The following is a 238179-nucleotide window of genomic DNA, read 5'->3' on the forward strand; positions in this document are numbered from 1 at the left end:
AAATATCACCAACAATCACAACAATGTTAGAGAATCATGTCCTTGTATTTGCAGCAGCTCTAGACTTTGAAATTGTTCCTTCGAAAAAGAGTCAGTTAAGTTTCTCCTCTGCCATTGATTCTGACAAGGCTGATATCTGAAGTCCCTTCTTGATTTTGATTGGTCAGTGAGGGAGAAGCGGCATTCAGGAGAGGGACATCGATCCAAAAGTCTATTTTTACCTGAGAGCGACGAAAACACTGAGCACTGAACTGCTTTGGTTTTGTACACAGGCCCTTATGGTCACATTTTGAGTAACAGTGACGGTAGAACAGGGTAATCATGTGTGTGTGTGTGTCTAACTGTGATTGATGTATCAGCCAAATCTGGTGACGTTTTACTACAAAAAATCCAAGATGGTGAACTCCAGCCTTCAAAAACGGTTGATCTCAAATCCAAACATGACATCACATTGCTGCTTCCACTTCTTATATTTATCTACTTATATATACAGTCTTTGGACCTGAGGTTGTTGTCGTGCAGGCTTTAGTGTCTGTGAGAGCATGAATGTGAAGAAAGATGTTGTAAAGAGCAACCTATACTTTCCTATGGCATTATAAATCAAGGTTAAAACATGCTGAGATATAACCGTGTTATATGGACTCTGCTGCAGCTCCAGGCACACAGTGTCTTTGAATCAGACGGCGCTTTGTGAGGCTGTGCCCCTTTTATTTCCTCAACAACCCATCAGGCGATTAGTGCGTCAGATATTTGAAGCTGCAGAGATTTCATTAGAGGCGTTTAATGAACGAGGAGTAATGACTTAACAAGCCGCTCTGATGACACTGAGAGTTTGTTATTCCACTGTTAGCGCCGCGATGCTTTGTTAACTTGTAACAGTCGACGTGAAAAAAACCAAATTGTGATTAGATCCTGTGAGAAGTGAGGAAGTTAGCCTGCAGCGACACTGATGCAAATGTTCAGTCAACATTAACAGGATTACACAGAGGACATTATGAAACGAGGAATGCTAAAGGGGAGATGTTTTAGTTTAATCTGATGTGCTCATATTCTTCTCTCTCTCTCTCTCTCTCTCTCTCTCTCTCTCCTCCATCCTTTCTTCTTCTTCTTTCCCACTTTCCTCTTCACCATGCAGACAGCGCAGACTCGTCTGCAGCTCAGACCACAGAGCCCTTCCAGCTGCCAGGTCCTCCACACAAACCCATCGTCACAGACGTGTCCAAGAACAGCGTCTCGCTGACCTGGCAACCCAACGCACACGAGGGAGGAGCCGCTGTTACCTCCTACATCATCGAGGCCTTCAGGTGAGGTTCACTGAGTTTCTTCGTCCCATCAGAAGTGAATGAAATCAACAATCAACAAACTCAGTTTTCCTGGGTTTTTAGAAAACCCTCAAGCTTGTTAAGGACAAATGATGTTTTTAAGCTCTCTGATAATACGTTCATTACTATTTAGCAGGAAATGTCCACTTGGGCTCATGGCTACACTACTGTTTTAGGGCCATTAATCATGATTTCATGAGCTTACAATTTTCAAGTTCACACTCAAGTTCAACAGTGGCATTTTATTCTCAAAGGGTCATAGGTCAACATCACATTGACATACTATTGTCTGGGGAAAAAAAATAAAAAATCTGCCCTTTTTTTTTTTTACATCTAATTCTTGCTGGCACCATATTCAAGGAACACCTGCAACAAATACTGTCGCAATTTTGTTTCTGTCCAAGAAAATATTTCTTGACAGTAACAAAAGATGATGTCGAGACCGGCGGGGAATCATGGGAGTGGTTCAGTGGTATCTGCTACTCTGACCCCCCACCCTGCGATGAAAACAAACTCGAGTTGACCGTAGTGAAGACTACAGGCGAGGAAGAGAATGCATTTACAGACGATGTATCCAAGTATGACTGATATTACATTCCTTATACAGTGGTCTTTGACGTAACAGTGTTTCCATGGCAACAATAAACTTGTCGTGTGTGTCTGTCTACACAACAAGTATATAGACATTCATGAGTCTGACTTCACCTCAGGAGAAGTTAAAGTTCCACCTGAGACTACGTCCACCTTGGTTTAATTAAGTTTTAAAAAATCAGATTTATCTGAAGCGGGACGGCTGGCTCTGTGGACTGAAGGAGGGCCTCCAGATGAAGATAGGCAGTGTTCAGGGGGAAATGTGTCCTTCCTTTTCAATAAGGACGAGAACACCGGCAGAGTTTAATCAGATCCAGACGTCCACTGTGGCCCCGAGCAGCCACCGAGCGTTTCCAAGTAACGCAGACTGATTCCCTTCTAAAGCAGCTGGAGGGGACCGCTGGGATGTTTACAATAACATCGCCCTGCCTGAGGTGCTGAGGTGTGTTTGCGGGAGCACAGAGAGTGGGCTGGTGTGTGTGTATGCAATGTGTTAGAGTGTTTATTTAATGTACAAAGGGAAGACTCTCTTTTCTCCGGGGGGAGTGTTCATTCATTTTCTCTGTTTTTTGGGGCCGCAGCCTTGTGTGTGTGTGTGTGTGTGTGTGTGTGTGAGAACTCCCTCTGAGCGTCCCCTGCACAACCTTGAATGCGGCGCTGGCACCGGGCAGTACACACTCAAAAGAGGAGTATTTGTGATGTTCAGTGCTGAAGCTAGTTCAGCATAAACCCCCGCAGTACCCTTTGGGGAGAATCTAAAAAGTGTCAAACAAATAGTTTGGGAGGCCTCTGTGACTGCGGCTCTGCAGAGGGTGACAGTAAATTCACATTGAGGAGGAAGAAGAGGGATCCGAGGTTTGGAGGGGTTGATGCATCTCTGGGAGTGCCACAAGGCTGAAAACATGCCCTGGTTTCCTGACGGCAGCTGTGCCTTTCTCACAAGCCTCATTACATTATTCATGGGGAGAGTAAATTGTCTCATTTGGAGGAGATCTTCTGGTGAACACAAACTTCTCTGAACTGAGTGACTTTGCTCACATCTGCTATTGTTTACCACATAAGCAATATTAGAGGAAGCTAAAAATAGATTCCCGTTATCGCCTGGAGATCTTTCCATGCATAAGTTAATTTTGTAGCTGCACGTCAAATCAGCATCGCAAATCAATCTCCTGAATGCTGGGGGAAACTTACTGATACTCCATTACAGGTCAAGTCAGGTCAACTTCATATTCATTGATCCACAGAGAAGGTGTACAGCTAAAACCAGGTGACCTTTCTCACAGAGCAGATGTTAAGAGAGCAGCAGTGCACATAAATAACTGACACAAACAGAATAACAAACAACAAGACAAAAACAGCTAAACTTTCTCTCTTTTTTTCCTCTTCCTTCCTTTCTTCCTTCCTTCCTTCCTTCCTTGCCTTCTTTCTTTTCTACTTTCTTCCACCCTTCATTTCTTCCTTCCTTCTTCCTTCCTCCCCTTTCTTCCTTTTTTCTTCCTTCTTTCTTTCCTTCATTCCTTCTTTCTTTCTTTCCTACTTTCTTTCTTTTTTTTTTCCCATCTTGGTTTCTTCCTTTCTTTCTTTCTGTCTTTCTTTCCTGGATCATTTAAATTCGTCATATTTAAAAAAAAAAAACATGTTTATTATATCTCTAAATAAGCTCTTCAAGTGGACATATCATGATCATATCTTCACATTATTTATTGTTTGTATTCAATGTCTTGTAGGTAGGTTGCAATTTCACATTGAGTTGCGATTGTGATTCCCAACTTTTTGGACCTAATTGTCTTTTATACCACTTGTATGAAATCAACGGGCCCATGTTTAATTAAATTGTCAATGCAATGGAATGACCCTTGAGTATCATATTTGTTTGGTAGATATATTATGATGTCATAAATGTAACATTAGTCTTTTCCCCTGTTCTTTCACAGCCAATCAGCAGGCAGCACGTGGCAGACAGTAGCCGACATGGTCAAGATAGAAACTCACACCATCACCGGCCTCCTCCCCAACACCATCTACCTTTTCATCGTCCGGGCTGTCAACGCCTACGGCCTGAGCGACCCGAGCCCCATCTCTGAGCCCGTCAGAACGCAAGGTGAGTCCACACACCTCCAACCCCCCAAATAAAACATGACTCCCATCCAGTTTTCTTAAATATAAAACACCACAGCCGGGGACGGTGTTAATGCATTAGCAGCAGCACTTTTTTAGAGGAGTGAAAATGTATGTTTCCCCCTCTTCAGACGTGAGTCCTACGGGTCAGGGAGTGGACCACAGGCAGGTGCAGAGGGAGCTGGGAGAGGTGGCCGTGCAGCTGCAGGAGCCTGTCACGCTCACAACAGCGTCCATCCGAGTGTCCTGGACTGTGAGTGCATCTCTGATTTATTTAGGGGAAGACACATTTTAGGGCTTCAGTTAGGGTTTGAAATGTGCTGTTTCATTTCTCTTTACACCTTTTCTTATTTCCTTCATTTTCCTCCAGGTGGACCGTCAGTCTCAGTACGTGCAGGGCTACCGGCTCTTCTACAGACCCAGCGGAGGGAACTGGCTCCTGCAGGACATCAACTCCCCCTCCGAGCGCAGCACCGTCCTCACCAGCCTGCTCAAGGGCACCGAGTACGAGATGAAGATACGTCCCTACTTTGATGAATTCCAGGGCAAAGACAGCCGGACGCTGCTGGTTAGAACTCCGGAAGAAGGTAAGAAATAAAATGCGGCCTCAAAATAAACCCCCATTTAATTTCTTTGACATTGTGAGGCCTTGAAAGTGTTCTCTTCATTAGCCTGTCTGACACCACATACATCTCCATAATGCTATCTCATTTCAGGGTTAATTTTATATCCTCCCCCCTCCGCTTAAATTCATTTATATTGATCCCTATTTTCATTAAATTCAGCCTCCACACACGGAGATTCCTGCAGCCTGAGGTTCTCTGCAGGTTTATATTGGTTGATCCAAACTCTAGATTAAAAACAAGGGAACAGTCTTTTTTTTCTTTCTTTTTTTTTGCCATCAGGGTTTATAGACTCTGAATCGACCCGCCTGAGCAGCTAAGCCTGCAAAAAAAAGTTATTAACTTTTTTAAAGCACTCAATAAATCCTAATTTCCTCGCCTGCTACAGCTCACTTTCATGTTCCTTCACCAGTTTTTATCTCTGTTATTACCCCCGGAGACACTTTCAGTTTCTTGCAGTTTCAGTGTTTTGTGTGTTGATTAAATGACACAACTGCTGTCCCCCTGTCTCCCCCCACAGTCCCCAGCGCCCCACCCAGAGGTGTCACAGTGGCAACGGTGAAGCTCAGCAACAGCTCCAGCATCAGCGTCTCGTGGGAGCCTCCGCCCAGCGAGATGCAGAACGGCATCATCCTGGAGTACAGGGTAAAGACATGCCGCCGTGTTTCACTCATGAGCAGTGATCAGTGGGGGGGGGGGGGGGTTCAATGATGCTTCGGCAGCTGCATATGAATGTGTATGAATGGATTAGTTACTTGTGATGGACTCTTTACATAGCAGCCTCTGTTATCAGTGTGTGAATGTGTAGGTGTGACCTGTGGTGTAAAAGCCCTTTGAGTAATCAGAAGACTAGAAAAGTGCTATATAAGTTCAAGTCCATTTACCATTATCATTGACCATCAATGCTTTTTATCTGAAGATGGCGAGCACCAAACACTCATACAAATACCACAGAGCATTCAGAAGAAATGACTGAAAAAAGCACAAATGACTCGCAGTAGTTTCCTTTCAGAGCGTGACCAACTGTTGAGTTTAAAAGGAAGTTGAAAAAAAAAACATCAATGCCAACCCGATCCTTAATTATCACACCAAAAAATAGCATGTAGACTCAATAGAAGTCGGGGCTACTGAAGGGCTATTGAAAAAAGGCTTCAGTGAAATTGCAGGAACATGACCCTCATATATTGTTCATTCTGTGTTCATGCAAAAATAAATCCTCGACTGAAAAATATATCTTGAGGCTGTGTTTCTGAGACTTCAAACGCAGAGTTCAGCACTCTGGTTAGCAGGCCAGGCAATGACGACTGTACGTTCAGCACAGGGAATATCGGACTGGGCTTTGATGTCGTTTGAACACATCAGATATTTCAGCCTGTAGTTGACTATTTCATCAGTGAATGAAAAATGCTAATTCTTCCTCAAACAAGGAGCATAAGACTGACAGTATCTAAAAGATCCCACCAGGGGCCCAATGAGCTGAATAACAAAAGAAACCCTCTCCATGTCTCCGGTCAGGTTTGGTGTGTGGGCAGCGGAGGCGGAGACAACCAGACGAGAAACTTCATCAACAAGACGGTGGACGGGATCACGTTGTCCGCGGTGCTGAAAGGTCTGATGCCCGGGGTGCTCTATCAGGTGGAGGTCGCAGCGGTGACCAGCGCCGGCGTTGGCACTCACAGCCAGCCGGTGTCCGTCCTCTTCAGTGAGTCTACCGTGACAAGATGGAGATGTGCTAATGACAAATGAAGGAATGTTAGAGGGAACAAAGTTAAAGGTCACATGTTATACTCCTTTTTAAACACGTTTAAATAAGTCTAAAGGGGGCCCAGAACATGTCTGGGAAGTTTGTAGCAAAAGATCCTGTTTCTGTGTCTGTACCTTTAAATGTAAATGAGCTGTGTCTGACCACGCCCCCTCTCTGGAAGGACTTTGATGTCACGGGATTTCCTGCTCCATGTCCTATTGTTTACGGTGAGAAGGCAGACTCAGAGGGCAGAACAAACACCTAGCTGTGGGAGTGTCACCCACCTGGGGGAGGGGTTACTGCCCTTTGTGATGTCATGAAGGGAAAACCTCCAAACGGCCTGTTTGAGCACACATTTTCTGAAAATTTGAGCAGGCAAAAGATGGAGAGGATGGACTTTTCTTTTAATTGAAGGGGTTTATAGACAGGCTAGGGACACATGTTAGTGTCTGAAAAACATGGTAAAGTGTATTTTCCATCAATATGTGATCTTTAATTTTGCTTGTGGAATGGCCATTTCTTTTCGGTTATATCGACTTATGGTCCCCAGAGGATGAACTCTGATGTCTTTGATGAGCCTAATATTTTCATTTTCATAATTATATCGCCATCACTTGTTAGACAATTTAGTTTTAGTAAATAATGGAATACCATGCAATTTTGTGCATATATACAAATTGTCCAGAGGATGATTCCTGGTTTGTTGGGTTATATATTTACCTTTCATCTAGCACCCCCCCATTGGGTACAACTATCAACTCACACTGTGATTTAAAAAAAGAATCAAACATTTTGTTAATCTTGATTTCTACTATTTGGTATTAGCATTAGGCTTCATGTATCATGCAGGTTCAACATGGTTAGCATTAAGCTAACAGACAATGTATTGTAAAAAGTGAAGGTGCACAATTTAAACAAAGGAATTGCATGTAAGTTGTGTAAAATAACTCAAATCAAAATCCTGAGTGAAAAAAGTAAAAAAAAAAAAAAAAAAAAGGGTCCCTTCATGAAAGGACAAAGAAAAGTGCTGCAATTGAATTATTTTCATATCATTGAAATTTAGCAGGGCAGAGAGAGATTTAGTCACTTCTTCACATCCTTTAACATTGTTAACATTTTTCAGTTAATAGTAAGACAACAGTTCATCAGATGTTCCCCTCCCTTATTCTCCCTCCCCAGAGTTACCAGCTGAACAGCCCTCTGTGTCAGGTGGTGGCGGTGGCGGCGGTGGCACCGGCGACAGCGGCGAGGAGAGCAGCGTGAGCCTGGCCGAGCAGATCACCGACGTCGTCAAGCAGCCGGCGTTCATCGCGGGCATCGGTGGCGCCTGCTGGGTCATCCTCATGGGCTTCAGCGTGTGGATCTACTGCCGCCGCAAGAAGAGGAAGGAGCTGAGCCACTACACGGCCTCCTTCGCCTACACGCCAGCAGGTGAGGGGGAGTGATGGAGATGTGAAGCGACGTGTTGTTGCTAACTCACCTGAGGCTCTTTGTGGACGCTGTCTCGTGTTGATGCCGCACAGATTAGTCATGGAGAGAAGCATTCGGATTGGAGCCCAAAGAATTCCACCTTAAAAAAAGAACATGGATTAGAATGATTAACTTTTAATGTGAAGGTTAAGGTAGCTACAGTGTGAATCTCATATAGACCATATTTAGCCTGGAGCGTCTGCCGGACACTTATGTGTTTCTACATGTGACTTCAGACTGTACATACACACTTTACATCAGTATTTTTTACTGCAGCAGTGCGTGCTTTTCAAGATTTGTTGCATGACTACAGGAACACAGAGTTGAATAATTTAGTCGTATATTCTTAGTGTAGCTGTAACAGACACGATCGGTACACAGCGGATACTTCAAACTGCTGCAGACTCGTCCAACGAGAGGAACTGAAACACGTCCTTTGAAATGAGAAATGCTGATTTATTGAGTGATGTGAGCATTGTCCCCCAGTAAGTCATTAAAATGTAACACTTCTGAGTCAGTTCACTCACATCCTCCTCATCACACTGTTGCTGTTTTTTTTTTCTTCCTGCAGTTGGTTTCCCTCATGGAGAGGCATCAGGACTCAATGGAAGGTAATTGAATATTTCTCACATTCAGGCTCTGGCCTCATTCTGTTATGTGATGAATTAATTAAAGTCACAGTCATGCCGGACCAAGGGTTTCCTCCTTAAAAGGTATGCAACAAAGAAAGCAAAGAGAACAGTCTACACCTGCTACCATACAAATAAAGACTTATTAATAAAGATTTATTTGCAGGCGGTGAACTTTAACGAGTCTCAAAATGACTCTTCAGTGCTCATCTTTAACAAGGCTTTACTGGCAGGTGGATTATCCTAAGAGTCTCATTTCTAAAGAAAAAAAGACCAGATTATTAAAAGAAGAATGTGCAACATTTCACACATAAGTATAATAGAAATCCAGTATATCCTCTGTAAATATCTCTCTGAGTCATGGCTGTCTACAATGAGTGAGAAGTGTGAGGCCCGCCGGATGTGTTGTTGTGAGAGCCGTGTTTACATCATGTTTACAGCCAGCTCATCCTCTTGCGTATAAAAGCTGATTTAGTCAAGGACTAGAGAATTGAAGAATAACATACTCACTACTTATTTGGATGTCACATAAGCGTTTTTAGATCACGGTCATTCTGTGTCAATTAATGTGCATTGTGAAGCTACAAGCTAACTAAAGAGCGCTAACACAACAATGCAGGCCACAGGTAATTGCAGCTCGAGGAGAAGGACAATTTTGTCCGCCATTTGCACTTAATGGTGCTTAATTCTGTTGCGTTCCATTCGATAATTCCTATGTGTGAACTTGAGTGGAGAGAGGGGTTGGAGGTGTGTGGCTTGAGGAAAGCTGAGCTTCAGTATTGCGGAAGTGTCACCAAACAAAAGTTGGTTTTGGTTTCATGCTGGTGCTCAAGGGGGCGACATCTACTGGATCAAAAGTTGCACATTCTTCCCTTAACATCTGGAAAAAAACCTAGGGTTGTTTTACATGCTGTTTCTCTGATACTCTTATTGGGCAGAAACAAGTTGTTAAAAGGGGGCTGCAAGCTGAGCTGCTGCTAGCTTACATGACTCAGATCAGGATTCTTGTTTTGTTAAGAGAGTAAAGTTATCTGCAGATGTCTTCTCCTCTCCAAAGCATACAGACACCGTGATAACAGCCTTTAAAAACACTAATGAAAGCAGTTTAACACTCATCGTCTCTACAACGCTGTTTGGCTGAGCTGCGGGAGGCTGGTAGCTGAGCTGCATGCATTAGCATGTTTTAGCTAAAAATCTTTGAACTGGTTAAACGGAATAGTTGCAAAAAAACTGGAAACACTAAGACGGTGGCTCGCTGGAAGTACACTTGAGCTTTACAGGTTAAACATGAGGTCCATGATATTTGAGTTTTGTGTGGAGCTGGACTGAAAAATGAACCAATAGTTGAAGCTTTATGTTAAGGACAGCCCAAACTAGTTGAACTAACCAAAGTCTGAGCCAGGTGCAGACCTAGACTGGACTGATATTATGAATGCAGCTGGTTTCATTTCCACCTGCATATAGTTCTTGTTCCTCTCGGTCCCATCATGCTTTAAATTAACACCAGGATGTCTCCATAGGCCGGGCGTGCTGGGAGGCAACATGGGCAACTACCCGTGGCTGGCCGACTCTTGGCCCACCACCAACCTGGTCCACAGCGGCAAAGAGGCCGTCAACTGCTGCAGCACCAACCACAGCACCGCTGAGAGATACTACAATGGTAGGACACGGCTTCAATTAAACACTGTGATTGATTCCCAACAAAGCAAACACCCTCTCTATATAATATCTTCTCCTTTCCTGTGCAGAGGCTGGCATTTCCAACTACCTGAATCAGACGGAGAAGTACAGCATCGGAGGCTCCACAGAAGGGCCGATCTACAGCACCATCGACGCCACCAGTGAGGACCTGCACAGCTTCACCTACGCCCAGCACAACTCCACCACCCCGTACGCCTCCACCTCCATCATGCCCTACAACAACCAGACACAGACGTCGGCCCACAGCGGAGAGCAGCCGGATGACGGCCACTGGATCACCCAGCCGGGACCCTCCGGAGCTCAGTACGCCCAGCCGGACCGCTGCAATGGTGAGGGAGAGCCGCAGGGGCTTTTTAATGTCTTTGTTCAGTGTAGACACATGTTGTAGTTGCAGCAGAGCAGATTCAGCTCAACGCGTTTTTAGTTGTTTTTTTGTGCATCTTTAATACCCTTAGCCCTTTTTCTAGACCCGACGGCTCTTGTGACGTATCACTGCTTCTTACTCTCAGTGTTAGAAAGATACTTCAACACAGCTACTCAACTTAGTTAGAAGGTCTAGTTAGAAAGGGTCTTTCAAACTACTTAAAGGTACAGTCAGTCTTTGCAGCTTGTTATCACAGCATTCAAACTAAGCCCATCCTCCTGGGCTCATCGCCCCCAGAAGTGCACACTCACTGCAGGACGTGATGTGTACGTTTACTGTTTGTACATACACTGCAAGCTAACACATGCTAGCACAAGCTAACCATCGGTGTTTGGCACCTGCCTGTCCAACAAGAAGCAGGCCAGCGCCATGTGAAAGCCGTTTTAGAACGAGCTTTGTCCACGTGGCATTTCGCCTCACTATGATTATATTCTCTCTCCTTTGCCACTATGTCAATGGCTGAATTGTATCCACTCCTAAACTCACCTGCAGGAAAAGATTATCATTAGTTTTTGGGTGAAGTTATCGTTCAGATATCCTCAAACTATGCTTTTCTGTTTGTCTGGTTGTCTAAACTCACCCACATGTATTGTCTGTATATAGAAGTTTAAGTGCTGCACACAGAAGGGAGCTTTTTTGAAAGAATTAAATCTACTGTTTTAAAAAAAATCAATTTTATTGTTTTTTTTAGCCAGAATTGCTCATCCCTATAAATGTAATTCAACTTGTCTGGAGGTTTGACCCTCAGCCCTAACTTGATCAATAATACAGGAGCCTCCTCAAATTAACTCAGGGTGTTTCTGTCTTTTTTCTTTTTTCAGGTAAGCCGAAGCAGAAGGCGATGGGGAAAGCTGTGAAGACCCCGTCTCTGACCTGGATGGAGTCGTTGCCCCCTCCTCCTCCCATCGGAGAACTGGAGCCGTGTGAGCAGGACGAGCTGCCCCCTGAGCACGAGGACATGGACATAGGGTGAGTCAGACATCTCTATAAATGAATCTTAACACTGACAGTAAGCATCGAAGCCCTTACGTGGCTCTAACGCCTCTGGCTTTGAAAACATGAATTACCTCAGCTGTGGACGATCGCCTCAGCAGTTTAGCTGTTTTTTATGTCTTTGAACACAATTAGCCGTGTTCCCACTCAACAGTCGTTCTCTGAAACCTCAAAGCAGACTATCATTCAGGATCACAGCAGCGCTCCCACCCAAGTGGAAGCTTAACCTCCTGCAGTTTTTGCCGACGGCAAGCCCTATAACTCGAGCAGAGCCTGAAAGAACAGCATTAATCTTTTAGTGGCCTCATAGTGAGCTGGAATTAAAGGCAGCAGAGAGACAACAGGCTGCCCTGCTTTTAAAACACACACACACACACACACACAAAGATAAGATCCAGCTCTGTTCTCACACTGCAGCACCTCTCTGTTTGTGTAGCTCCGACGAGGAGTGGTGCCCCCCCCTCCCGGAGAGGACCTATCTGATGGAGGGCTGCGAGGACGGACCCCCTCCGCCTCAGAGGAACAACGCCTCCTCTCCAGCCACTTCCTACAGTCACCAGTCCACCGCCACACTCACCCCCTCGCCCCACGAGGAGACCCGAGCCCCCCACGATCTCCCCCGCCTCAACCAGCTCGACAGCCAGCAGCTGTCACGGTATGCTTACAAACTGCACATGACTGTGACATGATGGTTGTGAATCCAGTGTGTGTGTGTGTGTGTGTGTGTGTGTGTGTGTGTGTGTGTGTGTGTGTGTGTGTGTGTGTGTGTGTGTGTGTGTGTGTGTGTGTGTGTGTGTGTGTGTGTGTGTGTGTGTGTGTGTGTGTGTGTGTGTGTGTGTGTGTGTGTCTGATTATATGAAAAAAACAGCTTTAAACATAGACTGTATAAAACATGGACGTTGTCTCAGTGATGTTAACCACTGGTTTCTGAAGAGGTGTTTTGAAGCCAAAACTAGTTTGTCATATTGGAAATGCTGATTCTACCTAACTTTCGGTCGATTTAGTAACAGACAGAGGTGAAGTATAGGTGGGTCTTTAGTCTCCTGTCAAACAGCTCCAAGGCGCCTCAGTTCCACTAAAGGAACTTCTGCACTGGCTTCATGTTTTTACGCTGGAGGTTGCAGCTCTTGGAGCCACTGATATCTGGTTGTCTAAACTCACCCATAACTGAATGACGTTGCGCGCCCCATGTACAGAGCTTATTTTCCTCTGCATAGTAGCCGTGGGTTTGAATCCAAGCTCATCCCCGACTCTCTTCTCACAGAATTTCCTGCCTCTCTTCAGCTTTTCTATCTAATAATGGGGGGGGGGGGGGGACAAAATATTTCCGTCAAATTAAAGGGAAAAGCACAACCAATGAAAATCTCTACATTGGGACGGACACCGGTGTTGCAGTGGTTGGTGTGCGTCCCATATGTGGCGGTTGTGGTCCTCCAGGTGGGAGGCCGGGGTTTTAGGTCCGGCGTTTGGCTCCTTCCCCTCATGTCGTTCCCCACTCTCCCTCTCCCTCTCCCTGATTTCCGACTCTATTTCCACATTAAACAACTGAATACACTCGTGGGTTTTTCTGGTACGACCTCTCTTGGTCTTATATGACCACTAGCCTTAGGTGGATCAGTTTGTCTTCAACTAACAGTTTATTTGATTGACATTTAATCTACAGAATGAGTTTTTTCATTGAATGATTTATTGTTTAAAATCATAAAAATGTCCAAAGGTTGTTGTTGTAGAGCTCATCACAGTTCCCCCAGAGGCTCAATCGACATCCTAAAATGACTTCTTTTGTCAAAACAACCGTCAAAGCTGAAAACATTTTTCTTTTAAAACAAAAACACAAAATAGCAAAAAAGCCATAAATTCATGCATTGGAAATGCTTCAACCATCAAAATGTTGACCTTTTTTTGCACATCGAAGTATCTCATGAAGTAGCTGCAAATATTCACCAACCGATATATGAAATGACATTCAGGGAAACTGACATCATTGCTTGTTTTGGTTGTTTTTTTATACTTTTTTATACAAATGTATCCTCATGTAACATTGTTAACCATTACTGTTCTCGCTTGGCTAGATGATAAATGAAACATTTAAATAACAATGAAGTGTTCAAATCAAAACAAGAGCCAAAAGCACAAACACAGGAGGAAAACAATATAATACTTCCTTTAAAATCTCTCTCTCTCTCTCTCTGAACCATTTTTAGCCTCTGATTCCTCTGAGTCTGTCCTCTCCAGTAACATGTTGTCCTCACTTCCCGCAGCAGAAGGTTACCCTGCGGTCCGGTGCCAGTTCCCCAGGCGCCAAGCCCGCCGCTCACCCAGTCCAACCCCAACCTCTCGGGCCAACAGCATCACGGCTCATCAGAGGCTGGCACGCTGCAGTGCCAAAGTCCTGCTCACCGCTGCCTCAACGGCCCGGGGCCAGCGCTGAATGAAGACAACGTCAGCATCAACACACCGGGTACAGAGACTGCTGCAGCATGAGAGCAGGGGAACAAACCTGCATTAAACACACACACAAGAAACACACACTTACAAGCTCACACAAGCAAACAAGAGCTGCACTTTTGACTCATGGTTTGGGATTTAAAACATTTGCATGCACTATATAAGGACAGAATAAGTACAGACATCTTCAAATGTGCAGAAATATAGAAAACATAAATATAGGATATTTACTGGAAATTCTGGGCAGCAGCTCGGTCTGCAGGGACTTGGGTTGGGAACCGGAGGGTTTCCAGTTCAAGTCCCTGGAGAGGTGCCAAGTCACTATCTGAGTACTGCTGAGGTATCCTTGAGCAAGGCACTGAACCCTCAGAAGCTCTTTTACACTCCCTTTGTAGCAGTGTGTAGCAGCCCCACTCTGACATCTCTCCACTGCATGTCCACAGGTCCTGTTTCTGCATGTGTGTAATCTGGGCCGATGTGTGTGTGAGAAGCATGTATAAAAAGAAATTGAAAATTAAAATGAAAAAATCCTCAGGACTCATACAATGAAATAATAATTGACCATGTACAAGCCCAAGTCCATTTACCATTTCATTGTTTTTTCTCTAAAATTCCAAATGTATATATAAACTGAATATATACATGATTTATATGAAGTGTTTTCTTTCTCTTCCCTCTCACAGTCCACAGTCGCTCTCCAGCAGATTCATGCACTCCTCCAAACCAGAAATCACGAGTGAAGAAAAAGGTGTCCAAGACGTCCGCTTACAGAAGAGATATACAAGGAGGTGAGTGGACACACTTTAACCATATCTCTAACTTTTCTTGTTTTAAAAAAATGCAAGAAAATCTTTAAGAAATTGACATTTCATATTGTGAGATTGTGACGCTGCTGTCAGACGTCCAGTGCACTCAGAGGCTTAATTTGCAGCTGCACTTCTTAAAAGAACATTGCATCCATGCTGCTGTTATTAAAATGATGTAACTGTGTGTTCAGTACACTTTGTCATTGAGTGAGGATATACAGCCCATAATAATCCAACGTGTACCCACACATATTGTGCAGCACAAATCTGTGATTAAATATCTACAGCTCTGCTCCACATGTAAGACGTAAGCCTTATTTCACCAGCTCAAAGTCAGAGTTAATTAAATTCAGCCTGTTATCCAAAACTGTAAACACAGATATAGCCAATTATGCATGAAAAAAAAAAGACAAACACAAACAAAATGATCTGTTTTTAGAGCACTAAGAGGATGTTATGTAACAGAAACCTGCACTCAAATGAGATAAAATGCTACATGCAGGAAAAAATTGACCCAATTCTTCATGCATGCTCTTCTTCCACTTGTGTCTGTTCAGACCTGCCCCCACCTCCGGAGCCCCCCCCAGAGGAGGACAGGTTGCGGGGCCTTCAGGGGAGTGTCGAGGGCAGTAAAGTGGTGAACGGAGCCGTGTCCTCCCTGGAGAGGAGCGAGTACAGCAGCAGCAGCCACCAGCGCAAAGGATCGGGACAGAGACACACAGACAGTAAGACGGAGTTTGGCACACATTTCATTTTTCAGTCTTAATTCAGTTTAAAGGAAACGGAGTGTGTGGGTTCCTGCTGGAACACATCACTCTTGTAACCACACTCAGATTTTTCCACATTTATGGTTTACAATGCTCTACTCTTTAGCCCCTTTCACACATACACCACACTCCTGAAAGTTTACAAAACTTGTCCAGGTGAGCAGCATGTGTGAAAACAAAGGACTACATTTTTCACCCCCGATCGGGGCTTTTCCCTGCACTAGTAAAATATGTGTAAATGTGAAAATATTCAGGAACATTCATGCTACTTTCTGCTCACCCTGTTGTTGATATGGTGAATATGTCCCGTTACACTTAACACAGATAGAAAGGAAAAATAACTGCCATCAAAGCGTCAGACTCTGTTGCATCGTACACCATCTTGGATATGTTGCAACATTTAAAATGTGACTTCTGCAGCATCCTTTTGAAGTCATGAGGAGAAAAAGGGAAAAATCTCCCGCTGTGAGGGACATGTGTGAAAGGAGAAATGCTGTAAAAGTGTCAGGGGGCAGGCTGTTCTGAAATGCACGAGAGAAAGGGAGCTTCAGTGACAGTGTGCCAGATCATTGTTTATGAATGACCTCGCCATGAATGCAGCTGTGACAAAGCAGGCACAGATGATGCCAAGTTGTGGGTCTGGAAATGCCCAAATTCCTACGACAATGATGCCTCGCTGTAGCCAGAAGTAACAGATAATGACAGTTCCCTATGCCAGAATTAAATATGTACAAATAAAGGAATTCAAAATGTAATTTAGCACAGACAGAATCAAGCCACAAGAAGATATAAAAAGTCATTTCTCCAGCAGATACACCACAGTTTGAGGCTAAATCAAAGCTGCAATGCTTGCTTTTGAAAACAGGGTTTTTAAAGCGGTCTGTGTCCAAATAAGTATTTAAGAACTAATCTCTGTGTATAACAAGATGTCTGTAAACTTTTCACATTACCGTTCAGGTACACTGGGAATTTGCCCGCCCAGCAAAAAGGCACTAATCTAAAATAGTGTCACTCAAAAACAGGGCTGACCCCACTGCTGGACGTTTGAATAACTTAAAAATGAGCTTTCCTCCTTCACAGGTAGGCAGTAGTAACATTTTAAAGTGCTGAAGTTAACCGTTCAGTACAACAGCAGTACTGATACAGACCAACAAGGTCAGCAGCAGTGTCCATAATCAGCTGTTCATGATGAATTAATTTCTGCAAGTCAGAGCGTTTGTTTTTTATTCCAGGAAGAGGTAAAGATAAGGCTGTGATTAAACAGGAAGGGGCAGGCTGGGATGATCCAATCAACATGCTGATGTGAATGTCTGTGTCATCACTTTATAAAAAGTCTCTGTTTCTGATCATACAAACCATGGCATTTCAAACTGAAACAGGGTCAACAGCATTTCTTAAGTCTCTAGTTAAGGGGCTTAAAAGTTGCAGTGAGGTGAATACTAGATTCACCTCACTGAATTTGAAAATGAAAATGTATGAGTGTGTGAACTGGCATATATTAACCTTAATGTTTCCACTTAGACACATTTATTCCTTTTCAACACCCGACTCAAAGTCCTCTCTTTTAACCCCATGTTGTTCCTTGTCTTCAGATGAGGACGTGGTGGCGTACAGCAGCACTAAGGCCGGGTACCTCTCCAGGAGTCAGATGTCCAGTAACTGCTCGACCACAGGAAGCTCCTCCTCCAGAGGCTCGACGGGCTCCCGGGGGCTCAACTCAGCCAGAAAACACAGCGAGGTACGCTGAAGCAACACAGACGATTTCATAACTTGTGCAGAAACGTTCTCTTCTTCCACCTCAAACGGTCTGAATAATTGATGCTTTTAGATATTCATGAGGCCGGGGAACAAAGAAGAGCCATGGAGACGCTCATGTGCTTTAGTTTTATCTACACATCATTACTCACGCTCCATAAAAACACACATAATCTTATACGTGTGGGTGCATGTCCCCTGTTGCCCACACACACACACACACACACACACACACACACACACACACACACACACACACACACACACACACACACACACACACACACACACACACACACACACAGTGCTACCATTACCGTCGACTCACAAAAGGTTGTTACAGTAAGAAACTGCGTTAAGTGCGCACGCCCACTACTCTCCCTCTCTCTCTCTCTGCATGCACTTCAGAGACAGCTCTTCACTGTTGGAGCACTCCTTTAAATGCCCCCCCGCAGGCTCCCTCACAACGGGCTGCTGTCTTCAACAGCACAGCGAGGCGAGCCAGTGAACACGGCGCTCTGTGGGGGGAATAGAGTGAGTGAGACAACACTTGAACAGTGGTCCTCTCAACGTTCCTGTAGGTAGACAGAGTTGTTCAGAGGTAGTCAGTTTATGCAGCCATCGGTCCTCCATGTTGAGCTTCTTCTGTACACATGTGAAAACATATCAATATGTGAGACGCTGACAGATAAGCTGCTGCAAAAAACTTGAACTGGCGACCGCCGGGTTCCCAACCCAAAGTCCATACAGACTGAGCTCCTGCCGCCCCATTCATGTTCAACAACTTCCTAACTTAATATCAATCAGCAGTAATTAGAAGTTTATTGAGGGAAAACTTTTAGTTAATGACCTACAAGCTACAGACTCTGGTCATGTAGAATAAGGTACTTAAGCACTTAATAATGACTAATAAGGAGCCAGTATGCTACGAATTAGCATGCTAATAAGCAACTAGTTAATGGTGAATATTGTCACCTTAATTTGTAGTGTTACCCAGTTTGAATATAGCATGCATGTTTAATTTTCTTTAACCTTTATTTAACCAGGTAATTAACCCTTTGATATCAAGATCTCTTTCACAGGGATGACCTGTCCAAAAGGGCAGCAGATTAGATTTAGATTTATCTTGTATTGTTGTTTTGTCTTTGCATGATATACAACGTTGGGGCGGCAGTAGCTCAGTCTGTAGGGACTTGGGTTGGGAACTGGAGGGTCGCCGTCAGCAAGGCACCAAACCCCCTCCCCACCATCAGCTCAGGAGCGCATGGATGTCCATGCATAGGTGTGTGTATTTCAGCCTGTGTGTGTTGCATGACTTACAGTAAAAACAGAAATTCAATAAAATCAATAAAGTTAATCTTAATCCTAATCTTACAACGAAACTCAGTTGAAGCAATCCTATTTGCAGCATATAAAATATAAAATATAAGATAAGTACACATACACCAGCACAATCCAAGCACATCTCACCCATACACATACACATTCATACCCGTAAACATTTGTTTACAAAATGTTCAAATCGATTAGCAGGTATAATGCAGGAGTTGTGAACGCAGGATAACAATGACAAAAAAAACAGGCTCTGTCCAATGGTCTCTCATGTTTAGACAGATAGAGCCAAAGGCTTCAAGCAAAAGGAGATCTCAGGTTTCAAGTCATATTGGAAAAATTTCCATGCAGATGGTAAACTAGACACTCTTTTCCCGAGCTCAGTGCGGACACGAGGAACAGACAGTTTTCTATTGATTTTATTTCAATCTTGACCTTTGTTAAATCAGAAAAACCACAAGAAAATATTCTACTACAAGTCAAAGTCTCGCACTGAAAATGTTTCAGTGAACTAGTTTTGTGTAAAAAAAAATGAAACCACAATGTATCTCTCTATACTGAGTCAGAAATATAAAGCAGATGAAAACACATCATGTCACTTAAGTCAAAGTACCTCAATACTGTTTTAAAGTGACCTTACTCATGATTTGATTTGAGAACTTAAAGGCAACAGAGCAGTTAAAGAGTTCCACTGTCTGCAGAACAACCGGACAGAGTGTGAGCCATCATGAGTTTGTCTTTATGAGAAACAGAGTGAAGCAGCTTTGATGCTCCTTTAAGAGCTTAAGTTGTTAAATGTACACCCAGTAACCTGAGGCGTCGTCATAAAGCTGCCTGTGTGACAGAGAGAGAGAGAGAGAGGGAGAGACAGGGAGAGAGGGAGAGACAGAGAGAGAGGGCGACAGAGACAGAGAGAGAGAAAGAGACAGAGAGGGAGAGAGAGAGACAGAGAGAGACAGAGAGAGACACAGAGAGAGACACAGAGAGAGAGAGAGAGAGAGACAGAGAGAGAGACAGAGAGAGACACAGAGAGAGAAAGAGAGAGAGAGAGACAGAGAGAGAGACAGAGAGAGAGAGAGAGGCAGAGAGAGAGAGACAGAGAGAGGGAAAGAGGGAGGGAGGGAGATGGAGAGAGAAAAAGAGAGACAGACAGACACACAGACAGACAGAGAGAGAGAGAGAGAGAGGGAGAGAGAGAGACAGAGAGAGAGAGGGAGAGAGAGACAGAGAGAGAGGGAGAGGGAGAGAGAGAAAGAGAGAGGGAGAGAGAGAAAGAGAGAGAGAGATAGAGAGGGAGGGAGATGTAGAGAGAAAAAGAGAGAGAGAGACAGACACACAGACAGACACACAGACAGACTGAGAGAGAGAGAGAGAGGATGTCTCCTTCACGGGTCGCTCCATGTTGACCTCGACAACACATCTGACATGGGAGTGTAGCAAAGACACCAGTAAAAGTGACACACACACACACACACACACACACTGCTTCGTTCCATCTCGGTCCCCTCAGGTCACCCCCCTGCTGAGCAGTCAGGACTATCTGACCCCCCTGTTAATGACCCTACCTGACCCCTCCCGGCCTTTTTCACGCCTTCCAGAGAACATGAAAGTGTGACCTCCTGAGTAATAAATTTGGAGGTGTTTCCACAGGAAGTCTGGATCAGGTTTCCCTGACTTCCTGCTGTGTTGTTGACTGTTATCTCTCTCTTTGACCCCCCCCCCCCCCAGTTCACTCTCCTCCTAAATTTACTTCAGCCCGAGAATGTTTTAAAGGCTGTAGAGTGCTAACTTTAATATAAACGTTGTCGTACTCTGAGTTTAAAACATATTCTTTTTGTCGTTAACAACATTCACAACTGAGGATTCATGTTTATTTGATATGTAACACGACGTACTCTACATTAAAATGTCACCGTGTCCTCGGGAACCGGAGAGAGTAGATGTGAAGAGGCTGCTTTGAGAAACATGTTTCAAGTAAGAGAAGGTGGCAGAAAAGATGGATTGTTCTTTTATTAACAGGACTGACAGCCATGACAGAGTTAAGTCATTACGCTACCAAACCAAGTATCCATGACGATGAGTCTTTTACTGCAGGCTGCTCCAAAATGATAGTGAGTTGGTCTGAAAGTAGTTTTTTTGTTTTGTTTTTAAATGTGCTGATGAGGGTCAAAGAGTTGAAAAAGTGAGCAGGTCAGAAATCAGACGCAAGAATGAAGTTGGATTTGAGAGACGACGTATACAACCACGTAAGGACAAATAACTCATATAGAGAGAAATACATTTTGAAGACATGAAGAGATGATAGCTCATCCTTCTGCTCGCCAAAAAAATCATTTCCTTATCAATTTTTTTCAACGGTCAGTTGTGTTTTTCTTAAACACTTCCAACACCAAATTCCTGCGATCTGTTTATGAAGATAAGTCAGTGATGGAAATCTCGGAGGTGGATGTGAAATGTAACTGTCTCACCAGTACTCACCGTTGCTAGGTTACAAAAGTTGGCTTACTGCACTTTCGCTACCCTCAGCAGTGATCGTAAGGTCTGTTTTAAAGTCCTTTGAAATTGCTAATGCTTTCTTTTATCGAAGTAAATGTTTAAAAGAAAACATAAAAACAATGTAAAGGAGTCATGTCCTGACACTAGTCGGCCTCTAGACCTTTGAATTTGCTCCCTCAAAAAGACGAGTCAGTGTAGACAAAGTTGATTTCAGAAGTCCCGCCCTTTCTTGATTTTGATTGGTAGGTGAGGGAGAAGTGACAAAATGACGAGTGCTGAAGTGTTTCCAAAACTTGAAGAGGGCTGTGAGTGCAGCGACATAACACAGCTGATTCTGTTCAGAAAGTGGGCGCTGCTAAATGCACGAAGCAGCACGGCCCTCATGCTTACCTTCCTGTAGCTATCACTTTGCGAGATGTCTAAAAAAGCGTTTTTGAGAATTTGTAATGATGTCAAAATATTTTCTTTCTTCATAGGAAATGAGATAAGGACACCTTGTGACTGTGTGCCTGGGTTGCCTCCATCATCCTCCAGCCTCCCACTGTGGACACAATAAGCTGGACAAGAAGAAGAGTTTGGACTCAATGCTGTGAATGAAAGAATGACGGACTCTCCATCTTGTTTTTTGGTATTACTCTGATTATTTATGAGCTCTCCTTGATTTGTAAATACCTGTGTCTGTACTGTTCTTTTGTGGATACAGGGAAAGAGACGTATATTGTATTTATGAGGATAAAAACAAAAACAGTGTAGAAAAAAAAACTGTTATTATAAAAAAAACGCTCATGTCTTCTTGAATGTGCCAACCTTTTTTTTTTGTCAAAATGTATACTTTTTTGGAAACGCATTAACTACTGTTGCACTCTCTTGTTGTGATGGAAAAACAACAGAAAAAAACGAAGCACAAAGTGTGTTTGCTGGTCGGAAAAGCCAAAACGAGCGGGTTCCTCCTGCGCCCATGTAGTCCGCTAAGAATGTCAAACTTTTTCTATGTTCCTCTGGTTTCTCTGCAGCAGAAAGTTCCCCGTGTGCCAGCAGACTGACAGGCTTTATGAAAGTTTGATTGTAACCCCCCTCCCCCCCCGGTCCTCTCTCTCCTCGTTCTTCTGAGGAACTTTTTGCTGCAGCTGTGAGATAGAATTTGCATATACTCCTTCCAAAACAAACAAAAAAAACTGTCTGTGGACTGACCTTTTTGTACTCTTGTTGTTTTGTAAATGTAAAATAAAAGACATTTGCTGATCTGAGCCTTCTCTTATTTCTTTGGAGCACCTTTCAGGAAGTGAAGTGTTGGGATAAATGTTCTATTCATGACGTCTTACCTTTCATTTCAGTCTGTTTTCACTCCCAATGCAATAATGAAAAAATTATGAAAAGTAAAATGGCAAATTGTCTTTAAAAAAAAACCTAGAGCTAGATCAGGCAGTCAACTCGAGCTGCACTGATTTCACACTTGTCTCATTCTCAACAATCAACTGACAACACCTCCTTCAAGTTAACGATGTATTTGAGAAACAAGATTTGCGGTCTCTTCCTCTGATTCTTCATTGCCAGCTCTGACCTGCAGCAGTACTGCACACCATCCCAGCATCCACCAGTAGGCTCCTACTGGAGGATCTATTATCCCATCACTCCTCAATGATCTGCATGTAAATTCAAACTGAGGAGTTATTAGGTTGCAAAACACAAAATATGTTCTGCTGCAATGAATGTTTTAAACAAATACAAACTCTATAAACCTTAGAGCGACTTTTTGCAGGAGAACTGACCTCTGGGTTTTTTTTCCCACCATGTCTTCCACTCAGCCATTATGGACATGCAACAATCAACCAAAACTTCAACATGAACCTGTATTTCAAGTGTAATGCAAAATATGAAAAATCAATGGACAACCCATACTATTCAAATGTTTATTTCTTCTGACTTTTTTTAATTTTGTAATTAAAGGCATCATTTGCCTCGTACTTGAAGATCCAGTGATTATACTCCAAGCCTTTTTTCAGGTTCTGCTGCTGCTGGAAATCAACCTGATCGTACTGATCTGGCACACTGTTAAAGGTCATTCACATCTCGATGTCGCATAAAAGTCATCGAGGTCTCCAGAGTCAAACGTAAATGTCATGTGTCAGTCAGTTGTCAGTTGTCAGTTGTTCATGTGGCTTGAAACAAAAGTCACAAGTACTTGAAACGATGAGACCCAGGAACTACTTTTTCAGTAATCTAAAGGTTCCTTCAGATGTTTGTTGGCACTGGGAGACTAAAGACTCACAAAGATCAGACTGAATAGTCAGCTAGTTTTACACTCATTTTTGCACCCTCCTATATAATCATGATGTCTTCAAAACAACAACACAGAATCTACAATAAAAAAGATGAAGGAGATTACTAGTTAGACTGACTATCATATACTTACAATAATTCCAGTCTGGCATGTAGAATAAGAATACATAACTACAAACCTCCTGGTTCATTGCAGCACATTAAAAAGTATGCTGTCATAAAAGCATTAAGCATACCCTGCTTCATCATATATTTAGTTCAAATAATAAACCGTCATTTACAATAATAATAATTATAGATCCCGCAAGGGGAAATTTGTTTTTACACTCTGTCTAGTTAACATGCTACACAAACATAGACTGAAATACACACACATGCACAAAAAGGATCCTATGGACATGCACTAATGGAGGGGTCTCAGGGTGAGGGCCCACGGTGGGCACGTTGCTCAAGGGCACCTCGGCAGTGCTCAGGCACCTCTCCAGCTACCAGACCAATTTCCGGACTTGGTCCGTGCTGGGACTTGGTCCGTGCTGGGACTTGAACCGGTGACCCTCCGATTCCCAACCCAAGTCCCTACAGACTGAGCTACTGCCGCCCCAATAATGAATATCTTGATGTATTGGAGAAGATACTTAACCCAAAATGTTTCCTGAGAGTTTCCTCATAAACCTCTGGAGCATCAGATGTTTTAATGAAACCAGTGGAGTTCCTTCAAGAGAGTTAGCCAAGTGGAGTTTAGTTTTGTGTAATGTTGGCACCAGGAATAGTTGCATGTTGTTGGTAGGAAAGGTTAGTATCAGTGTGGTCACTACCTGGAGCCCGGGTCTGTTGAAGGTGGCAATGCTCTTGGCTGTGATGGAACATGTGGTAAGGTAGGTAAGATATGTATATGTTGTTTTTTTTGTTTGTTTTTAATACTGGATTAATCCCTGAGGAACATTCTGTTTTACACTCTGTTATAGAAAGAAATGCTTCTCACACACTTATAGGCCTGAATCACACACATACACAACCAGGACCTGTGGACATGAATTAGTGGAGAGATGTCAGAGTGGGGGCTGCTACACACTGCTATGCAGGGAGCGTACCAGAGCAGTTGAGGGTTTCGATGCCTTGCTCAAGGGCACCTCGGCGGTACACAGGAAGTGCCCTGCATGGCACCAAACAAACTCCCAAATTTTGTCCGCACCAGGACTTGAACCGTCCCTTCTGTTCCCAACCCAAGTCCCTACAGACTGAGCTACTGAGCCATATGAAGGTTCTGAGCTAGGGCCTTCACGATTTGTCATCAATCAATCAATCAATCAATCAATCAATCAATCATTGTATAGCACCAATTCATAACAAGTGTTATCTCGAGACACTTCACAAAAGAGCATATGGAATAATATGCAGGAAGGGTTTCTCCTTGGTTGGGACGACAGAGTCCACTGCTGGGCGTCAGGAGAAGTGTGGTGGTAGTAGATCCAGATCACCTCGCTGTCTTCTATAGAGCCTGGCTTCTGCTGCCAGTGTAAGGCCTCCTGGGCTTCTGGCACGGAAGGCGTCATGGGAGTAATCAGATGAAACACTGGTGAAGTGAGGTTCCCACTAGACGGCCCTATGATGTACTGGCTCCTGCTGCCCATCAGTCTACAAGGTTGAGTTGTGGGGGACAGAAGGGGCCGTGTATTAGGGTAGGTATCAGGGTTGTCACTGCCTAGAACAGAGCCTGGGTCAGTTTAAGGTGACATCACTGTTTTGGTAAAGCATAGGGGCATAATTGGGATGAAGGGCGTATTCACAGAGTCCCCCTTTAATCACACATTTAATTGGAGCAGCATCCCCAGGCCTTTATTCATTTGGAGTTTGCTTCACCCTTATGCTTTGTTTAGAAAAACCCCCTTCCTTGAGTATGACTTTGTCAACCCAAAACACTTTGTTTTAATGTTCCCTCCCAATGTGAGCCCTGTAGTAACAAAAGTCTTCACTCAGACCAAAAAATAAAATAAATAAAAACAAAAAGTGTCTTGTTGCTGAAGTTCTGTTTGTTTCCTAATCCCCTCTACCTCATTCTTCCCCCAAACTTCACAGAGCATTGCACCTGGCTGAGTGCTGCTCTGTGCGCCAAGAAGCATGAAATCACTGAAGTCTCTCCTCTGACAGAGCAACACACACACTATCTCTCTCTCTCTCTCTCTCCCCTCTCTCTCTCTCCCCTCTCTCTCTCCCCTCTCTGTGCACCTGAGACGAGGCGTGCATTACCCTCCACTGCTCTGCAGACGCCCTCCGTGTCCTAGCATACACAGGCTGACTAACTCACAGGCTCAGACACACACATGAACATTGTGTTTCTTCTCTCAGTGCTCTGTGATAAGATGTTGCAGCACATACCTTTGTGTTGGTCCACAGATGGAGGTGATGGAGGTGGCAGCAGAGTGAAAACATAAAAGCGAATCTTCAAAAGAGCATGTAAGACGTGGGGGATGAATGCACTGATATGTGACTGACAGGCCGGTTCAGGGTCTCATACTGCACTTTACAGCAGGACCACCTTTTTGTTGTAGTATGCTGCTTACACAACACATAGATCTGAAAAGTTTTTCTCTTGATGACTCCCCCTGTAATTAGACATATCTCAACAAAACACTGCTCACCTCCTTTTTAAGTTTCCAGTAGAGCTTGCTTATCTCTAATTGATTGGGTATGAAGATATGAGGCTGCTGAGTTTGAGTCGGCTTTATATGTGATTTTTTGATCCAGCAGATGTCGCCCTTGAGCACCAGCATGAAACCAAAACAACTCACGCTGCATTGTTGTGTTAGCATGCTAATGCTAGCGATCTTTATTATGCTCGTATCGTCACACTGCATGTAAATTTACCTGAAATGAGCGTGATCTAGAAACACAGTTAAGCAGTGAGTACAGTATGTTATTCTTCTTTTCTCTAGTCCCTCAATTAAACAACTTTTATGCATGAGGGGAGGAGTCAGCCGGCCGTCCAGGCGATGTAAACAAACTGAAGATAGGACTCTGAAAACTCTGAAAACATCACAGACAGTGGGACTCGGGTGTTACACCCATTGTAGACAGTCATGACTCACAGAGTTATTTTCAGAGGATATACTTGATTTATATTATATTTAAGTGTGAAAAAGTGCGCATATAAAGCCTTTAACCTGGTGTGTCACCTGATACCAGACGGGGACAGGGAAAGGTGTTTTAGTACAAATGGCTGAAAAACAGGGAAATTAAGAATTTTCTTTAAAGGATTAAAAACAAATGTTCCACGCTGTGCTGGCAGTGTGAAAACAGTGTGCATTGTTCAATTCAGCCAACTATGGGTACCTCCCCTAGAAGCCACAGGCCCCACTTTGGGAATCACTGCCCTGTCGCTGATACAGCAGTATCAACAATATTTACATATAACCAAGGCTTTGGTCAGGGTGCTTAACTTCTACTGCTGTTTGAGTTGGCTTTATTGTGTTATAATAATTATAGAGAACACAGGCTAAGATGGGGTCATGCAGAACTTGCTGACATCAGAAATCTCCCCAGGATTTCTCTTTTTTTAACCGTCTCTGGGTTTTCTAAAAAGCTTCATTTAGATCACCTCAGTCATTTTGAGTGAGACACGGATAGAAGACCAGGTCAGAAACTGAAAGGGTTCATTTGTGAAGTGAGTTAATTATCCGCTGAAACAATGTTTTGATTTGAAATAATGTTACTTAGTAAGTAGGTAAAGTTTTATTTATATAGCACTTTTCACAGACATTAGCCCCAAAGTGCTTTACAAGGACACAGTATAGAGAAAATAAATTGGGCAAGACTGTCACAGAGCCACAGATAAGATCAAAAACACAATCCATCTTACACCCACATTCACACTTTATGAAACACTCTTACATTCATTAAGATAATGTGTATTTGACGTACATTTTCTCCTTGGCATTATCTTTATTCAAAGAAGCAAAAGTTAAGTTTAGAAATCTGTGTGGCAGAAGAAGAAGAAACAAACTGACACAAGCAAATATTATGGTTTAGATTTGGGTGTATAGTACCAACAGTATCTGTGTTAAGCTTTTTGTGTTTAGAAGATTGTCTCATCTTGTTATATTTCGATCGTCTGATATCAGTCAGATTTTGTAGCCTGCAGCCACAGAGCGACCCCCACACAATAAATCCCAATGTAACCCCTGAATGAAACAAGTAAAAGTCTTGCAGTGATAATCCTGCTTAAGTTAAAGGACACACATGTGTTCAGCGAAATCTACTTAAAGGATTTGGAGTGAAAACAGTGGCTGCAGAACAGAAGTCCCCATGTGAGTGATTTTTGATATGAATGTATTGGTTTGATATAACTGATGTCTCTTATGCATCATTTCACTGTTGTAGCTCCTCGAGGTGGATGTATGATTGGTCAAAAGGCTGGAAAAGTCCAATTTAATCATCTGGATTCATAATTAATTAAAGTTAATTTTGCCAACACACACATCTTGTCCTGGGATCTCCTGAGCTCTAATGCGTCATAGGTTGCTTGGGATCGTTGGTGGATTACTTTTGACTGACAGTCTGTCAGTCTCAGAGCTCCTCAAAACATGTGTGTGAAGTTTATTGTTCTAAATCCACTCTGATCCTGTATTTGATCATGTCTATAAACCCCTCTATTTCAGCCCTGCTCAGAACAGGCTGTTTCTGTGTCTGTACCTTTAAATATGTAAATGAGCTGTGTCTGACCACGCCCCCTCTCTGGAAGGTCTCGGGTGTCTTGGTCTTTCTTGTTCCATGTCCTATTGTTTACGGGGAGAAGGCAGACTCAGAGGGCAGAACAAACACCTAGCTGTGGGAGTGTCACCCACCTGGGGGAGGGGTTACTGCCCTTTGTGATGTCATGAAGGAAAAATCTCCAAACGGCCTGTTTGAGCACACATTTTCTGAAAAGTGGAGCAGGCAAGAGAGGGCGGGGTTTTTAGACGGACTAGGGAAACATTTTAGTGACATGCATGTTAAAGTGTATTTTGCGTAATATGTGACCTTTAAAAAATACTGTTTGAGATGGCCACATTGTAGAGGCTACTTTTCAAAGTGAAATGAGACATTCAAAGATGTTAGGGAGTCTTTCTATTCTATCACTGTGACAACAGGAGAGACTGCAGAGGCTTATAAACAGTGTGCCTAGAGGGACAAAACAGTGTGCGATTAAAATATGTATACATTCATTTCAGACCTTATTTAATCTTGGTTAACTAGTTAATGCTGAAAACCAATCAAGTAATCATTGAACTGGTTGATTCAACATTTATTCCTCACGCAACCAAAAAGTAAACAATACTCCTTCTACTGCAGGTTGTTAAACTGTTCAATGATAAACAAATATGATATGTCTATCATGTATATGTCTTATTACAAGTCAATTCAAAACATCACAGTGACCCACAACCCTCTGACAAATCCTCAGCTTAATAATAATACTAATAATTATAATAATAATAATAACTTTATTTATATAGCACCTTTTAAAAACACAGGTTTACAAAGTGCTTTGACAAACAGCAAAAACAAGAACAAACTAAACCAAACACAGAAGAACATAAACAACAGCAAGAACAAACAAATGCAAAATACTCAAAATAATTAAATACAATTCAACAGAAAAGAACCCATAGTGCACGATACCCAACAGACATATATAACCCGACCATCACAAGGACCATCATAAGAACCCAGGCAACACAAGAACCATCACAAGAACCATCATAAGAACCCAGGCAACACAAGAACCCAACAACACGAGCTGAGCCCAAGAGGAACCAAAGATTTAAAAAGATGTAAGAAACTAAAAGAGCTAAAAGGAAATCAAAAGAGAACAGCAATAAGAAGGTAAGAGCAGGAAAATAAATAAATAAGTAAATAAATGATCAAAATAATAGTAATAATAAGAAGTATATATATATGTATATATATATATATATATAAAACATAAATAGACAAAGTAAGTAAAGTAGAAAATTACCAAGTTAGAACATGAGAGCCATAAGAGCGGTGAAGGGAAAAGAAACAGTAATACAAGATAAGAGCATAAATAAAAGAACAGTAAGAAGTAAAAGAAGATAAAAATAGTAAAACCAGTAAGAAGATGACATCACATAAAAGCAAGTCTGTAAAAGTACGTTTTAAGAAGGGATTTAAAAGAACTATACACTGCATCGTGTTCTAAAGACATATTACCATTGAATTACTTTTTGTTCATTTAATTGATATTTGGCCAAATATAGAAAAAATATAGTTAGGTGATGACTCACAGCTTTTCAGACTCTGCAGAATGGGTATTTTATTCATTTATAAACTTCTCATGTTATCAGTGTGTAAATGTCTTAGACTGTCAAAGTGTTTTAAACTCTGGTTTTCATGCTCTTCTTTGCAAAGACTAAGCCCATCCTTATGTGCCCCTACAGACAGAGATTATAATGCACGTTATGTTAGCAGGTTGTTGGAAAGAGCAGATTTACGTGATTGACCTTCTACAGTGTGACCTGACACCCCTTACCCTTTATACACCCCCCTTCACCTCCCCTCCATCCCTGTATCCCTCCTTTCTCTCCCTCCTCTATAAATCATCCACCTCATTCATTAGGCCGGTGTCAGGGCCCGAACGCCCACCCGGGGCTGAAGGAAGAGGGCTGCCGGTCTGAGAGGAGAGAAAAGAGACAGAGACAGAAAGGGAATGATGAAAGGGAGGAGACGGCGTCGTTTAAAGCCACGTTCTCTCGTTCCAAAGTGCAACACACCAATTTCCATGTTAATTTGCCCTGTGACAGCCAAGATGGATGTTAGTGACTTTTTGGCTCATGTAATGCATACAGACGTGAGCTCAGATGAAGCCATTATGTGGGCAGCAGGGTCACTGGATGAGGAGGTGGGTGGGGGGAAGATTTAGAGGCTTGTAGGGTAACAAGACATACAACAGTTACGAGCTGTTATCAAGTCACCTGTGTGTTACCGTTTCAGTTTGTATTAACAATCATCTTTCAGATGAATCTGTAGTCTTTGGTTGATTCAAAGATAATCCACTTTCACCCTGGAACATGTCGACCAAACAAAGACGCTTGCCGTTTTTTGGCAATGAACTTTAACTGTGGCTCAGTTGATTGAGTCATTGTCTATCAACCGGACAGTCGGGGGTTCGATCCCCAGCCCCTGCAGCAACAATGTTTCCTTGGGCAAGACACTTAATCTGCAATTACTCCCACTGAGATCAGTGTGTGAATGGGTGTGAACAGGTAGGTGTGACATGCGATGTAAAAACACTTTGAGTAGTCAGAAGACTAGAAAAGAAATAAAACAAGTCCATTTCACTTTACTCCTGTTATGACTACTTTCAAATGTTACTACAAATAACCTTTTCATTATATACTCATAACCTCAGAGTGTCTTTCTACAGCTGATGAACCTGCCTACATTTGGAACCTTTTTTAATGAACATATTTCATCATGTGGAGCTTGTGTGGGCTGGTAATTAGTTTCAACTAGTGGAAAACTACGTGGCCTAAAAATACAACGCATAAAGTCTTAGAAAATGTAAGATTTGGAACTTTCTCACTTTGAAAATACAGTAAGTTAACTGTCTCTAACCAACATTCATTTATCTCTAATGGTGGTTGTTTTAAACCTTGTTAATGGTAGAAAAAATACTTTTTTTGTTCCATCGGCTGTGGTTCAGTGGTGGAGTCGGTCGTCTCTCAACCAGCTGCTCCTGCAGCGATGTGTCCACTTCACCCGCTGCTTCATCGTTGGTGAAAGTGTATGACATGGATTTGTTAATACCGATGGTCACTTTTCATAGCAGCTTCTGTGTGTGAATGTGGAGGTGTGACCTGCGATGTTGAAGAGCTTTGAGAAGTCAGAAGACTAGATAAGAGCTAAACAAGCTCAAGACATTTCAATTCCAAGATTGACAGAAGAAGAAACAGACTTCAAAATACACTTTATAAATAGTTAATCATTGTTTTTCTTTACCATAAGAGTTCTAGAGTTACATTTTCGTTACGAGATGAGATACGTTTTCACATGATAGTGACAGCAGGCTCTCATTAGATGTGAAATATGCAGGTGCAGAATACTGTGTGTGTGTGTGTGTGTTTCTGTTGTGAACTGGCCCTGCGTGACTGACAGGGCAGTATTGAAACAGATCACTGCTATGGGTGCCATTGATTTCCAGTTAATTGAATGATTACCACTTTAGCATGCAGCACCACGGCTCACCACGGCTGTCAATCAATGTGAGCGCCTCACCACCACCTGAACCGCTGCCACGTGTCACAATACCAACATTGTTGTCGTTGTGCAACGCACATCAGGCACATTAATGAGTTTAAACCACAGAGACTCTGATCCATCCTGTTATATGGAGCTAAATATTTGGTTAACAGCATCACATGAATGGTCTCTGTTTCCATCACGACTCCTTAGGGCGAGGCAGCTTTTAGTCCTTATCTCATTTTATGTAGTCTTAAGGGGCGACGGTGGCCTATTGGTTAGTGAGTGTGTCCCATATTTATGAAGGCTCCAAGCGTGTGGCCCAAGTTCGAATCCAACATATGGCTCCTTTCTTGGACGTCATTCCCACAGACTGGCCAAAGCCTATCTGTTACGGCAGCGGGCTCCAGAGGCTCATCTGCAGCCGCCGCCATGCTGGAAATCTAAACACAGACTAAGAGCTTAGACTGAGGCGGGTGTTAAGCCTCATGAAAAACCATTACATCACACCCACCTGTCAATCATGTCAGCTACACGCCTAAATATGGATAACTTCATCATTTTCAAAATCAAAACAGAGCTGTTTAAAACATAATCACCCCCCGTACAGTGTGTGATCAGACCGATATGTTTTTTTGTACCAGGGTGTAAACATGGTCATTTATGCTGTAAAAACTGTTTTTTTTTGGCTGAGGTGTGTAAGTGATTTCTGATGTTTCTGGAGCCAACCTCTAGTGGACACTCGAGGAACTGCAGGATTTTGCACTTCCGCATTGGCTTCATTTTTCAACACCGGAGGTTGCCGCTTGGTCATTCCCCACTCTCTCTCTCTCTCCCAGATATCTGACTTCATCCACTGTCATGTCTCTACAATAGAGGAAAAACCTAAAAAATAAACCCATTATTATGACTTAAGTCTTATTTCTAGGCTGTTAAACTATCAGCCTAGGCTACACTGGTTCTGACTTACTGTTAGCTTGTTGCATTGTCACATTGAGAAACTGTGTCTGCTCCCTCCTCTCCTCTCGTATTTATCCACATGAATAATAAGCTTGATTGAATGAAAATAATTGTTTAATTTAATGACGATTGGCATTTAAATCTATTACGATCATGATGATCGCTGAACAGTCAAGAGGTCAGTCACTTTAAATTAAACTGAAGTCAACTGGGAAAATTAAAGAAATTGGGTTCATATTTTCTTCTCTCCTCCTATCCAGTGTATCCAATACTAAATGAGATAGTAAAATAAGCTCTGAAAATCCTTTCCTTATCATTCAATTTTAGAATTCAAAGTGCTCATGTCATGGCTGACCCTTACTTAGAGGTCATTTCACTAAATTAGGAACTTTCCAAGTATTTAACCTGACCCCATGAGTCTTTAAACTGTTAATAATTCTAGTTATATTCCAAACATTTGACAATATGTACAAGCAAACATGTTTACCTGACATGAAGTCTTTAAATAAGTGAATCTCTTTTCTATTGAAAGAACATTTCATCAGGATTACTTAATCTGAACAGTATTCTATTTTTCCCGGTGATCTCCAGGATATAGAGCTTTTTTTCAATGTGAAAGCATCATTATTGGATGCTAAATTATTTGACGTCTTCTCAGTATTAGTGGTTTTATTGTGGCTGAACTGGTTTTAAGATATTTATGAGTTCTTTGACATTGGATGTATAACATGTTTTAAAAATTAAGGTAAATAAAAATGTTCCTGCTCTGTTTTCAGGTCATATTCCAATTTTTGAGTTATATTTTCCCAATTTACTACTTTTTGATTTTGTATTTCAGACTCACTCCCACACCACTGACCACATTTTATGTCTGGTCTTAGAACGGTAATTATCCATTTGGTGAAATAACAGAGTTACAGGACAGACAGGCAGTACATCTACATGAGTGAGTCCGTGTGTGTGTGTGTGTGCATGCTTTCAGGCCATGTCTAATATGGGTCAGTGGTCTGACATGCTATATAAAGCTGGTACTTTGGCATAGACCAAAAAAAATGTAAGGCACATTTCCCAAGGGCGGTGTGTGTGCGCTTTTGAGTTTGTGTATGTGTGTGTGTGTGTGTGTGTGTGTGTGTGTGTGTGTGTGTGTGTGTGTGTGTGAGTGTGCATATGGACTAATAAGACAAGCCGAAGCAGACATACAGTAGTCCTTGATTCATTACTATGTGAGCCTCATAGTGTGTGGTCTGGGTCTGTGTGTGTTTCTGTGTGTATTTCTGTGTGTGTGCTGCTCAGAGGAGCTGGGGGCTTCGTGTAGAAACATATGGCCTTTAGTGAAGGAGACAGATGAAGGATAATCCCTTTGGCAGTCTAGTAAACACACACACACACACACACACACACACACACACACAAACACACACACACACACACACACACACACACACACACACAAACACACACACACACACACACACACACACACACACACACACACACACACACACAAACACACACACACACTAATAATCCAACACTTGCTGTGCTGCATAAAGATTGTGACACAATCATTTAACACAGTTTAAAAGCTAGAAAGCCTGCGCAGACTTAATTATTCATGTTTGAAGTCTCTAATTGCAGGTTTGCCTGACTTTATCTGACAATAAATGTAAATTAATTCAGCTGGTTTGTCTTCAAAATAAGTGAAAAGCCATGAAAAAGCTATAAATTAATTCTAACTTTGGCACAAAATCATAACCGGCTCCCCTTTTTCTTTTTCTTTTTTAAATAAATGACCCCCTTACCCTTCTATTACTTTGCATTTTTTCTATTTAAGGAAGTATTATTGAATGGTTTTGGCTTTAAAAAAATCCTCCACACATGGACCCTGACTGTGGCATGGCTGCTCCTCTGTAGCGTCTAAATGAAATAGACAGGATAAGCACTGCTTAGCTCCACGGTCCCAGTCTCATCTGACCCCAAAGAAGCTCTGATACAGGACACGGATTATAGTTTGAAAAAAAAGAGCGTGATGTGCTGGACAGCTGCATGGCACACATTCATCCTGAACACAGCCGTTGGAGAAATCACATTATTATCTCCAAGAAAATCAGCAGCTTTTCCTCCTTAATGCTCAAAACAATGTGATGTTGTTTGACTTAAATACAGATAATGTACAAGTAATCTGCTTTAAGGATGGGGAAACAGGAAACACAGAGTCTGGTCAGCCTGCAGGGAACTGACAAAAAATGGTCAACCCCTTAAAATACAAAACTGCTGTTTAACTCCTGCTACCATTAAATGTGGTGTACCACAAGGTCCAATTCTGGGACCTCTTTTCTTTTTTTTTATTATTTATTATCCCGTTGGCCCTATCTTTAAAAAGGGGTGTAATGATACCTCGGAATACAAAATCAATACAACTATTGGTAGTTTAAATTGATTTTGACTGAAAATAAAAATTTAACCAGCAGAGGGTGCTTACTTTTTTTTTTTAGCTTAATAAGAGAGGTGTACTCTTTTGTGATTGCTTTCTCACTGTTTAAATTTAATACATTTTAGTGGCCACAGCCACACACATATTCATCAGGATTTCTTTGTTTTAGGATCCCTGGTTGTTGGGGGATGGTATTATTTCCTGTGGACACTTTTATTCTGGATGTTGTTGGAACTGACCAAACACTGGTGTCAGTATCAATAAGTGTCCATTTTGTTAACCCCTTTTTACTTTATTTGGTTTTGCCAAACCTTTATGCCCCCCTCTGTTTGGTTGAGTTGGTATGGGGTTGACCTCTTCTAAAGGCCTAGTTCTTATCATTTTGGTTTGTACATTTTGTGTTCTTTTTGGTAAAGATAAAAACACACATTTCCAGAAATGAAAAAAGAAAACTGTGGTCCCGTGTCTTACTGCTGGTCCTTCACAAAGGAGATGTTGTTTTTTGACACCATATCCTTTCACAAAAATACCTTTGTATTCAAACACATCAACCTACTTAACATATGTATGTGTTTGCACACAAAAAAAGTAGTGTTGTGATTTTGGATGTTACACTTGTAAAAACTTACATGTCAACAAATGTTTTATAAATAAGCTGCTGCGGTGATGATTTTCCTACATTGGATTGAAGTGTGTTCAATTTTCTAATATGATGTGATAGATAGTAAATGGTAAATGATAAATGGACTTGAGCTTATATAGCGCTTTTCTAGTCTTCCGACTACTCAAAGCGCTTTTACACCACGTCACACCCACCCATTCACACCCATTCACACACTGATGGTAGTGATCTCTATGTAGTATCATCAGAAGTAACTAATGCCATTCATACACCGCCACTGAAGCAGCGGGAGCAATTCGGGGTTAAGTGTCTTGCCCAAGGACACATCGGACATGTTGCCCAGCTGGGGATCGAACCCTCAACCTTCCGGTCCATAATATCACCTTTATCATGATACATACTGTATCTGACTCTTGCTAAGACACAGCCCAAGTTCTTAAAGCCTTTAACCCACAATAAATTATGCATAAAGAAAAAAGGACTTTATACTTTTCAGCCATCTTGACTCTAAAATAAACTTGACATGTGTTTTTTAGGGTCATCACCACTTGGCTCTGTCTTGGTTAACCTTCAACAATTTTAAATCAGAAGAAAATGCAAAAAAAAATTTTGGTTTTTATTTGCACTATGAAGCTTGACCTGACCCAAAGTTTAAAATAAATCACACCTTCCCTGTTCCTGTATATAAACACACAGTTTAAGGTCTAATTATTCTCTCCAATGGTCTGTAATTAAAAGCCATTATCAGGTAAAGCAGCAATGTTACTCTTGGTTAATCAAGGCAAACCGATGAGCTATAACATCACCTTCCTGCTTCACAGAGCCATTAGGAACAGCAGGGGTCCACGCAGTCCTGCCCACAGACCACAATGCTACAATGCGACACAATGCTATTCAGAGGGAGCTTCAATTCATCCACAACAACAGAGACTGTCATGGCAAACAGTGAAGAACTCATGTGCAAATGCATCCAGTACGTTGGATATTTAAAAGGCTGTGGAGTTCTGGGATCATTTAAAACGTCTAAGAAGGGGTTTTAAAGCTCCTGCAAGGACTTTTTAGCTGTTTATGAAATGGACTAAAATGAATACTGATGCCTTTTACAACCTTTAAAAGCAAACAAGACAATCAGGATAAGGACGAGCAATTTCTGAATAGCTATAATTAATGTCCGAAATCACTGCCGGGGGTAGGTGTCACACAGATAGAATAACTAAATGCTGCCAAAAGTATTTTTTTTCCATGGCCGGAATCAAAGTAAGTGATACATTTGACTGTGAAATAAAGGATGACATTTGTTGTAAACAAAAATTATACTTCAGCAATGAGATAAAAGATACTACTTTGTCAACGGGGGCGCCACAAATTGAAAGTTCCTCACAGCAGCTTTAATATAGAAAAAAAAACACAAACAATTTGGGGATTCTTCCCAATAAAGAAAAACTATTGTGCTCCATTAAAAAAAAAAAATAATAATTGCGTACAAACTGTATCATGGCAGGAGCTTTATTCTGCAGCTCATCTGGGACACATCATGTATCGAAAAAGTTAAATTGAGACCAACAAAAGTTTTATTCAAAATATCAAACACACATACTTAAATGCACATAAAAATGCTAAATTCTTAGAAAATGTTGATACTTTAACCATTAGTGGATTTATATATACACATATTTAGGCATGCAAAAACTAAGTTATGCATACAGCACATTTACTTATACAATACTTTCTGTTGACTGCTCACTAAAATTCAAGTTCAGTTAGTTCCATCAGTTCAATTTAATATGAACAAAATGACTTTAATTTTAAAATAAATCCTTTTTCTACGTTTGCTACTCTGAACTAGGGGTTGCACAGACTTGTCGACTTTACAGCTGATGACACTTTATATGTGATGACGACTAATCGCTTATCATGTGAGCGGGCAAGTCTTCATCCAGCTCACGGTGATGCTCTCGTCTTTTTACACTCGAACCAGAATAGAAGACAGCTAGAACTGGTACTGAGCAAGACTATAAACTCAAATATATTTGCTTTTGAATTGAGCATACGCTTAGACAACCATCTGGGTCTAAAATGTTAATGTTCACATTTTTGACTATGTAGAAGGTGTGTTACTGGAGGATTCCTCTAGAGGGAGCACCACATAAATCAGGCCACATAAAACACTGAAGTACTTTTTCCAGATTTGCAGAGTGTCATTTAAACAAACATTGATTGTTTTGGACTTGATCTTTTATCTTTTCTTTAAAACTTTCAGCCATTGTTGTAGCAGCTCTCTGGTGTCTCTGATGTTGTCACATTCAGTCTCATCACCTCACAACTCTACACTGCTCCTAGCGGATATATGTATAAAAGCCAACGCTCCAAACCACCACAGGAAACGTGCGGCTGATTTCATGCATTAGTGTACATGTAGTTAAAAGCAAGTATACCAAGGGCTTATGACAAGCAGGTGGAAATACTGTTTACCTGATCTTTTTTTTCCTCACCAAGTGTAACTTTTCTTTCTTAACATGGGAGTTGTAGCACACCGGTTATGGTTGCATACTTTATTGCAGCTATTGCAACCTGCTGTTTCTTTATGTGTTAACTGTCTACTTTCAGCAGCATACTGTATGCATCAAGTTCTGCAAATTAACTTTTTTCTGGTTGCAAAGCCTTTCCTTCTCCTGTTGTTTATTGATAACTTCATCAGTGTCTAGTCCAAATCGATTCGACTATTATCACATGACTGCCGACTTTAAAAAATCTGAAGTCGTGCAACTCCCTGCTCTGAACTACATCAAGTGTCGTCTAATGCAAACATTGAAAACATTAAAAAAGTCAACGAGGTGATCAAAGACAAAAACATTCTTAAAATATAAAATAAATCTCCAGGAGAAAGTATGACAGTAAATCATTTGGAATGTGTTTAAAATTCTTTAAATAACATTTGTTGAATCTGCTGAATATATATATTTACACTTGATGAGTGAAAAACTGTAAAAAGAAATCACTGTTTTGTAGATTTTCAGCCGTAATAAAAATCACTGCTAAAGATCTACGATAACGAGAAACAAATGTGTGCAGAGAGGAAAATCTCCAGCACGTTTTTTTTTTTTTTTTTGTTTCTGCCTAATGACTGCTTTCTCACTGTCTCGCATCCTGTCTTGTGTGTCTTTCTGGCCTTTTCAAAAAAAACAGGCAGGGTGAGAACATCCCACGGGAAGTATCTCATTATCCTCCTCTCTAATGAGAGGAGAGGATACAGAGTGAGGGGAAAAAAAACTTTTGATGGACGCCATTTGCAAAATAGTAGCCGGAACTGCTGTGAGGTAAACTGGAAACATTTCAACAGGAAAAAAAAACGTGCAGAGATGAGACACCCAATCAAAAGTTGGCTCCAATTACCTATTCTTCAATGGGAAAACGCCACATGTCAAACCCTTCATATTCAGACTCTAAAACCATTTCCAGCACGTCCAAAAATGAAATTTGTCAGTTTCATGTCTCCTTTTTTTTCTTGCAGTTTGACGTGGCTATGAGGTGTTTCTGAAGTCCACATGATTCAGTTGCTTTGATTTTTTTTTTTACTCTTCTGCCGTTGTCTCTAAGTGTCAAAGGGTCTGCCGCTCCTTCCAGGATAGTTCGCTCTGTACTGAGCCTCCATCTCCTCCATCCAGGCCATGCTCCAGTCCCACGCAGGAACCGGCTCCAGCTCCCCGAACGAGTCTCCGTCTCCTCTGAACGACGGGTACAAGGCGCTGAGCGGGGAGGCCGGCGGAGAGAAGTCTGCACACGGAGAGAGGAGGACATGTTGACATGAGTTTCACAACAAAGTGGAGGGATTAAATTAAAACGGAAAGTGTTACTTTCTTTTTTTTTGCCTTCAGAGAAAAATAAACATTTGTAAACCTCTGAGGAGAAAACCTTCCACGCTGGATCTCTGGGGGGGAAAGCTAATTTAGAAAGTCCTTTGAAGCAGCTGTCTGTCACTGAGAATAAAACTAATATGTTGTTCTTTAATATGTTTGAGGCAAAGAAACAAACACTGGCCAATTCACATCCTCCACATTCTGCTCTCTGAACATGCTGGTACATTTCAAAGACCTCACAAGAGAAGCCGTCCAGGAGTAATAATAGTTTTACTAAGATGAAGGGTACAAGCTATAGAAAATCTTCAAATGAACGTGGGAGTGTGACAGTGCGTATTACACAGTGTGTGAGTCAGTAACCAGCCTGTTCCTGCTGATCTACTGTTTTCAGTGATTAGACTCACTGACTATCCTTGAAGCGGGGACTAGAAGCACACTTTAATTGACCTCTGTGTGGCACTTAATTGTTAATTTAATTCTCCCCTTAAAGGAGCAATCTGTAAGATACCAACAGAATGAAATGATAAAGTGACCTTACTATATGATCAGACATTAAAGAAACATGCTATGTTGAAGTGCTGGCTTCTCTCACAACAATGCAGTAGCCAGTATGTCTTCCTTCTAACTTTAGATTCTGGTCCTGAATGCTCTGGATTTGTTTGGACCAGAGAAGGTAGGCAGTTTTAAGGCACCCCCACACGGCCGTTTTGGACGCCCCTCGGTTTGCCAGATTTGAGAAGAGTCATCATTGCAAACCAATAGGTGTTTGTGGGCTAGCGAACTGATTCAGATATAACTGATACTACCTGAGCTAAGCTTCTGCATGTTTCTAATAAGCTCCACGAGCAGAAACGTGCTCAACCTAGTTTACAGACCCATGCAGAGCTGGCTAAACACTGAAGCTTCAGGGTCTGCGACATGGCAACCTCACATTGACTCTAGGGAGGAGGGGGCAGGGGGAGACAGCTCTCCCTATAGTTTGGAATTTGGACTGTAGTACCCATTTCAAACACTAGGCGTCAGAGTTACATATTGCTCCTTTAACTTTTGAGTCACATGGATATCTGACCTCAGTCATAAGTTGATGCAGATAAGTCCATAAATCTTAAAGGGGAATGTTTTTATTTAAATCCTGGATATTTTAACACCATTTATTTAACCTTAATAACTGATAGATAATACTTTTGGTCATGTTCAGTAGTTTGTGTTTGTGCATATCTGGCCCTAAAGCTGGAGTCTACAACGTTTTTTAATCTGAGGGCTACTTTGAAAAAATAAGATGCAGAGAGCCAAGAGCTACAGTACTAGAGCTACTACGTCACATCAGTGATTTATTTACATAACGTATTGCAGCAAATAAACCTGCTGGATCTAGTTTTTGTTAAGGCATGTCCAATGTCAATACCTAAAATCACAACATCTTAAATTAACATCACTACTGCTGTATGTCAAATAGATGTTCTGTATGTTTCATACTTGTGCTGTATAGCTTGTTATATCAATGTATCACACATCAATCCATCAAAAGCTCTTCCAAGAAGGAAAATAAATCATCAAACACCATGTGATCAAACAGCTAACTGGACGATATTACCAGAGACTTCAGGGCAAGCTCTTTAAAAGGATCACTGCAGATTTGTTTAGTAACTGGATTCAATTGACTCATGAGTTGCTGGTCTACTGCTGCCTCCACAGGTTAGTTTTCCAAAGGTAAAAAACTGGCACACATTTAAATCAGGCACATTTCCTTTCAAGTCACATTCTTTTCAGTACTGTCATCACTCTTCAGTCAATTATACGAAAATATATGAAACAGGGCTGAGGTTAAATAAAGTTTAAAAAAAAATCAGAACCCTGGATTAGCAAGTGTGCCACAAGTTTAATGTGATTGGAGGCTTTGGACTCATTATTAATCTTCAACATCAGCCACTGTCAGTCTTCAAAATCAAGCTGAAAACACCGATGTTTCCCCAGTGCTAATCTGTATGTGTGAATGAGAGCTGAGGCAGAAAAGAGCCCAAAGAGAACGTATACTGCAGATGGAATAAGGCTGATTGTTGCCTGCAGAGGGAGAGCAGAGTGACTGATGAGGTGACACAGGAAGAAAGGATGACTCATCTAGCCGTTCAATCTGCTGAAAGGTCTTAAGTAATTGCCTGAGGCCACCTCAGATATTAGACTTAAGGTCTCAGTCTGTTACAGTGACAGACAGACAGACACAGAAAATCTTCTCAGAGTTGTATCTCCAAAAAGTGTTGAGCACTGAGCACGCCTAATCCAAAAAAGTTTTTTTTTTATTATTTGAACATATTTATCATATTAAACATCAATGTGATAGTTAAACTTAGAAGTCACTTGTTTTCTGACTAAATGTTGCATTTGATAGATTTGTTAGACGTTATATCTGCTTAGAGGGCTGCATGAAGAATATTACAGAGACAGAGGGCTCCATCTAGTGGACAAATGCAATCATTACAACAAACCTGAACCCTCTGAATTTGTGTGTATACTGGATGGATGTTAGATGGATGGATGGATAGATGGATGGTTAGATGGATGGATGGATAGATAGATGGATGGATGGATGGATGGATGGATGGATAGGTGGATGGATGGTTAGATGGATGGATGGATGGATGGATAGGTGGATGGATGGATAGGTGGATGGATGGTTAGATGGATAGGTGGATGGATGGATAGGTGGATTCATGGATAGGTGGATGGATGGATAGGTGGATGGATGGTTAGATGGATAGGTGGATTCATGGATAGGTGGATGGATGGGAGGCAGACACAGTCTGTATTTTTAAGAAGAGACTTAAAACTTTTCTTTTTGATAAATCTTATAGTTAGGGCTGGTGCTGGTGTAGACCAGCTCTTAGTTATGCTGCTATAGGCTTAGACTACCGGGGGAACTGGCACCCTGAGCTCCTCTCTCTCTCTCTCTCTCTCTCTCTCTCTCTCTCTCTCTCTCTCTCTCTCTCTGTGCATATACAGTACATCATATTACTGCATGTATCTATCTGTAAATCTCAGTCACTAACCACCTACTTTCCTGGGAGCTCTTGAGCTCTCTTAGGCTCCTCAAGATCGTTGGTTGACGGCCTGCCAGAACAACTTTGAGAAAGTTTGTGTATTCACTTCAGAAAATAAAGCATAGAATTGTTTCACTTCGCCAACTTTTAAATGTTACAACCAAATCTGCACAGTGCACCTTTAAACATTCTTCATTTTGTGTTTCATCTTCACTTTGAATCAAATGTTACATCCATATTTTATGACACTTCTTTGCAACACTGCAGCTTCCAGTGTCTGGTAAACATTGCCTGACACATACTGCCCCCTTGTGGTCTGTGTAGGTCACTGTTCACAGTCATTCAACATACATTAACTGAAGTGATTTAACCTACTATACACCATGTTACCCTTAAAACTGAAGGTTAACTACATTAATTACTGCGGTAGGAGGAAGCGGAGCACTGTTTTTGTTAATGTAAATGGGATTTCCATTTTTTTCTTCAAATTGGGCCCTGTATTTGAAAACAACTTAATAACTCTTGTAGAAAAAACAGTTGAATTGGCCGAAGGAAGCAGCAACAGCTGTCGGGTTTTCAAATTAAATCTTTTAAACTGAAGTGTAACCATAGTACTTTCTAACAAAAGAAGCTGTTCCATCTCGTCTGAAGATCGTCATGGAGACAATTTATGGACACTTCTTACAGTTCAGCCTGAACGTCTTCAGAGTGAGAATGTTTAAAGGGCCCAACCATATTTCTTGATCAGTGGTGTGAATTAGCGCTGTGAGTCTGATATCCGATACCTAAATTACGTCAATATTGGACCTGATACAAATATAAGATCAGATCGGTCCCATCTGTATTAGTGTGTGTGTGTGTGGCTGTGCCCTACATGATATGCCTCAACCACCTCCAGGGGACAGTGGGGGTCCCAAGTCTGGAACCCTTATTTTGGGGATAGTGAGCTGAAAAGTTAGGGAGCCCCTGCCCTAAGCTATAAAGACTGTAAAATAAATCAGAGCAAGTTTAATATTCCTGTGTTTTTTTCATACTCAGTTTACAGGTGGACAGAGGAGAAATTATGATACAGTAGTAATTTAAATACCAAGACTAAGATGGGTTATCAAGATGATGTTCAGTTATTAAAGACTCATCTATTTACATCCTTCATTTTTCTAGATTTGACTTCCATCTTCAAAATCAAATGTAATTTCACTGGATTTCTGGATTCATGTTTTTTTTTCAATCAACGTTGAAGTTGCTTACCTGACAAAGAGGCTCCACTCATACTCTCGGCTGCCACAGCCAGCATGTGGGCAAAATTGGTGCTGTCGTTAGTGTAGCAGCTGTCCACAGAGCTGATGAGGCTGGTGCGGGCGCTGGCCATGTTTCCGTCCATGACCGAGCTCCAGGTGTTCCACAGGGAGCTGTCCCACTCACTGTAGCAGGAGGAAGGTGTGCTCTGGAGGCGGGCCCGTCGCAGGCCGATCGGTGGGGCCTCATGCTCATCGTTGACCGGGTCAGACTCTAACTGAGGGGAACGGACCGGCCCGCAGATGAAGCCCAGGGTGGAGGAAAAGGGCTGGGACAGGGTGGGACGCGGATCAGGCAGGATGCTGCTGACAGAGAGACATGGTCAGAATACGACATAACGAGATTGAGTTAGCCCTGCAGCTATGTGGGTGAAGAGAGACGGCCCTGCCCACTCAGGGACGCTGTCAGTAGACACACAATGGAGGAGTTTTGTCACAAGAGTACAACTCAAAGAGAACCAACAGACTTTCCAAACTGAAGATACATCTTTTTTTGGTATAAAAAAAGCAAGTGCTGCAAGTCATCCCCCCACTCTCTACTCCCAACATTCCCTGTCTCTCTTCAGCTGTCCTTTCTATAATAGGCAAAAGAAATCCCAAAACATATCCCCCCCATAAAAAGCGAATCAGAAAAAGCACAAGAAAGCTGTAGGATCGTAGTTAGATTAAGAGGAACAAATAAGTTAAGGCCAGTCAGTAGTTCCACCTGTATTTACCTGCATCTCTCAGGTTTGGGGCTGAGCTCCAGATACTGACAGGCCTCCTCAGCTGTCAGTGTGCCGCCATGTCCGTCATCCATTGACCTGCAGTATGATGCAGTAGACAGGTGGCTGTACGAGGGATGGCTGTTGTTGTTGTTGTTGTTGTTGGTTTGTCCTGGTTGCCCACGCTGACCTGATGCAGCGCACAGTGACTGCAGAGAGCCCATGTCCACTGTCAGCTTTGTAGAACGACTGGAACTGAGGAAAGAGCAAGAGAAACATTTATTAGACTTATTTTTGGTCCTGGACATCAGAAACAAGAAATCACCCAATGTTGGATGGCAAGAATAATTTCTTTGTTTGCGTGGTATCATATCACATTGATGATCTACCAGTCGGTTTTTATAAACTGTAGAGTAACATACGGCAGGATTTCCCAACCTTGGGGTCGAGACCTCATATGCCTCATTCCTCATTCATTTACAGCCTTGTTAATTCACGCTCACCAGGCTGTACACATTTTGCACTGAGAAAAATTAAATCCTCACTTTGTTCACAAATCTCATCCTGACTTTTCTGCCTCTGTCCATATACATACATGATAATAATATACATGAAAAAGTCTTAATGGGGCTTTAAATGAATGTTTACTTGCAACCCAGCAGAAAAAAACAATCACATGATTAAAGAAACAATGATTTTAGCAATGAGCTGTATGTTTTGGATGCCTGGGGTCATCAGAGTTTTGTGAAGTCAAAGTGAGGTCACGAGCCAAAAAACCATTGGAGCCACAGACATAAAGTGTCAACATCAAAAACTTTTTATATCACATTAAAACTTATATTTACAGTCTTCCCCTCTGTCACTCATCCATATTAAAGCTTTCACCATTTTTTTTCTCTCTCTGCTGTAAGTCTTTATCACAGATGCATTTTTATTGTAAAATGTAAATGTTCATTTGCATAGAGTGTGGTCTCTCACGATGTTTATGGAGATGCTTTCTAAAACCAGATCTACCAGATGCTGATCTGATGATTCAGCACTAAAACCTGACTGACCCTGAAGCCTGTATAGTTTCTGACAACATCTTCATGTGACCTTCATGACATTAACCTGTCCAGTGATAATCAGAAGTGCATCTCAAAGGTTTCTTTTTTGCCCTTAATCATCACCAGTCTGAACTGTGTGTATGTGTGTGTGTGTGTGTGTGTGTGTGTGTGTGTGTGTGTGTGTGTGTGTGTGTGTGTGTGTGTGTGTCTCGTACCCTTCGTCTGAGGTGAGACTGTGTGTGTCTGTGATGTCGTCTATGGGTGGAGGTGGTGGTGGGGGCAGCATGTCCACGAGGTGTAAAGAGGCAGAGTAATGCAGCAGGCGAGGACAGCAAGCCACTTTACTACTCTCTGGATGTCCACCTAAACAAAATTAAATGATGCATACTCACTTTTACAAGTTACCAATGATGAATAGTTATCGATAGAGACTTGATGAGTCATGTAGAAGCTGCTGTTATAGACAGTAATGACTATGTATTGATGAGGGTCGTACCATGTCTGCCTGATGGTACATGACTGAGTCTCTGTTTGTAGACACTCGGGGGACACGCCTGCTTCCTGGTTGGCACAATGGGGACGCTGTTCACTGCATGCAACTCTGCGGGGAGATAATTGAAACATTGCCCAATATTCTTTGTTGATACAGTGACAAATCTTCTCTGAAACACTGTAAGTCATATGTCGACGTGATGTAACAGAAGTTTAACCCTGGGAGCTCTGCAACAGAAATGGTGTGATATTATGGTGTGGTTATATTTGCTTGCTTGGTATATATACATATTTGGGGGTGGGGGGCTTTTAAATAAATTATCTAGTCAAGCCTTGAGGTTGCAGTTTTTCTTATAACGTCTTTGCTAAATATATACACCATACTTGTTATGAGTTGACGCTGTACAAATAAAAATTGATTGAATTGATTGATTGATTGACCTATTGATCCAAAACAATTCTGCAAGTAAAAACAAGAACACAATTATTTGTATTTGTAATATAGCAAAGAGTAGGAGTCTTTTCTTGTTTTTTTTGTGTCTTGAGATCTTGGCCCGATACAAATAAAGATTATTGATTGATTGATTGTCAACACTCTTAAAGTTGTCTTTTGCCCTCTACTGAAGATTCATAGACAGAGGACATTTAAGGGAGAGTCAGTCGTATCACCACCAGAAGGTCGGGGGTTCAATCCCCAGCTCCTTCCGCCACATGTACGATGTGTCCTTGGGCAAGACACTTAACCCCAAGTTGCTTCCTCTTCTTCGTTGGCGGTGTATGAATGTGTATGAATGTGTATGAATGTGTATGAATGTGTATGAATGTGTATGAATGCGATTAGATACTTCTGATGGTCTCACTACATAGCAGCCTCTGCCATCAGTGTGTGAATGTGTAGGTGTGAATAACCTGCAGTGTAAAAAGCACTTTGAGTAGTCAAAAGAAAAGTGCTACACAAGCTCAAGTAAGTTTGTCTTCAGTGATTTAAATTCTTTAGTTATCTTAAAAATGTATTATTATTTTCAAAACCTGTGTCATGTGACTAAAAGGTCATCTTTATGTCACACTTATCCATCAAAGTACAAAAACATGCATCTCAGGTAAAAGAACAAAGTTACCTTATTTACCAAAGACATACTATATATAACATAACAATGACTAAAATGACAGAAGTCAAGTGTTTTACTGTAGCACCATGAATGCTCTTACTTTGTTGTCAATCAGTTTTCATCGAATTATGCAATCAACAATCTCCTGCTTTATATTCACAGAGATACTAACAAAGAGGGTGTATGCATATAAAAAGAATAAACAGCAGTAGAGGTCATAACATCACATCCTCCATTACTCACCTTGCTTAGTGTGGTTTTTCTCCCTCAGTACACCCATCTTGGGCTGGGGGCGTATGCCCTGTTTCCATGGTAATGCCTCTTGGCTATCCAGGGACGAGCTCTTTGAAACAGGCTGAGTGAATATCTGGATGGTCTCAGTGCCTTGCTGATGGAGCAGACCATGAGGCATTTTGGGGCAGCGCTTTGGACTGCTGAAGGTCTTCAGGCCGTTTCCCATCAGGTCCACGTAGAAGGTGCCGTAGACCCCGCAGCTGTCCGTCACAATGGGGACGGCTGAGTCCAGGCAGCAGGGGTCCTTCCTGGATGAGACTGGCAGACCTAATGAAACACAGAGGCGTACACATACAGACACCAAGGCATGAGGTTTACTGTGCTTATCTACAAGTTCTACATTTTCAAAATCTATAAACAAGTTGGCTGCCTTGATAAGTATTAAACTTACTTAAATCTGTCATTTTAACACTTCTTCTCTGTGCTAATATGCGATCAGTACTCACTGGTATTTCTGAGGCCGGGATGTTTCTGACCCTGGGCCCACAGGTCCTGATACTTCTGGTTGAACGCAGGTCTCCATCCTCCAGAGATCCAGGGGGAGTCTGGAGCCGCCATCCTGCAGAGGGGCAGCACATACCTCTTAAACTGTTAATATAAGAACTGCTCAGTCCATCGACAACTTCAAATCTTTGCTTAAAACTCACCTCTTTGCTCTGGCTTTTAATACAATTTGAGCTTGACATTTTGAAATTTTATTCATGCTCCTTTTTATTGTGTTTTTATTGTGCTTCATTCTATATGTTATTTTACTTGTTTTTACATTGTATTTTTTTACACTTGTACAGCACTTTGGTCAATCAAGGTTGTTTTAAATGTGCTATAGAAATAAAGATTGATTGATTGATAAACAAATAGTATCAGTAAGATTTTTCTTTAAAGTCATGTTATTACCTTATTTCAGGCATGTGTGAACTCCTCATGAGAAAAAACTTAAATTGTCGTATTGGTATGAATGAAACAGCATGTTAGAGTTATTACATGACAAAGCAACATATTTGTTTTGACCATGTTCTGCCCATCATCTCCACGTTACCTGTGTTTGATGATGAGATCTTCACTGGCAAGTCTCTGCAAACCTAAGAAGGAAAAGTGAATATATTTATTCACACGTTTGTAGAAAATCTTTTGTTCTTTTACCATGATTTATTCATAGTCCTACAGGTGAACCTGTGATTTACCCTTCACTTAATAAGCACCTTAAATCAGTGTACACACCTTTAGACCTGTGATGATGTCCTGGTATCAGGCGGCCGGTCCTGCTGTGGCGTTTGCAGAGGCAGACGGCTGCGACCATCAAACCACAACACAAGAGGGCGCCAACACTGCCAATGAACACGGGGTCCTGAAGCAGTGCCTGATACAGATCCTGACTTTTATTGTCTGAATCAGGGGGGCTGCTCGTTTGTGGGTCTGGGACGCAAATAAAAAAGTAGATTAGATATGAGTTGATGATGAGCTGGATGAAAAAGAATACAGAATTTACCAGAAGAGGAGGAGGGAGATTATATATGATGGACTATCTGGTTGATCTGATATGTAGAGAATTAGGAGTGAAAATAACATCAGAAGACTTCGAGCTGTGACACATTTAGATTTAATTAAATCTTTAGAAATCAAGATTTACAGACAACAAAAGGACAGATACAAATAAAATAAAGCAGATACATAAAAAACCCTCAGAGAAGGCTAAGAGTAAAAACATGGATAAAGTGCAAAATTCATAACATCAAGAGATTAAAGGGACATAATTACCATACCATTACCAATACCATTGATAAAACAATCTATTAAACTATTAGAAAATGTGTAATACTGGGGATTGTCTCAATTGCATTGATGCAGGCAGCTACATTATTTCTGGAGCAAATTCCAAATACTTGGGGCAAAGTTAAATGAAGCAGATCTTCCCAAATAAGAGTGAAATTTGCAGAGTGAGTCAAGACTGGGAGTGATTTGGTAGCTTTCCAAGTTAAAAGAAAGCAGAGTTTAGGGGTAAGGGTACACTTAAGCATGTTTGTCCCCCCTCCCCATTCCCCCACCGGCCTGCACTCACACTGCTTAAGGACTAAGCGGGCCTGAGCACGGTTACCTCTTGAACATAACGACGTAATACAACACATGCATGAATTTATGTAATTAGGAAGTGTGCTTCGTTAAAGGAGAACATGACATCTACTTTACAGACTTTGAGGCTTATTTTAAGTCATTTTAATCAGATATAGAGTAGACAGAACACTCTGGGATTTCACCATTATGAAGGCTGTCCACGATGTGTGCTCGTGCATGAACTGTACCGTGCTTGAGCACAGATCGGAGCACTCACACTGGTCGAACTGGACTTTAGGGGTAAAGTGTGCTGGGCACAGTACAGATTGCCTAGTGTGAGTGCACCCTAAGTGGGTAAATTTTCTTTTAATTTCTTGATAAATTAACAAATAAATTAAAGTGCTGATCTCTCTTTATTCCCAGAGAAGGAAGGACATTTCTTTTTGGTAGAGAAGCCGAGTTATCTCAGTGCTCAGTGATGTAGTGCATCTAAAGATTTGAGAGTTATTATGGCTGCCCTGCAGTAAAAAAACACTTTAAGATAGAGGGCATGTTGGAATAGAACGACAGGTTAAAATAACATTTGAATTGTATTCAGTACAATAAAAATGTACAGAACCTACTGTATGAGAGATTAACAAACTAAATAAAGACATATGATGGAAATGTTTTTTGGGAATTGTTTGAATGTGAAATGATTAATGATTAATTTCTTTACACTTTTTTTGGACTGTAGTAAGATTCAGTAAGCTCCTGTTATCAGAGGCAACAGGGGTTCAAAGGCAATCACTTGAAAGTCAGTTTCACCCCCATTGCCTTTAATGTCTTATAAACATGAGTTTTATTTTTTTTTTACGATATATTTTCAGGCTTTTTATGCCTTTATTTAGAGATAGGACAGTGGATAGAGTTAGAAGTCAGAGAGAGAGAGAGAGAGAGAGAGAGAGAGAGAGAGAGAGAGAGAGAGAGAGAGAGAGAGTGGGGAAAGACATGCGGCAAAGAAGCCACAGGTGGGATTCAAACCTGTGCTGCAGGTTTGAGGACTGTAGCCTCTGTACAGTTTGCATTTTTCAAGACATTTAGAAGAGTATCCAAAAATACTCATTATGATGAATTTTTTAAATTGTATTCCAGAAACTTTGTTTCTTGTTTTTCAAACATTGTAAATCTATACATTCTTCTTCACTTCATGCTGTAATAAAATAACTCAGTTTAATGTTTTACCAGCATTTAGTTCAGAGAAAAATCAGTGCACGTTAGCTTTGGTGTTTCCTCTCCTGTACTCCTTTTTTTGGTTTGCAGAAAAGATGGAAAATTCATGTCACAACAGAAATTACAAGCGTATCGGCATAAACTAAATGACTTCTTTTAAGGTGAAGTTTGGTGTAACGGATAGGGTAGAGCAGTATTTGACAATATATGATGTTTATACTGTACGGTGCTGATTAGATCTGGTAGTTAACATTACCAGTAAGAGATATAAAAAGTACTAAGGTTGTGAATGTTAGTTTTATGTTCTGATTAAATTTGGTTGTTGTATTTCCTGTCTTGTCCAGACCAGATATGGAGTCAAAATAAATCTTCTTGATTTGTTTCTTGGATTTCTTCTTCTTCACACTCACTGATGACAAATCCATGCGGGTCACTCAGAGCTCCGACTCCTGCTCCATTAACGGCTGCAATGGTGATCCAGTATCGCTTTCCTGGTGTGAGAGTAGAGATTTCCAGGCTGTGCTGGCCGCTGTTCACGGTCCAGTTCTGGTACACCTGCTCGTCAGACTCCACACACCACACCTGGAGAGAAAGAAAAAGATCACTTGTATTAGAGATCAGGCATCATTGATGCAGAGAGGAAAACCAGACACACAAGGCCTATACTCCAGACATGATATGTGATATGCAAGACACTTATAGGGCTTTCACACATGCAGAAAACTCCTAAAAAACTCCTGATATTTCAAGGAGGAGCTGTATGTGGGAACGCAAACAGCTGAAGTTTCCCCTCAAGCTTCACCCAGAGTTTTTCCTGACAGACCCCTTGTATTTTTTCCTCAGCATGTCCAAGTGGGCTGATGTGAGAACACAGCAGGATATAATCCGGAATAATTGAATCTGTCAGCTTTTGTCCTTTTACCTGTTTTCCTACTTCTTTCTTTTTATATTTTTTGTAAAAATTTGACTTTTACTGCCCCTCTCTGACCCAGACCGTCTCTAAAACCCCGTTCACTCGTTCACCTCTGACTTCTTTTTTCATGACAATTTCAACACATTCACAAAACTTAAAATATTCTGTTTGGTTTAGGTAAGGATGGGTGCAGCAGAGCGTACAGTTTACTGCAGCAGTGACTGTTTATGGGTTATTATCACTACAACATGTATAAGGACATTCATTCATGTAATACAGATACAACAGTTGCTGTTGTTGTTGTATTGGGAACTGAGGCGAGCAGTTAAGAGTATGAAGCATCCTATCTTCCTTTAACATGAAGGAGTTCATCATCAAATTTACTCGCATGTGGTGAATGTTCCAGACATTTACCCGCTGTGTTTAACACATCAGCTCACCCTGACATCCACACAGACTTCTGACTCAGAGGCTGGCTGCGCAAAGTCAGGGTGAGCGGATAAGGCTGTTTGCTTCAAACATGACAAAGTCTGGAGACTTCCAGGAGTGTGGTGCATGTGTGAAATGGGCTTAAGTAACTGGAGATTTGAGGAAGCATATTGGATTGTTTCTGTAGGTGACTGTAAAGAAGCTGATATAACATGTGAGTGTGAGGAACTGTTCCTTAGTGGGTACCTGGTATCCCTGTATGATACCGTTGTGTGTTTCATGAGGAGGAGGCTCCCAGCTCAGATGGATGGTGTTATTCTGATCATGGCTCACTGTGATGGAAACTGCCAGTGGAGAGGCGCTGGGCACTAAACAAAGAAGATCAACTTACTTACTGTTATCTACTAACTTTCAAGTTCAGAAAAAAAACAACAACACATGTATGTATTTAAAAATCAAAAGACTGGAAATACAGACTCTTTAATCTTACCTGTTTCAGGCACTCTGAAGTGCCGAGTGTTGCTCTCCCTACCGTAAAGGTTACCGCCATAGGGACGAACTTTGAACTCGTATTTGAAGCCTCTCTTTAAGGGGCCCACCTGAGTCTGAGAGCAGGGCACAGTCACCTTCTTCGCTGCCCAGTCTGAGCTGGCGGGCAGCAGAGAGCGATACAGAACCTCAAAGCCATCGAGGTAATGAGTTTGGGCTGGGAGGGACTGCAGCTGGTCGGAGTAAAAAACACCACACAGATCACACATCTGAAATATATATGTATATGTACATTCTTTTAAATGTTTAATATTTGTATTTCCAATACCTTCCATTGCACTTGAGAAACATTGGACCCAGGGGCCATGATGGTGACGTTTTCCAGAGCAACTCGCAGGGCAGACAGCTCTTTGTGGAGGTCTTTCTGTACAGTACTGGCCGGCTCTGGAAACACAATTGTATTTATTTATTAAAGGCACTTTTAAGGAGAAACACTCAGGATGGATCTTTCCAGAATTATTGATCCTCAGCATTGCTTTAAAGGGGTTTCATCTACCTAAATGAGTTACTGATTTACTCAGGGGCCAAAGACAAAGTCAAACACAACTTAATTTCTGGCTCAAGTTCAAATGGTTAGATATGAAATCTATGTGTGTGCATGGGCCTTAAAGTTTAAAATCTATAGAAACTATATTTACAGTTGAAGTTTAGAATGTCGTCCATGACGTATACATTTTTATTTTTTTTCTTCTTACATTGTATGTATGCTGTTGTTGTTTTTTGTTGATGTAAAGCACTTTGTGACCTGTCTGCGAAAAGCGCTATATAAATAAACTTTATTATTATTATTATTATTATTGTACCCTGGTCTGGTGTGATTGGGCTTTTCCAGTGGTGCATATGTGGATCTATTGTAATCAAAAAATCAAGAAAAAACTCAGATAGCGTGCATATTTTTCATGCAGGTTATTGAACACTGAGGGAGAAATCTGGTGGTTTACACTTTGGCTGTTTACATATTTTTGGGGCTAATTGCATAATAGATCCAGAACGTTATTTGGAATATCGCTTTTGCCAGCTGCCACAAAATGGTCGGTTTTAAGGCAGCACTGTAAATCCTTCATAATGAAAACACTCCTGATTCAAGTTTTTCCTTTAAGAGAGCTTTTTTGTTTGCCGCTGTAGGGCTCAGATTTGTAAACAGACTTGAGCTTGTATAGAGCTTTACTATTCTCCTGACAACTCAACGTGCTTTTTATACTGCAGGTCACATCTACCCACTCCTTCACACCCATTCACACAATTAAACAATACCTTAAAATATATATGTTTTGGCAGAATACAGGTGGGCATATTTATTTACCCCCGTCAGTGCTACAGGTAGGTGGAGATTAATAACTGTAAGGCCAGGGGGACAATAGACTTTCTAAGTCCTCCACTGAACACACTGCTCTGCCTGGTGAAAGTGCTGTCAGCTGAAACTCAGTTTCTGATATATGACATTTCTGTAATACTTGCAGTCGTCTTACCTTCAACTATCAGATATGCACTGGCAGTGGCCACACCTACATCATTGGCAGCAGTGCAGGTGTACTTCCCAGCATCCTGAGAGGTAACGTAATGGATCTGCAGAGTCTGGTCTGGGTTTACAAGATACCTGTGGACATACAGAGCATGTAGCTATGCTGCTTTAGTTGGGTTGGTAAAGGAGACACCCCGTGTACAGTTTAGTGCATGTCATCCCCCACTCTCTTTCCCCATATTCCCCATCTCTCTCAAAACTGTCCTACATATTAAAGGCATATAAACCTAAAATGCATCTTCAAAAAAAGGTTGTAAGAATAGGCTATTTCAAAAAGTGTTTTGGTGTATGGTAGGCATACAGAACCCGAAAAGATTGAAGTCAAGTCATTATATTTCATTTGAATTTCTTGGACAGAACAATAAAGAGGTCATGCTACACTATTATCACAAAATACTTCTTATGTTACATTTATCCGGCTGCAAACAGACAGAACCAATCAAACATCAACTCTGATCGGACACTGAGTTTACACTGTGCATGGACTCTGTTTCAGTATGTGGAATAATGAAGTACCTTCCATTAGGCAGAGGCCCCTGCTCTCTGTTCCACACCACAGCAGGTGGGGGGTCACCTTTAGCCTGGCAGAAGAACTGGGCGGACTCTCCCGTCTTCACAGACACATTTTCTGGCTTCAGCACCAACCCGGGACTGGCTGCAGCAGGAGAGAAGAGAAAAAAAAAAAAACTTGATGTACTGCATGTTTGTTTGTAGAGGGGACTCATTTTCTTGTCAGCATACACATTGCAATCATAGCAATGAGCTAATTCTTAACATCGATTGTTATAAGTAGGCACAGGAGGGTTGTCTCACCTAGTACAGTCAGCCGAGCCGCCCTGCTCTTTCTCACGCCTGCTATGTTGCTCGCCACACACACATAAACACCAGAGTCATACTTCTGAGCTGGAGCGATGATAAGCTTCCCACTCAGCACCTGCAGCTCCAGCACCATCAGACACACATAGGATACACAGATCAGTAGACAGTAACATGCCCGTGTTCTGCTGTACACTTAATGTAATTATAAAATGTAGAAAGCCCCCAGGACTTGGAATATAGTAAACAGAATAGAGTCTATCCATCTATCTATAGTAAAATATATGTAAATGTTATTTCAACCTACTAAAGATTGAAATGACTGATGCATTAGGAAACTTAAATTAACTTGTGTTTAGGTTTTTCTACAACAAAATCCTGGTTGAGATATTTCACTAGCTTCTCTCTGACTTGGAGTATGTAACATGTTCGACTTGTTTTCCCTTCTAAATTGATGTTTGTTTGTCCAATCAGAAAGAGGTTTCTGTTCTATAAACACTTCATACAGAAAGAGGACAATGGTTAATCGCCATGGTTGACAAGTTTTCGGTTGATTTTTTTGTCTCCTTGTTCCACATTTTTGCTGATCTATCATGAGAAACCGAACACTTCAGTGCTTTTTCTTTTCCTCCTCCTGCTTTAATAGAAATGCTTGGTTCCGATTTGCACTGTAGGAAAGCTGACTAGATAGGACCAGTAAGATTGGTGTCTCCTTAAAAAGTAGCTTCCATCCACTGACGAGGAGGCAGATGGCTTACAGTGTAATCTTGATCCAAGCTGTGGATGGGAAAACCATCCTTCTTCCAGACGACATTAGGTTCAGGGCGTCCCAGTGGAGGGCCGCAGCTTAAGATAGCCACCTCCCCCTCTGCCACCTCCACGTCTCTGGGCTGCACTGAGAACTCCTCCTGCAAACCTGCATCAACAACAGTGAGGGTTAGACTCCTTTAATCCACACCATCTGCATGTGGAAGAACAATATCAACAGCCATTAAAGAGTCTGAAGTGTGAGGTTAACTCTGAGTTAAACATTTGAAATTAGATGTCCAAAAAGATGTTACAAAAAGCAGGTAAAAGACCTTACTTATTGCTATGTTGCAAATATCCGGCCTATCCATCATGAGCACTTTAGCAAAGCAGCGTGGGGTGTGGGGGTTGGTTGATTGATTGATATGTTAGCACCCAGACAAAGTGAAAAACAAAACAAAACAAACAAATAACACCAAAAATCATCACCATCTGTACAACCTATCCCACCAGTTTTATTTTACATAATTTTGTTACTATGCTGTCCCTATGTTTTTTTTTGTCCTGTTTGCTCATTTACTTATTTTGTCCCTCTTTCTATTTCATTCATTTTATTTACTGACCCTTTTCCTTTTGTTTTGTTTTGTTTGTTTGTTTTGGTCTAAATCTGCTTGCAAAACTGTATCGTACCACAGTTCCCCTCTTGTTTGTATCTCTTTTTTTATTGTGTGAGTGTGTGTATGTACGTTTTGGTGAATAAAAGTTTGAAAAAAAAAAAGATTTCTTCTAAAATACTCTTAGTTATGTCACCTTTAAAATGTTTGTCTAAAGAATAAATCTAATTATTATCATCTCAAAGAAGTTTCACTTTACTCTGCGATACTTTAAATAAGGACTCAGAATAAACAGAAACATACTGTACACTCAGTTAACAGTTCCATATATTAAAAATCATGTTTGTTTTGACGGGGTTCCCCAACGACCCTAATACATTGACATTTTGAATATAAATGTATTCAAACAAAAACAGAAAACAATGATGTGAAGTCACCTTGACTTGTTGTTTAATAAAGTCATACACAGATTTGAATGATTGAATAAAGAAGCTGTGAAAAAGAAAATGTCTAAAAGTGAACCTCTGGGGTCCGTAGGTAGGTACCCCGGTTTGTAGGGTAAGTACAATAAACTTGATAGTTCATGAGATTTCTAATTTTTTGATGATTTAAACAGACCCAATTTTGGGGCGCCGCTGGATGTACAGAGGGTCCTCAAAGGGGCGGCATGGGTTCAAATCCAAACTGTGGCTCCTTTCCCGTATTTTATTCCACAGTTAAGAGTTGTATAGGTTTTGTTTGATTGAGAAAAGCCACAGTTCAAAGATTTTTTGTTTTTTTGGGTCTGACACACTTCACTATCTCTACAATAAAGGCATACAAAGCCCAAAAACAGTAACTTTTAAAAGACCCAATTTTGTACTGATTGTACACATTTCTGAACATCCACTTCAGAAAATGACTTGTTCCTTTTGCTATCAGAGAGGGTGTTGTAAATCATGTGAGTGGACAGGACTGACGCAGCTCCAGCTCTTTAAAATACAGTCCAGCTTTCAGCTGCTGCATGTCGCCTGCCTTACCGAGGCTCTGATAAGTAAACAGTGAGGGTCTGGGGTTAATTAGCACCACTGTTTGACCTCCCCTCTCCGGCAAACATTGACAATGGACCTTGGTGCCCCCCCGCCTCCTGTCTGTTACCACAACCATCTTTATCAGCTCTCTGCATGTATGTGTGTGATGTTTCATCTCAACATCGCTCTCTATAAAAAGTTCATGTTCAGGTCATTAAGAATAGTTAGTTAAGTTATAGGAGCAATACATAAATAGATAACATTTAATACTATCAAATGTCTCCATGTAGCATCTAGCTACTGGTAAGTAAAATGTTCCCATTGATAAGAATTAAAAAACGGTGTCTTGTGGTTTAGAAAAAGTACTGTTTTGTTGTTCAACTTTTAGAAGATGACAATGATCTTTCTCACGTGCTAATGTTTGAAGTATTGTTCATGACTGACTAAACTCTATAAATAGATTCTGTGTACAGGCTCTGTAGGCGAGGGGGATTTGATAGTGGGTTTCTGTTTTTAATATAAGAACTATAGTCAACAAGCTTTTCATCAGACTTTTGTATTTTGCTATTTGTCCCTGTGGAGAGCAAAGGAGGTGGGACACATCAGCAGTAATGTAACGCTGATCCTATCTGCAATCACCTTATAACTATACGGCTTGAATTAACTTAACTGGGTGCGTTTTCATCTAACAAACCACTATTAGACGTTACATGCGAACTCCAATTCAAGCTTTAATGGAGTAATATGTCAGATATCTACTGAATCAAATGATTAAATGACCTTACTATATGATCAGACATTAAGGAAACATGCTATGTTTGTCATATAATGTTGAAAGTGCTTGCGCACTATTACATGTTATACGGTACAGCAGCGTACGTAAGGGTTCTCGCGAGAGTATACAGATAGATGCACTTGTATGTGATGTTGGCTGGCTACCGTGGATGTGTAATAAATACAGCTCCGGCTAAAAGTGCATTAAACCTCCAGTGCAATCTTTTACAATGTTAAAGTGTTGGCTTCTCTGACAACAACGGAGCAGTCAGTATGTCCTCCTTCTAAGTATCGATTTCGGTGTGAAATTGTTTGTTTTTGTTTTGACCAGAGAAGGTAGGCGGTTTCACGGCAAACAGCAGAGCACACATCTTGCAGCGATAGAAGCAAGCAAGCATATGGTTCAGATGTATAACTAATTCTACCCGAATCCCAGAGGTCATATAGGTCATCAGACCAAATGGCTCAAATGACCAGTTGTCTGACAAATCCTTTTACTCTAAAACAATGTTTTTGGTGCTTTTAAAGTGCACAACACACTGAATAGTATACAAGGCTCCATAGTTCAATCAAACATACTGCAGCTCATTATTACAGCTGACTTGTTTCTGAACACAATATTCATAATCACAACAATCAAATATCAACTGAATGAGACCTATCAGACTTGACTTTATCTAATGGATATCTGAGCAGCGTATGTCTACATGTAGGTCTTCAATGGTAAAACACACTTTAGTAAAAAAAAAAAAAAAAAAGTCTTACTGGCGATGTAGAGTGATGCGTTACGACTGACGGCCGTGCCTGCGCTGTTACTGGCCACACAGGTGTAGACGCCTTCCTGCGACTGACCGCGCCTTCCTTTCTCTACACTCAAAAAGAAAAGGCTCCCCTCCGGGAGAACTATGGGCAGACGTTCACGATCGCCACTGAACGTCTCTAAGGGCTGTCCATTCCTCAGCCACTGGATGGTCATGGATGGGCCGCCCTCCGCTCCGCAGGAGAGCCTGGCAGGATTCCCCACTTTCACCACCACATCAGAGGGTTGGTGGACGATGCGGGGCGGGGTCTCCTCTGCACAGACTCTGGAACCTGAAGAGGAGACAGAGACATGAAGAGACTGTGAAGACAAAACTCTGTATTTTCATCTTTACTGCAAGTTGTAGTTCTGCAAAAGCAAACGGGATAAAGATAAGTCAGCTTAAAGAAAGGGAAGATTATTTATGTAGACAGAACAGACGAGAGCCAATTAATTCTTGCGGTGGTCAAAATGTTCAATACTTGGATACTTTTTGGTACCACAGGTTTTAAATGGATGCACTCTCTTTTATTTAATGGATCAATAGTATTGAAATGTACAGAAACTTTAAATAAACTACAGATCTGCAGACATATTTTCAACCAAAGGCTTCAGCAAGCAAAAGAGAGAGAGCACTATCTAAATTGCACAAATATGTTATTTTGGTAAGTAAAAATTGCCAACATATCTGTGCAATTTAGACAGAGTGAAGGTTTTAAAAAGGAAATTACCCAATATTGAGTGTGTATGTTTTATTTTCATTGTGATGGTATATAGTTTGATTTTTACTAGAAGTTTAAAAATCTGGTTTCATGGATTAGACAGATATAAATATTTCTACAGATTTTGTAAGTAGATTCTGAATACAGATTCAACTTGGTAACCTTAAACGTAACTTGTGCATAAGCATCGTTGCAAACACAACATATAACTGCAGAGCTGCAGGCAACATGCTGCGGGGCCCCAGAGATGTGCAACAGCTTGCAATCACAACCGAAAACTTATGGGGGCACCATATGTCATCACTCGCAATCCTTGTGCTGCTAAGCTTCACATCACTCCTGGGTAAGACTTAGTTTGTCAATTAAAGTCATCAAAGATATACAGTACGAAGAGGAATTAAATGTCTGGGAGTAAAAAAAGAGAGGAAATAGAAAGAGAGACAGTGTTACAGTAAGTGGAGCAGATAAAAATATTATCTGAAATATGATTGAATAAAATAGTAAATCACTGAATGCTGCTAGCCTTATGAGGGGAGAGATACTTAAATGACTGACTATAGCATTACATACATATGATGTTTGTTCTTCTGTCTAACATTATTAGTTAAGTTAGCCAGAAAATCAGCCTAGTGTGTCCAGTATGTCTGCTGGCTGTGACCAGCGAGGGACACCGGCAGCTGACTTGTTAAATGGTAAATGGACTTGAGCTTGTGTAGCCCTTTCCTAGTCTCTGACTAGCCAGAGCTGACGCAGCAAATTGGGCTAAAGTGTCTTGCCCAAACTACATCATGGTGCTGGGGATCAAACCCCCCACCTTCCAACTGAGAGATGTCTGCCAATGTGCCACAGCCGCCCTTGTTAGCTAGTAAGCAAGCTGAAATAATTTGAATTAGCTATTAATTATTAACACTTCACCACCAGTGAACTTGGATTTTGACAATTCTATTGCCTTTTTTCTCAATTTTCCCTGTGAATTTTTGCCTGGGGCCCCAACAGACTCTGGGAATCACCACGACATGACTGGGTAGACAAATAGAAAAATAATGTATCTTAAAACACTTTAAAAATGCCACCAGTAAATAGTAGTCTGAAAATGTCCATAAATAATAAATAGGGTCAAACAGTCAGGAATTAATGAGAAACAGGTCCAAAGCTTGAAATGCTTGTGACCTGTTTCTGCAGCCTGCAGGTTGGTGGCTGTAAAGGATGTGTGTGACAAGTAGTGTTGTAGGCAAGACCACACTAACCGAGACCAAGACATACCAGAGACCTGAGTGCTACAAGACTGTTTGCACATTATTTTGTGTCTAATATATGTTTTAACCTTTGTCTGTGTAGAAGAGCCCACCCTAACATTAGATATGCCTCCTCACTTTTGACTTCATTTAATCAGCAACACAACACCCACTGCAAACAGCCTTGCTACCCACAAACACCGTCTGTTTGCATCCAGCATAAGAGGAATGCCATTGTTTAAACTTCCCGTGAAGTCGGATGACCACATTGAAGGAAACGGGAGGACCGAGCTTCCTGACAGCAGAGGAAGCTTGAGGGTCTCAGGAACATCAGCTCTAACAAAGGCGGGCTGGAGCTCCACCATCAACGGCACATCCGCAGGAGAACAAAAGACATTGTTTTTTGTTTTTTTTGTGTTATTGGTTTGCAATAACAAGACATTTCTTCAAACAAAGTTCCAATCACACCTCTGCACAAGGCCACAGAGGTGATATGTGATGAGTATGTGACCCTTCACAGATTATACTTCCTGCTACATGCACAATGAAAAACTGAAACAAATCCTCCTGAAGATGTTAATCTTCAGTCTTAATGTTGTATTGAATCAAATAGAATCCCAATCTGGCTAAAAATCTGGCCTGGGCAAGGACATCAACAAAAACTTCTCGAGCTGTGTATTTGATCACTATAGCCGGAAATGCCTTCAGATTCCAGCCCACAATAGCCTGTTACACATCAATGTCACTGAAAAGAGATTAAAAAGAGGAAGCAGCCAAAACAACAGTGTGTCATGGCCGAAATATTTGTAGTGCTGAATAAATGCATACTTTAGAAGGAATAAGGTTGTGATGAGAGATTGTGTTGATGTGTGAGGTGCTTCAAAAAAATGTGCAAAGCAAAGCAGGCTCCAACCAAACTACACACCTGAGACTGATCCCCCCTGCCCACATGTTACACTACACCTGTTGGAGGGCAAGCCATGTTGAGCTCTTGTGGGTTGAAGTGTGATAAAGGCTGGTCCATTAGTGGATGAAGTGCAGTCTGAATTTGTAGTATTTAGAATATACAAAAGGATATCTTTTATCACTTTTTTTTTTACAATCAGGCAATGAAAGTTATATGGGGAATGTAAGTGACATTTTCACATTATACTGAAATTTTACGTACAAAATAATTCATCAATTTACAAAGAAAATTCAGTTTTACTCAGATTAATAGGCATAAAACAAAATGTTGTATTTGTAGTCTCTGTTGTTGTATGTATTACATGATTTAAACTCGACATTATTCTTTAGGTGTGATTGATGTTCTATTGTTGGATTTCTTATGTTGAACCTTACGTTTTTTTTTACCCATGAAATTAAAAAAATCAAACTTTTACCAAATATCACAGTTTAACAATAAATACGGTAATGTTCAATGTAGGTCTATTTAAGTTAATTGAGGTTCTTCAAATGTAGCATGGTTTTGATCGTCCAGTGAGAGGTTATCTTCTCACAGTTTGTTTGTGATATTAACAGGTTTTAAAACAATGTTTCAGTCAACAAATTAATGAGTACAAATCTCAGACGTACTGACCTGACAGAAGAAGTCCTGATATTGTTATTATGCTGATGAACAAACTTCCGGTCATCATTAACAACAGAGTTTACCGTCGAAGATACAACTTTACTTTCTGAACAAATTTGCTCTTTAGCCTACTTAAAAGTACCCTAACGTTGAAAGCATAATGTAAATAAATGTACAACTACAATCAACAAGTTTCTACGGAAATATCAATAAGTCTACAATATTTTGAATTTCAATTAGTTTACAAACATGTCGTAGTTTACTCCGCTCATCCTCTCCCTCTCTGCTCTGTAACCAAGTAACTGCATCAGCGTCAAGGTAACGTCATGACATCACGCTTCTTGTTGGTATGGCTTTTCAAAATAAAACCAACGATGGTACCTTTACATGGCAAATGCTTAAACCAGGCTGTATGTTGGTTTTAATTTGAAAGTTATATCTTAAATATCCGGTGTTGTTGTTTATTTTGATTTTCAGACTTGACAGAAGCACTTGCGCATATAAAGCCTAAATATGTTTGATATATTTATTTTAACATCAAATCTTTTTTGATTGCTTCTTTACTTAAAAAACATAGTGAAACATTTTGACAAAAAAAAATTAAGTCGCAGATAACAAGAAGAGAGTCAAAGTTGTAGACAATGTTATTAGGTTTTAATTATAAGGAAAATATATGAAGAGAAGCCAGTTGCCTGTACTATATTAAGGAACATGGAGATAAATATTAGGCTACAAGCCTATCCATACTTTAAAATAATAAGCCTACTCCAACTTTATTATCACAAAATGTATGACTAACAATTGTTGAACAGTTTGGATAATAAACACTCCTCTGTTTAACAAACTGTAAGCCTACCAACAAAAGGTAGTCATAGCTTGTAACATTTGTCAGTTTAGGCTATAGATGTATTTATTGTATACATATATAAATAGTTGTTGAGAAGAACATTGACCATAAACATAAATGACATTCAACAGGCATGTTGTCAGTGCCTGTTGATATAGCTGTTCAGAGTTACTTCTCATATCGTATCTTCTAGTTTTTTGATATAATTATATTTTATTAACATGTTCAAAAGAAAGATCAACAGAAATAAATGAAAAGGTGAAGATATTTATGCTATAGACAGAAGCCCATGTCCCATCTTTGTTTGAGTTTGTATTCTTAACAGTTTGTTGAAACTGTCAACAGTAATGGGAGGCAGGAAGTTTAGTCTCCCATGTTTCTTAACAATAGAAGGAAATTATGTATCTGTCACTAAGGCTATGACTGCTCCAAGTAACCTGTAAGTAGGACTATTTGTTTGTATTGGGGGATGGTCCCCATGAAGGGGTTTTGCATCATGTTTGAGAGTATACTCACTTGAATGAATATAGGATTAAATACTCACAATGCAATGCACAAAGAAGTGGAGTTGCTGCTCAAAGCTACACATTTTTATGAATGTATGGGGGTCCAACATCTCTTAGTAGATCTTGTTAAAAGGTGCGCTATGAGGATTTGTTAGTGAAATTTGAAAGTTGGAGAAGAATTGTGAAAAGTAGTTTACAACCAATAACTAATCAGACCTAGGTTGTTTTTTGTACCAGCCTGTAAACATGGATACACACACAAACAGGATAATCACACATTATTTATGCTGTAAAAACAGCTTTTTGGCTGTGGTGTGTATGTGACTTCCTGTGTTCCTGGAGCAGGCCTCAAGTGGACACTCAAAGAACTGCAGGATTTTGCACATCCACATTGGCTTCAAGACCGGAGTTTGCCGCTTGTTTACATCTGATGGTCACTAAACCAGCAATACCATCATGCATTGCAGTAGAAAGCTTTTACAAGTGAAAAGTGATGTTTGACTGCTCAAATACATAAGAGAGGGACGAGAGGATCACAACCAGCATGAACACAGAATGCAGAAACACAGATCAGGTCATATTTGTTTGCATTTTGACAGAAATCTAGAAGCTGTTTGGATTTTCAACAGAGTAAAGTTAGTTTATTTTTTTTACATATGTATGTGCACATTTAATGACTTGTGGCACAAATGTATTACATTTAATTATTTAGTTAAAAACACATTTTTAAATACTTTCTTTAAAAGACGCTAAGACACAATGTTCATTATTTGTGAAATTCTCTCGATCTCTGGTCAGTATCGCTTCACATTTCAATTCTACGATAGCGATGACCTCATTATTGATGCAGCCAGAGAGACGGCGAGTTGTGTCTGAAATAAGTTTTTTTTTCTTGGTTCACTATATCGTCTACTACAGAGAACTCACTATGAAGGGAGAAGAGAGAATACCATTTTAATTTTTCTTGGTCTTCTTCTAATTCTTCTTCTTCTTGTTATTAATTTTCATTTGTTTCTTCTTCTCCTTCTTATTGAAGGGGTCATATTATGCTTTTTCTGGTTTTGTATGCTCTTTAGTGTGTTTTCCAAGTGTCCTGTGCATGTTTAGGCACATTTATGTGCAAAAATTACAAGTCCGCGGAAACGCAGCTTCTCCTACGTCCTCCTGTTAGCTGTAGCATTAGCTGCATGTAACGCTCGGTTCTAGCCCCTAAAATTTGTCAGTGTGACGTCTTGTCAGTGTGAGATCACTGATCTAAGCCCATTGGCTCGTTGTGGCAAGCCCAGCAGCTCATGTTGCACGCCCATTAACTTCTGTAGCACGCCCATGATATGCCGTAGCCTGCGGTAGCACAGTAGTGCTAAGGTGCTAATGTTTATGCTCCCCTCTGAGCCAAAGTGGCTGCATTCCCAATATGGTAAAAGGGGCGTGACATTTCCGAGAACCGTGCTGAGCGACTGACCAATTACGGCAGAGCCGACAGGCCGACCAATCAGATCAGACTTGGCACACGTGAGGACTCTGAACGTGGGCACTTCAGAGCCTTAGAGAGAGAGTCAGAAGAGAGCCGGTGCATGGAGCGGCAGTACATGAAAACAGACACTTTTTAAAAAACTTTAGCTATTGTGAACATACTTTAGTAGGTACATAGATTAAATATATGAACCCCAAAAAGGGCATAATATGGGCTCTTTAAAGGTAGATATAATTATTGTCTTAATGTTAGTATCTGCTGTGGGAAATCATCCTTGAGAAGCATGGTCTGAAAAGTTCTGAATAGTTGCACTCTATTAATGATTTCCTAAAAGTATAAAACAATTTGCAAACTAGCAGAAATCACCTTCCTGAGTAACTTCCAAATTCCATCACAGCAAAGAGAGCGAGCCACAAATAAGTGAACTAGCGCAAGTTCATTCCCTCCAATAGCTCACATAAATAACACATTGTGTGGTGAGCTGTTCTTTGTGCCGCTCAGAAAGGCCCGGGGCTAAGTGATGGATGTTTATATTGATCCAACAACTTGGGCTTGATGGCCCAGCATCGGCCAGCTTTCAGGCCACAACAAAAGCTTTACAGAGGATGAAGGATGAGTCCCGGCTGAAACACAACCCATGGGAATGCTGCCGCGCCGAGATGTGCCGAGGAGAACGGACCTTTTTTTAAACTGAGGAGCAAAGGTCGGGGGAAGTTTTGGAACGAGGCAAAGAGGGCGGGATGGAGAGGGGGAAAAGAAAGAATGTGTCAGCTCGAGTGAGGAATGTGATAAAAAGTGACTTCAGAGTAAATTCTGAGTGTTATTCAAGTGTTTTTTTTTGTAAAGGAATAAACAATTAGGGTCAACATGAATGCCTGACAGACTGACTTTATGCTGGTTGAAGCAAAAATGTATTGTGAGCCTGCATTTCTACAGAAACAGAGCCTGATCAAATCTATTAGAGAGTGGAGATGACTGCTTTTTTGTACATTTATTTTTGGGCTTTTTATGCTTTTATATCAGAGATTAGGTCAGTGGATAGAGTCAGAAAGGAGAGAGAGAGAGAGGGGAATCACATGCGGAAATGAAGCCACAGGTCGGATTCAAACCCGGGCTGCCCGCTTTTTGGACAGTGGCCTCTGTACATGTGGCAAGTTTTCCAACCTTTAGTTTAAAAGCACCCCCAAAATTCTGCATTAGTATATTTGCAATACATTTTTATCTCTGACACACTTTTATCATGCTCCTCCATCACAAATACAATCTCCACATTTAAGCCGATGAACTGAATCAAGTCGGGGCAACTTTAAAACAAATGGAAAACTTTTGTGTATTCTTGTTTTACCTTAACTAAGAACTTTGAATAACCTTAGTTGTCTCTAAATGTGCTCTATAAATAAAGTTGACTTCATTTGACTTGTCTTACACATTAGCACTTTTATGACTTTTCAAACTGAATCTCAAAGAGTGAGCAGAACAGTGTTGTTGTTGTTTTTCATTTAACACAATTGAATCTTAAATGATTCTTTCAGAGATTCAAGCAAATGATTTTCAGTGGCATCAAAAGGACATTTAAACATTTTAAGAAATGTCAGAGATTTCACTATTATTCACAGTGTTTCCATAGCAACAGTTTAACAACATTTGAGTGTTTAGCCTGCATAGCTACTAAGATCGACTTATTTGGAGAGTACATACTTGTAAATAAAATTGGTTACTGGTGAAATTTATACTACAAGCAACGTCACATTATCACCATTTGCTGTCATAAAAACATACTGAAATACAGCGCGTGTTCATACAATGTATTCTTTAAAAAACTCATCTTAGATTAATAAGTTATTTGATTGCTTAACAGGAAGTTGAATCCATTTAGCATTTTCACAAACCCCAAACATCTTCAGTTCACTATATATGATCACTCTGGTACATTGTACCATGTATTATCAATGTAATATAAAAAACATTAATTTACCAATACTTAATGATTATAACTACTTCTAAATTTTAAAGTGGAGGAAAATAGTTTCGGAGGATATATTATTATTATCATTATATCACATAATAAGTATTTGGTTCTATGAAATAGAAAATGAAAGATGAGATTAACACATTTTTTCAACAAAAACAGACAATTATAAACCTGTTTTATTTCAATCAAAATATACAAAATGTAAATGTTTAAAAAGTATTTCTTACAGTGTAAATGACTGAGTTTATCAGCTGATCATAGTTTGTTGGATGCAGTTCTCTCTAGTCCTGCAAAGTGACCTCCCTTTACACCTTGAAACACTGACCTTGCATTAAAAAAACAACACCTGCAGGGGGTTGTAGGGGGTCAGTGTGAAAGGTTTTGTGAGTGAAGGGCTCACCTTTCCTCCTGTGCGGCCCCCTCCTGTGAGGCGTGTGCTGCTGTCCAACTCTGTGACGCACATGCTCCTTGACTCGGCCCTTTGACCTCTTATCCAGTCCTGGTAATGATGCACAAATGTCCAGGCCCATGCACCTGTGTGAGTACTCTGCCCAGGTGAAGAACCAGGACACCCACAGGAGACATGCAGTGACCTGCATCTTCACTCAGAATTTACTCGACACACCAAGACCCCTACTACAGCTGCACCCCCCCCCCCACTGTGTGACCTGTCCTACACACAACTTCTTAATAGTAAATAGTTAAACAGCATGTTGTCTCCGTGTTCCTCAGACATGGCCGTGTGCTCCTGCTCCCTCCCTGTTTGATTTGGCTGATCCTGCTCTCCCCCGTCTCCCTCCTCTGTGGGTCCCTTTCTCCCCCCCACGAGGAGGGTGATGTAGGGGGGAAACAATGATGAAAAAAAACAAGTTTCAGACCTCATGCTGAGTGAGTAGTGAGGGAGAGGGGACCAAGGGGTACTGTCTTGTCCAACAACATCTGTGCCATTCGTTCTGCAGGAGAATAGAGGGGGGTTACGGGAGGTTGAAATAAAGGGGAGGTAACACAGAGACGTCTGTTTCTGAAGTTTAATCTTCTCCATGAATCAAACTTTGACCAAGTGATAGAACCAAAATGAAGGTAAGAGTTGAATTATGTAGAGCGTTGCATATTAGCTTTTTCATTCTGAAAGCTACATTTTGAGCAGACCAGTGAAAACTGAGAACAACATATACTGCCCATTGCAATATGAGTAATGTGCAGTATATGTTGTTACTGTTTACATAATGATTGTTGTTTGTTTTAATTATTATATTTGTACTCATTCTACTGGAAGGCAGCTATATGTGTGCAGCCATGAAGACCAGGACAAATTTCCATTAAGTTAAAGTGTAACGTATCGTATTTTATCGTATCGTGTCATATCTTATCGTATTGATCATATTGTGTCGCATCGTATCCTATTGTGATGTATCATATTGCATCGTATGGTATCGTATTCAATCTTCAATCTCAATCAATTTTTATTTGTATAGCGTCAACTCATAACAAGTGTTATCTCGAGACACTTTACAAAAAGCAGGTAAAAAGACCTTACTCATTGTTATGTTACAAAAAGCAGGTAAAAGACCTTACTCATTGTTATGTTACAAAAAGCAGGTAAAAAGACCTTACTCATTGTTATGTTACAAAAAGCAGGTAAAAGACCTTACTTATTGTTATGTTACAAAGATCCGGCCTATCCATCATGAGCACTTTAGCAAAGCAGCAAAAATTACAGTGGTAAGAAAAAAACTACCTTATTAAAAGGCAGAAATCTTCGGCCGGATCCCCGGCTCATGACGAAACAGTCTTCACAGGCCTAGACTATTGTGATGTATCATATTGCACCGTATTGTATCATATTGTATTGTATCGTATTGTATCATGTCTAATTGTGTTGTATCTTATCATATGGTATCATACCTGAGAGAACTTATCCATCTTTCGACTGGGCATCACCAGACACGTTCTTCAAGGTGATTACTGTTGAATGTTCCTCGAGTCAGATCGGAACTGGGAAAATCTGCTTTTTCTTATTCTGCACTGGACTCTTGGAACAACATACAGCATCCTCTTGAGGGAAATGAACTTTTACCTTTTGGGCATTTTAGAAACCTGATTTTAAGCCTCCCAACCTGTTTTACATAAGTGTGTTTATTATTATTATTTTATCAGTCTTGTATTATCTGTCTCCTGTTTTTCTTTTTGATTTAATGTCTGCTTTCTAATTATTTCTGTAATGACTCGATGTCAGTGTAAATGAGGGTTGCCCCTCAATGATCTTTCGAGTATAAATAAAGGTTGAATCGTATCATGTAATATTGTATGCTATCTTATCTTAGTAAATCATCTCTTATCGTATCATCGTATCATATTGTATCGTATTGTATCGTATTGTTTCTTATCAAGTCATATCCCATAACATCACACTGTATTGTATCATAACGAATGGAATCGTATCATGTAATATCATACAGCATGTTATTGTATCATACCATATCATATTATATCTTATCGTATGGTATGATATCGTATCATTAATCATTTCTAAAAACCAGATGCACAGGATTAGAAGTCAGTCTGCAGTAGTTACATTTCTTCAGCTTCACAATAAGATTCCATTTTGAGTAGTTGAGATGTAAATGATTGGACCAGATGAATGTTGTGTCTTTTGACAAACAACAGCTTGAAAAAGACTAAATGGGTACAAAGGCCTCTCTTTCTCTCAGACCCCACCCACCCCCTCCCACCCACTACCCAGCCTCCCACCAGTCAACTCGCCAAGCAAATTTGTAGCTGCCTGTCTGCACAGTATGAGTCTCATACATCATCTGGAGAAAACAAAAGTACAGAGTCAGGCCTGTCAGCTAGGAAAAGTTCTGCTTTCATTTCAAACACAGTCACTTTGTCTGCTTCGAGTGGACTTCCCCAATTTACACGGATAATACTCCCGATTCAGTTTGCGTTTCATCTGCTCATAAACAAAACAAACGGGGATCCATTCAAATTTCTGTGAAGGGTTTTTCCATTTTCTGTGTTGCATCAATTCATGCACAATCACTGACAAAAGGGATGGCATCTCATCGAAACATGTTGTGTTTGTCTCATCAGTCTTTAAGAATGTATTTGAATTGAATGTATTTTTTTATCTAAAGGTCCAATCTGATAACTACTGAATTAAATCAGAAAATGACCTAACTATATCATTAGACATTAAGGAAACATGTTTCATTTACGGTGCAGAACAGTTTCTTTTTTTCACAAGTGAACTGGTTCAGATATAACTGATTCTACCCGACATAAAAGCATTTTTTTAATAAGTTCCATGACCAGAAACGTGGTAAAACTTGGATAATATCGGAAATGTGAAGTGTCCTGTTTTAAGTTTTTATAAATACAAATTGATTGATTGATATCTAAATGCAACTGAGAGCTTTAATTGGGGGAAACATTGATCAATATATGCCTTAAAGGCTTTATATGCGATTTTTTGATCCAGTAGATGTCGCCCTTGAGCACCAGCATGAAACCAAAACAACTCGCGCTGCATTGTTGTGTTAGCATGCTAATGCTAGCGATCTTTATTATGCTCGTATCTTCACACTGCATGTAAATTTACCTGAAATGAGCGTGATCTAGAAACACAGTTAATCAGTGAGTACAGTATGTTATTCTTCTTTTCTCTAGTCCCTCAATTAAACAACTTTTATACATGAGGGGAGGAGTCAGCCAGCCATCCGGGCGATGTAAACAAACTGAAGATAGGACTCTGAATATTGCATATTAAGCCTTTAACCTGTGGGGTGCACGGTAGTGTAGTGGTCAAGGTTCCTGGTTCCGGTCGGACAGGGGCCTTCCTTCCTTCATTCTCAGGGTTGTCAAGATAGGAAACACTCATAAGAGCAATTAAGAGTCACCAATTAACCTAACGAGCATGTCTTTGGACCGTGGGAGGAAGTCAGAGTCCTCACTGTGAAAACATTCAGACTCCACACAGAAAGGCTCTTGCTGTGATTCTTCATTCAAACCATCGGCAGAGTTAACCACCATACCTCCATGCTTACCCTGGAAGTCGTGTAGGTCAACATGAAGGCAAAGTAATGTCAATTAACCAGTTCATCCAAAAAGTTGTGAGAATGGCCATCAGGCACAAAACAAAGAAACTGTACCACAGTAAGTCATGCAATTCTTTAGTTAAAGAGGACATACGTATTATTCCCCTTTTCCACCTTTTCAAACTGTCCCCTGTGGTCTAAATGAGACATCTGTGGGTTTGTTTCACATTTTGTGGGTCGGTAGACACTCAGGTGTTCAAAAACACTTTAGAAGTGGATTCTTCATAATGTGTCCCCTTTAAAATCTTATATTTATTAGGGAATTCCTATTGTCTATAGTGACACATTACATTTTTATGTATTCATTATAAATACCATTCATTTTATAGTTTTAGATAACTTCAGTTTTGTGAGTTTTGATCTTTTATATCACTAAGCTCAGTAGCTAAAATGTAAAAACATAAGCTTATTGGAGTCCTATAAGATGTGAGCATGCTCTGTGGACCACTGTGACCACCCATGTTCACCTATTGTGACCATCTTCTTTGATCATTGTAGCCACTGCCTTTTCCAAGCCTGGCCAATACTCAATCATGTCCCCCCAACACTGTCACAACGGACCTCCCCATAGGGTGAGTTTCGGACCCCTTGATGGGGCGTCGTGTCCGAGCAGTGGAGGGCCTTTGGTGTGCGACCTGACCTCTAATCTGGGCCTTCATCATCCCACTGAGAGGCAAATCCTCCCTAAGAGAGAGAGAGGTAAAAGGCCAGAGCGACACCAAGATCTCAGTTTGATGATTCTGCCCCCCCCCCAGTGTGTGTTAATGATAGCATCCCTGGTATAAGCAAAAGTGCATAATAGAGCACAACAAGCAGCGCTGAGAAAAAAACGTTTCCTGGCCCTGAATCTGCATAGTTTGTTACTCTGGTGACCGGGACTCGGTTCAACTCCGCGTCCCTTCCCAAACCTTTTCACAGCTTTGACAAGCACCCTGCCTGTGAACTCCGACGTCCTCAGGTCTGCCAAACATCCATTTCTTGCTAATAAACCTTTATTTAAAGCGAGCCTGTAACGGATTTCGAATGAACTCGTTTATTTTTAGTTTTACCCCCATGGAGCACTCGTCGAGTTTATTTACCAAACTTCCTGAAAGGACTGCAAACATTGCCATCTGCTTGATTTAACATGAAGTGAAAAACATTCTATCGGGGATAAGTGCACCGAAAATTCTTTTCCTGAAATCCTTTAATGGATGGTTGTTGTTGTGTTGTGAGAGCCGGGGTTTTGGGGCGGTGACGGTATCACAAACAGGGGGGCGAGATGGTCGAGGATGTGAACGGCAAGCCAGGAGTTCTGCTTGAGTGCATCTGAATGCAGGATCTACACGAGAGCAGCAAAACCCCCCGGTCCCTCCACAGTCTACAAAACCAAGCACCCTGAGCTTTCTGCTCACACCTCTTTGCCCCTCGCACTGCTCCCCTCTCTTTCTCGCCCGCCCCCCCCCCCCCGGTCTCTTTTATATGTCCAGCTGGCTGCGCCACAAAGACATGTCTCCCAGTTTCCAAATGATCCCCAAAACCCCCACGCGCTTTGTTCTGCTCATTTTCCCACTCCCCCTAAAGACAGAGTTTAGTCTCAAAAATGAAAATGAGGAGAGAAAAGACAGGGAGGATGGAGGAGAGAGATTAAAAAGGTTAGGTAGAGAGAGAGAGAGAGAGAGAGTGTGAATGAGGGAGGAGGACTGTCAGACCTTGGGACACCTCAGGGATTTCAGAGATCTTGAGTTGAAGACTTGAAGACTGCAGAGAAATATTGTAAACATCTTTTGCATTGTGACCTTATAATAAAAACTGTATATGAATCTTCTCAAAAAGCAGATTTTGTAGATATCGATAGAGAGTTACTGTTGAAGGTAAAGAGGATTTCTCTCCCTGCTGAACTGCTTTCTTCGGTCTCAGTTACTCTCTAGATGTCTGGTTCCTCAGTGCCACTTTCTGCTGGGGGGTAAGATCATGTTTTGCGGTAATCATGCGGTCAATTACAGGCAACAAGTCCCTCCAGGTTGTAAGGTTTCAGATCCACTATCCCATCCTGCTGATACCCCCTCCCCCCCAGGTTCCCCAGCTTGTGTGAAATCATGCGCCGGATTGTTGTGCAGAAAAAGGACCACAGTTTAGAGATGTGGGCTGGAACTAATAGGATTGGTTTTGATTCATTAGATTCTCTTTCATCGTCCTGGTTGGAATTCCACTCCACGTCTCCTCGGGCTTCACACTTTTAAAAATGGAGGTGGGAGGGGGGCAAGTGTTTATAATTGAGCCTCTAGACTGCAAAAGCTCATTACTCACCGAGGAATCATCTGCTTTTCTTTTTTCACTACGCATGGAATATGCATCATAAACATCTGAATGCTGCGATGTGTTTGACACAGCACAGGATATGATTCAGTGGTGGAACTAAAATGTCAAATTGAAATGTATTGTTTCTAATTGGCCACATCTACAGCTGCAGGTTACGTATGTACGATCTATTCTTTATGTAGATTCTAGAAAGGTGGAAACCTAAATATAACAACAAACACTTTGAAACATTTACCACACATGACAAAACGAGCGCGACACCACATGCACAGCAGTCGTTTCATCTCGATCATCTTGTTTTCATGATTGTGGAAAGACAAAAATCATAATTGAAATGTGATGAATTTCCCAGCCCTACTTAGAAGCTGATCAGACACTAAAATAACCTCAACAGGCATTAAGATGATGAGCGGGGAAGGGGATGATGATGTGCAGCTCAGACAGGTTTGAACTGTCGGACGCCAGAGAGAAGTGATTCTGCACAAAAGTGAGTGCACGTTATTAGAAAACTACAATTAGGGGCACTGGTGGTGCAGTGGTTAGTGCGCCTGTCCCATGTACGGAGGCTGTAGTCCCTCAAGCGGGCGGTCCAGGTTCAAATCCAACCTGTGGCTCCTTTCCCACATGTCATTCCCCTCTCTCGCTCTCTCTCTCCCTGGTTTCCAGCTCTATCCACTGTCCTATCTCTCTAATAAAGGCACAAAAAGCCCAAAAATAAATCTTTAAAAAAAAAAAAGAAAACTGCAATTAATCAAGATAAAGGTTCCAATCAGAATACTAGAGTGCCATATAATCATGTAAACTGACAACAAAGCAATTGACTTTATATTTAAACTAATGGGGACTCTTTTTTTCTACTTGTCGTTGTCGATGGGATGTTTGATGACTCTTTGACTAGTTGATGAGTAAACGTGTTGTTTTTTTTCTTGCAAACACAAATCAGTAACTGCACCATACATGAGATCCATCTGGGCTTTGAATTAAGTCAAAGTCAAAGTCTAGAGGATGGAAGAGATGGTGCTTAGTGCACATGATGGATTCATATAGATATTTGTTATGAACTGGTGCTATACAAATAAAGATTGACAAATAAAGACAATATACATCAGGCTAGAGTAAGGAAACGCCTTGTTGATTCCCATTTGATTGGGTGGGAAAGAATATTTTGAGTGCAGAGAAGTTCAAGCAAAGTGTGATAAAGAGGCCCTCTACAGGCGGGGACACAGGGGGAGAACAAATGCCCCTCTTTAAGGAAAAAATAAAAACTTTTCATTGTGAATATGTTAGAAACATAGTCCAGACATGTTTCAAAACAAGACGAGTAACAACCCAAGTGTAGCTGCAAAAAAGAGCCTTCCTCAGGGGGATTGTATTTGCAGAACGAAGTCAACTGTTTTGTCTTGGTTGACCCGACTGTTCTTACCTCACCTTCTCAGAACATTTAAATCATGTGTTTGTGTACATGTATGTACACACTTATATGTTACTTATGTTTGCATGTTTGTGTACAGTATGTGATAGTGAATAGCGTATGAATTGAGTATGAATTGTGTATTTCTTAAATGCAAACACATGTTATTGTATGAAATGCTCTTCATGTCGCTGTTCTTCACTTTGATTTGCCTGGTGTCTAAACGGTCCTATATAAATAAACTAGCCTTAAAAACAAATTCACAATGTTGAGATAAATGCTCCTAAAATATACTAAAGTTAAGACAAAGGTTAGACATTTCCAACCATATAGTCAGTATTTTAGAAGAGAACAATCTGGAGAACTAGTAAATTCTCATTTTCCTCTTTAAAAGTTGATTTTATTAGGAAGGTACTACAGTATGTTCTGTATCGATCATTTCATGTTTCAAACCAGCGCTGGCTTTATGCACTTTTCATTCCCAGTCACTTTTATTTCAGATTCATTTATAAAGTCTTAAAGTTACATTTCAGCTGTTCATCAGTTGGTCCAGTTGAAAGAAAAAACTGTCTCAGTGCTTCAGACAGCTTTAAATCAGACAAGAAAATGAATTTACACAGAGTTCACTGGGTTTTTTATCTGTGCTATAACCAGTATCCACAGCACTGTATACCTTTTAAATAGCGGTTAAATCCGGTTTCATTATCCGTCATTAGTGTCTGAACTTTTCACTTCCACTTGTCAGTGCTGGTCAGCAGGGATTACAGGAGTGCTTCACACGTGTAGAATAAGAAACAATTTATTCATCTCATGTTTTTGATGATCTGGAATAGTAACAAACACACTGTTGCTCCTCTCATTTGACAAGACAGTCAACAACCTACAGGCTGTTATCAAAGCACCGTCTCTCCTGCTGTTTCTGTTTGGCTTGCATTCTTCATTTTGTTCCCATGTGAAGCCCCTCCCCCCTCTCATCAGCCATGTGTGTGTTAGAGTTCTGTACATTGGTGATGTGTTACTGGTGCCAGCTCTGACCCTGGCAGCTCTAGTGTGTTCTTAAGGCCTTGGCATGGACGGGCTCCAGGAGATGAAAAGGGAGCAGCATGAAGAACGCCACCAAGAAGACAAGGCTCGCCACCGCCAACAGGATGTAACGCCCGATGAACAACGTGTCCACGATCTGTAGAGAGAGAAAGAAACACACTCACTGTTAGAAGTTCTTACTTATAACACACCAGCATTTTTATACTTCTTAATATTTTACACATGCACATGGCTGGTGATACATTTTCTCTCTCGGCCACCAGATGTCAGCAGAGAGCTGTCACAGAGCCTTTGTGCAGCGTGATGCCCCACAAGCCTGAGAATCTGCCCACAGACAAAAATACAGGCATGTCAGTGATGCCCTGAAAGTTGGAATTTAACCAAATATACTTCAAAAAGAATGAGTTGACTTTTTTTTTTTTTTTAAATCCCTTCATTACGTCTCACATAGCAGACCTGTAGCACCAGTTTTAAGACGTTATCTGTCCATTGATGAGACAACTTTTCCTGATTGAACCTTCATCTTTAAAAACTATAGCAACTGCTGCTAACCGTAGCATTTCAGAAAAGTATTAGATGTCACTTCTGATCATCCTTAAAGATACTTATGATGACTGTCTAATCTGTTGTTAAAGTGAATGGGTCAACAGAGTCGGGTCAGACATTCTAGAAAAGGTTCAGCTTTGGTCTTAAATGGTACAATGATGGAAGAAATAACGTCCTACTGCAGGCTCAACAGGAAGCATGAAGAAACAGAATCGTGCATTGTGCACGTGGAGCATTGTCATTGCCCGAGCCTGAGTTTCATTAAAACATTAAAAAGCACAAACTGTGTTTCATAAAACACAAAACTCAAATTTCAAAATTGAGGTTTACATATTTGTACAATAGGAGCAACTTTCCTGCTTAACCTAACAGGGTTTAATCTAGAAAACAAAACGCAGAACTTCAAGGCCTCCTCCACTGGCTTCAAAAGCCCGAAAGTCACATACGCACCCCATGTTAAAATGTCAATTTTAACTGCAGTAAGCATGTTTACAGACTGGTTTGAAAAACAATTTTGGTCTAAATAGTTCTTGTCTTTATTGGCACACACTGTATGGGGGCTTTTTCTTTTACTCTTCAGCTGTGATTTTATGAAGGATACGAGTTATGCATAATTAGGGGCGGGACAAATATGACTGCAAGCGGCGGCGTTGTAGCTGTTAGTCAGAAGGCTCGAGGCCCGCCTTAGCTCAACCTCTTTACTGTTTCTAGTTTGACTGAAATAAAGAGTCTGACAGCATTTTCAATATGGTCACTGTAATCATTTGGCTTTAAAATTCCACTTTAGTAACCGAAGGGTGATGTCACTGAGATGACCCCCATGTTCTATAAGTCTATATATTTTACCCTTTAACCCCAGACTCTGATCCTTTGTAAAAACCCTACATTAAAATAGTATGCCTTCACTCTGCTTCAGAAAGGAGAATCTGTTACCGACAATTGTTCTCCCAAGTGTTGACAAGTCCAGAAAGAAGGACGCTAATAACTAATGTGATCATAAACAGTAGCCTGCTTTGTAGACAAACAGACAAAACCAGAAATCTGAAGGCAGTAGAGAAGAAAATCGGTGTATAAGAAAAATCTAACCTCATGCTGTTCAACAAAAGTACAATATCACAGTGCCAATTAGGCCAGTCCCAGACTCGGGGTGGGGGTGGTTTTATACCCCCTCCCGCCTGCCTGCACCCACCCATGCGCTCAATAGCACATTAATAAAACATGGCCCACACTTTGGGTTCCTGCTTGCTGTGTAATTGGCAAATTAAAAAGTGAGATGTGTTAAATGCAACCATAAGAGACGGTATACATCATCCCCACCTCTCCGAGACACCAGCAGATTACACACACACACACACACACACACACACACACACACACACACACACACACACACACACACACACACACACACACACACACACACACACACACACACACACACACACACACACACACACACACACACACACACACACACACACACACACACACACACACACACACACACACACACACACACACACACACACACACACACACACACACACACACACACACACACACACACACACACACACACACACACACACACACACACACACACACACACCTCGTCTCATTCCAAAACAGTCCCTGTGCAATCTCTCCTCAGTCAGCAGTATATCTGATGCTCTTCTGGTATTATCTGGCTTCAGGGTGTTTTCTCGGTGTGTATTCGCGTGATCATGGGTGGCTCATGATCTAAATATTAACACACACCCTAAGCCATCAGTGAAGTGTTGATTAAATCTAACAGTGGGAACTTGACAAACTATGAATGTCTCCTTACTTAGAAAAAACAAAAGCATATGAGCTCTTCTTCACATTTGGAGAAATTTAGAGGACGGTCTTTTATTTTGAAATCTATACGAAGAATGTTTTCTTCTTATTTAGGGCTTATATATATCTAATAGATGAATTAAAATAATTTCTACAGTAGATGGCATTTACTAGCAGCAGTTGGAGAAAGTTGAAATTTCAGGACCAATGTGCCTGATCAGTGCGTCTCCTTAAGGTTCATGTTATTGCCCCAACAAGATAATATAGTTTTAGACTGTAGACTGTCTGAAATAAATAACATATTTGCAGACCACATGAACAAATTGTGAAATTTGTCCTCAAAGAACATTAAGAAAGTAACCTTGTTTAGGTTAGTTTGTATTGTTGTGTTGTGTTAAACTCTTTGGTACACCCTAATCATAGAACAAAACCAACACAGCGCAATATTACAAACAGACTAACCAGTTACATTAAGGAGGGATTCTGTTTAGTCCACTACACACAGTGCTGTTATGCCTCCCTCTTATAGACAACGTACATTTGTTGACAAGCAGAGGGTGGTAAGCTGGTGTTCTATCTAATAGTGATACCCATCAAGATGTGCCACCATGTGGTTCTGTCCAGTACAGGGAGCATTATTTGAAAAGGGATATGGAAAGCCTCTGCGATCATTTTCTCCAGTTCGTCTTCTTGCTCGGTCACTTACTCTATTTGGAATAATAGAATAGAATAGAATCACTTTATTGATCCCAAACTGGGAAATTGTGGTGTTACAGCAGCAGGTTATCCAAAGACACAATATGAGCAAATAAACACAATATAATATTAAATACAAAATAAATAAGTAAACAAGCACTAAAAATATAAAAGACTAAGAATGAGAATATATACATCCAGGATTTAACTTAGCAACATCCAGGATTTAACTTAGCAACACCCAGGATTTAACTTAGCAACATCCAGGATTTAATTTAGCAGCATTAATTTAGCATTACCCATCCACATCGTCTTCCTTCTATTAGCCTCAGCCATTTCATCAAACAGTACTGAAACTAGCTAAGTTGCTTCTTTTTAGCTAAAGTCTGGTGTGTGAACGCACTTCTCACAAATGAACCACGGCCCGCTGCCAAAGTTAAATACATATAGTGCTGAAAGCAGGCGGTCGGGGCACTCTATGTGGAAAAATGGACACCATTCTCCCTGTTGAAAGTCCCTGTACAATTAGATCAACTTTGACACTCGTGTTTTAATGTGGAAAAGTCACACATTGTTGCTTCAACGCAGAAGTAGACTAGCAACTAAAATGATTACGGTATGTCTCTCAGTGGAGTCTGGAAGCTCCAAGAGAGCCACGTGACAGTTGTTTCTGGTTTAAACAAACATGTTTCTCCTCCACCTAAACCAGTGTTTCTCAACTGGTGGGTCGGGACCCAAAAGTGGCTCGCGGTCCGCGGAGCCATTTTCAGTGGGTCGCGAATGTGTGCCTGAAAAAATATTGTGTCAAAAGGTCTATGAAGTGCTTCAAAACATGTTTGTTTTCATTTTGTGAATATGTTCTGTCACGTTTTGGACCATCTGAGGTCCAAACTGCAACATTTTTCATTGAACAATTCTGATTGGTTAAAAAATATCTGATACTCAGGTCGCGATTTTTCATGAGGGAGTTGGTGGTGGGTCCTGAGGCTAGACCAGCTGAGGACCACTGACCTAAAGCTCTGTCAGGGATCTTTTCTCTTATGTTGTCATATACTTTAAGATTAACAATCTGAACCTGTCTCTGGAGAAAACAACATATTGTAGCTGACGTTACAGCCACACATGGGCTTGATGGCTGAAGAAATCCACCAGAGCAGTTCCAATCAAACACAAAATATGTAAAACCAGTGCTCAGGTTTCTAAATACATGAATTCTCCTTTAATTAATGTTGAGATCTGAAAGCTAATAATAATATCAACTCTTTAAAACACTCACATATCAATCTATGAAGTTCCCATTGGCTTGTTTCATGTATTCTCCTTGTACAGAAATGCAGTGAGGAACATGTTCAGCCTCTCTGTTCTGCTGCTCTGCCTCAGTCTTTGCACAAAGGCTATAAAAACGAGAGCTGGCCGGGACGCGCTCTGCTCTGCTATTTCTCTGGGATGGCAGCTTGCTTGGCAGATCTGGCCGGCTTATTGGCACGACCCGAGGCAACATGGGGGGAGCGTTTGTTCTGTGTTGCTGTTGGACTAAGATAAAGCAGAACAGGCCTTTTTTTTTTTTTTTTTTTTTTTTACAACAAGCACATACACAGAAGTGTACACACACAGGGACATATGCTATTTAAAAGGTATACAGTGCTGTGGATACTGGCTTATAGCACAGATAAGCTTAATATATTCACCTACCTCTAACCTGGAGAGAGCCCGTTTCTTTTGTAATCACAAATAATAAAAAATATAGTGACAAACGCATATTATCCACACACACACACAAACACAAAAATACTCAGTAACCTTTAAAAAAAACGATATAGCACAGATACATGTTTAAATCTTGTTTTTAGGAGAATGTGAGTGTGACCATCGAGCTAAATTAAGCCGTTTGTTTGTGGGCTCCAAACCAGTGATCTCAGTACCCCAAACATTTGGTGGTAAATGAAGCCAAATGGCCTCACAACAAGCCTGAAAATGATCCCAGGCCTGTGTTTTTTTTTATTCCAACTCATGCACATAAAGCTCTCATTATGCATGAGCAACAATAACAGACAACAATAACACAGGAGTCTGTGTCTTCTGCAACAATAACTGGACTGATAGAGTCCTTTGGAATAGTTCCTTGTCATGATTTGGGCCACAGTGTCGTTTTTAAACCGTTAGATGTCAAATGATGTGAACACTTTTCATACCAAACTGTTCACATTTTTAAAAAAAAAGAAAAAGAAATCTCACATCAAATTAAGCCTTTGGAGTTTGCATATTAATACATCACGATTGACTAATTATTGTCTAAATGTAACCTAAAGGGATGAATTTACTTTGCTGACAATTCAAATCAATATGTTATAGATAAGCCACTTCTTATTCTTTTATCATTATGACTAGATTATAGAACACCCTGGTCCTGACTAGATGATGGGACCGATCCGATCTAATCGAGGACTGGCGGTGCCGATCAACGTCACTGATCAAGAAATACGGTCTCACTTTAAAGACGTTCAGACTGAACTGTAAGAATCGTCTGCATGTCAACATTCAGACGAGATGGAACAGCTCCTTCTAAATGTTAGAAAGCTAAATTCTTACACTTCAGTTAAAAAGACTTAATTTGAAAACCTGACAGCTGTTGCTGCTTCCTGTCTGTATGTGAAGCCAGCACAATGCAAAGCAATGCTGGGTTTACTATAGCTTTGTGTAGCCTCAAACATAATACCAACAACACTATTAGTTATGATCATATTAATATCTGAATCAGTATCAGTACATGTGTATCGGATTCGGATCGGAACTGAAAAAAATGGATCAGTGCATCTCTAGTCCTAACCTTATGTGTGACTGAGACCGAAAATCAGCTCCCAAAACCACTGCTCTGTTTTCAGCTAATAAATAGGTCCTGGTCGATGTGGAGTTTTTGGGGCCGATATCTGACACCGATAAATTAGCAAATATCTTTCTTTGATGTATATTTGATCTATGTTGAAAGATAGATACACATGTATTGAGTTTATCTCATACATGCAGTTATCAAACACCTGGAAAGTAACTGCACAAGTACGTACGCTCTGGAGAGCGATAGTGCTCGTTGTCATCCATACAGCACACTCTGCTGGCGAAAGAGAAATGCTTTACAATGAAACTCAAATGAAATGCTTTTTGGCTGGTGAATAAATCTTGTAATATTGGCACATATCTGTAATAAAACTAGCCGACATCGATAGTCACTTGATACGTTAATAACGGCTGATAGTATCAGCTGGCCGATTAATCGGTCAGGCTTCTCACAATAACAAGTGTGACCAATTTTCTAGAAGACTGCAACTATTCACAAAGATTCAGGAGTTCTCATAGGGGGCGGCTCTGACTGAGTTGGTAGAGTCGGTCGTCTCTCAACTGGAAGGTCGGGGGGTCGGGGCATCAACATGTCCCATACTTAACACTTAACCCTTGATTGCTCCTGCTGCTTTGTCGGAGGTGTATGAATGTGTATGATATGGGATTAGTTACTTCTGATGGTCACTTTACATAGCAACGTCCTCCATCAGTGTGTGACATGCGGTGTAGGAGTGCTTTGAGAAGTCAGAAGACTAGAAAATTCAGTCGATTCAGCATTTACAATAAGTTTACATTACTTAAACCTGGACACAGGCACTACATTTTAAACAATAACTGATCTGAAACACTGGCTATTTGATAACCACATCTGCTAGCACTAAACCTGTTCCGCTAACTGCTGCCCCCTTGTGTCTGGTTGTTGATGAATGTGTCCTGTTTTTTAAATGAATGTGGCCTGCGTGTTAGTTGCTGTTGAGGTGAGCTTCAGGTATAGCTCACTCAATGTTTTATATGTGACCTTGTGTAATTTGTAATTTGTACATGTTTTTTGTATATAGTGTTACATGTTGTCTTGTTGTGTGCATGTTATATTCACTTTAGTAGCTTTCCCTGTGAAGTGAGTGTTCAGGTGTGTTATATCAGTGCTTACCTCTATCTCTTTTAAAGGGATCGTTGTCTCAGGACTGCGAGGGAAAAACACCAGGGCCAAAGTGATGGATAGAGCCAGGAGGAACACGGGAATAACTCCTAACCTGAAGACACAACAATACACACACACACACACACAGAATAAAGAGGATACATGAGGACTCCCACTGCTGATTTGCTGAGACAAGCAGTAAACGCAAAGTTATCTGAGGATAAAGTTGTATTGTAATGGACTCATGTATTTTAATTGATAAAGCAGCCATTCTTAACAGCTTTAATGAGCACTTTGTGTCCTCACATCCTTTATTTGAGTTTTCACATCTAGAGCCAAAACAGCCTCATGAACAGAAGGCTCATTTTACAGTATACAGCCCTCGATTATATTTGGTTCAGCAATTCAATTTGACTCCTTTTGATGTAAAAGAGGTTTAAAGCAACGTGATCTTATAAAATAAAAACCTCACGTCCTGACAAGCTGGATCCTAACTTTCTGAAGTGAGCTTCAGAACTTCTACCTGATTACTATTGTGGCAATTTAAAAGTCAACTTTGAAGGATACAGAAAGTAGTACTTTGGTGATTGTGATTGCTTCAAAAGTTTTAACTGAACTGGTTTTTACCAAGTGATGCATCATAAATGCATTTATGTCCCTTTAACTTGTACTAAATGGGTTATGGGGTCAGTCGGTTGTAGTGTGAGATGCAGTACCACACATGTTCTTATACTTTTGCAGGATTAGAATCATAGGATTTTCCCTGGTAAATAAATTATACTAATGACGTATGTAAACACTAGCCTTCTTAAGTATGCCTTAAAACAGTTTTTCACTTTCCAATTAAATAAAAAGCACCATGTTTTACCCCATTTTGCATGTTTTCTGATACAGTGAGTCAATGCATGGGTTAATGACTCCCATGTCTGATGTAAAGGGACAGCACATGTAACCTATATATCAACTGGAAGGTGCCAGTTACACAAACAATCAGTATAACAGCATAGAGCACCAATCCTCTGGAATTCTCTACCCATCTCGCTACGTCTTTTAGACTCTGTTGAGTCTTTTAAAAAACAATTAAAAACTTTAATGTTGAGACAGGCCTATGGGTAATCAGGTCCACCCAGTGTACCTACTCATCTATGTTTTATTGTGCCAATTATTATTCCTGGTTATAGCAGGATTTTAGAATGTCGTCCATGACATACTCATTTTTTCTTTTTTTATTGTATGTATGCTGTTGTTATTTTTTGTTGATATAAAACACTTTGTGACCTTTGTCTGCGAAAAGCGCTATATAAATAAACTTTATTATTATTATTTTTTTAATTGATCTCTCTTGATAGAGATAGGCCAACAAAAAGTATGGATTTGGGGTTGAAATATACTTTAAATCTTCAGGAGCTGGTTTCCTTGAATGTTTTTAAAGGTCGTCTTAATGATCTGGAGGCAGAAACATCTGACTGTAGATGTTTTAGCTAACTCGTATTGCCCTTTTTGATCACTTTGTTGCTGATGACTTATGACAGATTCTGATGAATGGTTCTTTTTGTGATTTCTGTATTTATGTTCATTGTTGTTAAGTCTGAAACCCAGTAACTGTCCTACTGCCTGTCTTGGCCAGGACGCTCTTGTAAAAGAGATTTTTAATCTCAATGAGAATTTTTCCTGGTTAAATAAAGGTTAAATTAAAAGTTTAAAAATAAAATAAAAATGTAAAGTGAATAAAAGTCTACCTGTTGGGTCAGACATACGCTGAATTTCGGTTATAATGCTAATAATGCCACAGTTTAAGTTCATTTTCTTCTTAAATATGTGTTTTAGCCGAAAAGCAAACCAACATTAAAGTGGTAGAAAAGCCAACGGGATTTGGCACAGCCTGATTCACATAATGGATATAAAGCCTCCTATCAGAGGTATAATTAATACATATCATCTGAGTGATTCTTGTGAAGGGGGTGTGTGTTTCTGTTGTTACTCACTTTGCGGTTCCAGATGCTCTCAGCAGCATCATCCCAAACACAGAAGCAGCTATCCAAACCAGCGCGATGATGATAATACCAGTCCCGACTTCTGACACACTGTTTCCCATTTCTGTTGAGCTGCGTTAGCGGTTACTGCTAACTAGCTCCTCCTGTGTGCCGAGACCGTAAGTGACATTTTAAAAAAGGTGAACAAGATATTAACTTGAAATGTTTGTTTTCTCCCGTTAACAGAAATGTTAGTTGTATATTAATCCGACAATTGTTGAGCAAAAGCTAAGCAGCTCAGCGGATACGGTCCTCAGCGTCTTCTGCTTCCTGGTAACAGAAAGCAGGATTTTGATTGGACGACATTTCTAAACAGGCCAATCAAATGCGTTATTACTGAAAAACCTTAAAACAGACCGGCTGCAAATTTACCACAGTTAGTTTGACTGTTCCCCAGACTTTAGCCTACTTTTATGTTATTTCTACACGCTTTAAAACAGAGTGATGCATTTTTTATTTTATTTTATGTTTTGTATAATCGCAGGCTTCTTTTCCAAACCATTAGGGTTGTATCTGAACGTAACGTTGTATGTGTTGTAGCCAACACATTTTTTTAACCAAATAAAAAATAAAAATAAATTGGCAAAATGAGCTTTGGTAAAATTCATATCTAGGGATAATCACAGGATATAATTAGAAGAACCGCGTTTCCAAATCTCCGTTTCTCTTAATAGCGGTCATTTGGTCACAATAGCACTTATTTTTTATTGGATATCTGATTTGGTTCTGGTTTTCATTATAAATATTAATGCGGAGTGACAGGGGGTCCGGACAGATCTGCCACTGCTTCTTATTGGAAGAAGACGAAATGTGTCGCCTTCAGTAACCGTCTTCAGATGTGTCGTACTGTGCTATTTTATGATTTTGCTCATAACCTCCTGTCCTGGGTCTTGTTTCTTTTCGTAATTCTGCTCTGCCACTGGTTAATCTGGAAAGGTGTGAAAGTTACTGAAATTAAAATATAGCCTTTTTTAGCTGACTTCACTACAGTAATACACAAATGTTGAAATGGGGATTTAACCTGCTTTATACACAAAATGTGCTTTTGGTAACAGTTTAACATTTAGTGCATAATGAGAGGCTATTCATTCAAAAGAGAGCAAGGAAAAGGCTATAATAGAACAACTACAACAACAACCAAAAGATTTACCACAGACTATAGGCTACTGCAGCAATCATCACAAAACCACAAAAATACAAAGAGAGTTTCAGACATTATCAGGGATCCTGTTGCCTCACTTTGAAAACAATGTGGAAGCTATTGGCTATTTCCTTTCCAGTGTTGGCCTTTGTTTACTTGTGTTTACAGAAAAATAGAACACATGTCTTGAGCATTTTTGGTTGATATTGAAAACTTTAGTGAGTGATAGTCATTTAAAAAAAAAAATGAAATGAAGAATTCAAGCTTATCAGATTTAATCAGAATGAATTTATTTGCCATAAAAGGAATTTGACTCCAGTTTTACATTGCTCTAAAAATGTAACGTAGGCAAGTAAATCCAAACCCTATAGCCTATAGCCTTCAAGTGTAATAAGCTTAAAGAAAAAAATGCATAGTAATCAAAGCAATAAGACAACAGTAAAATGTTGAAGAGTGCAGTGTTGAAATAGGCTAGCCGAAAGGAACAACCAGATTATAAGAATGAAGCATATAGCCTAGTGGTTGCTCCAGGTTTATGTTTTGAACCAGTATTCAGTCTGTATCCAAAGTCTGCCTGTATCTAGACTGAACATGTTTGCGGGGGATACCGTTCCTAGTGGAGCCCCACACTCGATTGCCGTATTTCCCACGGACACTGGAAGGCATCAGCAGCCCGGTGTTGGGAAAACGGGGAGCGGAGATTGAGATGGAGGTGGGAGGGGCCTGGCATGGCTGACGTCAGCGGCTGTGTGGAGGAGTATAGGCTGTGCTGTCAGCCCAGTGTCAGTCTGATGAAGATTGGCATGCAGGTAAGCTGTCATTCATTTTCAATGTCAGTGCATGGGAGCAGGGCTTCACCACTTCAGCGTCCTTTTTCCCCTTTACCCCCCCTTCATTACAAAAGGCAGGACATTATTCATACAGGCAGACAGACAGCCAGGCCACAGTGAGGGAGATAGAGAGAGAGAGAGGGAGAGAGGGAGGGAAAGAGAGGGAGAGTGAGGGAGGGAGAGCTAGAGAGAGGGAGGGAGGGAGGGGGGGAGAGGAGGTGGGGGAGAAAAAAAAGAGAGAGGGAAAGCAGAGGAGATGCATTTTTGTGCTGGAGTGAAAGACCAGTGGATTTTCTTTTATTTCCTTTTGCTTGATGCGGCGTTTGGATTTAAATAAAAGGTGTCGGTAATGTTTTGTGGTGCACATGTTTAGGATTTGTTAGATTTAGCGACGCGTGCTTTTGTACAGAAAGGTTGAAATTTGAGAGAATAGTGAAAATCAGAGTGACTGGTCGGACAGATTGAGCGTACTGCTGCAGGAAGCTGCGTTTGATTTCTACGGCTTTGTCAATTATAGCACCGGGAGTGACACGTTGTGATTATTTTCTTAATTTGCACTGAATGTCTTACGGAGTGCAAAAAAAACAACCGTAATGTGTTATCCTTGTTCTGCTTTTACATATTTGCTCTATTGATGAGTTAACTCGGTGTGCTGTTGAATTGAGTGAAAATGACTTATTATGACTGGAGAGTTCGTTAAAACAACGCTAATGGATTTTCATTGTAAAATAACTTCCACACAGTTTTGATATGTAGTTAAAAACCTTTTCTTTTTTGTCTTTCATTTGGGTCCTAATAAATGTTTTCCTCTAAATTAGCCTCTGTATGTGTTTGTGGTTGTTGAAGTTTGTGGCAAAAATAAATAAATAATCATATTCATTTCAAATTGAAAAAAAAAAAAAATATATATATATATCACTTATTGTTGGAAATGTTGCATTTAGGTTGTGATGTAAAAAAGCACGGTTTCTATTTTTGGATTCATCGTTTTTTACTTGTAGATTTTGGCAGTGATCAGTCTTAATTGTTCTGTTTGTTGTTTACAAACTGCAGCTTTCAACGGAAATTTTACTCCACAGAAAAATGAAAAGCAAAGCACAACTATTTCCCACACATCATTTTCTTATATGCTCCAAAAAAAGAAAAAGGTTTCTTATCCTTGATGCATGTCTTTGTGAATTTATCTCTGATAGAAGCGTTTCTCCTGCTGCATGTCATTGAGGTCTAATGTTTACTCTCAGCCTTCCCTGTGCTGCAAAAAACCCCTCTCTCTGACTGAACACTGGCCTTCTTTGTGTGCCACTCACCGCTCTCCATTTCAGATGACTACTTTATTCCAAATTACTCCTATGACTATTTTCACTCATACGAGACGTTTGACGGAGCCGTGCATGTCTCTTGGGCAGCGTGTCTTGAACACAGAGGCCCTGTTGAAATTGATGGTAGAGGTCTTGCAATAAATTAAAAAAGAGACACTGATTTTGAGTTGTACTTTTGTTGTGATTTGGTCGTTTCTGTGCGGCAAGTTATGTCCACTCTGCTTCTTTACGGTACTCTGCCTAGTTGCTGTCACACTGCGAAAAGTCAAATCTCAGCAAGTGTGTTTGTCTAATTTCCACTGAAAAATATCTCAATACACTTTATACAAGCCACAATACATGAGAAGCCCATAAACATCTAAATACAGGATGTTACAGGCAAAAAAAGGCCTGAATTGCTTATAGTGAGTAAATATTTGGTACTGCAGCAAGAAAATTGTCCTTGTTCGGTGTCTTTAAATGAGATGTACTAATTAATTTAGATATTTAAGTCTCATTTCAGGACTTAAAAGTAAAATATCATGAAATAAGATGTTTATGTGGACTTGTCAGGTGCCGTATGATGAGTGTAATGAGATGTTTGTATACAGACACACTTGCTGAGATTTGAGTTTTTGCAGTGGAGCTTTAATATCTGCCCTTCACATATCAAGTTAATGTCCCATACGTACACAGAAATGAGAATCTTAAAAGTCCATAAAGTATATAACAGGACTGTAACTTAACTGTTGAGGTTTATTTGTAATTTGTCCATGGTAAAACATAAAAAAGCTCATCACAGTGCAGACTACATTGTGAGCATTGGGAGTACATTAGCTTAATTAAATATGCCTGAACCATTTGTTTACTAATCATCTGCTTCCCTGAGAAATCACAATGGCGATTTAGACCACTTTAGCTCCCTCCCGTCAGACACACTGGGCAGGTGCAGAGTGAGTTGCGAGCTTAAAACCCCACGAGGAGCTAAACTGTGAGAGTCGATGCTTTGAAAGACACCGTTGTTGTTGTTTTTGTTGCTGCTGCGAGTCGCTGCTGAAAGACCTAAAGACGCTCGCTTACTTTTTTTTAAACACAATTCAAATGATTGTAAAGCTTTTGTCTGCGTCTCAAAGTGGTAAAATTCAGCTGGGAGTACATTTCCAAACACACACACACACACACACACACACACCAAACACACAAACACACACACACACACACACACACACACACACACACACACACACACACACACACACACACACACACACACACACACACACACACACACACACACACACACAAAAGTCAAACTGCATCACTACCAATCACCCTCACTGATGTTTTTTTTTCTTTTTTCTCACACACCCCACACTGCATCTACCGTTTGTCAGATAGAAATAATGCCAATTTAGTTCATCCCCCGATCCCTGCTGAGATCTTAATTGATGATTTGTGTCATTGGACAAGCAGCCCGGGGACATATTTGCTGCTGCAACACTATTTGCATATTCTCATTCCTACTATATGGCTAAATTACATGATGAGGTGTTGATGCTGTGCATTCCTGCAGCTTTTGGGGGGATAATCACTAATAAAGAGACTCAGTCACACTAAATGAAGGAAGCAAACAGAGCGAGGAGAGCATATGTTACAAACCAATTTAAGCAGTTATGTATGGCCATAAACGATTGAGGAAATTAAAAGCACGAGCAAATGTCTTGTCATTTCCTTCGCCTTTGCCTCTAATTCTGCTCTGCATGGTGCCAACGACATCAACACATATTTTTAGACAGTCTTGTAAGACTAATAGGCCTTTTCTTTGTCGTTTCCAGACAATGACACTCAGAGTTTGAGGTGTCTAATTTGTGTTTTTTTTGAAGGCCTTGCTTTCTTAAGTCAGGCAGGAAAAAGAGAGAGGATGTTCAGAATTATTCATAAGGCTTTAGTCTGCCGGGTATCCTCAGCGGAGTGCACCCGGGTCCTGTTCTGGGCCCGTAAGCAATGTGATGTGTGCTAGTTTTCACATGTTCAATAGTGCAGCGATCCTGAAGACGATTGTGTTGTGTTGCATGTTTTGTCCCCGTCTGGGCCCTCGCAGGTCATGCCCACTAAGCCCGCCTGATCCCTATTGCTCTCCAGAGGAGGCAGGGGCCTGTTTATGCTGTCAGACGGCTCAGCTTAAGGACAGCCCGCGCATGCTTACCCTTGCTCATTCCACAGCCAGTGCCGCGTTGGCATGGCTGTAAGTAAGCCACCAGGGAGCCGGGTCGGAGAGAGATGGATTGGCTTGATTTATGCTCCAAGAGGAGCAGCAGGCAAATTTAATGATCCTCCATACTGTCAACATCACGGAGCTTTGTTTCCGGAAGGACATGAAGATGTCACGAAAACACATCCAGCATAGGAATGTGGTCAGGGGAGGATGGAGAGAGACACAGTGTGGTTCTTTGGTAATTAGCTGAATCTATTACATGTTTTATTTCCCCTTTTTATCAACTATTTTATGAATCCCCAGCTATGTTGACAATCTATTATTGACTGATATCTTTATTTCAAACATGTTAATACAATAAAAAATTATGAATGAAAGGTGACAAATGCAATACACAATAATAAAGTAAACCTAAACAACATATTCAATATGAAGCAAACAGCACATGTTTGTAACATTTATTTGATACGACCCATTATCTATTTACAGAAACTAAAACACAAATACCTACCATGTGTCAAAACCACATGAGTAAATCATGAAATGTTACCAGATATCACAATCTCGTCTCTTCTTTGTAACTATTGAAATTTTTTTTTTTTTGCAACTGTATAGTATTATCGGTTAGAGCTGTTAAAAATAGTCTACATTTCCAAATATGATCTTCCAGTAGATGTGATCATTTCCTTATTTCTTACTCTTTATAAGAATAAACTGTTGTGGAATTTAAAAAAAGTAATTTAGGCAATAGGTTTTTCCCTAAAATTTTGCACAAATTAAGTGTTGTATTGCCACAGCTCTGGCTTTAGGGTCGCAGGCGACTGATAATGAGAATTATTGATCTGAAATGAAAACAGACTTTTCCCATAATGCACTTTAGCTCACATATGACCGTCTGTCCTAAGAAGGCGGCTTTGTTGAAAAATAGACATGTCTTTATATATTTAACATCACTAATATAATGAACGATCACTGCGTGCTCCAGTGTGATGCTATGCTAATAGGGCTGCAGACGCTGCTGAGAGCATTGTACTGTATAAAGCAGTGGTTCTCAACTGGTGGGTCGGGACTCAAAAGTGGGTCACGAAGCCGTTGCACTGGGTCAGGAATGTGTGCCTGGAAGAAAAACATGCGAAAACGTCTGTTTAAGCGTGTTTGTTTTGTCCCTTCTCTCTGTTCTGTCACACGTTTTGTCCCATCTGGATTGTAAATGTTCAGAAATGTAGGTCATGATTTCTCATTAAGGAGTTGCTGGTGGGTCCAGACCAGTTGAGAGCTACTGGTATGAAGCACTTTATTTAGTAGCTTCACACAGGAGCAACCTGGCACCTGAAGTTCTTTGGGGAATGATAAAGTTCTATCTTATCTCATCTCTGTGGATGATGGACTAACCCTGCATCCACATGACATCACCAGAATCAGAAAATGAGATTCTAAATGAAAAAAATCACAGGAACAACCAGTGAAATTAATTGAGCCTTTTATTACTTAAAAAATGGCAGATAAAAAGTGAAACTTGAGGGTCACAAACATATTTATATGTATTGCAATTTTCTTTGGCTCATTTGTCATTAGATTAAGGTATTAGGATGCTGTGATTTAGTTGCTGTTTACGTAAAGTTATCCATATTAGCTCTGGTAATAAAATGAAACACCCTTTATATTTGTCCAAAAGACGGGAGAGCGACATCTTGCTCAAGAACATTGGAGGAGTGCATTAATGCAGCATTAGTACGATGAAGCAAACTTCAAATTCACCATATAGCATTGCTTTCTGCAATATGTCCTCTGTAAAAAAAAACCACACCGCAGTAGAGGTTTATATCTCTTAAAGGCCCATACAACATATTCAGCCCTTTGTAGGTCATCCAAACAGGAACAACCTGATCTGCAAATGAGTTCTTCTTGCATGTGTTTTCCTGCAAAACAGAACACATGCAGGAAAATCGATGCTCGTCTCCTTCATGTGATTCAGTCATTGATCAGGCTGTGTTGCGTCTTATTCATTTGGCCCTGCAGACCCTCTTCAAACAAACTTCCAGCAAAAGCTTTTCTCCAGACGATAAAATGCGATGTGTGCTTGAGCAGCGAACGCAGCATGGAAGAAGTCCCATACAAAGGCTGTAGTCATTAGGTAATGATTTTAGCATCGGTACTGTGATTGCATTCCCTTTTTTTTTTTTTTTTTTTTCAGTCAGAGGAAATGAAAACCCAGCAGGGACACATTCCATAAACTAAGTCGAAGTCATGGCACAGAGAGGAGGACTCCAACAAAGCTGAAGGTTTTCTCCAGCAGCAGCAGGATGCACACACAGATAGTCTGTTTACTGTGGGTGAATAAATATACAGAAAAACTGTGTTTCACTTTGAGCATACACATCTTTTGATGCCATTAGTTTTGCAGTCAAACAAAACAATTAAAAATGTGTTATTTTTAGACATCAGAGGTTATTATTCAGGGATCAAGCACAAAATCAAATTAGCAACAGCTTATTATATATTCTTCATTTAAAGGCCTTTAACAAGAGCGTGAACCCCATTGTGCCCAGGCTTCTTATCTCTGCAGGAATGTAGATAATCCCAATAAATGAGCAGGGCTGCATACAGAGAAATATGAAGCCTGCCAGTAAATCCTGAATTTATTATATTTGCGCGTCGTGGTAACAGCTGAGCTGGGTGAGGTTCAAACTATTTGATTTGAATTCAACAGCAGATCACAGCGGAGAAAATCCCACCGAGCTCTATGAGGCGGCATATTCCTGCTTCCTCTCGAAGAAATGAATAAATGCACGGGCCAAAATGGATGTCACTGCTACTGAAAATCTCCTCCAGTGAAATACTCTTTAACTAAAAAGAGTGTAAATTCAATTTAATGTCCAGACACTCTGCATGGATACTTGTTGGCACTATATTGTCTGTTGATGCCAAATGCAAATGATTGATTGAAACTTGACGTCTGAAGCTTCACTGATATGTTACTGTATGATCATGTTTTATTTAACATCAGCCACTGGATGTCTCTGATTTTTTTTCTTCTTGACAAATATAAAAGTGAAATTCTGATCATAGGCCCACAAAGACAATGGCGAGAGCTTCTTATCCGTTTCATCGTCATTTCCTCTTGAGCACAGTGAGCATATCAGAAACCTTTGTTTTATAGTTGATACAAATCTAAACTCCTAGCATCAACAGCTATTACAAAGACATCCCTCTACCACTTTAAAAAAACACTTGCAGACTGATGTGCTTCAGCTCACTCTGAAAAACTAGAGTCCATGCATTTATATTCAGCCAGCGATTAGATTACTGTAATGCCTGCTATGCTGGACTTTCTAATAAATCAACAAGTAGACTCCAGCTCATCCAGAACGATGGAGCTGAAGTGCTAACACGGACTAAAAGATAGAGCGCATTAAACTAGATCTGAAAAATCCACAGAACTGAATTGTATTAAAATCAGGGATGTTCCTATTAGTTTAGTATAACCAATTCGAATTAAATTTAAACGACGATGTATAATTGTCTGCTGGTAAATGATGTAATTGGGTTTGCCAGTTGTGGCTAACGTTAGCATTGCTAGCGTCGCCAGCCTTTGGTCCTCCTTGCAGGTTACTGTCCACATTCCATAAAAACTTTTCTCCATTTTCTAGACCAAAATACTGCCACACCTTACTTCTCCTTTGAGATGCTATCCAGTCACTGTGCTTGTTTACATCCGGGTAATAGAGCAAGATGAGCAGGCCCATTAACCAGAGCTACAGCTAGTCTATGGTTACAGCCTCAGATAGCTGCTTGCAGCTGCGCTGAAGGTTGAGCATAACGTTTGACTGGCATCGAGGGACAATATATGACAGTATAAAAAATTCCTTTAACAAACAAGTAATTCTGTTGTCGATTGAGGGTGATGACGTTTAACTGTTAAGTCCACTTACATCCCTAGTCTATAAAGCTCTAAACGGTTTGGCTCCTCAATATCTTTCTGACCTGCTCAATGACTACAGCCCCCCAAGTACCGCTCACAACATCCGCTGCAGGCCTCCTGATGGTGCCTGATGTGAAAACTAAACCAGGTAAAGGTGCATTTAGTCACTATGGTGCAGTTCTGTGGAACAAACTTCCTGCTGACCTGAGGTCTGTGGAAACTTTATGTTCTTTTAAAAGTGGTCTTAAATTATCTTTTACTCTGGTGCTTTTGGCATTAAGCTTTGTGTGTGTGTGTGTGTGTGTGTGTGTGTGTTATATGGGTTCGTGCAAGGTCATTTTATGAACAGGTTTTATTTGTATACCAGTGTCTCTGAACTCATTTGTTTATTTTTTATATTGTTTGCTTTATCTTTGCCTTATGCTTGCTTGTTCTTCGTTTCCCTTCTGTAGAGCACATTGGGTTTACATTAGTATGAAATGTGCTTTACAAAATACAACTGAATTGAATTAGCATAAACTTCAGCCAAGTCTGCAGCTGTTCTTCAGCAGTGCTGTACTGTTTCCAGCAGTGAGGAGTATATAAATGCAACGCATAAGAATCAACTATGAATATATATTCAGTGAATATATCTTTTGTAAGCCTTTTATAATCCTAGTTACAACCTTTTTTTTGGAAACGGAAAAGACTACAATTATGGCGCCATTCAGTATCAAGCTGTATGACTTGACTCTGAGAAATTGTAGTCTTTTAGACAAATCTCAGTGTTTCCCTTACCTAAGAAGTAATATATATTTAATTGAGGGTACACAGGGGAGTTTAATTGGATGGTTAACACATTTATGTTATCAGATATTTAAAAAATAATTGATACATTTGTTAAAATGTATTTTAACCATATATAGCAGCTCCCCCTGTTGTTTTGGTGAGCTGACTACCCTCACATGATACTTTGTTCTAAGACCTCTCTAAAACAGTTATTCCCATGTCTGTAGCCCCTTTTGTTGCTGAGGTATAAGCCTTCAAACATGCCCTTGGGTCAAGGTTCAAAGGGCATTTTTTCAAAACAGGGGTCATGTTGAAATCTCATCTTCACGTATGTTACTCTCCAGGATGAGACCTTTCCAACAATGTATGTCGTTCAGCTCTAAGCCAAAAACTGTAATATTCTCATTTCATAGGCATGGGGTCTTGCAGTCATACTTTCATAGAGCGCTTTCAAAGCCCAGTACATTAAATGTTTTTTATTTTTTATTTTTATTTTGTTTGTTTGTTTGTTTGTTTGTTTTGGTGTAAGTATATCATAAAATCTGATGAACTATATGCTTGGAGGACAGCCTTAAGTGCTTGGTTTAGAATTATGGCTAAAAGTAAAAATCTCTTATGCTCTTCTCCATATTAATTCATCCTAGTACTTTTTTTATCCTTCTTTCCTTATAGAAGAGTTAATCTAATTTGTCATCGTTCATTGTTTTAATATTCAGTTTAATGTCTTTCATATAGCAACAGGGTTGAACAGGTCAAAAGGCTTCATGTCTCTGCTAGGCCTCAAATGGTCAAATTAGCTCTTTTAAGCACCTTAACTTAGGAGTTTTTAACATCAGTCTTGTTCACAAAGTATACAGAATATAGTGGAGAATGACCCTCTGTCTTTTGGAACATTTTCACACTTTTGTCATCGTTTTGATAAAAGTGTTTCAATTGTGAAAGGTTTGGCAAATTGAGAGTGGGGCCTTAAGTGACTTGTGGGCTCACAAAATCTCTTAGAAGAGACCTAGGAAGTTGATTTTTGGGGGGATTCTAGGTCAAACATAAGTGTATGAAAAAGGGATTTAAAATTTGAGTCTACGGAGAGGAGAGAGAGGGGGGGGCTTTGAATCGATAGTGAACGCGCCCTCGGCCTTTAAACCGACAGTGGGCGTGACTGCACGATTGCGCATGTCAGCAGTACACTGACAGACCATAGCATAATGGACTTTTTGAATGGGTTTTTGCTTAGATTCCTGGAATGGGATCTTTGGTTAACACAGATTTAAGATGTGTTTTTGCAACCAACCTTAAAAAGCATCAGTAAATACCCCCTGAAAGATCTAATAAAGAGGTCGCTCAGAAGTGACGATTATCAATATGTCATTGTTTGATGTCAGTGTCATGCGCCCGTTTGTAGTTCTTATCGCCGGCCGTTTACTTTATTGATTGCATTTTCTGGTATTAATCTAATCCGTCAGGATTATTTTGTTAAATAAAATTATGAAATCATATAAATCACACAAACTGTACAGTGTTGTCTTTATGTATTGTTACATGTTATAGTTTATAATGTTGCTAATATGCATCGATCTGTTCCAATCGTTTTATTAAATTTGGTTGTAATGAAAGACATCCATAAAAATGTAACAGAAATTATTATTTATTGCATAGGAGTTTAGTTTGATGTCTAGGGTCTGATGTAACCCGTTTTAAGAGCCGCGAACCGAACGTCCACTTCCTTCTGGTTCGTTGTTGATAGCGTCCATAGCAACCACCATAGCAACAGTAGAAAACGTAACAGTCCAATGTTTTTCTAGCGAGACCTGAAAGAATCTTCGTAGAAACGAACAAACTAAAGATCATAAACATAAACCGAACGAAGATTATGAAGATACAATGTACATTTGTCATCAGAAAGGTTATCAAAACGACACTTAAGCCTCAAACTATCTTAAAATATTGCATTTTCCACCGAAAATAGAAGGGATGTCCGCCATGTCTTTTTTTTCGCCAGGGGAAAACTGGGCAGTCACGTGACCTGAGGTATGCCTATACAAAAGAATAGGCAAAAGGAAACGTAGACATGTCACAATTTTAGAGCCCTTATTGTGAAACTACTACGTTTTGCGCTGTGGACCAACGTAGGTATTACACATTTTGACATGAGACTGGGTTGCTTTTAACACAAGGCTTGCTTTTACTGAAGTGCTTCTAGATCTCTGACAAACATCTAAAAGTGCTTTTCTTTTAAGTCTTCATTTACAGCAGTAGCAGCACACAGAGCTCATCTGTTGTCTAAACCAAACAACCTTATGCGGAAGACGTCCAAAAAAACATTATCTTTTGAAAAGGCGTCTGATGTCCTTCTGAAATTACCTAACTTTGATTTTCTGGCATCACATCTTTTTGTGAAGTCTGCTGCACTTTGAATAGAAATTCAACATCTCTAAAGTTGTGACCTCCAAAAGGCTGTTTATTTGACCGCCGGCTCCATTTTTTTATTTTTTTTTCAGACTCGTCTCCAAAGATATTATTCAAGTGGTGCTCTCTCCGCCACTCACATCTCGTGTGAACGTTTGAGCCTCCTGCTCTCCAGGACGCCATTGATCTGAAGGACAATATTTTCTCTCAGTCTCTGCTCCTTTATTTTGACATTCGACTTTTAACAAAAGACGCTTTCTCTTCACATCCATTTGTATACCTTGCAGTTAATCTGGAGTGTTCTCTGCAGACGCCTGATGAAACACTTGTTAGTGTGCGAGGCTCTCGGCTCAAACAGCAGCTTATCAACGCACTTTAGAGAAAGCCTTGTACAGTGGCAAGGACAGAGTCATTTGCCCTAATGCATTTTAAGGGATCGCTCTTATTATCTGCAAATGACTTTCTTTTTTTATGTAGTTCTGTCCCAGGCTATAAAAGTGTCATGATTTTATGACAGCACGGGCTTCAGCTGAAGAGCTTTTTTATTTTCCCCGGGCAGGCTGCATCCTTTATGGTGTTTCAGGGGACTTGTCGCTCTTAAAATATTAAAGAAGGACTACACTGTTTTATTCCTGTGTTATATTTCATTCAGGCCTTTGGCATTCTGGATGTGTCAGCGCTGCTCGAGCATGTACGTTTATATCAGCGCCCAAAGGATCTAAATGTCTCTGACACTGTGACATAAAGTCCCATGTTAGCTCAAAGTCGAAATGTAGCAAGACGATGTGTGAGGTGTGTTTAGCGCTACAAAGCTTCATACAAAATAACCTTGTACACATTTTGGCATGTTTCCTCCGGGTCACCTGACACTGGATCCTCTGTTGCATAGACATTTTGGTCATATAGTAAACTATCAATTAATAAAAAAAGGGGAAACCTGCTAACATACTCTGTGTCATTAAATAATTAAAAAAAACAACACACAACATTTTTATCCCATTAGAATATTCTTTAGGTAAGAGTGACTGGGGAATGGATTAACCTAAGTACTTATAAATGTTAAACACATAAGCTGACATGCTCTGTGATGGCAGTTAGTTTTCATGACAAAAAACTCATATAAACATTGAGGCGAAATCACCGCTCTTTTATCATTTCAATTGAAGAATATTTATGGTAAAGTAAATGGTAAATGGACTTGAGCTTGTATAGCCCTTTACTAGTCTTCTGAATACTCAAAGTGCTTTTACACCGCAGGTCACACCTACACATTCACACACTGATGGTAGAGTTTACAATGTACAGTGACCATCAGTATAAGATAATCCATTCATACACAATAATATTCCAAGGATTAAGCATGGGGAGCAACTTGGGGTTAAGTGTCTTTCCCAAGGACACATCGGACATGTGGCTGCAGGAGCTGGGAATTGCACCCCCAACCTTCCGGTTGAGAGACGACCGACTCTACCAAATGAGCCAGTGAATCCCTGTTGAATAATTGGGTAACACTTTAAAGGTCACATATTGTGCAAAATACACTTTGTTTCTCTAACACTAATATGTGTCTCTAGTCTGTCTACAAACCCCCGCAATTATTTAAAAAAAAGTCCATCCTCTCCGTCTTTTGCCTGCTCCACTTTTCAGAAAATGTGTGCTCAAACACGCCGTTTGGAGATTTTCCCTTCATGACATCACAAAGGGCAGTAACCCCTCCCCCAGGTGGGTGACACTCCCACAGCTAGGTGTTTGTTCTGCCCTCAGAGTCTGCCTTCTCACCGTAAACAATAGGACATGGAGCAAGAAAGCCAGAGCCACCCGAGCCCTTCCAGAGAGAGGGCAGCTCATTTACATATTTAAAGGTACCAGACACAGAAACAGCCTGTTCTGAGCAGGGCTGAAATAGAGGGGTTCATAGGCATGATCAAATACAGGATCAGAGTGGCTGAAACTTGACACACATGTTTTGTGGAGCTCTGAGACTTATTTAAACTGGTTGAAAATGAGAATATAATCAACCTTTAAATTAAGGTCACAATATTCACCATTAACTAGTTTCTTACTAACATGCTAATTAGTAGCATACTTGCAGCTTATTAGTCATTAGAGCTCACTAGTACCTTATTCTACATGATCACAGTCTGGAATCAGCTATTAACTCAGAAATAGTTGTTGAACATGAAATATGATCTTAATATGCTTTGCTTTGTATGGCCCTTATAAGACCAGTTAGCAAAGTTATTGAACTGAACTCTGTTTGACAAATCTCTCAAACAAGCACATCTCAAACAAATCTCTGAAGGACTATTTTTTTTCTTAAAACCCAAGAGTGTTCTGGGCGGTATTCATTGTCCTTTCAATCTCCTCTCTTTACTTCATTACATTCAGAACACAATAACTGAGCTCATCACATTTAAAGTGTCTCTGACATTGAGTATAAAGCACCAGAGCAGCAAATGAAGGACTGAGGGATACTTGAGTCTCTTTTGTTAACAATTATGTTCTGAGCTTTTAGGTGAACACCTACATAAAGACACCATGCAGGAACAAGCTCCCCATTGTGCTGCTGTTTGGTGTGAATTTAAAAATCTGGCAACCCTTCATTAAAAAAACAACTGATTTTCTATTGTCTGTTAGAGCTTTGTTTCCTGCTCTCTGAGTTTCATGTTTGGCCTGCAGCTCCGACTCTCTGTGTGATCATGAGTCAACTACAGCAATGTGTGACGGAGGTTTCCGGAGGAGTGTGAAGATGACGCGCTTCCTCCTGAGTCAGATAAACATGGTTTTAATTAGAGGTCAGTAAGACAATCCTCCTCCAGAAAATGCCTGTTTAGATTGTACAAATTGTGCATTACGACTTACTGTGGGGGGTTTAAATATGATTCTAAAACTCACATTTTCTATTGTTTTACATTTCCTGCTGTGTTTGCTCACTAAGCCCCGAAGTTTTCATCTCATCTAAAGTATCCAGGATCAGCTGGGATGTTTATTTTCTTAACTACGAGCAAAATGGCTGCAAAACCCATTTAAGCCTTGTTAACCTCTGTTTCCACGCTGCCACGATCCATCACATAAAAAGTCTGATTTATGCAACAATTTGAGCCAAAAACAGTTGCAGAAGCTTTGACTTTCTGTAGAGTCTCTGTTTCCCCATCATTTGTGGTTGCAGGCTCATTATGTGTCAAAGAAAGCTGTGCTGCGTTAAGTGTGTTTGCACAGCGGTGCGAGCCAACCGCGCGGCCGCTCTGATTTTAGAAGTGGTAATATTTAATGACTCTACAACACATGTCTTGATTTGTGAGTGTGACGCGTCTTAAGCACCACTACATCAATTTTGGTTTTTGAATCTTTTCTGATTTGCTACCGCCATGTTGCCTGTTATGTCTGAATGTTAAAAAATGTCAAATTTGTGTTTCATGCTAAGGAGTGTGTGTGCAAAATCATCATAGCATAAAAAAACATTGGCTGTAAATGAATCTATGCATGAACACATTCACCTCAGCAGCTCTTTTTGTCTTTTTAAAAAATAATATATTACCTGATTGAGAAGCATATACATCTTTAAATGCTCACAACAAACAAGCATTTCAGCTCTATGCTTAATCAAGAAAATATTCCTGAAACATTATCAGGCCGTGCAGACATATTTCCTCATGTTAATTGCATCGCTGTGAACTGAATAAAAAAAAAGACACTTCCCCCCCCCTTCCATATCCCAGACTTCTTTCCACTACAAAGAATAATTACTTTTCCCAACTCCGGCACCATAATTGGTTACTACTCTTTTATCTTATCTATGTGCGCATAATTATCACAGTCATCATATTAGATTATTTCATGCATAATAAATGAAGTCAAACTGTGTGTGGGGTAATTAGCATGTTAGGATATGAGCCACGATAAGAGGCTCGCTCTCTCAAAGATCGTATTGTTGTCTCCAGACACTCAGGAAAAGTGAGAAATGCATAAAAAGAAAAATAATATTTTTACCATCACGCTTGTGTCTTAATGTGTCTTTTCTCATCTTCATTCCATGTGTTTTGACTGTTCATCCTCACGTCTCTTTTGGGGGAATTTCCTTATGTAATATAATGTGTCTATCCAGTATTTGACTTTTTGATTCATGGTCTTAAACAGACAGACAGTTAATATGCAGACGACGTAACAAGGCACAGGAGCATAATGGAGACTTTTGTAAGAGACAGACAAATATGCTACTTGACTTTGGCAGCTGTCTGCTGCGTCCATCGTGTCCAATCTGAAACACAGATGTGATCACTTCAGACCAGAAACAGGATCATAAATCAGCAGGTTTGATCGTTTTTATGATTCCTTTTTTTCCCCATATTAGCAGGGACGTGTCTAGAGGGGTGACCTTGGGTGGCATGGGGCCCCTATGAAATCTGATTGGCTGCACCAGGTGTTACAACAAAAACAACCTAAACTATGATTGGCTAATTCCAGCAAAAGTTGGGACTTGTGTTCAGATAATGTGTCTGTACTATGTTGAAAAAGGCTGTCTAGTTTAGTTGATTCCATTACTGATTATAGCCTGATCTGAACAAGTGATTTCATCCATTAATTACCGACAATGCTAAATATAATTAAATAAACCAGCCTGTTTGTGTTTCACTTCCAGCAGCACTACCTCCAATTTAAAACCTCTAAAGTCGATCTTACATTTAGATTCCAGAAGTTTTTTATTTATTCCTGACATTGCTAGCATTCTGTTTTCAATCCTGTGTGACCTCAGTGTGTGCACATGGCCCACTGCAGTCTTATGTCCTTATATGGGCATAAAAGTGGCATTTTCTGTGCAAATTAGAAGCAACAGATGCAAGCTTATAAGGACATTGGATTCAACAATTTAAGAATACAGGTGCAAACAAACAATTCAGCATCATAAATCTGCCTGAGATTTTCTGAGGATCTTCTTAAGAACAAATGCAAGAGTAAAGAGAAACTGGTGGCTGATGCCCAATGTTTGTAGTCAATTGAGTTTGAATGATTTAATGATTAGTGGACACAGAAAAAGTAAACAGAGCGACTGTGCCTCAGTGGTAGAGTCGGTCGTCTTGTCCCCGGAAGGTCGAGGGTTCGATCCAAGGGACTTAACCCCAGGTTACTTCCGCTGCTTTGACGGTGGTGTGTGAATGTGTATGAATGGGATTAGCTCATACTGATGGACACTTTACATAGCAGCCTCTGCCATCAGTGTGTGAATGTGTAGGTGTGACCTTCGAGGAAAAATAGCTTTGGGAAGTCCGAAGAATAGGAAAGTGCTATACAAGCTCAAGTCCATTTACCATTTACCATATTTGGACAAGTGTGTGTTTACATACATTTATGAATAAGTAAGAGACCCACTTGGGACACCCTGGTCCAAAAGTCTGGACACACCCCTGCATTGAGAAAAAAACATCAGCAGAGAGTATTATATCCATACATAAGCACCTTACCCTACCTGTACATACTATATATTAAAATAATGTGAAGTGTAAATATCTGTAGGCCTACATGTGTTTCAGGCAGATTAGACTCAAGTTTTAAATTTAACAACCCCATTTTCTATTGCTCAGTAAGACAGTATTGGATTGGAGAGACATATTTTAGCTATATAATCACAAATTCTGGTCTCATTTTATCATAAACGCTGATTATTGCATAAATACTGCATATTGGATTTATGTTGGCTACAGTTCTCTCGACATGTATTGAAATATTTCAAGGAGAATTTTGGCATGTTGTGCATTTCAGCAGTCTGGCCAACGGTCTGTTAATAACTACTAATATTTAATTGGATGGTTTGGCTGTTTGTTCGACATCTGATGGCAAAAAGAAAGGGTGAAAAACTGAGACGATTTTGGTCGTCATGATACATTCTGGCTGATGTTATCCGTAAAGGTTAAATAGGTTCAGTAAGAAGTCTTAACCTTTGATGGATGTGAAATATATATTTTGATTTTATTCAGTTTTCTTTCCTTTACATGAAGCACACCTGCTGCTGGATGCTTGTCACAAACATTTAAATATTTATTTATTTCAAGGAGCCAATCAGGACAGAGTCCAATTCTGATTCTTTGCCTGGAGTTAGCCTCCGAGTGCCAACAAAGACATAGGGACGATTGAAAATGCTAAGACTTCATGTTTTACTTCTCAGTCTTAAATCTAATTATAACTCTGTTTTAGAAACCAATAAAAAAAGTGATGTATACAGAGCGAGGAGGAGAGGGTGGATCAGATGTTTGTCCACAGTTTCATTTACTGAATAAAAAGTTTGACAGTTCACTTGAGGAAACTTGAAGCCGCTCTTGTTGTGAAGAGAAAAACTGTGAAAACACAGCCTTGGCTGCTTGCTTTTCTTTCATCACTCACTAACAAGAACAACTTTGACGCCAAATGTTTCAGGTATTTTTTCTCTTTTTTTTGGCCCTTTAGCTTTTCTGGCGATGACACCTTTCACTAACCTGAGCCAAAAGTCTGTAAAGCAACGGCCATAATGAGCTTTCCTCAGCACTGACAGGAAACTGATCCTGAAACACACATGAATGAAGAAAGGAGAGAAAAGAAATAATGTGATGACACAAAAAATTCAAATGAAATCATAAAGAAGCGCTGATCGTCATCTTTACATGAACAATGGGCATCTGGATGATTTTCAGTCCACGCTGATAACACAGCTCCTCTTTGCTGACATGATGACAATAAGTTTAAGTTTATCACCTGTGTTTGCACCTGATTTTTTGATGGTTAAAAAAGGGCTTAAAAAGAATAATCAGAGATGGTTGATTTAATGTTTAAGATAAGTTTAGATAATACCTATTGATTCCCAGAGGGGAAATGTGGCCGTTGAAAGAAAGTAGTACAAAATCAAATGACATTTTTTTTTGATGATATAAAAACAAGAATAGAAGGTATATACAACTAGAACATACTGTAAAGGAGTGAAGTGAACTATAAAGAACTATTATGACATCCTGTGCAGTGAATGGCAAGTTAAAGGTGCACTACAGAGTTCTGATGGAGAAATGTGAAAGTTGGAGAAACTTACAGATTCTGTGGTATATTCATAGCTCTATACAAACCATCCTCAGAGGACAGAGGCAGGATTGAAATTTGCTCCATGGAAAACTGTTTGACGATAAAATGCCACAGTACGTGAGAAGTTGTGGTTCTTGTGAATATGCAGGGCAGGCAATTGCATGGGGCCCCAGACCAGTTAGGGGCCCCTTGAGGGCTGACAAACTTAAACCGAATCAACTGCCCTAAATTTTGCAACGACAATAGGAAACCTCCCTAAGGGGGCCCCATCTGACAGCTCTCACTTGTGTTGCCCTGCTAAGTGTCACATGCATGATCGCTGTGAAAACCAAGAGATGGTGAATGAAAGTCAACAAAGAAAGAGTAAGAGTCTATAGGAGAGAAAAGAGGAAGAGGAGTAAGAGTCGGGACACTGGCAGACACAATGGTGACGAACGCTGGCTGGGGGCCCACAATTGATTTTTGCCCTGGGGCCCCACCAGACTCTAGAATAGCCACTGCTGCAACAGTGACACTGTAACTCTCCTGGTCGCGTTTTAGCTCCAAACAGTCCAGTGAGCCATTTTTTCCTTTCAATAAAGTCTGTGTATTCAGTTCAGAAAATATAGCATAGAATGATTTCACTTCTCCAACTTTCAAATTTCAATAACAAATCCACATAGTGCACCTTTAAAGTGACAAGTGATGATTTAAAGTGACTACAAGATTAGAAAGTTATTAAAAGAAAAACGTGTTAAGAGCATGTTACTTTTTGTTTCTGAGATTTATTGTGTTTTATTTTGTAATTGATCACACAGCGTATTTGAAACGGAGCAGAGCGTTGTGGCGCTGCTGGTACACCACACGCCGTAGACAGGCTGTGGCGCTCACTTTCGAAACAGTAGCATTGACTAGAGTGGCAGCGAATGAGCACTGCACTGTCAGAAATGAGTATTGTGACAACAGATAACCCTAACTCAACTATTTGTTTCCATATTTGAATCTTTTATTGAAAGAAAGCACAAAACTCCAGAATAAAAAAAAACAAAACATTTTCATCTCTAAATGATCAAAACCACATTGAGATTCTTTGGAACACAAACTTTTGCAGCCAAAAAAAAGTGACGAGTCGTCCATAAGGAATAAAAAACAAAGTTTATATGACTTCAATCATCACAGACTTTAAAGTACTGAGTCAAGCTCTAAGACACCTCCCACTCTCTGTGAAACTTTGTAAATGTTATCTCGAAAGGATGATGAGTGTTTCTGTGCTGAAAGGGAGCTATAAAGCAGCTGCAGTGTGTGTGTGTGTGTGTGTGTGTGTGTGTGTGTGTGTGTGTGTGTGTGTGTGTGTGTGTGTGTGTGTGTGTGTGTGTGTGCGTGTGCGTGTGTGTGACTAAAGCAGCTTGGAGGCTTTGCAGTGTCGTTTAAGCTGCTAAACGACACTGAAACCTTTCTGTTCTGTTCCCCCCTCCTCGGTCTCTTCCCTGCGGTCAAGGTCCTAGTTCCTCGGTGGTATATATGAATGTGTGTGTGTGTGTGTGTGTGTGTGTGTGTGTGTGTGTGCCCGTCTCCCTGCTGGCACTTCTCTGGTATTGCTGCAAAAAGATGGAGAGGATGGACTTCTCTCATAACTTGGGGGGTTTGTAGGCTTGGGAAGTGTATGTTAAAGTGTATTTAGCATCATATGTGACCTTTATGCAAACAGACCTCTGCACTGGTCAGTTCTAGGAGTTAAAAATGCTGCAGACAGAACAGGAATGGCTGCACATTTACACCATAAATGCAAGACTTGAGCCTCCTTACATTCAGCCCACTCACGACTGAAGCAACCGTCACAAATGTTACTGAATGAAAGACAGCTACATGAGATGATAACATGTTGAAACATTGTCCTTCTATAACCATTTGAGATTAAGTGAATACGTTCACAGCATCTAAATAAGCAGCATGGTCTCTGTCACAACTCAGTAGCTGGATGAGTGGTCCAAAGCTTCAGTGAAGCTGTAGGTACGTCGTTTTGACCACCGTCCTCTAGCTGTTCAGGGGACTTCATAAATGAAGAGCTAGGACATTCAGCCATAAATTCTAATCCTGTGTTAAATCAATTAACAAACCAGGTTCAGTGTTCACATCATCTACAATCACTTAACAATGGGGAATCATGGGAGTGATTCTCTCTTTCTCTCTGCTGCTCCACCCCGATGAAAACAAACTCCGAGTTGAACGTAGTCAAGACAAACAGTTGAAAGCGACCTGAGGAAGAGAATATGTTTACAGGCGATGTATCCAAGTATACTTTACATGATGTTTTCATTTCAGCAGCAGTACGGCAGCTTTCAGCATCAGTTCTCGCTTCCTTATGTAGCACTCTTTGACGTAACATCTTGTGTTTCCATGGCAACGATAAATATGTTGTGTCTGTCATGGAGTCCTTCAGGACAAGACACTATAAAAGTGCAGATTTCTCTGGCTTTGATTACTGTTGGAAATATTTGAGGTAATGTAAGTACTTAGCAAAATAAAAAGATAACAGGTTTAGTCCAAATTAAGTTAATTGAGATATTTTAGTGTAACAATTCTAAAGAAAATTCGACGTAATATTGTACCTTTTATGCATTCATTAATGTATTCAGATTTTGGTAATACACATGCATTACTGATATTTCATCATGAATACACTCGTGCTGCATGACATTCAGGATAATTTGCAGACCGTTATCTTAAGCGTTACCAAAAAGTACAATCAAGATCAGTGTCTCAACAAGCCATCTGTCGTTCCAGTCCTCATGGATTACTTCACTTTTTGTGTTTTCTTTTGTTAAGTTGGAGAAATCTTTTCAAACTTGATGCACCTCTTCGACAGATAAAGGTCATCGTGGAGGTGTGGCCATGTTTCTCAGAATGCAGCGGCTTGAAGAGTTTGTCAGTCGGACTGTGAAGGTGAGACAAACCGAGGCGGGTTGACGAGGGGGGACCTGCACCTGCCCTGTGGATATTTGTGTGTGTGTGTGTGTGTGTGTGTGTGTGTGTGTGTGTGTGTGTGCGCGCACGAGCAGTGACAGTGAAAAGGGGTTAGAAGAAATTGATTAAGAGTGTGCTGTCTGGGTTTTTATTTTTTTATTTTTTTCTCAGTGAAGCGGCTCACTGCTGTCCCTCCCTCTGTCTCTCTCGTGGTCAGTGGTATTTATAAACAGCCTCAGACATTTAATACAGATGGCAGAGCACCTTACATTTAGAGAGACACTATGTTCTGTCCTGGGAAAAGGACATAAAGTACTTTAACTTGCCTGGATATGGAGCTGGGCGGGGGGGAGGCTGTGAAATAAGTGATGCATTGTGAATGTGTTTAAACACACAGGAGGAGAGACTTCAGAGGATACCTGCAGGCCTCTGTGCTGAGGGATTTGATACGTTAGTAGAAAAGACATGCAGCAGGACTGAGGCACACATCCAGCGTGTGTGTGTTTGTGAAGAGTTAACTTTTTCTTCCTCTGGACTCTCCCAAGGAGGGAAGAGTCAGGGAGAGAAGACGAGCGAGGTTAGCTCACTTCAGACACTGACGGGGAATTCCTCGCTGTCTCGCTGCCAACTTTTATTGTGCTCCTCTGTTCCCTGCCTCACACAATGAAACACCGTTTAACTCTTAAAACCCAGCTTCGGAAATGCTTCAACAGTGCATACGTTTGTGTTTTAGCCGCTGTCATTTCTGGAGAATTTTTCAAATGCTACCTATTCCTTAGTTTTGTGCAGCTAGCATGAAGGCTATGTAAGTCAATTACCTTATCACAATTTATAAAGGAGTTGAATTAGATGTGTCTTTTTAACATGAAAGAATGGTATGTGATTGGTTTGTTTATAATCAGTCTTCCATCATGGTGTTGTCTGCGATGACAAGGCGATGCATCTCATGAGGACCAGCGTTTTTGGGGCACCTATTTTCAATACAAAACCAATTCAGGTCAGTGTTTTCAGCGCCCAGCGTCCTGAGAGTGATGAAAACGCCCTCCGTGTCAGCTGTTTTTTTTAATCACTGTGCTCACACTGTTCTCAGCTGAAAAAGTTAAACTTTTGGAACGCCGCTGTGCTAGTCAATGACACTTCTCCCTCACCAACCAATCAAAACAAAGAAGGGGCGGGACTTTTGATAACAGCTTTGTCATCAACAATGGTGGAAGAGAAACTTATCCGATATTCAAGGGAACAATTTCCAGGACTAGAGCTGCTGCTAATGCCAGGACATGATTGGTTTAAATTTGATTTCATGTGTTCTTGGTGATATTATAGTGAAAGTAAATACTGAGCATACAGAACAAGTTTAAACAGACCAACAGTCATTAGGGAAGTGGAAGTACTATTGTAACCTAGCAACAATACGTGCAGGTTAGAAGCGCTCTGAGGTTGTGAGCACTGTGTTGTTAATGGATACAGGCCCTAAGTCAGAAACCTCATAAACAATGTGGTTTTTATATTTGTAGTTATTAGATCTTGTTCAAAATAAACAGTAGAGCTGTAAAATAAATCAGTAACATTTGGATCATATATGAGCATTTGCAATAAAAACAACCCAAAAGTTTGAATATATGTCAAAAAAATGTTTTTATGTAAGCAATGCTTTGTACAGCATGTGTTGACCTGTTGCTTGAAGACCTAAGTATAAAGATCCTGATTTTACATCATTTTGATGCAGTCAGTGAAGCTCAAACTAGCTGACAGGTGCCAATTTATTGGTGAAATAAAAAAAAATATTTTTCTTAAAAAGAACAACATTTTATTAAATTTTTTTCTTGTTGCAATTCATATCGTTATTGTATTATATTGAACATTGTAATTGCACATGCACATTTTTCTCTTTTTGCAAAGGCCTTATACTGTGTTTTTCTTAGTGCCTGTCCTACCATGCCCTTTAGGTTCACTGTTTTATTTAAGGCTATATTATTTTGACAAAAAAGGACTCACTTTAAAACTCCTCCAATTAAATATTAAAAAGTGACTTTCTTGATTTCTTCTTGAGGATTTGATCTTGACTGAAATATCTACATTGGATATTATTCAATGTTGGTCATAACTGGCCTGCACATGTCTGTCTGCGTTTTGGGGGGAGGGGTGATGATTTCACTCTGCAGGGATCCTTCTGCAGCTTCTCCTCAATGTGTCAGATTTGACACTTTAGACGCCTGGTGTAAAGTGTGAAGACATGCCCGTTTTTTTCTGCCTCTATGACACACATTTTTACATTAAGTATGCATGCATAACAACACATATGCATTTGTGTGCATAGACGGTATGAGCTTACATCTGGGCTGTGTCTCAGACAGGGGAGAAAAATAATTTACACTGTAAAAAAAAATCCAATCGTAGTAAGTCAGATCATCTTAATATTGTATGAATGTCTGCAAATTCATACCAGTATTTTATGAGGTGCTCCAACTGTTTCCATCTCATTTTAATTTGAACATATCAGATGTTGACTAGTTCAACAAAGCAGCATATGACTCATCCCTCTGTTCATATAAAACAGCAAAGAATGATCTTATCATTACTAAGGACATTTTTATGGCAAGTGAGAGCTTTAACCAAATACGTAAAAAGTTATGAATTTAACATGTAATAAGTTTAATTGATGCCAAAGTAACGAGTCTCTACTGTACCTGCTTTCATGAAATTACAGCAGCAGTCTGCAGGTTTGAATTTTTTAGAGTCATAAACAGGTCAACAGGTTTTGTTTCAGCCTCACAGCCGGACTTCTTCCAGGACCAACTCGACTTCTACTGAGTATTTGGTTTTCTTAGAACAAGTCAAAAGAATACCTTCCTCAAGGGTGACACAATCCATCCTGTATTTATTTTCCATTGCAAGGTTCATGTGCCAACCCACCTCAGAAGAGTATTAGTGGCAGTTATAAGAAAATGTATATCAGACAAGGACGATTTATTTTTTAATTAAGTGCATTTTCATTTAATGAAAACGTGTTAAGCATTCAAATAAAGTTAAAATATTGAGGATAAAGTCAAAAGCTGTAGCTACAAGAAAAGAAAGCAGGGAGATTTCTTACACATTTGGACTTTAAATCTCCCCCCTCTCATTTTGTCCCTTTATGATTAGACCTTGAACTATTTCTATTTTTTAAAGATTTATTTTTGGGCTTTTTGTGCCTTTCATTGAGAGATGGGACAGTGGATAGAGCTGAAAATCAGGGAGAGAGAGAGAGTAGGGAATGACATGCGGGAAGGGAGCCACAGGCTGGACTCGAACCTGGGCCGCCTGCTTGGAGGACCATAGCCTCCATAAATGGGGCACGTGCACTAACCACTGCACCACCAGCGCCCCAGATCTTGAACTATTTTAGTAGTTTTTGAAGTGACAGGGGACTGACCCCCACATGGGTTGCAGGAAGTGCGCACACACACATTAATAAATAGCTTTTATTTTTATTTTTACCCTTCTATCTCCACTAATTATATATATCTACTACTTAAATCTATGTATCAGATTTTATAATAATAAAAATAATAGATTTCAGAAGGTAGGTCATTCCAAAAGTCCGGAGCCAGTAGTACAACCAGTAAACCCAGATGAGCAGGTCTGAGCCCAGGCTCATAAGTCAAGAAGTCTGTTGTATATATCTGGAGGCCTGGTCCTTTCGAGCTTTAAAAATTAGTTATAACATTTTAAAATCAATATAGTAGTTCATCAGAAGCCCATGCAACAAGGCCAGGATTGATTATGTGGTCATGTTTTCTTGAGCCGGTTATCAATCTAGCTGCAGCGATTTGAACTAATTAAAGTCGGTGAAGGAAAGCCCTGATATATTCGGGTGTGTCATTTTCTAAATTGGGAAATCTTGATTCTTACTCGAAAATAAGATACTAAAATGGACTACACTGGGCTGAAAGGGAAGCTACAAGTAGCCTGTTGCAACACAGCCCCAAAAAATGTTTATTTAATTGAAGTCCTGCCTCTGACAAGACAAATAGTCCATCTAGGTTCACACTTTTGGGAAGGTAACAGGGGTGGCCAATAAATTCTAGGGCGGCCCTGGGCACCCTTGGCTCCGTCCTTGTGTGTTTGTTGGGCTTTTCTTTAAAGTATTTGAATTGTTACTATTGCATTATTCAGTCACAGACATTGAACGAACTTTACGAAAAATTGATGTCGTCCCCCAATTTTGCAACCATGTAATGATATGGAGTGGACAGGAGAATGACTGAGGTAAAATCTATAACCTGCAACATATTGTTTGACAGAAAAGAATGACATGGTTTAAAGACCTGCCAGAGAGCCGAGGACCACCTGATCCATGTATTTACCTTTGTGAAAGTCAATGAACATACAGAATGAGTTCAGGGGTCTCAGCAGAGACCGGGGGGTTTTGAAAAGCATGCTTCAGACGATAGACTCTATGTGCAGAAGCTTACTATTTTATTGCATCAGGGAAGTTGGGTTGAAATGTAATAATACTGCACAGTGTGCGATATGCAATATTGAAATGATGCTGTATTGTAGCACAGTGGAAGAAACAGTTGTATTAATATATATGTAGAAATAGGTACTGGCATGAACACACAGGATTTAATTAACACACTGATGGCGACGTGTGGAGCACAACAAAAAAACATCACAAGGCCAACAGATGAGCTGAAAATATAACTGAGAACAATAATGACACATCCTGTTAAAATAGACACAAAGCTTTTTATCCTCCCTTACTTAACATGTAAATTAATTAATTCAATTTTTTTCTCGTCTTATTTCTTCAACTCCTTGGTTCTAAAAATGTATTGGTCAAAGCTAATTTAGTCACTTTCCTGTTGAATCTTATTCATCTCAATAAGGAGATGGGTGTATGTTTAATTCTGGTAGTGTGTATTAGTGTGCAACACCAGTCCAGACCAATGACAGGACTGGATTGCCAGCTCAGCCTTGCTCATTTTTTATTCGGCTACCTAACTCCCATAGGCATCCTAAACAGCTTTTTTTTACCAGCTAGCTAACTATCTTCATGCAACGTTCATTAAGTCATAAGGGGACGTTAATATGTAACAGGTAACTGTGGTAACCTAATATGGTTAAAAACAGACGATTCCACATTGAGGGCTTGATTCACTAAAAGTTTGCACTTTTGTGCTTTTTAGTTGGCTTAACCGGCGCAAAAGAATCAAGAAGACACCGTCTGAATCACAAAACACAGGTAGGGTTAAATAAACAGCGCCTCTGTGTGTCGGTGCAGGTTGTGCATATTTAAATGAGCCATTGTGCAGTGGTTGGGGAAAAATTGTCCCCTTTCTATGCATATAAGCCTCATTGGAAAAAAGTGTCTGCCGTAATAAACGTTGGCGCTAATAGCCACTCCCCAGTCAGAGTGAAGTAAGCATCGAGATGGTAACCACGCAGCAGAATTTCAAGACACATTTCAAGTCACACCTCAACTTTGCAGTGATCAGGAAAACAATTCCACCTCTGTATGACTTGAAACCTTGGCTGTCAGTGGCTCGACACTTCATCCACACCTGTGGAGACAGAATGCCTCTTTTTCTCCAAGTTGTCTTAGATTTCTCCATTCAGAGAGGAAGCTTCGTTTTAAACGCACAGTATGTAAATTCTGCCGTGCTCATCTCAGTAAAAATTATAACGCAATATGACGTTGAATTGAACTTCGTTTAAGACCTGCATCAAAACCAAACTCTTGTCCGATCTGGCAACACAGATATCTCTTATGGCTTTTTGATGCTTAACAGTCAGTGCAACAACTTATTTTAACTTTAAGAGACATTTTAAAGTACTGACTTGTGTAATCACGTATTAAAGGGTATAGTGAGAAGAAAACTTGAGTGTCTTATGTACTGGACATATTGGGGAGGAACAAAGACCAGGAAGAAGTTTAAATCATTAGATTTCATTGATATAGCTTATTCACTTTTTTAAGATTCGATCTGCAGAGTCCCTCTGCACCTTTAAGAAAAAGCTAAAGACCCAGCTCTTTCATGAATACCTACTAACTTAATGATGATGGTCTCCATATTATTGATGATGATGATGATGATGGTAATGACGATGGTTTTTGTTTGATAACGATGACTTATAAGATGGTTTCTATACTGATTAGAGCTCTCAAGAACTGCCCTCAATGTTGTGCTTTGCCTCTGGTCACTTCCTGTCAGCACCTGTGTGTCCAATCAGACTCAAAGCTGATCGTTTGCTCTTACTGACATTGTTCCCTTTTTTCTAGATCCTTGCTTGTGTTGTACTTACTCTCTGATGTACGTCGCTTTGGAGAAAAGAGTCTGATAAGTGAATTGTGGAATTGTAGAATTGTAGAAGATGTTGCTGCATACAGAAAAAAAAAATCTATGTAAAATGTGAGTCGACATAATTGATTCACATTCACAAAACGACCCAGACATCTAGGAACAAAACACTTCTGTGTTGCTGCACCTTTACTCCTTTTGAGTGATTTTCCTCACATCATTAGCCCCCATTTGGATAATCTCTTTTTTATCCCTCTAGTCTACAGATTTCCCCTCCGCCTTTCGATGCGGTTTGATTCATTAAATAGAGAATCCACTGGTGACATTGCTGACTGGAACTTTTCTTTTTGAGTCTTTACCGCCAGTACAGACTGGAGGAAATTAGACCGGCCTTTTTGTTTGCTCTATCCATCCTGACTCATCACGACGGGGGTATTTTTAGCTGTGGATTCCTGTTTGGCTTCCCTCCTCTGTTCACGAGGGGCTATCATATTCTTTGAGACAGAGAAGAATAATCAATGTCAAATCTCGGCCTGGGCACAAACTTTTTTCGGACCCTGTCACGCTTGAAGTTAGAAATAGTGTTGTGTGGCAGCTGGAAAGTGCTCATGTTGGTGTGTGTCGACTAAAAGTGTGTGTTTGTTCGGTGTTTTGTCTGGCACAGCTGCCTGTATCAGCTGCATGCTCGTTAAATGTTGGGCTTAAAGCGGTGCTGACGCCTCGTCGGCTCTGGTTTCACCTCTGGGAATACCTGCCATTGTCAACCTGAGCCCCTTATAATTCCCTGGAATTATCCTCAAATGGTTGAAGTCAGGCCCAAGCTGAAACCTCCAGGGCAGAGAAATGAAGCTAACATAAAAGTGCTAATAACAGCAGTTCCAAAAGTTGCCACTTGGGGCTGATCGCAATAAGGCTCAATATTAAAGAGCACAGCTTCCTAGCAAAATTTAACACTTTTACAGCCGAGGACTAATATAATTTAGAGTCTCGATACGATACAAGAGGATACAATGCAATATGATGCAATGAGATGCAACACAATACCATACCATACCATACCATACCAAACCATTCAATACCATACCATACCATACCATACCATACCAAACCATTCAATACCATACCAAACCATTCAATACCATACCATACCATACCAAACCATTCAATACCATACCATACCAAACCATTCAATACCATACCATACCATACCAAACCATTCAATACCATACCATACCATACCATACCATACCATACCAAACCATTCAATACCATACCAAACCATTCAATACCATACCATACCATACCAAACCATTCAATACCATACCATACCATACCAAACCATTCAATACCATACCATACCATACCATACCATACCAAACCATTCAATACCATACCAAACCATACCAAACCATTCAATACCATACCAAACCATTCAATACCATACCATACCATACCAAACCATTCAATACCATACCAAACCATTCAATACCATACCATACCATACCAAACCATTCAATACCATACCATACCATACCATACCATACCAAACCATTCAATACCATACCAAACCATTCAATACCATACCATACCATACCAAACCATTCAATACCATACCAAACCATACCATACCATACCATACTATACCATACCATACCATACCATACTATACCATACCATACCATACCATACGACACAACACTACTCAATGCAACATACCAAGCCATGCAAAGCCTTGATAAAAAACAATATAGAATGATACAAGATGGTACAAAACCTTACTGTATATAACACACCCCGTAGATATGATATATAATATGAAACTCTTTATTGTCCGTCTACACAAATTTATCTGTCTCCATCAGTCACTGAACTTAGCCCCTCGGCCGTCTGCACTAGTGTTTTGGAGCCTTTTGGAGGATGATTCATGCAAAAAAAAATCTGACATATCATTAGCTTGCTGTAGCGTTTTCTGTAATAAAAGGCCGACCAAGAAGTCAGATTTACAGCTTTTTAATAGTAACATTGAATTTTTCTCTCATGAGCACATGTCTGTGTCTGTGCTTTATTCTAAGTTGCCTTTAAGATGTTTTTTATTTATGTTCACTGAGCTCTCTTGGCTGATGAATAAAAAAACCTTGTCAGCTATACTATCACAAAAATAATCCCACCTTCTGAGAAACAGGATACATCATGTACAAAGTAATGAATTTAAAACATGGCACAGACTCTTTAGCTTTGATAGCTTGGCTAACTCCATGCTCCTCTACAGCTCCACCATCCTCATCCATACAGTCACGTCTGGCTCCAGAAATCCAACATAGGGATGATAGTTTAAAAATATACTAAAAACTTCAGGCAAAGGATATGGGGATGTCACGTTGGCTATCTCTTCATTATTTATAAAGTTTGAGGCTAGCCAGAAAACGCTACAAGAACTGAGCTTTGACCTTCTTTTAAAAGTATGATTTGTAATTGACTTCCACCATACTCCATGTGACGCATCATCTATTGTCCCACAAACAGACTCAAGTAGCGATGAAACTGGCTATTTGTGGCCCCGTACAATACTGTAAACCCCCTCCTCTGTGTCTGATCCCTCAATGTTAAGGTGGCCAAGTGACCCGGTATCCTGTTTGTCAGGAGAACAGAAATATTTCTGATTGTTGCACATCCTGCCGGCCACTGATCTGTGGCACATACAGCTGCGGGGCATTACGACTTATTTAGCTTCTATTGTGTGAGCTGGAAAGAGTCACATACTGTACCGACTTTATCCTCAAGGCCAAGTGGATGATTTTGAAGTGTGAGGTTTCTGGGTTTGGTTGTCAATATGCGTGGGAGAATCCTGTGAGTTTTTGGGCTCATGAGCCACGGGCATTATGTAAAATTAATTATTTTCTCCGTTTTTATGTCCCTCTGAATCTTTGTGCAGTAAAAACCTGCCCGTGTTTTATTGGAATGAAATTATGGTATAATGTCACTTTTGCTATTAACACAGAGAGTCTGTGCATGCCAATTGATCCTGCTGTTGTCATAGCAACCTGAACCACTAAACCTCTGCGCAGCTGTTGTTATGGAAGCTCTTGAACAGCTGGGGGGCTATAGCTGCAGAGGGATTGTGGGAAACGGGTCTTTTGGTCCTCCCTTCACACCTTGACCCCCAAACTCGAGACGGAGATGAGGAAAAAAAAAAAGAGGAGGATTTGGGAATCCTAAAGATGTCCATCTGGAGTTTTCTCCCTGCCTCCAAATGATCTGTTTAGTCGTTAGTTTGGGCAGGAAGTTGTGAATATTTAATCATGTCTGTGTCTTCTCTCCAAACCTGCTTTGCCAGGAACGCAAGCATTGAAATCAAATGAGTCAAATGAAGCTAGATTCTCTCCCAGGGTTTGCCTGATGCATCAGAGCATATCCCATTATTGATATGAGCAAATGTTGTACACAGTGCAACAATAAAATAATCATTTCACAAGAAGCACAAGTTGTCTGGGGAGTAGCGCTCTCGGAGTCTCATTCCTTTAGTCATAATGAAGCTGGTATGTAACACAGAACCAAGGTCTCTCCCTGCTGGGTTTGATTCCATGCAGAATTTATAATTTACACACAGTATACATATCTCTCTATACATTCAGAATATGTAAAAAAAAGAAAAAAGATAGCATTGTTAATGAAACCAGGACTATGATGTAAAACACACTTTAAAGGAAGAATGTGAGACTTCTTGATGCAGTAGATGTCGCTCTTGAGCACCAAAACCAAAACATACTGCTGTTTGGCGACACCTCTACTGTTCTGAAGCAGGCTAATGTTAGCGCTCTTTAGTTAGCTCATAGCTTCATATTGCACATAAATTGACACGGAATGACTGTGATCTAAAGACACTTAGCCTACGTGACATCCAAATAAGCAGTGAGTGAGCTATGTTATATGCAGGGCCGTCCTGTAAACATGTTGTAAACACGGCCAGACAATAGTACAGCCAGCAGTACTCGATTCTACTATATTCATGTGTAAAATGTTACACATTCTTCCTTCAACAGGAGTACAAGTTTTCAAAACTTGCTTTCAATCAAATTAGGTGTTTATGTCTTACATTGCCTGCTAACTCTTTTGCCAGCATTTGGTCAGTCAGTGACAGAATATACCCAGCTGTAGGTATTCTTATAGTAAGGGTGTAACAGTTCAGAGAGTTCATGGTGCAGTTTGTACTTCGGTTTGGGATCATGACACTGTACGAGTTTGGTTCAAGAGGGAAAAAAACCAACAAAAAATACCAATTCCATAATTCTAGATTTATTTCAGTTATTTAGAAGTGTATTACAGTAAATAGTTTCTTCCATCCTGCATCTTGGATCTATCTGTAATAGTAGATACAACCTGTAGTGTATTAAACATGACCCAAAAATAGAGGGTGTGACATATCGACCTGAGAACCTGAAGTGTCCCCATATGAACTGATTTAAAGAGGAAAGCTGTGGTGCCTTCTTTCTTCCTTTTTCTTCTTCATGTGTTTTTTTATGTGTCTGCCTCTTCTTCCTTTGTAGTTTAATAACGGTTAGCAAACAGTTTCGAGCATTATCTCCACCTGGATCGAGATGGGAATGCTGCCATAGTGATAGTCTTTTTTTCTCCACTCACACATATACGTTGTATGACTGCATGCACTGAACTGTGACGGTGAGGGATGAATACAAATACTGTTACAGGCCTTCACAACTGTATTTAGTCGTAGTCTCTCATGGTCTTTAAAACATTGAAAAATGTTCATGAATAATCCTGAAGGGTACAGATTTCGTTTTTTGAAACACTTGTGCTTTTTCAAATTCTTAATGTAATTCTTGACTACACGTCACTGACACATTGCTAAGAAGAATTCTTTTTTTTTTAATTGCCTTGCATAGCGTTCAGTGTTCAGTCATAGGAGTTCAAGAATACACTGAGGCATCAGCTGTTTGTTTTTTTAGAAAGTACATTTTTGTTAAAGTCAGATACAGGCATTCCATTAAATATGGGGTTTTGAGCTAAGGATTCACCTAGCTAGCACCAGTTTTAGCTGGAAAGTGAGCATTAGCTCCACAGTCCTCTCCAGCTTCGACCTCTGATTTAAAAAAAAACAAAAAAACACTCAAGACAAGATGGCGTGGCTAAATAATCCAAGCATAAGGATTCAAAGGGGTCTGCAAACCGATTGGTGCTGTCACGTTGAAGGCCACTTCTTTTGCAGTCTGTGGTCGTGTCTTCAGGGAGTAAACAAACAGAAAGGCTCTCTCACACACAAGCAGAGACAGAAATGGTAACTAACTCAGCTCCATTAGTTTAAAGAAGGAAAGAGCTTGAAATGGAACAGTTCAAACCCTTTGCGTTGCTGGGGTTTTGTTTAAAAAGTCAAGGGGGGCGGGAGTTATACATTTTAAGGCTATTGGCTACTGTAAACGGCAATCATTATCCATTAGCTTACTGTTTTTACTGGAAAACATGTTTTTAAAGAATCAAAAGAAGAAGTTGTCGTTAAGCACCATGGCCCCTGACATTGTTTTATATAAAAAAAGCAAAATAATAACTTCATTTCCTCCTCGGACTGCCTTTGTGTACCTGTGTACACATGTACAGGCTGCAGTGGGAGCGATGGAGGCACATACAGGAATGCTAATGTTTCCTCTGTGGCTTTCACGAGGAACACGGTGATTAGACCTCCAGCCCCCTGGGTGGAGCCCCTCGCTGCACCGCGACTCCCGCTCTGATTTACTTTGACGTCAACAGGAAGGTCAGCCGTGTCCCCGAGGGGTCATGGAGAGACGGTGAGCGGTGTGAGTGTGTACAGAGATGCTCCTGGTGGAGCTCAGCCCGGGGCCCGGAGGGGACGACTGAGGGAGGAAGGGCCCTCAGAGCTTAGGGAGGGCTTTGGGAGGGATTACTGAGGGGGCTAAAATGTTTTCTTTGTGGCTGAAGGAAACCTAAGAAATGCTCTCACCCAAATCTCCCGTGGTCTGAGAGGGGATGTTTGGCCGGGAAACTCAAGCTACATCTTAAAGACTCCCTCGTTTTCTTGGGCTTTGAGCTCGTCCTTTCTATCATAATACGTGCTATTTCCTGAAAGCTTTTTGAGCTCCAATTCTTCGACCATTAAAGGAGATGCTTGAAGAAATAAAGACTGGATCGACAAAAACTATCTCTGTATTTCCTTACAAATGAAGAACACTTGAGTCAACTTTGATTTGAGGAATTCATTGTGAAGTGAAAAGCTGATTATTATAAAGCAATAGAAAAGGTGCTCACTTACTGCCAACTTGTAGCTCTCATGAGTTGATTTAAAAGATTGTATTAGAACACCTTAAAGTCATGAAGCATATTCCTTCTCATTGGTTTAAATATAAAAAGCAGGACAAAACAATGGTGGACACCAAAAAGCAATAATAACTTGTGTAAAAGCAATTCTTGAAGCAATCTTCAAAGAATGGTTCTGCACTTTTCTTTCAAAAATAATAATGTTGTTTAGCCATTATGTGTTCAATAAAGGGCTCTAGATGGTGAAACAGTCATGCTTGAGTTTCCATGGTGTTGGCATGAAGGTGGGACCCATTATTAACTTTAAAATTTATTTCTGTTTCGCTTGACCTGAAAAAAGAAAGAAAAAAAAAAAAGGAAGCTTTTTTTTTTTTTTAGGTCTGTGCGTTACTCCTAGATCGTTTCAATTTCTACCTGCAGGATGCACTTTAGTCAGAGTTATACAGAAGCCTGGCTGGAATCAAAAGGGCACAGATGGCCTGGTGGTTGGTTTTCATCCCATGTGTTGGAGACTATAGTCCTCCAACACATGGGGTGCCCTAAACTCATAATTCAAGTGGAGCAATTGGGGGGAAAAAAGAGAGGTTTCTGTTCCTCAAGCTAAATCTCCACAGCTTTCATTCCTATTCCCCCTGATCCTCGGCGGGCCTCTGGTCGTACCTACCTACCACACACTCAGTAGTCCCCGCTGAGCTGTGCAGCTCTGGATAAATACCATCCCTTCAGAGGCTCTGTGTTAGCAGATTGCTGGAGGTAAGGCGGCCTGCTGTGAGGCCCGACCACACTCCCACTGTTCTGAAGGAGCTTTAAGCGAAAGATCAGGTGTCCGGCCCTGAATGCTTGATTGAACTTAAATCTTTTGCATGTGCGCCATAACTCTCTCTCTGCGGCGCGGCGCTCCGTGTGGGCCGGCCAGTCAATTCCTTTACAGGAATTGAAGTTAGAGCTGCTCTCTGACCGCCCTGTTTCCACCTGTGTCTGTTGATATTTAAAAAAGATACTTTTTCTGCTGTGATTGAGTCAAATAAATAAGAAAAAGGACCAATCAAGTTAATGGCCATCATATAAACAAATAAAACACAAATATGGTATATCCTTAAAAAGCACTTGGACATGCACATGTCATTTGATACGTATCACTTTCAAAATGATATAATATATAGAAATGAAGGACATTTTGGCTGAAGAGTGTTTGCTTAAAATGACAGGAAAGAAGGACTAGCTACGTTTTTCCTTTCAAAACCCATTCCATGATGTTGGTCCTACATTTAGTCACAAACTTTTTGTGCCTTAACCAAAACCAAACACACCGTTTCACACTTTGAGTTATATAAGGAAGAATGCAGATGCTCAGGAAGTGTGGAGGAAAGAAGAATACTTGACCTAAAAATAGGCCCCTAAAACTCAATCAGTCAATCAATCATAATGAAAAACAGAACTGTGACCACATGATGCAAACACACCACACATTCCAATCTGCACATTCCACTTTGACACCCTGGACACTTTACACTGTTTACATATTCTATATTTTGTATATTCAAATATTTCTTTTTTAATTTTACATTATATTTCTATATTACTGTATTTATGTGTGTTAGTAATTTGAGTGTTTTTCACTGCACATCTGTATGAGCATGTGACAAATAAAAATCTTGAATCTTGAATTTATTCGTATAGCACCAATTCATAACAAGTGTTATCTTGAGACGCTTTACAAAAGAGCATATGGGACTATATGCAGGAAGGATTTCTCCTTTGTATTCCTTGCGTTCCTGTTGTCCACAGTTCCTTGTCGCTGAGGTGGAGGTCGGAGCAGGCCGTGCAGGAATGAGGATGGCGGTGATTGTGGGGACGACACAGTCCGATGGTGGTGGATGGGTGTCAGGCGGTGGTTGTAGCTTTTTAGCAGGTTATAAAATGGACTAAAATGGATAAAGATGCCTCTATATGACCTATAGAATCAATCAAGACTATTTCTATCATTTGTATTACTCTCCTATAGCTTCCTCTGAGTCTGAGGCGATGGACTGCATGCTGCCGAAAAAGTTTCCTTCGGCCATATATTCCATTGATAAGATTCACTGATTGATACATTTTTATCAGAAAACTCCACTTCCTCTTGGACACGGACAAGATCAGCAAAGAGATAAGAGATACTGCTTTGCCTTCAGGGGTCGCCAACATTGGCACATAATGAAAGTTCTTCACAGCAGATTGAATCAAACCTTGCTACAGAAACAGATAATAAACAGATACTCCTCAAAGTAGGATTTTGAGGACAGGTGTTATTTGACAACCTGTGGATTGAAACACTTGGGTCGATCTCCGGGAAATGCACTTAAAGATGTGAATAACTTTTCAAGCTCAGGTTGTAGAGTCTGTCTTTCTCCTGAAGCCACATGTCCGATGTGTCCTTGGGCAAGACACTTAGCCCCAAAGTTGCTCCTGCTTCTTTAGCGGCAGCTTAAGAATGTGTATGAATGGAATGACTTACTTCTGATTGTCACTTAATATAGCAACCTCTGCCAGCATTGGCCTTTTTCTCACTAATCCTGTGCGTCACCTTCAGTAATTCATTCTCTTGTGTAATGATGATCAATCTAAATGACTTAATTCTTCTTTTCTGTCAACAGAGCTTGTGTGGAGAGTTGGATAACCAGACCACAGAGCTGAGAACAACATCAAAAGCTGCCGTGTTGCCGTTGGCAAGCTAACTGTAAGTAACTTACATCATTAACAACGCTGTGAGCAACTTCGAGTAGATGTTTCAGGGAGAAAACTTGAATTCCCCCCAGACAGACTTTCTCATGTTTGGCCGACTAATCTGTTTTTCTTTGGAGTTGAGCACAACGACCTGTGATTTAATTTAAGAGCTCACAATCAAATGTAATTCATGCTTTAACACACATTGGCATGCCAAAGTGCACTGTTAATGACTACCCTGCTGCACTTTACTCAGGCCACTTTAAACCTAACAATCATCTCAATCCCCCGAGCACGTTTTCTCTGCATTGACACCTAAAGGAGAATTTAGATTCATGTGCTTATTTCTTGCTGAAACTTCAATCATCTTGGACCAAGATAAAAATGATTCAGACCTACTGATAGGGTGAAGTGTTGACGCTGGATTCAATGAAAATGACCGGATGTTATTGCTTGATTGCGATGTGGTGCTATCTTAACACTTTTACTGGGTTTGAAATTGAACTGACTGACATTATGATGTTGTCGACAAATACAATGTTTTTGACCAATGATGGACGACAACCATTCATTTTCCACTGACACTTACAATTTGGCAGTATACTGGTTGCTGTTGCTGGTTTCTTTGCTGTTGCTGATACAGTTGCGGTTGTTGCAGTTGCTATGACAACAGATAATTTATGTCCTCATATGGTTTTTATTGATACCAATGACTTGAGCTTTCTTTCCTTCCTTCCAACTTCACTCAGACAGTATGTTATCCTTGTTGTGTTTACTCGCTTACCTTCTACAACAGATTTCAACCCATTTTACCAAAACATATAAGAATAAAATGCTTTGGAGAAGGCCCATCAATATGCTTACTTTGTTTTTTTCTTTAACTGAACCAAACACCAAAAGCAAATGGAGTATTTGAAACACAACAGGGTTGGTTTCTTGTGTGACATATTACATATTCTTTGCTAAAAGTACATCCAAAAACAATAATAATTGCCCTATACCACCCATGTTATATAGCCTTTGACCTGGTTTATCTTCTGTGTGGAGGGTAAGGGGGCTCCTACCTTGTGGACTCCCCAATTTGCAAACATTTTGGGTTGCACTGAGTTAGCTTCAAACTTCCTCTTTGTATTATTTGAGTTTGCTGCACGCTACTGTTGAGTCACACATCTAAAAATTCCTCGAACTGTTGCATCCCTGTCGTGCCTTTCCAGCTCTCCCATTTAGACCCCAACCGAGCTCTATCAGTTCAAAGCTGGAACAGAATTGCAAAGCTAAATGTCATTCCCACCATGGTTGCTAAAATGGGTTACTTTCTTTGGTGTACTTTTGTTCCTCTGGCTTGACAAATATTGTGTTCAGGTGCTTTTACTTGGGCAAGTTAAAGTAGGTGCACCAAACAATTTCCATAAAGCAGCTATTTAGAATTGTCATTATGAGACGAAGAAACTCTTTTTAGGGATCAATGGTCATACTTTTTTGTTCCAAGCAAAGTAATACAGTGATAAAGAGGGTTGCGCAAATAATTGTTTGCCAGAGTTGTATGTTGCTGTTGCCCATATCAACCACAACATGAGTCAACACAGAAACATTGCTGTGATAAATCAGGATGAGATTGCTGTCTTGGAGCATTTTAATATTATTGCCGGTCCCAATGGCTCAGAATGAAATAAGCTAAAAGACTTCTGCATCCTCTGCTCCTCCATGTTGTGACTAATTTCCTGCTGAATTTGGAAATTATTATTTTTGGTTTTCATCTCTAGTTCATGGAGAAAACCCATCCCTCTGATTAATCTTTTCTCAGTTTATCTGCATCATGTTTCTCTTCATAAGACACTGAGATAATCACAAAACAATTGTGCTTTCATGTGGAAGACGTGTACAGAAGCTAGACCTTTGTCCCAATACATTATCTGTGTTTTCTGTTCATATGTGCCACTGGGTTTGGTGGGGGTTGGCTAGAATCATGAAAAGAGAAAAAAATTACAAGACAGTGCTCCCTTTTCTAAAAATATCAGGAAACTACTCCTGATAACAACAGTCTGATAGTGTTTGTTAACTTTAAATGACTGAATAGTTTTTCTTAATATCATCTTGACAACACATGGTTGAGTCATGGATGTCACATGTTCACTTCTGATTGGTTTATTGCATTTCAAAGCTTACAACCAATGTCGGCAAGTAATGGCAACATAGAAAGTCACCCACTGTGTCCTTAATGTAGCGAGGCTGAAAGTATTGATGTCATGGTTTAGCTGGTGGATGGTATATGTAACAAGACTTCACTTTCCTGCAGGAGACTAGGACATGTATATATATACACAGCCATGCATCTATACAGGTGTTTCAGCATGCAATCTGTGGAGCTTCAACTGCTTATGTTGCATAACCAACATGTTCTCATCAGAGGTCAACAAATAGCAAAGCTTGCTACAATATCTCCTAATGACCCCCAAATAGCATCTGTTTCTTTTTGTTTTTTTATTTGGTCTTAAACCTTGTAAACATGAAACTATTTATTTGGTTAAGTTTAGGCCGATCTTAGAGCCCATCGCCTATTGATGAACATAAATGCCTCTGAGATCTACGGCCAACTCTAAGGGGTTCTGGTGTAGCCAGTGGTTGACGATCAAGGTTGTCCACCTATAGACTTGAGAATCGAGAATCGAGTTGGTGTTGAAATACGATATCCCAAAGAGGATTATAAACTTCACTTGTGTGCATATTTCTGTTAAAAGACATAAAGTAAAGCTTGAACTTTTGTAGATGCCGTAATGATTGGTTCTTGGTTTGCACTAGGTTAGATTGCATTCTGCCTCTTTTGCTCTCTACATGGACTCTTTCCCTGCATACAGAAATACAGGTGAAACATGATACTCCTTGTACTACAAAAACAGAACCAGAACCTTTCACATACCAAAAAATGGTCTCACACCTGCACATATGCAGAATCTGTAAATGGAGAAGGTTGAGTTCAGAAATATAAAATGATATAACATCTGTATTTTTAGGACTTGGGAATGATAAATGGTAAATGGACTTGAGCTTGTATAGCGTTTTTCTAATTTTCTTTTAAACTGCAGGTCACACCTACACATTCACACACTGATGGTAGAAGTTGCTATGTAAAGTGTCCATCAGAAGTAACTAATCCCATTTGCACGAGGCTGACGAAGCAGCAGGAGCAACTTAGGGTCAAGTGTCTTGTCCAAGGATACATCAGACATGTGGCTGCAGGAGCTGGGGATCGAACTCCCAACTTTCTCTTGGTTAAGAGAAAACTGACTCCACCAACTGAGCCACAGTCTGTAACTTTGGGCAAATTTTTTTCCTAACATTGACCTATTTCTACCAATTCCTATTTCATCTGCTAAGTCCAGAAATTAAAATTACAGAAATTAATTACTGGGCGATAATAACATGAACTTTAAGGGAATTTGAAGCATCTGTTTATGTTCCTGCAAAGCAGCTTTGACTGCATTTGCCTCACAGCTTCTTTCTCCTCCTCTTGGAACAACAACTCCTTCATGTCCAGTGTTTCTTTTGCAAACTCTTTGCTGTTGAAAATAGTCCTCTGAATCATAATTAGTCAATTGCGTATAGTCAAACCCTGAAAAGGCCCTTATATTAGGATGAGGCCACAGTTGAAATAAGAGCTAAGACAATGGGGAATCTGTACACTCCTGGCGGTCTCTAGCTGATTGCCAGAGCAGGTCTGGTTATACTAAGCTGTTTGTCTTTTCCTGCACACAGTCTGGACTAATCGCACATCTAGTCTCCATGTCCTCTCAGCCCCTAAGTGTCCCCCCACTCTTGCCCTCCCTCTCCTTACCCGAAAACCTCCAGCACTATTCCCCACCAAGGATTGTTTTACGCTTAATTTTGTTAAACTTAATGAGATTTCACTAATTAAATCTTCTCCTTGCTGGAGACCCCCCTATTATATCGCCCCCCCACTACCTCTTACAATCATCCCTGCCTGTGGAGTGATTGCTCGTAGAGCTATTTTACACAAATAAACTTTTTCATGGAGAACAGGGACAGTGGGTTGCACAAGGACAAGCCTGTGTTACTCTGTGGATTTCCAATTTCGCGCCAAGATGCTCTGCTGCACTTTGCACTTATAGATAGCCGATAGGTTTCAAATCTGATTTTGGTGTGTAAGAGCAGGAAGTAGTTGAAGAGTACAACAAGATGTTTCAGCCTCATAAAGATGATAGGCTGCAGAACATGTCTGGACATGATAGAAGCAGAGAAGTGGTTCTTTGTACGGTAACATCTTGTGGTTTTTGGTGATACATGGATAAAGAATCTGTAGAAGTAGGCAGAGCACTCAAGAAACACTCTGAAATTCAAGGTTTGATTTAAAACATTGATATTCTTTTCAAAGCTCAGGGTGCTGCATGGTGAGAATAATTCTTCACATATTATTTTCCTCACATTTAGATTGTGAGGACATTTACAAGTTGAGATGCAATGATTTTATTTTAAAAAATGAACAAATGATCTCTTCTACTATGTGGTTACTTTGTTTTCACATTGATTCAAATGAAACAGTACATTAACAATGAAGCATACTAATGTTGTGAAAGTTTTTAAACATATTTTTGGGCCTTATTTGTTTGATGTGCGTGTTAAATGTATCAGTGGTTCAGTAACATAATGATATTCAATAATATTATGAGTAAATGTAGCATCAGTTTACACTTTCCATGTGCCAGATGATTAACTGTATGTTGTACTTCTGGAAGGCAGGCAGTGTGAGTGGAAAAAGATCAGCAACCAGGTTGCAGATTTCTCAGCTTAAATAGACATTTATTTGGGCCGGCCACATCCATACATACACACACATACACACACAAACAGGAGACGTCAAGCAAACATAAACACTGAGGCTGTATCCAAATTGCCAAGTACCTACTCAAACGTTCAGTAGGCAGTACCTACTATCTGTGCTGTATACTGTTAGTACCTACTATTCAGTAGGCACACACAGTAGGCAGATATTTGTTCCTACTTCTTCTGATTCATTCAGTATGGAAGTGACGTCATTTATGTTTCCAGAACCGGCCGCATCCACCCGTTTTTTTTTGTTTTTTTGGTTTAGCTTTATTCAAGCAGAGTAATGCGCATATACAGTCAGGTAAACAAAAAACAATGTCACAATGTAAATCAAGTAAAAGGCAGATTAAATAACTAAATAACATACAGTAGCCTACATAAAGAAAAGTAGAAATGAAAGACAGTAATATACAGAATATAAAATAAAATAAACCAATAAAGATGTTTTTAAATAGTTAAATCATTATTTAAATAGAGGGGGGAAAGGTTTTATAATAATGCAGATGTTTTATTTTCTGTTGTTAATTTAAAGTAGTGATTTCAGTCGGGACTTTAACTCTAGATTAAAAATTTATTCAATTAATCCACACTCGTTTGTTTTGATTTGGAGGCGCACGTGAAGTGACGATTTACGTTTAATTTCGCACAGCATTGTGGGTGGTAAAATACAATTCATTTCCTGAAAGCACACATCCGATCCATACTGCATGAAACCCGGAAGTTAGTATCCATACTGAAATGTTCAGTCCACGAAAGTTCAGTATACTGAAACTCCGTACTGAAAAGTACGTACTGCCTACTGAACTGTGACAATTCGGAAAGGGCCAATGAGATTCAAGAATGATTGAATAAAAGAGAAAAAAATAAATAAAAAACTTCCCCCAATTTAGTCCAAACAAAGCAAATACTGTATATCAGAGAAATATATAACCGAAACATTCTGTTTCCTGTAACTTCATAGTTCATGTTAAATATTTCTACATACACAGTGACTCTTGAGTGAGAGGAGTGTGCATCTACCTTTTGGCCCAAACATCAGCATTTGACATTTTCACAAGTTGCATATTCACTCATGTCCATCAAAGCGTGAAGTTTTCCCAAGAGTGTGGACGAAACAACAGAGTCCAACAGGATGATGACAGGTTCTTGCCTTAAAGGTTGAGTCAGTAGCAATGTTCCTTTCAGCTTGTAAACACAACATGAAATTAAGCCCCTCCCCCTGGGCTAATCGCCACCAGAAGCACATGCCCACTGCAGGGTTAGCTTGTACATTTACTGCTGGTACCTGCACTACAAGTTACCTGAGATTATTACATGTGTTGTAATGGAAAAGCAGATAATTAAGCATGCTAACACAAGCTAACCGCCAGTCTTTGGCACCTGCCTGTCCAACAGAAAGCAGGCCAACTCCGCGTCCGCCAGCGAAAGCCAGCCTAAGGTTCAACCTAATTTTGGAACAAGCTTCATCCGCTTGGCATTTCATCTCACTATGAATATATTTTATTTTCTTTGCTGCTACGTCCGTGTCTGCAGCTTTCACTGGTTTGAATAGCGTCCAATGGCTGAATGGTATCCACTTTGAAACTCACCTGCGCACTGTCAGAGGCTGGGGAAAACACCAGCTCCCCCCACCCAGAAAGCTGAATGCTGGGAGTCAGTGTTTTTGCATGTCCATTGATCGTTTCCCTCCGGAAGTACTCAAATCAGGTTTCTGTACGGGGCTACAGGCCGGAGTCTATTTAACACATGCCTGAGTCTGGCAGCAGCAGCATTACTTTTGTATAATTCTATATTTCATTATTTTGGAAAAAGCTACTGACTATCTTTTTAGCTATTGTTTTAAAGATAATTTAAAGTTTCACAGCCCTGTTTTTTTTTTCAAAATGGAGTATTGGTAGTTTTTGGATTGAATTCAAACCTTTATAAAAGTGTTTTACTCAGCCACTTGAAAGTCCGCTGGTTCACTTCAATTGGCACGTAATGAATCAATGTGTTCAGGACCAGGATGGCTGGGGAGACGCATCTAAAGTTTATTTCGTAATGGGACAGCCTTCAACCCACAACTGTGACACAATCAGTCTTCAAATGCACCCTCAAAAAGGATGCAGCCCCCTGAATTGAGAAACAGCTATAGTCTATATGTCAATTTTTAAAGTTGTTGCTGGATAATCTAAATTTTTAAGCCTTGTAATAGTGAAAATGTAACATACATGAACAATTTTTCTTTACACATCCGGCTATTTGTACTCTGATGTCATATTTGGTCAGCAAAAAAACAAAGAAAGTTTGGAAATTTGAGTCAGGGATATTTCAAATGAAAATATGTATACCCTTGCAGACTTCACAGCTGTAACCAGTCATATTGTAGCACAGTAGCCAATCCTCAGAAGCAAGTCCAGCTGACAGGAATTTCCTGTCAAATCACACACATATATCTCTAATAATAATCCTGCTTTGGCTGTGTGGCAGCGCTAAAAGGGAAGTGCTGAAGGGTGGGACCATCGGTTCAAGCAGTGAGGCCTCAGAGGTCATTGTTGACAGCAGTCGCTTGCCCAGCTATTGTGGACGACCCTGTGGGACTCTCACACTGACTATTGTGGGAGCTGGCCCCCCCCGTTTCCCATTTGAGCCCTGCACACCCACTGCCAGCTCTACCCCTTTGGTTCCTCAGCCAAAAAGTCCATTACACCCCTCGCCCCCTTTTCCCTCCCAAAACTCTATTGTAGCCCCGAATCCCCGTTCCCCTGGCTCATTTATTCACACACACACACACACACACACACACACACACACACACATGCACACACTTTCTCAGCGTCCAGTTCCTGAGCCCCCCTGCGCTGTGGCGTTCGGGTGGGCGAGTGGGCAGCGTGCCCGTTTCAGATGGGAGTGCTTCCCCGATGAAGGCCGAGCTGATCGGGTTTCTGCCACCTGTCATTCAGCTTAGGGGGCAGGAAAGGGGGCAACAGGGGTGGTGGGCGGTGGGAGTGAGGGGGCGACATGAAGGAGTGGGGGTGTTAACAGGAGAAATGCCATGGCAATCTGGCACTTAGCCTGCAGCTTACAGCCTGCTGTTGTTTCAGTATCACACTCGCAGACTTCTAAAGTAAGACTTTTAGTTCAAGCAGGGGTGAGTTCACAGTCTGATACAAAAGAACAAAAAGACAATTTGTTATCTAGTCTTATTTTAATTTAACATTATAGTCCACATCTGACATGACATGTCTCTCCATACTAAAAGTAACTCTCTTCATGGCGTCTCAGAACAAACTCTGTTTTGTTAAGTAGTCTTGTGAGCATTTTGAAACAAGGAAAAGGATGTACAGTAGGGCAGGGTGCTGGTAGCATTGTGGTTAGTGTGCGTTCCCCATGAACAGAGGTTGTAGTCCTCCAAGCAGGCGGCCTGGGTTCAAATCCGACCTGTGGCCCCATGTCTTTCCCTAATCTCTCTACCAGATTTCTGACTCTGTCCACTGTCCTGTCTCTAAATAGATGCATAACCCCCCCCCCCCCCCCCCCCCCCCCAAAAGAAGAAAATTGATGGTGCTTGATAAAGCTCCCCCTAGAGGCCTGGAGGACTTGTTTTTACTTTACTTAATATTCAAGGTTTTTCATTAGCACTACAGGGCTTTGAATTGTTTTGACATTGTCTTCTTCTTCTTCTCTATTTGTAGTTTATTGTTGTGGGTTAGGGGTTCATTTGTATTTCTAAGCTTTCTGTGTTTTTGTTGTTTTATATGTTACTATTTGCAGAATTCTACATACTTTTTTGATTTGGCACCCTTTCTCAAGCTGCAGCACATTTCTCTTGTTTTAACCCACTGTGGTGCACGTGCCTTTTATACTTTTTAAACTGGCTACATTTGCCTTACATATTTGAAGTAGCCACTATTCAGGTGCTAATAAAGAATATTAAATGAATTAAGACTCTGCTTAGTACTTTTCATCCAGACATCCTGGAAAATAACAACACAAAACAAACAAAGGAACTGGCACACAACAACACCGTCTCCTAGTTGGGGGGGTAACACAACCACATAACCCGCTGTAATTCATCACACAGACACAGTGTGTTGTTGGAGATTGGACGCAGGTGGAAATCTGGCTGTAAAGTGTTTAGGGACTCATTTAGCGTTGCTCATGGAGAGAATTTCATTTGCTGTGTTGCAGGTTTCCTCAGTTGTGTCCTGCCAGGCTTATGTGCTTATTCACAGAGATTAAGTTAAATCAAGACATCTGGAAGTGTGTATTAGTATTAAGAAGTTAATAACTTTGGGGATTGAAATAAAGGTAGTAGCTGCTGATAAACATGATGCTGAACAATGCTTTCTTTAATGCATTGGCTGTAGCAGACATGGATCATGCAGGTTGTCATTTAAAACTCCACCATAGCGTCACAGCTGAACCTGTAAATATAAGGAGGGTCACAATTAAAATTTTATATCTAAAGTTTTAGGAATCAAAAAAGATCAGAAAATCTCAGGTACGCCTGTTTCCTCACATAAACATATAGAATGTACGGTTGAGCGTATACTTGTAGCCTGAAGCTGCACTTTTTGTGACAACTGATTCACTTCTTTATTTACTCATTTTAATGCAAAAAAACAGAAGATAAACAGAACTGGAAGACGTAAATGCATCCTCTGAATGCATGCCTCTAAAGGCAAAATGTACACTTTCCTGTGAGACTCGATGGCTGTACACAAAGGCTTTAATGACTTTATGCACACACTCAAAATGTTCCAACATGAACCCTTATTCTAAAAATAAATATACAGTATATATTCCTAATAATCTCCTTATATGGTTAATAAAAATGAATATGTCACAATATTCCTTCTAACATGGAGCAAACTTTTATTAAATGTTCTGCAGGCTGTAGTCAGGTTGGTTTAATTAGATAATTATAGCTGAATGTTTACAGACATGAGACACAACCTGCAGTTAAAGCCTGACTGAGTATTGATCATGTCCAGATGTTCGTGCTATTAGCTGAGTCATTTCAGCAAATCTGACGTGTGAAAATCAGAACATTATAGTTGTATTTTTCAGGATTAGAAAAATTGCTGTTTAAAAGTTCTGCCTTTTGCTTTACATCCTGGTCATTGTATTAAACATGTCAGCTGATATCAGATTGAGTTCTGGCTGCTAACTTTGCTCCCTGTAACTACCCCGTTTTGAAGGTTTAGTTTATTTATGTTACACTCCTGAAATAGGAGAGAAATAATCAAGAGAGTGATGAGAGAGTGCGGATGTTTCCTCATCAAGAGCATTTCAAAGCATGATGAAAAACACTTGTGCATTCCCCTGGCATGTGTGGAAAGAAAAAAGCAGTCAATCCCAGAAAATCTGGCTAAGACTGCTTTGAAGATAACAGATGAACGGGGCTACATCTTAATTTTAACAATGAGGAACGAAGTAAAACGTATGTATTAAACATTCTACCTGATCTTAAACGTTTTAAACATATAACAATTTTAGGACTTTAATTACTCTCGATCCAATCTTTATATCCAATCAAACATTTTAACAATTTTAACAAACATGGGCTTTACTTACATATAGAGTATCAATGTCCCAGAAAAACAGTAAATAATACAAGCGTATCAAATGCTGAATATTGTCAATATCAATGTGTTCAGAAGCATAGTTTTAGTGCCTAACGACATAAATATATCAAATAAAGCTCCTGTGAGGAACTTTCAATTTGTCTATGTTTGTTCCCATCATGGAGGGAGTTCTGTCTAGAGGACCATAGTGAGCTCAACAGTACTACACTACTTACTTCAAGTAATGTCCGACTTACTTGTCATATAAGTTGCACATAATGCGTTTGCCTCTCTCCAACACAAGACGTAGGAGCTTTTGTTAGGTCTATGAATGCATTACACACCACAATCCAAAAGAAGGCCGAAGAGGGATACCTCCTATGAACTGAGACATAATGAATGAGTCATGCAGTGTCATTGGATCAGAGCACTGACTGTTTATCAAGGCAGATCACAGCAGGAGACTAAGACTAGCATGAATCAGCAGTTTTTTCTCCACAGAGTGTATGAAATGTATAGCTGTAAGTGCAAGCTCATAAGGTGTTGTTTGTTAAGAATGTTAAGTTAAATAGATAGTTTAAGTTAAAATGACCACAATGCTGCTTTCCTTAGATGTAAACAAAAGGCTAAAGACAGGATGTCAAACAAAGCCAGGAAAGTAGCAAGGACTAAAAAAGTGAAGGCTACCAAACTCAACTAGGGACAGAAGTTACAAAAAGACTTCACCTCACATATGCTAGATCCTGGATGAGCCCCCATTTGTTATACCCCGCCATAAGGCGTCCCTTTGGGGCTAACAACAACACAAAAATTAACCCAATTAAGTGACATGAAACACCTTAACAAAGTTAAAACTAATCGATTTTAATAAGACACCAAAATTAACAAAAGTCAAAAAAGGACTAAATCACCAAGACAACACACGATCCCTGACTGAGACACACCACGCAGCAGTTCTAACTCCAAAAGTCTCTCTCCACCTTCTTCTTCTTCTTGGAGTTTAATGGTAGTTGGAATCTGTAGTTGTTGCATTTCCACCACCTACTTGATATAATTAGCTACATACAGTTGCAAAAAACAGATATACAGTGCCCACCCAAAGTGCTACCTTTCAAATCCTTCACTGTGCTACAACCCAGATACACTTCTCTGAGTTTGCGCCAGTCCTCCCCTTAGAGTTGTATCCAACTCCCTCTCCAGTGATGTCCACATTGTCCCAAAAATCTATTTGCAGCGTCCAGCACCATTTTAATTCTTTCTGATTTACCTGAAATGTTAGCTGCCGTGTTCGTCACCATGGAGATGAACGCTACAAAGTGTTTCTTATTCACACAGATACTTTAGTCAGTTGAGTACCCTCATTGGGTAATCAGTAGCTTCACATCGGGAGAGATGGAGACCACAGAAGAGGAGAAGGGACAAACAACACAGGGAACAACATGGAAGCATAACAGCGATGCTAATTCTGAAAACCATTTAATGGCATTTTCTAGTATATGTGTTGGCATGAAGCTAACTCTCTGAGATATACATCCCGGTCCATCTGTTGGTGTCTTCGTCTGACACCAACCCAGTGACAGCAGCTACATCTAATATAGAAATAGTATTTTTTCCTATACTATGGGGTTGTTTGCTTTATAGGTGTAAAAGAGGCGTCAGTATTCATTTCAGTCTGTTTCTTAACCAGCCGAAAAGCTCCTCTTTGATTTCAAGAACCCTCAAAGTAAAAACAGCTGTATCTTCATCAGATCATCTGTCACAAGGCCGGCTTTCTGACCTTGGATTTGCAGCATTTTTCTAAGTTAATTAATGATGTGACGCTCTGTTTTGGATACTGGATGTAAAAGCTACAAAAGGCGCACTCTCTCTGACCTCTGTGTAACATGAATTTTTTTGGGGTCACGTTATGCTCTCCATTATGTGGCCTCACTGTTTGATCCCACATCTCCCTCTGTACCTCCACGCTTAACCATCATCCTCCAATCTCTGCAGATCCATTTCTGCCTCACCCAGCCTCTTTACCCCCGCCAACCCTAATTGTAATTATGTTGATTTAACTTAGACACATGCGGCTCCCTCCCGCCATCTGAATGGAAGCTTATTAGTTTGAATATTTTTTTTTTATATTTATTTATTCCCATTTCTCAGGGTCCCTGTCGGCATTTCCAATTACTCTTGTCGTGCGGCTGTAATTGCCTCCATGCTAATGGCCGCCAGACAATCGTGCTAAATGAGGTGAGGCCGAGAGGCTAGGAGCCCGACTTCATTAAGAGCTAATGGGATTTTATAAGGGGGACTGAAGACCCAGCTCATCAAAAAGAGGGAGATGGAAGGAAAACAAAACAGATGGAGGGGGAGAGCCAAATCACCACGATTCAAACTCTTTTTCTGCCTAAAAAAAAAGAAGGACAGGTTATTCTTCTAACAGACAATTATGAGAGGAGACATACTGACAGACTCTTACAGTGAAAACAGACACAGCGATAACGGATAGATGTGCATAATTCCTCTGGCTACAAGCAGTTATTTTTATGTGTTTCATGCTCTTGGACGCCGATTCAAAGGGAGCTATTTCATTTCTGGCAAAGGAACAGCAATGAATGTGTATGACATTTATATTTCAGGAGAAAGTGGACAGTCCGGTCCAAAAATCCTCCCACAGTTTTCACACCTCATTTAGACAGAGGGGAGATTGAGGAGGGTGAAAACACAGATTGATGCAAATACATGTCTGAAAACCGAACAGGACGTTATAAGAGCGAGGAAATAATACAGACTGTGGATCTGCAGCGAGGTTAAAGGACTACCAACGCCACCACAGGCCCCAGTGTAGGTCATCATGTAATTCAGAGCTGTTAAATCTGTTGGTGTTGTTGTCGGGTGATACATTCTGCTCTAATTACTACAAAATGTCTGTTCCTTCTGATAATGTGGATCCAAGCAGACATGGACAAAGACATAATGAGACGACACGGCCTAAATTGGAAGACAAGTGCTGCAAGATTCTTTTTTATTTTTTTTTTCACAACACAGACCTTTTCTACTTTTTAGTTTGATTTGAAACAGGCTGAAGAAAACTGGGGACAGGTGTAAGACACATAATTCAGAGGTAGACTGTTTTAGATTTGCATGTATGCAGCATGTGCTTCAAGAACAAAGTTCGGGACCTGTTAAAAAAAAAATTTAAAACAAATTTAAAATGTTTCAAGTAGGTTGAAATATCTAAATACGTCATGATTTTTCTTGATGTCTTGACATCTTAAAGATTTAATAAGTATCATTTTTACACTAAAATATATAAAAAAAACACTTGTCAAAGCTGGAGAAATCTTTCATTTTATTGTTGTAATGGAGTGGGTCTTTTCGAGGTGGCAGCCATGACAGACACAAAATGTTTATCGTTATATGTTATAAACATCGGGTGTTCCCTAAAATAACCGTTACATTAGAAAGCGGGAGCTGTTACTGAAAGCTGCCATACCGCTACTGTGTGTGCTGCTGTGTGTGCTGCTGTGTGTGCTGCTGTGATATAAACATCATGTAAATTATACTCGGATACATCATCTGTAAACATATTCTCTTCCTCAGGTCTGATTCTCCCGTTCGTCTTGATTATATTCAACGTTTTCATCAGGGGCGGGGACAGGAGTAGCAGAGAGAATCACTCCCATGATTCCCCTATAGCCTCAACGTCATCTTTTGTTATTGTTTTGATTGAGGGCCCCCTGGTGGCTGAATTTGCATACTGTGCCTTTAACTTAATGGCAGGGTTGGTAATTTTCGAGAACTAGCATGATTTTGAAAGCATTCCCCTCAAAAGCCACGCCCCTCACTTACATGTACGAGGGCCGTTGCTCCAGAAGTGGACCTCAGCTCATCTCTGTCATTGTGTAGAAACTACGTCATCTCATGTCTCATTCAGCGGTAAGTAAACTCACAGTATAAACTCCGCTTTGAGTGTGGGCTAGAGCACGCAAGTGGTAGAGAACAAGCAGGGAGACAGGGAGGCGTCTGATTAGTTCATCAGATTGGTACCTCGTGGCAGACATTGGTCGAAGTTTTGCTACAGATGACGGATTTTCTTTGTTCCTTTTTCAGAGAACCTGAGTTATTAATTTCTGTCAGGACCTAAAGACAATTTCAACCTAAATCCTAAAAAGTGGATTATTTTATAAAATTACCAACCCTGCCTTTAAGTTAGGTTTTATATTTCAACAGTTTTACTTATTTTTTGAATAGAAAACAAACAAGCCAACAACAAAATGACATCTGATATTTGAATACTAAAGGAGACTTTTTCCCTGAAAGTGTGTTTTTATTCTCAAAATATAAAATAGAGAAATAAACCACCTCCTTTGTTTTCTTCTCTATACCGTATACTGTATAAACAGAACAAAATTACACATTCATTGTATGAGTGCTTCTTAAAAATGAGTGCATATATAATTTGTATTTTCCACAAACTGTTCACTACATTCATGTTAACAAACGTCAAACCTCCAGCGTCCTGTTCCTTCATTGTTGTACAGTTACATTGTGTGCTCTGCAGCCACAGGATCAGCTGCTCTTTTCATTCATTCTCAGCAGCATCTTCAGTCTGACACGCTTTGTCTGCCGTCAGCCGCAGCTCGATGGCCTCTTTGGCTCGTGCAGATGATGGGGCGGCCAAATTCTATTACACGCCGTATAAACCAACGTGTTCACCTATGAGGAGCAGCGTTATGGAGTCAGTGCGGTAATGGATACTGCAAAGTGGATGAACTACTGCTGCAACACTGACTCTCCTGGCTGCTGTGTTGCTGCTGCTGCCCTGTTTATGGGAGCGTAAGAGAGAATCGGTCTGAGTTTAATGTGTCATCTTTTTGTTACTGAGCTTTTACATTACCTGGAAGTTAACCCAGACCATGCATTGGAAAAAAAACAGCCAAATATCTCTTGCTGCATTCTCACACCAGCCCAACCTGATCTGACCCAGAAAGTGTACAAGGAAAAAAAAAATCCAGGGAAAAGCCAGAGTGAAAAATTCAGCAGTTTGCGTTCACACATGCAGCTCACCCAGTGAAATTTCAGGACATTTTCAGGAGTTTTGTGTAAATGTGAAAGCACCATATTATGTGAAAGATAAAGTGTTTCTGTGTCCCAATTGTGATTTTCTTTCCATTATACCGTCCATAAATAATTCTTAGCTTTTACACTTCTCACAATTTAAGTATGCATACCGATCCAAGGCTTTAACTCTGAATGTTTCACTTTTTTCACTTCTTGTAATTACGACGATATTAGAGCCACTACTCTGATTATTACATGTAAATGCTGTGATTTACATGTGGAAGTCTGTAGATTTGTAAGTGTCCCTTCGTTCAAAAAGTCCTTCGTCAGTAGAAAAGTTCAGAGCTCTGCATGGACACTTCTCCAGCGTGAGGCCAAATGGGAGGTAATTATCGCTTTTGGGGACAAGATGCAAATAGGAATCACAGAGTGAGTGTCGAGGGAAATTCCGCGATATAAACAACTAGGAAGCATCTTACAGGCTGAGAATTAGGCCAATTATCCACAGGCTCATGTCTGCTGTGGGCAGCGAGCTACAACTATTGTCATTTGAGAAATGAGATGTATATAAGGGCTGATGTGTCCTGTTTAGTATAAAACAAATCAGAAGTTAAAACAATTAAAACAAATGTTCTGGTATGTAAATTAACTGAGTTTTAAAATCTGCTGACTGAAAATGTCTGAACCTGCAAGTCATTTCTAAATTTTAATATTTAAAGGACCAATATGTAAGATATCTACTGATAAAAATCATAAAATTAGCTTACTATATCATCAGAAACATGCTTTGTTGAAGGGCTGGTTTCCCTGTAAACAATGCAGCAGCCAGTATGTCCTCCACTACGTTTCGATTTCGGTCCTGGATGGTCTGTATTTGTTTTGACCAGAGAAGGGAGGCGGTTTTAAAGCAACCCCACAAGGCCGTTTTGGATGCCAAATGGCAAACCAACAGGTGTTGCAGCGATAAAAGTGGGCAATCAAAATGGTTCAGATATGACTGATTCCATACCCGACATAAAAGACCTCTGCATTTTTCTCAGAAGCTCCACGAGCAGAAACGTGGTGAAACTAGAATAAATATTGGAGATGCTTTTGTTCCCTTAAAGTTTTTTAGTTGTGCTCTGATGTCACACAAAGTTGGGGTCATGTTAAGTTGCTAAAGCTATCAGAGTAAACAAATCTAGCATAGTTCAATAAAAGCAGCCCATTAACCGGTTTGAAGCTTAAATCAGACGTAAAAAAACACCATGCACTCAGTCGGCTCTTCACTAAAGTTTACAGATTCTGCCTTCCTGTTCTTCACACAGACTTTTCCCGGAGAATTGAAGCAGGGCAGATGTGTGTAATGGTTCTGGCTGCGGGCTGTTTTTGTCCCCTTAAAATGCCGTCCGGGCTGCTCTGGCGGTGGGATGATGGTTGTGGTTTGAGGCTCGGCCTGGTAGAAACAGCTGTCCTACAGCTGCCATTTCTCCTGCTTTAGGGGGTGAGGGAGGAGGGGAGGGGGTGAGGAGGGGGGCTGAAAAACAGTCCCAAACCTCCTGGGTCAGAGCCCTGGTATGGCGGTCTCCCTGGCAACTGGAGCTGAGACTGTGGTCTGTGTGTGTGTGTGTGTGTGTGTGTGTGTGTGTGTGTGTGTGTGTGTGTGCACTGTACATGTGTGTGAGGGAAGAATCTGGGCAGGGAGAAGCAGAGTATACTGGGGGTTAAGGGTACACAGTCGATCTTCACTTTATCTGGATCTCTTTCATTTCAGAGTCTGTTGGCAGTGAGTGTTTAGCTAAGACAATATGTGATGTGACCAAAGCAACGCACCGCATATCGTTTCTTCCTTTTAAAAAACCAACAAACAACCACATGTGAGACGATTAATATTCTGTCTTCTTCTCTTAACTCCTCTCTAAGCTCAACACGGGGGAATGTGAAGCTCCCCGAGCAGGGCAAGACGTGGAGAGAGAAGGGGAAATAAAAGGGGGGGGGGGGGGAGGAGATCAGTGGAAGGAGGAGAACGTGAATTTAGGAAAGAAAGAAGAGGGAGTAATGTTGAGAATGAGAAAGAAGACGAGGGTGATGAAGAGGAGCGGAGACAGAGGGCTCGGGAGAGGGGGAAAAACTGGGAGGACAGGATGAATAGGAGAAAGTGGATATGTGGAGATACTTGGCTTCAGCCCCATCAAAATAACAGGACGCTAAGTCAACCCTTCTTCCTCTGTCTCACACACACACACACACACACACACACACACACACACACACACACACACACACACACACACACACACACACACACACACACACACTCACACAAATACCAAGACTCTCTTTAACCTTCAGACCCTGAACTCAGTGTCTAATTAAAATGACGGACTTGATAGAAAACTGATGTTTTTTGAAACATTCAAAATGTTTGTTAAAAGAAAAAAAATAACATATTTTCTTCCATATTTAGAAAAACATATTTTATGGTGTTTTCTCACATACACAAAACTCCTGAAAATTTCAGGGTGAGCTGCATGTGTGAAAACAAACAGATTAACTTTTTACCCCCAGACTCTACTCAGACTCTTTCCTGCCAGCCTCCTATACATAATGTCCAAGTGAAGTCGGGGATAGTCCATTGTGAATGCAGCAGGTAATATTAAAGGTGCGATATGTAACTCTGACACCTAGCTTTTAAAATAGGTACTGCGGTCCAAATTGTGATGTGATGTGCCCGCAGGTTGCCATGTCACGGACACTGAAACTTCAGTATTAAACCAGCTCTGCATCAGTCCTGAAACCTTTCTGCGGTCTCACCTCTCTTTATTTTCAAAAGCATCTCCAGTGTTTATCCTTGTTGAACCTCCTCTGTGGCTTATTTAAACGTGTTGAAAAGGAGTGTAATATGTGACCTTTAAACTGAAGATGTTTCTGGGGCGCTGGTGGCGCAGTGGTTAGTGCACACGCCCCTTGTATGGAGGCTGTAGTCTCAAGTGGGTGGCCCAGGTTCGCCTCCCACCTGTGGCCTCCTTCCCATGTCATTCCCCACTCTCTCTCACTCTCCCACTCTCTCTCTCTCTCCCACTCTCTCTCTCCCTCCCTGATTTCCAACTCTATCCACTATCCTCTCTATCCATTAAAGGCACAAAAAGCCCAAAAATAAATCTTAAGAAAAAAACTAAAGATGTTTCTGACAGAAATGTCTGTACCTATAAAACGATATGGAGTGAAAAGCTTGGTGTCATCTGATTCAGAACAACTTACATCGAGGGTATATTTAGCACGTCTTTTGAATGTAAAAGTTAATTTTTGTAAAAATAACTTTGTCTACTGATTAACTCATGACAAAAACTACAGAAAATAATCTGTTGAGTTTTTTAAACATACTTAATTTAGTGGCTGCTCATTATTGGGTTCAATAAGCGATAGTTGATTCAACTTCCTTTAAGATTGTCAAAATAAAATGTCACTTTTGGAAACTGTCTTTACCATTTTTTTTATGTTTGCAATGCAACTAAAACACATAATGCAATTCACATGCAGTAGCCTATTGACCTAAATATTCAAATGACTTGTAATAAAAAGTACTATGAGTAATGTTAAAAGGAAGTTCACTTTTTTAAAGGAGACATCTTGGCGTTTGGACCTTGTTTATTTAACTCTGTTTGTCTAATTTGTCTCCTCGTCGAGGGACATTGTTCCTGACTTTAACAGCAAATCACTAAATAGTTCAAGGACAGGGTCCATAATGTCAGGAGAGTTGAATACAGATTGCAGATCTCCGTTTTGGGCAATCGACCAAGATGCTGTTCTGGGAGATTTAAGATTTTTCCCCTTAAGAAAAATGTTTTCCAGAGAAATAAAAATATATTGACTTTGGCACACATGCACCAAAAGGTCATTTCAAAGTTTGAATCACTGTTGTTATGTTTATTTATTCTACTTTGATTTAACTGCAGTTTGCCTACTCCTTACAGTCGATGTATAGAGCTACAGTGGTGTCTCAGCCGTGGTAATTATCATATACAGTGTATTCTCACACCTACTGCAAACTTCAAATTAAGAGCGCCCACAAACCGTCTGTGCAGACACATTTGAGTTTGTGTTGTCTTTCGTGAGAAACGCTGCGCCGTCTCTCCGACAATAAGCTCGCAAGACAAAAAGCACAGTAACAGTTGTCAGCTGTGACACATGAGCACGGACTGTGTGTTGGCTGATCAAGGTGTGAGAGGAGTGTGTGTGTGTGTGTGTGTGTGTGAGTGTGAATGTGTGTGTGTTTATGTAGGAGAGCTGTTTGCAGACTGAATTTCAATGTCCCACCATGTTTTTATAAAACACAGAGATATGAAACTATTTGGAGGGTAAAACATTTTGGATCTAAATAAGCTTTACTCTCACATTCAGATGTAAATGTATGCACATATCTCAAACACCATTAACACAGTGTGAACCTGGATGTACTTCATGGTTGATTTAAAACTCCATTAGTAAAATGATGTGGATAAAGGCTGATAATGCTGCATGTGATATCTGAGAGTTTTGATACTTTATGAACTTTAAGAGTATTTTTTTAATGCTTATACAAGCATAAACGGCAACAATGTTGAAGGAGGAATAAGATATCTACTGACTTAAATCATAAAATGATTACTTACTATCTGATCAGACATTAAAGAAACATGTTATGTTGAAGTGCTGGGTTCTCTGACAACAATGCAGCAGCCAGTATGTCCTCCTTCTAACTTTAGATTCTGGTGCAGAATGGTCTGTATTTGTTTGAGTCAGAGAAGAAGGCGGTTTTAAGAGGTACTTCCACACGGCCGTCGCTAGGTGTCAGAGTTACATATCGCTCCTTTAGCAATATGTAACTCTGACACCTAGTGTTTAAAATTGGTACTGCAGAGTCAATGTTCCCATGGAAACTTCAGTGTTTAGCCAGCTCTGCATCGGCCTTGAAACCTTTTTGCGGTCTAACCTCTCTCTCTTTTTCAAAAGCATCTCCAGTATTTTTCCTTTACCAATGCTTTTGAGGAGCTTATCAGGGAAATGCAGAAGCTTTTTAGGTCGGGTAGAATCAGAATGATTGTGTAGGCCTATTTCTGAGTTTGATTTGTTGTTGATTAGGTGTGTTTTTTTAATGCTTTATGTTTGGGCTTTTTTTTTGTTGCCTTTATTTCATGACAGGACAGTGGATAGTGTCAGAAAATTGAGGATACAGGTCGGATCCAAACCCAGCCTCTGTTCATGATGGGGCGCCCGCACTAACCACAAGGCTACCAGCGCCCCTAATTAGGTGTCTTTTGAAATAATGTGAAAGTGATATGATAAGCAATTGGGAGTCTGTTTATTTAGTTTCATTCTGAAATTGACCAATCTCTTTGCATTCCTGTGTGTGACACACACAGATCCTATAGAAACAGCCAGTTAGAAATGAACAATATTTTCTCTGGTTTTTTTTTACTCTCTATATAACCTGTGGAGTGCTTAACTGCTCTAACAGACGTGACAGACTTTAACTTTTGAAAAACCAAGCTGAGAACACAAAACACAAAAGCTTTTCCTTCACGTAGCGTCCCCCCTGTTCGAGTGCACACACTTTACATACATTCACTGGCTGCACAGAGGACTAAGAAATGCTTCAGAAGTTCATCAAGATTATTCTATTTATATTTCCCTCTCTTAGTGACCTGTAGATGGTATTAAGTTATTCATCACCAGGCTATGAATTAAATGATCTCATACATCACATTCTTCTCCTAGAAAGCATAATGAAGTTAGTTTTCTGTTTCTCTCTTGTGCATTGGTCAACATTGTTAAAATCCAGCCCAGAAGGTGAACAGTTCTGCTGGTTTCCTGTCTCAAACTGTACTTGATAGACTCTACATCTTCTCAGGAGTGCAAACACACACAAGTGGACACATGCAAACAAAAATCTTTAAATGTTTATCATTCTTCCTCTTGGTCACAAGTGGTCCAGTTTTGGCTGCTTGATGACAGGAAAACACCAAACACTGAGGGGCTGGACGTGGTTTCCATAGAAACAGACCTCATGCGAAAAGGTCACTGTCAGAGGTTTTTCTCAGAAAAAAGGCAAAAGGATTATACGAGGGTGTGGGGGGGGGGGGCAAACAAGAACAAAAAAAATAGCCATTTTATTATCCGGTTTTATACATTCCTCTTCCCCCCCCCCCCCCAACCAGTATTCCGACAATGATAAAGAATGTCGGATTTAAATAGCACAATTACGTGGCTGCAAATGGTGAGAGCCCCCTCTCTTTTTTTTATTATTATTTCTTTCTTCTCTTTTGAAGTGGCGAATTGAAAAGGCAGAGTGGTGGACAGCCTGCGCAATGCCTGAGCTTTGTGTTTCGGTGCAGATATGTCGCCCGCCTGCCCCCTCAATCACTGGCAGCTCCTTCCTCTCCCCCCCCCTCCCCCTCCCTCTCAAGTCGTTTTAATTAAGTCAGTCTCACTGGCATGGCAGGCAAAGATAATTGGAGAGGGTTTTTGGATGCCATTTACTCTAAATGGCGCCTGTTTCTTCCCATTCTCTCGCCTTTTCTACACTCCCACAGCTTCTCCTGCCACCCCCCCTCCCCCCCAGCCCCCTCCTCTTCCGCTCCTCATCTCCTGGCAAAGAGTTACCTATCTTCCCTTTCTGTCTGCTTCCATCTTATATTCAAACGTGAAATATGGATTAACTTCCTCTGTGCGGCTGAGGGGACGACTTCCTGTGAATTGCAAATTTTGGCAGACGCTGCAATTTATTTGAAATGGCAAATCAGGCGAAGCAATTTACTGGAAATCAGGAGGTGCTTTGAACTTTCCTCCTTTGAAAAAGTTTGTGTTTTCTCTTCGCTTTGGAGCGTCTCCTGAAACAAAATCTTAGGAAATGTATTTTGTGCAATAATGACAAAGTACAATCTGAGAAAATACTGAGCTTTGATTTATCTCTTAATTAAAGGACCAATATGTAAGATATCGTTAGCCTCGTAGCATAATTGCCTAAGTCATATTCTAAGGTTTTCAGAAAAGAAGGAAAAACAAATTCCAAACCATGTGACTCGAGTCCACACCTCTGCAGTTCATAATTCCAATGATCGACTGAAAGTACATTTACTTTATAGAAAGTTGAAGAAATATGAGCTAGCTTACCAGATGAATCAAAGAGAAGAGCTAATGCTTCACTTGTGGTCAGCTGAGCCCTGTTTTTCATGGGGGCTGCCATCTTTGTATGTAGCGTCAAAAGAGATGACTAAGGCAGATAGTGATTTTGGAATGTAACAAGCAATCTGATAGGCTGAGGACATAGCCAATAATGCACGGTGAATCAGCAGCGTTAGGAGAGTAGAGTTAGGCCAATATCACAATTTGGCACAAAATATGACTTGGGCAATAATGCTATGAGGCTAACGATATGTACTTAATTTAATCATAAAATAACCTTAACCTTACTATATGATCAGACATTAAAGAAACATGCTATGTTGAAGTGCTGGCTTCTCTGACAACAATGCAGCAGCCAGTATGTCCTCCTTCTAAGTTTCAATACTTTGAATGGTTTGTTTTGGTTTTGACCAGAGAACGGTTTCAAATATTCCCCCTCATGGTCGTTGGACACCCCTCGGTGTGAGAGGCAAACAGCAAACCAACAAGTGTTGCAGAAATTGAACCAGCGAACTGGTTCAGATATAACTGATTCTACCCGACCTTAAAAGCCTCTGCATGTTTCTAATAAGCTCGACAACATTAAGACGTGGTAAAAGTAGTTTACATATTGGAGATGCTATTTTGAAAAATAGCCAGATGCAGAGCTAGTTTAATAATGAAGCTTCAGTGTCTGCAACATGGCAACCTGCATGCACATCAATTGTAGGGAGCAGGGGACAGGGGAGACCGCTCTCTTGTTTTGAATGTGGACTGCAGTACACATTTTGAACACTAGGTGTCAGAGTTACATATTGCTCCTTTAAGGTGTCAAGAATGCTTTGGAGATCAGGCATTTAATGTAATTGCATCATAGTCCTGTATCTCTTCTGTTTGTCAGAAACTGTTAAAAATGTGTTTCACTGGTTACAATGATGTACATTCTTATATTAAATTTAGTATAAAGGCAACTGGAAATATATATATCAACAATATTGTATAAATGATAGAAAAAAAGTTTCACTTCAAATTCAAAGTAATAAATGAAGTTTCTTGGGTTTGAATTATGTATGCTTAATCGTTGTATTTATGAAGTAATTAAAGCTCCTGTGATGACTTTTTAGATGGTTTTTAGATCTAACTAATCTTTATAGCTAACCAGGCTAAAGCTAAGAGTTATGCGTTGATTTGCATAAATGTGGGTGTGGCTGAGTTGAGTGCCAGGCGAGTTGCAGCTGTTTGCCAGATGGCTTATACCCCACCTCAGATCCACCTCTTTGCCTCTTTCTAGATTGATTAAAAGTCATGTTGAGTCAGCATTTCCAATATGGCGACTGCCATGATATGGCTTAAAACAATAACACCTTCAGCAACCAATGGGTGACGTCACTGAGACTCTGTTCATGTTTTATTCATTTTCAATTAAAAGGTACTTCAAAGTGACTGCCTTTAGTATGGAAAATTATAGAAAGACAGGAGTAAAGCAGATGAATATATGCTTAAATTAAGAACAGTTTTGACTCGACAGAGATCCCTACGATTGACTGAACCCACAGGGGTCCGTGAACGTTGACATGACAGTGTTTCCCCTAGGTTTACAGCGTTAGGGGGGGGACACGCCGACACGCCGACACAAACACTTGAAGGAATCTTGGTGTTCATGTGTTACTTTTAATGACAGCTGTCCTTTTCTATCAGAAAGGTATCCTTAAATGACTTCTTTCCCTGATTTCCGACTACCCACTATCCTATCCCTACAGTGTGAGTGTTAGGGAAACAAAAAAAAAGGATTTTCTAGTAATTTCATATTTACAGACATGCCTCTTAGAAAAAAAAAACATGGTCAGCCATGCCACACAGAGTTCAGACTGGCTTTAGAAAATAAAATCAGCTGATGTTTTTGAACCATTACTTTTAGTCAGTGTTTTGTTGTTTCTTGAACAGACTCTCAGATGAGCTATTATACATGTTTTATTTTACTATTTCCAGTCATATAAGGCTTAAAGAATTTGCTTCTTGTCAATGAACTAAAGAGTTGTACAAGTGCCTTAATTACTTCCATATGTCACTTTGTTAGAATGAAACCAAAATGTATTTCAACGAGCTAAATCTAATTCCACTCTGCGTATGTGAGGATATGTCGCAGGAATGTGTAACACATTACATATTAAACACAACATGTATGATTAATGGGTCAACGTATACTCAGTGAAAGGTGGAAGTACATGTGTCCATGCTAATCTGTGTTAGCAGCAGCAGCAGTGTTTCAACAGTTCCTCGGTGTATGTGGGGCGTGTGGGATTTGTCAGTGTGTGTGAGTGTTAAGTGTTGGTGTGGGGCTCCCTCCATCAATCAGGTAGAGCCCGGTCCTGCTGCTGAAAGGGGGCCGCAGCGGGCCACCCATCCAGTCAGGCGCTCAGGGGGAGATCCGATGTCCTTAGTGCCTTAATGCGCTCCAGATGTCCCTTTAGCCGAGACAGAGACAGAGAAAGAGAGAGAGGGAGAGGGAGTGTGTGTGAAGCTTTAGTACCTCAGAACAGACCTGGATCTGGCTCACAAGCTGCAGCTCTGGTTTGTCAAACACTCTCCTCAGGGGGGTTGTTGTTGATGCACCTGCAGTTTTGTGTTTTTGATAGCTGGAGAGAGTTATTCTCCCATAAAAAACATGCCGGATAGCATTTTTTTTTTTGTGCCTCTAAAGAAAGTGTGTGTCTTTTTGTAGTCAGTTGGTGGTTTCGTATTCTCTGCCTCTGTCTTCCTCCACTCCTTTAACTACACAGTAAACTTTCATTTATTACTCGTCTAAACTAGTTTGTAAAAATACGAGTCATCTTGTCAGCAGTTAATCACAATGTGCTAGAAGATGTTTTCACTTCAAGAAATCGGGCTCAGTGCGCCAAAAGGATCTGAAGGAGAGAATCTCTTGGTACTATTCTGAAGCCGTTTTTGTTCTGTTTTCTTTTGACTACCAGTCGCTTTGCATCTCAACTTGGATACATAGTGCAGCTCATGTAAATCAGTGTGTTTATATCAACTTACTTGCATACTTGCAAGTTGTCCAGTTAATGTCGCATTTTAGCACCAGTCACTCAGACCAAAACAAAACTTTGCTATGGCTATTCCTCCGCTGTCCCTCAGCCAAACGAGCCCCATACATAGAAAAAAGATGAACTGGTTGCGATCCATAAATTCAATCTTTCCATTGGTGTTGTTTTTTACACCGTAGACCAAAGAAAATCTTTGATTTGATTTGGAAAGTCCCTGCTTTTTTCCTTCAGTTGTTTTCCTGTGATGAAACTCTTATTGCCAGGTCTGGGCGATCTGGCCTAAAAATAAACTCTGAGATATTTTCAAACCGAACTTTTTCATTTCTATTTACTCCAAAAATAAAAACTATAAATGAAAAAGAATTGACCATACAACAAGTTGTGCTTTTATTTTGTTATTAAAATGTAACAAAGGCAATCTTAACTTCTCTTCAATGATCAATCAAGTAATCTGAATTTGTCTTTAGGGGTTAAAGTAGGAGCTGTAAACTTGTCTTTAAAAGTTCACTATGCAGTTCTTTCACGGTGGCAGTGCTTAGCCATTTTTATTTTTGTCTGTATCAATCTTTGAGGGGGATTCAAATTTACGCTGCTTTAAGAGACATGCACAACAGGACCTATGGACAGACATGAACATATACATGTGAGAGTGAAGGGGCTGCATACAGGAGTTGTTGAGGGTTTGGTGCCTTGCTCATGGGCGCCTCTGCAGTACTTGGGGAGGAAAAACTCAAGTCCCATATGGACTAAGCTACTGCTGCCCCCTAAAGGTCGGAGGGTTGTATGAAACATTTTTCAGATCAAGAACGAGTCCTCAGTCTAAGGGCTGTAAACACAGAGTTCAGAACAGCAACCGCAGTGGGAGTCTGACTTCAATCACTTTTCAGTAGGTCATTACTCCACAATGTAATTCCAATTAGGGTAAACCTGTTTGCAAAATCAATGTTAAGTGCATCACATTATACCTTTAACAGTTTATGACTTCTTGACAGAGAACAATACAGATATTGTAAAACTGATTTGGTTTTTAAGAACCAAAAACGACTTGGGAACAAGAAGATGAAAATGACAAACCTGCGTAAATACCTACATAATGAATGTTATTAAATGCATGTTTCATACATTACAGGGACCCAAACCAACTTATTCAAAGAACTGAACATTCATTAAGTATTTCAAATGAAATCGACCCATGCATTGTCCTGGTTGAATACTCTGATCCGTCTACCCCAAACAGTCTCTCATGCTTGTTGTACTGCATCTATTTCATGAAGCATACGGCCACAGACTAGGCTGCAGGATTTGACTATTTGGTGAAGGGAATGGGCTGGATGACAGACGATCTGATACACCTGGTACTGGTCTTTCGATGTCTCGTGTGTGGCCTCACAGAGATGTCATCCTCTCTGTCTGTGTTCCCTTTTAAAATAAATTTATTTTAAAGTTTGAGGGTTGACTTATTGAACCCTTTATTTTTTTCTTGGGGGATATTTCTCCTCCTTTACTTCCAGTATGACCTGGATCTCTCCAATCCCCTCTCCACTTTGCCCATATTTACCCTTCAGCCTGCCAAACTCTGCCCCTCCTCATCTTCTTCTCTGTCCCGTTTTTCTCTTTTATTTTGAGCTCTCTACCCGCCCACCCATCTTCACTCCCGTCTGTGTGTGTGCGTGTGTGTGTTTGAGTGTTTATACCTCCGCAGTCTGTCCACCTCTCTGTCCATCCTCCCCTGCCTCGCCGGCTCCACGCCTCTCCCCATGGCATTTCAGAAGAAATTTAATATGGGTTTGTTTGGCGTTTCCACAAATTCCATCCTGCTGCCGACTCTCTGTGCCCCCCCGACACTTAGACAAACAGAGGCCGTCCAGCCAAAAGCAGCAAACAGCACTGCTGTTGGCCTCATTATTTGGTCTTCACATTTCAGACGACTGCAGCTCCTCTTCATTTTCTGTTTGTCCCCTTTCTGCCGGATTTCTTTTTCAGAAAGCTGCAGTTTGGGATCAAGTGCACCTCTGTGTGCTTCTTTCTTTTGCAGAAATACACATTTACAGAAGGTATCTGTAGAGCATGTGGTCACATATTGAGCATTTAACAGCTTCTAATGTTGCCCACAAGGGATTCAAACACATGTAAATAACATTTGTGTATATTTGTAGGTACAAAGTAAACTGATACCAAAAGCATCTGAACATGTTCTGAAATATAAACTTCATATTTGGTTTGTTTTCATACAATCAAACAGCTTGTTGCAATGAGTGGAGTTGCCCCCTGCTGGCTTCTGGAAATAATGCAGGGTTACGTTCATATCTGCAGTGGCTTCACTTTTTAATCCAAGAGGCTATGTCCATTTCTCTACAGACAATCAGTAACAGTTATTTTTGTCTTTGCTGCATGGACAGGGACTGCTTGTTAAAGCAGGATTAACAAATGATGTAAACTAAGAAATATAAACTAACAGTCTGACGGGGGAAAATGTGCAAATGGCAAAAGAGTTTTTCTTTAAAAACACTCCTAAGCAACTTTTGTTTTCAACCAAACTTCCGTCCATTGTTTATATTTTATTTGCTGTGTTCTTATTTTGTACCATTACCATAAAAACTATATCTGGTATTACTTTCAATTATTCTTTTTACTTTGATATTTAACCTCCTGTTATACTTCTACCCGGAGCATTCAAAGTCAAACTGCTTTTTCAAGTCTCACTTCAGACCTCTTCTTTCCAAAATAAAGTTGAAACACAAATTACGGTTTATGTTTTTAACCCATTTAGGGATACTGTTCAAATAAATAAGCAATATCACACGAGAGGGAGTGATGTTGAGCTCAATATCAGCACTGCTGGGATTTGATCTGAGGCCAGAGGTCACAGGCAGAGGGCCAAATTGATGATCACAGCAGTGCTCACATTCAGTATCTTGACCTTGAGTGCAATATTGCTTTTATGCATCAGAGTATTGGTGATTGGTCTACTTAATTATTCTTGGCCCCACCAATTCAACTAGTTCCACATGGACGTGTAATGTTGTTTTTAGCACCGGCAGCGCTCACGCCCTCAGTGCCAGAGTGCTTCTTACCAACGCTTATTGTTGCTGGCTACACAAGTTAACCTCCACTTCCCCCTGTAGTGACCATCAGAATCTGTTTTAGACAGCTCTGTGCACTTACTCTTGGTTTTTATTCAAGGAAATATCAGCAAGAAAACATGAAATGAATGTAAATTATTCATTTCCTGGTTTTAGCAGCAGCTCTAGACCTGGAAAGTGTTCCCTTGAAAAGACGAGTCAAATCGGTTTCTTCTCCGACATTGTTGTTGACAAACTTGATATTATAAGTCCCTCCCCTTCTTGATTCTGATTGGTCGATGTGGGAGAAATGACAGGCCCCTAACTCAAAGTGGAGTGATGCCAAGCAACCCAAACAATCTCCTGCACTCTGTTACTTGTGTTTGTCTCCATGGTTACCACAGACAACCTACTTAGTTTGAAGACCATTTATTGGTATGCATTGATTGATCATGCAGTGAGTTAAATGCTGTAAGAGCCTGTTTTACAATCAAGAGGAACCATCTGAATTAATCAGGACAAAGTCAGTCTGCTGTCATGTTTATTTAAAGTATTCACAACACCTGGCTGAGGTGGAGTGATACATATTGTGAAAAGTACCTTGTTCTGTATTTGCTCTCATGGAATTCCTCTTGGCCTCTCAGAATACTTGGTTGTATATTTTGTTAGCAGCTAGTTTTTTGATGTTACCCAAATAGCATGTGACGTCTAAACAGCATTTGAAACATTTGTTGTTGTGTTTACAGCAGCAATATAAAAAAGTATTTCAGTATTTATTACACACAAAGATATCTGAGTGGTATCCAAGGATCTCCAGACGGGGTTAGCATCTTCTGACAGACAAAGTCACATGTCTGATGTGGACTCCCTTCTTTGCATGCTCAAAGAGTCAAACCTGTCAGTAACCTGGCTCGACTCCTAAACTCTCCGTCATCCCGGTTTCAGTTCAGACTTCACCGAACTCACACACACACACCCTCCACTCGCTGCTGAAACACACATACCGACATGCACAAGCACACATACTCACACACGCGGAGCGAGAGCCACCCACCTGCTAATCCTCTTCTCATTAATCCTCCACCACTCTCTTCAAATATTCCCTTCTGCTGATCTCATTGTGACGGTGTGTGTGTGTGTGTGTGTGTGTGTGTGTGTGTGTGTGTGTGTGTGTGTGTGTGTGTGTGTGTGTGTGTGTGTGTGTGTGTGTGTTTAGGCAGTGGTGGGCAGTACAACAATGCAGTCTGGGTCCATTTAAAGATTTCATTTTAACTTTAAGTATAAAATGTCCAAAGTGCAGCTTATGCACACCTACTCAGGAGTTGAGGAAAAGTCTATGCAGCCCAGAAGAACTTCCACCAGAGACACTGTGTGGGATTTCTCTCCTGTATTGTACTCGGCATAATTGCAGACATGTTCGACTACCTGTTCTAACACATTTTCCCTTAATGAAATTGAGAAGTTACTGTATGACCCAATTACAGCCAGCTTTGGTAGGTAAAAGAAAATCTTCAACCGAAGTGTTTGCATCTCAAATAGTAATATTCAGTTTTAGCACGTTGCAGTATCTCTGTAAAAAGAAGATTAATAAAGTTATATTTGGATTTTTTTTTACTGTCATACCTTCAACCCAGGGTTTTGACAGGGGGCATTAGCTGTGTTCCCATGGAAACATTCATTATGTTTGAAGATCTTCTCAATTAAAAATGATAATGGCAATTTTCCCGGGTATTTTCATTTGATGGCTTGAGTTTTATTGCCATTATGCTAACATGTGAGTTAAGATAAGATATACCTTTAATTATCCCGAAGGAAATTCTAGTGCCATGTTACAGCTAAATTAAAATACAGGAAAAAGAGTTATACAACTGAGTCGCATATTTTGATTGAAATCCCCTTGACTCAGCATAAAACACAGTATACACTTTGTGTTTATAAAATGCTTTATCATCCGTATCAAAGCTAGCAGTTACTATTCAAATGCAACATCCGCTGAGATGCACCTGCTCAAATCTTTAACAGCAGTACTGAATGATGGCTATATGATGGCATTAGCTTGTGCTACATTCACATGGAACAGCTCTAAACCCTGAACAGTTGATCTGGGTACAAACAACTGAGAACATTATGTGTGACTTTCTTATGAATGTTTCAGAAATGAATTGCTATTTTAAAAAAATAAATAAATATCTGAGCTTAACAATGTGAAATTCTAAACCAAAAATTGGGAAGTCCCTGACAGACACTTCGATGAAAACACATGACCTCAATTGTAAAAAAAAATACTGTTTAGATGCTTAATATTACAAACACAAGAGCCTTAATCGCATAGAAAGAAGGACTTGTTGATTTCGGTTTCCAGCTCTTGAAAAGTAACCACTCGCACCTTTATGATGTCACAGTGAACAAACAATTAAACAAGCCCAAAGCAAAACTGAGATTTAGTTAAGAGAAAAAAAATCTGACGTAGCAACCCTGCATCCTAGAAATTATTTTATACTTCAAATTGACTTTTTATTGAAATAATGCTTAAATTATTTTAATACGTGATTGAGCCAAGTGAGGACATGCAATAAATAATTCAGCAAAAGGTTCCCTCCCTTATGTTCCATTTCTGCTGTTGCAATACTGTCTCCACCCAAAGCGCCTTGGCATGCATTATAGTGAAAGTCTAACTGAAGATTGTTTATGCATCACTGCTAATTTGACCACTGCATGTTCAAAACAGACACTTGTATGGTACCTCTCACGTCATATGTTGAAGGGTAGTACCACTGACCAATCTGTATATTAGATGAGTTTGGAGAGGGAACATGTTGATATTAAAGGTAAAGCAAATAAGTCTCCTGAAACAAGCTGCTCACTTGTCTGTCACGTCACACAACCAGTCGCTGAAGTTGTTCAGAAGTGACACGGATGACACACACTCTCTGTGATATGGAGGAGTCCTTTAAAAAAAGAAAAAACTTTGCAGATGCAACAGCAGATTAACTGCACAATATGTGCCAACAAACATGACAGAGGAGTAGGAGGAGGGGGACTGGTGTGTGTGTGTGTGTGTGTGTGTGTGTGTGTGTGTGTGTGTGTGTGTGTGTGTGTGTGTGTGTGTGTGTGTGTGTGTGTGTGTGTGTGTGTGTGTGTGTGGGAGATGAAAGGAGAAGCAGAGCAAAGTGTCTGGAAAGGATTCACTGGGAAACTTGTAGATTATATTTCCTCTCCATGAGCTCGGCCGTTCCAATTTCAGTCTGAATTTTTCTGCCTTCAGTGTCCTGATGGTTATCGGCTAAGCAGAGGAAATGCTCCTCCTCTGTGTGTATGTATGTGTGTGTGTGTCTGTGTGCGCGTGTTTGTGTAAGCCTCTTGTGTGTATGTAGAGCAGACACTCAACCCTCACAACACCTTTCAACATTAAAATGCTCACCTGCTATTCTTGGATTTGACAGAACACAGCTGAGTGGATCACAGGAAGCATGCAGCAGTGTGTGTGTGTGTGTGTGTGTGTGTGTGTGTGTGTGTGTACATATTTCATATGACATCCATCAGTCTGTGTGGCAAAGAGAAGAGGATGGCTTAAATAAAACATTAGTTCACTTCTCTGTAACCTGATGTTTGAGTGGAGTGTAAGAGGGACCAACGACACTTTAAATGAACATATGAAGCTTTACATCTCACATGTGCAAGAAAACTTTACGCTTTAGTAATACTTAAATATAAGTGTCAGGTCATAAATCTCCAGTCTTAAAAGACCTACTGTGAATAGACTGCACTTACAAAACACTTTTCTAGTCTTCTGAACACTCAGGGTGCACTCACACTAGGCCCAGATGCCCCACCCTGTGCTGAAGCACTATTGTCCCCCATACCCCATTCCCCCGCTGGCCTTCACTGCACATTGCTCCAAGTCCAACCAGACCTGAGCACAGTTACCTCTGGTACATTCATCATCACGTTCTAACAGCACACCAGGAAGTGTTCTTTGTTTACAAGAAGCGCTGTGTCAGCAGTGTAGAACAACACAGCGAACATGCCTTCAACTTTACCATCTTTGTGTTTTATTTTGAGTGGTTTGGTCAGATCGGACCCTCTTACACTCGTGGCTTTCTCGTTTATGCAAGGCGGAGATTGATTATACGTCATGTGCATGAGCATGCACACCGTGCCAGGGAGTGCGCCCTCATAGTGCTTTAATTTACATGGCATGTTCCCTCTTTTGCACACACTAAACACTGATAGCACAGAATACTATATAAAGTGCCTGGGTGCTCATCAATACTAATTCACACTTCTATGGAAAGCCCTTCAAGCTATTTTGTTAAATACTTGATATTAAGCATATTTTCACCGTGACTAATTAACTAGTAGGGCAAAGAACAAACTCTTGTGGATCATTTGGCTCATCTGAAGTCTAACTAGGAAATCTGTATAAGGTGAAAAATGCCCTAACTAGTGGAAGTAGTGGACATTTTTGCCACTACTAGTTAATTAGTGACTGCTTTTGAACCATCCTAGATTATCCAAATTCATTTTAGAACTCACTGGTTCACAGTACAAAAAAACATTGATGTCCAACAAAGCAACTCAAACAGAAAAAAACCTGGAAAAAAAAGGAGAAGACGTATGGAGACGTATAAAAAAGAAAAGACACAACTGGAATTCACAGTGATAAAACGAGGTGCCCACATCCGGGACGAGAATGAACTGACACAGAAGGGAATGAACACGAGAGACTAAATACAAGGGGCAATGAGGCTAACAAGACACAGGTAAGGACAATCAGGGCAATCAAAAAGTGAGGGAAACACAAATAGAGACATGATACACAGGGGCAAGAACGACAAAATAAAACAGGAAAATCTAAACACTAAACTTAGAAATAAAATAGAACAAGGGCAAGAGATGACACAGAAGGCAATCATTACCAAATAAGACTGGAAACACTAAAGATGCACACAGAGAAATTTAGAAACACGAGGAAGGAAGAGACAAATTAAAACAGGAAACATAAAGAACAACCACACATACATTCTAAATAAAACTCAAGAAGAGTAAACCCTGACTCACTGATCACAGATTCTGCTATGTAAAGTCTCCATCAGTATTATATATTCATACACATTCACACACTGCTGATGTGGCAGCAGAAGCAATTTGGGGTTCAGTGTCTCGCCCAAGAACACTTGGACATGTGCTGCAGGAACTGGGGATCGAACCCCAAACCTTGCGTCTGAGAGATGACCCACTCTGCCACTAATCCACAGCTGCCCTTACACCTGCTGCCTGCAGCCTCACAGAGCTGTTAAAAAAAAGTATAAGGATGCTTTATGTGTGATGGAGTCAAATGAAACCATCATTGTATAAAAACTTAAACCACCCTGTATAGTGGGTTTTATTGTTGTGGGTTCAGTGGATTTGGGCAGCAGCTGTAGTGTACAGTGGAGTTAAAAGTTTCATCCCAGTCCTGATTCCCTGAGCCTTTTAGCACCCTACAGACGCTGGTACAGTTTCTATTTTTGTTGTTGGAGAGGAGAGCAGTATTGGCACTCTTCACCCACCCCACCCACCTGCTTCCCAGGAGTGTGTGTGTGCATGTGTGTGTGTGTGTGTGTGTGTGTGTGTGTGTGTGTGTGTGTGTGTGTGTGTGTGTGTGTGTGTGTGTGTGTGTCTGTGTGTGTGTGTGTCTGTGTGTGTGTGAGTGAGTGTGTGTGTGTGTGTGTGTGTGTGTGTGTGTGTGTGTGTGTGTGTTTGTTTTAGGAAATGATGCAGCACCAGTTTGTGTAAATGCATCCACGGCAGAGCTGAAATGAAAATAAGTTCAGCGCCCAGCGTTTTGGTCACCACACAGCTTGTTTGCAATGTGTTAGCTGTATATTTAGGGAAGCAGGTCTGTGTTGTGATGATCATGTTTTATGTAGGAGGACTGAGGAGTGTGCTGCAGCCCGCTGTGAGGAAGTAAACCTCCTGCAGCCAATGGAGAGCTAGTTCCTACATTAATGAGTGGAGATGTTTCTTTACTGTACACATGACCTCTGCTCTAATTAAACACATTATTGAATAGTGGAATAATCATGAGACAGAAATCAATCTCACAATCAATCTCATACACATTGATTTCCTTTGGAGCTGAACTGTATGCATTATTTGTTACAGTGTCTTTATATTTGAGAGATATGTTTTAATAACCACCTACAGTACTGTCCACTAATTATTAGAACAGGTTTTATAGCATAGATTGGAGTACGTAAAAATCACTCTGAAATTGCTTCAAACTCAAATTTGGCGGCTGTGACTCACTTGGTAGAGTCAGTCATCTCTCAACAGGAAGGTTAGGGGTTTGATCCCCAGCTCCTGCAGCAACATGTCTGATGTGAAAGACACTTGCTCCCGCAGCTTCGTCGGCAGGATGTGATTTTGTATGAATGGGCTTAATTTCTTCTGATGGTCACTTCACATGGCAACCTCTGCCATCAGTGTGTGAATGTGGTTGTGAATGTGTAGCTTTGAGTAGTCAATAGACAAGAAAAGCACTACACAACGTGGACAGCCTTCATTATCGAGAAATCACGGAGTGTTCTGGCTGTATCTGACTAAAATGACTCGTATTGTTCTCCGATGTCCGGACGCGTACTCCATTGCGCTTCCCTTTTATTTTTTATTTTTGAGTCTGCCTGTCTTAAAAACTAAGCACGCTTCATGATGATGTAAAGCCATGAATGTGTTGTATTACGATGTTATGTACAAGATGGTAACCGTGCTCAGGCCCGGTTAGTCCCAGAGCAGTGGGAGTGCAGGCCAGCGGGGGAATGGAGAGGGGGGGGGGGGGGGGGCAATCATGCTTAAGTAGTGTGAGTGCGCCCTAACTGACCACACGTCTGATTTTTGGACCAATTTCAATAGTTTTCCAAACAAGGGTCATTTGACCTTTGTTATATTTATTATTGTTAAGATGGGAGGGGACAGAAAGGAGAAAATGTTAATGATGATATAAAAACTCAAATACACAGGATTTTTAGGGATTTGGTTCATTGTTGTAAAAACACAACACTTGGCATATAGACTCTATCACTAAACTACTCATCAATTGTGCTCTGTTTCTTAATATGAACTGAATACTACAAATGTTATGTTATTGCAAAGTCAAGAAAAAGGTCCAAGCACAAGTCTTTTACTTTGTATTTCATCACGCAGAAACACGCAGAAACATGGAATGCTGCTTTATTTTTAACCACCACTACTCAACAAAGATTCTCTTTGAACAGCACGTCTTTAAACAGCGTCTTTGAACAATTGAAAATAATATGAAAAAACGATCTTGAATCAATGCTCGGGTTTCAAGTGAAGTTTGAAAGAGGACTGGTAAAATAAATAAAGACCTGTACTAAATCATATTTTTTTGAAGGTTACTTTCTCCACATTGGTTGCATCAAAATTCAGGAAGCATGAAAAGAATAGAGCCATCAATATGATCTTTCTTTCCTGGGGGGTAATAGGGTTAAAGGTAATAATAAAATGTTGTTGACAATGGAGGTTGTAGGTATCAGCTACCTCTTGATACAGATGATTACATTTGGTGAAGACATTTCTCCGCAGTGTGAACATTCTCTTCATCTTTGTCTTAAATGTTTAGCCTCTTCAGAAAAATAAAACTCACCTCATTAAAATAAGGGCTTTTAGCTATACTAATGAGGTTATTTGCATGCAAACCGCCTGTCCTCGGGGAATTACTAAAAATGTTCCTGTGTACTGTTTTACCATCAACCCTTTTACTTCAGACTTCAATCTAAAATCTAAAAGCAGGAAGGAACACAATCAAACCGGAGCCTGTTATATCCAAACAAACATTTGCATAAATACAAAGAAAACAAGAATTGCAGTCAGATTGGGAGCGCCATTGTCAGCAGTTGGAAAGAAAGCGATGAATCTTGCAAACGGTCATACCCGAGGGAAATCCTTGTGTCTTCATTATGGCTGTGGGGCAAATTTGAATATGTGAAGGACGTTCATTAAGAAGTTCTGTACGAGAGAATCAACTGGAAAGGTTAAAGATTTAAATTCAAGCATAAAATGTCATTGGGAGAATGGATAAGGACGAGTTAGAGGAAGCCTTTTAGTGAAGTGAGCTGTGTGAGAGGAAGGACGGCAAAAATAATCTTCAGCATGATGACTCTGCTCAGTGATTAGACTGAAATAAGTCAAACTAAAAAAATAGATAGAAAAGTCAAAATATGTCAGCTTTTATAAAGTTTCCTTGAAGCTTAAGTTTGCTGTTGCCTTGTTCAGATAAATGCATGAGCCAAATACAAAATCTCAGTGTTCTGGTTTGTTTACAACTATCGTTGGTTGTTTCTCAACCAGAAGGTCCTATGTTTCGATCCACAGTTCCTGCAGCCACATGTCTGATCGATCAATCAATCAATCAATCAATCAATCAATCAATCAATCATATTTGTATAGCGCCAATTCATAACAAAATTATCTGGAGATGCTTTACAAAGAGCAGGTAAAGACCTTACTCATTGGTAAGTTACAAAAGAAAATTGGGATAATATGCAGGAAGGATTTCTCCTTTTGTATTCCTCGGGTTCCTGTTGTCCACACTTCCATGGTGGAGGTGGGAGCAGGCCATGCATGAATGAGGACAGAGGTGGTTGTGGGTACCACACAGTCCGATGGTGGTTGCTGGAGCGTCAGGGACATCGGGTGGTAGTGCCTGATCAGCTCACTGAAGGTTGGAGGAGGTCCATCTGCTCAAGAGCCTGGCTTCTTCTGACAGGACAAGGCCTTACAGGGTAGGATACTTAACCCCAAGCTGCTCAGTGGAGTTTGAACGTGTTTGGATGGATTAGTTAGAAGTGATGGACACTTTGGATGTGATGGGTAGATGTGATCTGCGTAGTAAAAAACACTTTGAGTAGTCAGAAGACTAGAAAACACTGAGCAAGCTCAAGTCCATTTACCATTTATAAAGAGGGAGCTCATTACTCTCAACTTCATTTTATGACAACCTTACACCAAATGATTCAAATGAGAAGGGCAACTTTACTTGAAATTCGAAGTTCGTCTGTCACACTGAAATAGTTTGAAAGTGTTTTTTTGGTGCAAGTTGCTTATTTCTTTTTGACCTGATGCAGGACTGAATCCAAACATGCACAGAGAAGGGGTGTAATAATTAAGAATCAAAACTTTGTCCTGGAGATTAGTGTGTTTGCTAAATAATAATAATTGTGAGCGTTTGGTTGAAATAAATGACTTTGGTTTTCTAGCATAAAACACATATTGGGGAGGGTGAAACCTTTCAAAGATCTGAATCAGAACACCCTCAGTGCTACATTCTTCTTCATGTGTTTCATTTCAAAGACAGAACATCGTGCTCTGTATCCTTCACTGCAACAGCGTTACACACAGAGGATCACCCAGGACACTGCAGAGATAAGAAACCACGCTCAAACTTCTCCGACATCCACCTGGAGACCAAAACCTTTTCAAAGCGGACATACATCAGTCCGACGTTTGCCGTGATCTTTGTGAACCCCGGAGTTAACAATGTCCACAACAATGTGTAAAAAACGTCCTTCAGCTAGCTTCACATCCATGCTGCATCCGTCTTGTGGGCGAGGTTGAGTCCAATCAACAGGAGCCGATGAATAAGTGATGGCAGCATGAATTGTAAGTGTGGGCTTGGAGAGGAGCAGGCAGGGCAGAGAGTGTGGGGGGGGGGCGACTGGCTCAGGTTAATGAGGTGGTCTGGGAGCGTGGTCTGGGTCCTGACTGCAGTATGTGAGGAATTTGAGTTAGCCTGGGGGGGATTTGTTGCCCTAAGACCACTGGTGAGACGATCTTTGCCTCCGGCTGTGTAGGCACTTGTGTCTTGACTGTGTGTGGAGAAATGTGTGTGTGGGACGGTGTGTGTGTGATGTTGCCCTCAGGATGACACAGGTTGAAGCTTTGCTATCTCTGTTTAATGTTGGCATTTGTGCATTAATATACATGGCCTCTGTTTGCATGCATGCCCATTCCCTCGTGTGTGTGTGGGCTGTTTGCGCTCTATCTGTGTGTTTTCTGATTTCTGTGTCAGGTCGGACCACAAATGTGTACACATAGCCCCCCCCCAGCCCCCCCCCCCCCCCCCCAGCCCCAGTCTCATTACCATTCCTCCTTTCCCGCCACCATTTTTTTCCTCGCCTGCCATCAAGGCCTTGCCTGCCGGTGTTTGCATTGTAAATCAGGCCTGACAATAAGGCGATGATTAGATCCTACTCATATTCAAAAAACACCTGATTTATTTATTCATCTTCCCTCCCTTGCGCGCCATCAAGATGCATAATATCTGACCAAGGTGACATCCTCACTTCCGAATGTTATTCATTGCGTCGGCGGGTCAACCTCTTAACCAACAAACTCAGACAGGACAGATTAAATGAGGTTTGTTATGGCTGGATGTGCAAAATCTCATCTCATTGGCTGCTTCCAATCCACACACGCAGAAAATATTCAGCTGGTTCTCTCACGCATGTGATATCAGATATCAGGTATCAGAACATGTGAAAGTGCTACAATCTGTCACGGTTTCAACATTCACAGATTTGAATCTGGCCTTGAGTGTAAAGCTGCGATACCCCGTCTCTCTCTGTTTTCATGAATATGCATTAGATATTATTTCTGGAAAGCTTCAGGAATCTAGTGATGGATCTAATTGATTACTAGTGAAGTCAGATAAGCCTCTGAACTGTTGTTGTTTTGATTTTTTCCAAGAAATTGGCACCAAAGGGACTGGGGATATTTATTTCAGAAATGCATACAGCACTATGGTTCATAGATTTTCTGTGCTAATGAAAAGCAAGTGGATCTGAAAAGTCTCTGATATTTAGAGGATTTCAACGAGTTGTTTTGAAAAACAGCATGAAGAATTTAGAATGCAAAAGAAGATCTTGGATGGTAATCAATACTCAGTGAAGTTCGTAAATGAACGCGTGAATATCAAGATGATATACTGAGGTAGGTTTTGTGTTTGTGTTTAAATCTTTGCAAAATGAGAATTCACAGTTCGGATAAGCTGCCAATGCATCATTCTCCATGTATTCCATCTTAGCATCGTAACATATCCTAAGATTAATTATGTGCCAATTCAAACGAGCTGGGGGACTCTCAAGCAGCTGATTAAAATACATTGTTTTGTGCCTTTACTGGAGAGAAAGGACAGTGGATAGAGCAGGTAATCAGGTAAAGAGAGAGAGGGGAATGACGGGAAAGGAGCGGTTCAAAACCTTGGCCACCCACCTGGCTTCCGTACATGGGGCGCGCACACTAACCACTGTGCTACCGGCACCCTTGATTAAAACACTTTTTAATGTCAGTAATTGGTTTCAACTTAGACGACTAGCTACTAATGCTAATGCTAAAAGACAAAAAGGGGCGTTGAAACTTCAAATGATCTTTTCTGCCTGAGCAGTCCACACAGGTTACTAAGGTTGGGTCCTTCCAAGGATATTACCCCTGACCCCCATTCCCTACATAATCCGTGCGCACTGCGGTCCGTCATCAACATGGTTTCGCTCCGTCGGACGGCGCACATGCCCTGCCACGCTGGATCCGTTTCTGGAACGTGAGCACAGCGGAGCGCCGCCGTGAGCAGTGCTGCACACTCCACAGGAGAACTACAAGATCACGCGGGAATAAAGAGAAAAAACATGAAAACAACATGTTACTTTCTTTTTCTGAGGTTGCTTTGATGTTCGTTTGATGCCTGTTTTGACGTCATTTTGAAAAAGTGATGGAGAATACGATCGTTGGTCCATATATTGCGTGTTATTTTCAAATTGACCAGACGCTCTGTGCGTTTCGTTGTCTGACTTCCTGTCCGGGTTGTTCTATTCTGTCCAGCTTGACGTGTGCCTGCAGCATAATCCATCGGAAATTGTCTCGCAGCGTATTGGAAACGGAGTAAAGGTTAGTGGAGCTGCTGGCACGCTATGGAGAGCGACCACGGCGCTCGCTGTGGAAACACAATCATTGTCTAGAGTGGCAGCGAATGGGGGCGGAGTGTGTGTGTAGAAACTGGGGGTTAATGGAACCTTAAGTAACCCAAATAATATTGTGCTATTTGGAATAAGACTTGAAACGAAAGACAGAGAACACAAAGGTGTTAAGGTAATAAATCACATATTGGACTGGTTGCTTTATACAGTCAGAATCTTTAGTTACAAGTGGAGTCGCCCCCTGCAGGTCATTAGAAATCAAGCAGCACTTCCACATTGGCTTCACTTTTTAAACCAAGTTGTTTTTGTCCACTTGTCATCTGCAGCCTTTTCCTGAAAACTAGCATTTAAACTGTGTCACTCTGGGCATGTTTTTAAGCTGGCATTAGCATTTAAGCACATTTAAACACTTTGCCAAAGTACATCCTCACTGCACTGCTAAACAGTCTGCACTGTACACTTTGTTGTTTTCTTCTTCAGGTGTTCATTTTAGCATGCAGGGCTGTAAACACTTATCATTCTACATCCTCTTCACTGCAATCATCCGCCCTCCACGGTTTGGTGGGAGAGAGAGGGTTCAGCTGTGCTCAAGAGCGCTATAAAAAAATCAGAACATCACAGCTCAGTCGCATCAAACAACCGACTCACCACGTTTATTTTCAGTTTGACGCGACGACTGAATCTACCTGTGTCTCTGTCACCTCCGTCGCTGCTCCTGTTAGTTTGAATTTGCAGGGAGAAGCTGTTGATGACACATCACCAGATAGTCTACATCCAGTCTGCTTTTAATAAACTGGTGTTAAAATCCCTGCCAGGTCGCAGACTGGAGTGTAAGACATGTTCTCTTCTGTTTAAATCACATAAGATGATCCGTTTTCTTTCTGTCACCTCCTGCCTAAAAGAAGTCAAACACTTTACAATAAATTCACCTCCAAACCAAAGCAGATGAAGAAAAAAGCTTTGGACATGGTTGAAGTGTGGAGGCCGACGGCAGTGATCACATCATACGTGACCAGATAAGGATTTTCATTTCAATGCCGGGGATAATCGGGGTGAAACTGCACCTCTGCCTCTTGACTAACCTCACACCAGGACAATAGAGTCAGCTCTGTTCCTGAGAATTGTCGGGAAAATTGAAAAGTGTTTCTTACCGAACACATTTAGCTGTTGAAGGAGTGCGACTGCCTCTAATCCAAATTCACAAGAAAAACCCTTTGATGTTTGTGGGAATAATTTTATGCCTACTTCTCATTTTCCATTTTGTGCTTTCTTTTGAATTTTGATTGTGGCTACGGGCACTTTTCAATTGATATGCATTATGAACTCTGTAATAATTCAGAGGCCTTTGTTGAGGAACAAACATGTCAGTTGTCCCCAAAATGAATTTTTACGACATATTGTGTCACCATAGTTACACCTTTAGTGGGTTCAGAGAAAAAGGGTCACCAGATATTTTCCCATTTTTTGGAAGAGTTTTGTACTTTTGAGGCTTTTTTTAATTTCACTCTTAAAATGAAATGTCTGGCCTCTTGGTGTTATTTCATTGTTTTTGTTTGTGCTTGTACGCACAATATGTCTCTGTATGTGTGTAGTTATGGATGCTCGATTGCGTTCTCAAATTTGGCGTTGGGTGACTCGTTCCTCCGAGGGATGGCAAAACTTGAGAGGCCGCCTAAAATACTGTGCAGTAATTGGAATTGCTTTATCTTCAGTCTCATCAATTAATGTGCAATTTTCCATTTAATCACTAACACGCTCGGTGCATTTGCAATTAAAATGAGGCCTGATAACAGAGAAGATGCCTCTCAGCTGATACCACTTGGAAAGAGAACAGGAACCAGAAGACGCAATCAGTACACAAACTGACTCGCAAACTGAGACGTACACAAGGCATACAAACATAGTCACGCTGATATAATGCTGCACTGAATGTACTCACATTCTTATTCATGCATGCAGAGCACACACAATCCCGGTGTGAAATGATAGAACATGCAGATTTTGCTGCTAAAACCCAAAATTAGAACTCGTCAATGGAAACTAAACCAGCATTTAGCATCAAAAATGTTGGCAGCAGAGATGGATTGAAATGCTGCTCAAGGTGAGGAGGGTCTCATCTGTTTCGTCTCTGACTCCGCCTTCCTTTGCAGACATGGCAGGGTCTGGGGTCTCAGTGAGAGACGAGCTCACTGTCTGTCATGTTTTTGTCCTGATTCTGAAGAAGGGGGTGAGGGGCCATGTTTGCATAACTTCCTGTCTGGTAACAGGGGGATGGGGAAGCTGCGGGACCATAGACTGTGTATTAAGATGGACGGAGAAACAGCCGTCTGGGAGTGAAGCCAATATTTTTTTAGAGCTCCCTCTGCTGCCTGACTGCAGTATAAGTCATAAACCCTGCCTCCTCCATGTTAACAGGTGGGATATGGGTCAAACTATTAAGTTTCAACAGAATTTTTGTCAACCCGGAATCTATAGTTATGTTGTCATTCTGATTTATATCAAAGTGTACATTTTTATGAGTTGTTTTACTTTTATCAGTTATTTAATGCAAAAAAACAGCGGATGTCATACCATGATTGACAGCTCGGATGACACAGTTGTCTCCTAGCAACATTCTTACCAGATTAGTAGAGAAAAGTTGAGATAAAACATAATAAAAACTAACAATACAGTCATTGAACTTTGCATAAACATGAGTGTCTGCTTCACACCAACACTATAATCTCTTCTTCTGTAGACTGTACTGACCTGAGGGGTCTTTGATGTTTTATTGCTTAGTTAAATGCATCATTTAGAGTAAGGGGCCTGGCATTAATTCTACGGTTGCACCGGTCAGCTCTCTTCTGCGCATGTCTTGCTCCATATGATGTCACCAGTGCAATATGTCGGCGCCTGTTCTGGGGATATTTTGGCTTCAATTTTGTACAACAGAGACACAGGGATGCGTTGTCCATATTAATATACCGTGTATGTGCATGAGTCACCTCACAGTCATTTGGGACTTTAGGAGGAGTAGCAGAGTATGGTTTTCTGGCACAACTTCACCAACTACCAAGACGTTAGACGTTACGTCATTACAAAATGATTTAAAGCTTTCCAAGCTGCTGTATTTGTTGTGTTGGGGGTGACTTTTTGTGTCTGTGGTTTCATTTATACATGTATAGGGAGTGTATATAAAGTGTATTGTATGGTATGTTGTCAGTCAGTATTATATCAGTGGATGATACACCTTTAGTTGTTTGTGGATTCTTTAACTTTCTCACAAAAAAAAAATATATATCTTGACGTTCACCACCTGACACTTCAGAGATCCTTCAAATCCTCAGCTTTAGTGGTCAGGTGGATTTATTGCACATTTTTATTTCCTGAGGCGTTAGCTCTGAATGAATGTTGTAACCTGGGCAGAGATGTTGCTCAGATGTTACGGTTCCATTTCACTCACTGATAATCAGACATTTTCCTGCGGGTCAATACCATTCAGCCCAAGTGAACTGAACTGTAATTGCTGGCTGCCTTTTCATGACCGCATAAGGCTGAATGTGGTGTTATGAGTCCAGTGGCTCAGGTCATACAGAACGCATTTGGAGCTCGGAAGAAAAGAGGATTTAGGTATCGGCATCAGTGAATTTCTGCACTAGAATGAATTTTGGAATTTCTAGATACATTGATTTGTAAGATCAGAATTTACATTATGGTTTTATTATTGTTTTTTAAAATTGTGCAACAATATAATAACTTTGGACTACAAGTGCAAGACCAAAAAACATAATGTGGTGTCATAAGGCAAGTTACAGAAACCATGACAATGTAAAAAGGACCATGTAAATCAGTGTGAGCTTTACAATATGACCAACATATCCATATCCCGACACTATGATGACAGTTTTTGACTTAAAATCAGTGCTGCAGTATGTGTAATTGGAGGTATCCTTGCAAACAAGGGGGTGGAAGAGATACTGATTTCAGCTTTATAATCTGCATGAAGATTGTACCGGTCGTTTACCGGCTGCAGATCTCATCTTCCCTGCCCACCCACTCGAGGTGAATATTCCTGAATTTACTTTGTTCACACATCTGCTCACCGCCACTTCTTGTGGAGATTTTAGAAGGGGGCTGCAGGAAAAAGTCTGTTCACATGTCACCTGGAGTATTTGGGGACATTTTCAGAAGTGTGGTGCATGTGTGAAAATGCAAAGGGTTGAAAAGATTGAGAGGTTAACTAAGCATAAAAAAGACTACAACACAATGGTTGTTTCACAACAAATGTAAGACAATACTTAATACTTGCATTGCACCAAATATGATGATTAAAGAGAGTTATTTGTCAAAAAACCTGAAATATTGGCATTGGCAAAAAGTGGAATGGCTATTTAAGTTTGATGTGTTTAAGCTTGCTAACTTTGTCTCAAAAGCTTGGAAAAGAAGACAATTTATTTAGTTTAATTAGGGTTTTTCTACTTTTTGTTTTCTCATTTTGTTTCAATGAATAGACCTACTATGCACTCTGATCCTGGAATGTTTTAACTCATGGTGTCATGTAAGCCCATGGGGCATATAAATGTATATATGACACAAAAATAAAACTTAAACATACAAACATTGTGTTGGAAGTCAAATTAGAATGATACAAAAAGAAAGACAAAATCAAAGTAGGACAAATCAAAAAAGAGAGAAATCAGAACTCCAAAAAAACCAAACAGACAGAAAAAAATGTTAAATTGTGTTAATACATATGAGTAAATATGTGTTTATGTGTTTCAAATCAGAATACTTAATATGGGTTTTAATAAAGTTAACTGTCACATTTATAAAAACGCTTCTCCCCCTCGGGTCAGATAGTTAATTTAGAGGACATTTTCATGCGGCGTGAACACATAGGTTAGCAGTAGCTTGAGGATGGAGCCCCACGCTGTGCTCGCCTATAGTAAGTTCTGCAGATGGCAGGGGGTCTATATGTGTGTCTGTGTGTGCGTTAGTGTATGTAACTGAGCCCTGAACCAATTAGCTCCTTCTCGTGGGGGTGGGGGCGACGGCTACAGCAGTGTTCCACAGGGTAAGGCCCCTCAGCCCTGTGGGGTCTCGGCCAATAGCAATTAGCCCACCAACAAGAGCCCTCATTAGCCCTCTTGATTGGCTCGGTAACTGCACAACAACAACAACAACAGCAGCAGCGGAGGCAAACACAACCAAGGTGACTCCAACAAGACGCTTTAAACCTGACTGTACTGTAATTAGTAAACAAGCATGGCGGTCTGTAAGTGGTAAACAAGTAGTTGGGTTTGTTGTTTTAAAGGAGTTTCCTATCTACTCTGCTGGATAAATCTCTATTATTACATCTTCTGTCAGCTCCACACACACAAAGAGAGAGTGAGCAGAGATGGAGCAAAGAAATAAACGAGTAAATCTAGACAGTGGAGAGCAAAAAGAAGCAGAGGAGAGATGCAGCCTGCTCCTATTATTCTATTACAGCAGCACCTGGTGGCTGAATCCACAATCACTGCCATGCACTGGATTCATGTTTTTTTTTTCCTTTCTTTTCTGTGTCTTTCTTCAGCCTCAATGTGAAGCTATCCCATGATGCAACATGTGTCCCCAGCACCTGCAGTGACAATGATGGCCACCCAGAGTGTTCCTCCACCATCGTACCAGGAGAGCCAACAGGTCAGAGAGGTCTCGTCAGATCTTACACTGAACATAATATGGCAGAACCTTAGAAATGAATGACAAAGGCCTTGAAAAACAGAATCTCTGTTGCTCACTATTTCAGATTACATCTGACACAAATTCTGTTACAATTCAGTGTTGAATATTTAGGTGCCCTCTAGTGTTGTTCCTGCTCCCTGAAGTGATGTCATTTCTATGACTCAATCACAAGTCTGGATTCAAAAGAATGTATTTATTATCCGATGAATGTTAAATAGTTCAGTCAAGAAAGGCATCATCCGTTTATACGCCCACTGAGAAACTGGTTATTACCGGGTGTTTGAAGGATCCTAGTTGTGTTGTGCATGTAAACACAATTTCCTTTATTCAGTAACAAGGAAAAGCCCTGATCTGCTTTTTTTTTTTTTTTAAATTGAGAAACATGGGTTTGAATGGCATTGTATGTGCAAAGCAGCCAAACACGTGCACTCTTTGTACTGACTTTGTTGTTGCTCTGTTCTTTTGCCAGCATTGTCTTTTAAAATGTCTTGCACTTTAACCCGATGAAACCTTTTACTTGATGGCAGTTCAAATCAAACAAACTGGAGGCTGACCTGTGAAGTTTTGAGCTTGAAGCCTACAGCACTGCACAGTGCGGTAACGTCATAGCTCCAGGAATTTGCGGTGAAGCTCGTAGCTTTTACATCCATTAATTCTGCTGATATGTATTCTCATATGGTCCTGCAGAGGTCAGGCAGAGCGCTCTCTGAAAAATATTTACATGAATACAAGCTTTTAAACCATCAGGTCAAGGAAATTTCTTGCACCTTTGCAATTTTGCAGACAAAGTGCTTCATTTTCTCATCTTTTTTCTTTGTTTGTTTTAAGTTGTTGTTCTATACTATTGACTACTATTGACATGTTAATTGACCCATCTGTCACATAACTGCATTTTACTAATCATGTTACTTCAGCACTGTTTCATATTTAGTCATGTAAATATTAATCTTTTCTTATTATGTTTATTGTTGATATTTAATGTTGTACCTGTTCATAAGAGAGCACAGTTCACCAAAGTTAAATTCCTTGTGTGTGTAAGCATACCTGGCCAATAAATCAGATTCTGATTCTGATACCAGCACCCCTCAAAACGTTTGTTTTGCTGAATTGCAAATAGTCGTAGGAGTTGTAGCCCTTTATTGTTAGCACCCTCCGTGCTATGTTGGCTTCTCCTCGCAAAACGCACAGGCCTGTGTACTGATGACAATGACGTAGTATTTAGTTATTTGAAGAGGAAAAGTGCACATTTATGTAAATGTATCGGAGTTAGGGAATGGCTTACTTTCATCAGCAGTCCCTTTGCCAGATGTTCTTTGGCGTCATTAATTAATTATATTAATTATAACCCATTAACATTAGTCATTAGTATCGAAAAATACAGATATATACAATACAATTTGTGTGAACAAATCATATCCAACATAGGACATGATGCAGTTAAAATGACCATAGGTACAGCATCAGTATTGACATTGTTGGTTCTCAATAAACCATTATTTACATTATATTTAAACGATTGATGCTGACTCTCTAATTGATAATGTTATAAAATTCCACTGATGTGATGCTCTGAAGGAAAAGACACCCTGGCTAAATGTGGTTTTCCTGAGTGGGACTGACGTTGTATGTGAAAGAGCTTGACGTAAATAGACAATAGCATAGAACCGAAGGGAATAGATCGGCCTATTGTCACCAATACCCAATCTAGTTATTTGGATCAGGATCAGACCGCAATCAGATACCTAATGAAGACACAATTCCTGTAAAGTGCACGCAATGACTTCAGCTGTGTGCACTTAAGGATGATGGTAAAAAATAATACAGCACATAGAAGTGTTTTGGTATATGCCACATACAAAGGTTAATATTTGCAAGATGTTTCATTATTTTGGATACAAAACAACAATTTCTCAGTCAAACTCACAGTGGGCAAAATATACTCGTCTTTAAAGTTTCTCCCTGGAATTTGTACTCAATGACTTCTTTTTGGAGTTAACCATCTGGGGCACCAATGTGAGGATGTGAGACTTTGGTAATTTACTTCAAATTTCTCTATATGAATACATCTTCACATGTATGAGACTAAGAGGTCAGGCCCCAGTCTGCATAGTTCAACATGTGATGGCACCAACAGGTCAGGGTAAGAAATGAAACCTCACTGTGGATGGACCCCGGCTTTGTCACGCACTGCAGACCACCCCGTGTGTTGGAGGTAGAGCTGGTTCATCTGACCGCCTCAGCCTCTCCTCCTCGTCCACACCACCTCTGTCTGCTTTCGCCCCGAGGATTAGTGCCGAGGGAGAGCTCCCGAGCTGCAGTCTGCGCACTCGGCAAATGCAAATGAGAGCTAGTTAAGTGTGAAGAAGCTAATTTATTTCCCATTTGGTGCTGGGATTAAGACTTGAAGCTTCCTCCCATCCCACCCTGACTGGGAGGGGGGGGGGGGGGGAGAGAGTGGGGGTGCGGTTGTTAGACTCATTTCCTGAGAGAGAACGAATGAGAGAGGAAAGTGGGGTAGAGGATGAAGAAGACAACAGATCGTCTTCGCGCCTAAAGCACAAATAACATCAAAGGGAGCTAACAGATCCTGTAGTGTCTCCATGTTGGACCAACACTGGGGCTGTGCTTCTTCAGAGCGCAGGAATATTCAGCGCCATATGAAACACACTGCTTATTTGACAGAGTCGTTATTAATATTTAACAGGAATTTATATTTGACCTGAGCATGCCTTGTTCAATTACTGCATCTATCCCATCATCCATTCTGTTTTACAGCTTCATTACAAGCCTGCTGACCTGTCAAGTAACAATAATTCACTCCAGCTACGCCCTCATTTATAGTCTGTCAGCATCATATGCATGTTATTGCTTTGGACGAGTGATTAAAAAAATACTCTGACCTCACTAGCAGCGACATGCTCAAAGTGTGATGTGGAAGAATTGAATCTGAGGATAACAGCCTTCATAAAACCTTTATTTTGGCCATGTAACATTCATATTTACCAGATTTTTAGTATTTAGTACCTGTGTCCAAAGACAGCGCTTTTTGTGCTGGAAGCGCTCAAGACCTTCTTACAGAGCGCTTCTCACCAGCGGTGGTAACAAATGTACACTTCTCCTCCCTTCAGTAATGTCTGTTAGGTGTGTTTTAGATAGCTCTGTGTGCTTAATATTTACTTCAATTCGAGGAAGTATCATCAAGAAAACATCAAAACAATGTAAAGCAGTCATCCCCTGGCTCCCTGTTGTTGACTAAGCTGATGTTGTAAGTCCCGCCCTGTCTTGATTCCGATTGGTTGGTGAGGGAGAAGTGACATTGATGAGCCCGATGCTGTTCAAAAAGTTAAACTGATTTCGACTGAAAGTGCTGTGAGGAAAATACTAGAGAAAATACTAATGTGTGCGATGTGTTTTGCACCAAGACAGCTAACTATTAGCACTAGCTAAGATGGTGAACATGCTAAATACGTAACTTCTTGTGCTGTTTTTATTGTGAGCATACTGATGTTAGTATTTAGCTTATAGCGCTATAAGGCCCAAATACAGCCTCACAGAGTCACTAGCATGGCGTCGATTCATTAGCCCTTCGAGATTCTGTGGCCCTGTAACGTAGTTCTGTTTTTTATAGTTCCTGGATTTGTACTTTTACATTGCACCCCTAAGCAGCTTAATATTAATATGCGCTAGTGTATAGTGTTACAGAAGCTAAACGCAATATGACAGCAAACAGCAGGAGCTTCAAACACACAGACAATAATTACTTCTGATGGTCACTTTACTCAGCAGCCTCTGACATCAGTGTGTGAATGTGTAGGTGTGACCTGCGGTGTAAAAGCGCTGTAAAAAGACTAGAAACATGCTATACAAGCTCATGTCCATTTACAGTGTTTGCCTCTGTTACCTCTGATTCTGGACTAGACTTTGCCCCACCATTGTTTCTCTGTGACATTTAAATTGATGGCGAGGCATAACAGAGCCATTAGAGTCCTGCACTGAACTGTGCCTGTAAAAGGTGCTTTGGTTTTATGTACTGCCGGCTGAGAGCTTGTCCATTTCAGTTTTTTCTCCAAACGGCAACCTCTAGTGTTGGAATGTGAAGCCAACAAGAATGTGCAAAAAACTGCAATTCCTCAATTTTTACACTTCAGAGTCAAAAGCCAAGGAATCCCCTTTAACACCCATTTTACACTTACTGCTTTTACACAGTAAATGAACACATTTGGTATAATTAGCTCAGTTCTCTATTGGTACACACTGTACGGGGATGCATTTCTTTTTACAACTCTTCTGTTTTAATTTGATTAAGTCTTATTGTTTGTCATTAATTTATAGATATAATTGGGGGTGTTGATGATTTGCCTGAAAGGTGGAGACAGTGTAGCTGTTTGATAGGAGTTGTTAAGCCTGCCTCATCTCCACCTATTTGTCTGTTTTTAAACTGATTGAAAGCCAGTTTGAGATATAATATCTAACATGGCGACCGCCCTCATTCGTAATGCCTCTTTAGCAACAAATGTTTGACATCACTGCGAATACGTCCATGTTTTCTACACTCTATGGTTCCTCTGATTCAACTATTAAGCTAACAAGAAACCTGAAAAGACTTCTGATAAACATGATAGTTTAAATGTAAATAAATATCTGTAATCGTTGTTTTCTGTCTCCCCAGATGACGGGCACAACTCAACAGAACACCAAGACCCCCCAGGTCCACATCCCAGCAGCCTCTGCAGCAGGAAATACCTCTGTCAGTGTGACCCTCGACCCCCAGGCCCAGCTTGAGTCTGACAAGAGGGCCGTTTACAGGTGGGTTCCATGTCCCCTGAGAAGTTCGCGTGTCATTTTTATCCTCCATGGAACAAAACACAAATGTTAAAATCAGAGTTATACCTGAGGTGAAACAATCACTTACACCTGTGTGTGCATCTTTCTGCCCGCACTTTGTACGTCCTTCAAAGTAATGATTGCATTTCCTCCGTAGCACCGTGCCGGCTTTTGGAAATTGTACTAAATTGACTTGATGTGCTACTCGCTGACAAAGTGCTACAAACACTAGTGCTGTTTTTTAATACATTCCCCTAAACTCACCATGACTTGAAAGCTTTTGAAATTTGTACTTGAAGGTTGTCTCCTTCAATTTTCACTTAGTGCCGTCCGTAAACCAAAGAGCACCTTCAGTTAATGCCTTGACTCATCAAAGGAGAGCAGAAGCACCCTGAATTTACTTCTCTTTGAATTTAATAAATTGGCTTTTCAATATGCATCTGATATTCTGGCAGCAGTCACACAGGCTGCTTCTCTCCGTCTGTAATGTGTATACTGGAGTACTTTTAACCTTATGATTCAGATTATAGGGATGAGACAGTGAATGGATGAGTGAATGTTTTCTAGGCGTGTTATTAGATTAAACTCCAAAGAGGCCTCAATGAACTAATAAAAAATACATTTTAAAATAAAAAAAGTGTTTATAAGGCAAAAAGAGATGTTTTGTATGGAAGCCCAGAGCAGACATTTCTCCATGCTTTTTATTTAACTCTGTTTTCCTGTGATAGCGAGTACATTTAGGTTGTTTTCTCCAGATCTCAACTTATTTACCTCGTTATCTCAGGACGACGAGGCGACATGACTATTACGTTCACGACATGATGTAATTTCTTCTGTTTACTCGAGATAACAACATGTTGACATCTTGAGAAAACAACCAAAAAATGTATTCTCGTCATCACGGTAAAACCGACTTAAAAATAAAACGTATGGCTGCGTGTCTGCTCAGGGCTTCCGTAGTTTTGTCTAAGATTCCAGACTTACGTTGTAAATCATAATGTATTTCTTTTTCACGCCAACAGTCATTTTCAAAGGTAAGCATCACCTTTAAAGTGGTTCATCAGACTACTTCCTGTATGCCATCCTTCAGAGTATATCTGTAGAAATGATTCACACTAAGGGGGGTAGTGCATTCAAATAACATCAGAGGAGATTTTAACATTTTTCTAAATGACTAGGTCTACGTTATTAAATGCAATGAGACATTTTTGGCTTCACAAAAGTGGGATTTCACTTCCATTGGAGCAGATTTTAAGTTTAATGTGTCATAAGGTGTGAGTAAAAGCATTATGAAATGTTGTATTTCAATGTTAACAATCAAATGTGTATTATTATTTGATCTTTTTTGGCCTTATTTCTTTTTGTCTCACTTTTTTAGGGTTGTTTAAAAATTTGTCCCACATTTTATTTTTTAATTTGCCCTCTAGAAGCCCTCAGGGGCACCACCTTGTTCGAAGTAGAAAACAAGAAATAAATCACCCCTGGAACCCAAAACTCTTAAAAAATGAAGAAAAAAGCACCTCTCTCCCCTCCCAGCTTATCACTAGAATATTGATGCACCCTCATAATGAGCTTGTATTATCTATTTATGAGGTAAATTATTTAAAATACAGACATTTTTAATCAAGCTGGATGATCTCTGGTGGAGGCAGCAAACCGCCAACTTACTATAAATCTGTAGTGTGATATGAGACTGCCTTGCACTGCCTTGCACCGTCTGGCACGGCCCGCCCTGTAACGATGACACTGCACACTGAGCTGGGCATTTATCCCAGCTCCTCGAGACCCCCCCCCCAGCGGGTCTCCGACACACCGTAGTCTGAGGAGGTGCACGCCCCCTCACGCGGCGAGCTGCTGTTAAGTCCTTGGCGGCTCCTCTGAGATACACGGCAGCCTTTGATGTGAACAGCCATATTTGGAGCAGCTCCGGGTGCCGGTGATGGGGGAGGAGAGGGGGCTGTTTCAGTCCAAAAACAGCCCCCTCTTCCACTTCCACATCCACATGGGCTTTTGGGGTCTCCACATTTCCACTCCTTCATCTCTTAAATCGCACACACATGTAAAAAACAAGAAGATGCTTAAAGTACCAGCTAAACAAAAAAACATGTGACATATATTTAAAGCCTATTCAGCCCTCTTGTTGTCCTCAGTGTAGAATAGATGAATGTTAATAAGGATGTTAAGAATAATTTACTTCATAAGTAGCTTGATTGAAGTGCTTTGAGAAGAGTTGGGACGTGTGTATCCATCGTTATTACTACAAAACATCGCGTGTTTATCGAGAAGGACGGAGAAACAGAGCGTCTGGGAGTGAAGCCAAAATACTTATACTGCTGTTTTACTGATGTAGCAGGTCTGGAAGCTCACTGAGAGACCATCCCATCATATCCTAAACATAATCTTCTCAAGAATATCAGGGTTTATATGCTTGAAATTGACCTGTAAATATAGCTTTATATTAGAAAAGCTCTTTCCACACATGCACTCTTGATCATTTCAAGAACATTTCAGGATAGCCTGCACCTGAAATCTTCCTGAGGAGGGAGATCCAAGACAACGCTATGACGACCATTTTTGTCTTGTTATCAGTGCTAGGTGTAATTGGAGCCAATTATAGTATAACTAGCAAGTGGAAAAGAACTGGTGAGCAGAAAAGATTATGAAGCAGCTTCCCTACGTGCTTCAGTCGTGTTATAAACGTCATCGACCTCATCTGCTGGCTCAGACTTCAGGCTGACATTTTACTATGGGGCTGGCAGGCAAGTCCAAGTGAAGTGAATAATTCTGCTCTTTGTGTTCACTAGTGATGTGTCAATCCCAAATGAGTCGGCCCCCATTTGAAAGCCGTTTCCCCCTTTTTGTTGTAATTGAAGGCATTATCTTTTCTCCTCACAGCTCTGCCACAAGCACACCTAGTGCTGGGTTGTAGAAAATCAATGTTTTATACCAAACATTATTTAAAATCCGGGAATAACACGTTTAAGTATCATTACAATGAAACATCTCAGTGAGATACATGCACACATTCATCAAAGGTAGAAAAAATGATACATGTTCTGATTTAATTAAACCAAAATATTACCAAAATTATAACTGAGCTGAGCCTAATGATCCAGATTACTGAAAAAAGACTTCCCATCACTAGTGTTCACACATGCAGCTCACCCTGAACACGGTGGGCCTTTTTTAGTAGTTTTGTGCATGTGTGAAAACGACATTTGTGGTACAACATGCATACAAATGATGAGGATAAAAACAAGATGGTGCTATATACAATCTGCATGTAAACGTGTCGGCCAATTAAACCGTTGCAATCAGCGAGCGAGATCCAGCACCAAGCTCAGGGAGCAACACGAGCGAGGAATCCGCAGCAGGAGCCGTTAAAACGTGATTATTTGTTGCTCTTAAGTGAAAATCCTTGCTGTTCTGTATTCAGAGGAGGCCGGGCACATTCACATTTTTTAGAATCCTCTTTTTAGCCCATGCGAGGAGCTAATTGCAAAATGCACATCGTTACCTTGTTAAAAAAAAAACACAATTAAATCATGACTTCACGATCCACGTCTCCCACAGTGCGTTCAGAATTATGCAGAAAGACACAAATGGCTTGCTCTTTTTTTAAAAACAAAAGTCTGATCTGCCTGTGGTTCCTGCTTTTTACACAGCACTCATACGGCAGGCTGTAGACTTTAAAAGAGAAAAGAATCCACATCTCTGCCACTTCTTCTTTAATTATTTTAGCTCAGGAAGTCTGTGTGGGCTTTAATGTGTCTTTTCACTAATTGCTGGAATGGCAGCTTTACGAGGAGGTGTGTGGTTTCCTCTCTCCCTCGCTCTCCGTCTCTCCGCACACTTTGTTATTAGCAGCGAGTAAATGTGTGATAGGGTAATTAGACTAATGAGTTGTGGCATTTACTATAAAGATCCTTCTGAATCCTCTGCATCTTATTAAAAACGCTGGTAGAGGCTTTTTGTTTTTCAGGTTGTGTGGTGGGTAGTGTTTGCAGCGGATGGGAGCGAATTCTGCTCAGAGATGGAGACAGGCTCTTAATTAAAAGAAAAATCATAATGGGGCTTTTCTTTTTGAACACACAAATGTCCTTATGATCCGTAGAATCAACCAGAAGACACTGTTTTAAGGTGTGCTTTTTATGAGTGTTTGAGTTAACTGCTGCTTCCCTTACATGTAGAACTCTGGGATTTACTTATGAACAGGAACTGAAGTGTTTCTTTGAGAAGTCTTAAAAATAAACAGCAAACATCTGATTAATTCAGGAGGAGGTTTTATGTACTGACAGAGGGCTCTCTACTAGACTGTCACGCTCTCAGGCCTTCTAAAAGGCTTTATATGCGATTTTTTGATCCAGTAGATGTCGCCCTTGAGCACCAGAATGAAACCAAAACAACTGGCGGTGCATTGTTGTGCTAGCATGCTAATGCTAGCGATCTTTATTCTGCTCGTATCTTCACACTGCATGTAAATTTACCTGAAATGAGCGTGATCTAGAAACACAGTTAAGCAGTGAGTACAGTATGTTCTTCTTCTTTTCTCTAGTGCCTCAATTAAACAACTTTTATACACGAGGGGAGGAGTCAGCCAGCCATCCAGGCGATGTAAACAAAGTGAAGATAGGATAGGATATACTTGATTTCTGCTACATTATAAAGCCTTTAAAGCTCCTGTGATGACTTTGAGCTCGTCATGAAATACACTCAAATTAAGACTGATAGCTTATATGTAGCCCAGGCGGCTATAGCACTCCGGCTTACACACCGCTTACCATGTGAGGGTACGGTTTGCTGTGGAAACACAAGCAAGATAAAGGTTTACCAACACCAACTACATCAAACCGGACCGCTCGGTGGAAACAGGGCTTAATACACTGTAAGCGTTTGAATTGATTTTGAAATCTTAGGATGTGATTTTTGTTAATAACTAATATGAAATTGTAAGAGATCCAAGGCAAAGTGTACTCTTTGAGCCTGCCACATAAATAGACTGATTGTAAGTAACAGATATACATTATATGGAGACATAGTATAGAAATAGTAATTATATATTTCTATCTATCTTATATCCTGCAAGGTAAAAAAAAAAACTGTTCGTTTTAACTCAGTTTTTCCTAAAAAGAATACAATTATTAAAAAACAAATGTCCCTCAGGTACTTTTGCATCTTATTTTCCTTCAGCCACTTTGAATTGAGAGTGTCATCTCTCTTACACACTTGATTATATTATTTTACTCTCTATTTAACTCTTTGCAGATATGTTCTCTTGTTGTTGAGACATTGCAAAACAATGTGAAGGATTAAAAAAAAGGCTTTAATATGTGTCCACAGTGGTGGACTGAACGCTATGCATGAAAGAGACTCTTTGTATTTTACATTTACATGATGCAATTTGTCAAACACATTGAAAAGCTTCTTGAGCTGCAGAAACAGTCGTTTAGGAGACCCGACACATTTTATTTGCATCAGAAAGTAAAAGAAGTGAAATTGGATTTCTTCTGTGTTTCCTCAGAGGTTGGATGCCTTTTATAGATGCAGTGTGTCAGTGCAGAGCTCTGTATGGTGCATATTATCATTTACTCCCTCCATAGTGGGTCTTTGCTGAAAGCCTCTCTCATGCTGGTCAGTGCAGAGTATTTTGCATTGAGACAGGATTTGAAGGGTTTGTGTGAGTATTTGTAGGAAGGCTGACATGCAGTCATGCTGACAGTCGCCAATCTCGGAGAGAAACAGGAATTTATTATTCATCCCTGTGTGTGTTTATGCTTGTTTATGCACTTGGTGTTAATGTATAAAAAAAGGAAGTGAAGATTTGATTTGTGTGGAACACAACAGGAGGGAGTGTGTTTAATTTCACACGTCACACACAGGGTTATCCGTGTTTGTGCTGGTCTGTGTTTGTCTGTGTCTGTAATGCACCATAGACTCTGTTTATCCACGCTGACACAATGCATCAATGCATCCTCTGCCACTGTGCAGCTCATCCTGCAGTGCACAGACCGGCATGTCTGACGGGCTTAAAAAATGGGCCGAGTCTCCTCCATTTAGCAGGTCAGCGTGTGTCTCAGCTCAGACGCTGCTCAGCGCAGGAAACTGTGTCAAAGCTCAACTACTTTTATTGGCTGTTTCTTTCAGATACTTGCTTTTATGAGTTTTCCTCGCCGCTTGACTTTAGATGAGAAAGGAAGTCCTCAAGTTATTTTCCCCTTTTCTGCTCTTTTCTCTGGGAACTCTTTGCAAAGAGTTGTATAATGTATGTTAACTTTTGTCGGTGAATACAGCAAACATAGAAGAGAACAGAACATTTATTCTACCTCACAGATGTCAGACACAACACTTTGGAAACAGTCATCCATTCAGAGTATTTCTCCACCTTTAATCATTTGTTCAATAATGTAAAGGATTATTGTTAGATGCAGATATATATTTGATGTTTACAAATTATTTTTTAACAAACTTTACTTATGAATGTATGCTTGTTTTCCTGATGGTTCTCAAGTTACATTTAGGTTATTGGTAAAGATTTTCTTAATTGTGGGAAGATTAAAAGCATTCCCTGAAGACAAAACAAAATACTCAACATGTAAAAGAAAATAGTTAAAGGCACCGTATGTAAATTCCGCCACCAGGGGGCTCTCAATCAAAACAATAACAAAAGATGACATTGAGGCTGGTGGGGAATCATGGGAGTGGTTCTCTCTCTGCTACTCTCTACAGTCACTGGTTAAGCTGCCTTGATTAATGAGTTGGGAGTAAGAATGTGTTGTTAAGAGAAATGTTTATTGTTAAGAATAACAAATTGATGAAATTAAGAAGAACATTGAATCACAGAAACTTTATCAGAAGCCTTATTTAAGGCGTGGTCACACTGGCCATCCATACTGTGCTGTACTCAAGCATGATTGGACACGGCCCGCGGTCACACTACACAAGACTAACCGTGCATAAGCACGATTACCTCTTGTACATAACGTCGTAATACAACACATGCTTTATGTTATTATGAAGCGTGCTCAGGTTACAAACAGGCGGACTCGAGAAAAAACAGACGCGTGGCTGAGTCCGCATCTGCACATCGGAGAACAACACAGAGAACATGACAGCTACTTTGTGTCTTATATTGAGTCATTTTAGTCAGATACAGCCATGAATCTCTGGATTTCTCCATAATGAAGTGCTTGTGCACGGTACGGATGGCCAGTGTGGCCTCGCCCTAAGACTGCCTAATCAAGCCACGATATTTACACCCCCTGTGATGTTTCGCTTCAGTCGAAGTAACCCCCCCTCTGTACCGTTTACAGAGGTAGTAACAGAGGCGTTGCAGAGGCGAGACGATATCAGCGGAACCAACGAGGAAGCGCAGCACTGTGTGTCTGACTTTGTGTGTATGTGGAGCCTTGCTGTGCTGTGCTTACGCAATGCTGAAACACAATGTGAATTCAGAGACTGGGACAAGAATATTAAGTCACAGAATCAATATGAATGTACAAAGACGAGATGATGGCGGAGCTCAGTTACTGCACTTTTGCAAAAAAAAGCACGAAGTTTTTGACACAACTAGTTGAGGTCATGTCGGTTGAAGGTTTTTCAGTTTTTCTTTATTGTGTTGCTCGTTTCTCCTGAAAAGTTTGTTTTCTATGTCCTACCATATAGGAGGTAAAAACTGCAGGTTGGACTTACTTCCTATCTAAATTCCAAACAAGCAACTGGTTGTGGTTTTTGTTGGGAGAGAAGTTGTACAAACCAAAGAGTGGATGGAGCTTTTTTTGGTTTGGGAGGCCGCAGAGAAACAAAACCCCCCGTGAAGTTCAGGACCAGACATGAGAGTGAAAAGGGGGGTTTGAAAAGTAAAGAGAAAGGAGACAGGATTTATTCAGATAGTGCCTGGGGTACTTTGTGTGTGTGCATACGTGTGTGTGTGTGTGTGTGTGTGTGTGTGTGTGTGTGTGTGTGTACCCCAACCTTACACACACACACACATCCTTACACAGGGTGTGCTTCAGACATGTAGCCTGGGGAAACGGGGGCCTTGTCGGGAGCAAACGCAGCAAGGCTCCGGCACAAACTGGCTTCTAATATACAGGAGTACAGCGGGCCTGATTAGGCTGCCAAACAGCAGGAGCACAGAGAGAGAGAGAGAGACTCGCTCTCTTTCTCCAAATATTCACATAAACACATACCTTCAAACCCCTCCCCCCCTCCCCCTGTACCCCCCTTGGTGACCTGACAGATTACTGTGAAAGCAGGAAAACATGACTTGCTCCATCGAAGACTACGTTGCTTTGATTGGAGCTTGTTTTCATGCACAGCTCTGCTTCTGCAGCTTTGACACTTCTCAGTGTTTGGAGAAAGCCCAGTAATTTGGGTGAATTGAAAAACATAATCCAAAAGTTTCAAGGGATTCATGTCAGTTGAGGCCCTGTGTTTTCCGCACGAGTTCACACAATGTTGATTGAGCCGATGATACACTGATGAAGAACATTGTATTTGAAGTAATCTTTGATTTTGATAATGAACTGCAGGTTCTAATGTTGCCATTTCTGGAGGTGGCATTAATGAGTCCTACAGAGAGAGCAGTTGGAAATGGAGAAGATGTTTTCTCTGACCTCTGCTGTGTTGCAGGTTAAAGATATAATATCAAACATTTTGATTAGCATTCTGCACAAATCAAATATACACTATGTGAATATGTTTTGCAGAGAAGAGGGAAAAGAGAGTTTTATCAAATTCCTTCTGGATTTGTTGTTCTCAGCTCTGTGTTCTCATGATGGCAGCGTCTGTCATCGGTGTTTGGATGGGTGTGAATGTGAAGGTGTGACCTGCAGTGTTAAAGAGCTTTGAAAGTGCTATACAAGCTCAAGTCCCTTTACCATTTACCATGGTCGGGACTTCCTTCAGCTTGTTTATGTTTGGCTCTGAGACTCAAGCTTGTTTCACGTTTTCTTGAGTTGACTTCTCTCTGTCCAGCTGTTAGCCTGTTGGGGAAAAGTGACGGCCCTGCCGACTCCAGGAAGTTGTTTCTCAAGGCACAATGATGGAGTGTCATTTCAAGAGGGAGCACCAACAGACTTTCCAAACTAGATTTCTGTGGCCTAAAAGACGATGTTTATTAGCACTCATCTGCTGCTGTCTCTGGTTTACAGAACCCAGCAAGTGAAAGAGGACAGAAAAGGCGAGGGAAGTGTGGAGACAGGAGGGGAATTGCATAGTAAGCTTTTAATGCTTATCATGGCCAAAAAAAAAAGAGAAGAAAATAAAAAGGAAATTCAATGTTCTGAAGAAAACAGTCAAAAAGTGCTTTTGTTTAAGTTTTGTTTTTGAGTCTTGGGCACAGCATGGGAAATTTGGTACAACCAATAAGAGAAGCCTCAGGTAACGTTTGGCAAAATTTGATGGACTTGCACATCTACTTTGCTGGCACCCCAACCTAACCTTTCTTACCTTTCCTTTCCCACCAGGAAGTATGTAGTCACACAAATTTAACCAGTATAGCCGTTTTCACATATGCACTCCGGATAATATCTAGATATTTACAGGAGGACTTCTCCGGAGATTCTCTCGAACTAGCCGTTCACATATGCTCCTCACAGCGGGGGACTTTCCCTGTCAGAGGGTAGGGGCCGCGGTGGATTTCCCGACGTAAGACGTGAGGTAAAAAAACAACGCGGAAGTAGCAGCCGAAGCAACAGAGTCCGTTACACGACGTTATAATGAGAATATTTGCCTTTATATCAATGCTATGTGTAATCCAATGGAATGACAACATCCACAAAAGAGTGGAGAACAACATACTGACGAACAGAAAACATAACGCAGCCGTTTAATAAGAGCACAGAGATCGTAGTGGTCGCGTGCAGAGACTTAGGCAGTCACTATATAAACATCATTCTCTTTTCATTGGCTGAAATTGAAACTTCTGGAGTATATGAGGCCGCGTTCAGACATCAGCTCACTCGGATATTCTGTTGATAAAATACTAGGGGTCTGGCCTAAAGAACCTCCGGGTAGACTAATCTCAGGAGTTTTTCAGGAGATTTCCGTATGTGTGAAAAGGGTTTATGATTTGGAAGCCATTTGTAATGGATGCTGACAGGCGCAGACAGAGTACCAGGCCCTTTATCTAATTAATGTTAAAGATGTTTAGACTTCCTTCTCTTGATGTTTGGATGACACCCCTCCTTACTTACAAACCGCCCGCTGGTTTTTATACATTTAAAACTTTCTTCTTGAATTCTGAAATGCCAGTTTAAAAAAAAACTTTGAGAAGTCAGAAAACTAGAAAAGCTCTAAACAAGCTCAAGTCCATTTACCATTATATGACAATGATGAGTTCGAAATATATTTCCACTGCCCCCATGTGGCCAAAAAAGTTAGGACAATTTCAAATAAATGTTGAAAATAGCTCAGGTTAAACGCCAAACAGTAAATCAGAACATTTAGCTTAGTAGTGTTTATGAGAAAGAGCTGAAACAACCTTATCTTTGTGCAAACACTTTGTTGCATAATAACATACAGGGGTTACAGCCATGCAGTCCAGCTCGTTTTGCATGCAACAATCAGGTATCTGTGTGTTTATTAACAGTAAAAAAGTATATTCTGGTGGAGTGGTGGTTGGTGTGCGCTCCCCATGTATGGAGGCTTTGGTCCTCAAAGCGGGCGGCCCAGGTTCAAATCCCGCCTGTGGCTCCTTTCCCGCAAGTCATCCCCTACTCTCTCTCTCCCCCTGATTTCCAACTCTATCCACTGTCCTATCTCTCAGTTAAAGGCTCAAAAAGCCCAACAATAAATCTTGAAAAAAAAAAAAAAAAGTATATTCTGTTCATTTAAAGAGAAACTATTTTCAGTTACCGCAGCCTGTTTGAAAGCATTTCATGTTTTACCTCTTCTGAAGTGTAACGTCCTGTACCAAACATCAAAATTACACCTTACACCGCTTTCCCCACCTGAGCCTCTGAAGCGTCTACGATAAAGCAGATGTCAGTAGCTCTGCCATGTCCCCTCACCTTCATGTTTAAGTCATCATGTCTCCCCGCTGGCCTGATTCTGCGTTTCGGGCTTTTGGTTGGTGACCCAGCACGGTGCAGTGCTAGAGGGTGGGGACCGTGCTGACTCCACTCTCTGGCTGTCCTGTAAATCGCTCTTTTATGGCCCCTGTAATGATCCCCCAGTCGGCAATCTCCACTCCGCCGCACTGCAGATAGAACCTGCTGCTTCTGGCAGCCCACACGGGGGGGCTCTGGATGGTGGCAGGAGGAAGTGAAACTGGAAAACACACATTGCGTGACCATGCTCTCCCCCAGCACACACACACACACACACACACACACACACACACACACACACACACACACACACACACACACACATGCAGCTATGTTCACGTTCATAAAAATGCATGCTTTTTCACACCCCATCTACCTTAATCCCAACTTCCTGTGTAAAGGTCATGGAAAGCGCCAAAGGGCGGTGTTTTTACCTCACTTTGAGTTGGCGAGGTCCAACTGTGCACACTGGTACATCATCAAGGAGAGACGATTCCTCATGAAGAAGCTGATTGCCAAAATGGCTTTTAACTTTTACATTTACTCCAAATCTGCCTTTCAGCTGCAGAGCGCCAAAGATGAGCTTAAAATGCCCTTCAAGCAGCCACACTTACGTTTGTCTGAATAATGAACTCAAACATACAAAATCAATTCTGATACATGTTAGTTGCTTTCTTGGAACTAATTTTTGATAAAAAAAAAAAAAACATAAAATACCCAATAGCATGTTGAAAATTACTTGTCTAGTTTAAACTGGGGCTGTCAGCGTAAACATTTGTTTTTGTTGCAACCCAAGTTATATCCAAAATAATAACATGCTAATTATACCATTTAGTCAGATCGTAGGAAAACCACCACTTTGTCTCCCTGTAGTCAATGTATCCAAAAAATATTGGATGGGCAAAGGAAATCTTTTGGTTTAAATTTGTGCAAAAAATACTTATCATGAATTTTGCTGTTTGCCTAGCAAATCGAGGGGTGTCCAAAACAGCTGTGTGGGGGTGCCTCCATTCTCTGGTCATCCATCTTCACTAGTCACAAAGAAAAAAAAGAGCATCCCGCACTAGAATCGAAACTTAGAAGGAGGACATACTGGCTGCTGCATTGTTGACAAAGAAGCCAGCACTTGGTACCCTGCACCCTGGTTTTTAGTAATTCACTTGTAGGGAATTTAATTATTATTTAACGGACATGTTTTACTGATGAATTAATGTATTTTGATATGTTGCTACTGCATCAGAGCACTGTGAAGTCCAAGGCAAATTTCGCACTGGGACAATAAAGTTCATCTTAATCTTAATCTTAATGTTAATTCAGTAGATATCTGACTTATTTATCCTTTAAAAAGGTAGTTAACATTGACTGTTTGTTTAACACACTCAAGTCATCCATCACCCAAGACCATTGCTCCAAGCAGAGTTTGGAACTTCTCTTATGTCACCTGAATTCAACAGCATATGAAAAAGATTGCTATTGGAACTCAGCCATGTCCCTAGTGCTTTAGCTACAGCGTGTGTGCAACTGAAAAAGCAGCAATTCATCAAATAAGCATTTCATGTGTTTATTTATCAATCTGTTAAAGAATGTGATCGTCTCTAAAGGGATGATTCACCTCTATGTGCAGTTTGTATCAACCTTATTTTTTCACTTTTTCTCAGAGACATTTTCTTTCCCTTGATATGTAAACATCACACAGATTATCACACCTTTACTTTAATTACTGTATTTGCTTGTTTCTGTCATGCACACACACAGAACTCTATTTACCAGTCAATAAAGATGTTGTGTACTCTGTAACTCTACCCACAATGCCCCTGGGTCCCCAGGCCCTGCAGTGGCACAATCTCCTTGACAGCAGATTTCTGTGTGAATAGAAGTGTTAGTGTATGCGTGTTTATGTCTGCGTGCTGTTTTAAAAAGCAAGTCACGACTCAAACAAGCCATTTTGTTGACACTAGTGGGCTGACACGTCTTCTTCTTCTGTGTTTATAGACACTTACACTCAAAAGAAGAGAGAGCGAGAGAGAGAGAGAGAGAGTTAAATCTTCTCACCCCACTGGCAGATTTAAGCACTTTCTGTAATAAAAATAACACAGAGGCTGAATGTGAGAGTAAATAACTTGTTAAGACACCATCTGCACAGCTGAGAGTCACCCTGTTTTCTCTCAGTCATTCTCAACCCCCACCCTAAGTTCTCCTCCACCCCTCCACCAGACAGACATGAAACAGACAAGGCAAGAGGCTCTCCACTCTGCACGTGACACTCCTGTTTAGTATTCATGCCTCGTCTGGCTGAGGGAGCGGCATTAAATTGGGATCAGGCAGATTAGAGTATAATATAGACGACTATTAAAGGCTGCAAATGAGAGCCATGGGTTAGAGCCTGAGCAGAGGCCCAGTCTGCCTCCATGTCAGTGCAGCCCCCTGCAATATTCACTCACAACACACACACACACACACACACACACACACACACACACACACACACACGCTATGACCACAACACAGACACAGTGGGAATAAAAAATGGGAGAAATATGTGTGTCCAGGAGACCATCGTTAAGCAAACTATTACTATTAAAGGGGATTCAGGTATTTTCAAACCTTGGTCCTATTTTTTCTGACATAGTTTTGGCTCCAGTGTCTAAATGTTTTGGATTGCTTCCTTAGTCGATAGTCAATAAACCATTTTTGTTTTTGTCACTGAAAGCACAGATTCATTCACATCAAGCAGTCAGACTACATTGCAGATTTTTCTTTTATAGTAAAAGAAACCCTGTTATTGGTATTTAAAAAGCATTTTCTAAAAAATGTATGGTCATTTTATTACTAGTTTTCAAACACACCAGACTCCATTGACAAGAGGTGTAATTAAACCCGGCAGTTAATGGGAGTTGCTGCTCTACCATAACGCTCTGAGTGTACTTGCTTTTAACTAAGGATACGCAAACGCATGACATCAGCCTTACATATCCTGTGGTGGTTTGGAGCGTTGGTTGTGCACGTCCTCAGAAAGTAATCGTCGAGATTCAATATGCTTATAACCGCTAGGAGCAGTGGAGAGTTGTATGGCGATGACACCGGAAATAACAACTTTTTTTCTTTTTTTTTTTCTTGACCGGAAATGACAACATCAGAGACATCATAGAGCCGCTACAACACTGCAGAAAGTTTTGAAGAAAAACAGATCAAGTCCACAACTACCTGCACTATGATGTGTCAATGCTGTTGCATAGCAACAAACATGAGTGCCGAAATAGCTGGCGACAGATCATCTCTACTTTGGTATTTTATGCCGTCTGATTTATGTGGTGCTCCCTCTAGAGGAATCCTCCAGTAACACACGTTGTACATAGGCAAGTATGTGAAAATGTATGTGTACGACGCTGCAGGTATGTGTATGTGTGGCTCAAAAGCTAGTGTATTTGAGCCTTAACGGATCATTTTGTTGGTATTTTGGTTTGATTTTAGATTTTTACTGGTTAAGCTCTGATCCAACCAAGACACACACACAAAGAAACATGATGATAAAGGGGACTGTAGACCAGCTACTCCAATGCTAATAAAACTACTGTATATTTCAATGGAGTCTTTTTGTTGAAAGAGGATTTAACTTAAACGAAGAGAGATTAGCTTTTGTTCAAAGCTTTACCGTAATGTTGTTTGTACAGTATGGGATAAGACATGATACTGGTTCAATTAAAACCATTGGCATATATTAACCCAAGGTAACATACTGGCTTTAATGAACCATAGACTATGAATATTAATGGCTGAAGCTGTAGTGATGTCACCCATGTGTTCCTGCAGGGGGCCCCGGAGGCTCATTGGCAGCACCCGCCATGCTGGAAATGCTGTCTCCGCCTGAGTTTCAGTCAACATCACACCTCATCAATCTCTAATCTAAAACGTCCCTTCAGTTTTCTTTTATTGAGAAACACATTTAGCAAAATGGATCAGTTCATAAATTAAAATGACCACCCCTGCAATGCTAATTTTGTTAACCTGTTAATAGAAATTTCTATTATCTGTTAGCATCAAGCTAACAAACAAAGTTTTCATCCATCTGTGTGAAATGATTCCCCCTTCTGGAGAATAACCAGCAGATAGTGATTATGCTGCCTTCATGTGCTGCTCAGGTGGGCCAAGTTTCCGGATTGGGAAGTCGTTCTTCTGACTTCATTGCGTTCACGTGATTTCAGTTCGGTACGTCTGAATGTTGTAACAACAGCACAAAACAGCGTTGATGCTACAAAGACGATCTGTGTAATGTAACTGTTAAAAGTGATATTTGAGCAAAAAGTTTGATGCACAATACATGAATTAATAAAAAGTATGTAAACATTAACAAAACAGATTTTTCCCCCCATTTGATGACGATTCTGATGTCAAGTCGGCAAGTCTTGACTTGAGCAGGTGTTCATGTGCATTTTACAACTTAGATATACTGTATATAGGGAAATAGAGAAAAACCAAACCTCAGGGAGCCACAAAGAGAAAAGCAGATAATACATGACAACAGATCAGTAGACTAATGAACTGACAATAAGAGGGAAGGAACACTGAAACTAAATAGACACTGAGGTAATCAGACACAGGTGAGACTGAAGACACAGGTGAAGACAATCAGGGCAATCAGGGTGGAGGGAAACCAGACAAAGGGAGGAAGTAAGACAAGACAAGAAACACTTGGTACAAGAACAAAATAAAACAGGCAACACTCAAAACAAGACTGGGGAAATGGACACAAAATGAAACAAATGAGAAAATAAAACAGGCAGCACTAGGAATGTATACCAGAGGATTACACAGAGATTAAAGCAACACGAAGGATGAATACGAAATAAAACAGAAAATGAATTCTAAAAACTGAAATTAACTAAATAACAAACAAACAACAAAATATAAAACTAACTTGAAACTTTGCAGTAAAAAGTGATTATAAAGGCTCCTTCGGTCCTAGAGCTGTAAATCATTTTGTCACTGCTGTCAGAGGGATGGATTTGGTCAGACATTACTATGGTTGTTCTATTCTCCCATTGTATCAGTGGTTTACTGTGAATTCAATCAACGCTGTTACATAACAATCAAAAAATTGTTTTAAATGTTCAAAACATCCCCAACACTTTTTTCTTCCCTAAGAGAAACCTCTCTGTGAACTCTGTATGGCATGGCAACCCGAACATAATGAAATATGCCACCAGTAAACAGCTTACACAGGATATATTACACACTGCCAAGAGTGCTTATCAGAGTGCATTTTACAGGGATGGATTTGGATATTTTGAGAGGTTATGCTGGGCTTCCTTAAAAAAAAAAACAGACATGCATGTTCTGAGAAGACTGAAGGGAACAAGGGCCAGAAAGGAATCACAATTGAAAAGAGGCAGAAAGAAATCCCCCCTAAACAATAAGCTGGCACAAATATTAGTAACTTTTTCTCTGTTTCCTGTCCAAGTTGTTGTCAGATTTGAGTGAGCTGCAGTTTTCCGTCTTCCCGGCCATTACAGCAGACTTCTCCTTGCTCAATAACTTGGCGTGTAGTACATACAGCAGCACAGTATGGACCATTGCACAGTGTGTCTGGGGGATCTTATGAGGGACATTCTCTATAAAAGGCAGATGGTAACAGAATAGGTGACACAGTAAAGCCCGGTCCTGTCTCTGGACCATTACTTTAAACTTAAAGGCTGAACCTGGTCCGTGTGTTCGGCATGTCCTTTAGGGAATGTCACAGAGCTATCGACCTGTTTAACAGTACAGTGAGAGAGGGAGGGAGAAGGGTTTCAGAAAAGAGCTGGAATTATGTGTTTGAATCTTAGTTACTCTGTTTAGAAACAATTCAAATGTCTTCTTATGTTCAGTGTTTTATGGTCAGAGTTGACGTTCACACATAAGGGCTTGTGGTTTAAAGGGTGCCCATTTTCTATTTATTTGTATTTTTTATTTTTTTTGGGGGGGGTATAAATACTGTATTTAGAAAAGAAAGCAGTTTGTAAAGTATGGAACAATACAGGATTTGATTTTAGTGGTGTACAGGTTGGTAAAAAAAAAGATGGTGTATAGGAAAAATAAATCTACAAATATATTTACAGTTCCAGATTTTTGCTCTATTCTGTTTTCATTGCAAGTTGAATCGATGTGTAGTATCAAATTAATTAAAATAATAAGCTTGTCGGAACACTTCTGAGTTAACATCGTGTTGGGATGAGTTATCTTCTTCTTCTTTGTGTTGCTTCATTGTTGTTTCCACAGATGTTTGGCCCCACAATAAGGCGGCCTTATGAGGCTAACAGCAAACCTACAAATAGACTCAATAAAATACATGATACACTTTACCATAATCAAAACCAATGGATTTATTAACAGACAAACTAAATGATTAAACAAGGATCTACTGAAAAACAAATTCTAAAAGACAGAACACACTCCCTGACAGAGAAGCACCGCAAGTCCCAACTCCAAAAGCCTCCTGAAGCCAGCACAGGGCTTTTAAGATCTGGACCAGGTGTGCCTTGTTGTGCAATCACAAGCTTCACCTGGGCTGCAGACTACAGAAGGGGAGAAGGGACAAACAGCACAGGGAACAACATAACTTTTAACTCAAATTTATAAAATAAGACACAACATTGGGGAACTTTCCTGCAGAGTTGTCCTTTAAATGTTGTAACAGAAACATGTAAACAATTGATTTGAAATCTGGAGTTACATTATTTAAACCAGAGGATGAAGAATTGGACATAAAGGCTGTCAGAGTGAACGCTGTTAATGGCGATACAATTATGGTTAGAAACTAATTGATTTTTTTTTTTTAAATCACATTCATCACATGCTATTTTGTCCCTTTTGGAACACTGTAGTTTGGGCACCGCAGACTTTTCCTTCAGCCGCAGTGATGGGAAATAACGACACAGCTGGGACTTTGAATGGCTCATTTTACTTTGAAAAACTTCCAGATGGCTCAGTTGATGAGTCAATAGTAATACCCATCATGTGACAACAAACATTTCTTTTTTTTTTTTTACCATTCCCTTCTTTTAAAATTACTTTTCAATCCATAGCAAATATCCTTTTATGTGGTTTAAGTAAATGTTACAACTTTCAATCTACCAGAAAGTGTTCCTATTTCTTTCAAAATAAAAGTCAATTCTCATCCAAACAGAATTATTAGGTTAGGACAGCAAAACATACAAAATGAAGGAAAACATAACGTAACATAAACTGCCTTCAAATGTTCAGTAAAAAAAATGCAACTATTTGAATTTAACTATTGAAATTCAGTGATTAAAAACAGTTAAAAAAATATTGTTGGACAGCCGTGGTCTATATGTATAACAATCGAAAAGGATTTGGCTTGCCATATGTCCAAATATCCTTCTTTAAATAAAAGTTATCATGCCTGTCACCTTCTCTTTCATTGAGTGAAGGCATTTACATCTAAAATCTAAGAAATGTATGAAATTCCAGAACTGACCATACCTTAATTACCTTCCATATCTAACTTGATGCAGCCACATTTAACATTTATACACAACCAATACAACACACATTAATATAAAAAAAAAAAAAACTTCTGACACACTCTGTCTCTCTCTCTCTCTCCTCAGACATCCGCTGTTCCCCCTGCTGGCGTTGTTATTTGAGAAATGTGAGCAGGCCACACAGGGATCTGAGTGCATCACATCGGCCAGCTTTGATGTGGACATCGAAAACTTTGTGCACCAGCAGGAGCGAGAACACAAACCCTTCTTCAGTGAAGACCCAGAGCTGGACAACTTGGTAAGACAGGATGGGTCACATACAGTACATGATGATCATAAACACACCTTAGGCTAGAGCTCTAGTTTGTTGATTTAGGGAACATATATTCAGTTTAAAAAAGTGCAATAAGGCTGTAGAAATTCCTGTTTATTTGCAATGCATCCCATCATAAGTACTACTAATCATTCCCTCTTCTTTCATGACTTGTAATCGTCCTCGTCTTCCTCCTGCACGTCCCCTTGCATGACAGCGAGCAGTAATTGCAAATCAAGAGAAGGGGGATGCTGACAGTGTTCAGAGACAAAAAGAAGGGGAGGAGTTGAAGTCAGACTAAAGACAGAGACAGGAAAAAAAAAGTGCACTTCTGCCTCTACAGTACTTTGGACGGCCTGTCGACAAGTGCTGAACAGTCAATTAACCCTGCATCTGTGTGTTTTATGAGGCACTGGGTGCAGGCGTCCCTCCCAGAGGGCTCTAACTCTTCCTCAGGGCCGTAATGTAACACCGGGGCCTGACTGGATGTGATGGCCAAAGACTTACTGGTCCCTTGATTAAGTGAGCGCGGTTTAATTAGCTGATTTATCTCCTCCTTGGCCAAGCACTTTTCTGTCCATTTCGGTGACCTTGAGCGGTGACTTTGAGGAGTGCACTTGTCAGACTGCTGCACAGAGCGGAGGAGAGTCAGGCTGCTGATGATCAGATTAAACATACATCCATATATGGATAACCTTCATTTATTAGAAGACACTAATATACCCATAGTTTAACAAACATTCTTAATACACAGAGGTTGTCTTTTTCTACTTTCGGTTATGAATTGCTTTAGATTAGAAAACAGTGTTTGCTATAACTTCAGGAAACAAAACCCATGCATCACATACATACACTTATTATAGAACTCAGACACAAGGAACACAATTATGTATGGTAGGTGCAGGATAACAATAAAGAGCGCTTCTCCCCAACCTTGTTTTTTTTTTTGTTACCAGCATGTGTGTCTTTGTGTCTGCAGGGCCCTGCACTCATGCCCTTTTGTTAGCATTAGCGGGCGGTTTACCTTTGCTAATTGGGAACAATGTGCATGCGCTTTTCAAAAACACAAGGACACAAGGAGATGAGAAACAGCTGCGAACATTCAGTCATTAAAGGACACGTTGGTGAATCTGACAGAGAGCCTTCATAGAAATCTTCTTAAACAACTTAATTAAAAAAAATCTAGAAAATTCTTAAAAATATATTTGTGAATAAGGCCTAATGTTCAGTTTTACTATTATTTATTTATTATTATTATGATCCAAAAAAAACCCTAAATATTTATGTCAGACCCAATAATGGCCTCTTCCTCTAATGGGGCCCTAGGTAGTCAGTCCCACTGCCCCCTCCCCACTATGACGCCCCTGCTGCTCTATAAGTAAATGCAATAATTTACCTTACATTGATACAGTGACATTGTAGCTCAGAAAATGATCTCAGAATTTTGCTCACTAAAAGATGGATGGAAGGGTTTTTAGATTCTGTATAGCCTAGAACTTTGTTAGTACATATTTTCATGAATTCATTCATCTTGATAATTTTGTGGATATATCTTTAAATTGTGTCAACGATCTCAGAGTAATTCTTCTTTTAGGTTTGTGAAGCTGTAATACATATGTGTAAGAGACCTCATAGCAGCAGATTTATATTTGGTTTGAAGTGTCTGTTGAGAGCAGAGAAGGAAATGTGACTCTGAGACTGAAGAAATGTATATGTCTGATATTTAAGAGTCAAGGTGATGACTTCTTTCTAGCCTTTTAGAGATGTAACGAAGCAGCCAGGAATTTGTGGGCTGTACCTTCTAGCAGAATATAAGCAACACTGTGAAGATGAAGACTTGGCCAATGATTGTCAATGATTGTGAGATCTTGGTCAGCATGGGTCAGTGATGGTCTACACTTTGTCAGCCATGTGTGTTGTGTTTCTGTGTTGTCTGATCATGGCTGAATAAATCTAAGATGATCCACAGTCTGTTTCACGATTTCACCATTGTTCATCTACAGAAATAACCCCCACCTAACAAACTGTTACAACACCACTCTAGGTTGTAGTATGTCTGAAGGTGATCTGTTGATATGACTCTGTTTCCTTTAGATGGTGAAGGCCATTCAGGTGTTGCGGATCCACCTGTTGGAGTTGGAGAAGGTCAACGAGCTCTGTAAAGACTTCTGCAACCGCTACATCACCTGCCTCAAGACCAAGATGCACAGCGACAACCTCCTCCGGAACGACCTGGGAGGACCCTACTCTCCGTCACACACCAGTCTCAACATGCAGCAGGTCAGTCACACACTCCCTGTGGAGCTTCCTCTTTCTTCAAGGCATCAATCCCAGAGTAGCGTTTTCTAAAGCTACATCCTGTCATTTAACCACCAGGAAGACCCTGCTGTGGGCAGGTTTTAGGCCATACTCAGTAAGGATTTACCTCTTCACATTTCACTCACTAGTGTCTCTCTGTGATCCCCCAGGAACTAATTCAGACCTCCTCTCCATCCATGACCTCTGTCTCCAGCTCTGTTAACCCTTCTGGGATTGTGGTGCCTGCCGGGACTCTGCAACAGGGCAATCTATCCATGACAACCATCAACTCTCAAGTGGTGTCAGGTAAGCCCTTTGTTTACAAACAAACCTTAGCACCCTCAAACATCAACATATCCACATTCATTTTGACTCATATGAAGACTTCCTGTGTCATATTTTAATCCTGAGGCAGCACATCGTAAATTATCGATTTATTTAAATCTGCTTTTAACAGTTATGTAGAATAACTTACATTTGTGACCAGACGAGCACACATTGGAAGCAGGGCATCCAAATTGAAGGAAATATTCAGGGTTTTTTTTTCTTCCAAATTTGGACTCACTTTGTCACTCTTGTTTCATTACTATCTGTACATGGAAAACAGTACACCTTAAACAGCTCAGCATAAATTCCTTCAATGAAAAACATTATGTTAAGTCCATTTACATTCTTTTAGGATCTGTGTCCATCAACTGTGTTTTTTTGCACTGGCAGCGCCCCCAACCCTCAGTGTCGCAGCACTTCTCAATGGCATTTACTGTTGCTAGGTTACAAAAGATTGACCTCTGCTTCCATCTTGTAGTGACCCTGAGGTCTGTTTTGAAAAGCTCCGTGCACTTGATTTTATTCCATGAATGTTTATTCAAAAACAATGGAGCAGCTCTAGACCTGGTGAGAACAGTTTCTCCTCCGCCATTGTTGTTGACAAACTTGATATCAGAAGTCCCGCCCCTTCTTGGGTTTGATTTGTTGCTAAGGGCCATTGATGAGCATGACAGTTATCCAAAAGTTTAACTATTTCCATCTGAGAGCGCGGTGAGCGCAGCAACCAAAAACAGCTGATGCTGAGGCTGAGGGCGTTTTTGTGCAGAAGACATTGAGCTCTGAAAACTCTGAACTGCATTGTTTTTTTTAATGGAAACAGATACTGCCAAAGACTACAACTTTACATAACTCTGCCTTTCCATCAGACTCCCATCCTTTGTTACTTTTCTTAGTCTTAGTCTTGTTTTGTCTTGTATTCTTATTGGTACTCCACTATGTAAAGCGTCCTTAGGTCCCTTGAAAGGCACTATATACATTCATATATATTTTTTTCTAATATCATTATAATGAAAAAGGTGCTAGTAGACACAGGCCCTTATAAGTATGACATAGCTTCAAAGAAAATAACTTCACTGTAAGACTGTAAGACCTGTGGATCCTTTTCCTGCATGTCATTCCCCTCTCTCTCTCTCCCTGATTTCTGACTCTATCAACTGTCCTATCTCAAAAATAAAGGCATAAAAAGTCCAAAAGTACATCTTGAAAAAAAGATTTTTGATATAATAATAAGCAATATCGATAGCTCGGTTTTTCCATTTGATTTCAACTGCAGTGAATAACCAGAACACACCTCTCTGATTTAAACTGGAACATTTAACTTTTTATTTTTATTGTTGTATTTACTATGCATCATATTGACTGTGTTTTGTGTATATGTGTATGAGAGATGTGTGCTGGTGTTCTTCACAGGGTTCTTGGCTGATGGCTTCTTGTAATGTCAAGCCTGTACAGTGAAATGTTAATCCTGCCCTCTGGAAATCCCTTTTAACCCAAAATAAATCAATTCCTCCGCCTTTGATCAGTACACATTGAAGAGCTCAAACAGACCGTGATGAGAGTGTCTTGATCAAGGCTAATTAAGCCAGCAGCAAAAAAAAAACAAAAAAAACAGCCCTCTTCCTTTTTTTCCCCCCCTCTCTGGGTTAAAGGATGTTAACACACCTTGAATTTAATCACTTTGTCTCCTCTTTGCCTGTTTTTTTTTTGTTTTTGTCGGGCTGACAGTGAGTTAATAAGGCTCTGCTGGTAATGCGGGATGTGGCTGCCAGTAGCTCGCTGAAGCCACTTAATACTCATGACGGCAAATTATCCCCTCAGGTGGGACCCTGTATCAGCCGGTTGCCATGGTGACATCGCAAGGGCAAGTGTTAACGCAGGCACTGCCACCGGGAACCATCCAGATCCAGAACTCACAGGTAACACAGCTCGACTGATGATGCTCTGGTCGACACTTTCACTCCCTCTTCATACTGTCACCGCCAACTCTCAATATATTATGATTAAAAAAAGGAATATCTTAAAATCCAACAGAAACCCCTCTGGGCATCTTTTCATTGTCTCTGTCTGAACTCAGGCCCCCTGCTGACAGACAAAATAGAAAGTGTATGTTCCCATGATGTTCAAGGTGCTTACCTGATTCTGTCAAGTTATAATGTGAGTCACAGTCATGTAAGGAAATGCACTCAAGACTGAAGAGCAAATATGTTTCTAATTTCAATTTAACAGATGCATAACTCAAAATATATAAACATGATTCTCGCACATGAACCTGTGAAAACTTTGGATCATCAATCAATCAATCAATCAAACCTAACCCTATAAAAAAGGAATAAAGAGAGCTGAATTGTGGAATTATTGAAATAACAAGTTTTATCATCAACAGGCTTTAGAAACAGAACCTGAACAGATGGACACATTGGAATAGTCATCTGTAGCAGTTGTAAGCCTGTAAAAACTTTGACCAATGTCTGCCACGATGTCTGCCACCAATCACACGCCTCCCTGTCTCCCTGCTCGTTCTCTACCCCTTGAGTGCACTAGCCCAAAGTAAAGAGCATCACTGATGATGGAATTTATACTCTGAGTTTTTCGCATAGTCACATTTTTTTTGCATATATTATGATATAGTTTTGTGATTATTTACCGCTGAATGAGAGATGAGCTGAGGTCCGCTTCAGGACCATCGCCACTCGTGCATAAAAGTGAGGGGCGTGGCTTTTGAGGGAGCACAGAGGGGAGGGGGTGGGTGTAGACGGAGCACTGAGGGAATGCTACTTTCAAAATCATGCTAGTTTTTGATTTCGAATTACCAACCCTGCCCCTAACTGCTTAAGTATTGGGTAGTTGACGAGCTGAATGGCCCTCATACCTGTCTTACAGAATGTAACAAAAGTGGAAAAATTTTGAATCTAACTATCCTTCCATCCATTATCTATACCACTTCATATACCCATCTGTCAACTGTGGGAGGGAGCCGGACTACAGAGAGAGAGAACCCATGTATGCACAGGACTACATGTAAACTCCACATAGAGGGTCCCTGTCCATCCAGGGGTTTTGAACCAGGAACCTTCCTACAGTGAGATAATATTGCATCGATTTATGTTAAAATCGAGATTCTTATCTTGTGAGATTTAAAATAGATTCATATCTTCAATTTTTTTTGGCTAATCAGTCACTCCCTGCGAAGTGCTAAGTGCTAAGGCTAGTTCTTTAACTCAGTAGAATGCCAAATGCAGCAGCAAGAAATTCAGCCAGTCTCACAGATGACTGGAGTAGATCCTGAAGTACTAACTCAAAATTAGACTTTGAATCAAGAATCATGAATCCAGAATTGTTTTGAATTGAAAATAGATTCTGAATCAATTCCTGGCCCCAAGAATCAATATCGAATCAAATTGTGAGACACCAAAAGATTCCCAGCCCTAGCAGCCACCAGAATCTATGATGTAATAAAATATTTTACTGTAAAAGATTCAGATTACTGTATTGATTTAATGTCAAAGCCACAGCCCATTTTTCAGACACTTAAAAAACAAAACAAATCCGGGAGCATGCTGGTTCAAACAGTCCTCCGTTTGCAGTACTATTGTCCTGAAGAGCGTCTCAGGCTCACACAGGTAAATCTGTGCTTGACAGTCAGAGGAGACCTCTGTGAATAACCACGACCCAGCTGAGGAGGACAGCTACATGTGTGCGGGGAATTGAACGCAGCCCCGCCGCTACTTTGCCGACAAGCCCCGAGTAATCACACTCTCAAGCTCGCTGTCGCCAATTAATTCAACCTAGCTTTCCCTCAGAACACACACACTCCCACATGCACACACACACGCACACTCCCAGGGCTGGGGGTGGGGGGATGAGAGGAGGGTCACCCACGTGACACCCAGCTGCAAATCTAATGAGTTTGGTTGTGTGTGTGTAGGGGATCTGGGCGTGTGTGGATGTGTATTTATGGACATTAAGGGGAGGGTTTGTCTGTTATTCATCTCCAAGATCGCTCAGATTCTTTCTACCACCACACTCTGTGTGAAATCATTCAATTTGATATTCTTTACAAGACTTGCATTTTGTATTTATTTATACATGCAGTTTGTCCTGCATGCTTATGAGCATGAGATGTTCATTAGTATTCTCATATTTAAAGTACTTCAGAAGTAAAAGTGTCTCAAATCTCATTCAAACAAACATTTATGAAAACCTAAATCGCCTGTATGTCTAAGACATTCTCAGTGCAGTAAAGAGATGCTTTGTACCAGATTTAGCTAACTAGCTAATTCCCATCTGTTGTCCCTGTACTGTAGGCACTGGGCAGTAAATTATATTGTGTGATGTGACGCATTAAATTAAGATATATTCTCAATATTCACTATTAACTAGTTGTTTATTAGCATGCTAATTAGTAGCATACTTTGCTAAGTGTAGAAGTAAGCATAAGCATATTAAGATCATATTTCATGTAAATAGTAGTGATTGAAGCCCAAGTGATGTCACCCATTGGTGGGGGTTGCCATGCAGGAAATACTGTCTCAACACCAACACCAGACAAATAGCTGGAGCTGAGGCCGTTCTTAAGTCTCACAACAAATGATTACACTCAGTCAGATCAGATTAATTATGAATAACTCTTATCTTTCATAAAATCAACAAAGTAAAGATTCCCAGCTACTGTACAGTGTGTGCTGATAAAGACATGAGCATGTCAGACTCATTTTGTTTTCTGAACCAGGCTGCAAATATGTATGTTTCTACTGAAAAAAAGGAGGCTTCTGCGGCCAGCCTCAAGTGGACACTTTAGGAACTGCAGGTTTTTGCACTTTCGCTTTGGCTTCATTTTTCAACACCGAAGGTTGCCGCTTTCTTAGAACTAATCAAACCTCATTGTAACCATATCCTGACCAGAACCTCCCATAAAAACCACAAAAACTCTACAGACACTAATGGACTTTCTAGATTTGGTCCTCACAAGTATTGCAACCAGACTAAATACTTTGTCTGTCACACACACACACACACCACACACACACAGATCCATATGTCCACCACAGGCTGTCAGAGCTGTCAATAGTCTGGGAGCATCTCGTCCTTCAGCGCTCACACACTCCAAACAATAACGTGTAAATAATGATTTCTGAGAGAGAACACAAAGACAGGCTCAGGTCAACACAAACACACAAACACTGTCACACTTTACACATGCTGCTCGACAAACGGTCCTAAACTGTGACAGCCGTAACTTCTGACTGAAGACTCGTCTGAGCTCCAAACAGACTCTGACCGTCCTGGTGGCCCGCACAGTCAAGTGTTCAGCTTTTATTATGTTTTAAGTATCATTACTCAAATTCAGTTACCATGGTGACACTTGAGGAGGTGTTTCTGCCCTTGCCACTGAAAAAAAGACAGGTAATTGGTATTCTCCTTTTGTTTCCGTGGCAACCATAACAAAGCCATCCACTCATTTGATTCCTCTTTTTTTCATTCATCCCTGTTTCTCTTCTCTTCTCTTCTCTTCCTGGTGTGTGTGTTTTTAAAGGTCAATGTGGACCTGGCATCCCTGCTGGACAGCGAAGACAAGAAGTCCAAGAACAAGAGAGGGGTCCTGCCCAAACACGCCACCAACATCATGCGCTCCTGGCTCTTCCAGCATCTCATGGTGAGGCAGAGAAGGTGGTCTAATGCATGTAGGGTGCATGTGTAGGGTCTACATTCGACTCAGAGGGACCTTTATTTAGCTTCCTAAGGGAGATAATATTTGAAAACTCACATGTATGCTTTCACATTGGGAAGTCAACATTCATTTTGTCCCCTTCCAGCACCCATACCCCACAGAAGACGAGAAACGACAGATTGCTGCACAAACTAATCTCACCCTCCTGCAAGTGAACAACTGGTAAGCTGCTGTCCTCATGTGTTCAGAAAGACATCACTTTACATTCCTGTTGTGAGAATAGGACTGAAGGCTTTGCTTAAAACAAACTTGAAATTGCCAGCGCTTCTGTGCATATTATCAGCATTGTGCTGCCATCTCCTGGCCATATTTAGCAAGTACAACAAAGGAGACTAAATGTCTCTTTCTTTTGATGTACCACTTAGGAAATGAAGGCTGATTTATTTTTGTTCAATCTTTTAATGTGATATTTTAATGTACCTCTTTTTAAATAAACTTATTAATCTTGGTCCACCTAACATTTTGAGGTCTATAATATCATCAGAAATGGAGCCATCACAAGAAACACTATGTGGCAGCCATTGCTGGCATGTTACAGTCAAACCGATGTATATAATTTTGTATCAGAAGTTTTTAACTAACAATTTGTGTTTGGCACATTCCTTTTTTTAGCAAATTGGCTTCTGTCATATTAAACTTATTCAACCCTTTTAATTTACTTCATTTTCAGGATTACAGAACAGAAGGATTATGCGTTTGAAAATCTACACATGCATGAAACACCTATGACATTCAAAGTCTCACCAATAGGTTCTCCAATTCTTTCATTCCTTTTGACATCATTTGTAAGCCATAAGACAGTAAGGAAAGAGCTGAACATCCTCTTTTCTATTTTTGTTCAGGAGATATGATGCCAAATCCATTGTTTGTTCATCAATCAATCAATCTTTATTTTTATAGCGCCAATTCATAACAAATTTTCTCTCAAGACACTTGACCTAAGTCTTTGTTGTATTATGTTACAAAAGAGTTCCAACATTAATCATGATCATGAGCACAGCAGCAACATTTAGTAAAGTTACAGTGGCAAGAAAAAAAATGTATTTTTAAGAGGCAGAAACCTTTAGATGCAGGAAGAAGGAAGGGACAAACAGAGCAGCAACAACAGTGAATGACATCTATTTATAGATACAATGTCAGTAATAATTGTTAAAGTAACAGCAAAGTATGTTAAGTATAGAGGTTGAAGTTGAGCAGCTCTAAGATTCACTTTAATATTTATATTAATGATAATTGATGTAAGGCTGACATTATATTATATATTATTATACTATTGGTTGAAAAGCTGCCTCCATGGCTTCTCAAGTCCATCACTGTAGGAGAACTCTTGGTTTTACCTTTATTTACAAGTGAACATCATTTAAAACTCATCTCATCATCTTTTCTGAGACATTTTAAAAAGTTGGTGGTAGAATTGAATGTCATGTATTCCTTGGCCCGTATTCACAAACATTCTGAGAATCCTCTCAGAGGGTTTCTTACTTAGCTTAAAAAAATCCTTGCGAGGACTTTTAGCCTAGGAGTGATTTAGGAACATTATCAGAGCAACTCTGAGCAAGGAAGGGACAAAGTTTTATCTTAGTGAGGAGGCATTGTCGACGCCGTTGCTAGGTATGACACTTCTTTTTTTTTTTCCAGAACCTGTGATTGGTTAATCCCCAAAAAATTGAGAAAAAAAGTCAAACATAGAATCTAGTCAGACATTTTGTAATTATGAACATTATGGAATTAGAATATGGGTGAAAATTTGTAAGATGTACTTTATAAGTATAGAGCCTACAAAATGTTTGAAATCACATTCCAACTTGTGCAGCAGCTTCTTCACATGCTGATCGTTACATCAGCATGTGAAGAGCCTTAATTAGTGATTGGATGCACCTGTGGAGGTAACCACACGAAGACAAACTCAACATGCATGGCCCTTTCCGAATTGTCACAGTTCAGTATGCAGTACTTACTATTCAGTATGGAGTTTCAGTATACTGAACTTTCGTGGTCATTCAGTATGCATTTTTTGGGTCCACCTCAGTATACTGAACATTTCAGTATGGATACTAACTTCCGGGTTTCATGCAGTATGGATCGGATGTGTGCTTTCAGGAGATGAATTGTATTTTACCACCCACAATGCTGTGCGAAATTAAACGTAAATCGTCACTTCACGTCTGCCTCCAAATCAAACCAAACGAGCATGGATTAATTTAATCATTTATTAATCTAGAGTTAAAGTCCTGACTGAAATCACAACTTTTAATTAACTACAGAAAATATAACAAATGTCTGCATTATTATAAAACCTTTCCCCCCTCTATTTAAATAATGATTTCACTATTTAAAAATGTCTTTATTGGTTTATTTTATTTTATATTCTGTATATTACTGTCTTTCATTTCTACTTTTCTTTATGTAGCCTACTGTATGTTATTTAGTTATTTAATCTGCGTGATATTGTTTTTGCGTGTGATATTGTTTTTTGTTTACCTGACTGTATATGCGCATTACTCTGCTTGAATAAAGCTAAAAAAAAACGGGTGAATGCGGCCGGTTCTGGAAACGTAAATGACATCACTTCCATACTGAATGAATCAGAAGAAGTAAGAACAAATATCTGCCTACTGTGTGTGCCTACTGAATAGTAGGTACTAACAGTATACAGCACAGATATTAGGTACTGCCTACTGCGTACTGAACGTTTGAGTAGGTACTTGGCAATTCGGATACAGCCCATGTCTCACTTTGTACTGAAGAAAGTCAGAGATAGATTGAAATGTCTGCACAAATCATTTTTTTCTGCACAACTATGAGTAAAAAAATGTCTTCATGTAGTGTTTGGAGAACATTTCTCGTTTTCTCCTCAGCTTGAGAAACTCTTCATCCTGTTAAAAGTCCTCCTCACTTCTCCCAACAGTTTGTCACCTTATGAGCTCACTTTGTGAATAACTTTTATATTTACAAGGATCTAGTCCTAACTTTGATGGAAAATTCTTAGAAAATAAGAATTTTCATGAATTTTGTCACTAGGAGCAACTCTTAGTACTTAGGAGGCTTTGTGACTACGGCCCCAGATCTTTTATATGACAGTTTTTCTAGACTTCTCTTAGCTAGCACTATGTGTATTCATAGAAAAGACCATTTGGTATTAAAAAACTGTTTTAAAATGAGGAAAGTTAAAGTTGGGGGACATGTATTTCAAATGACTGATTCACATATGGAGAACTGAAACATACCTTTATATTGATCCAGAACAGAGTCAGAGGCTGTGGTGGATGCACTCTTTCCTTATTAACCTCTGTTGTTGTTTCATTTTTGCTCAATATTATATCTTTCTATACAGCTCTAATATATCTTTAAATGTTAAAATGTTTTGCTGTACTAAAATGAAGGGTGTATCTGTAATAATCCCCCCTCACCTCCTGCCCTTGTCTGCACCCCGTAGGTTCATTAACGCCCGTCGGCGTATCCTTCAGCCCATGCTGGATGCCAGTAATCCAGACCCGGCTCCTAAAGCCAAGAAGATGAAGTCCCAGCACCGCCCGACTCAGCGCTTCTGGCCCGACTCCATCGTAGCCGGAGTCCTGCAGACGCACAGATCTCAATCAGGAAACAACTCTGACAGTACGCCAACACTTCATTTCATTGATCAAAGTATCCCACAAAAAGTACATTGTTATCTTCTGTGCCTTTATAATGACTACTAGCTGCCACTGTTGGCTCTTAATGAGGTGGGAGGATGATACCAGAGCTCAGAAGTTTTCTCCTGTTGACACAGAAGCTTCAAACATTACTGTGCTTTGAAAAACATACATTACTTCCATAGCTTGACAGTCTTAAAGCGAAACTCTACAATAAAGTGGGAAACAAAGACAGAAGAGAATTACGTATGGACATGTACACCATAGAAGAAGAATCCCTCGGAGGGGAACCTTTCCACCTGATACCAATTATGAAAATCTGATACAAGGAACAGGAATCTTAGACTTTTTTTTGCTCACATTTGCAGCAAAAAGCCAGGCTGATTAATGTCAGTGAGCTGAGGTGATGCTACAGTACAGTCCTGCTAGTGAAAGGCTGCTATACGTCTTATAGCCACCAGATGTCACTGTTTGCATAGTTAGAAGTAGAGAGAAAGAGCCAGCAATCTTCATACGGCTTCATCTGCCTGTCAGTGCAAGACTTTAATGTGAAATGATGTAAGAAACAAAGTGTGTCACAGTCTTAAAACCAAATCAACATCTTCCCACATAGTTAGATTTGAGTTTATAAAGTATGTAGAACATGTGGAGTCCCACTCTCTTTTAGATTAGGGGGGAAATAACACTAGGCAATTTAGGTGTACCGTGCCCAAGCATGTTTGACCCCCAAAGTCCAGTTTGTTTAACTAGTGTGTGTGCTCATTTCCCTGCTCAAACAAGATATACTAACTTGGTTGGTCCTGATACAGTTGGAAGAGGTGTGCTTCAGCATGGTATTGTTGCTCCTGCACGAGTAAAAGCAGAAGCACGGGTAGGCCTACACACTGTGGACATGATGTATAAACGATCCCAGCCTTCCATTTGTCGAGAGATCCTGAAATGTTATGCGAGTGTCTGCACGGTATGGGCAGCTGGGCCTAGTGTGAGTGCGCCCTAAGAAACAATGTTTTCCATTGAAGGCCGGTTTAAGGTCGTAGTTGTTTGTTTTGTATTTAGGTCAGAACCAAGACTTCAGCAGCAGACTGAGCCTTTAGTTTAATAAGAGAGAGCATGCCAAGTGCCTTAAAACTGCTTCCTAATGGTCAGCACAGGGCAACTACTCTGGTTTTATAAAGGAGTCTGTGTTGGAGGCGACAAAATGAGCCTACTTTTTCAATGATTTAGCAAACTCAAGCTTCCATTTTACCATGACCCTGATGACTGAGAACATACACAGATACCTCAGTGAACATTTTCCTAATGCTTTTATGGTCTCAATTACAAGATTCAAATAGTCTTCAATTTGGTAAATTTTCGTCCAATTTAGAGTTAAGTAGATGATCAAGATGGGTATATATGCTGTAAGGTGAGGCTACCTGAGATTGACAAAAACTTATAATGGTCACTTGTCCAAGATAAAGACATGTTAATACATCCAAACCAATGTTAAAAGACAATGTGGCTGTTGTATTTGTAGGAAGTGGGCAAGCATGCTGGATTTTTGCTGCTCAAATTAGAGAGATACACCCAGTTATTTATTAGGTATGTTACCATCAGTCCTCTGTAGACAACAACTGGGAAAATTGATCAAAGCAAATACAAACTCTGTCTCTCTTTACAGCCACCCTGGGTCTGACAAATACAGACCAACCAATGTGCTGTATTCACACACCTTTTATACACCGTGACATGCTGCCGTTGACCAATCAGGGAGGAGCTCTCTAATTAACGCCACCTTGGCTGTATCCGAATTACCAAGTACCTACTCAAACGTTCAGTAGGCAGTACCTAATATCTGTGCTGTATACTGTTAGTACCTACTATTCAGTAGGCACACACAGTAGGCAGATATTTGTTCTTACTTCTTCTGATTCATTCAGTATGGAAGTGACGTCATTTACGTTACCCGAACCGGCCGCATCCACCCGTTTTTTTTAGCTTTATTCAAGAAGGGTAATGTGCATATACAGTCAGGTAAACAAAAAACAATATCACACAGATTAAATAACTAAATAACATACAGTACATAAAGAAAAGTAGAAATGAAAGACAGTAATATACAGAATATAAAATAAAATAAACCAATAAAGACGTTTTTAAATAGTGAAATCATTATTTAAATAGAGGGGGGAAAGGTTTTATAATAATGCAGATGTTATATTTTCTGTTGTTAATTTAAAGTTGTGATTTCAGTCAGGACTTTAACTCTAGATTAATAAATGATTAAATTAATCCATGCTCGTTTGGTTTGATTTGGAGGTGCACGTGAAGTGACGATTTACGTTTAATTTCGCACAGCATTGTGGGTGGTAAAATACAATTCATTTCCTGAAAGCACACATCCGATCCATACTGCATGAAACCCGGAAGTTAGTATCCATACTGAAATGTTCAGTATACTGAGGTGGACCCAAAAAATGCATACTGAATGACCACGAAAGTTCAGTATACTGAAACTCCATACTGAATAGTAAGTACTGCATACTGAACTGTGGCTATTTGGAAAGGGCCCTTGACTCTGGTGGAGTCAATCACTGCTCACCTGGTCCCAATTGTTCAAAAGGTTTACTCTGGATAAGATTGATTTAGATCCTGTTAATCCACTTTCTTTTTTTGAACAATGGCTATGTAGTCCAGCTCACTTTTATCACTGTTGTCAAGAAAAAAAAACCTGGATAGGATCAAGCTGATCTAGATACAGACTTTTAAGGATCACTTAAACCAGATAAAAGACAATTGATACTACATACTTAGTCCAATAGGGGCGCCAAAATCCACATAAACTGAAAAATGTTACTGCTGCATTCAATTTAAGATTACATTTTTGATACTGATTATATTTGGATGCAACATGTTATGGAGACAATATACAACTGTAATGTGTACCTCTAACCTTTGTCACTGCAGCAAAACAGCAAATTAGAATGAAAAGAAATGTCTTAAAATGTTTTATGTAAAAAAACAAAAGTTGCATTGTTTGAGCAATTTCCTAGTTTTCTTAATTTTTTGTCCCTGTAGTAAATCTGAATCCAGCTCTCTGCTCTGATCAGGATGATCCTGATATTTATGGATCAAAGTTAACCCAATCACACTCAAAGGTTTCGAACAACAGAAACAAACAGTGAGGTTTGACTCAAAAACTCAATCAAGTCAAAAAGAACACCAATGGCATCACACAGAAACCTGTGTGAGGTCGCCCTGGGCATGCGGCTCCTGAGCCTGAACGCATCTGGGAGAAAAAAAAACAGATGGGAGGGCAGTTGTCTTGCCTTTGGCTGCGTGCAAACATGGGCAATCAAATAAAACATGTGGTAAAAATGTATTCAAGCAACGTAGAGCTCTTGCTGTTGCCTAGCTGGTAAGTGAGGAGGAGGATAAATGTGTTAAAAAGTGACAGTAAATCCTCCTTCTTGAGGCAGCTACCCCGACTTCTTGAACTAAAAAGTTGAAAAACTTTTACGCACACCCAAAGACCACAAGAAAAAAAAACACGTCCCTCAGGCCGGCAAGCGTGTTGTGCCATAGGAAAACATTAGTTTTGCTGGCGACGCTTTTATAGCAACGCATCTCTGTATGATTTGGCCCTAAAGTCAACCATTTGTGTACATATTGGCGACCTGGTTTAGAAGACAAAATCCTTTGGCTGAAACTCGTTTGTTTTCCTCAGCCACTGTTGTCTTCATCATGAAACTTTTAATACTAAATTGAGAGTGCTGACCTTTTTTTTTAACCTAAAAAAAAAACAGGGTTCCATTACGCTCTCTTAGCCGAATACATAATCCTTTTTTCTTTAAAAAAAAAAAATCTGAACTAAACAATGCTTCAAAGTGCAAATTTATCATTGTACAAATGGCAACATAAACTCTAAAAAGAATATACACCTTCCTCTCAGTTTAAGTATCATTATTTGTTCAAGTTTCAGTCTGGCATTGGAGACTGTCAGCTCCATGACAGAAGTTATTTCATCTATTTATACAGCTAATTTATGTATAGAATAAATGTTGATGTGCTGACTCTATGTACACAGATTGAAGTAGAAATCAGTGTGAATATCTAAAACTTAATAATCACACTTCCTGTTTTGGTGTCTCCCCTCAGACCCTCTGAGTATGGACTCCCTCCACTCGCTGTCATCGGACTCAGCCACGCTGGCCATGCAGCAAGCCATGCTGGGAGCCGACGACTCCATGGACGGCACCGAGGAGGAGGAGGAGGAAGAGGAGGAGGAGGAGGAAGAGGAAGAAGGAATGGAGGAGGAAGAGGAGGAGGAGGAGGACGGGGAAGAGGACAACAACAGGGAGAGACAAATGTCCAGCGTGGGAGGAGGAGGAGTGAGGAGAGAGCTGAGCATGGAGCACAGAGAGGAGCTGGAGTAGGACAAAATGTTACAAAATGTAACCTCAGCTGTGCCCTGAACACAGCCTCGCTCAAACTCTGATGCTGAGTGACTGTGCAGAGCTTTAAAGGGCATACACTTGTTTTTGTCTCCATCAGAGACTCTTCCACAGAGCCACCACGGAGACCGATCAGACACAACGACCACCTTGATCATGGTTATAAAGGACAAATATTAGTTTAATGATGAATATGTGTTGTTTCATTCTAATATAGTACGTTTTCATGCAGTGGGCTCCTCAAATATTTGGATAGTAGCACATTTTTTGTACTCTTTAGCGCTCTGTATTTTTGAAAAGAAATGGCACAGGTAATTAACGGTTTGAAAGAGTACTGTCTGTTAGATGGTTTCACCCATTTCAGAGGCAGAGAATAAAAATAAACTGAATATGTTCAGAGAGCTGTTACATTTAAAAAGAACACAATAATGTCTTCAGAAAGACATCGAGGAGTCAGTAGTTTCACATGGATCAATAATGTTTGCACAGTGAGAAGCTTTGACTAAATGTGACAGACTTTCAACTCGTCCAAAACAGCAGCTCAGTCAAGGGTCCAAGGCTTCAAAATATGACACTTTAGGTTTTTTTGTTCTGTAATTTCCTGAATTTATCCTCTAGTTTTTCAATTTTAAGTTCAGGTGAAGGCAGGTGCGGGCCTTGAATGACAAAAAAAAAAAAAAAAAGGAACTCATCTCGAAGACTAGAGTTCCTGTTCCATATTAAACCAACTGTCAATATCGACTCATCTTTAAAAGTTTTTATTACACTCCTCCTGCACCTCTCTTCAGTGATTTAGGCGGAATAAAGGCAAGACTGCATCACTTCATATGTTGGAGCTGACAGGATGGAACCTAACTGACCTTTTTTAAAGTTAAAGGAGGTCTAACTCTGACACTTAGCATTCAAAAGTGGTACTGCAATCCGATTTCAAAACATCAGAGAGAGCTGTCTCCCCCCTTCCCTCTCTCTGTAGAGTCGATGTGCAAGCAGGTCTCCATGTCTGGACACTGAAGCTTCAGTGTTTAGCCAGCTCTGCATGGATCTGTAAACCTTTCTGTGTTCTAACCTCTCTCCATTTTTCAAAAGCATCTCCAATATTAATCCTAGTTTTACCACGTCTCTGCTGGTGGAGCTTATTAGAAAAATGCTTTTTAGGTGGGGTATAAAATCACCTCTATCTGAACCAGTTCGCTTGTATGCTTCCATCGCTGCAACACCTCTTGTTTTGCCGTTTGCCTTGCAAACCGAGGGGTGTCCAAAACGGCTGTGTGGGGGTGCCATAAAACCACCTACCATCTCCGGTCAAGACAAACGCATACAATTCGGCACCGGAATCAAAACTTAGAAGGAGGACACTTCAACAGAGCATGTTTCCTTCATGTCTGATCATATAGTAAGGTCACTTTATGAATTATTTCAGTATATATCTTACATATTGGACCTTGAATTCAGACGTTGCTAAGCTATCATCGCTCACTTGACAGCAGATCCCTGGATATCTTGACCCTCATATTTTGAAGCGTAGGGCTGCTGACCAAGCTGCTATAACTGAATAATTTGGAGTGAAAAGTGTCTTAGAAAAACTTATTTGAATGTAATCAGTACAAATATTTGGCACAATGAAATGGGTTACAAAAAGGGCTGCAGGTTTTTTTTTTTAACCGTTACTTTCATATGACTGAACACACACTTAAACTTCACAATTTAATGTGTCATTTTGCTTCCTTAAAAAAGACTTAGAGGCGGATAAAGAAAAAAAGGTGTTATGCTGTCTAAATATTTGCATAGGTGACTGAATAAGTCGCAGCGTGCTGAGACGTCATTCTCGCCTTTTTTTAAAAATGACTCACAGGTTCTCAGGTTGAACAACACTTTCATTCAGCATGACTCTTCAATGTGAGAGAATCGCCCGACTGACTGCTCCGCTAAACCTTTTTTCGAGCATGACTTTGAAAAACAATCTAAGTTTACTTCTTTTTCAAATCCCATGAGCAAAAAAAAACCTTAAAAAAATCCTGTAGTAAACCAGTGAACTCTGACTGCACACGTAGTTTGTGTATTGGATTTTATGTTTGCATTCTGGTGTTGAAGGTTTGCATATTTATTCAGTTTTGTTTGTGTGGTCTCAGACAGTTGTAGCTAAACCTGACAATGTTCGGCTGCTTCTGCGTTTACTTCACAGTTTTTGCAAACCTTCTGAATGAGGCTTTTGTATTTTGTGAACACGGGTGAATTTGTCATGAAATGCGAGCATGGCAAGAACTGCAAGACGCTTCTTCAAACCGTCTCACCCAACTCTCAGCCTTGAAGCGGAACAACACTTTGGAATCCAGACGTGACAAAGAAAATGTCAATTACTGTCAGACTGTTTCAGAGAAGAAGATTTTGGAGGAAAAATGACGAGAGAAAAAGGGAGAAAAAAAATGGAATAATATCTCTTTCAATTCAATGTGAAGGATTCTGGAAGAAACTGTGAAACAATTTCAGCTCTGTTTTGTACTAAATCACAGACACGGAGTCGCTCGTTTCTAATGTGAAGATGTCTGGGAAAAGAAGAAAAACATGTTACATTGAATGTTCTGATTGTTCATTGTGAAGTTTGTTGCTCATTAATCATTTTTTCTTGACTTCTTTTTTTTTAATGGATCTTCCAGAGAAAGTGACAAACATAGGAAATATTTCTATTTCATTTGTACACTTTGTTGTCATAATCTATTGTGTTTCAATAGAACAATTTTAATAATTAAACATGTAAAGGTACTGACTTTGTGAAGTTCTGCACATGTTTCAACTTGAACATATCTGGTTTGGTAAAATGTGACATTTAATGAGCAGGGCTGACTTTTAGAGTTCATTTCGACAAAAGTTATTAACAGATTTTTAAAATCTTGTTACAGATATCAGGAAAGCTTTTTTCAGAAGAGAGAAATATCTACAACTAAGTTTCAATGTACTAAAGAATGCTTTTGTTGTGATATCAAATGTCAAATGGCATTCTTCAGTATATTGAAACTTAGTTGTAGATATTTCTCTCTTCTGAAAAAAGCTTTCCTGGTATCTGTAACAAGATTTTAACAAGATTGTAAGTAACTAATCCATTCATTCTACAATTCTACAATTCCTTTAGCAGAAGCTTTTATCCAAAGTGATGTTCATCAGAACGGAGGAAACAATGTCAGTAAGTGCGAACAAAAAAGCTTTATGTTTGATCGAACACACAGGTGCTGACAGGCAAAGCACTACATCAACAGCTGTTCTTGAGAGTTCTAATCAGCATCAAAACCATCCCAAAATCATCATTATCAAAGAAAATCATCACCATCATCAATAATATCATTAAGGTTGTAGGTGTTCATAAAGAGCTGGGTCTTTAGCTTTTTCTTAAAGGTGCAAAGGGATTCTGCAGATCGAATGGAGTTTGGTAGTTCGTTCACCACCTGGGAGCGACAGAGGAGAAGAGTCTAGTCAGAGACTTAGGACCTTGTTGTAGAGGTTGGATCAGACGCCTTTCATTTGGCAGGGTGAGTGTATCGGGCGGGAGGGAGGGTAGACCTGGATGATACATTCAAACTCCGCCGATGAAGCAGCGGAGAAGAGTGTCACACCAGAGGACACATCGCACATGTGGGATCGAACCCCTTACCTTCCGGTTGAGAGATGACCGACTCTACCGACTGAGCCGCAGCCAATAATTGCTAGTGAGAAAGTAATTGTTTATTTCAAGAATTTTTAATTTTGAACATAGAGAAATTAACATGAGACCCCTTAAGATTAATTTTTGGCCTTAAGCCTCGTTTATAGAACAGCTGAGAAACAGGAAATGAGGCAAAAAGAGAGAGAAGGGCTGACCACCAATTGATCACAGGTTGGTTGACCTTTACTCATAATATATTCCACGAAGAATTACATGAATTAATTTCATTTTACATGTAATTATACTGGAAAAGATTAAATGTAACTTTGTAAAAGTTAAAACTGGTTTACAGCAGGTTCCTGTTCTGCAGCAATAAAAACAAAGATCACATTGGACAAAAAACACAACCAACATCAGGCTTAACAGCAACACAGACAATCGTGGGGGGACTGTTATTGACATTTATTAGTTAAATCAGTGATTACATGTTTGTCTATTCATCAGGTGGTGTTTAAATGCCTGCTTGAATGTCGTAGATTTACAATTGCTGTTATGGGTTCTGGTAGATTTAAAGGGTTTATCATGCATCCAGGTGGATATATATATTTCCAGGCAGCAAGTTGGCAGTGTGATTCATGAGACTATTTCAAGTAGTGAATCGCTGAACAAGAAGAACAAAACCACGCGCAAAATTAACAGCGAGTGTTGTTCCCCGGAAACACATCTGAAAGCCAGGATTACAATAGAGAAAGACGTATGTGATGACATTTACAAACCCTCTCTGGCTCTGTCTCATTGTGTTTCCAGATTACAGAGTTGGTAAATATTGGTTTACTTCCCTCATTTTCCTGTCACATGTTGTCTCTCCCACCCACTGCTTATTGCAGAAGCCTGTGATTTAACGCCCAGCCGAAAAGCTCTCCCACCTTCAACAGGGCCTCTGCCATGAAAGAGCCCATACAGAGCGCCCGACCGCCATGCTCCCTCTCAGTGCATGGTAATCACTGCTGTGGCTGTGCTACATTGTATTGTTTTTACATGGCTTGTTCACTGAGGGTATAATTGCATCCTGGCACAGTTTCGGGCCCTCTGAAAAGGTCTTTGTATAATTGCATCAACTCTGTGCATCAAAAATACTTTCATCCTCCTTCAGCAGCAGTTTCTTGTAGGAGGAAATGTTCTTGCATGGTTTCAAATAAGGCTTTATGTAAAGGGGAGACAACAGATGATGTGGTGATAAAACACACGTTTTTATTAAAGTAGAAGTAATATGATGGATCAATTATTCTACATCACTCACAGCCATTTTTACACTAGTAAATGTAGAAAAAGTACAGGCTCTCAAATATCCTCACTGTATAAAAGTCAACAATAACCCTCTGAAGGAATTTCAAACAGCAGTTTCTGTGCAAAGCTAGCTAAGCTGCATGTCATATTTGTGAGTCTACACCATTGACTGTATACAAGAATGACAACAACTCCCCAAAAGAGAAGCTAAAATATTTGAAGCTCTGCCTACAGACTGGCTGTAGTATAACTTAGAAGGTGACATGGGACATGGGTCAAACTATGAAATTGAAATACACAACAAATTATTTTTTCCTCACACATGGTTTCTAGTTATATATCTTTCTTATCATGCTTATTAATGTCCAATCGTTCATTTAGCAGAGAAGTTTAGTTTTAATTAGTTATTTGATGCTATTAACAAAGGGGTATTACCTGATGATTGATATGACATGATAAATGAGGCTCCTGCAACCCAGTGTGCATTCATTCAAGTATTTATTCAACCTTTATTTATACTCGAAAGATCATTGAGGGGCAACCCTCATTTACATTGACATCGAGTCATTACAGAAATAATCAGAAGACAGACATTAAATCAAAAAGAAAAACAGGAGACAGATAATACAAGACTGATAAAATCAGTCTACAAAAGTCTAAAATGTACTAAGATAATTTAGATAGTACAAAACTGCAATAAATAAACACACTTATGTAAAACAGTTACAAGACATCCAGACTAAGCAGACCCTTCATATTTGAGGGACAGTGGAAGGAAATGTAATGAATACTAACACAGGAGTCTTTGAACTTTCTATATCCAGGATTGTCTTCTTCAAAGTGACACAAGGTTGGGTTCTGCTGTGGACTGTACCCACCTGAGAGATCTTTGATGTTTAAGCTGTGTTTTGGTTAAAGGAAGGGATGGGACATCAAAACTGCAGCTCAACCAGACCAACCTAACTGTGCTGTTTGGATAAAGGAAATCAGCCACATGTGGCAATGTCTCAGCCTACGACTGATATGTGTGCATTAACTTAAATTTACATTGTAGAGCTTCTCAACTGGATATGAGTGTTTCATAAACTTTAGTCCTCCAAGCGGCTAGGGTTCCTTTCCCACATGTCATGTCCCACTCTCTCTCTCAAGGATTTCCTATTCTGTCCACTGTCCTATGAAATCAAGCCTTAAGTATCCCCAACATAAAATCGAGGAAAAAAAGAAAACAAAAAAAAGAAAGTCAACTTCCTTGACTTTTTTAGGAGAATCAACCCCAATGGTCTGGATTAAAGTCTTATGTTTATGTGACACATCCGTCATCCAAGACATCCAGACTAAGCAGACTCTTCATACTCAACACAATTACTGCCACAGCACATTCAAACAGCAGAAATGACACTGGAGGGGTATCTACAGCGTCAGTATATTTTGAGGGGTTTGACCAAAGACAAAGCTGACATCTTCTGACGAGTTTAGAGTGACAAAGGGTCGACAAATGAACCTGAGAGTGCTGTTTTCTTACCTGTGCATTGGGCGTTTTAACAATCGACCAATGACACAGTAATGCTTCTAGACTGCAATTGGATTCACCATCTGCACTGAATAATTCTGATGAAGTGTCTCTTGATTTGCAACACATTCTACATTACATCCAGATATTTTACACATCTCCTAAGTGTCAAAAAGTTGGTTTGTTACATTTGCACTGCATATATGTTCAAATTAAGAAACATGGTTCACAGGTATTGAGTGGAGCCTGTACAAACTACCCAAAGTTTGTCTTTTCTGGTGCAGTAGAATACATAAATAGGTACAGCAAGGAAAGACTCACACTGACAAATGCATGAGTACAGACCAGGAGTCTTGGTGGAGAATATTCATATTTAAACATAGTAGAGCTGAACAGAACAGACATTTGTTTTTGTCCATGTTGGACTTTATTCAGTGCACAGTTAGCACTGAACTATTCTTTCTCTGTGAGTCCTTCCTGGCTGTACAGAGTAAAAGAAAAAAAGAAAAACAGCACAACACAGTTATTCCCCTCAAAAGTGTTCCTGTATGTCAAATCCACTCAATCAGATATAATTTTTCACACTGTTGGTTTTTCAAACACATCGAGCTGCAGAGGTCAGAAACACCATCCCTGCTGTACGGTACAGTAAGTCAGCTAGCTGCAGCTCTGAGGGCTGAAGTGCAGTAAAAATAGTCCCTCAATGACAGAGGCTGGAAAAGCCACGGGCGATGGTTCACTTGTTTGAAGTGGGCCACAGCCACCCTGCCTCTCAGCATGGACTGCCCAGAAACACACACACACACACACACACACACACAGCTGGGTACTGCAGGTCTGCTGCAGTCAGGACCATCTGGGCGCCTCCATGCTCCCAGATGTCCTCTCTGTAATTAGAGCCAGGCCCGGCTCGGCCCGGTTCAGCCCAGATCCAACCTCTCATTTTACAGAGATCCTCCCTGAATACTTAAACAGCTCTCCAGCATCGAGCGGGCCTTTAGGGGAACATCTTTGGCTCTGCAGACATTAAAGATCATAATTTGCACCTGAGAAATCTGGAAGACTTCAGGTAAGACGGTTATTCATTTCATCATGTTTTTAAACTACTATCTAGATTAATGTTATGGAAAGGACTTTTAATCGAATGACTCCTGATGGGAAAACCATCTGCTGCTCTCAAGGTTGTCTTACAATTACAGTGAAAACATGGTGTAAGCTTCAACTATTTCAAAACTGCTTTTCAACGGTAAGAATAAGGAAGTCAACAATGAATGATCAACCTGTTTAATGGATTGTGAATTGTGGAAATGTATCTATACATTTAAAACAACAACCACTTCATTTTGGATTTAAACTTGCGGCATCAAGTATATCTACGATCCCTTTCATAAGAACTTTGTAATATATTATTTTTGATATTCTTGATTAATTTCTGTCTAGTTAAACGAAGGAACCGACATTCTCAATACAGTCATCCTAAAAGAAATGTCGTTTTTTTTCATGTCTGTCTTTTTTTATTCTTTGTAATCCCGCGAGGGGGAACAGCATGTTGGCTTGAATGCCACTTGTCAATAAATCCTTCAAACAGGAGCTTGTTGGTGTGTGGTTTGCTTTTCTTTACCAATGTGTGTTTTTGGATCCAGCACCCACTGAGGGATGTGCGTGTCTTTTTGTGGATTTTTCATTAATCCCATGAGGGGAAATTACATTGCGACGATTACAGATACCTGAAATGTAAATCTAAGATATGTAAACATAATCAGCAGTCAAAATTCAATATTCATTGTGTAGAGTCAGGATTCATTGTTAGATGTCAAAAATTATGTTTCTTACATATTTTAAGGGAAATTGAAGCATTACCACTGTTGCGAATTGAATTGATCATATGAATCATTAGAATTGTGACTTGGGGATTGAGTTGTAAAAAAGTTAGAAAACATGAACTTTGAATATTGCTGATAGCATTTCTGACTGAACTTAATGGAGCAATTATTGGTGCAAAACTGCTAATGTTAAAAGATCCAGATAAGCATGAACTCCACATGTGGAGGGATCATTTATCACATGTTTACACCCCTGACGACAGATGAATTACAGGGGACAGACAGTTTCATCAGAGCCAGTAGAGGAGCGCAGCGCTGTGTGTTTATGTGGAGCTACCGCTGTGCCGTGCTTCTGCAACGCAGAAACGCAATGTGAGTTCACAGACTGGGACAAGAATAGGACGCCGTCGTGGAATCAATATGAATGTACAAAGACGTGATGATAGCTAAGATTAGTTATGGTGAAATGGAGGAAAAAGCAATCTGAAAGAGGCTATTGATAAAACGTTTCACCACTTGAAAACTGATGGTTTTTTTTGTCAGTACAGTTCATTTAAAGGCTTCAATATATACAATACACACAGAAGAATGACAGAGATGATGAGATAGCAGAGCCAAGCAGTGACATGTGGCCCGGGTCATGACTCTGATTTGTTCTTACAGCGCTCAGATCTGACAATATCTTCCTCGCCAGCTTGAATGTGTCAAAAAACTAAACAATTTTTCTTATCTCCTGTGTAGGTGTGCAAAATGTCCATCGCCCAGGCAGCGGCCAAGGCCATGCTATCTGACTCCCTGCTGCAGGACGGCGCGGTGATAAACCGGATCCAGCACCTGGAGCTGGAGCTTCCCCTGGACAAGGTCATCAAGTTTGTGTCCGTCGGCCTGCCGCTGATGCTCGTGTGCATGGCCTTCGCCCGCGAGATCTCCCTGGGTGAGCAGAAAAAAGTCTTCCTCTCCTGGAAAATGTTTGAGGGCATTTGTTTTATATTCCAGTTGGTTCTGCCCTTAATTACACCCTGCGTTCATGAGGGCTTATTTTCTATTCCGCGGTTGTGTTTCAGCTTCTATGCAGTGTCCTCTGTAAAGTATGCATGCTCTGTTTGTCCTTGAATTGTTTATTATTTAGCTGCTTAACTGCACTTAGTTGAACTTGCGATAAGGAGGAATATCATACATACTAATACCAAGGCACTTATTATTCCTCTGGCCTCCATGTGTTTTTTTTAATCCAGAGTGTCCGCGCGGAAATACACTTTTTTCATGTACTGACGGAAGTGACCCAATTCTGAGCTGCAGTTAAAAGTCCTGAACCGTGACAAGTGAGCGTATCCGAGCTCCTCTCCAGCAGGCTCTTATCTTTGCTCTCAGATGCATCCTTACTTAAGGCAGCTTTACATATTAAGAGTGATAACAACCGGAGCTTTTGGGAAGAAAATGAGGGTGCTGTGAGGAATGCAGGAGAGAATACTTAAACATGTAGTCTTAAAAAGGAAGACATAAACAGCTGATTCCATTAAGACACACTCAAATGAATAGATATGAGAAGCAACGGTGATGTGACTACACAAAATTACTGAAAATACAACTCCTTTATTCTCCATTTTTAGATGTATTGACTGCTCTTTGGTTTAATTTAAGCTGCCTTCCGATGTAGGAGGTGTTCTCAAGGGAGTTGGGTCTTTAGGGAACTCAGTCCTTTTGTACTGAAGGGTCTAAATAAAGTCTTAATCAACCCCTTAAAAGGTCGCTGCTACTGTAGGTGGTTCTACTTTCTGAACATTCAGGGATTTTGAAGGTTAGAAATGCAAGCTCAACACACGAGTAGAAGAGGGCTGTTCAAAATAAGTCTGCTTCTGCTCAAGGTTTCTGTCTGTTAAAAGGACATTTTTGTTGATGATGTCTAGAAAAGTCAATTTATTGTGTCAGTTAGACTGAAAATTGACTTTTATAATGCATGTAAACATGTTAGTCAGACTGAAATTTCTCACAGTCAGACTAACACACAAAGATAATTCGGTTGGGGATCAATTAACTCCTGCATTCACCTCAATCGAACCCAAACTGGCCGAGGCGTTCTGCACCTGCTCCAGAGTCGAACAGCATGAAAGCATTGAAGAAAGCTGGACGTGCACATCACTGGTCCCAAAAGTAAAGCCCAGTAGTATGTACTAAATGTACAAATGTGTCCATGTTTTCAGAGTTCAACATAAAACCAGTTTGCTGCTTGCTTGCAACTTATTTGTGATTTTTTTTTTGTCATGTGACATAAGGTAAACTGGAACAATGTCCAATTGCTTGCTGAAAATGGGGCATAACGCCACCTACTGTAACATCTTCAGACATGTTTTCCGTCGATAATTCGATTTTCCCTTGTTGCTTGTATATTGAGACAAGGACAGAAGTCATTTTAAATGTCCTAAGAGAGCTGTAACCGTAGTATGACTAGACTGTGCATGCGGGCAGTCTAAAGTCCTGGAAAGGATCTCCTGGGATAAGAAGTCCTGTATACTTTTAGAAAAATGTGGCGTCCTTCTCAGAATGTTTCAGACTACATGGAAATAAAAATAAAAATGTTCAGTTTTTTTCATGTGAAACATGGCCACAAGCAGCTGGATGTGGTCATTGAGCACAGAAAAGCACAGCTTGACGATCCAAAGAAAAACGTGGCATGTCTGCAGTCTTCAGTGGAGTCCATTACTGAGGAGCGCTGACTCCCTCGACTTTGAACTAAACGTTGTCTCCTCGGGGCCGGTCTGCAATCAGCCTGCTGCTCCTGATGCTAATTGCCACGGGGGGAAGATTGAGAGCAGCGTTCACTAACGCCGGCACGCTCTAATTACAAGGCTAAGTTCTTCTGTGGCAGCTCCCCTTGATTTGAGTCAAATGAGAGGATGTGTTGATTAACAAGAGGGTGGGGGTGCTGCAGAACATGATGTGGTGTCGGGGGAGCACGGCTCAGCTAATGGATCTTGGCTGCCTATCCGCCAGGTTGTCGGTTTTCTGAACGCCTGTGTGATTGCTCCGCTGTCTGCAGTATGGTTTACTTGCACCTGGACTCACAGCCAAGAATTACACTACAAAACACAAATATGAGGGATGATGTGCCAGAGTTAGCTGGGGAGTGGGAGTAGCAGATATGAGCAGACACAGATTTTAAGCTTCTCTCACTTTGCCAAAATGGCTCACAGGAGATCTGAGCTGACGGGGGAAGAGAGTATGTTACAAGATGTGACGAGAAGTTCTGCGCTGTTGGATTTTATTTAGATTGACTTGTCAACATGTGCACCCACACATGTAGCCTACTGTGGGAAAAATCGGTTCCAACAGGATGCTGCATGAGAACATACAGTACTGTGTCACAACACTCACCAATCCAGTGCAGCTTTCTTATTTATGGTGCTCAGCTTGATTTAAGATCAAACATAAAGCCGGTAACATTATGTACTCTAAACTCAAATTGATACTACTGCTGCTATTAAATATTCAGCAGCAGAATGTATAGTTTGCTCCAGCATGCCTTTAAGGGTTGTAAAAGTGATAAATTACTTTAGGCAACCTTTATTATAGTAAAGTGTATAATTATCTCATTATATGTTGTCTAGAATTAATAATAAAGTGTTCTGCTCACTTCTTTAACAAAATGTTCTCATCATCAGCCTCATAATGTTGGCCTCGAAAATGTTTTTATTTGATGCATGTTTGTGCAACAGACGAGTTTTGGGCCAGGCGTAGGAAGTGAAGTGAAGAATGTTTTTCTCATTTCCACAATAAAATCTGAATAATGAGTATAAGTCTACACTGTCCATATATAGGCAATGTTGGAAACCAAAAAAATCATATTTGAATAAAGTTGAAAATGCTGCCGTATTTGAAATGGAATAAAAATTACATTTTACATCACAACCATGACTTCTGGTTATGGCGGCGAGCTAGGTGGGCGTGATAACTCGTGCTCTGTTGCTAATGTTGAATTTAAAACTACTTACACAATCCCGAACAACAACAAAAGTGACAAAACTTAAACAAAGATTTGAATATGCCGAGAAACGGAGTCAAGGAGAAACCTAAAACACATTGAAGAGCTCGTTAATGAAGAAAACCTGTCGGGGTCTGACCACAAAGACAGATGTGTAGCAGGTCAAGCAGAAAAAGATAACATGGAAACCCTTTCAATATGGACATAATAACATGTCAAGCATGTGAGAGGTGAACCAACATATAAAACACATGTTTAGTCAGAGGCTGGTGTTTCAGTGTGCAGTCTAAAAATAAAAGCACTAACCTCTTGTTTGTGTATTTACATGGAAGGTCACTTTTAAAATGAATGTAATCCACGGGGACCTCAGCTGCCATAATTATATTCTAGGTGTCACTATCAATATGTAGAAATGTGGCTGATAATAGCACACACACACACACACACACACACACAGTAGCATAATTTGGACCTTGTAATGGTTGCTTGTATAACGACGGGGACTGGCAGCAGAAATCCCATCCTGGCAGTAAATTAGAAGCAACATGTTACTACTTACAGAATGCTGGGCAGATGTGAGCGTGCTTGTGAAAAAATAGACGCTCCGTGTTTCTCTGGGCACACCCTGACTCTGTTCCCTCTAAAGCTCTCTGTTTAAGGGTGGAGCACCCTTGGAAAATGACAGACGGGTGCAGGGCAGGGATTTAAGTGGTTGGACTTGATGTGGGGTGTATCAAGGTAAGCTAAATATAAGGTGGAGGAGCATAGAAAGGGTTTTTTTAATGCCATGTTGCCATTTAGGAACATATGATTTGCTCAGTAGATTTCTGTTCCACGAAGGGGAGAGAGAACAATTTATCTTGCAGTAGATTGTATATGAATGTGTTTGAGTGTTTGGAAGATATGAAGTGTGAGAGGTAACTTACAGGATGAAAATATGCTGCAGAAAGTAATTCCCCACATTAGCAGATGATGTTACAGATCAACATTTGTTTCTTCTGCAGGGCCTCAGATCAGCTGTTTCCCCCCGAGCAATTTCACCATCAAGCAGGCCAGCTATGTGGACACGTACTGCTGGGACTCTCTCATGCATCACGAGTTTGACAGCGACGGGAACTTCGAGGAGCGCTCACTCTGGGTACACAAGGTACGATGAGAAATCCTAATTAAGCTCGCTTGTCTTGTTGTTCCCATCAAGATTGGCTGGCGGTGATAAAGGGACCCTATATGCTCATTTTACAGCTCTTAATGTTCACCCTGGGACTCCACTAGAGCAGCTCTACATAACTTACAGTTGAGAAAAACATTATTAAACTCTTAATGGTCCCTCAGTTTAGCCTCTGTCTGAAATAAGATATTACATCTCAGGTCGCTTTAAGGCTCCAGCCCCCAGAAGCACTTACTTCCACATTGCCACCTGTGGTGTAGCCAAGTGCAATATTCATTTATGGATGTCAAACCAACAGACAAGTGCATGTGGTTCATATGTAAAATTCTTGGGAAGCATTTGGTTATTCATAAAGATATCATCATGAGCTGCAAACAAACTGTAATGGTGAATTGACTTGAGCTTTTTGAGTCTTCTGACTTCTCAAAGCGCTGCACCTACCCATTCACACACTGATGTCAGAGGTTGCTATGTAGAGTGTCCATCAGTGTAAAGTAATCCCATTCATACACATTCAAATGCCGCCGACAAAGCAGCGGGAGGAACTTGAGGTTAGGTGTCTTGACAACCTACTCTACCAATTGAGCCACAGCCTAATTTTGCATTCTTTCTTCCTTCATTATTTAATTATTAACGTTATGTTCCCATGGTAACATGGAGGTCAGTGGAGTACTTCAAGTTCTGCTTTGAATTTTGATGGTCTGGTGAATCAAGGCAAACTCGAGTTGAAGCTAGTACTGTAGACCTGATCTTTACACGTTTACAAAATGTCAGCAAATTAAGTTTACTTCTAGTCCAAATGTCTCAACAAAAAATATATAGAAAAAATAATGGGCAGGACTTCGGATAGGACAGCTTTGCAAAAAACAATGAAGAAACTTATCTGACTCGTCTTTTCTAGTGAACAATTTCCAGTTGGTAGAGCTGCTGCTAATGCAGAGACATGACTCCTTTACATTGTTTTTATGTTTCCTTTAATAAAAGCAAATATTAGGAAACAGCTGTTTAAGATAGACTGAGTGGTCATTTCAGAGGGAAGTGGAGGTAAACTGTAGTAACCTAGCAACAATAAACGCAGGTCTGAAACTGAGACTTGAGCGAGAAACGGTGTCAGTGAACATCATTGCACATTATTAGGGATTATTGGCAAATGTGAACCGAGTTCAAACATTGAAAAAAGAATATCTTCAGCCCTTTTTTATGTTTTATATATCTTAAAATGAGATGTTTCCTTGACTTGAGATACGCAGAACACTATACAGTTGTATGTTTGACATTCACTGTAAAAAAAAAATCCATTTTTTTTAACCTTACCCAAAAACTGAAGCTGCATGGTCACATGACTTCCCAAGACCAGCAATGTACGAGCACCCCGCTGTCTCTATTGGTCCCAGGCTTGTCAGCAGAACCCAGTCTGAGTGTATTGTACAGCTGGACTGACGGGGCTGAGCATTAACCTTACAGTATATATCAGATCAGTTAGTCAGTGAAGTAGCACCTGGCCCACTTTACCACTGTGAAGGAAGTGGTCGACTTCTACTCCAAGTGAGAGCACAACTCACCACTCTGCAGTGAGTCTGCATTCTGAGTTCACTTCCATGAGTTCAGTTAAAAGTGCTAACACTATTTTCTGCTACTGGCAAACCTTCAGTTGAAAATGTTAGCGTGAACCATTTATAGAAAGCACTGCAGGTGTTTGGAGCTTTATCCAGAAAGGTTCTTGCATAAGAATTTGAGACCCACACACAGAGAAATATTTCTTAACTTGTAGCTGTGAATTTGTAATACTCCCTTTTGAAGCCATTGTTAACTCATCCTTCTCTTCCTTCTCTTCCCATTCTCTTTGTCTTTTCTTTTCTTTTGTCTGAATCTTCTTTTTCTGTCTGGGTCTTTCCTTCTTCTCTTTCCTCGCCTTCTCTCTTCATTGTCTGTGCAGATGTTCCCGTACTCTCTCATGGCCATGGCCGTGTTGATGTACCTTCCGGCTCTGATCTGGCGCCAGCTCGTAATGCCCACTCTGGGCTCCGACCTGCTATTCATCATTGATGAACTAGACAAGTCGTACAACCGCTCCGTCCGGCTGGCTCAGAGCATTCTGGATATGAGGCAGAACACTCAGAACCCGCTCACATTTCAGGCCGAGCTCCAAAGGTAAGAGACCAGGGACTGTTGGCTTGGAGGGAGAATAGTCATCACTCCTTATTGTCGTTGTGTTTAGGGCCTGTGTCCATTAACAGGCAGCACCCACGACCTCCGTTTCAGACAGCTTCTCCCTGGCGCTTATTGTTGCAAGCTTATAAAAGTTAACTTTTACTTCCCTTGTGTCCTTAAGGTCTGTTTTGAAAACCTTGTATGCTTAATATTTGCTTTTATTCCAGGAAATATCTCAAAGATATCATGAAAATGTTGTCAAGTAATTGTGTCCTGGCGTTAGCAGCAGCATTCCCTGAAAATTGTACCCTTGTAAAAACAAGTCTGATTACTTTATTCTCCACCATTGTTGTTTACAGCTGTTATCAGAAGTCCCGCCCCTTCTTGATTCTGATTGGTTGGTCTGGGAGAAGTGACAATGATGAGCATGGAAGTGTTCCAAAAGTTGAACTGTTTCAAACTCAGACTGTGTGAGCCAAGAGACAGAGCTCAGGACGCTAATGTGCTGAAAACACTGAGCTACATTTGGTTTTGTATTGTAAATGTGAGGGGGCCACTGCAAAATAATTGCCGTAGTGGACACAGGCCCTTAAATATGTACTATTCTATGTTCTGAGTTGATTGATTTACTGAGTGCAAAACTGCTCCAAAACTTTATTTGACATCTGAATCTTTGAAAGGAACCTCCCACCAGGTTCTGAGTTAGGGTGCATTTTCATCATCCCTCTAAAAGTACAAAACAAAAAAACTATAACAGTTAGATCAGACTTTGATTTCTCTGACTAATGTATGCTAGGAAATACTTTTTTAATTTTTTTTTAAATTAGTTAAAATCAACGTGAATTTTTTTTTATCTGGAGCCTTTATTCCGTTTGCAACCAATAGATAAGAGCTCTGTCCTACTGTATATTTATTTTTGCCTCATCATATTGTGCATCTGTTGATAACATCATTACTTATTCTTACATGTATCATAGAAGTCATTGTGATTTCATGGGCTACATCAAAAATTAACATTTAGAGAAAGTAGGGAGGAGTCAGTCAGTGTGTACATCAGAATTATAGCTGGGTTCAAAGGGGTTAAATTAAACTTTCCTGATTCAGGAGAATGTACCGGGTTATAAGCAGTGTACCAGAGTGTAGCAGAGAACCATGTGGTTATGATAGGGTTTGCCTGTTACCTTGGCCAGGTTTCTCTTGTAAAATACATTTTTAATCTCAATCTTCCTGGTAAATTAAAGGCAAAGTAACATTAAATAATCAAATGTTTCAGGAGATCCGTTGATAACTGGGACAATGTGGTTTGGGAAAGGTTAGACATAGATTTCCTTCCTTCAGCCTCTACCATTAATATACCCTTGCACATGGCTCTTAACATGTGTATTAGAGGGCTGGATGTGTGGTTGGCAGTTCCTTGTAGTCAAAAGTAGAACCTGTGGTTTGGTTGGGAGGCTCCCAGATGTGAATGTTTAGCTGTAGGAACATGAAGAAAAACATGTTTCTGACATTCTTCTTCTTCTTCTTGTCCATGTGCAGGGCCAAGAGGAAGCGATACTTTGAGTACCCTCTGCTGGAGAGATACATGCATTGCAAACAGAAGTCCTACTTCCTTGTTAGCATGCTTTTCTTGCGGGGTTTCCTCCTCCTGACCTTCATGACTGCTGCCTGTCTCTACCTGGCCTACTTCCACCTCTCCGCCTTCCTGCAGGATGAGTTCAGCTGCTTCGTCCGCACGGGCATGCTGCGGGATCAGAACTGGGTCCCCGAGCTGGTTCAGTGTAAAATGATTGGCCAGTTGGTGTTCCAGGTGATAAGTGTGGCTAACGGTGCCATCTACGTCCTGTTGGCGCCGATCGTCCTCTTCAGCCTGCTTCGGCTCTTCATCTGGGACACCACATTCATCTCTGTATACGAGGTCCTCCCAGCCCTGGATCTGATTAAACAGGGTAGGCTCGGCTGCCCGCTGAATGACCTCAATGTCCTCCTGCTATTCCTGCGCGCCAATGTGGCCCACCTGAAGTCCTATGGGAACGTGAGGGCGTTTTGCTCGCTGGCGCCTCCACAGGTTGGCAATGCTACTGCAGGGCAGGGCCTGAACGCGATGCTAACCCAAGAACAGCTGGAGGAGCGCGAGGAGGCCGCGAAGGAGCTGTCGGAGGAGGTGGAGGAGGCCAAAGAGGAAGGGAAGATCAGCCTGGTGGACATCATGACTATTCTGGGAGCAGCTCAGGGCAGAGTGGTGAACTGCAGCGAGAAGAGGCCACTCATTGAGGAGAATATGAGCCTGGGTACTGTAACACTTATCTACACAATCAAACGCATTCTGTTGGTGGCCATTTTTGTCTTCATCATTTGGGATGTACAGAAAATTATCAAGTGACCTTCACACTAAAGATACACACTCTGGAAATGAATATCGAGTGCTTTAAGTACAAGACTTCATAAGCTCTTCTTAATGAACCGATGCTGAATACAGAGTGAGGTCATATCTGAGTAAGCTGAGGAAAGAATTGAGAGAAAAAAATGCATCAAAGCTGTAAATTTGCATATCAATGTTGATATGTTGAAATGTTTTTCTTGCATAAGATGAGATTGAATAATATATATTACAGTATACCGCTCACAGGGTGAATATTGACCTTGAACTTGGTGCTCTCTTCATATAATACATAATGAAAAGACATCCAGAATGTACAATTAGATATGATGGCAAAAAAGTGAAAGGATATGAAAAGAAAAAGCACAACTCCTGTGTGATAATAGATATAAATGAAAATACCTCATGATGATAATTACTGCATGAATGCATGGGCAGGGCTGAACAAGTTAACACAACGCCATATACTGTAAAGGCCTTCAAACCCAAGAGGCCACCAAACTGTTCAGTAGACAGTGGTGATTCTAGAGTCTGTTAGGGCCCCAGTCAAGAAATAATTGGGAGCCCTTAAACCCGCATTTATTACCATTATATCTGCCATTGAACCAACGCTTACTTACTTCCTGTGTCTGTTTCCTCTCCAATGGATGGATAATTCCTCTTCCTCTTAATTTTTCTTGGTTGACTTCCATTAAAAAACTTTAAAAAGTTTCATCAGCAATAATGCATGCAACGCTTAGCAAGGTAACGTGAGTGAGTGCTGTCAGATGGGGCCCCCTTAGGGAGGTTTCCTACTGTAATTGCAAAATGTGAACATTTTGGGCCAATGTTGTGGTTCAAAGTTTGTGAGCCCTCAGGGCCCCCCCACTGGTCTGGGGCCCCAAGCAGTTGCCTGTTGACAATCAGTGCCTCTGTATGTAGAACATTTTATAAAACAGCAGTGGAAAGTTGTTTTCACACAAGCTGAGTTACACTGTGATGATGGTTTTTGCATTTATACTGATGCATCATGTAATTGAAGAAAGCGTGGAGGAGAACCTTCTGGCCAACATGAGTAAATGAGGGTGATGAGGATAGATGTACATGAGAGTTTCCCCCTCAATGTTCTCTCCAGTTTAAATAAAGGTTGACTGATTGAGGAAGCAGCTTCATTACGTGCATGAAGATCACACAGGTCACAGTCAGTCGCACAACGGTTGCACAACAGTAGCATGATGTAAATGTCATCACCCTTGCTAGATCACTTGCAGTGATCTTCCTCAATACTACCCGTTGAGTTCACACACTGGCTCACCTTAACCACACACGGAAAATTTACAAAGGGAAAAAAGTTCAGCTAAAGTTGGGGTAAAAATTCAGCTAAAGTCGGGGTAAATGTCGTGCATTCACTCCAGCAGCTCAGCCCAAAACTTAAAGGAATTGTCATTTTTGTGCACAAATGAAAATAGCCTTTGTAAATGCTGTGGGGTAAAAGATGTGTCCTTGCCCACTTATCATACTCTGAAGTCTTAAGAAAACACCATTGCCTGCCCAAATTCCCTTTAGAAAACAGAACACAACCTTTTCAAAGAATCTTACAATGAAGAGGCTGTTAAATGTAACTTTCCCCGTCTTAAATTGATTGAAGTTGCTTCTTGTAGATGTATTGATATTTCTTCTTTCTTTGTGAAGCCATACTGAAATGCCTATCTATCTTAACCTTTTTAAAGTACTGGCTGATGTAGAAGAGATAGATCTGTGGTACTTCAGAGCCCTAACTGCCCTCTCTGTCTGTTCACAGAGCCAAACCACCAGGGGTACCATGAGTTGAAGGAGACCGCACCATTTAGTCATTACTAGGCCTCCTGCGGACTGAATCAATGTGATAACGGTGTGGGGGGTCGTAAAGTAGCTGTAAGAATGCTTTACCTACAAAGACTGGGGACAGGACAGCAATCAGGGTTTATATTTCCTTTTTTTTTTTTTTTTACATGCAGACTGAACACAAAATCACCTCTTTTAGAATAAAATGGAAAAGTGTTTTGACTTGAAATGTCAATGCGTTTTGATCGCTCAGTTTTCAGCATTTGTACATCTGCAGCGGTTGCATCCTTTTTTTTTGTCTCTTTGGAAGTGTTATAGTTGGAGGAAAACATGCAGGTGAAAGTGGCTGTTGTATTCAAGGTGTGAGAACACAAAGAAAAGAAAATGTATTGATCTGAAAGTATTCAGTAAGTCGTGGAAGTCTACAGTGAACGTAGATGATCAAGAGACAGAAAATCATTCCTTAGAAGTCGTTGATTTCTGTACCTGAGCTTCAAAAGGGTTTCATTTTATATGTGATATTGTATTGCTTTTTTCCACTTCCTTTTTTTTGTATCATTCTGGTGTTATTGAATTTATCAGCAAACAAAATATGTTTTTATTAAGTGTCTTGTATTGTTTGTTATTCTAAATAAATGGAATTTGTACAATAACTGCTTTTTCCTTCTTCAATATCTTCAAGAATCACATCTTTTTATTAGTGAGGATAGCCCAGGGTTTCTGTTGCAGATGAAATATAGTTAGTAAGTTTATTTTCTTTTTTTATAAACATACTAAAACCTCATACACCTTGTTGATAATTAACTCCCCTCCCAATCAGCACATAGACCCCTTATAATGCAGAATAACAAGTTACACATGAGGCTAAATTGCTGCCTTAACTCCAATTCTTTGCCTTTTGGTTGGGTTGACTGAAAGTTAGTTTAAAGTTAAATTTCCAGCACAGTGAGCTTCGTCCTGGGCTTCAGAAATCCACTTGAGAAACTAATGGGTGACGTCACTGAGACTAAATTTATAGAGTTTATGGTTGTAACAAAAAGTCAAACAGAAAACGAGCGCTCTACTTCCATGATTTTTTAGCACATTAAACATTTTAACAATGGTTTAATTATCCAAATCACTGGTTCAATTCAGTCTGATGTCTCCAAAAAATGTAGAAACTCAAAAAAAGGGTTGCCCTTTGGATAGGTATGGAAACAATTGTAGAAAAAAACTAAATAAGAAAGACTCCAAGGCATTCTCTTTTAAGAATTTAAATGCTTTTATTTTCATGGCAGGGTCATGTAGACCTTAAGAAAACACACTTTAATGTGTTCTGACATTAAGCCTTCATCAGGATTCAACACCTGAAGTTCAGTTTGTAAAAAAATATATCACTCTAAATGTTAACACTAACACTAATAAACACCATGACCCTTTTACTCCCCTCCCGAGCCAGCAAATAGACCCCTTACAACGCAGAATAAGCTGAGTGATAGTTCACAAAAATAAGTGATAAATGACATAACAGCCAAAATAAACAGATAAAGAACATGAAATAAAAAAACAATATCAATCGTAAAGGAGAATACTTCAAATGATTACCATCAAGAAATTCTTCAAGGTTACTTATATCAATGTACTTTTATCATTTGAGAAGTTACATTCTTTCAAAACAAGCTTTCAATTCCGTACATCACAATGTCAAACCAAACCGTCTACTTAAAGACGGCAGAGAGCCACTCGCCTTTTTCAAGCTGGTATTTTTGGTTCATGTAATTTCAGAGCTGAAGAGACAAAAACACTCTGCTGTCTCTGCAGAACGGTCAGACGCTTGTTTGGTAGATACTGACATACAGTAGATACTGTTGCAACTTTATCCCAGAGAAGAGACAAATTAGATCATCATGACATTTACAGCAAATATAAAAAAAGAAACTCTCATACAGCTGAAGTCATCAGCTTCAACTAGTTGAAAACAAAATGACATGAAGCTGTTGGTACTTTATCAAAGAGTGTTTTTCTTAGGTCGTCATGAAATGGACAGTACAGTAAAAAGTGAGTTCACACTTCACAGTGATGACATAATCTTTGGTCTTCTTCAGTTCCAATATATCGAGTATGCCAGTTTCAATAATGGTAGTATACCAGTTTCAAACTGGGCACAGAGAGAATGCAGGCTCTTTGATAGGTCATACACAACATATTTTTGTCATTCATACACAGTTAGACAACACATTATTACTCCCTATATGGATGTCTTCTCCCAGTTGGACAAAGGCCTCAAGAGGGAAGCAACCAGGAGGCATCTTGGTCAAATGCCCGAACCACTTCAGTTAACAACACCCTTCGATATTAAGGAGCAGCGACTCCCCTCCTCCCTCTGGATGTCCAATCTCCACACCACCGCTTATATCTGCAATCTCATTCTTTCGGTCACAACTTATTGCTCATGACCATAGGTGACGGTTGGAAGCTAAGTCAAATGATAATTCCAAAGCTTTGCCTTCTGGCTCAGATCCAACACCACGATGGTTCTGTACAGCGTCGGTAATACTGCTGATCCTCACCAATCTGCTGTCAATCTCACAATCCATTTGACCCTAATTTAGAAAAATATTTTGAAAATATATTAAAACAACGCTCATGTGGGGAACTTTCAGATTTGGCGCCCCCTGTGGACAAATCTTAACCTCTTATCTCTTTTCTGGATTTGTAGTTTTTATTCTGACAATAAGAACTCATCCTGCTGTCTTCTGTTGGTCAGTGGAATCACTCACTCTGGATTTTTTTGTGGTAGAAAACGTAAGCAAAGTTTGTTTCAGCCATGGCTGTAAGTCGCTTTGTCTGAAACCTCCCCAGCGTCAGAGGTTACAATCATTAAAAATTACTTTAATGTTATTATCATTCTTGTCTGTGATGGTTTTGTTCGCTTTTGTAGCTCACAAAGAGGCATCATTATTTATTTCTGTCCTTCTCACAACCAGCTAAAAACTCCTCAAAGGGTAAATGGGTAGGGTAAATTATAGTGGAAACAAAAACACCAAAACTGAAGCATCAATTTATGATTTATTTCATAAATTTCAAACATTTAACAAATTCAAAGATTCAAACAAAATTCTCACCATTTTTGGCAGCTTCCATCCCCCATACAATTCAGATGACAGTCTGTACAACCAATGGGTGGTAAGCATCAAACATCCACCTCTAACTGTGTTAATGCTGCAAAAAGCTACCTAATAGATGGCCTTGGAACTCAGGGCCACTATTACATGACCCAAGCTTGGAAAAAAATTATATGGATGTAGCATACTGTTCTGCTTGTTTCACCACGTGGGAACTGTTCGACCGCTGTGCAGAAACAGAAAATCGTCCTCAGAATAAAGCGTGTAATTATTTTTGATACAAACCAAAGACACAGAGAGGCAGGAGTCCTCCCTGGTGGGTAATAGTTGCAATTTATGTACAGCAGGAAGTCAGATTCAGAATGTGTCCATCAGAATGCCAATTATAAAGCATGTGTGGGTGTTTTTCATGCACCATTCCAGGTCACTTCAAAAGCATCCAATATGCTGCTCTTGGATATTGCTTTCTGATAAAAAATGAAATGCTTCCAATATTGCTTCTCTTAAAAACTTTAATGAGTGTCTGTTTATTCTTTATGTCATCAGGAGTCATGCTTTTAGACCTTATTCTCCACCATCCATCTGGTAGAAGAAGAAACAAACAAACAGATGGTGATAATTCTGCAATTTTGAACAACTTCAGTTAAACACAAAGGCTTAAACAAATCTGCTTCCTGTCATGGTAGTCGTTGTTTTGGCTGCAGGTGGCCGTCTCAGGCCACTTGAGGGCATCATTGAGTCATGTTAAAACTACACTGTCCAGATTGTTGGGATGGCTGGAATCATATTAATTCAGAGCTGCATCACAAGAGGGGTCACTGCTGATATTTATAATTCTTGTAATCAAAACAAAAGGGAATGCGGCCTCATTTAAACCAGTCTTATCAGGCGTTCAGCAGGTCCAGACTCCTCTGCCAGAGTCTGTAAATGCGTCTGTGCAGCAGCCAATTTTCTCCAGTAAAGTAAATGTGAGGAGGCTGCTGTTGCTGCGGTTGGAGTGTTGCCTTTTTCTGAGTCAAGAAATTTTCTGGCAATCTTCGTTGAGTTCAGCTGTGGCAGCATGCTGGACACCGACGCTGAGCACTGTTTGTACTCGGTTTCCAGAAATGTTTGACACAATGCTCAACCCTTTACAGAAGTGATGAGAAGGAGTGGAAGGCGAGATCAAAGGCGGCACTTTAACGCTCTACACTGTCAATCCAGTCTGAAGCAATAACTGTGATGGCTTTGTTAACATCCAAACAATGCTAAAGAGGAATCTTCACTGGGTTTAGACATTGTGCATTATTCAGCTCACAGTCTGGGATAGATCCAAGTGATTGAGTTATGAAGTGATTCAGCTATGCAGTTTGACAGCTCTTTGTGCACTAAGCCTCCCCTTTCACTCTAGATGTGAAAAATACTCTAGTGGTACTCAACTGGTGGGTGGGGACCCAAAGTTCAATCAATCTCAATGGTTGAAAAATAATAGAAAGGACGGTTGTGATTTCTCAGTAAGGAGTTGATGGTTGGTCCTAAGGCTCGACCAGTTGAGAAGTACTGCTCTTATGCAGTGGTTCTGAACTGGTGGGTCGGGACCCAAAAGTGTGTCGCAGAGCAGTTTCCAGTGGGTCGCAAATGTGTGACTGGAAAAAAAATGGTGTCAAAGTCTATGAAGTGCTTTTTACATGTGTTTGTTGTGTTCTGTTTCTTTGTTCTTTCACATGTTTCTGGCACAATTTCTCACTGAAGAAATCTAATTGGTTGAAAAATTTAAGAAATTTTGGGGCTAGATGTCTCGTAAAGGAGTTGATGGTGGGTCCTAAGACTCGACCAGTTGATAACCACTGCTCTAATGGATATAATAGACAACAATATGTTACATTTGATTCATTTTGCATTAGTGTGTTTACATTGTGTATTGTGTGAGGACACGCAGCCCTAGAAGTGAGGATGAGATGTAGCCGGTTGACAGTTTTAGGTTCCTGGGAATCAGCACTGAAGAGAATCTGTGATGACCATCACCACATGGTAAAATGGCCCATCAGCAGAAGTATGAAACTTAATGTCAGGGCTGGCATTATGGGAAACGTTGGGTGACATCAGCTGTGTCTCATTTCAAAGGTAGCATCGAGGTAAAAGACTCTTTAAATCTTGTTATTTCATATAACAAAGACCCGACATTAATCCATCATGAGTGTAGCACTTAGCAACATTTAGCAAAGTTACAATGGCAAGAAAAAAACGTCCTTTAAAGAGCCCATATTATGCCCTTTTTGGGGTTCGTATATTTAATCTATGTACCTACTTTTGTACATTCACAATAGATAAAGTTTGAAAAAAGTGTCTGTTTTCATGTACTGCTCCTCCTTGCTCCCTCTCCGCTCTGAGTCCGTCAGCTGCACTCTGTTGAGCCCACACTGTTAGACCCCACGTGGGCCAAGTCTGCTCTGATTGGTCTGCCGATCCACTCTGTTCCTCTCTGTATTGGTCAGTTGCTCAGCACGCTTCTCGGAAATTTCAACTTGAGCTGCAGGGCTTGCCACAACGAGCCAATGGGCTTAGATCAGAGATCTCACACTGACAATGAAGCCGCACTGACAAATTTTTATCGAGGGGGGCTAGAACCGAGCGTTACATGCGGCTAATGCTACATCTAACAGGAGGACGTAGGAGAAGCCGCGTTTCCGTGGACTTTGAATTTTTGCACATAGATGTGCCTAAACATTCACAGGACACTTGGAAAACACACTAAAGGGCATATAAAACCAGAAAAAGCATAATATGGGACCTTTAAAGAGGAAAAACCTCGAGGAAAACCAGGCTTATGATGAACAGCCATCTACCAAAACTGTGCCGGGCTTGAATGGGATGGGGGGAGAGGGGAGATCAATGAACACTGGTACATTGGAACATGTACAATAAAAAAAAAACATTGAACAGCTGAAATCCTACATCAAGCAAGAAATGGTAAATGGATTTGAGCTTGTATAGCACTATTCTAGTCTTCTAATCCTATTCATACAGAATTATATGCCACCGACAAAGTGGTGGGAGCAACTTGGGGTTAAGTGTCTTGCTCAAGGACTCATCGGACATGTGGCTGCAGGAGCTGGGGCTTGAAACTTCCAGCAGCAGCAGCTAAGGTTAAACTTAGACTTTCAAAATTATGGTGAAAGGTCTCCGTAGTTCCCAAAGGTTTACAAAATGTTGTTGAAAGAAAAAGTTATGCTAGAGAGTGGTTAACATGACCATGCCCAAACTTAAATGCGGTGCTGGCATAACGTTTGCAATAGGCAAAGAAATAATCTGTTTCAAAATAGATGTTGTCTTTGTGCTATTTGCAATTAAATACTGGGTTTCAATGTTTTGCAGCTTATAAGGTTCTGTTTTTATTAACATTTTAGAAGTCCCATTTTTTTAGGAAATGCGAATGTATATCAATTTGGCAAGAAATGTCAATACAAACACCACAATTGCAGCATTTGTGTTGTATAATCAAAGTCAAAGTCAAAGTCAAAGTCAACTTTATTGTCAATTTCAAAATATGCCAGACATACAATGGAATCTAAATTGCGTTTGTCTCCGACCCGCGGTGCAATACAACCAAATGAGGTAAAAAGATAAAATAAAATGAGGTAAAAATAAGATAAATAATATTTACAGAAATAAATTCTAAATTGTGCAAAATGGTAAATAAACTAAATAAAATACAATTTAAAGAAAAAGTAAACTTGTGCAATATGTGCAGTGTGCATTGATAATTAGTTATTATTCCAGAGTTCTTGGTGGCAAACGAGGGTTTCAACATCCATTGTTGTCTCTACACCATGTGTATGTGTGTGGCCAATTGGCTGACCTCCATCCTGTAGTGCGTCTCATCGTTGCTGGAGATGAGACCAACCACTGTTGTGTCATCCGCGAACTTCACAATGTGGTTGCTGCTGAAGGATGGAGCGCAGTCGTGGGTCAGCAGCGTGAAGAGCAGGGGGCTGAGCACACAACCTTGGGGGACCCAGTTTTCATGACGGTGGTTTTTGATATGTTGCCGCCGACCCGCACTGTCTGAGGCCTGTCGCTGAGGAAGTCCAGCAGCCAGTTGCACAGGGAAGTGCTGAGCCCCAGCTGGTCCAGTTTGCCGATCAGCTGCTGAGGGATGATGGTGTTGAATGCTGAACTGAAGTCTATGAACAGCATTCTGACGTATGAGTTTTTGGTGTCCAGGTGGGTGAGGGCTGGGTGAAGAGCAGAACAGATGGCATCCTCGGTGGATCTGTTACCTCGGTATGCAAACTGGTAGGGGTCCAGGGTGGCGGGGAGGGTGGATTTGATGTGGGCCATGACTAACCTTTCAAAGCACTTCATGATGATGGGGGTCAGTGCAACGGGTCGATAGTCATTGAAAGTGGATGGTGAGGGCTTCTTTGGAACGGGTGTGATGGTGGTGGCTTTGAAGCACGACGGAACAACAGCCTGACTCAGAGAAGCGTTGAAAATGTCCGTGAAGACATCTTTGAGCTCCTCTGCACAGTCCTTCAGCACACGGCCAGGAATGTTGTCTGGACCTGCAGCCTTGCGGATGTTGATCTTGGAGAAGGTTCTCTTCACGCTGGCTGCAGTCAGGCACAGGGTCTGGTCGTGGGGAGGGGGGGTGGTCTTCTGTGGGGGCGTGCTGTTGTGTGCTTCAAACCTGGCAAAGAAGCTGTTGAGGTCGTTCAGCAGAGAGGTGTTGTGGTCACAGGTCTGTGACTTGGGTTTGTAGTCCGTGATGGTCTGGATACCACGCCACAGGCTCTGCGCGTCTCTGCTGTCCTTGAAGTGTCCGGTTATTTTAAGTGTGTAGCTGCGTTTGGCTTCCCTGATGCCACGGGACAGGTTGGCCCTCGCTGTTCTCAGGCAGGCTGCCTCCCCAGCTCTGAAGGCGGTGTTCCTGGTCCTCAGTAGCCCGCGTACCTCTCCTGTCAGCCATGACTTCTGGTTAGCCCGGGTGGTGATGGTTCTGGTGGTGGTAACATCAGCAATGCATTTGCTAATGTAGGAGGTAACAGTGTCAGAATACTCCTCAATGTCTGTGTGGTTGTTGTAGGTGGCTGCCTGCTTGAACATCTCCCAGTCTGTGGTATCAAAGCAGTCTTGTAGTGCAGCAGAGGCCCCCTCTGGCCACACACGTACCTGCTTCAGAACTGGTTTGGTGACTTTAACCCTGGGTCTGTAAGCTGGCATCAGCATGACACTGATATGGTCAGAGTGGCCTATCAATAATGATGATAGAGCTGACCCTTGAACCTGTGTGTGGGAAGATGAATATGGAGGAGGCCAGTGGGTGCTGTGGATTGGATAGACTGACCACACTTCATCTGGTGAGGGCTGATCTCTAGAAAATGAGCATTGCTGTTGATGTTGGGTGCTGTGTTCAAGTCAAATTGCTTTTATACAGCTAGCCTTCTGTGTTGTGTTTTGTTGAAATCGCTGGCCGAAAAGAAGGTCAGAGGTGACTCAAATAATTTAAAGAACTTTAAATATTGTTGCAAAAAACAGGAGCTGATAGTGAACCATTAAGCACTGCTGAGGTGACCTCCAGTTCATGACGCTTTTAATCAGCTCCTTGGTTGAATAGTCACATAAAGAACAAAATGGACAAAAAACCTTTGAGTAAATGTGACGGCCACATGAGCATCAACTTTTTCAGAGAAGCCTTTGAAAATATATAGCCTTAGTCACATGGAGGCCATTTTCCTCTGACAATAAGCTCAGTTGGAGAGGTTCAGATGCTGACCTCAAAATGTTACAGCGGTTCTCATTTCATTTCCTTCTTATGGATGAGCAGC

The 238179-nt window shown here is 40.5% G+C and overlaps 4 protein-coding genes across 9 annotated transcripts in view; 2 read left to right on the forward strand and 2 right to left on the reverse strand.

Annotated features, from left to right (window-relative positions):
- robo3 (roundabout, axon guidance receptor, homolog 3 (Drosophila)) overlaps positions 1-22466 on the forward strand; it is a 194282-nt gene extending 171816 nt beyond the window's left edge. For 3 of the 5 annotated variants that reach the window (XM_061056027.1, XM_061056029.1, XM_061056030.1), the window contains 17 exons: positions 1136-1304; positions 3848-4014; positions 4163-4284; positions 4402-4618; positions 5175-5299; positions 6170-6356; positions 7578-7829; positions 8440-8479; positions 10018-10157; positions 10246-10527; positions 11444-11591; positions 12052-12270; positions 13877-14076; positions 14747-14851; positions 15427-15594; positions 17229-17374; positions 21696-22466. In XM_061056027.1, the coding sequence (XP_060912010.1) occupies positions 1136-1304; positions 3848-4014; positions 4163-4284; positions 4402-4618; positions 5175-5299; positions 6170-6356; positions 7578-7829; positions 8440-8479; positions 10018-10157; positions 10246-10527; positions 11444-11591; positions 12052-12270; positions 13877-14076; positions 14747-14851; positions 15427-15594; positions 17229-17374; positions 21696-21707 (2699 nt within the window). In that variant the 3' untranslated portion in view covers positions 21708-22466. The remainder of the gene's footprint in view (positions 1-1135; positions 1305-3847; positions 4015-4162; positions 4285-4401; positions 4619-5174; positions 5300-6169; positions 6357-7577; positions 7830-8439; positions 8480-10017; positions 10158-10245; positions 10528-11443; positions 11592-12051; positions 12271-13876; positions 14077-14746; positions 14852-15426; positions 15595-17228; positions 17375-21695) is intronic. The other 2 variants (XM_061056028.1, XM_061056031.1) reach the window with 1 other exon arrangement.
- A 14653-nt stretch (positions 22467-37119) lies between these two features.
- On the reverse strand, positions 37120-68112 carry robo4 (roundabout, axon guidance receptor, homolog 4 (Drosophila)). 2 transcript variants are annotated; one of them, XM_061056022.1, is made up of 19 exons: positions 67746-68112; positions 58986-59312; positions 55834-55991; positions 55073-55193; positions 54776-54914; positions 54207-54334; positions 53006-53121; positions 52679-52910; positions 52435-52556; positions 51257-51428; positions 48804-48998; positions 48622-48664; positions 48032-48144; positions 47535-47852; positions 46187-46291; positions 45906-46053; positions 44657-44899; positions 43894-44243; positions 37120-39527 (listed from the first exon to the last, which is right to left on the reverse strand). In XM_061056022.1, the coding sequence occupies exons 1-19, from the start codon at positions 67942-67944 to the stop codon at positions 39346-39348; spliced, it is 3411 nt and encodes a 1136-aa protein (XP_060912005.1). In that variant the 5' UTR covers positions 67945-68112; the 3' UTR covers positions 37120-39345. The 2 variants fall into 2 exon arrangements, with proteins under 2 accessions (XP_060912005.1, XP_060912006.1); XM_061056023.1 differs by lacking the exon at positions 67746-68112 and adding an exon at positions 62556-62839.
- Positions 68113-76019: 7907 nt separating this feature from the next.
- Positions 76020-85365, reverse strand: tmem218 (transmembrane protein 218). The gene is made up of 3 exons (XM_061056024.1): positions 85220-85365; positions 83244-83346; positions 76020-76334 (listed from the first exon to the last, which is right to left on the reverse strand). The coding sequence occupies exons 1-3, from the start codon at positions 85327-85329 to the stop codon at positions 76200-76202; spliced, it is 348 nt and encodes a 115-aa protein (XP_060912007.1). The 5' UTR covers positions 85330-85365; the 3' UTR covers positions 76020-76199.
- A 1828-nt stretch (positions 85366-87193) lies between these two features.
- Positions 87194-229921, forward strand: LOC132988749 (homeobox protein PKNOX2-like). Its single transcript, XM_061056321.1, has 17 exons — positions 87194-87217; positions 123034-123116; positions 169301-169407; positions 174119-174255; positions 192932-193103; positions 195213-195398; positions 195587-195722; positions 197562-197659; positions 201277-201396; positions 201557-201633; positions 204908-205086; positions 209241-209515; positions 218532-218724; positions 222774-222916; positions 224874-225088; positions 226625-227376; positions 229246-229921. The coding sequence occupies exons 3-17, from the start codon at positions 169321-169323 to the stop codon at positions 229302-229304; spliced, it is 2829 nt and encodes a 942-aa protein (XP_060912304.1). The 5' UTR covers positions 87194-87217; positions 123034-123116; positions 169301-169320; the 3' UTR covers positions 229305-229921.
- Positions 229922-238179: the final 8258 nt, after the last annotated feature.

Source organism: Labrus mixtus, chromosome 14 (assembly GCF_963584025.1).
Source record: "Labrus mixtus chromosome 14, fLabMix1.1, whole genome shotgun sequence".
In the NCBI taxonomy this organism is placed as follows: Eukaryota; Metazoa; Chordata; class Actinopteri; order Labriformes; family Labridae; genus Labrus; species Labrus mixtus.

Excerpts from the sequence above, each read along its gene's own strand:
- tmem218 (XM_061056024.1), bottom strand. The coding sequence starts at position 85,329 with ATGGGAAACAGTGTGTCAGAAGTCGGGACTGGTATTATCATCATCGCG. Across the intron at positions 83,347-85,219 it reads AGAGCATCTGGAACCGCAAA|GTTAGGAGTTATTCCCGTGT; the intron begins GTGAGTAACAAC and ends TTGTGTCTTCAG. Across the intron at positions 76,335-83,243 it reads TCCCTTTAAAAGAGATAGAG|ATCGTGGACACGTTGTTCAT; the intron begins GTAAGCACTGAT and ends CTCTCTCTACAG.
- LOC132988749 (XM_061056321.1), top strand. The coding sequence starts at position 169,321 with ATGATGCAACATGTGTCCCCAGCACCTGCAGTGACAATGATGGCCACC. Across the intron at positions 174,256-192,931 it reads GACAAGAGGGCCGTTTACAG|ACATCCGCTGTTCCCCCTGC; the intron begins GTGGGTTCCATG and ends CTCTCTCCTCAG. Across the intron at positions 222,917-224,873 it reads GCTCACTCTGGGTACACAAG|ATGTTCCCGTACTCTCTCAT; the intron begins GTACGATGAGAA and ends TTGTCTGTGCAG.
- robo4 (XM_061056022.1), bottom strand. The coding sequence starts at position 67,944 with ATGCAGGTCACTGCATGTCTCCTGTGGGTGTCCTGGTTCTTCACCTGG. Across the intron at positions 54,335-54,775 it reads GGGCCTCTGCCTAATGGAAG|GTATCTTGTAAACCCAGACC; the intron begins GTACTTCATTAT and ends GTATGTCCACAG. Across the intron at positions 48,999-51,256 it reads CCCGCATGGATTTGTCATCA|ACCCACAAACGAGCAGCCCC; the intron begins GTGAGTGTGAAG and ends TTTGCGTCCCAG.